The 288,358-nt window shown below is 38.2% G+C and overlaps 7 protein-coding genes and 1 long non-coding RNA gene across 31 annotated transcripts; 2 read left to right on the top strand and 6 right to left on the bottom strand.

The window, feature by feature from the left end:
• Window positions 1-31,476: 31,476 nt before the first annotated feature.
• PTGFR (prostaglandin F receptor) lies at window positions 31,477-50,201 on the bottom strand. 3 transcript variants are annotated; one of them, XM_083867454.1, is made up of 2 exons: window positions 49,311-50,201; window positions 31,477-33,669 (listed from the first exon to the last, which is right to left on the bottom strand). In XM_083867454.1, the coding sequence occupies exons 1-2, from the start codon at window positions 50,097-50,099 to the stop codon at window positions 33,364-33,366; spliced, it is 1,095 nt and encodes a 364-aa protein (XP_083723580.1). In that variant the 5' UTR covers window positions 50,100-50,201; the 3' UTR covers window positions 31,477-33,363. The 3 variants fall into 3 exon arrangements, with proteins under 3 accessions (XP_083723580.1, XP_083723581.1, XP_083723582.1); XM_083867455.1 differs by having other exon boundaries at window positions 49,632-50,201; XM_083867456.1 differs by having other exon boundaries at window positions 49,992-50,201.
• A 1,783-nt stretch (window positions 50,202-51,984) lies between these two features.
• Window positions 51,985-67,577, bottom strand: LOC310912689. The gene is made up of 6 exons (XR_014590700.1): window positions 67,276-67,577; window positions 66,517-66,653; window positions 66,326-66,382; window positions 65,147-65,254; window positions 63,161-63,233; window positions 51,985-52,963 (listed from the first exon to the last, which is right to left on the bottom strand). It is a non-coding gene; the product is annotated as an uncharacterized lncRNA (long non-coding RNA).
• Window positions 67,578-114,177: 46,600 nt separating this feature from the next.
• GIPC2 (GIPC PDZ domain containing family member 2) lies at window positions 114,178-138,946 on the bottom strand. The gene is made up of 6 exons (XM_083867866.1): window positions 138,649-138,946; window positions 131,021-131,206; window positions 127,412-127,592; window positions 124,063-124,172; window positions 123,295-123,376; window positions 114,178-115,591 (listed from the first exon to the last, which is right to left on the bottom strand). Exons 1-6 carry the CDS (start codon window positions 138,898-138,900, stop codon window positions 115,437-115,439), a joined length of 966 nt encoding a protein of 321 aa, XP_083723992.1. The 5' UTR covers window positions 138,901-138,946; the 3' UTR covers window positions 114,178-115,436.
• Window positions 138,947-142,963: 4,017 nt separating this feature from the next.
• Window positions 142,964-167,165, bottom strand: DNAJB4 (DnaJ heat shock protein family (Hsp40) member B4). The gene is made up of 4 exons (XM_083867930.1): window positions 167,055-167,165; window positions 151,286-151,571; window positions 148,376-148,950; window positions 142,964-146,856 (listed from the first exon to the last, which is right to left on the bottom strand). The coding sequence occupies exons 2-4, from the start codon at window positions 151,494-151,496 to the stop codon at window positions 146,623-146,625; spliced, it is 1,020 nt and encodes a 339-aa protein (XP_083724056.1). The 5' UTR covers window positions 151,497-151,571; window positions 167,055-167,165; the 3' UTR covers window positions 142,964-146,622.
• Window positions 167,166-167,481: 316 nt separating this feature from the next.
• FUBP1 (far upstream element binding protein 1) lies at window positions 167,482-200,812 on the top strand. 14 transcript variants are annotated; one of them, XR_014590730.1, is made up of 22 exons: window positions 167,482-167,641; window positions 168,608-168,698; window positions 170,586-170,624; window positions 170,967-171,006; window positions 171,807-171,856; window positions 171,949-172,020; window positions 172,306-172,363; window positions 172,803-172,965; window positions 173,045-173,143; window positions 173,227-173,328; window positions 174,017-174,119; window positions 174,204-174,304; window positions 174,865-175,006; window positions 175,785-175,945; window positions 176,700-176,854; window positions 176,940-177,019; window positions 179,786-179,914; window positions 180,525-180,599; window positions 184,790-184,935; window positions 186,484-186,576; window positions 187,442-187,489; window positions 199,878-199,921. XR_014590730.1 is itself a non-coding variant. In XM_083867775.1 (22 exons), the coding sequence occupies exons 1-22, from the start codon at window positions 167,528-167,530 to the stop codon at window positions 199,893-199,895; spliced, it is 2,049 nt and encodes a 682-aa protein (XP_083723901.1). In that variant the 5' UTR covers window positions 167,513-167,527; the 3' UTR covers window positions 199,896-200,812. The 14 variants fall into 14 exon arrangements, 8 of the variants coding, with proteins under 8 accessions (XP_083723898.1, XP_083723897.1, XP_083723902.1 ...); XR_014590731.1 differs by having other exon boundaries at window positions 186,479-186,576; XR_014590733.1 differs by lacking the exon at window positions 199,878-199,921 and adding an exon at window positions 188,401-190,013 and having other exon boundaries at window positions 186,479-186,576.
• Window positions 190,812-213,510, bottom strand: NEXN (nexilin F-actin binding protein). 7 transcript variants are annotated; one of them, XM_083867766.1, is made up of 14 exons: window positions 213,476-213,510; window positions 206,407-206,488; window positions 205,140-205,331; window positions 204,922-205,003; window positions 204,687-204,835; window positions 203,281-203,322; window positions 201,971-202,162; window positions 201,717-201,890; window positions 199,167-199,352; window positions 195,005-195,202; window positions 193,466-193,687; window positions 192,309-192,494; window positions 191,376-191,733; window positions 190,812-191,271 (listed from the first exon to the last, which is right to left on the bottom strand). In XM_083867766.1, exons 2-14 carry the CDS (start codon window positions 206,431-206,433, stop codon window positions 191,258-191,260), a joined length of 2,022 nt encoding a protein of 673 aa, XP_083723892.1. In that variant the 5' UTR covers window positions 206,434-206,488; window positions 213,476-213,510; the 3' UTR covers window positions 190,812-191,257. The 7 variants fall into 7 exon arrangements, with proteins under 7 accessions (XP_083723892.1, XP_083723891.1, XP_083723895.1 ...); XM_083867765.1 differs by having other exon boundaries at window positions 213,470-213,506; XM_083867769.1 differs by having other exon boundaries at window positions 206,407-206,484; window positions 213,476-213,494.
• Window positions 213,511-214,486: 976 nt separating this feature from the next.
• Window positions 214,487-250,381, bottom strand: MIGA1 (mitoguardin 1). Of its 2 annotated transcripts, none has more exons than XM_083867238.1 (16): window positions 250,317-250,381; window positions 248,187-248,356; window positions 246,288-246,465; window positions 245,133-245,269; window positions 244,773-244,899; window positions 244,220-244,356; window positions 243,336-243,459; window positions 226,979-227,079; window positions 221,435-221,553; window positions 221,181-221,253; window positions 220,751-220,837; window positions 220,529-220,627; window positions 220,077-220,211; window positions 218,863-218,916; window positions 218,114-218,230; window positions 214,487-217,739 (listed from the first exon to the last, which is right to left on the bottom strand). In XM_083867238.1, exons 2-16 carry the CDS (start codon window positions 248,307-248,309, stop codon window positions 217,521-217,523), a joined length of 1,830 nt encoding a protein of 609 aa, XP_083723364.1. In that variant the 5' UTR covers window positions 248,310-248,356; window positions 250,317-250,381; the 3' UTR covers window positions 214,487-217,520. The 2 variants fall into 2 exon arrangements, with proteins under 2 accessions (XP_083723364.1, XP_083723363.1); XM_083867237.1 differs by lacking the exon at window positions 250,317-250,381 and adding an exon at window positions 249,072-249,164.
• On the top strand, window positions 249,526-287,952 carry USP33 (ubiquitin specific peptidase 33). 2 transcript variants are annotated; one of them, XM_083867235.1, is made up of 24 exons: window positions 249,526-249,609; window positions 255,079-255,228; window positions 256,266-256,319; window positions 258,359-258,421; window positions 260,820-260,972; window positions 262,155-262,254; window positions 265,175-265,244; window positions 266,487-266,600; window positions 267,277-267,355; window positions 269,444-269,864; window positions 270,256-270,396; window positions 271,910-272,022; window positions 273,358-273,530; window positions 273,642-273,736; window positions 274,317-274,350; window positions 275,132-275,177; window positions 275,843-276,023; window positions 277,230-277,356; window positions 278,659-278,828; window positions 280,186-280,267; window positions 281,559-281,667; window positions 283,286-283,388; window positions 284,101-284,169; window positions 286,504-287,952. In XM_083867235.1, the coding sequence occupies exons 2-24, from the start codon at window positions 255,148-255,150 to the stop codon at window positions 286,659-286,661; spliced, it is 2,736 nt and encodes a 911-aa protein (XP_083723361.1). In that variant the 5' UTR covers window positions 249,526-249,609; window positions 255,079-255,147; the 3' UTR covers window positions 286,662-287,952. The 2 variants fall into 2 exon arrangements, with proteins under 2 accessions (XP_083723361.1, XP_083723362.1); XM_083867236.1 differs by having other exon boundaries at window positions 273,666-273,736; window positions 286,504-287,951.
• The last annotated feature ends 406 nt before the right edge of the window (window positions 287,953-288,358 follow it).

Genomic DNA, 288,358 nt, shown 5'->3' with positions numbered 1-288,358 from the left:
CTCACAACCCCTCTACTGTGTCAGGATTTCCTTGCACATGGACAGATTTCAGGGCTCCCTGAGCAGTACCTACTTTCCCAACTGACGCAGAGCAGACCGAGGGCGCTGCTGTGATTCGAGCCAGGAGCCTGCAGCAGAGGGCACTGTGAAAGCACCAGAGCTGCAACCCTGCACAGAAAGAGCTGGAAAGGGAGGAGAGACACCCCCCACCCAGGGGATACGTGTGCCATTCTCGCTGCTGCTGCTCTCATTTCCCGGCTGGAAAGGTGATGTTTGTTCCTCTCAGCAGGTGTCCAGGAGCCAGGCTGTGTTACCACACCATGCTCGGATTGACAGGACCAGCTGAGCCTTTACTGAAAAGCTGCTGCTGCTGCTGAAAGCTTCCCCCAGGTGAGGTCTCTCCTGGGCTGGTTCCTGGTCTCTCCAGGCCAGGCAGTGGGAGCCCTGCTGAGGGATGGACAGAGCCCTGTAAAACCTCTGGGAATTAGTGTACATCTGCCAGTGAGTGACATGTGCCTGTACAGCCCATGGATGTGCCTGGTCCATAAAATCTGTTTGGGACTTTGCTGCCTTAACTGTCAAATGTTCCTGGGGGAGACAATGCCATTAAAATACGGGTTTTATAATCAGTCATTTTCATTTGGAAGCTGAAGGCAGCTCTCTGCTGTTCTGCTTTTATACCCTGTGCTGTCAGATATTCCCAAACACCCTACAAAGAGGCTAAGCCTGCAGAGCTGAGATAGTGAATATTTACAGCAGTGCTCAGCAGCCAGCATCTCTGAATCTATCAACAGCTCCTTGCAGGAGGGATCAACCTTGTCTATCCCCATCTGCACAAGTACTTTAAAGAATAATTTTAGAAAGCAAATGAACCATCGCAGAGCCATTAAAAGAATTAAATAATCCATAAGTAGCAGTAAAACAGTACAATAAGGAACACTTAATGTTATTAGAAAAGTCAGTTGTGTGTGGACAAAGGCTGACTGACAAATGAGAAAAATATTTGTTCACTGTGAGTGATCTATAGCAGACCTACAGCCAATGGTACCAGATGGTGGGGCTGGTTTTTTGTAAACACACCTCTTCTAGAACCAAAAAGGCCTGGTTAATCGACCATGGATCATGGTCCCATAAACTAAGCAAAGCTGTGCCTGCCCAGCACCATTGGCAGACGGTTCCCATTAGGAAAGCAGTAAAGAAAAGTTCCTGGGTTCTTTGGGAGTTGTCTGGATTCAGTGGGAAGCACAGAAAAAAAGGAACTTGAGTAATTCTGAATAGATCAGGTAGTACTGAGAAGATCTTATTCAACTTTCCATATCTTTGCTGGATAATACATTTAATCTGAATGGACAGTCTTCCTTTCAAGTCACCATTTTTAGTCTGTCATCAAGAACAGAGGGATACAGAACTAAAGAGGGGTGCAGCTGAGGACTCCATCTCACACAGAGGGAGTTTATCGTATAATGTGAAAAAAAGCCGATTCTTGGTTTGAACTGTTCTTCGACATTAAATAATAACATTCTTAACTCTAGCACTGTGAAGATATTTAATCCATGGATTTCAAAAAGCTTTTATACAATGTAGAGGATGAAAGAAATTTCCAAAGCAAATAGGCGTGAAATATTCATCAAGGGAAAACTCTGACTGTAGTTATTAATCTACAACAGCCTCCCCAACCCATGGAACATCTTATTTTGTTTGTTGGCATGGGATCACAGCTAATCCTGCTGTATGTCACTTGAGGATTAATGAGTTGATTAATGACCAGCAGCAGAGCAGATCTATTCATTACAGCGTATCAGAACCAATTTCTAATTTTGACACTCTGGAGGGAAGGGGTGCCATCCAGAGGGACCTTGACAAGCTGGAGAGGTGGGCCTGTGCAACCCTCAAGAAGTTTCAGCCAGGCCAAGTGCAAGGTGCTGCATCTGAGTCAGGGCAATCCCAAGCCCAAATACAGATGGGACTTAAAATGGCTCAGGTGCAGCCCTTGGAAAAACAGCTTGGAGCTGTTGGTGGATGAGAAGCTCAACATGATCCATCAATGTGCATTTGCTGCCCAGAAAGCCCAACCATGTCTGGGGCTACATCAAAGGCAGCGTGGGCAGCAGCTGAGGGAGCAGATTCCACCTCTCTGCCCTCCTGAGACCCCACCTGGAGCCTTGCACCTGCTCTGGGGCCCCAGCACTAGGACAGGGACCTGCTGGAGTCAGTCCAGAGGAGTCCACAAAGGATGCTCAGAGGGCTGGAACACCTCTCCTAGGAAGACAGGCTGAGAGTCATGGGGTTGTTCAGCCTCGAGAAAAGAAGGCACTGAGGAGACCTTAGCATCAGTTTCCTGTTCATAAAGGGGGCACAACAGAGCTGAAAAAGGACCTTTCACAAGGGCCTCTAGTGATAGGACAAAGGGGAATGGCTTTCAACTGACAGAGTTGGTTTAGAGATTACAAAGAAATTCATTACTGTGAGGGTGATGAAGCACTGGAAATGTTTGCCCAGACCAGCTCTGGATGCCCTGTCCCTGGAAGTGTTCAAGGCCAGATTAGGTAGGGCTTTGAGCAACCTGGTCTAGTGAAAAGTGACCCCTTCCATGGAAGGGAGGTTGAAACTAGGTGACCTTTAAGGTGCCTTCCAACTCAAATCCCATGGTTCCATGGTTCTAAGAATTACAATTCTTCAAGCTGACAGTATCTTCAGGTACATAAAAAAGATCTGGGAATATTTTTTTCCCTATGCTCACAGAGAATAAACTTTCTCTGACCACAAGATGGCCCTCATGGTATATTGTCTGTGCTGTGGTATACAATATCATTGCCTTATTCATGATGCATAGCTTGCAATATTCTGCTTTCGCTTTATTTATGTATACATATAATCTACTTCTCCCTGCTACCTTCTGTTAGCAGAGGACAAAGCAACCTGAAGGAACTTGTTTAGAGAACCTATTGCATTATTTTCTAGCTGTTTGAGACATGAGTTTCAACCACAAATTAAATTCCATTCCCAGGAACTTTAATTTGAAAAAAAAAAAAAAATCCCAGAAATTTCCCAAACAGCCTCTGCCATCACTAGCAGCTTTCAGCATCCCAGCTCCTTCTGCTCTCTTCTGCTGCTGAAACAAGACCATGAGTTATCCAAAATTATTTTCTAACACTGGTAGCTAGAACTAACATTTCATTGAAACTACTGAAACTAATTCCTTTTCATGATATCTTGAATGATACAAGACAGCATATCATATTGCACACACCAATATTTTGCAGTGCATTTCTCTTAATGATGATGTTTTTATCACAGGTCTTGTATTGAGAGAATAATAGCTGTCAGCAGAGACTCTGTCTCCACACCAATAGAGAATCAGAGCACAAAGTTGAATCTGAGAGGAAGGAGATTGCTCTGAATGCACACCTTGCAGCAGAGTACCACAGTACAGTGTAGTACACTCTCATCTTCGATCAGCATTAAATGAAAAGACTTTTTGACTAACCCACTGTTCTTAATGCACTATCTCTCCTTAGTACAAATCAAAAGTAATACCCCAAAAATTAATATAAGTACACTACCAAGAAATCAGCATAAGTTGGTGAAAATCAGAATGAAAACTGAACAGCTTGACTAAGTCTTCAGTGAAGATCAGCCTGTCAAAATATTATATAATATCAATTACAATTACTATGTTCTGCTGTGATTATTCTGCTTTCTTGCAAAAAATATTACAACTTTTTAGAAACACTGTAACATGTTAAAACTACCATCTGCCTTTTAAAAATCCACATCCTCGGAATGTTACTTGTTCAATCAGCCATTTTGAAACAATACTTTGTGAACATCTTTAAGGACAGATCTTGTAGAATGACTGGCTGTTTGGGGATTCTCCCTGAAAATTATTTCTACTGTTACTCCCATATTCTCTTCTCTGAAGAAATGTAATATTCATACACACATATACATAAAATCCATACTCACATACATGTATATACAGATTTATATAAACATCCTCATACTCTGGCATTTGTATGATGGTCTTTTGTGGCTTGTGTCCACGGAAATGAACAACTGCATTTGTTCCAGCAGCATTCATCAAATCCTTCTTGCTGCTGGGAACAGATAAACCAGAAGCATCTCCCAGTTCCTGTGCCCCTGCACCTGGCTCAGCTGTGGGAAGCAGCTGATTGTGGCAGTCACAGGATTTCCAGTGCTGGGGTACTTAGACTCGGATTTGAGGGTTTTGAACAAAACTGAGGACAGACTTTGGTACTTGTTGAAACAACTTGCTCCCCTAAGCCCCACAAAGGTGTCTTTGGAGAGCAGAGGACATGTCATGGTAGACAGGGAAGGGTACAGAGCACCCTCTGGAAGAAATGTCCTTTTGAGACACCCATTCCTTTGAGCTGCAGCCAGGAGCCCTTCACTATCACACATTAACAGCAAAAGTGTGCAGAAGCCTGTACTAAGTGTTACTTTATGGCACGTGAAGGGAGAAAAATATAACCTTGGAGATATATATACATCTCTATAGGAAAAATAACTTCTTTTTCAGTATTCCTGCAGCACCATACTTATCAGTTATTTCCCTAATCTTTGCCTTAAGAAACATAGCCCTACAACTTCACTGCAGCCCTAAGACCATCTTCTATTCCACTAAATACCAGACTTTTGCTCCTCCAGGGTATCTATTATTCTGCAGTGCTGTCAGAGGTTCTGCCTGGTAACAGCCCCAGTTTTGCTCCTGCTTTGATGCTACCAGACCATCAGAAAAGGTTACACATTTTTGTGGGAACATAATTTGACCTGCTTACCACTTAGAACTGGTAATGAAATAGAAATAAAGAACATGATTTGACTTCCAGGGCCAAAAATTAATTTGCTAGACTGGCAGTTACAGGAAAAAAATCTTTCCATTTATGTACTGAAGATTTTGTCTTTATTTCCTGGCACATCATTTTAATAGATCTCTGAAACACATTTGAGATTGAAATAGGCCTTTAATGTAGATCAAATATGGGAGACAGGGAACTCTCTGGTTTCAATATTTCAAGGTTATCCTCCCTAAATTGCAATAAATGTCCTTACTCTCTTTCCAGACTCTCTTTTCCTAGTGTTCTCACATTAACTTATTTAGCTGCCTGTCTGGCAGTGATTAGAGAAAAAGCATCATTCTTTGTGAATGTTCAATTCAATCAAATCTTGGGCAATATTCTTTGACAAGAACTTCAAGAAAGGCAAGAGCAACACTTTGTATAGCTCAGAGTCCAAGGACAACAAACTCTACTCCATCACAGCAGCTCTTCCTGGGGCATACTCAGCTTTTCCTCATTGCAATTGAGGGAACCATCCCTGCACATCACCATGAATTTTGATTGCCAGTACTGAGAAGTACAAACCAGTTCAATTTCAGACCTGAAGAAAGCATGTCAAAAGTGGGCCCACATTGGATACTCTGATACTCTTGGATAATCTGAATTGGTTTGGCTAAGAGTGAGGCTTAGCCATGATGAAAGTAATTCCTAGTGTTATCTGTTTGATCTGGCTGCGTGAGGTGCCTGAGACCTATCTATACCTACATATTATTCCCCTTCCCTAACATTAGGTTCAGTCTCAAACTGCTTTTTGGTCTGTTCAATATATTTATAGTCAAGAAGACTGAAAGGAACTGAACTTCAACAAGACATCAGAAAATCATAGCATACTACTACTACCACTATTAGCAATAATAATAATAATAAAGGATATAATACAAGCTGTGTTTGGAAAGCTTGGTGGAAACCCAGTACTCTCATGATACACTTTGCTGGGATCCAGTCTTCACAGTCCAATGTACAACCCTTTACTGCACGATATCTCTACAAAAAGGAATCTTCTTGCTTGTTCAGAAATATGACTTAACTGTGCCTGAGAAACAAAAAAGCACTTTGAAAATCCAATAGTTTGAAATACACAGTTGCTGTTTCCAGTTCTAGATTCCTTATAGCTAGAGACCAGAGCTTTAAAGTGAAATGTTTTGGGGTCAATATTTGGAGAAGCGCATGCCTCTGCCTCTGCCTCACTTTTTGAGTATATGCTGTGCCATTCCTCACAGCTAAACAGCTGCTCAAAAAGGATCATCATTACATCTGTTTAATCACTGCTTTCAAACACATTCTTCCCAGATATCTTATGGAATGAATAACTTCAGAATACTGTTAAGTTCTCAAAGTGTCTTCTCAGCCATTCCATTTATATCAATAAATGCTAATTCCGTAGATTCCTTCCTTCGTGTCCCAAACTTCCCTAATAGCAATCCTTTTTATAAAAGCTAGTCAAGCTAGACCGTAGCCTTAGATCCAGTTCCTCCTCAGCTCCTCAAGGATATGTGGATTTTCTAGTGAAAGCAGCACATCAGCACTTCTAATATATTCTCATTTGCCTTAGTTCTTTTATAAAAGATCTATTATCACATCTTGGTTTAGGAGAACTGTATGCATTAGTGGAAACCTATGGTAACTTAGAAATAGAATTATTAAGCCTAAATATCCTATATGCATTTTCATCTGGCTATACAGGGAATTCACAGATTTAATCTATAGAATAAAATCTTATTTCGTCTACAATTAAAGTCTGTCTAATTCTGGGTGGGCAGTATTAGTTTTATTCCCTTCTTTAATTATTTCTACATAAAACATTACGTTGAAATTTTGTCGAAGCCACTTACTTTGCCCTAACCCCTCACATAAGCCATCTTTTGGAAGACTGTTCAAGTAGAGCATCAATTCCTTACTTGCATGGGGTGTTTTAGACAATACTTTTCCTTTGTGCACTTACCAGTGAGTGTTACAATGCTCGCCCCAGCAAGCTCATTTTCCTTTTTACCTTCATTTTTTTACTTGTACTTTTTGTGGCAAGTTCCCTGATGTTAACCAACGTGTCTCACATCACACATGGTAGAAAAATCATCCCTCCTCCCTGCTCAGTATACATTTTATCACTACATTAAATACTATTAGGTTCTCACTCAGAGAAAACACAAAGAGCCCATTCACCCTTTCTCCTCAAGGTGCAGAGGGAAAGGACTTCATGAGTACATCTCAGTTCTAAACAGTTTCAAGATGACAGAGAGGCTCATGGTTTCTTTTTTCTCATTTAAACACTTCAAGAAGGGCCATAGGTCAGATTCGCATTCGGGTCCTTTTATTTGGAAATGCTCTGGTTCCTACAGGAGGCACAATGGCTCATACGACTTAATTCCACCTCAAAAACTAGCAAGTAAATGAACAGAGAATACCTGAATAGCTTTTCAATGATCAAATCAAGTCTTTCACCAGATAGGGGCTAACTTATGCAGCTTTCTTTTGTGTGTGAAAAATCCATTTTTCTTTGCTCATTTGACAGTGAAAGTCACTGGTCCCAGGCTGTTACTGAGGCAGTTATTACATGCTTTGGGTTTTAAAGCAGTGCTCTTAACAACATTATGAAACTGAATCAAGGAAGCTTTGCCATTTTCCTGGAAAGGGCCAAAAAAATTATGGGTGAAGAAGAAGAGAAAAATAATTACAGCTGGTGAGCTACAAGAGTATCATTCACTATGGATTTTAAGCTTTTCACACTTATTGATGTTGAATCCCTTCTCCTAAAAGACAGAGATTCCTGATAAGGCAGATTTATACAATCCACATAGTAGTTTGTTCATATAGAGTGGAAGAGATTCACATTTAAAGGCCTGCTCTGCTCTTCAGGACTGGAATCTCATTCCTGCATAAATTCCATAGCTGTCCCATTAGAGGAGCTTTGGCCTCTCTCTCTCTCTCTGTTCTCTAAAAATTATGAACTCTTCCTATCAAGCCTTTACATGGAAAATATTCTCAAATATTTATGTGTGTATGCATAAAGTGAGGCTATGTAAGTACAAAAATATTGCAAATAGCAAAAATATAATAAATATTAAAAAAAAAAAGAGGGGGGAGCAGAGAAGGGAGACAGGTTTCTTGGCTCGCTGAACACTTTTAATTGAAAATTTGGCAAAGACAAGAACAACGAGAAAAAGTACTTTTCCAGATGAATCTGCTCTTCCTAAATCTGGTCTGGGAGGAAGCCAACAGGACAGAGAAATTAGGAAAGCAATATGACTGCACATTTCCCACACTACAGGTCACAGTAAAATTGAATGGGTCTCCTGATATTAGATGCTCAGTCCCACCCCTCAGTGGTACCCTGATGATGTAAAGCTCTCCCAGGAGGAAAAATGTTAAGAAATATGGTTTTTTTCCACAGAAGCCTGTCCACTGCTAAAAAGAGCATCTGAAATGCTCTTCTGAATGCAGAAGAATTATTCAGAAATTAATCTGAATTCCAAAACAGACATGAGAAAGTAAAATTTGTTTTTTACCTTTGAAACATCAACAAAGATATTACCAAACATATATATTAACTTTTTTAAAATTAGAGTCCGTGTCTGAAGTAGTTTTGTCATCTCTTGCTTTACAAAATCAAACATTTGCGAAGCAAAAGATTTCCAACATGTTATCATTTGCCTTAATTCTTCTATAAAAGATATATTGTCATGGCTTAGTGTAGCAGAACTGTATGCATTAATGGAAATTTACAGTGACTTAGTAGAAATAGATTTATTAAATCAAATATCCTAGATACATCTAGTACACTAGTATTTATAGAGCTAAAATGTGTGTTAAAATAATTTCGGGTGTGTAAACATAGCTAGTAGAAATATACCCTGAATAGATAACTGCATTGAGATCTTTCCAGATGTGCACAAGCACTATACGTTCTTCCAAAAGTAAAGAAAAAAAGCACTTCCTAGTGCTTTAATCTTACAGTATTATAGGGCTGTGTCCTACTATTCAATCCATTTAGCCTTATTTTTGAGGTTCATTTCTCTATCAGTAAAGACACTCATATTAAAATGCTTTTCAAAATTACAGCAATATCCCATTGAAACTAAAGTCCCCAAAGCTCAAACATGAAACAGAAAACAGTTTTACTGAGACATACACCAAAATTGGCTTTTCAGAATAATCTGGTGTTAGTGGACTACAGAACAGCAATGCTGATGAGATAGTTATTAGTGATTAAATTATTCAGTGCTGATTGTTTCTTTACAGGAAAACATCACTTGATTCCTGAGTACTACTTTTTCATCATGCTATTTGAGGCCACACAGCTTTGAAAATCCAACTTCTTGTTGAGGTTTTTCCCAAGCCACTGATTCATCACAGAAATCCCAATTTTGGTAACTACCTGAATGTTGAGTGTTAAACTGGTTTTTCTCCTAAAGTACATTCAACGCAAGCTCTGCACCACAGAAATCAAAGAGCATTTTACAGTGATGTTACAATTTCCATGCTTGAGGATAATCAGAAATTGACTGTGCAAGGCCTTAAGCAACTGGATCTAAAGTTAGTAGGTCTAAAGTTAGACATACTTAGACTGATGGTTTGGATTAAGCAACTTCCTGAGGTCTCTTCCTACCTACATTATTTTCTGACTCTGTAGAAAAAGCAAAAACAGTAGTTAGAATGAAAAGTTGCAGAAGCAGAACATGAGAAGCTTTCACAGCATTCACAGAATTGTTGAATAATATTGCTAGAAATAACATTTTGAAGTGAAGAGACAGAAAAAACAGCTGGAAAATATTTTGTTGAAGTGTTACTCAAGTGTTACTTAAAATGGTCAAGTGAGTTTTCCAAGGCACATGATAGCACAGGCTTTATATACGTACATTCCTCGTCTCCTCCAGCATTTTCAAACAGAACTTTGGATGTTCTGCTTTTTCCCCTTTCCACATACATGGAAGAAAGGACTGCCCAACTGTCCAGGTTATCTGAATGAGTTAACTTGTTTGTTTGTTTGTTTTGTTTTAATAAAACAGCAAAATATCTAAAGAGTACATCACAAATTCTTTGGATTCGAGTGGGGTCGAAAACACCGGAACACACTAAATACCCTTCCTTCTTAGCTGAGCACTAGGATGTGTACAGCAGTTCCAGGACTGGTTTAAGAAATTAAATTTTATACTGGAATGGTAAGGAAAGTGCCTGGACACTTCTGGTTCAAAAATGTCAGTCTTGGTACTTTCACTGATGAGAACAACAAAGAGCAATAATGTGAAATTCACTTCTTCACAGGGCAATGCCTACAAGTCTCAAAGCAAAAAACACTGGAATGTTCACCAGCAAGAAATACTGAGCTCTAAAGCAGATAGTTAAGGATAATTTTCATGTCAGTATAAGAGCAACTTTTTTCAGAAATTGCCACTGAGAATTTTTACTTATGGAGAAAAAAAAAATCTATTGAAGACTTAGAGGTGAAGTGAAAGAAAAAAAAATCAGCAATTGGGAAATTAGATTGTGTTGTGGACATTCTGATTAAAGAGACAGGATGAAAATTGGATTTTTCTACAGAAATGCAGCTCTTCTGCAACAACAACACCACCACAAGACCTTTGCACTGAGAATATAAGATGAAAAAGAGAACTCTACTTTCACCTTTCATTTTTGGCAAATTACTTTCATTCTTTTGTGTCATAATTTCCTGGCTCATTAGGAGTTTTAAACAGGTTGATTTTTCCATGCTCCATTCTATCTCACTGAGGTTTGGTGTTCAGGTGCTCACACCCATGTTTAGAAGCTCGTCAAACATTGCTGCCAAAACAAAGTCCAGAAGGGATGTCAGCAGCACTGTCCGTTCTCAGGCTCCAGCAAAACTCCACTGAAGCACTCGAGCAGCAGAACCAGGCACAGCAAAAGCCTCAGCTGCCCCCAAGATGAAGCAGAAACAATCACAGTCAAAAGGGAGAAAGAGTAACTCCATGACTCTTGACTGCTGTGACCAGAATGAAAAATGAAACACACAGGAAGGACAAGGTGTGTGACTGTGGGGCAGGACAGAGCCTCCAGCAGACCCACACTCACCTGTGGGAGGGGGCTGGGTGCTGCCCCTCTGCAGCCCCACTCATTTCAGCCAGATAAAAAAATCCCCTCTCTCCCCTCAATGCCTTATCAGCTGAAACTCCTGATTAACTTGCATGCCAGATCATAGCCCTGAGCTCCTGCTCTCCTAGAGAGAGGAACAGCAGCATCTCAATCATGCCAACTATTTGCCCACTGAATATACAGAAGTCCTACTTAATTGTAGCAAATTACAGTCATATGTTATGGCTTTGATGACTCTAGAGCCCTTCAGAATGAAAAGAAAACCACAGAGTACTGGAGGAAATCCAAGGACAAAGGATTTATCTAAGGATAAAACATCACTATGAAATAAAATTAGCATCTGATAATACACGGCCACCACTTTTAATCATGCATTTCAAGCAGATTTCTAATAATATTTTCAGGTTAAAAGGAAATTCCCTACTCAAGTAACACTGGCTTATGAGTTTACTAGATATTCATATGTTAGGAAGCAGGAAAATTACATAGGCTCTTTTTAAAGATCAAGTTTGGCATCATCACCCAAGAGAGAGAATATTCTCACATAAAATTCAGATTAAACCCATTCCATCAGGATCCTAAGGTCAGAGTTCATGGCAATATGTTCATTTACTCTTCGTTCCTCACACCCTTTGCCACATCTTTACATAGTCATAAATAGCAGATTCCCACTCCAATTTTTGAAATATCACATACCTTGTTGCGATGTGCAATCTGTCCTCCAAGGCAGTTTTCTGCTTCAAATCTCAAGTGGATCATTATGCCAGCTGCCACCAAAGCTGAAGGTTTAGTGCTCTCCTCCACACTTACTTGTGTGGAAATCCCAGAATGTTGTTTGCTGAGCATGGCATGCAAGTATGTCACAGCAAAGAGTGGGGTAAAAAAAAAAAATAATAAAAAAGTAAAAAAGAAATCTTTGTAGAAATTAAAATTAGCATTTCCTGACTACTGTGTTAATTTTTGAGATTGTATTTTGGTAGGTTATATTTGTATTTCCTCTTATGTCTATTTAAGAGAGGCTATGAAGAATGCAAATTACCTGATTTACTCTGAGAGGTCTGATAGAGGGTTTAATAGTTGATAAAGATGCAGTGGTTGTGGAGGTTATTTATTTTCTTCTGATTTCTTCAAGATCTTCCTGAAGCTCTGCACAGATGCCCCAAAAACTGTTTCCGCTCATATTTTCCTAAATGACAGCCTGGCAGAGAACTGGGGGATGTTCTGCTATCCTTCTTCCTGAGGATGCACACCAAACAAGATAACTTTCCTGTTCAAAATCTATTTCTCAATTTTCAGAATTAAAAACATCTGGGTTTTCCATGTCAACTTGTGATGTCCTGAAACTCCTCTGAAATAAATGAAAGATCAGTTTTCCACTGCTGAATATTCTGACCAAAGCAGAAGAGTAATTTCATGGTAATTGGATACCAAACCTTATTGATTGCAAAAAAAAAGAATTTAAAATGGAATTGCCTTATAAAGTCTAAATGTTTTTCAGCAGCAATCCATAATATTAGTTTTAGTAGTGTTCCTAAAAAGGTCAGTCAGTGTAATTGGGCTATTCCTGTCCAAGGCACAGGACTGGGCCCCAGTAGAAGAACCATATTCTATTTCTCATTTAATGTGACTGACCTTCAGCACATCAGTGTCTCTCTGAGGAAAAGAGATACTGACTTGCAAAGGGCTTTGTGATAAGCAGGTGAAAAACACTTTATCACCTCTTAGTCTAATCCTTACTAATTAATGACATAATGATTGGTTTGGACTTGTTGCTCATTAGCTCTTGATGTGTTAATTGGTTTATCCTGATGGCTTTATTGAATAGACCACTTCCATGAGATTAATTTCCCGTCAATGTATAATAAACTGGTTTTTACAGCCATGTAAAGCATGTGTGTATGGCTGTATAAACACAGACTTTATGAATCCAGTCTGAAGTGTTAGAAAGCCAAGTTTAATCTGCATCCAGTTAATTCTTTCAGAGACAAGATGTGTGAAACCCTGTTATCTTAATCCACTGACAGAGTGAAGGTTTCTCCACCCATGACAAAATCTGTCTTCTACTTCTCAAGCCAGTAATAATGCATAAAATTCAGTAAATGAGCCTTGTTTTTTTACTGTGAGTCCTCTGAATCCTTGCTGAAACTCTACTGCTCTAAAATTTTCCTCCTGCAAAAGTGATCCTAAATCAATGTTATGCAAAGTTGTAGGAATTTCCTTCACAACATGTAACAGAAAACACCTCTGAGGTACAGAAACTGTTATTTCACCAATAAATTAATAGCCTTTTTCCCAAAAATATTATTTTAAACTACTGCTCTGATCCTAAGAAAGAGAATATAAAACATAAAAAATGGTATCCTTCAGCTGAACTTCCTTTCTGAAACTATTCTCTATTTTTAAGTGGATATCAGATATGACTCATAATATTAAGATATACAATTTGTCTGAGACTCTGAAGAACAAGAGATATCATTAATTTGTGTTCAGACTGAGATAATTCATACAGGGATTTGTGTATGACAAATAGAAACTGCTTCTTCAATCTCAAGCAAGCAGGAGATACTCACATGAGTGTACTGTAGCCAGGGCTGGGTAGAGTAAATAAATTTGAATTCCAAACAAATACTGGGTCCTCCTGATGATTTTTTTTGCCCACCTCCCTGTGTCAGTCAGCACAGAGCCACCACAGGGCAGAGTCCTCCCAATCCTTGCCCCCCTACACAGCCCTGATGCAGCTTTATTCTCTCCCCCAGGCCTTTCCCTGCTTCACCTCATCTTTGGTAAGGACAGAACTAGCAACAAGCAAGGCAAAACCACACAATAATATTTCTGCTGGGTCCTTTGATGCTCCCTGACTCTCAGCAATTTATAGGTTTCTCCTCATATTTTACTCCATTTTTTTCTTACTACAGCAGTTAGACATCCAAATGCACTGGATTGGTTTTTTGTGTTTGATCCCCGCTTACATTTCTGGCAGTTCAAGCAGATCACAGAGGGTCCTAGAAATTTCTCCGAAGTTTTTTTTAATATATGTGATCTAGAATTTGTCTCAATTCTTTTTAATCCATAGCAAAGAGAAAAGATTAGATGGAGATGTTTTGAAACAATTTTCAATTATTTTGAAAGTATCTACTCTAACATATTGTACCACCTCCAGGCCAGGGCATTGAAATCAAAGTATAAAAAACAAAATAACTCAATCTTTTTTCATAATTAGAAGGAAGCAGGTGTTTGAATAGTTTCGGGACATTATTTCAACTCAACACCATATTGCCTCATAATCTCTATTACAGGATTACCGTGTAATTATCCATCATGTCCGCTAGAAATAAAAAATACACCAGTAAGTAATAAATTATAATCAATGTATTATTAGCTCTAAGACTTAACACATATGCCAAAATAGCATGAAGAAATGAATCCCAAAACCCAGAGAATGCACTAACACCAGGGGAAATGTGTATCTGAATCAGGGCAGAGTGAAAGTGAGAACTGACCATCAAGTTTCTACCTTTATCATGAGGAAGACAATATCCCAGCAGTCACTGTGTATTAAACACTAACACGGTATCACCACTGAACAACCACTCTATTTTCTGTATCTATGTAATACATACATCACCTTTTTTTTTCTGCTGCTCAGGAAAAGTGGAAAATTTAAAAAAATATGTACGTATACATATTATATACATGTACTTATAGCATTCAAAAGTTATACCATCTTTTTCCTCCTTTTTTTAGCTGTTCATTTGTTTTGAAGGACAATACGGTCATATCTTCTACTGTAACACCTAGGAACAAGAAATTAAAATGAAGCAGCGGAGAGTTGAGAAAGAGAGTATGACATAGGAGAGAAGACAGATTTAGAGAAGAGAGAAAGTTTAACAGACGGAAAAAATACTTTGTCTTCATGTTTTTCTCACTGCAGTTTCATTTAATGAATCTGCACAGAAGAGATGCTAGCTGAGGATAGTATCTTCAGAGCTGATTAGAAGAACCAGACAGTTTACAAAAAGGAGCTAATATGCTTACTGAACCAGCCACACCAAACACATGAAATGTGCTATTGTGAAAAGGCATTCAGTTCAACTGCTGGCATAGAGAAGCTCTCAAGAGAGATCTATGAAAGTTCTTGCACAAAATGTAAATCACATTGCCAAAGCAAAGGAAGCAAAGGACAATTGTTCCAAACACCTGCGTTCTGCTCATCAGTCTGCTGATCACGCCCTTGTGATTCAGTTTTGTTAGAAACCTGATGATCTCCATGACAGCCTTTCATTAGGCAGTAAAACCTCCACACCCAAATTTGTTAGTGCTATGTTCAAGCATTAGAAAACATATGGCACAAATTTGTAATTCGAGTTTCGTGCCTTGGCTGTAGCAGTTAGAGGCCACCTTCCTCCTCTAACACCAGACAGACAAGAATTAAATACAGACTCTGTGATTTCCTGCTGGGCTTGCCTCATTATGGTTTTCCTAATTTACTTTATCATGTAAACTCTTTCACACGTGTCTGACCTCCTTCTCTAGTTCCATTATATTCCTCTTGTCAGCAGCAGATTCTTTGTGCTGGGGATTGCTTTCTTGGTAAATGTTTGCTCTTTTTGCATTGAGCACTCACAGATGGTGAGGCTGGTATAGATTCATGACTTAAAGGCCAAGTTGTCTCCCCATATGCCAACCCATGTCACCCCATTTCCTGTGCATGGTGAGCAAAAACCAAATCCCAGGCAGAAAACACAACAAAAGCAAGCAGCAGAAGACTGAAAGAGAAAGTGTCAAGTGACATTTCAAGTGTCAAGTGACATAGCAAGTTAGCAATCCTTTGAAGCAAGGTCTACATCAGACCATGTGAAACTGTGGAAAAACACATCACAGTAGGCAAAAGCAAACTAAGACGTTTCTTTTTAAAAATGTCCCAGAAGCATTAAAGTAACATGAAATATGGGAACAGCTGAAGCAGAGACTTCCAGCAAGCAATGGGAGCGAATGAGAAAAAAGACAAGTAGAAGACAGTTTGATATCTGCATATTTCTATTTCTGAAACTGTTTCCTGTAAGCCTTGGTCTGGTTAGACAGACAATTAACTGTGATATGACACTGTACTGACATATGACACTTACCACACTCAGACTTACAAGTTATCTTTTTACAAAGTATAAAATGGAAGTAAACTGTGGCTATTTTAAAAGTAAAGACTGTATTACATTTTGGGTCTACCAGAAGGATAAGAATTCTTAGGAATTATTTGCTGGCAAGCAAAAGTTAGTCAAGTTTGAAGGCTGAAGAGAATCTTGACACCAAGGACAAGAAAGAATTCAAAATAATGTGGGAGATAAAGAGAGAACTTTGAACATCAATCTTCAAGACTGCAAAACAAAACAAAAGGGTAAAATATCACTAAACAAATTTCTGTATTTGGGGGAAAATGTAAAAACTTCAAAGGATTCTATCGCTTTGCAAGAATTTGGGAATATCAACAGAGTTTTCACAGCATAAACAGAAAGGATAAGCAGAGTAACAGTAACTCCAAGGAATTTTTCAGTAACTGGTGAATAATATTACAACAGAAGACAAATGGACTATAATCTGTAAGGCAGTACAACATTTAAATTTAAAAGCATACATTCTTGGTTTCACAGTAAGCAGACTCAGATGCCAAGCCAAAGGAATACTCCAAAGTGCCAGAAGTTTCCAGATCAAAACTGATCTTTGCACATGTCTTCTACTTCTCATTATCTGGAATTTATCATATTGTTCCTGCACAATAAATATAAACAATTAAGTTGTCCACCAATTCATCTTAGGAGATGCTTTTTTTCAGACACTTTAAAGCCTCAGTGAAAAATAGATTTAATTCTGGAAGATACTATAATGAAGTTCGTGCCAGATCTGATAGCACACTGTCATGCAGTGGCATGAATTTAAGCAGCTCTCAGCACAGCATCATTTCAAATGCATTACTCCAGTTCTCTGACAGAAGTAGATTAATTGTCTTTATTAATGTTCTACAAACTACAAAAACTATAAAGTGCTATCTCAAAGCAAACAATGTCAGTAACTAAGTTTTATTTCACTAAAAACTCAGAACAGAAATATACTGTTTGAGACGGCTGGTCACATTACTGAGAAAATGCAAATACAGATGAAAAGAAGTGCAAAAATAAAATCCACATGATAGGTATCTATACTTAAAGCTCATGCTACTGTCATGGATACAAAACAGCAAATAGTATTTTCAAATATACCCACTAATATACTCCTTGGTCTTTAAATTCACCCTTAAAAATGTAAGCTATCTAGTTTGTGAAAAAAATCAAGCAGGTGTCTCCCAGATGATAAAAGTTCTATGTGCCATTGCATGTGCAACAATTAGGGGAAACCTAAATATGCTACAAAAAGAAACTTTTTGTAATTTATTTCACAAATTATTATAGATACCAAATTCAGCTGCAGAGCATTTCCAAATGCCTACCAACAAACCTGTATTTCATATAGCACAGTGAACATACACATTCAAGGATTCAGAGAGGTAAAAATAAGAAAAGCGTGTGACATCCCCCAGTCAGATTTGGTTAATAATTCTGGTGACTAGAGTTATCTTCTAAAATGTGAGATTTGAAAACATTCATGGTCAGTAAAGTTTTAGGTCTTACACGACCATCCAGGCCCTACCTGGTTTGTATTTGTCAGGAATGTTATTACACAGAGGCTATACAAAGACAGCATTATATTGGATGCATCGTTTCCAGGCAATGCAAAAGAAAACCAAAATAAAATTAGGTTAAAGTAACTTCACATTGGATTTTCTCATTCTCTTTCAAAAAGGATGAAGAAAGTATTTCCTTACCATGTGCCCTGGCACAGCTCTGTTTACATATCATGTCAAATTTCCAAACCTCCCTTCATTTGATTTGTTGATACAGGGTCCAGTAAAATATTCTGGATCATTAACAAGACCTAAATATTTTTTTCTAGTTTGTTTTACATAAACATGTGGGTGGCTGGTGGGTTGGTTGGTTTCAATTCAGAATTTTTAAGTCATCCTAAAAATGATACAATATGCTTAAAGCACGCTTGAGAATAATTTTACAAAGAGGGATTTTCCTGTTTTACACATTAAACCTGCTGATCAGATGGAAAGTATGACCAACAGCTTGTTTTCTTGTTCAGTTCTAGACCTTTTCAGGACTTTGGAAAAAGAAGCTGATTTTTTCTTTTTAAATAGCTGAGACACAGAGCACATGTCCAGCTGTTCCTGCCATCACCCAGACAGACTTCAGCTGCTCCTCTCCACGTGAGGAATTTTATCACTGATGCAAAACGAACAAGATGAGCTGATGGTCCCACTAGAGCAGCAATTCATGATTCCATCTTTCTTTATGGGTAACAAGTTTCCACTGCCTCCACTTTTTAATAAATACCTACTTTATTCCTTTAGCACTGTCTAGCCTCTGTTCTAGGTAGTCTCTAAGGCATCACTACAGTCTCCCATTGGGCCCTGGCTCCATAAGTGCTCGTGTCTTTCTTGCTGAGAGCTGGGCTTTAACCACCCTGTCATAATTTCAAAATCTAACAGATATAGTGATAGTTTCTAATGACTCCATCTGTTCAGCTATGAACTTCATCCTGCTGGGATTGTAAATGCAGATAGGAAAGAAAATTAGACTCAATTGTTTTGGGTTTGGGATGGGCATTTTTATCTGTACACTCCCCTGAGTGCAAGTGCACTCCCTTTGAGATCCTTTGGCATACCACAATGGAGAGCTGGGCACACCAGTACTTTGCTAATTGGTCTTATTGTCTGAAGCCACCTCTCACAACATTAAAAGGAAAACCAATGCCATCTGGTTAGAGGTAGCTAGAAATTTATCATACTTAAAAATATTGATTCAGAAAGAAGAAAAACCTCAATATTTTTAATAAAATGTTTTTCAGAAAAAAACTGGTGAAATTCTCATCCCTCTTACCTCAAAAAGAGGAAAAGCACATTCAAACTTACTGCTCCTGGTCAAAGTTATTTGTGTATGGGCTTACCTGAAACACATCATTTAGCTTAAGGAATTACAGAATTACACACAATGATTTGAAATGCACCAGAATTCTTACAAGATAAAGGCTGTGGGTTTTCAGCTGCAGCATTTTAATGTTATGGGGTTTTTTTCTCTGATAGTAACCAGCAAAATGGAAAACAAACAACTTCATTTAGAAGTAGCCGTAACAAAATTAATAGAGATCAGACTGCAGGAAAGAATAAATACATCATTTTTCCCTGTATTTAAAACTGACTCAGAACAATGTAGTGCCTTGTACTGCTACAGGCAAACTTCACATTTCCTGTGTGATTTCTTAATTACAGCTGAGTAAAAAGATGGTTGAAATTGCATACAATGAAATTATTTATTAGGTAAATTGAAATCAGTGCAGAGTCAAAACAACCTTCCAAGATGAACTTACAGCATAAGTAATAAAAGTATTTCAGATGAAGATAATAATATGTCAGGCTAAAATGATGCAAATAAGAATCCTTTTTACAAGAGACAGAAATGTTTTGTTCCTCCCTCTGCAGCAATAAAAGTACCAGATTACTTTTATATTGATGTATTTTATTTACACAGGTTGTTTTCACATAATTAATTGTTCCACACAGAATGTGTACATTCTCTTCATATACATGTCATTATAATAATTATAAAGGGAAAGGCAAGGCTTGGTGCTTTCTTCAATTCTTTTAAATTAAAACTTTTATGCTGTATTATACATATCTATGTGTGTGTGTGTGCACATCTATTCATGTACAGACACGCACTGTTCAAGAGAAAAAAAAAAGTTTATATAATTTGTCTCTTACTACTTCAACATTGCTATTTATTTTTAACATTTCACGTTTGTTATCATTCAACGTATGATCCCAAGAAAGTATATATTCCTGGGTTAAAAATATGAACACTTACAAATAATTAGATGTGATTAGTTTACTGCTGGCAGTTGTAGGACTAGCAGTATTTTATGTGAAAGCAGATAAAATTTAGGGGAGGGAGAGGTTAGTTTGAAACAAATTTTTTTCTAAATCTAAAATATATTCCCAAATTTTTATCTATCTATAATCTGATTAAGCTTTATTCTGTACAACTAGGAAACAGAGGGAGAAGGAAAGTGCATTTTTTAAGAACTAAAAATATTTCCTCCTCAACAAAAAAAAATGCTAGAAGATTTTTGTGCTCAAAAGTGAGATTTACTTCCAAAAAACAAACTGCACTTTTGACTTAAAAGTTTTGTCTCCTAAAATATAGAAACCAATTTACCTCTTCATTGTGACTATGTCAGTGGAGTAACCCAGTGATGGAGGCTGTCCCATTAAAGATGTTATTTTACAGTGTGGAAAGAAAAGGTGGTTTTACACCACAGCCTCCATTTTTACACGACACCTCCGAGTTCAGGCTTCCAGCAAGCAGCACTCCAAGGACCAGGACCTGTGTGCTGCTCTTTAACCTGTGCTCCAAACCTCCTCATTTCCCACACAGCACTTTCTGCTGTCTATTACCACCTGTCCCTATCACAGGATTGTCATTTATTGCTCCCTTCATGAAAGACAAACATGGCAATTCCAGAGAAATTCAGAATGGATACCACCCAAAGAAAGACTATATTTTCTGCTTAATGAGCACCTCAGTTAATTTCTGGTGGGGTTTTGTATCAACCAAGTGTTTTTATGAAGGCAAACTTTTTTATCACATTTAAAACTAATTAAAAACACGGTTAAAGACATGAAGGTTTTAAAACTAAACAATCAGAAGTTAGAAAATTCCTTATAATTTAGACAGCCTTTCCAGCCAAAGTTTATGGTTCGTGTACATATGCACCACAAAACAATCCTTAGCTTTTTTCCCACTGTTTTTGTGCCAAATAACATGTCATTCCCCAGTCTTGTCTTCACAGACAGCTGAACCGCTTTAGTTGATCTTTTTCCCAAAAAGACTTCCCCCAGGAAGCCATCCAACAGGACTATTTCAAGCAAAAGGTTAATGCTTCAAACTTCAGCAAAAGCTGAAGTTCTCGGGGAGTATCACAGATGGGCCCATTGCACCTCCTTGCACACCTGTAGACAATGAACATCCTCTGTGAGCACTCAGGGCAGAGAATTCATGAGCAGACAAAAGGGCCCAGCCCCTGCCCAGCTCAGCCACTCTCCCCTGGCATACAGGGGGCAGGAAAGGGGTGGGAGAGGTGATTAGGGACATCACACTCGGGCCACTGAGACCCCATTGCCTGAGCCTGATCCACGCAGCTGCTCATGGCAACCCCTGAATGACTGTGAGCCACTCACCTGTTTTGGGATCTGCCTCAGCTGCCATGACTCCTCACTCAGTTGTGCTAACCTGTCCTGTTTGCTGCTTGCTCTCAAGACAGATTGCATGTACGAGCTCAGCAAGCCTGGCTGCTACTGTTTATAAACCCTATTTCTGCTCCTTCTGCTCAAGTCAACATTATACTGCTATTTCATATTTGTAGCAAAGAAATAACCAAAGACAGGCAGGTTTCTCCTGCCGTTGGACCGAGAAAGAGGATCAGAATTCCTGCCTCATATAACTCAACCTAACAAGAAGTCTGTATTAAATTATGTGAAAAGGACTTGCAAGAAAATCTTATCTCTCTTGTAATTATTAAATCCAGTACTAAGTAATACAATTGTGTACTATTTGCAGGATATGACTTAGATTACCTATAAGCTCCATCATTTTAATTCATTTTTAATAGAACCAAATTAGTCAATTTTACAGTATACTAATTTCTTTCATGTTCATTTGAACCATGTACATTTATTATGAGTCAATTTCCTGAATAAATTCAAGGCCATCTCTTGTATTCCATTACAAAATGCCTGCCTTGCAAGGCTTCATACTGCATGAGCACTGTTCCTGATATTCCTGCTACATTATTTGAACTTAGATAAGGTATCACTCCACTGCACACTGGAGCTTGAAGTGTTGGCATATCCTTAAATTGCATGGTGTGGTTTTCTTTTTCCATTAAATGCTTTTTATTTCTATCACTGGGAGAACAGAATCAAATCCAAGACTGGATCTTTCTGCAAATTTAATCATGCCTCACTCATTTTAATAGCCATTTAAAAGCATATTAATACCTATTTACATACCTATCTTTATTGTGCCAGCTCAAATAAGTAATTTCTTGCCTTCAACAAATTATTCCAAGGCAAATAAAAAAAGTACAAGTCAATGCTTTAGAAAGTGGAGCTGTGGCTGAGGTGCCCACACTGCTGGCAGCAGTCAGCATTTATTGATGGCATCCAGATAAGGGATTCACTTCTACCTCCTTATTGTTCTCACAATTTGGACTCTGAACTTTTATAATCTGCTTTTACACAAGTGGGGCTGTCCCTCCCAAGTAAACACAACTCAAGCAATGGACACAAGGCCTCCCTTACTTTACTTTCAGGTTTTTTATTTCAAGCTGTTTTTCTTTCAAGGCATGAGAGATCAATACTGCTCCATCCAACACATACTTATTGTATAGCACACAGTGCCCACAGCATGTGCTGGTAGTAAGGAGGTCGGCTTGCTTTGATTGAAGGGGGATGTGAAAAGAGCTCTCTGCCCTTTGGAGACTGACAAATACAGCCCTCCATTTCCAGAGGAGTTTTGCTTTTCAAATATAAAAGTTCATAGGGCTTTTTGTGGTTGAGTTTCAATAGTATTTTAAAAATTAAAATCATCTGAGCCTTTTTGCCTATTTTGACCACTGTATCATTAAGCATCTGTAGATTTACTGACATACAACTGAAAGGAAGTCCCTTTGTCTTCTCACTGAGAATAATGACATTGAGATAAGGTGACCTTCATTAAAAAGAGATCTCTATGGCTTCAGTGCCCAAATATACTCCTAAATATTCAAGAGAATCAAAAGCCACATTTCCTAGCACATTAAAATAAATAAAATAAAATAAAAATAAAAAATAAAAAAAAAAAAACCAAAAAAAAAAAAAAAAAAAAAAAAAAAAAAAAAAAAAAAACCACAAAAACTAATGTGGCATCAACACAGAGGACAGCACTTGAATTTCCACACCAAACAATGAGTGAAAAACTAAAATAAATTGTGTTTCAGCTGTTTTTGAATTCTGAAGTGCAATGGGAAGCTGCACTTCACATAAATCTGTATCACACCTTTCAGGTTATTTCAAGACACATTTTTCTATTAAAATAGAATTTTTTTAAAAAAGAGAGAGAATTAGAGAGAACTAGTAAAAGGAATTCTCACTCATTCTGAGTGCCTTCAGAACACTGTGTCCCATTCTACATTTACTGGGAATCTCAAGATCTCACAAGTAAAAAACAATGTGGATAGTTAGGGAACATCTTACACTTGGCATTTTACCCTGAGTGCTACAGTGATACAACACACAGGTTATATGACCATTAAAAACAGTAATACAGGACATTTTTCAACTTCCAGTTAACTTTTTTGTTATATACTCCTCAGCTAGAACTGAATAGCACTTTGTGCTCATTACTAATATTTTGAAAATAAACAAAGGGGTTTTTTATAAAAATTAAAGGCCTTAATAGCCATTTAAAAGCATATTAACACCTATTTACATACCTATCTTTATTGTGCCAGCTCACATAAGTAATTTCTTGCCTTCAGTTGTGGCCTCAGCCACAGCTCCACTTAGTCTTCTAATGCATATGGCATTTTGTTGTGAGATTAATGATTATAAAAATAATTTTCATTATTTTTCAAAATTTCTTAAAGTTGCCTAAAGAAAACCTTCATTCTATCTTGCTTTTTCTACCCACTCCACACTCCCAGCTTTTTCCTTCTGCTTAGAGTCCCACAACATTTTTAACTAGAAAGATTCAAGTCCGTTACAATTGCCATGAAAAGAGTTTTGCATAAATTAGGAAAACACGCGGTCTGGAGGAATGAAGTTGGCTGAAGATTTGGTTGTTGGCATAACAACATCCAGTTTGGGCATTGAAGAAGGCATCTGTGTTTTGTTGTTGGATGAAAGACAATAAAGTCTTCTAACCGGCTCATTTATAGCCTTGAGATATTTTTAAAGAACCAAGGATCTATTTTTATGTTTTGTCATGTTGAATATCAAGAGGATACCTGTCAGATTAGCTTTCTAATGCATATGGGATTTTGTTGTGAGATTAATAACTTTAGAGTAATTGCAAAGATTTAGATAAATATTTGTCAGATCTCGGTCACTGTAGGGAATATTTAATTAAAAATTATTTTAAATATCAATAAATTGTATTCTGTCCAGTCAAAAAAAAATGAGCAGAGTCAAACAAAGGGGCAGAAATGTACAAATTTTTAATGGTAAACAAACAGCCAGAAACCTGTGGAGTCTGTGTTCTGTGACTGCTTCTTTTCCTGCAACAGCCTAATTCTTTTGGTGAAGAGTAAAATGTTGCCTCATACATACAGAGCTATCAGCAAACATTGAACAAGTTTAGCATAAATTAATACATGGAATGGGAGGAATGGGGTGTCTACTCACTCATCTTCCCCAGGTAAAGGGAAACTTCCCTCATAACCATAATTGAAGAACTCTCCCAGACCCTCCTCTCCTCTGGATGACAAAACTTGAACATACTGTCTTCAGCACAAGAGACATTACTGACCATCATTGCTTTAACCCTACTCACATATTTATTTTTATCTTGGGCAGGCCATGCAGTTGTGGGCTGCTGTGTTTACTTGAGGCATTAAGAGGAGGCGAGCAGACACGAGGCGCTGATGAAAGACTGATGTGAATCATCGTGGGTTAGAAGCCATGGAATCCATCACAGTAAATAGAACTCACCCCCACAGCAGAACAAGCCACTCTAAACTGGCAGCAGAGTTTATGGCAATTTGAAAAGACATTGGAGAATCCATTTTTTAGAGCGTGACCACTATGATTTCTCATTTTGTCTGCAAGCAGTAATAAATGTTTGTTAATACTGGGGGGAGAGAGACAAAAAAGAATTAGCAATCACAGCTCATAAAAGTCTCACACTAGCACTGAGATCTGACTTAGACATGTATTTTCAGTAGTATGACATGATTCTTCATTTGATTTATATTTCCTAAGCCTTTTCTAAGTAAGAAACTAAAAAAAGCATGCAAATAATAACTTGGATTATCACTGGCAACTCCTAATCTATTTCATTGCTAAACCTTTACACTACAAATTTATTGTAATTCTGTATTTCTTTGGAAAACGTGGTGCATGGGCACATACATCCTGGGTTGAGGTTCCTGTTATTCACAGCTCTACAATTAAAATGGCATTTCTACTTTTATATCTGAGAAAGAAAAATTAACTAAGCAAAACATGGTATGCATGACCTTACCACACTAATTACTCACTGGCAGGAGCCACCAGCACTCACATATGACCTTAATAAGGCTTTGACTCAGGATGTTATTTTTCTGCAGATTACCAGCCTAAACTCAGACCATTTATCATGAACCATTGACATTTCAGCACTAGCACAACAATACACAGCACAAACTGCTAACCAAAAACAGGTACAGCTTTTTGACGCAGCAAAATTGGGATATATTATTGGGATATCCCTACAACAATAATGCATTTTCCCTTGATAAAAATATCATCTTCTAAAATTAGTTACAGTGAGTTGGATAATCTTAAAAAAGAAAAGGCACGCAGGTTGGAAGAACCACCCCTGCTCAATTATAGCAAAAAGCAGAGCTCATGCTTGATGACCTGAACTGTTTTAAGAACAAAAGTTACTTTTTAAGTATGAAGGATGTTAACTTTCACTTGGCAATTTTTTTTAACTTTCTTTGAAATCAGAACTCTTTGAAATAGCTTTCAAAGTCTCCGGGGACAAAGCTGGTTGTTCTCTATATATTTGCAAATCTCATAGTGCATTCTCTTCAGATCACTGAAAGCACATAAATTATTTCTTGGGAAATAAACTGTTTTCCAAGATAACACTTATGGAAGCAGAAACACACCAACCAAACATGGTCAGATGTGAACATTTATTTGGGAGTGAAATGAAGCAGTGAGTGATATTTTGCAGAATTATCTTGTGTCAAGGTGTAAGTTATTTGGTACAAGGAAGTAATTTCAAAATAGATCAGTATTTCTTCAAGCAGTGAATATTTTGCTGCAGCTCTGTCAAACCTTCTAGAACTGAAAACCATTCCATCAAAGCCAACATGAACTCCAGTGGTTACAGGAGGAATAGGCTTACAGTAAGCATACCACAAAAAATGTAATACTAAACATAGCAAATACTTAAAAATGTTTAATTGCTTCCATGGTACTGAACCAGTAAAATCCCACAGCAAGCATTAGTCTCTCCCCCAAGTGGATTAATGATTCCTTGGAAGAGAAGATTAATGTATAGAGACTGATATTTTTGTACTAAAATATGAGCCATTCTTAGACACATGAGAATTGTTTATCCGGTTTTCGGGTTAAATAATCCTGACCACTTTCCTTCCTTTGGCCATTAGCTCCTACTCACATCCCCAGGATGGGTTCCCCAAAGAGCAGGTGCCAGGAGCCTGTGGCTTTGCCACACCAAGCCCACCCCAGAGCTGCTCTGACCTGGCACTCCTCAAGCAGACAGCAGTAGAGAACAATGAGCTGTGATTGACTTTATGCACTTTATAATTATTTTTTAACAGAGTAATTTTACTTTAAATCAGATAGCATCCCTTTCTTGGAGATTTTGCTACATTTCTCAAGAATCCTCACTATTAGCTCAACACAAGTTCTTGCATGATGGTTGTTAATGAGGGAGGCAGAGGACCAGTAAGGTGCTATACGTAAGATTCAGACACCTTAGACTATTTGCTAAATTACCCAGAAAGAAAATGCAGGAGTTTTCACTTCAGCTTCTCCCCAGAAAATTTTTACCATAGTTCTTCCATATGCTATTAGTCTGCAAGCAAGTTTCTGATTCTATGGACTACAGTACAGCCATAAAAAATATCTCCAGGTTAAAAGTATTCACCACAAAGAATCACGTAACACATTTGTGCATTTGGAGGAGATAAATCTGAAGGAGGTATTTTATTTTACTTCATGTAAAATGACATATTGCCATCACATCCTCATGGAAGTGACCATTCTCTTCTGGGAGATGACATAAAACAATAAAGGAGCAACATTAATGTGCTCTGTTAAATGTTTCAGGATATGCAGTCAAAGAGATTATTTAGTTTGGACTGCTCAAATTTGAAACTAGAGGGGATCACTGCTGAAGTCCCACAGTTGCAGGCAACACAGCTGCAAGATGAGTAACCACAAAAAACTTATCAGAAATTCAGAGTGCACCAAAGATTTTGTCAGAGGGCACAAGTGTGTCGAAAAGTAAGCACAGCAACAATTAATCCCGTTACATCAACCACAAAAACAGATTAGAATTAGCTGCACTGGTGACAAGTCTGATTTGGGGCACATGGCTGAGAATTTGTGCAAGAAACATGAAATAACCTTCCACTACACCAGCTTGCTCAGAGCCCCATCCAACCTGATCTTGAACACTTCCAGGTCTGGGACATCCACATTTACTCTGGGCAACCTGTGCCTCACCACCCTCACAGGAAAGCATTTCTTCCCAATATCTGATCTAAATCTACCCTCTTTCAGTCTAAAGACAAAACAGAACATCTTCAACAGAGATGAAAAATGTCAAATTACCATTTTGGAAAGCAGGGGTTGAATTGCTTTAGGCAATCATGGATTAAAGTTCTGTCTTCCTCATCTTCCTCCTGTGCCTGTGTTATATAGACCAGGAGCAGCAGATAGCACATGGTGCTTCAGGCACCTGGGGAACTTCATGCATAAAAATTAAGGTATCTTAGAAATTATTGGAAGTCACTGCTTGTCAAGAATTATAAAAATAAATTTGAATCCTGAAATTAAATTTAGACTTTCTCACTTGTCCAAGTGTCATTGCAAAAGTTCCACTCTAAGCTACCAGGCTGCTTTGGCATGGACTGTTCTACATTCCCCTGCAGGAACCCTCACTTCACTCAGCTCTGCCTTCAGCATTTCTGAAGTGAAAATAGGACTGAAAGATGCAATCCAACAAAGAATTGTTTCAGATTACAAATAACTTATTTATCATTTACAATAGAATTAAAAGTATTTTTCTGTTGCTGCCTTCAGAAGTAGATACACTCACATAAATTTTGCTGGGAAGGGTAGATGCTTCATAGAGATGTTTTACTGTAACCATCTTTTGCCTCAAGTATTTTAAATTCTCCACCTCCTACTGAAAGTAAAGTAGTTTTGGTTTTTTAGAAAAACTGAAATGGATTTATTTTTGTAAACTTCTGTAGAAAGTATTTATTTTGCAACCATGACACTGAAATTAAATAGCTAGATAGATACATGTTTATATTCCTGGAGCCACAGGACTTTTTTTTAAAGACTCCATGAATGTGTTGCTAAGAAACCAAGTCTTTCGTATATCCATGTCACTCTTTAACTTACCCTAATTATAAACAATTTTTTAAATTGCATTTGAAATTATATTTTTAATATTTAACCATTGTCCAATCATTTCAGACATCATTTTGTTTACAGGAAGCAGTAGAAAGAGACAAGTGAAGTAAATGGGTTTGTTCTTAAAGCATCATCACTTGGAGTTCCAGAAGTGTTTACAGGAAGCCTTTTCCCCCACACAAGGAGGGTCAGATCTATTACAGCAAGCAGTTGTGATTGACTCAACCTTGGGCATTTTTGTGTTATTAATTCTTCCTGTAACTTGCTGAAAATATTATGTTTGTTTGTTTTCTGTTGCTTATGAATAAATTGTACTGAGTAAGACCTAATAGTTTAGGGCTTGCACAACTTACAGGCTCTGCTCAAATCCCTGTTTCTACCAGCAGATCTGTTCCTCGATTGCACTGCCTACCTCTTCTACATAAATCTCTTCTACATTTCTCCAGAGCCAGATGGAACTTTTTCCTATGGCATTCCTTAAGGGAACAACCATAAATAAATAAATAAATAAATAAAACCAACAAACCTTGTACTCAGAGATAGTATTCAAGATACTTGAGCCAGAAACTGTGGACCACATATGTTTGCTGCATCCACCTGCACAAAAGCAGAGCACCAGCTACAAAAGGGTCAGACTACAAATCAGTTTTGATTTTCCAGACACTATCATAGTGAACTGAAAACCAGAAAAAGTATGGATTATTACTTAACAAGGACAAACTAAAAACAGATGATAAAGGCCTGCAACTGTCACTGTCTTCCAGCCTTCACAAAAAAAAAAAAAAAAAAAAAAAAAAAAAAAAAAAAAAAAAAAAGAGAGATCTAATAAATAACCAGGAAACTTGCAAAAGCCTGAAGAAAGTATGGGTTAAAGAATCTGTGAGTTACATTTAAGGATCTCTAATGATAAGCAAGTGTAGGTCCTGCTCACTAGCCTGACATCCTCCCACAAAGGGCATGAGCTCCCAAAAAAATGGGTAAAATCAACAGCAAACATTTTGGTGTAGAGAGAGCAGTTCACTTAATAATCTGAATTGTTCTGTTTAGAACATAAGAAAGTCTCCCTCCAAATTATCCATCCGGATGTATTAATGGTCACCAGAGAGTAAGCTGTGTTAGTGCTGTTCCATGCAGAGAATCAAATATGATATTTTACCCATTGTTTGCTCAGCTCCAGTGGCCAAGACAAGAACCTGTGAGACACACAATACCTGTCACCACCACTGCCCACATTGCTGTAGCCACTGCTAAGGAGCAATACATCTTTTAAAAGTCATTTTTATGTTGTTACTGAACCAATCAACACAGCTTTAATGGGCAATATTTTCCACCTGACATACTCCCTCAACATGAGCCAAGAGGTACTGGAACTCAAGATTGGTTTTTTCCTTGCAGCTATTCCTCACCATAATAGTAAACTCTGAGTTATCTCAAGAACACCAAATGCATTTTAAACAGCCCCTATTTATCTCACTTTTGAAATAGCATTACACTGTTGGTATTTAAAAATTTCCATGTAAGTGTCAAAATTAACTGACATTTAGCAGGAAAGCATTCATTGTCTGTTCAAACAGTAAATATTTCCCTCAATATAATGCAGCAACCCTCAATAGAAAGTCATTGTTTGCTGAAATGAAGTTTTGCCTCTTGTAATGGTGACAGATTGAAGAAGTTAAAACTGAAAAACATCTGAGGTTTTTCAAGGAAGCAGTAAAAGTCACCATAGGCATTGTAAATTCCCTTGGCACTTGAGCACTTTTCCCAAGAAAATTTAATCTCATTCCAATCTATCCTGTTATTCATTGAAGTGCTGAGTTACCTGTAACATCCTGGAGCAGTGCATTGGCAGGTAAGGCACATCTGAAAGGTCCCAACATCTTGTCCTAAAGGATCACCATGGCTACAGAACTGGTACATACTGCTATTCCTGAAATTGTAGCTGACATATTAGACTACACTAATAAAAACACTTAATACACAGAAATCTGAAAATAAACACATAAGGTGGACCCTTTGTCTCAAGAATCACATCTGAAAGACCTTGAACCTTGCTCTCCATCTTTGTATCCAGGTAACAAACTACAGGTATTTGCATAATCCCTGCGATGAGCAACTGGTTACTGATGGTTTCTTTCCCCAGCACGTTGATTCAGCCCAGGCTAGGACCTCATTCTAGGATAATGTGCTTCCTTATATAGCCTGCCGTTGCTTAAAATCCCAATTAGATCAAAATATTCTCCCACCCTGAGGATTTCCTCAGTCATTAGTCAGAAATGAGATTCACTTTCTTCCCACCAGAGCACTGATTGCCCCTGCCTGCTCTGGAGGCACTAATTATTGCCAGCAGTAAATAGGCAGCTCATGACTGTTCCCATCGTTAGCCAACCTCTAAAGAGATCATCAGCAGGTCGCTAAGCAGACTGTCCTTTGCTCCCTGCCTGGGCAATACTCAGATCCTATATGTGAAACCATCCCAGTGTTTTTTTAATAATCTCATATTCCATAAAACATATAACTTGCTAATCATACAACACAGCACGTTGCTGGCTCCTCTGTGAGATGAGATGAAATGAAATGATAATCCAATCACTTTCAGTGGTAACAGGTCCTTGGGTGACTGTATCTTGAGCTGCCTCTGCAGGCTATCACATCACTGAGCAAGGCAAAATATCAACAGCTAAACTCACTATTTTTTCAGGATTCATGGTGTACGTGAAACACAGGCAGAGACTTGGATAAAAATACTTTCATCCCAAGCACCAAACTGCCTCAGTTCCACTTTTATTTGCATTTTCTAAGCATGGGTCATCAGAGCATGACCTTGTCTGCCTCAGACCAGCAAGTGCCCTGGGCTGCTCATGCATAGCCACGTACAAACACAGGTACCTCTTATCTGAATTCTCCCTGCCCCTCTCTGCCTCCACACACGTGGGAAGGGTAGTGGTTGTCTTGAATCCAGTGTGATGCTTTTTGTCACAAAGAATATTTTTAACAACTTAGGATCTCTTTTGTTCCACAAAAACACCTTAACTCTCAGGATACAGTCTGGTAACTTTAATGAGGCTTTGCAATTTACATTCAATGTGTATCAGTACACAAAATATAAGAAATCACATATACATATAAACTTTGCTTTGTTGTTTTACAAGCCAACCAGAATGAACAACACAAGCTACATTTATTCACACAATAAAATGGAACATTTTCAAGCTTCATTCACTGAAATATCAAATATCTCAACAATTTACGGACCAACATTATTTTGCAGCTGCTAAAACAACAATCTTCCATAAGGAACAAATAATTTATGTCAACAGATAGACTGACATCACATTCTACAAAATGAAAAAGCCAGGTTGAGCACTGACTGAATGCTTCCAGATTTCAGCAGAACTCACATGAAGCAATAGTGCAGAACTTTTACCAGCATCAAATCCATCCATTGTTTATCAGCCCTATGACTGAGAAAAAAAACCATGTCCAGAAATTCTTTAAGGTAAATGAAGCCATTTAATCACAGGGTTATTAAACCCACTTATTTCTCAACCTTTTTAAAACAAAAAGGAAATAGCTTTAAATTTTTTTTAAAAAGAGAGAAATATTTAAACCTGTTGGAGTTTTATTTTCTGACTTACAAACTATTCTCACATACAACACAAATTTGTATTTTGTGAATAGTTTTGGCCCCTCAGACTGTCTTCTCAGTGAATCTGTTTTTAACTACTTTGTTCAACTTCACTAATGTAGTTGTAGGTAAAAATAACATAGACCTATCTTAAAACCATATCTCTCATTTTTGGCTTCTGAACAGCATACAGTCACAAAAACCAAAGCCTCCTTTAGCAGCATTAAAGGTGAAGGGCTTTCCGTGTGAAGCTGTCCTGAAAATTTTCTGGTACCTTCAAGTTACTGAATGCTCTCAGCTCTTCAGACACAGGTCTTGCAAAAACTGAGCCTTCAGTTTGCTTGCACAAACAAAACCCTGCTCCCAAAGCAGTTCCCTGCAGAGGTGCTCGATTGGTCACATCTATTTTCACAACACACGTGTGAGCTTCCACAAATGAAGCAGATGTACCACATGAGTATTTCAGTACATGCACTAGGGGAAACTTCCAGAATCATCCTTCATTTTGGGAGGGAGCGGAAAACTACTGTTTTCACAGACTAACCAATGCTTTATGCCTGCTACTTTCAACAAAATTTGTCAAAAGAACTAAAAGCTCACCAATACACCTCAAAACAATAGTTACAAGGAAGCTGAGCTTATCTGCTTCTGTGTTCCCACAGGGAACCTCAGGTTTTGCCAGTGATTTGAAAGGAACACTAACATTAATGCAGAGTTTGCAGCTCTCCCAAAAATTCATGGAACAGTAAATAATTAAAAGGTCAAGTCAATGAACTAAGCACAGTAGATCATTTAATGAAGTGGGCATAAGCAAAATGTCTTTTATATATAAAATTGGTAAATTCAATGCCTAGAAGCATAGAATACCCTTATGGAAAAGATGCTTGACTTTATTCTAGAAAACAATGACTCTGCAAAGGATTTGAGGGTATCTCTGGTAGAAAAAAATCTACCCCTTTTAAAAATCACCCTGGAGATCACTTCTGGGCTTGTAAGAAGCCTGTTAAGGTAAAAGGTTTGGTGGGGAGTGTTATAAGGAGCCCCCTTCACTTTAGTACATGGAAGGGAAAAATACAGAAGATTTAACATTCCACTTCCAGTTTTGGAAGGGATGTATTCTAAAGTGAATTAAAACATTCAAGGGCACCTTTTAGAGTAGCAATACCAAACTGGTAAGCAACAATAGCAAACCACTCACAATTTAAAGCAAATGCCAAACCACTGAGCCTTGGAACTCATTTTAAGGAACTGCCCATGTAGGAGCGTTGCCTCCATAATCTCTTCATAGACTGAGTTAGACTTCATTGTCCCATAGAAGTGAGAGGCTGGAGGTTTATCTGTTTGGAACTTCCTGGTGATTCTGATATTGCTGCAACCTTCAGGGAATTCTTGATGGAGCTGAGTTCCCACATGTGTAAGTTTATGACCTGCACGCCACAACATCCGCTGGTGATCTTGTAGAGGTTTTTGAGAACAGCCTTCCGGAGGAGAATGTACACCCAGGGGTCTAAAATCTGATTCCACGTGGCCATTCGGAGAGCAAAAAGTATCGTCTCACAGGTCTCCTTTGAGCCACCCTCGTTAATCCCAATTCTGGCCATTGTCACCTGGAAAGGGGAATATTTTAGAATTATGCATCAAAAAACAGAGCAAGAGAGCATTTAAATCACCTGAAAATCGAGTTATAAAATTATACATTCGAAACCATACAAAGAGAGCATGTAAATGAGTAAAGCTGTTTCAATATTGTCTCTAAGCTTCAGTGCATCCCAAACTGCAATGTAAATACTTTCAAGCATACAACACTTATCATCCTAGAAATCCTCTAATGTTTTACAAAGGACATACATGTGCCTCTGCTGAATTACTTCTGCTGAACTTTAAGCAGAGGATGGCAACCAGCCACAGAATACCCTCCAAAATGAGGGACTGATCTGAGCAACAAGTGAAAACTTAATCTAGAATTTGATCTAACAAAGTGTGCCAAGACTCTTCCAGAAATGGGTTTTCTCAAGGACAGAATCCACTTGTAGGTCAGCACGTTTTTATAACAGCTATTTATTTTTTCACATTTTCCTAATTAAAGGCTGCATAAGGAACACAGTACCTTGATTTCAACATGAAAATTCACATTTTTTACACTGCAGCAGAACACTATTTATAGACACCAGAGGATTTAGAGCTCTGTAGGAAAATTAAAGCCATAGTGGCAAAGCCCATTTGTCAGTGGAGACACAGAGGGTTTCATTCACCTCTGGAAGTGCTACACATGCACAGACCTCCACCAGCAACAGCACCACCGGAGCCAATAATTCCACATGGCGGAATTCCAGAGCAGCTCAGCAGGGCACATCTGGCAGAGAGAGAATACCCAAGGGCTACACCAGCCCGGCAAGCAGTGGCTCTGGCCCCCTGCTCTGCAGAGCAATGAGACAGCCCCAGGGAAACTCAGGCCACTGGGACTCCTGCCCTGCAGATACCTCCTTTACTGGCTGCTGCTGGGAGTTTGTAACCTGAGTTCCTGTGCAAGGAAAGCCTGATCTGCCAAGCCAAGAATCTGCCAAGAGATGGTAAATTATCTCTCCCTGTTATTAATGTTAAAACCACATGAAGACTTTTTTGGTAGAAAGATGAAACACTGTAAAGGCTTTTAGTTCCAAAGCCTTTAAAGCACTGCAGTTATTTAACTAAGAAATGGGATATTTTACAACTGATGCTGGGAGTACACTGATTTATTGGGCAAGGAGAGGTACAGTCAGGCTGTCCAAGTGCAGGGTTGTAGTTTCAAAAACATGCATTGCAAAGAAACTCAACAGAAAAACTAAAAAATAATAATGAATGAAGAGAGAAGAAACTAAAGCTCAATATGCCAGCAAACCCATTTTAATTTTTTTTTTAAATGCTTCTCTGTATTTCCAGACCCTACCTATAGCTTGCAGGTCACCACACCTGAGTATAAACTTGAATGGCATAAAGTGAATGCATAAAAGGAGACTGAATTTGTTTGATGAAGCATTTGATCAAATGTTTCTGTATGGCTTCTATGGAAGCAGCAAAGGAAGCCCCCAGGAACATTGCTAAGGAAACTGGCAGGACTGGCAGGAGCACAGCTGGGAACTGGTGTGGGGAGGAGGAGGAATGTCTGAGCACCAAGCCAACACAAACACAAGCCAGTTCCCTGAATCTGCTTTTCACCCCACAACCACTGGGCACATTCCTCTCTGACATCAGCAGCCCACCCAAATTTGAACAGCTCCTTTGGCTTCACATGGGATGTTTTCTCAGGACAGTCTACATTTTATTTATTAGAGGTCCAATACCACAAGGCAAACTCAGAATACTCCTTACTCTGCAAACAGGACTGGGCAGCAAATGACAGCTCAACAGAGCTCACAGACCAATGTCCTTATCCCATACAGCATGTTTGACTTAATGCAGACACACAGTTTACTAATCTGCCTCTTGATGCACTTAAAAATTCATTAGTTGTTCCTCTCTCACATTCTCTGGAGTTAATAAAAGCCAAATCCAAAGCAATTCCATGTCCAGAAAAACAAGCATTAGATGTTGCTAATAAGGAAAAGTAGCTCCATCCAGACTTTGTAAAATTTATTTTCTCATGTTACCTAGAACATTTGTGAGAAGTGTTTGCATTTAGAAGTAATTTGCATTCAGAAGTAATCACCTCTAAGTGAATCTATTAATTTGCTGCTTAACATAAACAACTTCTGCTTCGATTATGGATTTGCATGAAGTAAATCAGGACAACAAGGAAAACTGATACATAATTTATGGATTCTGACACTTGGAGAAGCTTCATCCAGAACATTTCAGTTGCCTCTTCTGAACATCAGACATACAAAAAATAATACATCTAAACTCACACAGAGAAAGTAGAGCATGTACACAGACACATGTATAAGCAACTCAGCTGTAGGTCCCTGGTTTTGAAATAAGATAAAATTGAATTATCTACAAATTTTGTTTTATAAAATACGATTTTCCTAACCATATTGCTAACAGTATTTGGGAATATGATGCAGAAATTAAAAACTATTTTCTTCCTTATATCTCTAAAACTAATATAAAAGAATGTCCCAGCTTTTCAAAGTTCTGAGAGGCCAAGATTTCCATATAGAAATGGAGTAAGACTGAGAATCTCAATGGAGCTCTGAGCATGAGCATTCTTACCCTAAAACACTTGTGGTAGAGCAGCAGGACATGCAGCTATCACATTGAGTATGAAGTGAGAGAGTTTCTCACTCCTCTAAAAGAGACTTCCCTGTACTGGGGGCTCTTCACATCTTCTGAAAAATCATGTAAGAAAACTGCAAGCAACTGTGCAAAGAGGAGACTATATTCTGGAGCCTTTCTAAAATCATCTGCTGATTTTTAGAACAAGACTTAAACTTCAGCAGAAGAGGGCTGGAATGGAATAAAGTTAATATAAATTATTATTCCTATCACATTTTCATAGTTGATTTTTTTATTTAAATTTAAGTTCTTAAAATGCTGTTCCAAAGTCAGTTTGAAACCATAAGTTATAAAAAGGACTAATACACTACCAGCTGTTTAATAAAGGATTTAATTGAAGCAAAACATGCTATTTTTTGCCTGGGTGTGAGAAATTCATGTCACTGAAATGGTTCAAGTCATCAGCTTAGAAACTGCCACCAGAACTTTGTGCAGTGCCAAGTGGACTTTTAAGAGTGGGAACACCTCCACGAGCACAAAAAGAACACTTCATTTATTCTTATTTGAGTATTAGAGGTCAATAATTGGTTCCAAGTCAGGGAACCAATTTAAACCTTTTTTCCTTTCCCTGCAGGTCCACCAGGTTGGTATGACAAAGGAATTGTGTTTTCTGTAGGCAGCAGTACACAAGTGGGGAAGAGGCAACACTATTGCATCGTATCCAATAACCTTTGATCTCACAACTGAAGTGAACATTCATGCAGATTCAGCAGCATGACTCAAAAAATTAATCCCCAGCTGGTAAATAATACACGTAACTCATGACATTTTCTAACATATTTAGAAATGTAAGAATCCAAGTAGCACTCTGCTGATTTATACACTGTTTATATGAAGACAGCTGTAGTATGTCTCCCTGGTTTGCAAAAAAAAGTATCATATGATGTAACTATGACAATTCAAACTTTCTTTAGAAAAGGTACTACAAAAGCATAACTGTAAAAGCAATTGTTTAAACCAAGGTTACCTGATTGAAAGATATAAAGTTGCTCTGACTCATACTAGTCCTTGATGGTTTAAGAAAGGACCTGAGAATTCAGTGTCTCTAAAAATACATAGAAAGAAATCAGATTTGTGTCAAGGAAGGACTTGACACAATACATTAAACTCCAACATACTTTTTGTCTCTCCAATCTTAAGCTTCATTAAAGCCAAAGATTATTTTGCATGATCCAGAAAGCCTGATGGAATTTTTTTTTTAACATATTGAAATTGTTGGCTTGCTGAATTTTGCACCTAGCAGACAGCATCACAGAATTACATTTCCCTCAGAGACAAAGCTCAGGGCAATAAACAAAAAATTGCTCCAAGGCTTCGCACCACTTTGCAAACATAAACAGCACTAATTTAATTTTCCTTTCAATTGCATCTACACAAGAACAACCAATAGGCTCAAAGGCTGTGCTGCTTAGTCACATTCCTGTTTGTGCTCAAGGACAGCCAGTCAAAACAAGCAGCTGACTTTAGAGCTAGTTAAGAAATAGGACAAAAAATGAGACTTTGATGCATTTCACCCCATAGGCTCTAAATCCAGGTTCTATCCTTGACTTCAGGAAACTGGATAAAACCCAGTCACCAAGAGATTGACATGGAAAGCAGAACAGACAAATATCGGAAATTCTTGTCTTCTGCAGCTCAGCCTTCAGATTCCACTTCCCTGTGGGAACCTTGAGGACCCTCCCAAGCCTCTTCCTCTTCCTTTGGATTTCCTTACAAGCAGTTCTGAGGATTTCCATTAATGGAAGGAAGTCCATGGATTTTTCAGAATTTGCAGAACACTTACATTTTGTCACTATTGCCTATGTCAAACCCCGAGGTACAAATCCCCTTCTTCTAAACCACAGAGGTTTCAAGGCAGAACATAATTGATTATGTCCCAACCCAATGAAACAAAAAATACATACTTATTTTGAATTTCTAGAGTTTTTGGAACTTTAACTTTTCATTTTACAAAAGCAGCCTCAGTCTAACAGGCATGGGATGACACAAGATGACATCTTATAGCACTCTATAAACACAGACCTTAAGAAAATAAATTTGCAAAATAGTGTGAGAAAGAAATAAAATGCATATATCTTCACATTTTATGTACCATTTTATATCTCTCAAGTAGAGCTGTTAAAAAAAGAAACACTGACAGCAAATTGCCTGCACCATTGCTATATTGACCTTGCAGTATACAAGCCAAGCATTTGTGGCAACGAAGCTGAGTTTGCTTTGTTTTCATATGATTCTGCAAGTCAGTTTAAAAGCAAGAGCTTCCAAGAACAATATTCAGTGCACCACTTCTGCCATCAGAATATTAGTACACACACTGTTCTACTTATGCCACATAATGCTTATGTTCTTTTTTCCCCTAATGCTTTCTTTTTCCCTTCTGAAAGAAAAACATTAACTGTATCTTCAACATTTATATACCAGATGATCACTTGGCTTAGCAATCAAATTTTAATTGAGCATAGTGATTTTTTTTAAAAATGCCAATTTAAAAAGGAATTTTAGATGACAAAATATATGATCCAGCTTTCCACCACATTAGAGTCCAGAGGGTACTTTTAAGAGCATATGTAGTAATTCCTTATGTACAATTTGGCAGGATCAGCTCTGGAGAAGTAGCAGTAGAGTAAGTGAGTCACCTTTTCTCTCATGTATATTTCTGTGATAAAATAATAATAATGCCACTAAAAATTAGGAGTAGATTCACTGGATCACTATTCACTGGATCACTATTTGACCCCCTTAAAAAGAAATTGCATAAATATTTTGAAGGTATTGTCAAGATACAGAAGTGTGAAATAGGTGTGAAAAGTCCAAAAAGTATAGAGAAACCAGGAAAATACAAAGTTTTTCACAAAAATTAATAAAAATATTTTCTCATATTCCTTAGTCTGTGACCGGGCAATTTCTCACCAAAGCTGAAAGGAAAGAAATTATGAAGTAAGCCTCATAACCAGAGGGCAGGGGCAGGTCTTTCTGCATGAACTTGCAAACATTAAGTGAAAGTGAAGTTTTTATTTCTGTCAACTTTTCCCCTAGACACTACCTTTTTTGCATCAGTTTTGCAGTAGGATAAACTAATGTTGGGCTTGAATAAAGCATTCACCTCTTTGTTTCTCTTAAATAATCCAAATATTTCTATTTTGGATTGACAGTCCTCTATCTTTGCTTCCTTGCCTTCAAAATAAGAAATACTTCAGTTCAGCTAGCTAGCAATGTAATAACTCTCACAGTTTAATTGATAACTCATTTGAACGAAAGCATTGTGGACATGGATAGAAAAGATTCTAGCATTGGAAACAGTAAATGACTCACTTCACAATGAAAAGACATAGTGTCCATACCAAAGTCAAATAAACAACCTGTTTCCTGAGCTACATGTTTTAAAGTTACAAGAAAGACTGTTTCCACAGTGTGAGGAATGTATTCTTGCCTGAGAACAAGGCCCATAACAAAAAAACCTCTTTCACAAAAAAGTCCATTTTATAGATAGAATTAAAATATTCTTTACCCAGCGAGAGAGAAGCTTTACAGGATAATTTTAAGGACCAAAAAACAATAGAGTGTGTCTAATATCTATAGTAAGGACTATCCTTCAGTACTCAGGAAGGCAAGGAGTATATGTGCTTGGGATTAATTTATTCTTCCATTAGTTGGATAAAGCTTCAAACTCGAGAAATGACCTATTATTTCTCTATTGTCACTTTGCTTTACAAGGTTTTCACACTTGTCTGGAAAAAAAAATCATATTTTTAATGCTTAAATAAATATTCTAATTTATTTAGGAGCAACAGAACTTCTCCCACTAATACCCTACAAATATCTGAAGAAGGATTCACAAATACCACACGATACTGGGGAGGAAGAGAACTGTCTGAATGAAGAAAAAAGCAACAATATACAGACAGCCAGAGGGAAGAGAAGCTGCAGAAGTCCATAAGTACAGAACAGGCTGAAAAAGTCAGAAGTGACCTCAACAGTCATCAAGTCCAACCCAGCACCACCATGCTCACCACCTTTTCCATGTGCCCAAGTACCCCATCCACGTGCCTTTTGAATACTTTCAGAGATGGTGATCCCAGCACTTCCCTGGGCAGCCTATTCCAATGCCTGTTCACCCTATCAATGAAGACATACGTTCCTAATTTCTATTTAAACCTCCACCAGTGATCCTGCCCTTGTTGAAGATGGACTGGAGTCACTGTCACCTAATCACTCAGTACTATCTGATTTGCAGTGTCTGAAAAAATCTGACTGGAGGCAAAAGAAGACATGATGCATTGCTTTCACGTCATTCTTTTTAGATCACCTTTGTTAAAATGACTTATTCTATGTGTCATTCTGAAGGAGTAAGCTAAGCAGCTATGATCAGACTGATGAATTAGCAATATATCTACCAAATTGGAATATATAACTTGCAATTATCTTTTCATGTTGGCAAATAAATTGCAAGGGCCTGCTGTGCAGCTCAACCACCTTTCAGGAGGAAGACGGAAGAGAAAAATCAAGTCTCCATTTAAAAGTGATTTAATTCTCATTACTTCTGCAAATGCACACCTCTGGTAAAAGGTGGATTCAATTTTATTTCCAGTTCACTAATGAACTGTAAATCCTAAACAGCTACCACTTACTCCTTTCTGCTTCACCTTCTCTCTTTCCATGCAGTGAAGCAGATGGGAATACAGCTGGTCACATCCCTCCCAGCACAAGAGTCTTCCTCCACACACACTCATGTCCTGATGTCAGTCATCACACGGGTCATGAGGTTACTCTTGAGCAGATTCACTACATCCTTTCCATCCTACCCTACTTCTGTAACCTGGGGAGCCCAAGCCTCCTGAAGGGCAGCACACAGGTCCAGGATAGCAGGAGATGGTATAGCACCTACAATGAAGCTCCAGTTCTTTCCACTATTCATCTGTTTCACCTCACCCAATACAAAAAGGAATCCCAAAGAATGAGTCATGATTATTAAAACGTCACTGTCACCCCTGGTGTAAACCCCTTCTGCAGTGTTCACTGCTGTTTCCAAAAGCACACCCACAGAAGCTGTGATGGGACAGCATTCTGGACTGCTGGGCACACAGGGAACCTCCATCCCTGGGGAGCCTGCAACCCAAACTGCAACTCAGCAATTCCTCCCAGACATGAACCAATCCTACAGCACTAGAGACATGTAACTTGTACTGGAAAGCACCATGCCACACTCCAGATTGTGAATTAACACCATAATAATGATAGTAATAAATATTCTCTCACAGAATATATGGATGTATATTACACCCTGATGTTTGTCATTAAAACTGGTGGGGATGAAGGACTTTCTGGAGTTTTTCCATGTGAGTGTATTACTCCCTGAGATTTTTCAGCAACAACTTTACCATTTAAAGTGTTTAGATAGTCAGGAAAGACAACTTTCCTAAAATAACCATCCAAAAATGGTTATGCCATGTATGACATTTTCCAAAGATGGTTATGCAGTGTATGACATTTTGAAGTAAGAAATGCCTGAATAAGTGTAATATCTAGGAAATAGGAAGAATTCTCTTATATCAAACAATGATATGAACATCAAACTGACTTAGTTTTTAATATCCCACCAAATCCAAAAACCTAACCAAGTTAACTAAGCAACAAAAGGTTATGAATCGCAAATTTATTTTGGTGAAGTTTTCAGAATTTGATTTCTTGAGATGGCAACTTCAAAATTGGAAAAAAAAAACCCACACACATTTTCTGTGAAAGTTACTGATGCCTATTTGAAACAAAATACCATGTTTCATAGTTTAATTCTGTATTTAACATGTAAATTTTAAAATCAAGAAGCAAACAAGTATGAAAGAAAACCAGAAGCACATTATTCTGAAAATGCCATGTTCTCCTGTGACTGGAAACCTGCCTTCCCTACTTTTTCTCTCCAAAACAAACAACCTCATTGTATTCTGATGGCAATGCATTAACAGAAAAGGCTTCATGCAAATTTTTCCAAACAGCACAAGTAAACATAGATAACAAAAACTATATTTATGCTTCCCAGAAGTCTCTGGTAAAGGGCAACATGTCAATCTCAGCCCTCCTTCCTCCCCTGGTTCATATCATTACCACTGCCCATTTCTTCTCCTGCACTTTCCTGTTGAGAGTACCTCAGCTCCCTGACTTCTGTGAGGGGGAGGTAAACACTTGAATTACAAATATAGCCACAATTACTATAGAGTTTCTAAGCACTCTATGATAAACTATGCCCTGGCCCATGCTTATAAACATTTTTGTCAAAATTATTCATGTTTCTCCAAAAGGCGCCTGTAAGATCTCTATGTACTGTAAAAGATGAAAATAGAAACAGACCAATTCTTAACACCAAAACAGTACCTTTAAAATTCAGTATCATTTTAGGTAGGTATAGGCTAAAATTAATGTCATTCCAGGTCTCATCCAACCTGGTGGAATTAGGCAGCTGTGCCACTTAAGAATACAAAATTAAAGAAAGTTCTCTGCAACCAATACTAAGGAAGGTATGAACATCTTATCCAAAGGTTTCTAGTATCATAGAAACACATCTGAATAGTGGGTTGGGCTTTTAACTGCATTGTAGTAAACTTTGTTACTCTCTCTGCCAACACATGCAAATTCTTTCCAGGAGTATTTTCATGGAGGCAAACAAAAGCACACTCAAATTGTGTGAGCTGCTGAATAAATCTTATTCCATGGGAAACTAACCTGGAAAGAAACTTCTGCCTTGAGACTAACAAAAACTTAAATCAAAATAAGTGTTATCTTTTGTCTTAACGTGTAAAATGAGTTATGTATTTCAAAATACCTTTTGAGCCATAGTATTAGCAAAGACAGTAATCCTTCAGCAATTTAACCCTGAGTTAGTTATCAGACACTAGGAGAAACTCAAGTAAGAACAGTAATTGAATTTGCAGAGAGTTAATGGATGTATTTAGAAACTCAGCAAGCAATCAAAGGACCATGATAGTAGTGAGAGCCCTTTCTCTAATGTAGCTCAAAAAGAAAATCAAACTCGAGAATTTTTTTCTAGAGGAACTTAGGGAGCATTTTATTCATCCAAGCTGACACTCCTGATCTCCTCTGACACAGCAAGGTCTGGAAGAGAAATAACTACCCACAGTCAACAATAACTATCATTGTATCAATGCTGCGGACTAAAAAAGAGGCATATCTAGCAGGTCTGCTGCTGGCAAAAAGCTTCTTTTCCTTTCCCCATGAAACTGGTTCATTTATTAAAACCATTGTGACAGCAGTGGGGTCCTAACATGGGCTGGCACCCGGCCTCAGAGATGCACTGACAGTGTCCAAGGAGTTCTCCCACGGGAGACAGGTGACCCACAGGTCACCTCCCCTACCACAGACAGTGAAGTGTTCCCACACCCAGCATGAACCACTTCTGCTGACAGTGCATCCTCTCTTTGCGTGGTGTCAGCAAACTTTCTAGCGAGAACTCAATGACAAAAACCAGAACAAGCACAATAATTATCACTGATTATCTTCTTTAAAATCTGAGCCCTGAAAAGGACAGGTAAGTGTCGCTTCCCCCTCTGAAAATTTACAACAGCATTCAAAGCTGCAAGATTAACTAAACATATTTAAGAGTATCTCCTCCATTCTTCAGAAACACATCTGTGGAAATTGAAAGCCTAATTTATTCTTTTTCAAAAGAAAAGATCACTCTCCCTGTTGACAGTGCATGTGCAGGCACAAGCTCATGGTGGCTGCAGCTTTGACTAATAAACAGTGAGATAATGACACACTTCTGCAGAGCAGCCCCTCATGAGATCTGAGTCCTCACTGGCAGAGCATGGACCTGCATCTTGGGACATCTCCTTGCCTCTCCTCAGCTGCACTTTCTGATTATGAGAAATCAGCAGTCACAAGAGCACAAGAGATAAATTTTTTAGTAACTCTTTAGCTGTATGGATAATACAACCAGCAATGAAGGCATACAAACAGCATTTATATAGCAATGAGCTCATAAATATTATGTCTATTGCCCATATTAGCATAAGGCAGTGCAACAGAAATGTAAACTGTCACCTGAATAAAGAAGACAGAAAACAAGAATGGATGGAGAGACTTCAAAAGTAACACAGGTATGAACACCTGACAAAGTGTATACATGGCTGCACATGCAAAAACACTCCAATGAGATGTAGAGGGTTGCCTTGTACATCCAACTACCTTATACTGTACACAAGGACATGGCCCAGATGTTACTTAGTGTAAAACCTGCAAACTGACCTCCGTCAGCACATACCAACCATGAGCCTGTCTCTGCACCCAAAAGAGCTGGTGGAGCAACCAGGGTGGGATGGGGTAAGGGCATTCCAGCAAAAGCCTCCCTGTTAGTACATCAGCTTCTCACCAGCTCCAGAGCACGTTCTCTGAAAGGACCACTCAGACCAGCACCAGCAGCTTCTGAGTTGAAGCGATTCAGTAAATTACAAGCTGAGCACTGCCCTAGGTGCACGAAAATCAGCCATCAAGCCTCTCTGCATGAGACAGCCTGAGGACAAGAAAAAGTCAGAGCAGTCCAGGGAGACACAATTAGCATAACAAATTGGAAAAAGAGAGTACATGAAAAGAGACTGATAAAAATTAAACTAAGCAGTAAAAAAAAGCAACTGGATAACAGTTGATTTATTCATATGAAATAAACAGAGCTCTTTCCAAAAAAAACAGGATTGGCTATTTTCTGCAGTAGAGGGGAGGTAAAACTGGAATGAAATTAATCAGTTAACTGCATGGAAAAAGTTCTTAACAAGAATAATTTGAATGTAGAAGTATTTTTCTCAGGCTATGTTTCACACATGAAAAAGATTAGAAATTTCTCCGTATCAGAATTTGGTCCTGTAAATAAATTCACTTTGAAATAAACCTCTGCTGCTCATAGTTACAGGCAGTGCTCTTTGCCACTCCAAAAAAACAAATTTTATAAAACTTTATCCCTTGAGCCCTACAGAGTACGACATAGCTATGTCAGAATTTGCTCATACAAACAGTGCTCCAAACCAAGCTGTTTCATGACACGCCAAATGTCAAGTCACAGCCAAAAAACAGCTTTATATAACAATGTATTTCATCAGAGGTGCCTGTCACAAAATGGCAAACATTTGCTTTGGGAATCCAACCCCTAGGAACCAAATTCATCCAGCAAAACTGGCATACCCTTAGCAAAGGGCTAAGGCTCTCACAAGGATAAGGAAAGCTGACACTCTACAGAGAAGCTGAAGTTACTATCTTCAGAACATATTTACCTGGAATTACCCATCACAAAGCAAAATTATTTGGACTGTCAGAACAAATGTGCTTCTGCAAATCACTGATGACATATATTATTATAAAACTCATGAATTTCACTTGTTTGGGAATTTTTGTGAATTTTCTCCTGCCCTCAACTCCTCAAAAGGCATCAATGTTCTCCCATAAGGGAAGAAGCAAGGAGCACCTCTCAATCTCATACTTCATTAAGGGAAGATTCTCTCACAGTGGCAGAAAACTTAAAAAAGCCACTTATTTTTGAAAAACAGATGAGTTGGAGCTTTGGGAAAGAAATCAAAAGAAAAAAAAAAGAAATCAGAAGGAGGACCCTATCCAAGAAGGGCTCCACGAGAGCCGTGCCACGGGCTGCGCTTTTGAAAAACGCTCCACTCATATCTTCAGGAATCTTAACAGAGGTGGTGACTGACTACAATACTATATATTATTATTTATAATATGAAGTGTTAGCTATATATACACTTACACACATATATAAATAGGCAGTGAAACAAATTCACTATCACTGAGCAGATGCAGGAGTCAAGTTCAGTTCCACACCAGACACCATAAAGGACAATCCAGGGTTTTGTGACTCTAATGACATCTGAAAATGATTTTATCACAAGACAGTGACAATGTCTGAATATTAACTCCACTTGGAAAAAAATAAAATTAATTTAAAATCTAATCATGAAGTAAATCTGCAGTTGGATTACAGTATTGGACCTGATTATGGTAGCCATACACATATGTCAATGGACATACCAGACTAGATCGAAAACAGAAGGGAAATAAAGAAATTAAGACATCCACCCCACCCCCCCCCCATCAGATGGGGAATAACACCAAATGAATCCAAACTCTTGTATCTGCAAACCACATGTGGTATAAAACACATTTCCTTCCTCCACTTTCTCTTCCAGAAGTTTATTTGGTTTCTAATAACTTTGGTTTACTTTGTGGAAATTGACTCTCATGAAACATTTTGTTCTGTGTACTCTTTGGGGCAGAGAACATAGGTAGAATTCACAATTCAAAGACTAGACTTCAAATTCTGACTTTCAGATTAAGCTTGGAGAAAAAAAATTAAAGAAGCAAATGACCACAGAACAAGCATGTATTTACATCCTTTTCCAGATAACTTCACCTGTGAACATCTGCTCATATTTATGTCAAGAAATACTTACTTTGGTATGTGCTTATTATATTATAGAATGTAAACCATACATTTCACAAATTAAAGGCCCAGAGACCTTCCAGATGTATCAGAAAAGTAGGTTTGAATCGGCAATTAATCATAAAGCATACAACTTAATAAACCCTGGATCCCTTTAATGTAGGACTTGAGCAGCACATTCCTGACAAAACTTTATTCAACTGCAGGCCAAAAAATCTTGCTAAATTAACACCACACTTGTAATTCTGTTTGTATTCTGTTGCTATCAAAACAAGGAATGGGTGAATAAATCAGCGAATTAACTGATATCAACTCTATGATCCTAAGAGCTAAGAAAGAAAATACCCACAAAGGACCCTGTCCCACTGCATTTCCCACTGAAACTCTCTGGCTAAAACATTAATTGTTCACTTCCTTGGAACTTTGTTTCAAGAATCTAATCCCACACTATATCTACTTTTTTTAAAAATTATTTTTAAACTCTTCTTTTTTATTTTTAAACTCTTCCTTTTTTAAAACTCTTCTGTCCACATTGCAGAGCTATTTTCCATAATGCCAGGCTGATTATGGCATAAATTTGGCTCATCACATTCCAAAAGAGATCCAGAGGCAAAGCATCACAAGCCCAGCAGGCACAGAAAGCACCAGCAGATTTACCACCCAATGAACCAGAATTCCTTGTGTACCAACTCCCCTCCCCAACACAGTCCTGAAAAATACCAAGTCCAAAATTAAGTAAGAAGTCGTTCACTGCATCATATGCTGATGCAAACAGCAACTCTGAAAAGGGTGTGAAAAAACTCCTTCTAGTCCAATAATTCATCTTCAACTACAACTTAGATAAAGTTAAATATTTTAACAAAATTAGTGCTGTGATTTCATTAGATTGCCACAATTTCTAAAGTTATAATTTTATATATTTAATATATATCATAATTAAAATTGAATGGCATAACAAAATCAACCATAGTAGCTGCAATTTAATGTTCCTTGATGTGTTGAATAAATGAAGTACCTCTTTTGAACTAAAAAAGTTTATAGCTCTTCTGACACCTGAGGGTTTTTCAAAACCAAATTAATCCCTGCTTTGAAGAACAATTATTTTAAACAAAACTAAATGTCACCAGAGGATAATAATGCTGCTTTTATGGAAAGCAAACTCACCATATGAGATACTTTTTTTTAAAACCATTCTGTGGCTTGCCCCAAACTTCAGATGGTGTCTGAAATAACTGTAAAGAAGATCCCTACTTGTTCTGCTGCTCTGACAACTTTGTTTATGCTCCACACACTACAGCCACGACACTGACAGAAGGCAGCATGAATTTAAACTATGCGGCAGAGCAAGACTAGAAAAATTCTCTGTGATTTGAACAAAAGGGAAAGAGCTTTTGTGCATTTCAGTGATTGCAGACACTCATACCTAGACGTTCTCCTTGAAGCCTGCAATATTGGATTAAATGCTCTCTCCCAGATATACCAAACTGCTGCAGCTAGGCTAGGGGCAGTATCTAATTTTTAACTCGAGTAACTTTGGACTCTACCACAGGCAGTGAGCAGATGAAATACAGCTAGATCTCATACAGATCTCAGACTTAAACGTCAGTATTTGTTAGCTGAAACCAAAACTGCTCCTCATTTATATCACTGGAAAACTACAGGACTCTGTTTCTAGAGAAGGAATTAAGATTCCATATTACTTGTGATTTAAACCCTCTGACCCTAGCAAGAAACCTAAATTTCTTCAGACAAATTTGCTACACTAAAGGAGACAAAGCTAACACCAGCTTTATAATGCTATGATAGAACTGGAGCTGTCAAATTCTTTCCCGTATCACAATCCCACTTCCTTTGACAGTGCTCACTGACAGAGCAGGCACTGCCAGCACTGGCACTGACCCTGTGGGAGTCACAGCAGGGACAGTCACACAGCACCTGCCCACAGCAGCTCTGCTGCTCATCTGTCCACATTACAAACTCAGCTTGTTTAAGTCTAAACCAAATGCTGATTTCAACCCACTGCAATCACTGTTTTTCAATACAAACCTAAAGCAAAGCCTTTAACACCCTGATAATGGAGGGGAAGATTTTTAGGTTCTGAACTGTTTTCTGCCCTAAAGCTCACAAGTAGCAGTAAACTGTTGAAATAACAGCAAACAGATTGCCATAAATAAAAAAATTATTTACACTGTAGAGTAAAAAGGCTTCCCAATCCTAGACTTCACCAAACCTTTGGAAGAGCTCAGTATTCTGAATGATTCTAGACATGACTCTTCTACCACTGTCTGCTTCACAGCACTGGAAATACAGTCCTCACAATATATTTAGCTTAGTGTATTATTGATCAGAAGTGGAGAATAAGTACCAGTTTTTTATAGATTCATAGGTACATACATTATGGGCAATATGCTATAAAACTAATATCAGTGAGTGGGTGGAGCTGTTATCACAACTTAAGTGCTTTAAAACCTGGAGGAGACAAAAATATAACTTTTATACAGAGATGTGCATTAAACATTGGCAAATACATTAGGCTCTTACCAGGAATGGACTCCAGCAAATGCAAGAAACACACATTATAGCCAAGAGCTGAATGATCATTTCAAAATGATGAGATCTGCCTTGTCTTTGTTGACTCTTAAATTTGACTCTTAAGAGGGTAATTCCTGTGACAGCATTGCACAGGAATGAAATAGCAAGAGCCAGGAACCCAAGGCAAGAAAAAAGTAAGAGATAAAATCTGTCTTCCCAGTCCTCAACATGTTCTGTTTTATAGAAGCACCAGGTCCTCGATGCTTGAATTTGGTAGGCTCTAAACCTAAGAATAGGCAGCAAAGCTATAAGAACAGCAAACAGACATACCATAGTCAACATCATTTTCACATGTCTAGAAGTCATTTTTGTAGAGTGAAATATTGGCTTAGTGACTCCAATGCACCGTTCAACAGCCATCACACTGCCCAGGAAGAGTGGGCACAAACCAAAGAAAACCATGCAGATGCCAAAAACACTGCACAGAATGTTGGACTGGTTAAATCGAATCCAGTCTTTATCTGATGCATACACAAACACTGCAATGGCTCCATTGATGAGGTGACCGAAGAGATCCGTGACAACCAAGCCACTGGCAAGAAGCAAAAAGGAGGCTTTTGATTTCTGTCTGAATCTCTGGTATGCCTTCATGAGAATTACTATTGCAAGGCTGTTGGACAAAATTCCCACCGTCATGAAGATGATTGAAAAGAAGACCGAAATCTTTTTCTCTGTGTGGCACGTTGTGTTTTTCAAGACTCCAAATCCAGCCAGCCCTGGTGACTTTGAACTGTTCATGGTTAGGAAAGGAGCGCAGCCCTCAAAGCATTTCAGCAGTCTTGCAATCAAAAGGCATCTGCAATATTAAAAACAAATATACACAACGCTGTAAAAAGCATACCACTGTTCAAATGGCATTTGAAGCAGAAATTCCATAATATTAGTCTGTGGTACAAATCTAATTTTCCAGTTTTCTGAGCGATATGATATGGCAGCACATTTTAAGCTCATTGCTCACAGGGTAAAACAATTATCTGCGTGCATTACACAATGCAAATATAGCCCACAGGAAATTTAGACTCTCTGTACGCATAATATATACAAAATAATGTATAAAATATAACATGGTTATGTACATATAGTAAGATAAACAATAAAACAATTCTGGTCATTAAACTACGCTAAGCAAACGGTTTTGCAACCAACTCCAAGAATGACAGTATTTAACCAGCCCAGCCACAGTCAAAAGTGAAATACTGAAACCGGAGCATTGTGAGATCATAATCACACTCCGTTTTTAAACATTTATTTTCAAAACAATATCTTAGCATCTTCTAAACAATTCTGCTCCCACAAATCCATGTTTCAAAGCACTGAAGCCTTCAAATTCCCAGCGCCCTTGCTGAAGCGCAAACCTGGTTTTTAGACGCACCGTAATTCAGAAACCAATTCTGCAAGTTACTTTACACTATCTCCCATCTCTACTCCAAGGACATTCCTAATAGCAAAACCTTCCCAGGCAGGGGAGAAAAAAAAAAAAAAAAAAAAAAAAAAAGGAAAAAAGGTAGGAGTAGGGGGAGAAGCAGGCGTTAACAGCCCGTGTTACAAACTGCCGCTGAAGCCTCCCGGTCACTGAGCTACACCGGGAGCGGGGCGCTCCGGACCGAGGCGCCTCTGCCCTTCGGGAGCGCCCGGCGAGCGCGGCCGGCGGATTGCCCAGACCGAGCGGAGCGGAGCGGCTCAGCCTCCCTGCGCTCCGCGGGCACGGACAGGCGGGAGTGCTCAGGCGGGCACGGACAGAGGAAGAGCCGCTGTCCTGAAGAAGATGACAGCCAGGTGGGCAGCCCCGGTGCCGGAGGAGCGGCGCCCCCGCCCGCAGCCCCGCTGTCCCTTAAGCGCTGCCGCCGCCGGGGGCGGGGCGGGCGCGGCTCGCCGGGCACAAGTGCCCCTGTCCCCCTGTCCCCCCGCCGGCCCGGGCACGGCCAGCCCCCCGCCCCGCCGCCCCTTCCCTACCCCGGTCCCGGTGTCCGTCCCGGCCCCGCCGCCGCTCAGTTCGCTCCGTCCCGCAGCGCGGAGCTCCGCCGGCCGCTGCCGAGCCCCTCTCCCGCCGGCGCCGCCCGTGCCCGCCCTCCCTCCGCCTCCCCTGCCGGCCTCCCGTCCGCCTCCCGCCCGCCGCCCCCGGGATGCCGGCCGGCTCCGGCTCCGTCCTGGGGCCGCGGCTGCGATGCCCCGGCGGGGCTCACGCCCCTCGCCCGCTGTCCCGGGAGGCGGGAGCGCTGCGGGAGCCGTGCCGGGTGTGTGTCTCCGGCAAAGGACCGCCAGGCTGCCGTGTCACAGCACGGAGATGGGTGACAGGGCCACCCCGGCCAGGCAGGGCGAGTTCCTGCCCACAGGCTGCAGCCACGGCAGTAACAACTCCCGGGGTAACCAAGAGGCCGCATCTGCCCTCAGGCACAGCTTCACCTCGTTCCACTTTGCACATGATCCTTCCTAGCCGCGCACTGCAGCCGGGAAGGGGCAGCCCCAGGAATAGTGTCAGGGATGCGGCTGGGAACATCCCGAGACACTCGGCCCCAGGGTCAGGTAGAGCTAACGGGGCTCCTTGGGCCGTTTCTCTGCTGGAGAAATGCGATGAGAACACATCCAGATGAGGCATTAGTGATAGGACTGATAAGGCTGGACATTCAAAAGTTGTTTCCCATCATGCACTTAAGTTATTTGAAATTATAGATGACTTTCAAGTTCTTTCATCCATCAATGTCCAGTACTACCAAACAGGCCTGAATAGGAACTTTTATTAAGAACTTCCACTATAGAAATAAGCCAAAATATAAAATCAATGTCAAATTATGAAGCAAAACTGTAAACTATTACAAAATTTATCATGGGCTACAATGATCAAGACTTTAAATTTGTTTTCATTAACACACAGTCTTGAATGGCACTATTTCTGGTACCACAAGACAATTATTTAAATATTTAAATGTTCAAATATACTACTTTTTTGTCTATCTTTGCTTATCTTTCATGAATAGTATGGGTACAAGTTGCCTTTCTGTAATCCACCAGTGAGGAAATACAGGCTAGCTAAATGTATTTCTTCAAACAGTAACTTAAGTTAGTTGCATAAACAGTTAAAAGCACCACATGATGGCCTTCTTCTTCAAAATGCTTGTCAGATTTTGGCATTTTATTATACAATGAGCAAAAATGCTCAATTTTGTCTGTTTGGGATGTATAAAATCCCGTAAGTATTTTTTTAAGACAACAGTAAAACATAAAAGTACCTCAAAATGCATTATTGCCTATTAAAGTTCAGAGAAGAAAAGTTTACTTTATGTTCCCCTGCCCAGAGACGGAGATCTCGAACCACAAACAGCTTGCTCCATGCCCTTCTTCCCTAGCCAGGCTTCTTCACCCAAAGAGCCTGAAATGGGGGGCAATTTTGCTTGAAAAGAAATGAGCTGATACTTCAAGACTGCAGTCTGGGTGGTAGAAGCTGGAACAGCATTATCAGGTAGATCAAGACAAAGGGAAGAACAGAAAAACCTCAAGACAGCTGTTTCAGTGTGGTTGTAAAAATGTAGCAAAGGCAAACTTGTAGAGTGCATCCCAAGAAATGCAGCAGCCTGCCAAAAACAGGGAGGGTGGCATCTCAGTTACTGAAGAGATGGAGAAAAAAGGCAAGAAATAGTGTTAGAAAAGTAAATACAAGCTTCTATCTTTCTTTTCAGACAAGAGGCACTGAAGAGTGCTCCTGCACCTGCACAGCTGTGAGAGCACAAAGTGCCACATCCCAGTTTTGTGCTGTGAGCAAGACGCAGCTCACAGCTGTGAGCAGCCTGTTAACCATTGGCATAAGCAGGAGAGATGTCTGGGGCTCAGCCCTCTACACATTTGTGTGCTCCTGATACAGGTATAACTTAAATGATGACTTTTCTGGAATGGGGTGGGGTTGTAGGATTATGGCTAAGTAGAATGGAGATTTCAGAAGGTGTTGGAGGGGTGGAAACTGGCTGTGACACCAGCAGAACTGAGTTTTTCATACTGACTGATGGTCAGCTCCTTTCATCTCCTATTACTAATGAAAACAGGAGTGACCAAAATTGTCCCATCACAGCCTCTGCTGTGGGTTCTGAATGGGCAGCCACTGCTTTCTGAGAGGGCAGCAGTCTTTTCATGGATCAAAACCTGGGAGAGAGCAGTGGGAAAGGAGAGGAAAGATTAATATCGTATTGATCAGGGCAGTGGCTCTTCCTCTCAACAGTTTGAGAGTCAACCATTATGGAGCTGGGTTTGATTAAGCTCCTTTTTATGTCTGAGAACAAAAGCTGTGGGTGCAGGAGCCACAATGGAGTGTTTCCCGAGGCTTTCTTGTTTTATCTATTCAAAGACTGAAGAAGTGAGGTGGTGCCTTGGCTTAGGTCACTGACGTCAGCACTTCTTAATGTGTTGGGCTGCTTGTGTTTGTTGCAAAACCTCTGACTCCTGGGTATTCCAAGAATTGGGAAGAAAAGTACTCCTTTTGCCACAAGTTTCAGCTTGAATGAAGGAACTAGAATTCCCTGCTCACATTCAATGAGTAGAGAAAGAGATACAGAGATAAAAAGACATCTCTTGTCCTATGAAAATTGCAGTCAACCCACTGGTTACCAAAGAGTGGAAAGAAAATGTGACAAAAAACTTCTGGATGGAGAACCATGTGGGTGGTTTGCAAATGAAGTGAACAGTAATCAAATCCTCAAAGCCTCCTGCTAAAAATCCAGAACATACTCAACTGTTGCACTAATATCTCACTAAATACCAGCTTCAAAGAAGCTTGCTGTAAATGAACAGGTAGGCAGTTCTGTAGCAGCAACAAAGTTGGAAGAATGCAAATAAAAACAATATCCCTTCCTCCTTTTTCATCCACTCATAAATTTCTTGTGCAGCCTTCAATGATAGTTACTGTATACTTTTATTATATTCACAGTTCTTGCTGCAAAACATTGGAAACCTTTTCCTTTTTGTACATGACAACAGTAAGTGTCATCTTTCCATTTAGTGAAATAGCAGTGATATAAGAGCCTTTATATTTCAGAGACAAAAGTAGTAAATCAAAATAACTATACAAGGAAATTGTGAATATAGGATCAGATTTGGGGCACCTCAGTCAAATAAAGCTGTCAGTGAAAATCCTTCAGTTAAATGCCACCTTGTTCAGCCCATAATTGTTTGAGACAAAAAAGACTTCTGAGGCCACAGACAAAGACAATGAGTCCTACAGCACCCACCCCATAGAAGGTTAGAGTTACTGCCTTCCATTTCTCCAAAATTAGCAATCCTTCAGGACTTCCTTCTCCTCTGGAATTAGTGCCCTGCACCCCCAAAGAACAACTTCTATCAACTGTACACGATGAATGAGCTATTCAAATGAAAAAGCTGATATCCAGATGACGGTACAAAACGAGATTTAAACTAGGTGGGATTTACATCAGAAAGATTGTACATATTTTGATGCATACATACCATTCTAAGTATTATATGGCTAAGAAAAAAAAATCAAAGTAATGCAGATTATGAGTTTTGAAAGGCCAACAACCAATGCTGAGAGGTTGGACAGAGGTTTGCTCTCTTCTGAAGTTAGCAATAGTCAGACAGCAGAAACACGGAGATAAAAAATTATAGTCTAGGAAAATCTGAGTCACTTGTTAGGAATGCTAGCATTACTAATTCTTCTTGGATTTTTAGTGGTGTTTTTTAGTATTCTCATTATGAAACGAGGAATTATTTCCATGTCTTTTTTAAGGTTCTTAACTTGATTTTACAGCACATTTTCAAAGACTGGTTTTAAATTGTATAGTAGTGAAGGACAATTTGCAATCTCATTTCATTAAATACTTAAGACTGATAAGGGCTAATTTTACTTGAGAAATTAATTACACCTCCTGTCTGGAAAATGCAATCAGAAAATTAGGTCAGTAATGTGGAAGGTGATCATGTACACAGTAAAATGGCAGTAAGTGCACAATAAAGGATGTCACAAATTTGTAGCCTTTTAAAGACTCATATAAATTTAGCAAATAAAGCTTCCTTAAAAGTCTTATGTGGCTGTTGTGTATCCTCAAGACCCTGGCTTGATAATGTTGAGACAAAACAGTAAGTTTGTGCCCAAGCTAGGAAATAGGTTTTGTAAGAACACGTCCTCAGTCATACTGGTGTGCAGTTAGACCTCCAGGTATCTGGAGCAAGTAAATGGCAGTCAGAATATGTCTCCCTAAAGATCTGTCTGGGCACCCTGGGTTTGCCTGATTCTTGAAAAGGGTGGATAAAATACTTTCTGTATCCTGTCATATTCAAAATACACATTTTAAAATATGTTAAGACAATTCACCAAGAAGTTAAGAGAAGTGTGGTTCAGCAGAATGCAGACAACTCACCCGTGGCTTTGTCATTCTGACAACCACCACTCTGACCTTCATACCTCACCATGAAGCAGTGAAACAGTCACAAATTGTGGCTTAAGTACTGCCTGAGTTGGGACACGGGCCAATGCAGCTAAAGGAGGAAATTCCTAAGTGGTTAAATATAAATTAATAGTGTTTTGTATCAAGCTCCAGATCAGTTCAGGGGGTTAAAACCATCAACATGCCAGTAAGCGTTCACTATCAGAGTGACAAAACCAAGAAAGGTCATCAGGAATCGTAACAACAAACATGCATCTTTCTGCCCAGATTTCCACCTGCTGATATCTGAAAAGGGATTGTTTGCTCTTACTGGAAGTACAGCTGTGGATAATGGTGTTTTATTTTCTAAACATCCCTATCAGCAAGGAAGTTAAATTCTTTGCTTCTTGATAACGAGACACAGCTCCTGGCAAATGAGGTAAGAGTTGCTGTGGACAGAACAAAGAGGAAATATCCTCAATTTCCCTGGTGAGGTTTGGAGGCAGGAGAGGGGACAGAGAGGTTTGCTGTAATTTGTGACATACATGTTTGCATTGTAGTTCTTTTCACTAGAAATAGCAAAGACTGATTTTCTGTTTTAATGTGATCTCACAAGAAGGGTCCAGGAAGTCCATTCGGAGGCAATCCTTTAACCAAAGAATTGATCATCAGATGGCTAATGATACTATGGAGGGCACTATTGGTACCATGAAAACATTTTTTCTGACATAACAGCAGACCTGCAAAACAATTCCTTGATAAGCAAACCCAAAACTAAAGCACTAAACTGCTGAAACAGCTGAATTTGACTGAGTCATTATTGCCAAACTGTGTCAGCAGAGGAGGAGAGAGCTCAAGTATCCATCATCCAGCTATCAAAAACATAGACAAAATTCCAAATGGAAAAAAATTACTAAACACAGAAGTTTCCAGTCTAAGTCAGAATATTTGCAATCTTCCAGAATATTCAATGCAACATCAACAACAAAATTTATTTTATACTGCCTTATTCCCATTTGTTCTGAGCAATGTTTACATAAGCATAAAAATTAAGATGCCTCATTTTGGTCAAATGATTCCCTAATGGATCATGACAACCAACACTAAATATCAGGAGTGGTTACTGAAACCTTTCATTATGTCAGTTTATTGATTTGCATTTATTCCTGCTTAGAGATACACTTTCATCTTAATCACATAGTGTTACTCTAAAATTATCTGATTGCTACAAATAGTGACTAATTTGGCTGTATCAGAAAGAACTGCAGGACAATAATTCCCCTTCCTTCTTCCTCATTTGCAAACTTTGTATCTGTATCTTCTTGAACCTTTTTTTTCTGGTGCGACACTACAAGTCATACATGGGGGATGATTAGGATCCTTCTGAGAGTGTTTTGATTCTTCTTTATGTGCAGTTTTATGCATTACTTTGTACAAGTACAGCCCTTAGAAAAGAGGGAAGATGAACAGCAGTGTGATTGTAGAGCAGGTGTATCACAACTATAGGATTATGAATTTGAAAGCATTCCCTTCAAGAATTTATAGGAAGCTTCATGTAGCAATTCTGTACCCATTTATCTGACTACTGAATATCAGATTGAACATTTTTTAGCATATTTTTTTAATTTCCATTTGATGTTTCAGAACCGAGGGTTGCCTCCTTTATGGTTATATAAAGTATCTATTTTTTGTACTACCATAGACCCAAATTTTTGAAAGGCCAGAGGAAACATGTCTTGCCTTTACAGACTGAATATTGGCTGTTCAGGCTGGGGTAATTTGTAGTAAGTGGGCTTAATCAGGGGTGGGAGTACAGTTCTACACATTACAATAACATATAATTTTATTTTAAATATATGGGGGAAAATGTTCTCTTTTTTCTCAGCTCTTTAGTATTTGGAGACATAAGAGCAAACATCCTACAAAATTATACTAAATTAACTCCTTTGAACTTTATGGTATCTCCTTTTCTCTTCTTCCATTCTCCAGAATGAAGACATTGCAAAAGCAAGCCAGAAGAAATCTGAATGTAAATGCCTCCTGGTTAGCAGAAAAAGCAGCCCCAGAATAGCCAATTCTTACATTTCAAATAACCAGCTCTCTCCCTGAGCCATGGCACCGTAGCTAGAGATTGATAGGAATGCAAAAATATGTGATTGCTCCAGATAAATAATAAAAAGTTATCTGAATGTCTTATCATCTAAAAGTGAGGAGAAATAAATTTTTATGATAAACCAAAGTAAACTAAGTGAAAATAGAGTAAGACAACAGGCAAGCAAGTCTAATTTTAGAAAAAAACTTCATGTTTTCACGACAATACTTTTTTTCTAGAATCGTACTTATCTTAAAGCAAAGTAGAAACTTTAGACTCAACAATAAACCACAATCAGAAGCAGGAACTCAGCCTCAAGGCTTTCAACTAAGTGAAAGTATTTGAATTTCCTGGCAGAAGATAATTTTTTTTATGAAGAAATAAATTCACATTAATGAAAAGAAAGAACACTCATTTATGATGTGGAGAGGTCTCTGTGGAAAGATTTAATTAAGAATGATCTAATTTTTTATAAGTAGTTCTCACAGTGTTAGCTTACCTCAAGTAATATCTGTGCTAAAGAAAGTGGTAAACAAGTTTATATCCTTAATTAGAATATATTAATGTGATAGACAGCCATGTAACCTTTCAGCTCTTACTAAATTAATACAATCTGTATAGAGATAGTCTTCAGCCAAGCAGAAAAATTGCCTATGAAATCTCAGTAAACCAGTTACCCTTGATAAACAGTAGGATTTGATAAGCAGAGAGCTCATGAAAGATAATGATATTTTCAATAATTGCATTAGTGGAGTTTCACTGGAGAGAAGAGAGGACAGGAAGGTGATTGCAAAGGAATCAGTGTCAGAGCCTGAGAGATTATTGTGAAGGGGGAGAGCAAAGGGGAATTCACATGCAGTACACGTCAACACACTGGTTCTCTGAAGGGCAGAGGGCTGAATTCCTGGGTCAAAGGAAGTGCTCAGGTTCAGCAAGGAACCTCTACAGGACCGGATTGACCAAGCAAATTTCAGATGCAAGGATTTAGTGATCAGTGGGGCCCAAGTGCCTCTGAAGGTACAGGGGCAGAGACAAAACATCTGTGAGTCACAGATTTGCAGCCACACTCTCCAGGTGCAGGTGCTTGATGAGAAAGTTTGGCTTTGTGTATTCAGAACAAAAATGTCCTAAAGGTTCTCAGAGGCCAGCAACAAGTATTTGTACATAGACATAAGTGAGAGCAAGCACAGAAAGAATGATTCTGAAAATACTGCTGCTGACTTTTAAAGAATTAGTAACTGGTACTTCTTCAGCAGCTTGTGAGTCCATGACTAACACTACAGGTTGTAAAAACATGAGAAGGGCGTATTTTTTTTAATCTCTGCTTAGTACCAAAACAATTAATAGCATTTTAACATTCTGGCTGCCGGGGGTCATAGCTAGTTAATAGTAAACCAAGAAATTATGCATCAGACTTCTACTTTCTAGCTTGGGAAACTGGACTAGGCAGGGCTGTTTACTTAGTAGAAGTAAAACAGTAAAGAACATTTTCCTTCCAGAAGTAAACCGAAAAAAGGTACAAAATGAATCCATAATAGTAGCCCTGTGTAGCACTGCAGTACAAACAAGACAGCCATTGAGTACCCTGATTTGGGTTAGAAAAGTGCTAAATGGATGACTCTGTGAGGCTGCTGGACAAGTACCATTCCTGCTGAAATTTTCTTAAGTAGTCAATTACCAAGACCTTCATAAGAGGACATTTCATCCCATCCCGAGTAATAGCTTTGATTCTTCTACTTCCCTTTTTAACTTCCTTTTGCCAATATGAGATCAGAGCTATTTTCTTCTGACAGTTACTCAGCCCTTAAGATGAAAGGTAAACATTGAGCCCTCACTGCTTTGGGTTCTGCTGCACCTGAGCTGTACTCAGGGAGTAAAAACTGACAGTGAATCTCCATGGTTCATTTTGGATGGCTCCTAGACTTTATTTTTCAAGATCAGTCTTTCCTGTATCTTTTCTTAGCTTTCACACCTGTCTATGTGCTCTTCTTCTGAGGTCCTCTGAAGGTCTTCCATTATCTCTGATAAAAGCTGATAAAAAAGGATTTAGGAAGAAATGTTACTGTTTCCTCACATCCAGAAAAATGTAGATAGCTCTGCCTTGCTGCCACAGATGACCAAGAGTTTAGGAAGAATTAAATATGGGTAAGAATTAAGGGATTGAATGAAAAATGTGAATTTTGAGGGAATGCTGTAAATTAATCAAATCCAACTAAGCAGAAATTAGGTGGGAGATGAAATTATATTCTATATGAGCATAAATACCAAAAACAAGAAAGAAAATGTTAAGGGGTGAAGCCCAAGGAGACAAAACTAGTGCTAACTGGACTAGATTGAGCAATAGAAAGTATCAGAAAAATGTAATAAAATGAGAGGTGGGTGATGTGTTCTTGTAGAGTGCTGATGCAATGATGAACAGGAGAGCCAAACCAGACAGCCCAGTTCAACCACACAAATTTCATTTCAGTGTTTTTTTCAGATTTTTTTGCTTGTTTGTTTTTGGTTTGTTTGTTTTTTTGGTTTTTTTGTTGGGTTTTTTTGGGGGGGGGGTGTTTTTGGGTTTTTGGTTTTTTTTTTTTTTGTTTTGTTTTGTTTTGTTTTGTTTTGTTTTACATTGGAAGTTGTGATTTGTTGTTTGGTTGGGTTTGGGTTTTTTTTTAATTTTTTGCTCCTTTTTTTTTGCATTTGCATGATTATTTTTATCTCAAAGGCAAGGCAGAAAAAAAAAGAGACAGTGAGTCAGGGCAGACAAGATTTGCATAAATCGATTTGGTTTACATATGAGAATGGGAAGATAACATTCATAGAAAGACATCATGGTTCATAGTGGTAACGCAGGCCACTGGTGGTTTTGTTTCATACTAGCAAGCTATGAAAGACAAGAAAAGAAATTTCAATGCTTGAAAAGAAAAAATATTTTTACTTAATTTTTCCCACTTTCTGAAAATAAACACTATCACTTTTTAAAAATCTACTTCTTAAATAATAACAGCTACATCCTAAATTAGGAATATAAAATCACCCATAACAACATTACACTTTTAGATGGATTACAGGACTTCTATTTTTCTAAGAGCGTATCAATTATAAATTGCCTATTTTTTCATTGAGTATATTATGTGAAATGTATTTCCCTGGCAGTTCTCTTTTTCAGATGTATTTATTGATTGACCATAATGAATGAAATAATGGGGTTTTAATTTTACTGAACTATTAAGTCTTGAGTTAATCTGGGACTGAACATCTTATGAAAATATCATACTTTGTACAGACAAATGCGTAATAATTATTTTTAAAATTCCATACTTGAGTTTTGAATGAAATAAATACAAATGAAGAACTTGTGAGCTGCAGGAAACCACTGACTTTTTCATTATACCTTCAATGATCAAAGCCCAGGAAATGTTTCTATTTTCAAATCTCATGTTTTCATGTTTTACTTTGAAAAAATTGTTTTTACGATTTGAATGTGAAAACAGAATATCCCAGCAAGGCCAGTACAGTAAATGTCACAGGAAGAGGAGCACATATCATAAGCAATGTAGGGTATTAAAAAAGAATAGGCCAAAGTGACTCAGAGGTTTGTAAGAGCACAGTGTCCTTTGTTTGCCAGAACCTACTCTTTGATGAATTCATTGTGATCTTTTTGTCAGCTGTTTACAGCAAGTAATATTTAATGTTTTGCTTAAGTTCACTGTCCTTATATTGGGATGAGGCATATTGACAACAGAATAAAATCTGGAGGTAAATTGCTGAGGCCCTAATTAGTTGTGTAGCAGTTTAGCTATATGCAGTCGCATGTGAATGGAATGCATCGATATCCATGAGTTGTTAATATCTTCATAAAACATATGTTATCTTTTTGGGGAGCAGATAAATTGTAGCTGAATCCATGAAGAGAGAAAAGTTTTCTTATCTGAGCCAAAAATATTTCAAAAACAAACAAACAAACAAACAAACAAAACCCAAACCTAATATTAATAGGTTGCGGGACATTTTTCTTTTCAAAAATTCAGTAATGATCCAATACATAATGATCCAAAAAAATGGGTCTTCTACTGCCTCATCATCTTAAGCAAACAGCAAATGAGCCTGCACTCTCTATAAAGAGAACCCCTAACTGCACACAGAATTTGTGTCAGGAACACATGGTGACAATCTTCTCTTGTGTATGGCAGAGCCCTCTTGTCACACACAAGACTGAGTCAGGTCTTCAGGTTAACCACTGCAGTTTTAGACATGGTAATTTAAAAAAATCTATTAAAAAATACTAAATTCCTGTTCAGAATTTCTGTTCTGTTTCCTAAGAATCAGTGGTTTTCTGAGTCAGAGGGAAAATGAGTTACAGATTGGAACACAGAATATAAGCATGCAGCAGCATCACCATTGATTTAGCCTTTGCTAAATGAGCAATTAAGTTATTTACAATTGCACAATTAAGCCCTCACTAAAACAGAGGAAAATCATGTTACATTTCCCTAGAATGTTTCTGGGGACAAGCTGTACCCAAGAGCCTTGCTGGTGCAGAAGGCAGAAAAATTTGGGTTTTGTTTTGTAGGAGAATTCAGGCTTGAACATCAAAAAAGCCCCAAAAAAACAAAACACCAAAAATCATTTATACCAAGAAATACACCAAAACCCCTCCCCTGTTCAGAAAACTGATCTAAAAATAGAGGCTGAAAATATATTACTTGCTTTAGTAAACTTTAAAGGGCATTTCTTAATGAAATACTATACCTGAATCAGCTCATATTTGCAATTACGCTCAAAGATAGTTGAGTAAAGCTCAAATTCATGGTACTACATATTTTCCCATGTGTGTGACATTGACAGGAGCATATCTACATCAGAAATTTAATTTCTGCCTTCTTTCTTCCAGTGGGCCTGAATTTGACTGAGTAATTCACTCAGGAAGGAATTAAAATTCTAACACAGCATTAGTTTTTCTACAGCCAGACACTGTTACAGCTGACATTTATATTTCATGCTCCTTGTTTTCTTGTACTTCACACAAAACCTTATTCTTAGAATAAGGGCCCTAAACACTTGAATCACATTGAGGATGTTGTGAATCAGACTCTCAGCAGAGAGCCTGATTGCATTTAGAAAAGAGTAATACCAACAGGTTTGAGCAGCTGTAGTCTACATCTCATCCTTTTCCCTGAAATTTTGATTAAATGTCATAGAGTGCATTATCACTGGTGTCCTGTATTGATCACAAAATTAACCTCCATGAGGGTTCACAGCTGGGCAGGCTGAGGCTTTGCTGTCTCAATTACCTTACCACAACACATGAAAACCAGGATCAGGACCCTTCATCAATAAATGCAAACAGTGCTCACCTCCTGCTTCTGAACCTTCTGACAAAGGAGCTGCAGGTCATCTGGATCAGACACTTGTTTGGTTTTGTCCTTTCTGCAGGGAAAAATGTTACACCCAATGCTTTGCTTTGGCCACAGACTAATAAGTAAGCAACAGTTCCCATGGATCATTTGACTCAGCCATTTTTATCTTGTTTAAATGTCCAGGTTGCCTCCTTGTGATCACTTCAGACATAGTCATTGGGACAGGCTCAGAATAAATACTGTACTTCTTATTTAACAAATCCTTTTACTTGACTATTTCTTCATTACAGTTCAGTACTAGACACACTATCCATCTTTATCTGATTTTTTCTCTTAAAAGTTTCCTCCCCTGGATAACAGTAACAATCAATGTTGAGGCATGAAAGCATTCCTAATTCTATCTCAATGTTTATTCCAATGGATATTAAATGGTTCTGATCATCACCTGCCTACTGAAGTAATCAGTGTCACCACTGGCCCTGGAATAGCTGGTTGAATCTTATGGAAACTAAATTATTGCTTAAAAATAATGTGCGTCTCTTTTTGTTTGCCTATCAGAAGCTAAAAATGTTCTTCTTTCTAATGAAATCTACATCATTTCTTGGATGATCAGAGAAATGGTGTTTGTAAGAGCTACAGCAGCCTTTCTTAGGATGCAGTTCATTCTTCCACTAACTCTTCTGTCTCCATAAGTGGTACTTAATTCTGCTAAGAGCTGGTGAGAAGTTTGTCTTCTGTGAAATTATTTCTTACCAAGATTTTTTTTTTTTTTTTAAGGAGAGAATAAAATCCTTAATAACAGCCTCTTTTCCCATGAAGGTTCTTTACAGTCCAAAAGAATACACAACTACTGAGACATTTTCAAACTGCCTGTATTGTGGTGTGGATTTCTTGTGAGTTTCTGTGGCAATCACTTACAGATTCCTGATTTATTGATATAGTTCTTCAAGAAGGAAATAATCCAAACTGACTATTCACTATCTACCTGAAAACTGTGCACCACAAAATTCTGAAAGATTAGGTATGAGTTCAACCTTACTTTTACTATACCTGAGCAGAATCTTCAATCCTGCTTCAGCAGCACAGGATCAAGCAAAAAACACAAAATCTCCAAAGCAGTCTTACCAGAAAAATTGAAAGTAGCTTCACTTTCAGAAGGGATCAAGTGAACCAAGGACCTGGCTTTCATCATAGTTGATAGCAATAAAGCAGTGAAATCATTGAAACACTTGGGAAAAAAGCTACTAATTTGCCAACCCCATTCTAAGGAGAAAAATCCTATCTATTTATCAAAACAGAGTTTGCAATATGTGCCCTCATTACCCCTATTCCCATTTCTGAGAAGTCAAATTGCAGTACATTGTGCAGGAACTCACTGAGCTGAAGAGCACAAGGGAGGTCACTGGTGGGAAGATTTTGTTAGCAAACAAAAATTGCAGTTTTAGGATTCCAGCTTAACCTGTTTGGAACCAGTGTTGCTTTACAGGTTCCATAGAGCAGAGCCCTTGTATGAGCTGAGATTTCCTGTCACAACTGAAAACAGGCTGTGCGTTACAACATCAGAGTCTTGGTTTATCATTAATCCTTGCAAAGACCTCCTGTTTTGACCTTGTCAACAATATAGAGAAAAAAATCTGATCAAAGAAAAGGTGTTGAGACCAGACATAGTTTGGGGTTTATTTTTTTCCAACAAAAAATGCACACCATTGTCAAGCATTATTAGAAATATCACCTTTAAACACAGCAGAAGACTCATCTTGGCCCAGCAGCACTGTAAATTCAAGATTCACATAAAACAAGATGATGGGTAAAATTGAGAAATAATATTCAGCTATTGGAGCTTATATTAGTCTTGGAGATAAATGATGCATGTTAAGATTTCTTATGCTTTGTTGAAGAGCTGGGAGAGAGCAATTGTGTAGGTACCAAGACTGTTGATAAGGAAACAGGGAAAAGAGCCAGCCTAGAATAATCATCACTCACCTGCCAGAAGACAAAACAGTATATTCCTTGATCAAATACACCATCTTGCCTTTCCCAAAGGACTTGTGAGAACAGCTTTAGAATAAAGCTGTTCCCCTCTGATGTGTTCTGTTGAAATAGATTTTTAAAAACTATGAAATGAAGTGATAAGCCTGAAAAAGAAAAGAAAATCATTCCCAGAGGAAAGAGAAGAGGGAATGAAGGACAACTGGCCACTTTAATAGGGTAGGAGGGATGTAAGGTGGTGTTTAACTGAAAAATAACAGAGATCAGGAAGGTTACAGAATTTTGTGAAAAGGGGCATGGATGGCAATAAAGAAGGTTATTATGGGAGCCTTACTCCACCTTCCCTATGTTCCAAAGTTGAATAGAAAGGAATATATTAAAGTCTAAAAGAAGTTTTATATCTGTATTTAACTGACAGACATTAAACAAGCATTTAATATTCTTTTGGGAAGCCAGAGAAATTCAGACATTTAGTTTTTGAAAGACACATGTTTTCATGATTATAAAATAGCAAAAAGGGCCCAGGTGAAGTACTTTCAACTTTCTTTATACCTAAATTTGGGCTGCTGAAGAACACACACACAAAAAAAAAAGGGGAACAAAATATTTATGAATTGTTTAGATGAAGATCATTATCTTCCACTGTGGTTAATTCATGGACAGTCCTGAATTTGGACATGTGGATGTGGCTGCCATTGGACACCAGAAGACATGTTCACCTGTCTCATCCCATAAACAGAGCTGGCTGAGTTACCAGCCATGCCAGCTTTGCAGATTTAATCAAATCCATGGCTTTAGCTGCTGTCCCTGGGAACTTTCTGACCCTCATTTGAGGCACAGGCTGAAAGTCAAGACTCATGGAAATTAAAGACAGAATCCCCATTGACTTCAGCAGGATTGCACTCAACCAAATAAATGAATGGCTGTTCACTCACAGACAAAACACAGATCAGTCTGTATGTCTGTCACTACAGCAGAGCCATGGAAGGAATAACGCTGGCAAAATGCAGACCTAAATTTAGTGGAGATTAGAAAATCTTCATTAAATGTGAGGAAAAATGCAGAAATTATTGTGGAATTAATCTGATGGTAACTGAAGTGTATAAGTACCTAGGAAAAAAAAGAAGATTTAAGACAAATTGTGTCTGTACAGTCACTGTACTGAAAACATACCATGACTTATGTCCCGGAGCTGTTTGTCCTGGAACCAAGGTGAGGAATGCACTGGTGCTGTAAAAATTAAAAGTATCACTACAGTGTATTCAAGGTGTTAAACAACACTTATAATCCAGTAAGGCGAATTCTAAACATAAACAGTTTCATTTGATTTGATTTTAAAGCAAAGGGTTTTTTCTCTTACTTACTTGAGCAACATTTTTTGCAGACAATGGCAGCTCAGCAACACTGGGCTCTTGCAAAAGGACAGTCTCTGTAAGTTTACGAATCGTGCACAAAAGTGGTTTTCTTTCTTTTCCTTTTTTTTGTTTTTCTTAAGAAAGAACTGGGAAATGAGGGAAGTGAGTAAAATTTTTAACATTAGCAGATTGTTTGCTTTTATGTAAACAGCCTCGGGGGATTACATGAAATGCAGTATTCAAACAAGCAGATTCAGTTTCATAATAAATGAGCTTTTAAATTATTCTGACATATTCAATCACACAAACAAGTTATCCTCAATTCAGAAAAACTTGTCCAAGTTTTTTTAATTCGTTTGCCTTACATCAGCAAACAGCCTTACTCTTCTCCTCAGAAAACTTACTCGCTTTTGACCCGAGTCTTCTTATCTCATTTTCATTTACGTGAGCCAATCTTATCCTTAGGATTTAGAGATTTATAAACATTTCATGGTAATCTTGATAATGTATTTGTGATGTATTGAATCCATTCCTAATGAAAGTTTGTTTTAAAGAAATGTAAACAAGAGAGACTTGTTCTCATCTAATGCAATCTGGCAGCAGAGTCTCCTACAGAGAGGAAATGAGCTGTCCCACGTTTAGCGTCCTGGTCTGGAACTCAGAAATTCCTGATTTCCTCTGTTCTGCTGTAGACTTCCTGAATGACCTTAAATAAATTTCTCTCTACTTCTTATCCCCCTGTATAAAGTGAAATAGTAATAATAATACCTGTTTCCTGGTTAACAGATGAAGGAAAATTAAACACAGCTGAAAAGAGCTCAGTGTCTATCCGCCCAGATCGTGTGTTTGCTTCATAATGGAAATCCAATCTTGAGAGACACAGATTTTTGTTCCATTCTAGAATTTGATCCATGTCCATGTATGACGAGTTTTTTGGGATGTTTTTAACACTTCTAATCCCAGCTTCAAAGTATTCGTGTCTGTTAGATCTGTCAGCCATGTACTGAAGGCTGTTACTGCCAATAGATTCACACTTACAGTGGAAAGGGATGACTCAGGCCAATGGTCAATATTCCAGTTGACCCCAGCTGGAAGGGACTTTAAGGATCATCTGGTCCAACTTTTCTTGGCAAAAATAAAATGTAGACAAGATGGCCTAGCACCATGTCCTGTTAAATCATAAACTATCCAAATTTAATTAAAAGTCCTTGGTAATTATTTATATTGCTTACCTTTTAAGCTGTTGCCTAATTTAGATAACAGGTAATTGGAAAACGTAGGCTGATAGAAGTTTATACTTTTTCCTATTACGTGCGCTGAGAAAAAAATCTACTCACAAGAGAATAGTTATGATAGAATAATTAAATTAATCTCTTGACATTTTGTGAAAAATAATATTTGGACCAGTTAAAGAAAAAACACTGGAAATATATTGGAAAAAATATCATATGTTTGTTCCCACTGTATCATGTTTGACCTCCTAGTCAGGATTTTACTTTTGTCTAACAGTGAAAATAGGAAAAAAAGCAGAGACTGATAGACTCTATTGAGTTACAGTAGCATAAATGTAGGAAAAAAATAAATAAACTTAATTGTGCAATTTACTTTGGGGATAGGAAGTCTGAGAAGTAGGACTGAGGAAATCATAACTAAGGAAGAGGTGATAAATTAGTATTACTACATTGCCTTGTCAGTGTATACTAATCCTAATTTTATCACCTTTAAAGAAGGGAGCTCTGTCCAATCCTTGCTATCTTTTGTAAAAAGAACAATAAAGATGTAGGTAGAACTAATATTAGTGAAGATTGTTGGCCACTGATCTGAGAGCAATAATCAAGTGGAGGCCATTATGCTGCACTCATATCCCAAATCTTGTTGGCATTATCATTATAAGATCAATTTATTGACAGGAGGGAGAAAACACCACAACTTCACCAAATAACTGACCCAAATTTTTCCCAATCATTTCTTTTCCTTGATTCCCATTACATAATGATATCTCATCTACAAAGACTTAGAGAAAGTAATAGATACAACACATGTAAAGTGAGGTAATGTGACATTTGGTAAGCCAGGTTTTTTTAGGTTTTTTTTCTAGTATACCTGGGTTTCGAGGCAACAATAACAGCAAAACTTGGAGAAAAATTTACAACTCAAGCTCCTCAGACAACCTTTTCTCTGTAGTAAGTAGCTCACAATATAAAACCTAAGTGAGCTACTTTGTGGGCAGTTTTGGAGGAGAAAAGTTGTAGATCTCTCTCACCACAACTCCACTGTAAATGTCACAGCATCATTTTGTAGCAAAACTACGGGAATAGGAAGGCAGATGGACAGTGGATAATGCTGCAAGACCTCTTATCTTACAAACCAAGTGTATTCACAACTAGAGATAGAGCTGTGAAACCAAGGCTTTAGCTCTGCACCCAGATTAGCAAACCCATCAACACAGGCAGTGTTGTGCCCATGGTCTGGGGACACGAGCAGTGCCTGCAAACGTTTCTATTTGATTATCAAACCAGCACCACTAACACACCTGCTTAGAGAAATTTGATTTCCTTACAGTGTAAGATTATTTCAGCTGACTAGTTTCTCCTTCTTTTATTTACAAAAGCTTTCCCAGAAAGTGCAGCTTTTCACTTATTCAGTATTTTCCGCAGAACTTGGGTTTGTTTTCTTTCAGTGACATTCCTTGCCCTGCTTGCTGTTAAGAAAACCTCAATGTGATCCGACAGGCTGAACTTGCAGACAGACATAAGTGGGTCTGACGGGAACTCTTCCAAAGTGTAATCGAGACTGCTACTTTTTCAGATTAGCCTTTTCAAAGATATGCAGCACTGAGTTTAAAAAAAAAAAAAAATTTAAAAAGTTGCTAATTTACCAAAAGTGACCCCTGGATTGACCCTCATTACATATCTAGCCTACCCAAAACACACCTTTTAACTTTACTCCACATTCTTTACCTCATTCTTCATGTGAGCTACTCTTGGCAGCTGTGCTTCACCTAATCAAAGCTGTGTTTACTGGATAACAGCTTTAACATTGTTCCTGTAGCAACAATGCAAAATAACAGTAGTTGTACGTGTTTAATTTGGTGATCAACATGTTAAATGACAGCTTGAAATAACAAAGTCCTTGAGGATGAAAGGAAAGAAGAGGGAGAGTGCCTTCATAGACAGCACCTAAGTGAGCTCTTTCCATGTCTCCAATGCCACAGCAGACAAAGAAAATTATAGTTATTTAATTTGTGCTTGGACAAACAAGAATGGAATTTTTTTAATTCTTATTTTCCATCTGAGAGTCAAACACTACTGACGTAGATGCAGCAAAAACCACAGCCCTTGCTTGGCTCTACAGGAGAGGCAGCATGAGTCTTCAATCACACCTCAGGCTACTTTCTGCACCAAGATACAGCCAAAGCTCTTGTTCATGTCTCTAAACTCTGTGTTGGGTAGTTTCTAACAGCATTACTTCCATTTCTATTCTGTGCTACATTACTGTAAGACAAACACGAAAAATTATTTCCCTGTCTTTCATGCTGTCTCCTTCTCCACATTGTATTTTACCTTCACTAGAGACATAGCTGATCTGGAGATCCCAGTTGAATGTTTTGAAGCTCATTTCATATCTGGAAATTGTAATTATGATGATGACTTAAAATATGATGTCCTAGTCCAGAAAAAATACTTTTTAACAAGTTTAAAACCTACAATTATGTCCTGATCTAAACCAGCTGAATACTATCCTGAAACAGAACATGTGCATCACCTATAGCTCTATTTCTATACCCAACCAAAGGAAACCATGAATCCACAAATAATACCACCTTCAAGAGATTCCAATATTGATTCAGTTTGAATTCAAGTTTGTCATGTAGAAAGAAATGCATCTAAAATAGCAAACTATCCTGTCTTCTCTATCTGGGTTGTTTCTCTGAGCCTGCTTTGATTTTGATCACATTGATTTCACATTGATTTTCAGGTTCAAATAAAGTCATAATCCTGCTGAAGTCCTCTGCAGCTGGTGGTAAAACAGAAAACATGCAAATAATTTTTTTGTTCCTCAGTAGCCAACAGGAAAAAAAAAAAAAAAAAAAAAAAAAAAAACAACAAAACCAACAACAACTAAAAAGAACAAGTTATTGGTTATTGTTTTGGGTCTATCCCAAACTGAAATGTTTCCACATACTCAGCCAATTAAGACAGATCATTTGAGATTAAACAAAACATTTCATTCAAAGAGAAATAAATCAGACATACTTAGTAATACCAGCCAGCCCGAGTCAGAAAGCTGTAAGAAAAAAACCTCCTCTGTGTACCAGAGGTGGTGATCCTGTAGCTGTCGGGTCACAGAAGACCCACAGGCAGTCCAGGGATCATTCCCATGCCAGGCCTGGCTACGTAAAGCAGCAGGGTTGGGTTTTGTGGGAATGTGCTGGCTGTGTCCTCTGAACCCTTCTCTGGAAGAAAGGAGCCAGCTGCTGCCAACACTCTTTGCCTGGATCAGTGACAAATGACATGTTCAGCCTCAGGGAGCTGTTGTCACCTCATGCCTGTGACCTTCTTCCCAGAGTTTCCTCTTCTCAGCCTTTGAGTTACAGCATTTTGCTCCTTGATCAAGTGAAATAAGGAGCACCACTCACAAGTTTCACCTTTTTCTGTTGGAAAGTCTTCCAAAATATGAGTTACTTGGGCATTAACTCTGCCCTGCACACTCCAAGAAGAAATTTGGCTCATCCCGTGAGTAGACCAGAGCAGTAGATTGGAACATCATGGGAGCAAGCCCTGGCCAGCATATATCCCAGGACATATTCTTCATCTTGTATTGCCTGAAGTAGTATACTTTGAGAAGTAAATTGCTCACCTAAAAACAATAGGTCAAAGGTATTAAAGAAAAATTCTTTATGTCTTGAATTCCTTTGGGGTTTAGTGTAGACCAATGTGATAGTCCAGATTTCCTCAGAAGTTATTTAAATTTCTAAATGATTTCATGCTTTTGCTTTTTTGGAAAAAAATCTGTTCATGTTGTATCTGCTCCTGGAAAAATAAACAATCTTTAAGCTTTAGCATAACTATGAGAATGATCCTCTTCCTATGCAGCTTTTTCTTGAGAGGAAAAGTCTTGAATTTTAACATATAAATACATTACCACAGAGACAAAAAGTAACACACTTAATAAGACCAGTAAAGGAGCCACATGAAGGCTACATAAAAGTTAGTACATCCTTTTTTCAGTGGGATAAAGGATATCATTCTTTACTGGTCACTTCTTTTAAAAGTACTTTCGGCAGCCAAGTTTTGTCAAACTGTTGAATTTAATAAAAACAGAGGGTACTGGATTTTCAAAGTTCACTTAATGCTTGAAGTGAAATGCAGATGTTTAGCTCACCACAAGCATCAATATTTTGGTTATTTAACAAAGAGGTTAAGGAATTTATGTGCCTCTTCTAGAGCCACATCACATGCTGCTTTCAACCCTCCTGGCTCATAAATTTGGGTCAGCACTGACTGCACTGCAGTAGTTGTGAGGAGGACTGGGAAGCTGCAGGCCTGTGAACAAAACAAGGTGCACCTTCACAGCTGTAGGTAGCAGCTGTTTAAATAAAACACAGCAGGGATAGAAGGAAAGAATCTGAATTTCTGTAAGAGGTTAAACAGAATTAATTCACTCTTCCCTCCTCAGGAATAAAATCCAGTGGTAATTCAGAGTTGTATAACTAGAATTATCTAATATCAGGGTAAGTCAAAAGTCACAAAGAAAAGATTAAGGTTTTTGAAAGCAGGCAAATTTTCCATTACATTTCAACTGTTGAAGTCTTTTTTTACCCTTTTCTCCTGTAGCTTTTCTCTTAAAACCTTATGTAGGAAAAAGCAAGCTCTACACATCCTGCTTCTGTTCAGAAGACAGAAGGGTGTGAATCACATACGAAATGGCTGATTTCAGCCTGGAACCTTGAGCTACCAAAAATAAATACTAAGTCAAAGAAAATGTTAGTGCTATTTTCATAATTTAAAATAAGTGATGGCTGATCAGGACAGCCTTCAACCACCCAAAGTATTTATGCAGCAAAGTACCACACTGGTTGAATAGCAGGGATTAGTCCTGCTTAAATGTATGAAAAACCTTAGTAAGGTGATAATGCCACTTCACAAGAGTGAGGATCAGTCACCAGGATTGTGTCCCTAATTCATATTCACCCTACAAAGCAGTAACCTCACACTACACCGGCAAGTGAACGCACTCTGGAACACTACAAGCTTTTGTGTTGGCTTTGCATATAATGGAAATGTTGCTTAAGAGTTGTTGAGCAATCTCCTGCAAGGAAATTTGTAATTATGAGAAACCTTTTCCTAAGGGATTTTTTGTTTTGAAAGATGTTATGCGCTATGATTTGTGAGGTGTTTGAACTTGAAAATCCTTGGGGTTGGGAGTGAAGGCTCTTTGTTTGAGAACTCAGTTATTTGAGGGTTTAGCATTTGGGATTTGGCACTGTAAGCCAAATAAAGAGTTAATTCCCCATTTTCCCCCAAAACTCTTTTTGTAGCTTCTGTTTTGTTATCACCTCCCCGACTGCTCTGATAATCCAAACCCAGCATAAGGTGCACATTAGCACATTGCACAATTTGAGGCCCTTTTGGCATCCCACCAGACAGCAGCTGATTCAGACAAAAAATGGAGTCACTGGGGACCTTCTCCTTGACCTCACAGGGCTGCAGGAAGGCCTGAGAAGAGCAAGCCATTAATCTGGTCATTTCCGTTGTGAATGTCACTGCAGAAGTCGAAGCACACAGATATTGATGTTACACACCTTAAAATCATGGCAGGTTCACTTTTAAAGGGTAAGGAAATTTGCCTCTTTCTGGTTGTCTCTTCAGGTCCTTGTGTTTTGGGATGTTAATTCTTTATTGGGGGTCTGGTTGGGTCTTTTTGCCACTACAGGGTGAAGTCCCATCTGGGAATTGTCCAACATAAAAACATTTAAACAAAAGATATTTCTTCTTGGTCTGGTTGAGTTCTTCATCTCAATATGGTTCATTCTCTGTTTTTTTTTTTTACATTAATAAAAAAACTGCAGAGAATTTTTTACCTCTTAAATTGTTTTAATCACTTCATTTCCAATAGGAAATAGAATCCATAGGATCTTTCCCTTCTTATAACACAGCAGAGTTCCTAAATCTGTAAATAAACTGTCTCTTGTCTGTTTGGTAGAAAAAAAATATTGGATTGCTGCCATCTTTTGGTTATGCTCTAAGATAACTGCTGTCAATTAGATGTTGTTTTTCTAAACCAAACACAAAATAATAAATATTCTAAAGACATTTGTGACTTTGTGGTAACAAAGTGAATTCTCTAGATAAATACAAATCCAGGAACATTTTCTCTGTCGTCACTAAAGTTTCAGAAGCAACTTTAGTGTATTTGTACAAGGATCTGTGGGAAGACCAGCTTGGCTTGAGGCAACAGAATTTCAGGATGCTTGAAAACAGTACATTTTCGATTTTTTCTAATTACAGACTAATCATTAAATAACTTGTGATTTTTGGTTTTTGGATTTCATTCCTTGCTTTGAGGAGTTATTTTATATTTCACCAGAGTCATGAATATACCTAGCTGTATTTTCTGAAGTCTTTACCAATATTTCTGTATAATATTTGGGGTTTAATATTCCCACACAGACCTGAATTATCAGAAGTTTTGAATACTAATTTGTCTGATCCATCCAAATTAAATGACAACACATGGACATAGTTAAAGACTAGAGAGCGAGTAGGCACATGCTCCCCTTTGGCTTTGCCTTTACGTCAGCTGATGAGTGATGACTAAAACTGCAGACTTCCATCACTGCTCCAGCTTCCTCAGACTGCAAATACATTCACAGCTGTTTCATTTAGGAGACCAGAACACAATGAATGCAAGGAATACAGTTGACAAATAATTTAGCAGCTGAATTTCAGACAAGATAAATAGCTCACAAATTATCATGCCAGATGGAATGTTTCAGAAAGTGTTCAGGAAGACATACACAAACTACTTCATTTCAGTGAGAAATCAAGATGAGAGCCTCCTACTCTTTGGCAGTTGCTTGATAAACAGCAGAACAGATCAAAAAAAAATTATTGCAATGAAGCTGTGGTTTCTTGAGATTGTGTGTAATTCCTCTAGCCCACACTATCTGCAGCTGGAATTTCACAATATAGGGATAGAACATATTTGTCATGCTCAAGGTGTTGAATATTTCCCACTTAGTCTTTAGCAATATATAGTCCATCATGCACCTAGCAGACAGCTCTGGTTAACCCAGAAAGATGTGTACAGACCCCAGACTGAGTTCAGGAAAAACATGGTTTAGAGCAAATTAATGTTGGTATCATTGTGTTGACTACCTGTTACCCCCACTGGGAGGACTTGTCAGTTTTCCAGATGTCTGTGGAAAAAGGACTGCCTGGTGCTCGCAAGCACATCCCAGATCTCTACAAAACAAACAGACAAAACCAAAGAGCAGTATACAGTGCACAACATTTTCCTTCTCAGTATCTCCCATATTCATCTCCTCCAGACCTAGTAAAGCTCTAGACACACAGGCACTATTGCATGTGACAGTGATTTTTGGTCTAGTGCTACTCATGGCTTTGCTGCCAGTGACTGATCTAATATTATCTGCTTAGCTGGCATGTAAGCATTAGTTCAGCTCCTCCTCAACCTACTTTTCTCCCTCTACATTAGAATTCACAGGTTTCTTTGAAGATTTTGCCTGATTTGTTTACATTTATAACAGAGCCAAGTACAAGTGTCCATCTGTTTTATGTATTCTAGACGAGATTTTCTCTTGCAAAAGGGATTCGAACCTGTTTAGTTTGAGTTTCCTCTGGAAAGGAAGAGTTTCCTCTTAGAGAAAAGAAGTCCAAAGTAAGCAGAAGTTTGGCTTCTTGTAGATTGGGATACTGGAGTTTCAGTTGTACTCTTTCCACTGACATGATACATAGAAGATGCAGCTTCAGAATTTAACCCAACCAGCAACTGCTGCAGAGCAAAACTTCTCCTGATGGCTGGTGGCCCAAAATTAAAAGGAAAATGGAAATTACTCCATCTATGGCCCTCAGAGCACTTAGGTTTTGTGGAAACCTTTCCCTATACAAAATGTGTCCTGAGAGTAAGCCACAAGCCATGCTACAAAATCACGGTGATATATAATGGTGTAGGAACAAAAAAATTTCCAGGAAAGAAATGTATTATGCAAACTTCAGAGTTCTTTCTGACCACGAGTGAAAGCCCACATTTTTCCTGGTGACAGCAGTGTTATGCATCTGTACTTACAGAAAAGTTTAAGAAACAACTGTCAAATGTGACTGACATTGAAGCAAACACCTCCAAATACAGAGGTGTGAGAGAGGAGAGCTGAGGAACATCAAAACGTTTGTAACTGTTGGAAGTACCAAAAAACCCAGTTCTGTATCTCCCAGAAACATGTCAGGTCTCAGCTAATAGGAAAATGACAGAAAATGGAGCCTGGGAGGACCACAAGCAGCAGTTTGGACCTTGACTCTGTTTGCCAGCTCCATAGTGACTCATAGCACAAATAGCTGCTTCCTAAAGATGTTCCAGTCATGGCCTAGAATTAGCAAGTTCTAAGCTTGCTAATTCTAACATATTTTAAACTGAACTATTGAGCTATAAAGAGCAGAATTACAGCCTACCTTTAAGAACATAAAGAAATACAACTGCAAAACAAACAACAAAGAAATATGGAAGAAAATTACTGTCAGAGGATGAAGCATTTTGTATTAAAGGATCATATTTGTTCCCACTTTCTTCTGAGCAATCAAGGTCTTTGCAGGCAGTGGTGCCTGCAGAACTGTGATGCATTTGCTAAAATCAGGCTCCTTGGAGCTCTTCAGTGTCTTGGGTGGGAGCACAGCTCAGCAAAAGGCAGAGGGGGATCAGGGGCCTGACCGAGCATCCTGCACTCCAGCAGCCCAAGGCTCTGAGCCATCCTGGGCTAGGCTTCACCTCACACCAGAGGCTGCAGCAGCCTCTGGAGCAGAACACAGGCAGTCAAAAACACCACGGTTTTGTCATTACTGCTAGGGATTATCACATATCTTCCCAAAGCACATGAGGGGCTACTCTCTCTGTTGGCACAGTGTAGCAGACCTTGCTGGTAACGCACTGTGAAAGGGAACTGCTCTGAAAACAGAACATTGCACAACAACATTCCACTCCTGTGGTACTGATAGGGTGCCAATTATGTATCATTAATATTGTGTTTGGATAGCAAATCAGGCAGACTCAGCTACAATAACACAGCTTGTTTTACTAAGTCTTTGTGTAAATAAAACTTTTGTACTGTTCATATTCCATACTTATTGCTTCTCCCTATGGGCCTGATTCTGCTTTTCCTCTACTCTGTAAAAACCAGTTCCATAAGTTTTTCATTAGTTTCACAATGTATATTTCACAACATACAATAGTCACAAATTTGACCTTTCTCCAGCCATTTTCTGCAAAAGGTCTCTCATTCTCTGTAAGATACAACCATTTTTTCATCACTTTCCTTGAACACTGAATAAAAATGACAGAGATCATGTGTCATTTACTTCTGGATATACAAAATCCTTGCCCAACTCTTAGAAGCAGTGCCATGACACACCAGGGATCCAGAAGGACTAGTGGTGCTCTTGTCTGTCAAGGTGCAGATGGAGTCCAAAGTCAGAGCAAGATGAAGATACATGATACCCCAACCAATTTCTAACTGAACAATTAGACATCAATGGGAAAATAATCTAAGTAAATTTAAATTACTAAGTCATTCACTAGTAACTATTATCAAACCAAGAACTTTCTCATACATTGCTAAAAAATCAACTGGCATGGATATCTAATGTCTGTACTGACCATTTACCCCAAACCTGGACTGAGTAATAAGCATAGCTGGCTTTTTGGAAGGGGCTACCTGCAGGTCAGTAGGCTGGATCAGCCAACCAGAACAGAAAATATCTTTTGACCATGAAACCTACCTGTGCAGATTTCAGTGAGTAGCATCTACAGACAGTTTAGAAGGTGTGCATTATTCTTGCAGAATTCCAAAAGGGAACAAGGAGCACAGTGTAAAGAAATCTAATATCAACCAACTCCAATCACAGAGTTAGAACACTCAATAACCGTGAAGAACTGGTGACTACAATTATTTCAAAAATGTTTGTTAAACAGGCATAGGAGAAATAAACAAACACTGGTGAAACAGTTGGTCTTTGTCTCACAACAGAGCGTGGCTGAACATGTCCCCACCTGGTGATTTGGTAACTGCTGTGGCAAGAGGAGATTAATTTCTCACTGCATGAGCATTGCTTTCCAAAGGGAGAGTTTGCTTTAAGGAGTTTAATGATGGAAATGCTGGAGACTGACAACAAAGCACACAGTAAAATCCTTCAGCACAGGCATAAACACAATTGCAAACCAAGTGACCGCTCTAGGGAGTGAATGGGACTTGGCAAGAGTAACATTTATAGCTGTGATATAAAATAACACCCCAGGCAGGCTCTGCTTTGTATCAAGAATCATTTGTTCTGTTTTTTCCACTGACAAAAATTGAAACATAAGCATTAAGTTGGGTTTGTTCAATCGACTCCCAAATCTCATGATATACAAAAAACTGAAAAAATTACATTAAATCAAAAGAATTTGAGAGCTATATTGAGGTATCTCCAATACAGCCTTGGATGTACTGCTCAAGCAGGAACATGGGGATTCATCCTGCCTAAATATGGTTAATGAAAACAGTTATGGAATCTCTCAAAAAACAGCCAATCCACATAGTAGGTTGGACTTAATGGAGATGAGTCCAGAAAAGAAAGAGATGAAGAAAATATCTTTAAAATACCAAATTCCAGATCATTGTGCATCTGTTCAGATTTAGCATTACACAGGTAAAAGGTAAATTTACTTTAAGACCTATTTCTTTCTGCATGTTTCTGTCTCAAACACTTCCCCTCTCCTGACCACCAAATCTTCAGCTTTTTTTCTTTCAAGCTCCTCCATATAATTAATTTTCAAATAATTTTCCATATAATTTTTAAACTTCTCTTTACCACTAACCAGCCTTTGATTTCTATTTTTTTTCCCTGCATTACAAAAAAGTTGTATCATTCCACCTGTAAGGCAGTAAAAAACTCATTCATCAAATGCAACTTGAAAAAGAATAAAAAAACTTCACTACCTATTACAATTAAACTTTCGGACAAAATAATCTTTCCTGAGAATATTTTGCATTGTGAGTCAAGTCTTTAGTTCTCAGTCAAAGACCTTAAATGTGTGACTCTCTTCAAGTCAAGTTCATATCAAGCTAGAATTTTGCATCATATTCAGGTACCCTTTGCTACATGCTTTAGATAGCAATTCTGGCAGAGAGTGTGTAATGATTCTTTATTTCACTCATGCCATATCAGGCATAGCTACTGTCTTCTGGACAGCTGTTCACACTCCTAGAGCAATTACAACTATTCATAATGAACAAAAACTCTTCTTAGTGCAATTTGGCAGTTAGGAAGCATTTCCAGATCATTTCAGGGATTTCAGATAGACAGATCTAATTCTGGGTTGCTGTTGGAGATTTCAGCATACCCCATGGTCAGATGCTCTATTTCTAGCAGAGATTATGAGAAGAGTCCATTTGAAAATATTATATTTCTGCATTTAGTAATCTGGGCCATATTAAAGTAGAATGTATGTTTTATACAGTATTTGATTAACATGGTTGTTTCAAGAAGAGTAAATACTCATGCATCTTTCAAAATCTTTTCATAAACAAAGAAGAAAATTATTGTTCCCAATCACGGGATGAAAAATGCGATAAAAATTATGAAGTAAAGTAACAGAAAGGTTACATTTAAAGCATCTAAAAAAAAGTCAAAAGAAAGTTTTTGTAGCCATTTGTGGCTACTGGATGGCAAAGCATAGAGTATATTAGTGACTATTGCAGAGCAATTTTCTCCTGTAAATACTCATCTGTATGCTACAGGAATTACGTTTGTTTTGACAAACATAATCCTCCTGCAGTGATGTGTTGTAACACACAAATGCAACTAGTGAAGCAGGAGACTCTTTTCATTAGGAAACATGGGGGAAAAGTTCAGTTGAAAAAAAAATCAGACAGCATGTCAAAACCCATATTTAAAGGAAAAATAAAACCAAGGAACAGAAAAGGTTAAAATGAAGTTAAAATCTAGCAGAAAAAAAAATTAGCATCTTTACCTTCAGGACGTGTTAAGTATAGAAGAAATTCAAATGCATTTTTTAATTACTATATTAACTGTATGTGGAAAAAATTTAAGTTTTGGGGTTTTGTTTTTTTTTTTTTTCTGGAGTGAAACATTTGTAAACAAAAATCCCAGACTCAGCAAAAAGATCCATCTGGATCCCATGCTGCCCAAAACTGGATGCTCATGGCTGTGCAGGTTTGCACAGAACAGAAGATTGTGCCAGACAGAAACTGTATCCCTGAATTGCCCTTCTCAAATTAGACATTTGCTTCCAATCACAGTTGTCAAGCTGTAATACAGACAGAAAAATAAGAACTTTTAAACAATGCAGTATGGCCATGTAAGAATTTTCTTATACCTACAGAACCCTGCCTTCAGATCCTCCCATGTAAGGAAAATGAACCAGGACATCTGGAGATTTTAGCAGCCTGTCAGAATAACCAGTTCTGCAATTTTTCTACCACACAAGTTAATTTCTAAATTTGTGCCTGTGTTCCCCAAGCTGTAACACCCTCACATGACATTTGTGGCAGATCTGATGGTCTTTGTGTCATTTAGACTTGATCAACAGAGAAAAGGCACAAGACCAACAAGCTCCATCCATATGCAGGAACAGAATGCAGCAGTGAATGGAGCTCTTTCATGGCCATGAAGAAGTCCAAGTAAAGGAAATTATAACCCCAGACTGAGCTACACTTTTTCTTCACCTATCTCTTGCGTTGAGAAGAGCAAGCGTAGCTTGGGGACCTTGACATTCTGTCACATTCTAGGAAGAAAGAAAAAGGCACAACTTTATGTAAAAGGAATTAAAATATTAGGTGCAGGAGTGAGAAAAATCGTGGTCATATTTCCTCAGAAAGGCACTTATGGCAAATGAGAAGTCAGACTACAGTTAATTTGCTTTGCTTCTTGTTGTTCACTTCCATGGCTTGTAATTGCAGAAGGATTCAATCTAGTGGACACACATCCTAAAATATGCAACTCCTCACAGTATCCTTACTGCAGCCACCTGAGGAATAAGCAACAATTTCCTTGAACATGGAACAATTGTAAATTAACATATAGTAGCCAAGCACAGCAGTAACACAGTAACAACTATCTGTTTCCCCATCCCAGTTAATGAATTCCTGAGGGCAAGCAGAATAGCTTACAGCTGATGGAGTTCTGAAGGCTGAATATGAATCATCCCCTGCCTCGTCAGCATTCCTGACTCATCTTCATTGTGCACAAAACAATGTTATTTATTTATTGCCCATCTCTGCAGCACATGGTGCCAGTTTACAATCAGTGTGCTGGCAGGCAGACTTGTACAGCACAGGCTCCAGCCCATGTCAGATAGCTCTTAGATGTCATTGTTGTTAGCATCAGCTTTTTTTTGCTTTGCTTTGTCTTCTCCCTCTGCTGCTGTCACTCTGGCAGTTGCAGTAAGTGGCTGGATTTGTCACTGCTCTCCCATTGTTGAGGATTCTGGATGAACTCGTCAACATGCAGAAGCCCAGCCACACAGATAAGCAGCAGGCAGGAGGGAATATGGTGTGGGATTTGCTGGTAACACAGCCCCAAATGTTCTCGTTGTTATCAGCTACCATTTTTGTATCATCAAAGCCAGTTTCTTTTGTTTCTACACATATCATTCACAGGTATTGTAATGGGAACTGACCTTTAGAGCATTTCCAATGCATTTGCCTTTCACCAGATAATTGCATTCTGCAATAAATCATTCATATAATTACTACTCAAAAGTAGTTAGAGAGCTGCTTTTTCTCTATACAAATCCTTTTGCATTTCCTTTGGCAATGCTCCTTTCCAATGTAAACAAAGATATCCACAAAGAGAACTTTTTACATATTAAAAAATGGGCAACACAGCATACTAAGGCTGATTTCAGGCCTTTTCTACAATTCAGCATCTTTTGTTTCTTTTGGTTTTTTTTGAGTTAAGCTTCTCAGCCTTCATATTTCACATCATTTGAGGTACATACTTCAAGGTAGAGAGATCTCAAATAAACATGCTAAATATCTGAAAAAAACAACAGCAACAACAAACAGGCAGCAAAGGACAATAGGAATAATAAAATCATTTAGGTTGGGAAAGACCTTTAAGATCATTGAGTCCAACCATTAACCCAGAACTGCCACATCCACCACTAAAATATGTCCCTAAGTGCCAAATCTACACATCTTATAAAAACCTGCAAGGATGATGACTAAACTACTTCCTTAGACAGCCTGTTCCAATACTTGACAACCCTTCCAGTTAAGAATTTTTTTCCTAATATCCAGTTTGTAACTCTTCTGTCAGATTTCAGTGGCTTATATTCTTGGGGGATCTGAATTTTGGAGTGCCCTGCATAAATAGTTATGATTTGTTTCTAGAACTGGTAAATCCTGATGAGCTTATCAGAAATCTTTAAGTATCACATTCAAAAATGTCAACAGATACCATAGTTAGTCACATATATGCACATTTAAAAACTCAATACACTCCAGACTGGAAGACACTCAAAAAATTTGGATGTAAAGTCATCCAGTTCTTAGAAGAGACACTGACAACCCACAAATATGAGGTCATTGGAAATGCTGTATATGCAAGTAATTATTTCCCACATAGAAAATGGAGAAATCCTACTGACTTCTCTGTGAGTTTGAAGCCCAGAAATCAAGCAACAATTTAAAACTGTTGAACAAAACCAAAATTTCAACAACAGAAGAAAGGATCCTGTAAGAGTCACTGAGAAGTTTTTGCATTTTTGTCTTTTAATTTTCTTTTCTCCTTACTTACTTGCTTCAAACAGCATGACCTCCATTCTCATGTTTCATTACAAAAACCTAAGAGCAAAAAGGTTATTGTAGTTATTTCAGTTAAAAGATTTTAAAGGGCACTCAGAAAAATCACAGTTGGAGGAGCCCTGAAATTCCTGTGGTGAAATGGCAGCAGTCTGGAAAGGGACTGTATTGGCACATAGCCCCATTAAATCTCTCTGGTCCCCCATGAATACATCATTATTTAATTTCTCCCACAGAGGGAAGTACACAGCTCTAGATGTGGAATTTATTTCTTTTAAGAATGGCTTCTGTCTGCATTTAATTACTTTAGCACACAAAATATCCTGTCACCTGAATAGTGTCACCCTGTCTGCTGGTCCTAAAGGCAATACAGGGAAAGCTGTTTGGAAATAAGTATTTCTGTAGCAAGCTATTAGGCAAGGACATGAGAAATAAAGGATTCTCAGGAACACAGTCAGATTATACAGTGTCTTCCATCCTTTTATCAGTATGTCTCACATGAAGGTAAAACAATACAAAGGGAGCACATCCAATGTATACAACTCCACAAGTACCTTCTGACTTACAGCCATCCACACAGTGACTTCTTATTTATTTTCAGGCAACAAAGCAAGGGACCCATTGGGACCCTGATGCAGGAATTTATAGAGCCAATTTCTTTGCAGCCTTTTAGCTGTTTCAGAACTTACTGAGATATATCCCCAACACCTACCTGATACTTTGGAACAAACAAAGAACTGACCAGGAAGTTTTTTGATTACAATTCACAGTCACAACACAATTTAAAGGTAATCTTGCAATTAAACTTTAGCCTATTCCTTTTCAGCAGGAGGAAGACTCTATTTTCTCCCATTCAAGTCACTGGCAAAATTCAGAAGAAACATGACCAATTATATATAATTTACAAGAGTGCAATTTTTTCTTCACTTCAATTATTTTTTTACTATCATATTTTTCAATAAGAACACCACCATGCACAGGAAAAAAAATGTACAGCTATAGCAATTTAAATTTGCCTATTGAGTTACTATATGTTCAAAGCTATATCATATCCTATTATATACACAGTAGCAGACAAAAATTGAACCAGTAATCCTGTGTAGTCTTCAGACACTGAAAAAGGTATTTTAAAATCTATTTTTCATTCAGTTTCAAGTTTGAGTTAAGGAAACCTCCTACTGGGGACATCACAAAGTAATTTTTTTTCCTTCATAAGTAAAGAACTTCCTGTAAATATGCCAAAAGTCTAGTAACTCATATATCCTATTCCTGGAGTCTGGAGAATTTCTTTCCTACAGTCATTTACAAATGTGTTTTCTTTCAGTTTTTAATTATAACCAGGAGAACCACATTTTGGCAATTTTAATTCCCTGGTTTCTGCACTAATTTCTTATATGACTTACCAGTGGAGAAGAATAATTTTTTTTAAAAGGCTAATGTACAATTTTGTGGCAGAAGTTAATGCAAAATAAAGAGACAGAACTTCTGTGTGTATAAGTGAATTCAAAGGCACTGACAGGGAAGTTAATGTAATGAGACATTATTAAAAATACAGATGGTCCTCAAGAGCTTAAAGACAGTTGACAGCTCTTGCCAATCTGAGGCAAAACTTCAAATGAAGCTTCATTGAGCAGTTTCTTGGTGAAAAAATTCCAAGAGCCAGAGAAAGTAAGGATTTATGCCAATTTGTGAAGATAAACCAATTATTGGTTTGTTGGCTAAAAAATTAGTTTCCCATCACATGAAACATGCTAAAGTATTCTAATAAGAGACAAAGAGGTAAAACAATTGTATTATCTTGCAGAATAATATTTTAACGTTTGAGGTTGAGCTAAGATTTTCAGTTTCATTTTCATCCATTTTTACTTGGTAATATATTCCTATTGGCTGACAAAAACAAATTTAGAATTTCCCTTTTTTAAATGTTAAAAAGGTGACAAGCATTTACATTTCAAACTGTGAATGGCACTGGATTTTTAATTGCATGCAAATAAATGCAAAAATGCCTCATTATCTGCAGGTTTGAAGAGGGAGGGTGTTTCTGGGACTGTGTGTGTGCAGTAACTGCACACAGAAATGCTCAGAGCTGAGCAGCTCTAGGGGAGGGTGCTCAATTACTCAGTGAAAGAGGGTGATGTAAATTGGGCTGCACGAGCTGTGTGTGCCAAGAGCTTGGCTCAAAGCACTCCTGCCCAGGACTGTTTGTACTGGCACATAATTAGTTTGTTTTATTGCTCCTCATCTAAACACTGTGTCTGCTGCAGAGTTATGCCCTCTAAACTCAGTGTTTTCTTATCTGCTGTGCTCTTGTTCCTTATTACTGAGTCCTGGGCACTCTATTCCATCTGCCAGCACTAAATATTATTTGTGTTATGTAGACCATAAAAGCAGGTTCAGTCCCTTCTGCACTCACTGTCTGCACTCACCTCAGGATCTATGGTTCCACTCAGAAGTGAATTGCTACTGAATATGTTCCTGGCTTGTGCTATAGCACCTATAAATATATATTTAGCTACATACATGCACTGCTTATCTATATATACATATATCATGTACCTTTCAAGGTATCTGGATGGATAGTTTAGTATATAATTTTCAAATATACCTTATGATAAATTATGCAAGATAAATACATCTTTTAAAAATAAATTTAAAGAAATAGTATTCAAATGTAAAAATATAAACAACAATTTATATTTTAGCCATTAGTGGACAAATGAAAAAAATTTAAGCATAAAGTGCTGGAAGTGTTTCATCCATAGAATTTTAGCATTTAATGTAAAATATCATCTTATTAAAGGATTTAATTTTAAATTGTTTAGAAAAATTAAATCTTTTTTTTATTTTTTAATCACTGATTATTTTCAAAATTGTTATGTTTTGGTTTTTGTATGAAAAGGACAACTTTGACATAGCGACACGTTAAAAACTTGATCAACAGCTTAGTAATGTAAAGGAAAGCATGCTCAGGATTTTGTACTTCTTTATATTTGATACTGTGGATTTGAAATTGCCAAATTGACTGAGAAAAAAAACTCTGCAAGCAACACAGAGTTATGTGTATAAAAAAAAAACTAACACAAGGTCACATTTCCACTTGATTTATTCAGCCCATCTTTAAAAAGTCACTTGACTTTCAGTTAACAAGTGCAGGCAGTGTATGGTCATTTAATTGCAGAGAAACTAAGTAGATTAGCATTGGCAGTACTTGATTATGAAACCAAGTCATGAAATAGCATTAACCCTTATTAACTGCTCTTAAAGAAGAAGAGTGGGGAAAATAGGTAGTTTAGCAACAAGGCAAGTGCTGCCACAGAGAAAACAGACAAATTCCAATAGTGCATCATCAGCAGCCTTTATATTACCAGGACTGTGCAATCTAGGAAGAGTTCCCAGTACTGGAAAACAACAATAAGTAAGGGTTTATATGGCTATATAAGTGTCCTGCAGCATCTCTTTAGACATCTGCAAATAAAAGCCAAATAGTAATGAAAAATTGCCACCAGGATATTTTTGAAGTTTGCCTGGAGCCCATTCCTCAGTGATTGAGGTAACTAAGGCAATTAAGAAAGCAATAAGAAAAGACAATTCATTAATTTAGAAAGTATACCAAAATTAAAATGATTGATTAAAAACCTGAGGTTTCTCTGTGTGTTTCCCAATTTAGTCAGAAGAATTTATAATAAAAGGAAATCTTCTGCATTATTATTCCCTGGCAGTTAGAGGTTGCAAGGAACACTGTGGCACTATTGCCCATTCCATGCTTCATTTTGCATTATTTCAGTTTAAACACACAAGTCATTTCTAATGTACTAACGATGAAAAGATGTGTCTAAATTGTAATATGCTTCCATTTAATAGAAAAATTCATCCTGAATTCTAGCAAACCACACTATGAAGGCCAGCTGCCCTGCAGCACCCTCCCCAGCCAGTCAGCACATCTGGCTCTTACTCATACTTAGTAGTTATTAGTTTTAGGGTGGGTTTTTTTTCACTCTGATGAAAAAAATGCTTCAGCACTTCGCAGGCATCCCCCCAGACAGAATTCTGTTAGAAGAAAGGGACCAAGCTTTGTTTTCTGTGCTAATCCTCTTCCACAGCTGCGTCACAGTGTCCAGGCTGCTCTGGGATCAGTGTGCACCAGCTCAACCACCGATGGAGTCTGCCATGCTGCACCACCCAGCCCTTCCTCAGGGCTGGTTCCCCAAGTTCTGTAACTCCCTTGTCACAAGTGAGTCCAGCAAACTAGTGCTGACTGACTGCTGCAGTGGCCAGAGAATCAGACAGAGCCAAACTGGATGTCCCTGAGTCACCTGCAAAGAGAAAAGAGTGAATCTACAGCTGAGAATGCAGAGGAAGAGCTGTGGCAGCACCATTCTGTGCCTCCCAGTACCCTTAGAACCAGTATGGTTCATCTGACAGGATGTCTACACCATGATACTGCACTGCTGGCCACTGTAAATCCACAAACTCCCTCAAATTCACAAACTTCCCCCATACGGATCAACTTAGAGCCAAATATTTTAATTTGGGCAGACCTTAGGAAGGAATTGCATCCAAAGACTATGCAGGATGAACAATTGCAGATTTCTTGGCTATTCACACTATTCTGCATCCAGGAATTCTCTGCAGGAGTAGACAATTTAAACCAGAGTTTCATGAATAAAATTGAACACAAGAAAAGCAAAAACAAAACCACAAGAAGGATAGAAATACTTTACTACCCTAAAAATGCATGTATCCCAGACTGACTGGTCCTTTTCCTTAGTTTCTGGTGTATCATTAAATGAAAATGCATCAGTCTTCGTGTTTTAAGGAGGCTTGTCACCAAGAGAAGCCCCTTTGGATCCAGCTATCACATCCTTGAAGATGTAGCCATAGACATCAATATTTGCTGGCAACTCTTAGACAATATAAGCTCTGCAAGAATAATATATACATAACCTTGGTACTGGCTACATGACAAAACCTGGGTTACCACAACTCTGCTCTTATTTTGTAAGCTGTGCTAATTAGATGAAACTACTCTGTGTACACAAAGCCTTTTTACCTCACATCACTGTTTTACTGGGTAGACAGTTCAGATTATCTGTGTTTATACTGCCTGAAACAAGAACACTATCCAATATTCCTTCCTTTTTCTCTGTCACCGACCTCAAGTATCCTCCTGGTACTATTAACATTGCCTCTGCTAACAACCACAAAGGGGACAGTGAAAAATAACCAAGTTGTTTACTGTTGTATCTCAACAAGGACTTCTTGGCTCTGTTTTGCTTGTAAAAAGGAAAATTGCCTGATCCAGACATGGCTCGTCATTGTTTTATTTTACACACCAGCTGTGTATGTCAGAAAATCAAAGAGGTTTGAAAACCCCAGCAGGAGCTACCATCTGATCAGAGCAGCTCAGTCATCCTTCTGGACAACTTCCTTCAAACACTTGGCATGAACACCACAAAGAATAAGGATTTTACTTGCCCCACTTTGGTCATATTAACAAGTCTTTTAAGTAACAGATTCAGCTTCCCCCTGCAAATGATAGTCTGGAAATGGAACAGGTGTAGTTTTACCACTCCATAATGTCTCTGGGAGAAGGATGATAACAGAGACATTTGCTCTGCACAGATGCCACCTCCTGCAACAGAAGGACAATGATGGGATGGTAACCACGAGGCTGATACATGTCCCATGAAGTCCATTAACAGCATCTTTAGGAGGTAGCAATGTTTTCTGAAACAGGCCCCAATGTTCCCATGTAGTTTCATACCAAATGGAGCCACATAAAAACTGTGGAGTGAATTTAACAACTGAAAACACTGTTTTCAACAGAGTAACACAAAGTATTCTGTATTTCAGCTTTCCAGCAATGTCATTCAGCATTTCTCATTCTGAGTGATGAGGCTGAGTGGTTTAGGGGTTACAGTGATAGTGCTGGGTTGTTGGCTGGACTTGATCTTAAAGGTCTTTTCCAACCTGGTAGTTCTATAATTTTATTATTCTCTCCTCACCTTTATGTTTGACTCTTTTAATTTCTGGACAATTTGCCTGTCTAGGTACAAATCAGATTACATCTCACTACCACAGCCATTTCCCATCCCCAGAAGAAGGACAAATATTTCTTTTAGCCTTTAAAATTTTATAGAAACATCTTCCTTTGATGCCTGAAAATTCATGTCATATACAGAGTGCCCACCTTTCCCAAACAAAGATGAAGTTTTCACTGAAAAGACACCCCACAAAACTGCAACTTCCAATACAGCTGGGGATCTAAAACAAGAAGATAAACACACCAGATTAAACTACAAGGTGCTAAACAGCTTCAGCAAACTGTAGAGTTCTCCACACAGCAAACTGCATGTTCAGCATCAGCAGTAGTAGGATGCACTGTGCAGACTCAGAGTCAGTAACTCAAACAGCCCTTGGGTCCTGCTCCTAAGGAGGTGGCATCACAACACAGCACTTCGTTACAATCCTGCCCAAACTTTACACACAGGATATTTTCCAACATATAATTATTAAGAAAACCTCAAAATTATGCTAACTTTCACCAATTGATAACTTCATATAGCTAATTTATCTTGAATGATGTAATAACAACAGCCACAAATTAAGTCAGAAGCAAGTTAAAGATAGAAAAATCAGACTGTATAAGAAATATTGAGATAATATATTTATTACTACAGACTGGAAGTCTAGACAGCAGTAAAGATAGATTCAAATAGTGCAGCTCTCACAGAATAACAGTGTGGTCATAAAACCTGTGCAACCAAGGAACAAAGGCCTTTGAATGAGTTACAGAATGTAGCTACCAATAAATTTCACAGGAACAACATAAAAACAACAAGATTTCAAATCACTGTAACCACTAAAAGTAAATAAAGAAGAAATAAAGAATTGCAACTATATTTTCAAGCAAAATTGCCACTTAAATTGCCACAGTGGAAACTTTATCTAGGGAAAAATTTGAAGTACTAGAACAAATTTAGGGTTTTTTTGAAAAGCTCATTGAGAAAGCAAGAAGAAATTAGTTGGCATTTTCAAGGTACTAACAAAATCATTACACAAAATTGTTTTAAAACTTCAAATTATTGGGTTTTTTCCCCTCATTGCAGAGTTTGCATAAGGATTTAAGAAAATGAAAGGCATAACGATTCATTAAGAGAAGATGGAAGAATATAAAAAAAGACTGCAAAAACTTTATTCCCAGGTCAAAGTAGTATTTTTAAACCAGGATTCACACCTGAATTAAAGTGGTCTTAAGGTAAAAGGCATTCCTGTGAGGCATCTGCCTCACAGATATTTACAATCATTTTGGCCCTAAAAAAGGGTTGTGAAGTAAATTGAGTATTTCTCTGAAGACCAAAAGAGTAGAGTTATTAACATTGCTTTTGAACCACTCAATCCAACTACAGTTGTGGTAGAATTCACACTTTAATACAGACAATTGCCCTGCACAAGGCCTCTCTTTCTTCTTTATGTCTTGACCTTCCAGAAAATCACAAAGGTCTGCAGTGCAGGGAATTGCTGCTGCTCACAGCCTAACCCAAACATGAGCTTCAACTTTTATCTTACACATGCCACAATTATTTTGTGTAATTAACTTCTGGAAGGCGTCATAAAAAGAAGACTATGACACCAGTACATTAATGAGGTACATGAAGTGCAAGTTTCAAGAACAGACACTGCCAAAGAGAATATAAATATTTCAAAGTCATCCCCAAGTCTTCAAGATATAGTTGACTTAAAGGTCTAATGTGCAGCACTTGACTCTTGCAGGATCTCAATGTGATGAAAACATGATTCTTCATCTTCTTCAGTAAGTAATTTGTATTTTTTTTAAATTAAAGTCTTTTCTACTTTTCCATTAAAAAACCCATGGAGAAAAAAAAAAAAAGAAAAAAAAAAACAAACGAACATACAACTGAAAAATTGTTTACAAACTGGCCTATCTTCAAGCTATTAAAAGTTGTCCCTGATATGCCGGAGGTAAAATACATACTAAATATTTGTGGGAGAACTGCTGAATAGCTATAAAATTGTTTTAGAACTTAGGGGAAAATGAGCTTTAACAACAAGGTGAAAAAGAACATTCTAGATAATGGCTTGCATTTTTGAAATAAGAGAGAATATTTCCCATTCTCATTTTATGAGGCAATTATCTGATTTTTGAGCAAGGGTTTGACATTCTAAATCTGCATCATAAAGGCTCACTGTATAGCTGAGAGTTTGCTTTTATTTCTTTTCCATTCACGTGTTTTTTAAGAAGAAAGGATTCTTACTTTAGCAAAAGGACTACAGTGTAAAATTTTACACTTTACTAAGTGTAAAATTTAAAATGTTCAGATATTAGACCATGTTAACAGCAAGTCACCTTTTATCTTTTAATTTTTTCTATGAAGCTGAAGTTTAATGGATGAAAAATTTTTCTGCTGGGACATCTCAGAAGTACCAGTGGAAAGAATTACTGGATTCTTCAAGGGCATAATAAATAACTTGTGAATTCAGTTTTTAAATGGTGATCTATCCAAACCAAGAGTTCCAGCTGAGACAAACTACAGCTTCTCAGCCTAGTGGTGAACGTTCAAGATTAAATTTGAATTCCATTATAATAATCTAATATTTAATCTGTAAAATTCATGCTCTATTAAACAGATACAGCTCACATGTGGAGCCATTTTAATCATGAATAGTTAAAAAACAATGTACAGAGTACCTAAGGCCATAAGTTAATGAAAGATATTTTTACCAATATAAAAAATTAAGTATCTGATAGATTTGTATAGCTATATCCATCACACAAGTTTAGATACAATCAAAATGTATTTCTGTAGTCAATTACTAACAAAAGTAAAACAAACACGCAAGAACACCAAACAAACAAACAAACAAAACCAAACACCACAACCAAAAAATCAACCAAGAGTCTGTCTAGGGAGCTGGTTTAAACAATTGAGGATATTGCTCCAAGTTAGTCTCCATCCAGCACATCCTGATCTGCAATAGCAGGGTGAGTGAGCATTTCTTACCTACTTCACCACAAAGATACCACTGCTTAAACAAACTGAAGATGAACTTAAAGGCTGGTGAAGGCAAATTTCAGCAAAGCCAACTAAATTTGTACAGTACCAGGCAAGAAACTTTTACACAATCCCCTTGCCAAGAGCCAGTTAATAAGCGCAGTGATCTCCACCTGGTCATTTTATACCATGGCAGATGCCTCTAAGTCATTGCTTCTTGTAGTTCCCCTTCACACACTTACACCAAAATACTGTAACTACTGCAGCTATAATTCATACATTCTATTTTCCCAAGGCAAGTCTGCAGATAAACATTTAATTCAGATAACTTTTTCTGGTCCTTGTCCAGTTTAGTTTAGTGCATTCAAACTACAATATTATAGAATCAGCTAATACACACAAACTTAGCCCAAAATAAGAAAATGAATGAATAATGACTGAATACATCAATCTAGTAAAGTTTTTAAGAGGACAATTACAAACTTTTCAGAGAGTGATGATGTTGAGAATAACAAAACCAGCAACGGCTTGAAAATATCAGCCTATCAACTCTTCCTCAGAACTGAAAATTATAATTATACTTGTAGGAAACAGAATTGTTTGAGCATCATTCTCCTTCTCCTATCTGTTTGCAATACTAGATACAGATTTATTGAAGATGAAGGGAGAGGAAGAATAGGGGGAAAATTAAAGGGAAAGTGGGTAAAATTCAGTATATTTTTAACACCAATAACATCCCTTCAGGCTGAACAGCTCATAGTAGACAACAAGCAGTGAACATGTAACAAATAATTATAGCAGTAAAAGTAGAATGCAGTATAAAAACAGGCAACATGTGGCTCTCCACATAATAGTGTTGTTGTTCAGAGGAAGCTAAATGCTTCAGAAGAGCATTTCTCCTCAATGGAGCTGAATTCAAACTTCCAGAATACACAAATCACAGCTGCAGACCTGATCCAGCCAGAAGAACAAAATTAATCATTGCAGTAAAAACTACCATAATCTTTACAGAGTTCATGAAGTTCCAAAAAGTGGGTTCTAATAATATTTTAAATAATGCTATTTTTAAAACCTCTGCTTCACTTGTATTAACCACAGGCTTGCTTTTTTCTTACTCAACCATATAGCTGAGATTGTTTCCAGTCTCCCAGTTATCTCATAAAGAAACCCCAATTATTTATACTCTCACTAGGAGCTGTAGCTCTGACGTCCTGCTGCCCATCCCAGCGCTGTGAGGCTCCCCCCATTTCACACCCAGACCTGTGACACCCAGGCTGTCTCTCTGTGGCCACAGAGGTGTGGGAAGGCAGGGGATGGATGGATGGCTGGCTGTGCACAGACAATGTCCCCTAACACAGGGACAGAGGCAACAAGAGAGTGCACAGACAAACCCAGGAGATGGATGAAAGGACCAAACCAGGTCTAAGCATAGTCCATTTGGGCTTTCATGGACTTTTCTGAGCCTGAGTTCAAGAAGCATTTGGACAATGCTCTCAGGCACATGGTGTGATTCCTGGGTGTCCTGTGTAGGGCCAGGAGCTGGACTTGATGATCCTCATGGGTCCATTCCAACTCAACATATTCTGTGATTCTATGATTTCTTAATCAAAGCATCAAGTATATATTAATTTTAAAACACAGTCAAAAATAAGCATATACTTCACTGAATTAAGTTCATAATATATAAAACAAGACTTTGCAACACTGTTCCCCAAGTTATCTGTGAAAGGCCCTTCCTCAATCATGGAAAGAATTAGACCCATCAGAGGGGATCCAAGACAACCAGCAAACTGAGACTGGCTTCTTGTGTAGCATGCGTTCTGGGAAAGAGCCTTCCGAAAACCTCCCCACACATGGGTTGCATAATGAAATCCACTCAAAGGAAAGGAATTCCTAACAACCGATGGTGTTAAGACTCAGACATTTGGAAAACAGTATAAGGAGATGCAAATGGATCCATCTCCTTTTAGAACAACCCTATCTCTCCTCCAACACACTTGCTGAGGGCAAGGCACGACCAGGAGGGTTGTGTCAGGACTCTGTGCAGGCTGTGACCATGAAGGAAGAAGTTGTGTTGAGAAAGCAGAGACTGTCACACACTGAGGAACAGGAGGTGCAGCAGGTGAACCAGAGGTGACTGTTGCTCTGAGAACAGCACAGGAGGTGCATACTCCTTTTACACAGGCTCAGTTCTCTGTCAGACATCAGCTTTGGTAAATTCTCCCAGAAGCTGCCCCAACTCAAATTCCAGGACACATCGGTAATGTCCTGCATTTGATGCAGCCAAGGTCCCTTGGAGCCCTGCCCTGAAGTTACTCCACATGTTATCTATCTAGTTTCGTAACCTGGAGGAGAAACAGCACTACTTTATCCACGGCTAATCAAATAAACTTGTCCCAGAAATGGTGGCCACCAGAAATAGACCTAGAGGGAACAGCCAACGCTTCCTGTCTGATCAACGAATCCGTGAAAGGAGGAAATTAAAATATGCAGGTATAACCACCTGCAGTGTTCTGAAGAAGGCACTTGTATTCCACCTCAGTCCCATTTTAGGAAGACAAGCTCTGCAGGGACTCAGCTGTACCCCTTAAAAATCATAAAATATACATAATATTCCCCAAAAAGCTTAGCAGGAGTGTTCAGTCAGGCTTCTCCCACACCGAAGCCAGCTGGAGAACTGAAAATGCTGAACACATTCATGAAGAGTCTTCCCTTCAAGTCAGCACACTGCAGCCCCAGACAGCACATGAGCCTTGTCCAGATGTGTGAAAATATTAAGTATTTGACACAACAACATAGTATTTCTGCATCCTAAATGGTGCTTTATAACAACTCCAGTTTTATACATTTTTCTCAGCAGAGCTTAGATATAAACTGTACTGCACCAGGACAATATGCACACTAAGTTGGGACTGGTTTCCAACAGGCCGTGAGATTACCAGAAATACTATCATTCATCTCAAAGAAAGTGAAATCTCAATCACAAAACATTACTTTAAACCGAAAGTCTATAGGCAAAAATTTTACTGAACCTTAAAGTTTTTGTGGGTGAACATGCACAGTACTTGTAAAATGGGTCAGTTACAGCTTCTTGAAGCTAAACCCAGGCTCTCAGCACCACAGCAGCACTCTGCCTCTCTCAGTACTTCTTGGACTAGATCAGGTTCCAGCAGCTCTGAGCTTTTCAGATTGCAACAAGGTGGGTAAGAAAATGCCAAAAACCTCCATATGCCCTTTTGCTTAAGTGAAATCATGTCATGAAGGTCTTGCTGATGTGCTACCCACTCAAAAAGTCAAGAAAAAATGCTAATCATTAGTAATCATTTAAAACAGTACATTTTTAGACTAGATCACAATTAATTTCTCTAATTGGAGGAGAGAGGGACTCTCTGAAAGGAGAGGATCCATTTGCATCTCCTCATCTCGTTTTCTCAAAGTTGGGGTTTGCCCCATATATTTAATCAACATTTTGGCTAGGCTGCCCTTCCCCAGACGAGTTTAATCTTTTCCTACCACTCACATGCATTTATCACCTAAGATAGCATCTGAGTTTTACAGCAGAATGTTGCAACATCACTGAGGTCACAGCTGATGGAAACCCCTCCTTGCTCGTTGAAGATCTCCATGCTGGCCTCAGAGTGTAAATCCAGAAAGGTATTTTTATTCTAAGTTTAAAGAATTTTAAAAATGCAGAGGTTATTCTGATAAAGCTGACTCTCAAGAATAACTTGTTTACCTTCATTCAGCAATATATTTTCTTTTCAAAGCAAACATCAAGATTAATGGAAGATATAATCTGATCTGTTTTTTCTTAAAAATTAAAAGGCACATAGTGCAGCTTTCAGGATTGAAGGATACTGTCAGTAATAACCATGCACAGTATTATGTCCAAGTATTAGCCTATTTGAGGCTTTATCAGGAAAAACTACATGAAAATTAATTGCCCCCAATGTGGAGTTTTGAAACAGAGGTTGAGTCATGTTACAAGAAGGAAGTTAGTTACTACTCCAGAGAGCTCTTAAGTCAGTAGGAGACTTTAGATCCTTATTCCTATAACATAAAATTGATTTCCCACAAGTTGTACATGAAGACTGTTCTGTGAAACTAGCAAACAGTATTTATATGTTACACTAATATTTTCCAGATGTAGATTTTGATATTCCCAAGTAAAAAAACCCAAATTCTGGCTAATTTAGGGGATCCTCAAAGTAAACCTCAGTGCCGTTTATTTTCTCTCATCGTATTCCTTTTGGCAATGCTGACTTGAACTCATAAACAACAGGGCTGTAACCCAGAGAATGCAGCATGCTCTCAACCACAACTGAAAGCAAGAGGAGTGGAGCACGCTGAGCACCTGGCAAGGAAGTCCTTCATTAGCACCACTTGGAAAGTAATACATGAGATCACTCGCTCCTGGCTCTTAACAAAGAATATGAGGTGGTCCAGAGCAGAAAATGTACCCAAATCAAACACACATGTTGACATATACCATTACCCCGCTGGTTTTAATAAAAGGGGTAAGAATTTGTTCTTAAAACCATTCTAGAATTGTCCTGTATTTTGGGTATAATTGACTACTTGTGTTTGGTTATATGGATTAGAACCATGATAAAAACCTGTAATTAGGCCTTGTCTTAAAAAACCCACAGTTAATTTGGCATGACTGTCCTTTTAAAGCTAATGGCAGTGTTTATGGGCCTATGCAAATAAGAGCAAGAAATAAAAAATCATTCGCAGAATCACTCTTTGCATAAATGAAATGACCCTTTCCTTTTAAAAAAGGAGAAAGATAATTTGAAAGGAAGAAACAGTTTGAGGTAAACCATAAACAGACAATGTCTAGAATTTCTTCCTCGTAATCAGCTGGTAATTGAGAGCTTTACAAACAGGACAGGCTGCTTGTATTCAGAAGAAACTGGCATCTTCTCTGTAGTGCATGCATATATTATCTTTCATATTCCCATATAATTTAAGATTATAAATCTGGCAAAGGGCATTGGCCATCTTTTGTAAATGCAGCCAAATCCTCCTGCTGAGAAATGTTCTCTTATACCATCACATTCTGCAACAGCATCAGCAGATCCAACCTCACACCTAAGCTTTTATCAGCTCTTCTCAATGATGTTGACCAGTGTCCATTTTGTTGGTAATACTATGAAAAAGCAGTGTAAATGCATACAGGGCCATTTTTAAAAATAAAACTGCATGTAAGTCAGTTCAGCAAATGATCGTTTCAAAATATAAAATGTAGCAATATTAACAAGCAGCCCACTCCTGTAAAACTTTTGGTCTTTAAAAGTTTAGGACATCACTGAAAAATGCCATCTTAAAGATCCCAGCAGATGTTCCACACTCCCATTCAAAAAGATACTTTGTTTTGTGTTTGATTTGGGGTTTTTTTTGAAAGAAAATTACCAAAAATCAAATATAGCATATTCCAATTCCAGACATGAAAACTGTTGTCGCAGTATTGTTGAATCCAGTCTGGGAAGTTACTTTTCATAAAAATACATTATTTACCATTGCCTTACTCAATTGACATGTATTGCATCAACTGCTGCAAAAGCAAGAATAAAGCAGACTCTTATAATCTTGGAAATTTCTATACTGCTTCATCAATTTACTATGAAGAGCTAGTCACAGACCTACCTAGGAGTCAGCTAAATACTGAACATCCTAGAAAGAGCTGACAAAACAGACTTAATTCTAAAGACTATGTAAGGATGATGAAAAAGGAGAGAATGGTACCTATCAAAACTTATGTCACAAAAGAAAACCAGATCTATAAACTGATCTTACTGTTGGAGCAAATACATGCTGTATTCACTTGGTCTCTTCCACAGAAAGAGTATGTAGGAAACAGAGTAAATAACTGGTTTATAAGAATTTGTCGCATTACACTGAAGTAAAAAAAAAGTAGAAGAGATGAGAATAGCAGAGTATTGTATGTTAGTTATGCTGCTGGATTGCTATGACTCATCCAGGACCCTCCAGGCTATCTACTGAGCAATCCATTAACCACTGCTAATTTTCTTCTTGAAAATCACTTATTTTCTTACATAAAACAGGAAGGCAATTGTTCTTCACACTGGAAAGTATAACACACACACACAGCACTTGGCTCTGCCAGTGTTTGACTTGCATGGCCCACATAATCTGACACTACTGTCACAGTAGAGTTCTATCAGCCCCACACGAGGACCTCCCCAGACTGTTTCCACCCTTGTACTCACAGCGTTCCCCTCTCAGTCATCACAATGGGGCCTTTTCTGGCCCGAGAAGGGAGAATTCCCACAAATGAGATCACCTCACACAGCCACAGAGCCGTGCCAGGACTCCTCCACTGTTATGACATCTTGGGCTGGGATGGATGTTTCACATTTCAGAACTGTGGGCACTCAACTCAACTGGCCAGATGTTTCACGGTTCCTTTTGGATAAGCTCCCCAGTCAAACCTAGACAGCCAAAAAGAGGAAACCTTTTCTTTCTTTTGTTCTTCCTTTTTTCTTTTTTAATAAGCAAAATGTCCTTTAACTATCTCTTTTCCTAACTGGCTTTCTAATTATGAAGGTAATTGATTGTAGTTCATATAAACTGTGGGTGAAAGCATCCCACTTATTTTAACCAACTTGGTCCTCATATTCCTGCTTTGGAAGTCTTAGCCAACATCTTACTGATTATTTGACTTCCACCATTAATGTGCCCAGAAAGAGGTTTCAGGCATTTCATCCTGCATGCTTTTCTTCTATTTATTTCTTTCATTTATTTTGATTAAGCTGTTCTCCCATCCTGCAATAAACTGTTCTGAAACACTGATGGCCTGGATGTGAAAGGTGTGAGGGAGCAGTGTTATTGCAGTACAGTTTCACCTTAGCAAGCCTTTTGCAGCCCCAGTGTCCCTGTAGCTGCAGGTTTTGTGCCTCCCTGAACCCTGACTCTTTGAGCCAGTTGCTCACCCATCACAGGATGTGTTCAACCAGCTGTGTGCTGGACATTTAGTCCAGAAAGGTCCTGTGGGACACAGTATTGAAAGCTTTACTTAAAAATGGACACAGAGCAATTTATCCAGCTGAGAATTCACATTGTTAGTTTGTTATTTTGAATTCAATCTTCAGAACATGTTTTTAACAAAAATACCAGAATTTAGCTGAGAACATTGGAAGGAAATCAACAGTGTAGATAAGAAAGAGGACAACACAGACACAAACATTTTATGCTGGCTATTACTGTAATTTAGCTTTTCTTTACTTCAGTTAATTTTACTGGAAGGAACCCTGGACTTTATTCTGGTTAAATATCTGTTGTATCATAATTCTTTCCTTGTTAGGTGACAACAGGAGGTGAGCTATACATAAAGGTTGCAAACTCTCAAAAGTTAAGAAATGCCAGATTCAAGGTTGCCTAATACAGCTTCTGTATTGTGATACATGCTGTAACTAGGCAATTGCATTTTTTCTCCCAGACCTCATGCACATCACACACAGATAGTTCTTCTGTCAAAATTTCTTCAATATTATTTTATACATATTTTTTCCAATATCTGACCTCATGACTTTATTCAATTACAATGTCCTCAAATATTTCATGAATTAACCTTTACTGGACTCTAAAAAGATGTCATTTTACAAAGACTGACACATTAAGATAGAGGAAATGTTAAACATCAAGAGACAGACCTGCAAAGCAATTTCACTCATTTAAATAAATAGGAAAGCAAGTAAAGTAGGCAACTCAGAATTATAAAAAGAAAATATTTATTAAACAACAACAACAATGAAAACTTCAGAGTATTTGGGGGACTTAAAAATTAAAGTTAAAAATTATGCTGTTACTTAAGGTGTTTTATTCTAGCAATTTTCTGGAAAAGAAACCATGTTATCTTGTCTTTAAAAGAGATGTATAAGAGCTGCCTTCCCAGTGCAATTCAGTGCTCAGAAGAAACATCAATAATTCTATCTCTGGCCTGCTTCAGAATTCTGCTTCCTCTGCATTTTGGGAGATAAGAGACAAGTCTGAAGCATCAGGCAGGTTTAACAAGTGTTTTACATGCAGCCCAAATGGCCCTGTGATAGAATAGAAACCACACTGCCTTTGAGTTGGGATTGTCAATTGTCTTTCTTTTTACCAATGCTCAGTGTAGCCATATCCTGAACAACGTTTTGTACCTTCAACATGTAAATCACAGTAAGCTTTCAAGAGAAAGCCCAATTAGGCAGAAAGAGAGTCAATATTAGCATTTGTTGATCCAATGTTTTCAGAGAACAGCCCAGCTGGTCAAACACCACAGAAAGTTGAGCCAGGATGAGTGAGGATGAAGCAGCAAGACATTTGTCTCCTGAAAATGCACATTAGACCCTGTCTCCATCCATCATTTTGAGATCCATCTTGCTTTCCACTTAAGAAAAGCTTAGCAGAAGCAATTAAATACTATTACATTGAGCATTTATGACAAAAAAATAACCCTTCAGAGAGTTATGCCACCTGCCAAGCTCTGGTCTTTCTACTGGTCATGGAGGGTGAAGCAATGAAGTAAGTTTGTGTTCTCTGGAAGGTAAACAAATAATTTGCCTTTCACAGTAGATGCCCCAAAGGTAAATATATCTGCAGTTTTGCTTTCACTTCTAAAACCTTTATATCTTATCAATAAATCAATGGAAAATAATAAAGCAAGAAAATGTAACTAGGAAAATAATTTGGCTGCATAGAATACAGCAATTTGTGGGTATGCTCTTCTTTTGTAGGAATAAATCAGAAGCAGTTCTACCATTGCAGTCCTGCTTGCACGGGAAAAAATGAGAAGAAATCTTCTTGCAGTGAGTCAGCTCATCTACCATGTCCCTTTCTTTGCACTTCAGGCAAGTAAAGTATATTTGCACACCTGACTAAATAGGAAGGTCTGATTTATTGACTTCATTGCTATCTGAATATACAGCACCATTAGAGGAGGAAACTAAGAAAGTTATTAAAAGAAGAGCTATGATAAGACTAAGGAAGTTTCAGTGATATAAATAGGGCCATTTTCTCTAGACTAACAAATTTTGTGCTGTATTTAAAAGACGTGACACTACGGTTCAGTATCATTGCCAAACTGGAATCACTCATTTCAAAACATAGTTCTTACTTACCTTGAAATGGAAAGAATGGAAAATCTAAACAAATAGAGGAATGTGGCTTCCTGGTGTTTTCTCCATAACATGTAATGCATTGGTAATCAAAGGCATGACAAATCATGGAAACACAGAATTTGACCCTGAGCCAAATTTCAAACAGGTGTGCAGGGCACAGTCTGCCAGCTGTAACCACTTAGGAGAGCAAACGTTCCTACAAAAGGCCTCCAAAATCAGAACTTGATGCAATATTAACAATTCTACCAATTTATTTTGCATCTTGTGGAGTTCTACATGGATTGCAAGTACATAGGCAGATGAGGTAGTCACTGTGAGCAGATTAGAGTATCTGCTTCCCTTATACCAGGTATAGAAGGAAAAAAACTACAAAAACTACAAACCAAAAAAACTACAACAACAACAGCGTTCATAAGAAAAGAGATAGCAGGAAAAAAATAGCTTTATTGGAGGAGAAATAAAGAGAACTCCCTCTAGGTGTGAAATGCTTGGCAGCAATATCTCCTGCATGCTGACACATGTCTAGTTCAGAAAGTTTAGGAAAATGCAAATGAGTGAGAATCATCAGTATTAAATATTAGTTCCTAAAGCAACATGGAAGAATGCTGATTTTTCAGAATTGCACTAAACTGTGCTTATAATATCAAATCAAATATATTTCGAGTAATTATATATATTTTAGACATTAATTAGCCCATTCTAAATGACATTTATCCAATTAAACTGTCCTTAACATCTATTTAGCATAACCATCTCTTTTCCAAATTTGCCACGGTGTCCTCTGTTTTGAGGAAGTTTCCATAGTATCACCCCCATTTGAGCTCTGCAATAACTTTATTTTAGTATCTACCTAGTCTCTATATTCCAATAGACACCAAGCAGAGAGGAGCACCAATGCATTAAGAAAGGATGAAATACTGTGTACATCTGCATTCTGCCAGAATAACCTACAGCAGCAACCTGTTCTTTCCCTATGACTGCAGTCAGGAAGAGCTCACAGACTCGCAATTAACTTTATTCACAAATCAGCTGTATGAAGCCTCATTTATATTGCCTCAAATCAAAAGCACAACAGTCCCACTGCTGTAGATTTTTACAATTAGAAAATAAAACTAGTGATTGCCTTTTTCATTATTGCCTCATGCTGGCTCGAGATACATGAGCAACATTAAACACACCAGCACCTCTTAGTCTGATTAACTAACTCAAGGCAACAAAACCAAGGGAGTTATGGCCACCATTCCTTCTAGGACAAAAGCTAGAGTCTCCAAAGTGGACTTGAGAGCTCTCTGTTGAATTGATATTGTTTGGGTCTGCTAGAGAAATAATCCTTTCACATGATGTTAGTGCACAGATGAACCACTGAACAATTTCTTTTGCACCACAGAAGGATAGACTGGATCATTACAATCTTCCAGTGTGACCCATGGAATAAATTGTGCTATAAGACTTATGTATTCATCTTGTTTGAATTGGAGCATTTCCTTCCAAAAAGCATCCAGCTCAGATTTTAGAATGTCCAATAAGGGGAAATTTATTACAATCTTTATTAAATCATTCCACTGGCAAATCACTCACACATTTAAGATGTGCCTGCTTGGAATCTAAACTGCCTAGTCTTGAATTTAATTGCGTGGTTCCCATTTTACCTCTTTCAGCCAGACAGGAGAGCTCCTGTTATCAAATCTGTGCTTCACATATGGGCAAGCTGCTCCTTTATCTTCTCTTTAATAAACTTTGGTGAACCCTGCTGCAGAAAAAGGTTTTCAAATCTCAGAGTTCCTCTCTTACACCTCCCTGACTAAAAACTTCCAGTTCTGAATGTGGTATTCTGGTAACCATTGTACCATGGGTAATTACAGCTTGAACAATTTCCTACTCCTTTGTTCAGATGGGGAAAGAATCACCTTCATAATGTTGCACTGGGAGCTCCCTCACCCCCAGAGTCATTTTCTGAGTCATTGCTTCCCAAAACAGCCTTCCCTCCTAGAAAAACACTTCCCTGTGTAGTTTCCAGGAGCGTGGTTGTAGCTCCAGCCTGACCAAACACCGACTGTTTGGTGACACCAGGGGCAAAACACAACCAAAACACAACCATTTTGTGGCTGTGAGGCAGCAGCTGAACAGCCCCACACACATCACCCCATGGCTGGGAGCACCCCACACTGGGCTGGGGAGAAGCTTCTCAGGGAAACCAGGCAGGGACACAACCATGTCAGCAGATACTCAATGGCTAGAGGAAACACAAGTCCCAGTCCCTCCCTCACGCTTTGGTGTAACCCCAGCACAAGGGACAGTTCAGAGGGCTCTCATGAGCACACAAGGGTAATTCAAACAGTATTTAATACCATTATGGGATCTTATACAATGCTTCCTAAGCAGAATTGATTGTCCTCACTTTGTTGTTCCGATACAAGATGATTTGGAATCTGCTGCAAAGTGTCTCCTAAAGATGAAGCTGATAGAAATAGGTAACTCAAGCATGAGCTCAGCAGGATTTTCCTCACAATTACAATCTTAAAAATCTAGTACTTAATGAAAATGCATTTCTGAGAGTATGGGGAAAATCATGGGGACTGAGAAGAATTTGGAAAGAAAATGCAGCATCTGCAGTAGAAGCTGGTTGGCTTTTTTGTTAATTACTTACTAAATCTCAATTTACTTCTGTTTCAAATGTATTCTGATTAATCAGTTAGCACATAGTTGTGATATATTTATGAAATAGACAAATACCAATTCTTCCACTTAATTAATGGCCAGTATATTTGTCATTATAGGTAAAGCTGCACTGCATGTTAATGTATTTATATGTAGTTTGGTGTATTAACAATTCTTTCAAAAAAGAAGAGGAGAAAAGATTGAAAATAGTAAAACAAGATTAATTGGTTTAAAACATTTAGGAAGGATATATAAAATGGATATTAAATGGGCTTAAGAAGTACTTGGAAATTTCTGCAGAATAAAAATGTCTGCAACATGAAGAGACTCTCAGTCTCCTCTACAGTTTAAATTAGCTTTTATATATTCATTGTTTTGTAGATATCCACAACATGATTTTATGATCTGACAAACACTGAAACCTAAGTCACTCTTCATGAGTTATGGAAGTCATTCTGTGGAAGAGATATACACCTCCAATAATAGTTTTAATGGTCTTTAAATTCTGTAAGTATTGCTCGTGAGAGAAAATATTTAAAATATTTTAAAATATTTTAAATCCTTAGTCTTTCAAATAATGTCCAGCTTTTACATATATAGTCTTAGGCTAAAAAATAACAGGGATGTGAGTATTCCTTCTGAGGACAGAACAGGGGGTAATATCTATAGTAAACAGAACAGCTTGGCCTTGAAGTGATCACATAAAAATGTACATCAGGACATACATCCTCCCACAAAAGAGCCTGCAGCTTGCCAGGAGCTGTGCACTGGTGAGGCCACACCTCGAGTCCTATGTCCAGTTCTGGACTCTCAGTTTAGGAAGGACATTGAGACCCTTGAGCACATCCAGAGGAGGGCAAGGAGGCTGGTGAGGGGCTTGGAACACAAACCCTGTGAGGAACGACTGAGGGAGCTGGGGGTGTTTAGCCTGGAGAAAAGGAGACTCAGAGGTGACATTATCAGTCTCTACAACTCCCTGAAAGGTGGCTGTGCTCCGATGGGGGTTGGTCTCTTTCTCCAGGCAACAACTGACAGAACGAGAGGACACAGTCTCAGACTGTGCCAAGGGAAATATAGGTTAGATATTAGGAAAAAGATTTTTATGGAAAGAGTGATAAAGTATTGGAATGGTCTGCCCAGGGAGGTGGTGGAATCACCATCCCTGGGTGTGTTTAAAAAGAGATTGGATGTGCCACTCAGTGCCACAGTTTAGTTGAGGTGTCAGGGCTGGGTTGGACTCAATGATCTTGAAGGTCTCTTCCAACCTGGTGATTCTGTGATCTTGTTTTACTTACACATGGCCAAGCACAAAGGTGTAACATAACCACCACAGATGTAGCTAAAAAACATTCCATTCACGTGTTCTCTTAAAAGGAGCTGTAATTATACTTCTGGGATACAGGAGTATAATGACATGGATTGTAAATATAAGGCACCAAAACAGCAGAAGCCCTATTGCCTTTAAATCATGAGACTTATATCAGCTTACATGGGAAGATCAAACTGGGGAAGATTTTCCTCATAAAACAAAGAGTTTCTTGAAAGTTCACGTTTAGGTCAAGAAACGGCATTTCTCTTGTTCGAGGTATTTTTTCAGCTTAAGAATATTCACCCATTGGAGCACTTTACCTGACAACATAATAGACCCTGCATCTCCTGAAGCCCTTTATTTCCTATCCACACACTTCAGAAGTGTGCTCAGACAGAAATTATGAGATTGATGTGGAAATTACCAGAGCAGTACGAAGGTGTTATGCAAGAGGTTAAAATTGCCCAGCTTTCAAAAATGACTGAAAGTCATCACATTGCTCTGACTGCACCTTTATTGCAATGAAGTGATTTGCTGTCCACTGGCTGAAGGAGTGCCATACTCCCTGTATAACAGAGTATCTTCAGCCATCAAACTGAATCAAATGGGTTAAGAAAAGGTTCCATTTGGACAAGTCAGATTTTCAGCTTAAAGAAAAACTCCAAAATGTATTAGACCAGGTTTCTCAAAGGAATAAATCTAGCTTACCCATAAATATCTCAACTATTATCATTTCAGACAGGGTGCACTCCACCACTTAAGCATGTTTCAGATATCTTTCCAAATAGGTATTGCCTCTTAAGAATACAGGGAATTTCACTGATTGTACATACAGTAGTTACCTGCATGCATTTTTAATATTCTACTGCCTGAATATTTATAATCCATTTATAATCTACTTTGCTTTCATATTTCTAGAAATATGTTAATAATTTGGCAGTAAAAATTCATGTTTTATCTGCATAGAGTAAAAGTTGCTTTGCCTCTGATTCCTCCTGCTTGCCTCTGTGAGATTGTTAATAGACTATTCACTCCCTCCTTGCCTCAGCTGCCTGTGTAGAATAATGAGTGTATAACAAGATTTCCTATAGAACAAGACCTTATAATGTAACCTCATGCTTTCAGGCCACATGACAGCCAAACCACATCATTTGGAAGTCTCATTATGAATAAAAATGAAAAAAAGTACTCCAAAAGATCTGTGCAGATTGTGCAGATTAACCTAGTTGAGAAGAAGACTGGAGACTTCTTTTTTCTTCAGAAAAACAGATGTCATTGGCTTCTCAGTTTCATGAGCCATGTAGAAAATAGATTCAGGCAAAGAGGTAAAAAATGTTATTCTTGAGGGGATGAACTCCCAAAGAATAAGTAAATCCACAGAGAAACTATAAGCAGAACTGATCTCAAACAAAAGCAAGAAAGTGCAAATGAGGACACTGTGGAAAACACTGATGATTCTTGCATTGAGCCTAGAGCTCAGAGGAAACCTTCACACAGGGGCATGCATACCTTATTTTAGCCATCTTTGTACTTTTTCACACAGGCTTGTTGAAGAAAGGCTTTTTTTTTTTTTTTTTTAAACTTTTTTATTTCCTTTTAATAATAGTTTTTTATTCCTTTGGTCTGCCTGGAAGCAAGACAGACATTCCACTGCAAATAAAAAGACATAAAAAATAAAAAAGAGAGGTGAGATCTCAGACCAAGGTGAAAATAAATTAGGCCCAGTGATGTCAGTGGAGAGACCAGCCAAGTGATAACTGCAGATCAGTTCTAATGAGCTCAGATTTTTTTCCTTCAGGGTATGAGCTGCTCTGTGAGTCAAAGGAATATTTTTAAGTGACAAATAAAATGCCACAGAGGAATTAATTGTTGCATTGTTAACTACTGATTAGTCATACATATCACAATATGTGTCTGAGTGACATCATCTTTTAAACTCCCATCCCACATGAACATAATGGGGAGATAATTGCAAGAAGCTGGTTGGAATTAATCCAAGGCAAGGAGCAGGAGGCAGAAACTGCTGAAAAGTTTGTTTTAATCCTGACAAGAGAAGTGTCATTCCACATTTTCCAGGAGAAATCCTTCCCTGCTTCTCCGTGGACTCTGACAAAGCAGAGCTCATGTCTTTGTCCCCACATGCTTGTAAGCAAATATAAAACCTTTTTACTTGTAAATCCTCCTAAGAGTTGATCATACACATGACTTTGTCTATTAGTCCTTGCCTAGATGAGATGCTTTTCAGGACAGATGTTTGAGAGTAGATTTATGTACTTCCTCAGATTGATATGAAAATCCAGGTTTATTAACTTCAATCAATAAAGAATCCTTTTTCCAGACAAAGGAAATAAATTTCTGTTCATAAAGTGAAGTATGTAAATAGAAATATTTTTTTCTCCTTATTTAACCATCTCATCAATCAGGACTTCCTTATAAATCATTCACAGTGATGGACTGTAGGAAATAGGCTTCTTAAATTCATGAAATCTGTACTGTCTGTCCACTTAAATGTATCACAGGACTTGTTTTCTATCTACACAGTGACAGTATCAGGTATAGATAATTTGTTTTTTAAAGCTTTTGAGCCAGTAGCCCTGGATTCTAAAGAACTTTGTGATGATTTTGATGAGTTTTGAGAACCGTTTATGTAGAAAAGGGTCCCTTGCAACAATTCAACATTCCAACATTTCTCTTACCCATCTCTGCTTCTGTGTAAATTAGCAAACACCAATTTGGTAAAGGGGAAGCCCAGGAATCTTGGGTATGAGATCATAGGAGATAGAGTGGCATTGGGAAGAAAGATTGTAATCCCGCAAGTTCACAGTCCAACAGGTTTGAGGTTATTCAATATTTTCTTCAGGTGTTCTTACTAATAGAAGATTAAAACCCTTCAGCAGTGAAACAATTCAATAAAAGGAGTTCAGTGCTGCAAGTAAAATGACTGAATTATGCACATAACACTTGTCTCATACTAATCCTAGTGAGCTTATTACCTGTTGGGCTTTATTACTGGCTCTGGATAAGGAAATGAAGATTTAGAAAACTTCCTAAACTCCTACTTGTTCTAGAACTGAAGTAAATAATATGACAGGATGGTAATTATGTGGGGTTTTTTTAAATCAGTCAACTTCTATGCTACAAAGTCAAGGTGACTTTTGCCATTGCATTTGTTATGGTGGAAATATTAGAAGGTACCAGGCAGTCTATTACTCACACAGAAGGAAAAATATCTGGAAAAAGAGTGTGGTAAGAGCATTCTTTCAGACTCCTAAGCAGAAGCATGAGGCCCCAAATACAAGATACAGCTGGAAGGAATAGAAGAATGAGCTGGAGTGCAAAGTCTGACAAAAGCTGAGCTGGGTGGAAAAGTGACTCCCTTATTTTTCAGTGCTTTTTGGCAAAGCTAACAGGCACAGAGGAGAAGAATGAAAGCTGTAAACAAATGAAACTGTCAAAGGCATCATTCTGACATGGAGCAAAGATGAAGAAAATAAAGCATGTTGGAGAAAGCAGTTTGGAAACAAGGAGGGGAGCAAATGCCACCAGCTCTCAAACCATCAGAATAAACCAGGATTTTACACACTTCACTCATGCCATCAAAATTTCTTTTACATATAATTTTGCAAAGCTGTAAATACACATTTAGCACCTTTTGCAAGCATTAACCATGTTCTTACTAAACCAGGCACTGACTACAGACTTGTTCATCAAGTTATAAAGCCTGACTTTTATGCATTGAAAATTGTCGTCATTTAAGAAGTGTTGCAAAGGGCTGATTATCCCACATTCCACTTGCAAGTAATAAAGCAGCATGACTGCAATTCCACTCTATTTCCAAACGCCATATTAAAAAAAAGGCATAATAATGATTTGCCACAAATTTTGAAAAATATTCTTTTCCCTATAAATACTACTGAGACAGGCTATTTCCTTGCATATGTATTAATGCATTTAATTGAAAACCCAAGGCAGCTGTTACACTGCTCTTCGTTTTATTATAATCATAAAAATAATGGATGTTCAACAGAGAGCTGAATACAGATTAATGCCAAAGCTATTTACTAATCCCTTTTCCCCTGATCATTCAAGAGACTAACCACAAATTTGAAAGGCCAGAATTACAGGAGGAGAGCATATTGTGGTAAGTTTAGCAGGATACAAATTGCAGGCATTTTTTTTATTTACTAAGGGCTAGAAATCTAGACAATGGAGAAAATACTGTCCCAAGAAACAGTCTGCAGCATAACCCACAGACACCATTTTGTCTGCATCCTTTCTTCATTCAAGCATAGCTAGAAGATAAACAGAACTTCGCTCTGCCCCCTCCTATGTCCTGGGAAATTCAGTGCCTACACCTAATTCCAGACAAAGACTAGAACTCCTCTCACCTGTTTCTGGGGATAGGATGAAACCTTGGCAGCCTCCTTCCCCACACTCAAAAGTTGTAGTGATGGCTTTAAACATAGTTCAAAGATAGAAAAATTAGTGTAGCACACCAAACCCACACACAAAAACCAGGATCTGTCTTTTAACGCCAAAGGAAAAGTCCAGTTGCTGTTGATTGAATCTTCTTGACTGCCAGCAGCAGCAGCAAACTCAGCATTCCGGAGACATCTCCCCCCTCTGACACAGCTTCCATACATTTAGCACACAAAAGAAAAGCAAAGTCCCTCTGCACCTTTGGAGCAGCAACATCCAAAACCACCTACCCTGATGAGAGAACTCAGGAGGGCTTTGGCATTGATTTTCAGTCAAAAAGGCAAGTTCCTTCATTGCAGTTTTAAAAAATTCTCTACAATCCTACCTGCCTTTTCCAAATCTGTCCACATTTAAACTCAAACCATGAGAGTTCAAAACACCTGGCAATTAAACACAGAAATAACAATTCTTGGGACCAAAAGGAACGTACTGGGGGATCACACCTTGGTCCAGCAACCATTTCATACAGCCTCTCTTCATAAAGGTTAAAGTTCTGCCCTACAATCATGGGGGTTTTTGCCCCCATACCCTTCCCTTGTATTGTTCCATTTGTGTAAGAAATCCTCCTCAGTGTTTCCAGACTGAAGAAACAGCTTGTGGCCACACCTGTATTCTTGGCCGTACTGCTGGTTAACTTGAAGAACTCCTATCTCCAAGATTTTTGCCACCCTAACAAACTTTTTTAGCTGTACCAAAGAACGTTTGATGTTTAAAGAGTCTCATGATCATTTTATTAGGCCTTTTTTCCAAATCAGTCCAATGTTTAAACAACAGCATGGAGTTCTAACAGACAAATAATGTTAAAGCTATATTCACTTTTCCTTGATATTGAAAGGTATTAGCTTATTCTTTACCAAAGGAGAAAGTAGTTACAGCATATTTATCAAGAGCTTCACCTCAATTCACAATGCTCCTATTCCTGGAAAGAGGTCATACCTGTAACTCTGTAACATTTATTCTGATCACAGTTGACCCCGTTCTCTTCCGGTTTGCTTTATAGGTAATGAAAACATATCAACCATGAAACAACATGCAATTTCAGTTTGTTGACATAGAAAGGACAAGGTTAACCTCAACTTTTGTAGGCCTACAATTGGGACTTTTTCACTACCAAATTTGTACATGGTAATGGCAAACACCCATTGGGCCTTTCAGGTACTGTTACCAACGGAGCTGAGATTTGTCATTCTGTTGATCAGATACAGTTTCTGTATCTGATAATTAAAAATTTAGCTTACTTAGAGATGCTTCAAAAAAGGCTTACTGGTTTCAAAACTTAAGCTCAGTAAGTAAAATTATCTGTTAAAACACTCATTGGAAACAAAATCCACATAGTAAAAATAAGAATGTTTGGAAAGTATGTGTGAAGGGTTTTACAAGAGATTTCACTTCTATGAGATGAATGCCTGCAGACTGTGACTTGCAATGGATTTACCATGCTTGCTTTCCCATTTCAAGCCAGAGAGGGTTTATATATATAAAGTACAAATTTGTGCCTTTACTGGAAGAGCTGTCAAGTGAAAGGATTACACAAATCGTTGTCAGGTCATCTGTGTTACAAGCACAACTTGTAACTCTAAGTCTGTCATTAACAGCTTTTTCCACTAAACTAAGAAGTCTCCTCCCTGACTGCTCACTATTATTTCCGTGTTAAAAGCTCAAAGAAAGGATTTGGGAAAACTAAGTAAAACTATCTTTTTAGTAAGTAGAAACTTGCATTATTAGATATTATTTCTCCAATTAGAGCTCATCTGAAATTCAAATACCTTCTTTCATATAGTTAATTAATGCAGTTCATGCTAAAAAAAAAAATCGAATCACAATAAAATATTTTATTATTCATCCCAAAAAATACCCAGGAAAAAAAGCAAGTCAACATAAAGCAAATTTAGTAATCAAATTCGTAAATATTAGAGTGAATCTGATTTTAAATGTGAAAAGTTCTGAAATGCAAGGATTAGAAAACAGAATGGAGAAACACAGAAAAGCTTTGGGAACTTTTGTTCATAACCTTTAAGTTTGGACAAGCCTATCTCACTCCAAGGAGAAAAAAATCACAGTTAATATAATAAGATAAAACAGGCAGGCTTACAAAATTCATTAGTCAATAATTTCTATACTACATTCATGAGCCCACATTCCTATTAAACATTAGCAGGGCAAGAGAGTTCCTTGGCAAACATGCAAATAACCACAGCAGCGGTTCTGCTGACCAGAACCACTGGGGCCAAGCACCCAACAGCCACACTGATCCTCTGTCAGGGATTTCCATTGAACTGCCTCTACTCTGACCTGCCAGACACCTTCTCATTTCAAACAAAAGCAGATGTTTCTTTCTCCCTGATTTTTCCCCTCTTTCAAATACCATAGTAAAATTAGTTTATGAAAACTTGAAAATCTGCATTAGCTCTCAAGGGATGGGAGAAGGCCACAAAATAATGATTCAGGAACAAAACCAACAGCTACATTTTTCTGAAAGAGCTCAGACACTGCAACAGAGATTTAGGTAAGCAGGGCCATTAGAGAAAACTGAAAAATCTGTTCACAACCTCTCTGTTTACAAGAAACAGAAGAGGAGAGATAAAGACAATATCAATATATCAGGAGATTGCTTCTGTTCAATCTACAGACTGTTGTTGTATTTAGACACTGTGTTCTATTTAATGACAGTGCATATTTCAAGGGGAGGAAAAAAGATATTTTCTGTACATTCATGCAGTCTCAATCTATTTTAGTTGCCAGTGCCTGAATCTCACACATTAAACATACCTTTTCTGAGGACGAAGTCTGTACTGCAGGCTGCATACTTTTTACTCAAAGTTGTTTAGATGCATAACAAAATCTAAATGCAAAATGTCTTACAAACATATTGAGTCAGAGAATTGGAAAGGAAAACAATACTGAATATATAGTTCAAATTAAGCTCTTTTTGCTAAATTCATGGCAAAGATGCCTTTGTTTTCAAAAGGGGAAAGAGTCAATGCTCTGATTTCTAATTGTTCTGAAATATCTCCTGGCAAAAATTTTAAAAAAAAAAAAAGTGTAATATATTATCTTACTACAATACTTTGACTTTGGAAGAGAAATTCTGAGAGCTGTTTTTGTCAAAAACAATATTTAATTTGAAAAGTAGCACAAGGTCTCATTAAAAAGCAGGAAGAAAAAAAAACTAACAAAGTATTACAAATTAACATTAATATTGCACTCTTAAATTCACAAAAACCAAGATTTTTAAAGCTTTTTACTACATATCTCAAAGAAGAGAAAAATTAGACAAATTGTGATGAAAATAATATTCAGAAATAAGAGTATATGCATTATTCAAACCTGAATAGCAGACGAGATTTTCCTAAATAGACTAATTATATTAATAGCTCTTTGAATATCAGCTGTATGACTAGGGTTGCATAAAATCAGGTTTAACTGAAGCATAATTTGGCATATTAAAGGTGTCACAAAAGATGTATCTGTAATTTGCAAAATTTGTTCCTTTAAAAGTGTAAAATATTCATTGCTCATCATATTTTTAAGATTATGAGCTCAGAACTTTATGAACACCAGATTTCATTAAATCCCCTTGTTGCACCTAAAGACTCTGCAAAAATAGAAAAAAATAGTGGTGTGTTTTCCATTGTCTTGAACATAGCAGTAAGCCTGGAACCAAAGGCACAAATTGCATCTGTCTGCCAGCTCTCTGCTGGCTCTGCACCAAATTATAATAGTAAGGAATCAGTTACTTTTAGAGCAGCATTTGGGCTGAGTTACTGTTCTGTGCCATTCCACCTCAGATTTTGAGTGGACTATTCACCAACATTCACCTCCACGTGCAACACACACTCACAAGGTGTTTCCAGTCCCACTCTGATCAGCACTTAAATAGAACTAATGTCTAAGAATTAGTTCATCTAACTAAGAGATTTTTGTAGTGGCATTTAATGACATTTTCACTGTATAAAGCATCTAAAGGCATTAGTGTCATTATTGCTTACTTTTAAAGGCTGTATTTTATTAGCAAAACAACATTAATTTACTACACAGATCATTACAAAGAGAAGTATTTATCATGCTTTATAAGGCAGTGTGATTTTCAGGTGACAATTTATTTGTGCATGGCTGGAAAATGCAAATAATCTATCAAATTAGGTAGTGGCACCTGTCTTTGGTGCTGGAAATAGTGAATGCTTTGAGAACACAGAAAAAGTAAAATATATTGACACGCTTCACTGCAGTAAATGCTACTAAAATTGCAATCACTATTTAAATCTTAGGCCTGAAATAAACTCCACAAAAATAAGCCACTGTGACAAGCTCCCTGCAGAATTAGAGCATCAAAGATTATTTTTATTTTATTATTTTATCAGTGTAATGAGACAAATTATCCCAAGTATAAATTGACAGAACATTAATTTCTCAAAATAAAATGAATGGCCAAAACACAAGGGGTAATCTACCACAGACAACATTTTGTGCATTATCCATGGTACTTTTAATCTTTTTTCAAAGGAATTCTTAATTTTAATATATTTCATAACCAGTGGCATGTTGGTAACTAACACTAGTGTACATAAACACTTCCACCAAATTTGACATTTGAGTTTTATGATTTGAAACCAACAAGGAATTTATGGCATTTCCTTTTTGCTTTTCACCTAGAAGTTTAAAGACCAAATTACATGTCCCACAACAGTCTAACCCCTCATTACCATGAGTAAATCAGCTGAAGTAACCCTGTACATGACAAAGTGTGCAACTGCAACAGAAGATTGTGGGCTGAGACTTGCAATTATTGAAAAAGAAGAAATGCTCAAACTCCTTTTGCAGAGTAATACATCCTGGGGGGCCCAAATGAGCAATGGGATGTACAAAATTTTACCATCTCCTTACAGTTTCTTTAATTTTATTTCCAAGTTTTACAGAAATTTGCTGGAGTTTAGAATCCCTCCTCAATAACCTAATAAAGAGAACAAGAATCTATTCTCTCAATGATACTTCAAAGTGTCATGGTTTTAGACCAAAAAAAAAAAAAAATCACTGACACAGAACATGTAAAATTATTGGCATAATCTTTATTTTAAAGAAATCTCTGCAATTTACTGAAAGACATTTTCTTCAGGTAGTGATGCAGCAGTTACTATTTTATATTCTTCTGCAAATATAAAAATACTAAAAAGCTATGACAGCTTCCCAGGTCAGAACCCACATTCTTGATCAATTTCATTTGCAATAATCCCAGATTTGTTAGTAAAAAATTAGTAGTTAAAATAAACATTTATGTACAATATAATTGGAAATCCTAACAGCTAAGATTAGTTTAACATATTTTTCAGGGTCTAGGCACGCACTGTCATCCAAATTACAATTCTTTGTGACTTTACAATATCTTTTGGGTTTGAGCACCTTCAATATCTCTTGTGTTGCCATGTTGAAAAAACCCAGAGACAAGAGGGGAACTCAATGGGATCTCAAGATATCATTTAGCATATGCAAAGATCAATTAAGTGGTTAGTGATACAGTGTAGTCTCCAGTGCCAAATCACAGATATTATTCAAATGCATTAATATAAATAAAAATTAACATTTATTTCTTTCTATGCAGTTCCTATTGCAATAATATGGCATCTGAATAATGCAGCAGCTTCCTGGTTTAAGTATTTCTACTCTACTTACCTCAGTAATAACCCAGACAGAGCATATGATGACTCAAATGCAAGCAAGTCTTTCTCATCCAAAGATCTTAGTTTTCATATTTCAGAGGGTTTTTTTTTCCCTGAACTTGGGTTCTAAAGAAACAGGGTAGCTTCTTCCCAGGTTTGCCTACAGTAAAAACAATGTCCAGGCCAAACTGTAAGAAAACCTAAGGCTTTAGGTTAATACATATGGACAGCAGAAAACCAGAGAACTGCAGCACGAAGCTAGGTAGTTTCTCAACAACTTTATAAATCTCTCTAAAGAGATGAAATAGTACAAACTCCTTGTTGCATGCATCTTTTCAGAATTCTGGTATCAAAGTGTATGTACAATAAAAATTACCTAATTTTCATAAAATTTATGTATAAATATATCACCTTGACACTCTCCTCACAGTAATTTCGGTATGTAAATTAAATGTTTTAAATTGCCGCTGTCAAAAGTTTGGATTTACCTTCATTCCTTTTAGCAATCTTCCTTTTCAGGAAGGTCAGAGGTCTCAGGTCAGAATAGTTGTGCAGAGCACCCTGAATTCACATCAATAAAATGATTAAAATTTTTATGTTCTTGCAAATCATTTTGTATTTTCAAAGAGGGATTGATAAACTGCACAGTTCTCATTCCAGTCGTCCTTGCTTAGCATCACCTATTGCTCCCCATACATCAAATACAAACTCATCTGGAAATGCAAAGTCTCCAAGAGTTTCATCCAATGCCACTGCAAATTCATCTGGGTTTTTCTTGTCTCTTCCAGCTTCCACAATTGTTGCAGCTAAAGAGCAACAAAACAAAATAATGTAATTATCATGAAAGTGACAACTAATACATAGGGCCAAGATAGCTTTGGGATCTCTATTTTCATCATCTGGTAAGGACAGCTTAGGGACATGCAAAATCTACCAGGTGAATTTAGGATTTAGGATTAAAGTTTGTGCCTATGCCTCAAGAAAGTGAAAAAAGTTATTTCTGAAAATCTCAGCTGGGTGGGTCAAATTGTGCAGAAGCAAGAGAAAGGCTTTGCTGCTGTGCACAATTATCTGGAGCCACCAAACACCAGGAACGTCTTGGTATCCAGGCAAATGAAAGCAGAGGAGTGATACAATGAGTTAAACTGTGATATCTTGTATACCAATACTGTCCAGGATTTTCTCTTATTTACCACAAATGCATCAGAATTTATCAAGTGTCAGAGCTCTCTTTTGAAATGGCTACACTGGGGCTGCTGCTTAGGACTGACTCCTTAGTTGCTCTGCTTATTCCTCACCTTTTGCCACTGCGGTTTCTCAGACTCCAGGAAAACACAGAAGTCTAACCCAAATAACACTGGATGCTGGCAACCCATGGATATTAGAGTAAAAGAAAACTGTGAGAGCTTAAATCTCTTAACCATGACACCTGCACCTCCATGAAGGGTGAGAAGAGTCAGCACAGAGGTTTCTCCTGGTTCAGCTGGGCCCAGAGAACCACTGGCAGCAAGTTACCATGGTGTGAGGGATGCAGAATGCTCTGTCAGACACATTCAGCACAAACAGCACTGCTGAACACACTTTATTTTCTGACGTCTATCTCTGCTCCACAGCCTCTCTTCAAGGGAAAATGATGTTACAGTACAATAGATGAAACATCAAAGTCTGCTTCTTTTGGGGATTATTTTACACACCTGCCTTAAACTGCAAGGTGTCCTCCATCCTTTGTTAAACATCAAATAACCACCACTTTCTTTATGAGCATATCAAATTCAAGTGTCAAAGTGAAGGATTTGATAGCTTCTAGCCTTTTCTTAGAGGAAAGTCCAAATGCAAAACACATAATATAGTGCCTGAGAAAGGGAAAGAAGTTTTGAAGCCACAGAAAAATATCTTCACTGGGGCAGTCTGCCATCTACCACATACACTGTATTCAATCAACATGGCAAAATCTCTCTGATAAAAACAAAAATAAACTTTCCCTGTGCTGAAGTTTTACTAAATTTATTTAATTTTATTTTGTTGACCTAAAACTCAGCTCGAATTTATTGACAGTTATGAACTTCTGGCAAACAGTATTTGCTGTTGTGCAAACATGTAACAAGCTGTAAGCAAGCTTGAGCCATATTCCACATTGTAAATGTCAACAACAGTAATTCTGAGGAAACTTGATGTTTTGGTTTTAACTGTGTACAGATGCAAGGCTCCAAACACAATCAGTGTGTCAAACTACACAGAGCTGTCCAAGGAAAATTTATGTAAAACTTGACAAATAAACTGCTGTGATGGAGACAGTTCAAGTAAGTGTACCCAGCTCCCCAGGCACCACTAGTGGGTCTCAGGACCCTCAAGACCCTGCCAGAAGAAACCCTGTCCTTGTTGCACTGATTCTCTCTGGGTCCCCTGTGAAGTTCCCAGGACTCTGATTCAGACAAGTCTGGATGGGAAATGGCCATTAAATAGGGGGCTCCTGTTCCTGATAAGTGGAACACAAGGATTTGTTCTATCAACAGCACTCTATATTCCCTGACAATGTGGCACAAGAAAGGAAGCAAGCCTGGAGATAATAAGGTGAAGGGTATAACTGAAACTTCACAGATTTCTGGATATGAAGCAAGATGTGAACTCACTTTTTATAGACACTGGAAGAAGGGTGGAGAGAAAAGAGCTGTGCAAAGTGATGTAAGAGCAAACACGTCAAGATATTGTTACATCAGATATTTAGAAAAAGCTGCCAGCAAAAGAATAAGGACCTAGACAAGTGTTCAAGCAGAGTGGGAGTGAGGAATTTAGCCATTTTTAAGATAAATTGGCCAAGAGATACAGAAGAACCATATGACACAGCAATAAAACAAGGCATTATATCACAGTCCAGCTGCCCCAGCTGAAGCCTCAGAATTCACATAATAAACTGTCATTAACAGAAAGTGTAACTTCCAACGCAACTTCCTTTAAAGATTGACCTTCCCAAATAATTAAATAGAACCTAAAAACTGGTTTGTTATAGTTTTACAAAACTTGAAAACAAAATCCACTAAAAAACTTAGCAGAGCAACTTTCAACACAGTCAAGGAAAAATCGGAACATCAGAACACCGTGCTAAAGCAGCCTCAAAAAAAAAAAAAAAAAAATATATATATATATAAAATCATGTGTATGGAGTGAGGGCAAATTGAATGCAGTATATTCACTAAAGCACATGTGCATCCCCCGATGCACTGATGCTATGGCCCAGGCTCCTGGGGAAGCCCCCGGGCGCGGGGCGGTGCTGACCCCCAGTGCCCGCCCGGCTGTACTGCCGCGCACCCCGCCCGCCTCCCCTGCGCCCCTCCGCGGGCCCTGCCCGAGCGCCGAGCCCAGCCTGCCCCGTTCCCTCCATGCAGAAAGCCGGCCGGCTTCTCTGCCACCCCGGGACACACATTCCCGTGTCCCCAGGCAGCTGCCACAGCCTGGACGGCGTTCCCAGGGCGGCACAGCTGTGCAGAACACGCCTGTTCACACAGTGACATTTGGGATGCGGAATTCCCAGGGCAAAGCAAAGCCCGCTCACTGCCAAGGCGTTCAGCAGATACTGCCAGCTTGAAGGAAACTGTTGGTTTTCACAGGGTGACAGCTTCGCGCCCATTTGTCTCCACTCCCCTCCCTTTTCCCCACTGCTTCTTGTAAGAGCTGCACAATAAGTGATTACAGGAATTTTTTTCCAATAGAATATTTTTCCACAGTCAGAAGAGCCTCAATTGTTTTCAGATTTTCCTTTTTTTCATTTCACTTCAGGCAATGTTAATATCTGAATAATTTTTACATAAAATGTGAAAAGTTCAGCAGTCTTAAAAGTGGCAAAAGGAATTAGAAGTCTCGTTAATTTTAACTGAGACATTAGTATCAGGCTTCCCAGAGTATGAGGAAAGTAATATGTTGGCTTTTCAAATCTAGCTCCTTAAAAATAACTTCAAAGATCTTTCACAAAATCCTTATTTTCACTTTTAATAGACAGATGGGGCACAAGTCATGAAAGCCACCTTCTGCCTGCCATTCTTATTATCTACCTTACATAGTGGTTTTGCTACCTCTATCCCATACTGTAACTTCTGAAAAAACGTTTTTCAGAAGTCCTGACAGAAGCCTCAATATTTATTTAGCTGTAATGCTATTAGAAGTTTTGCCTCCATCAAAAGGTAACAAATATTATTGTTCTGTCCTGTCACTCTAAAGCAGAAAATTAAACATGCAGTTTCCAGTACTTAACATTACTTGGTTTAAGTTTCATGTTGAACATGGTAAGATCTGGTACTCAAGAACTATTAGGAATATTTCTTCTTGTTTCTGTTTCTTAAGTACTAATTCTTCTTGAAGTTTTTTTGTTTAATTGAACTTGCTGCCCTTCCTTTTATCAAAAAAACTCCCACTATTCTTTCAGAGCAGATGAACAGCCATAAACAATATACCCCAGGATGCATGTAATAAATCCTTTGGGAAGGGAAGTTTGGTGACAGAAGGAGAAGAAAACAACATATTTAGGGAGAATATCACTTCAGTTAAAGCATTTAGAGATAAAAACATCTATTGAATATTGATGTGTTAGATTTGTGAGCCAAGAGAAAAAGTCTGGGGAACAAAAAAGGTTTAAACCCATTCAGATATTTTGACTAGATGGTAAGTTTGAAAAATTAAGTAAAAAATGGAGAAGTAGATTTTACTTTTTTAAAACAAAGACAGAATATGCAAGGATATTTCAGCCTGATCTCAGTGATGGAAGGTTATAAAACAGAGCATCTTGTGTGTGATCACACATCATGTACAGGACAAACAGGGGATCTGGCTCAGCCAGCATGGGCTTAGGGAATGCAGGTCCTGCCTGACCAACCTGATTCCCTTTTATGACCAGGTGACCCACCCACAGGATGAGGGAAAGGCTGTGGAAGTGTCTCCCTGGACTTCAGTAAAGCCTTTGATACTGCTCCCCACACCTTCTGCCCAGAGAAGCCGGCAGCCCATGACTGCAGGGGATGTTCAGGTTGGACATCAGGAAAAATTTCTTCACTGAAAGGGTGGTTAAGCATGGGATTGCACAGGGAAGTGCACAGGGATTGCACAGGGAAGTGGTGGAGTCACCACAGCTGAAGTATTCAAAAAATGACTGGGTGTGACACTCAGTCTATGTTTAGTTGACATGGTGGTGTTTGGTCAAAGGGTGGACTCAGTGATACTGGAGGTCTTTTCCAACTCTAATGATTCTGTGATATGTCATGTCTGATAATATTATAAAGCAATAGAAAGGAAATAATCACCCAAAAGTAGAAAAATAGGACAATGGGGAACAAAATACTGGTGGATGAAGCCAAAAGATGCTGAAAAAAAATCTGGACGGGAAGCCCTTTTGCCATCAATTAGAATTAAATGAATTAGAATTGGTAGCATTCTAGGGTAAGATACAGGCTTCCTCCCACCCAGAATTTTTGGGATTATATACAGCCCATAATAATTCAAGTCTTACTGATGAAAAAAAAAAAAAAATCCAATATTTTTCACTAACACTGTTTCCTGAGTCGCTCCTATTAATCAACTGCTCAAATTCCTTTACCAGAGAGCACTCATAGAATTTAAAATAATCTGAATTATCTCTCAGCTGTGTGCTTTATGTTTTAAAGAATGCTGAAGTCAAGCCTTGGCCCAATTTCTAATGCGCCCATAAAATGGCTGAGGAATACATTTCCAGAGCCAGCTGTCCCTTCACTGGATTAAGTCCAGTTTTCAGTACAAAGGAGTAAGGAAGTAAAAAGGTAAAAATGCATCCAAAAGCAGGTATGTAAATCTTTAGATTTCTGAAAATAGATCTCTGAAAATAAAGCATTTAGATCTCTGAAAATAAAAATTTAAAAAACAGCCAGAAAAAAAGTGCATGCATTTTCTTTAACAATTTCCAAGTGTTTTGGTCCAGCCTAGGGATTTATGTGTAATTTAGTCAGCCATTCTTGAAACTGTCAAGATACTTAACCATACAAAAATTAAGGGCTTTATCTCACCTTTAATTCTGTCTGCAATTTAACATTAGTTTTTCTTTCCTTTCTTTCTAACTTACAACTGGGGCACTGTTTCAGAATTCAATCACTCCATGGAAGTGTCATTTTAATGGAGATGAAAGAGCAACATTAACTGACATCCAAAGATTCTGACAAACAGAAGTGCATGGAAGTGAGCAATGATTGAGATCTTAATCACTTGTCAGCTGCACATTGTGATGACTTGCATTTTCAACTAATCTGGCTTGAGTAATGAGTGAAATTTTGAGCTAAGTGGTGATTGGCAATCTCTGAATGAATCTTTTCCTCATATTTCATTTTCATGGGTGACTGATCACATCCAGTATGTGAAAAACTGACATGTGTTAATTGAACAGATTTGTGACAGGTGATTAGCTCTCCTTTCCTAAAGAATCCTAGAGCTGTTTAATTATTTTAAAATGGTAAAGTTGGGGGGGTTGAGTCATCACCGTTGGCTGTTGACTCTCAGATATGAACTTTGGGATATGGCTTCAAAGATGTAAACTAAAGCTACATGAACCCTACAGTCTTTGATTTCTGACAGCTTCTCTTGGTTTCACTACCTTTTGGGGAAGAAAAGAAGAGGTGAGGGACAAAACAATCCCCCATCTGGGAAGAAAAGAGCCTCTCTATGAACAAAGATCTCTTCCTTCTTTGAGTATTCTTTTAAGGCATTTTTTTTAAGTTTCCAAACTACATACTGAAAGATGAAGGGCATTAGATCTTTCTTGGAGGAAAAAAAATTCAAGGAATTCATGGGAAAATTCTACCAGGTGCTTGGCTATTAACTCAACCATATGTGTTGAAAGCTGAACTTCTCAGCCTACTGTGCAAGTGCCATCCTGTTTACAGTACTGAGAGCCAAACATACAGGGAACACCAGTTCCCACGGGATCATTCCCATGGACACCAAAAGCAGAACCACCTATAATTGCTTATTCCTGTAGGGCAAGGAGCCTGGGGACCTTGGAAACAACCTGCAAGGACAGGAGCTTCCAGAAGCCCAGCCTGAGCCAGGACTGCAACAGCTGCAGGACAAAAACAGCTCCCAGAGGGACAGCTGGCAGGAGACCCAGGGCTTTGAAGCCTGAGCCAGAGATGGACTGAGACGCAGAGGTTGCAGCAGTGAGCTGGGACATGGAATCCTCCCTAACCTAAACATGGCTCAGCACCACACAGGCCTCCCAGGAGTGCATTACATGGCAGCAGCATCACATATTAGAGTTGCTGGGAACAGAAATTTCGAGAACTTCTAATTTATTGGGAATAGGAAAGTTTAGACAGAACCTACAAAACAGAACTCAAGTTTTGACCAGCTCTGCCCTCTCTCCTATCCAGGAAGTCCACTTCTACCTTAGACTGAAGGACAAATACTGTTTTACCTATATTTTTTCCTGTGAGAAAACCAGTAGAATCTGCCACACAGATGCTTGCTGGTAGGAGCAGCCCACAAAGACCTTTTGGCTATTCAGATAACAACCTTTGTTTTCATTCCTCTGTGCTAACCGCTGCCCTCCAGCCTTGATGCTTCACCCTCTGGAGCTCCATGCCAGATCTATTTGCTCTTCTGTTTTGCCTTTTCCACTTCTCTCTCACTAAAACTTTCTTTTCAGGATCACTTTCCATTTATTCTTTCCTTTCTCTTGGCTGATTCTTTTAAGATATTACCATAATAATAAATACCTTCCTCTTTGTCTCAATACCAGCAGTTCCACAAGATCCTGGGAGGACTACACCAGCCACAGCAGCTACAACAGCTAGACTGCAGCTTCTTCCCACACAAACAGAAATTCCTGTTTAGTCGTTGTCAGAATAACAAAGAAAAACAACAGCTGCAAGAACAAGTTTGGTGCATTTTTAAGGAGCTTCTGACGCTGGGGTTAAGTGGTTTTTTCATTATAAATCAGTGATTCTTATGAGTAGTAAATATTCTCTAAGTTTTCTCATGTTTGTCAGAAGACAGGTTTTAGAGATTTTGATAAATTTGTGTAATTATTCTGTCAGTTCCCTTGCTAAATAGTTGCTTGTTCACTGATGAAGATCTCAGGTTCAATCCTTAGTAATCAATTTTGATGTGTCTATGCCAAGGGGCAAAAAAGCAAATAAACATACTTATTCTTAAGAATCCTTAACTGTATCCTACACAAGATCCACTAGAAAATATAAGCAAGAAAGAACACAGTGGTGACACTTACAGCAAACCACTAATAAATTTATGCAACAGTATATAGATAATGTGCAAAAAGAATAGAGGATTGATTGAGTAAATATATCATAAGGACTGAAGTGGGAGGGAGATTCTTTTACCAGACAAATACATTTGTAGAAATACAGGGAAATTTTTGAGACTGCAGGCTGGACAAATTTTGCTTCACTTACATTCAGAGACTAAAGTACTAAATAAATTTTAGACATCAGAAAATGAGAAATTATTTAATCTCGTAGTAATGTATCTGCTAAAAACTCACCTAATTCAGTATCTCTTATGCCCATGTATGTTTCAAGAAACTCATCCACTTTTTTAATTGCTTTCTCTTCAACTTCATTTGGCTTTGTTGGAACAAAGAGAGAGAAGAGCAAAAGTATGACTATATCCATGCAGATTTCAAAAAAAACAGCAATGTGCCAGTGATTATCTTTACTCTCATCTTGGCCACCTAGACTTACAAAATCCATAGATAAAACACACTATTTCACTCTCTTTCCCTCTTCTCACAAATATGAGCTTTCCTTCTAATATCAGGCCACACAGCTCACACATTCAGACTGAACAGGGGTCTTATACCTCCTGACAATCTAGATCTTAATCTAATCTTTATCAGCTTTAGAAGAGCCCAGAATAAACAACATTTATTCAACAAACTCTAATCCTGGTTTTGCACAAATTCATGTCAATGTATCTAATTAACCTCTCCTAACAACTCTTTCACCAACCCCGTACATTTCAGTGTCAGAAATGGAACAAATTCTTCTCAACCATCCCACCTCTTTTTCTCCCTTTCCCTCTTTTCAGCACTCTTTGGTCTAATCTACCTTAAATTCATCCATGTAATCCAGGTTCTCTGCTTCCAGGTTCTTCGGCCCCATCCTATCCTTGCTAGTCATCAACTTCAGTTCTCTTTAGTCCCACAAGCTTTGTAACATCCACATTTTTCCTTCCTACTTATCAGCCTTGGGGAAGAATAAAACACAAGCTAGGTGATTAAAACTACTGAAGGGCATAGAGCATACCATACCATTTCCTCCACAGTAGCAGGGCCTTTGCTTCTCAGACGAAGTGTTTCTCTCCCTTTGGAAATTTTAGCCTCTGACAGAGTTTTGCCCTTGGACCTTGGTTCCAGTTTTTCTAAAGATAAAAAAAATCCAACAAAAATAAAGCACCAAACAAAACTACATATACAGTACAACAGCCTATGAGGTATCTGTTTTGGTTATTACAGTATCTTCACATTTTATTCTAATCGAGATCTAAAATCTAATTATAAGTTAACTATTCTAAGTATAGCTTTGCTGACAATTTCTTGTGTTAAAATTCTAGTATCTGCTCAACTGCACTGAGGCTAGGACTTCCACTGACCAGTATATCTAAGCAGGCCTATGGCATTCAATTTATATATGCACCTTGTGAAATTTTATTTCCCTGTTCTACAGAAAAGTATTTAAACCTTCATGTTAGATAGCGGCTGAAGTCACCCAACTGCTGATTTATTCTGGTCTTTACAGACAGAACACATAGCAGGTTTAGCATTGCAACATTTCTATCTTTCACAGATGCAATGGTGCAAACCCTCCTGCTAAGCAGGTGATGATGAGCCACACTGAGCTGAGCTAACAATTTGCTTATCAGCACTCAGAGAGGTGAAGTGGCCATAAGCAGGAGGTTTTCCACTGGTTTCACCAAAATTATTTCCCAGCTGATAAATCTCTACGAAGAGTTTACACAAAGTTTCCTTTACCTGAGTTCTTCCTTTCCTGTTTAATCCTTTGTAAGGGCACCCAAGTTAGTAAATGGAGCATGGAATCATTTAAGATTTGGGTTTCTTGTTTCAGGATGCAATTATACATTCAAGAGTGGAAAGGCTTTGATTTACTTACTGACATGGGAGTTTCCAATAAATCTGGAAAGTGCTAGAGGAGAGGAGACAATTTTGCAAAACTGCTTTTAATTGTCCTGTTTTCTCTAACATATTATTCCTCCTCTTAACAGTAGGTTTTTCTAATATGCTCTTCTTGAAGGCAATACTTTAACATATTGTATTAATTTTGCTCAGACAGACTTCAAGTCATCATTCTTGCATATGTAGTCACAAATCTAGATTATTATGCTGAACAGGCCTTGAAAAGTGAATTTTATTAGCTTTCATGATACAAATAGGTGTGTCATAGTCTCTTATATATATACTTAGGATCAACACTTTTTCTTAATCCTTTTATTGCTTCAAGGACAGTTTAAAATATCCTTAAGATTGTCATAATTTCTGCTAGACTTGTTTCAAAAAGTCATTCCTGATTAAAAACCCCATATTTTTCAAATTCTGTCACCATTATCACCTTAAAACTCATGATTTGACATAACCTTTATTTGCAGTACTTCAGACCAAAACACTGGCTGTCACAGAAACTATTTTTTCATGTTCATATAATTAAAATGCAGAGTTTGTGTTATGCTGTCTTTACTTTGTTTCTGTTTATTTTTCACAATTCACAGAGGGCCAGGTTGTGACTGGTACAAATCTTTAATTCTGTGCTCCAAGCCTTGCCTAGAGTAGCTGAGACAGCGTGTGTGTACATGGTAGAAGGATGTCCAACCAGTAAATTATACTTATTTCACATTAAATTATACTTATTTATACATTCCACTGAGAGGAAGAAAAATTAAAGTCATCTCACACTGAGGCTTGTCTCTTATTTCTGTACCCTCACCAAATTCTGTTGAAATTAACAGGAATTCAGCACCTACTAGTCCAGCAGGATCTGGATCTTGTCTGTCATCTCCTCTGGGGCTATTCTTAGTGCTTAAGCTGCAGCTTAACCATTATCTTTGTGCCTGAAGCCTAACTGTACCTAAAGCTAAAGGCAGGGCATTTTAACCTACTGAGCACTGCAATTTGCAAGTTAATTTCTGTAGGGTAAAAAATAACGTGCATCTTCCAAAAATTTGTCCACAAACTCTGGTTGCCTCTTAAATCAATGTCAGAAAAAAGGTATTGCAGTGAAATTAATGTGTTTCCTCCTCTACATCACAGGCAGACAAAAAGATATCTTAGTCACCTGACTAAAGTAAATAGTATTAAATTATGGCTGAAGTCATCAATCAAATGCTAATTTACCTGCTCTTTACAGACTGTGTAACACTTCTAGCATTGAACATAAACTATAGGCTCATATTTAAAAAAAGGTATCGGTGCATTACTAATTGTGATAGACAATCTATGCAATTCTTTGGCATAATGTATAACATACACATCTAGTTAACTGCAGTACCAACTTATATACAAACACATTAGAGATCAACTCGTAACTCTTATTCTGAGAAGCACCAAAAGCAGAAAGAAATCTCTGCATTTCTCTTATTTTCAATTTCTGCTGCTATTCTGACACCAAGTGTCAAGACTGGTGTATGACAGTAGCTGTAAACTAATAACATAAAAAAACTTTTTTGAAAATAAACATTTAAAATTTTTGCTGCTGTAGTGAAGACAGTGATATTGAATTGACTGCACGACTGCACTGCAGACATGCAGAAGGTCTCATACAAATTTATGATTTAGCACTGTTTTGAAGTTTTTATTACAGGAAAATGCTACATGGTTTGGGGAGGGGATCCAAAAACTTGAGATACTAGAAATTGTAACTCAGTCTCTATTTTGACTGCCTGAGCAAACCTTCTCTTGTTTGTTTGTTTGTTTTCTACATTGACAGAATTAATATATACAAGAATTGGCAGTAGGTATGCATTCATCCTATTTAAGCAGCATGCAGGTGGCAAGTAGAGACAGAGCTTTGCAATTCTGCATTCTTCCAATTCCGAGTACACCTGCTGCATGATTGGAGAGCCACAAAAAGGCTGGGGAGGGGGAGAGGAAGAACAGGCAGGCAGCAAAGGAGGTGCTCTGGGAAATCACAAATAGTGTTTCCTGCAGACTCCTTCTGCATTAGAGCACAGACCCCAGTAAAGAGTATGGAAATAGAAAGGTCTGACACACAGAACAACAGGGATTATGAATCAATGGAGGAACAAAGGAGTTTTGAGGATCAGGACATTAGTGAAATGCTTTAAAACTCTACCTATGAAACAATTCCTGTACTTATTTTGCAACATCATGTAGTGGCAAAAGAGACTGAGACTAAGGCTCAGGCTGAGGTAACCCACACTGGAATAACTGCTGGAGAGAGCAAGATGAAAGAAAATCCATTCATAAATCATCCACCTCAAAGAAAATAACTAAATGTACTTTCCTGTAGTCATTACGTTACCTCAGGTGGACACCTGGCTGCATTCTGAAAAACTCACCATGTAATGCAATGTTGGGATTTCACTATCAAGGTCTTTTACTGAACAAGATGGACAGTCAGGTCACTCACCAAATGCTTTCAAAGGCTCTACCAACTCCAGCTTAAACTTCTGGCCTTTCTCCAGGTCTTTTAGCATTTTGGCAACTTCATAATGCCGACACTCTGATACATTTTTTCCATTTATGGTCTCTATGTGATCACCCACACAGACGGTTTTGGTCTGGTCCATAAGGCTGCCTTCCTTGATTCGCTATTGTGTAAAACAAAAACACCACCAGAATTAGAAACATCTCTTCAAAAGGTGATAGTTTTTAAGAGGTGACACCACCGAGTTTCAAGAATGTCAGTTAACAATATCAATACCACTGAGCTTATTATTCCAGAAGTGTGTTTTGTCTAGATTATCATAAAACGTATTTTGAAAAGCATTGTTTTTCAAACAAAGTATTTTAATAAGCATTGAATATACACTCAGACAGGGGAAAAAAAGAATGCAACCACGCTTTAGAAATATAGGGTTCTGAGTAACCTAGGGGTTTTGTGCTTTAAAACTGATCACAGAAATCTCAGTGATATCACTGATTATTCAAGTTTTTGGGGTTTTTCTATTCAATAGCTTAACAAGCATAAGAACAGAATTTTTCTCTTCTCAAGTATGGTCCAGGGACTTAGTAAAAAATTATATACTGTAAAGGGCCAATCTTAAGAAGACCCATCCCCAATGGTGGAACTACTGTTTTCCTCATCAAGCTATACAGCTGTATATTAAAGGATATCCTCTGAAATAATAAAGAATGAGAAAATCTTTTAACTGCCATCTCATGCAAAACACAAATAGTCTAAAGGTCCTAAGAGAATTTACAGCTTTTATGAAGTGTAATTTAAAAAGTATGGAGAAACACCTTTAAAATATTTCTATGATTTATCACACTCTAAATTTCAGTGATTCTGTTTATTGTTGTTACATACTGTCATATTTCTTCATCACGTGCATACATCACATAAGCCATTATTCTATGGCTACTGAATAGAGAAGCTATGACACAGTAAAATCTTACATTTCGCAGATATAAAAATTTCACTCTAACGTGTTCCTGAATAACAATCGCTTCAAGGAAGGCTGACGTGGTTCAGGCTAACTTTGTGTGAGATACCAGTGAGACAAGGCAGATAAACACATTGTCACCTCCCACTGTAACAGCCAGCCTGGCTGCACAACCCTCCAGGAGCTGCTCCAGCCCCTGCGCATGTCTGAGCCCACACATGAGCCTCCATCTGAGAGTCAGTGGGAAGTGTGAGTGCTCACTGTCCTATACGGCACTGCATTTTAAGCTTCAGGCTGAGTTTAACTCTTTCTAGCACCAAACAGAAGCCTTGTGGTGAATATGGACATGGGTATCATACACACCAGAAGCCAAATGTGCCAAATGCATTTCTGTTACCAGGACTCGAAAACTGTCCCATCCTGCTTCAATTAATGTTTAGTCTACAGGTTGAATATTCATTTAGCTTTTCTTCTGCACTTGGATCCCAACACTAAAACTGTTTAAATAATATTCACTGGCTGTTATTTGTGTCACATTTTATCATCACTCCAAGTTAACTGACTAGACAGTTGAGTTACATTGTCACAGTAATTAAGATGCAATTGCCTGTATTTCAAGAGCTCTACAGTCCATTGAGAAGCTATGAAGATCTATATTTCCTATTCAATGCCTACTCCATCTGATAATGTCTCCTTTGTACACCACTCAGTCATACTTCAAGTTCCACTGCTGTTCTTTGAATGCTAATTTGGCTCCATAATACTTTTTCCCACCTGCCCGTGTACCCCAAAAACAAATTTGTGAAAGTAGAATGACACCAGGTTTTCTTCTTGGTAAGGCAAAACAAGATTAAATTTCATGGGAAGAAAAAACTGTAGTTCAGTATCAGGTTTAAAATTTGTTGTGTTACCACATCAAACCTAGAAACCTCTCTGTTATTCAAAATGCAGTAAAATAACTATAACCCATAGCAATCTTCAACAACCCACCAATCTGTAAATTTAGTTTTAATTTTAATTAAGAACGGGGCATAGTTACAAATTTTCAAGGAAAATATACTTATATAAGCAAAAACAATTCTATGAAACTACAGAGACAGTCTCTACTCAGTCATTTACCTAGACAACAAAGTAAAAAAAAAAAAAAATATGCAGCTTTTATTTTTATATATGTGTTTTCTCTGCTGGTTTAAAAGATCCATTAGCTAAATCTGCATCAACAGCAAACAAAGTAAGCTCCTAGAAACTCCTTAAAACTGATGCATTCCCATGAAGACTGCGCCATTTTCATTACAATGCTTATTATTAGACCAGTACAAGGAAAAATGAGTATGTGCTCAGAGGAGTTTTACACAATTTACTGGAAATTACAGCTTGCCTGGCTAATGCTGTGAGGGTTTTCCAGTGTGCTCCAATTGTGCAGCAGTCTGTGTGAGGGCTGTTCTCTCTGCCTGTTAGCAGCCAAGCACAAAGGGAGTGTCACTGCATAGGGCTGCACTCGTGCACGCTGCTCACTGAAGCACTGCTTTCAGTGCCTTCTTTTAAAATGCCACATAAGCAGCAGCATGACTGAATGTTATGGACTGTATAGATGCCATCACTAGAAACTCACAGTTCCTTTTCTATAAACATAACAGTTGGGCTATGATTTTGCCAAAACGCTTAGTGAAACCTTCACTACATCTTGAGCTTCAGAAACGTGATCTCAGTCACGTTTTTCCACAACAAAGACAAGCAAACTGATTTCTAAACCCTGTCTTGTTTTATAGCCATGGTAGCTAAGGAATGAACAGAAACAACCTCTCCATACAAGCAGCTCTAGCTACAATGAGAACAGTGATTGGGGCAGCAGTAATCAAAGATAATTGCTAATACCTCACTAATAATGGGTAGTTGGAGTATATTAGAGCAAAGAATCTCAAAAAGGCAGAAAATGTGATTAAGGTTCCTAGTACCTAGTCTAGCAAGAAGGGCAGCATCATTTCCTCAGCCTCTACTTGTCCCAAAACATACTGCCTCTAGGTCATACAGAAGAGAAGAAGGAAAGCAATTATGATTAATATACTGTGTATGTTACTGCCCATACTTGCTACTCAAGCTCATTGTGGTAAATTGTGTTAATGCATATCCTTGTAATTCATCCTAAGGCAACAACACTGGAAAGCTGAAAAAACACTATACTTGTCCCTACTCTTGTACAGCACAAAGGCTTCTGCCCTGGGAACAGCCAAAGACTGAAAGAACATGATCTCATTATCACGAGTGACAGAAGTTCTATAAGCATCTAATAAATGACATCAGAAAATCAGTTTAAAACAGGAGGGGGAAGATGCAAGCAATATCTAACACCTACCACCTCAGGGTAGCTCAGGAGATACAATGGTCTCATTGTAAAGCTGATACACATTACAGAAGCAATGAACAAATGAACTGATTTTGAATGACATGCAGTACAGATTAGCTGAACTAATTTTAAATTATGTACCTAAAAAAAAGCAACTTTATTCTTTACTTACCATATATATGATAATAAAAGATTTTATAGTTCTAAAGGATTGTTAAACCAATAATTAACCTATTATAGTAACAGGAGCTTCTATAGAATGAAGTATTTCACTGGTAATTAAGTTTACCTTTATAAAGGCGCAGCCAGTTCCATTGTCTGTAATGGTAAGCCCCAGCATATCATCAGTTTTAAGAACTTCCACTTCTTTTCGTTGTCCTTTCACATGGGCAAAGATGAAATCTTCAAGGCCAATTTGTGCACCTAAGAGCTTGTCCATATCAACTTTATGAGTGTTCAAAGTGCAAAACATGATCTGTGCAGAAGGAAAGCAAACACATTAACAGTGTATGAGGTTTGGTAAGCTTGATAGGAAACTAAAAGGAGAGTACAGTTCAGGCCCCTGTGACAGCTCCATAGCTAAAACGACCCCCCTTCTTCTCCAGCTGTACCAGGAGAAGGGATCCAATCCACACACAACAGAAAGCATCAGTAGCTCAAACTCCAAGTAAGAGCTGGCAGAGAACACAGGAAAGAGACCTACCTGTGTGAGCAGCCTCTCATGGCCTGTCTCAGCACACCAGCCCTGAGAGGCAGCTTGAGCTGGGTACAGTTTGCACCGGAGGTCAGAGTAAGCAAACTCAAGAGTCATCACCATCTTTTGCTTCATCATTCACCTACATCAAATTCCACAATTCAAAGATCACTAGGGACTACTTTAAAACTTGATTGGTTGAAAGCAGTTTAATGAGGAAAGGAAAAAAATGAGAGCTTATCAAAACAAAAGAGTCATAAGAGAGCATGAAATGCTTTGTATTGCTCCATGTGCTCCCTCATTAGCTCAGAGCACACTGTCTCCAATGGAAGAGACAACACTTAGTTCCTGCCCATCCCCAGCAAGAGCTGGGGGTGATCCCTGTTCCAGTAAAAGCAAGGCTTAATACAAAGATCAAATTGCTTCTTTATACATCACTTTTCTGAGGGATTTCCCTTCAGCACTGGCTATCAGGCAGTCCTTTTTCCACCTACACTTTTGCCAGTTCTCCAGCAGGGAGGTTTCTTGTCCTGGGCACAGGCAGGGTGAGAGTAATCCATCTGTACTGCCTGGGAACAGAGATGCTTTTGCCCACCATGGAGCTGCATGAAGGAATTTGGCCAAGCCCAACATACCCCATCACAGCTACAGTAATGAGACATGCCCAAGCCTTTCCAAGCTGTAGCAGGAGAGGAGTGAGGGCCAAGGGAACCACACAGCTTCCTCCTGGGCAGCATCAGAGAGCACAGGGCAGCAGCCAAAACAGAGAAACTGCACTGCAAGAGACACTTCCAGAACCCCTAAAATCTACTTCCCTGAGGCAAAGACACAGGTTTTCCACACCAGAACACTACACAGGCCTTTTCCTTCGTTCTGGCATCACTGGATGAAAGCAGAAAAATTGAATGAAAGTCACCTGTTTAAATTGACCCCAGGTCAAACGAAGAGTGGATACTTTTCCTAATGTATTTCACAGAGAGCATTCAAGTTTCTGGAGCTTTCTAGAACTTAGATTCTGTAACTGTGGGGGTGTTAATCTTAAAAGCCTGAAAGTTAATGGATTGTTTTCTTGATGGAGGTCTTGTTTAGTTGTTGTTTTTAAAAACAAAACAAACACCACCCCCCCACCACCAAACAGCCTTACTTCAATGGCTACTTGCTTATCTCATCTAATCCATCAAACATCCACTGCAATCTAACACCTTATTTAACAATGAAAGTCGTAACAGCACACCCTTAACAGACATTAGTTTTATTTGCTCAGGTAATGCAAAGGTTTTCAGTTAAACAATACTCTAGATGTAACAACATTTAGAGAAAATTAATCTGGTTTTAAGTAGAAAATTGAATTTAATAATCATAATCATAATCTCTAATGGCAAGCTTTTTTTAAACGAAAAAATTAAAACAGATATTAGGTTCACATGCACATTTTCAGCTCTTTCAAGCTACATAACTTCGCCAGTTTAAAACCAACTCAGTTCATTGTTCCTGTGATGAATAACAAGTACTGCCTTTACATTTTAGACATTAGCATCCTTCATCTGACCTTGTCCAACAGACAATCTAGTAAATACTGTCACACCTTTGAATAGATAAAATTGGCAACAGAGCAGAAATGTGATATTTAGAAACCTGATCCAGAGTTTCTCTTTATAGATCTTCATCTGGATGGCATTCCTACTACAGCCTATAAGTCTGCAGAATTTTTTGTGAGTCAGTTCTGTGCTAACCACAAGGCTGAGAGAGCATCAGCCAGTCAAAAATAAAACTTAAATCATTCTTCATCCTCTTTAGTGAACAACTGCTTTTTCTCAGAACAGATATATGCAAAGAGTAATATACTAAAGATGTATCTACCCAGAAAGATTTACCACTACACCATCTACTAGTTATAGCATAGCTTTATTTGTACACAACTGAGACCTATTGATTCCAAAATGGTATTTTTTTCACAGATTTTACATGCTTAATATTGGTACCCAATGACAGATTATATACTTGAATACTTAAATGACAGTTTCCACTCACTCAAACTTTCGCATATTTTTAATAGTAATTTTATTATTCAAAAATGAAGCAAGAAAAAAATTCAAGGTGCAATTATCATTGTTAAGTCTTTTCTGTCCTTACCCTAAATCTTCATAGGCACTTGGCCTTTAACTCAGCATACCAGTGCTGTGAATATTTCATGCCAACTTCAGCAAGATATTATAAATCAGAACTGTTACATCAGTCACAAAGTATCTAGGATACCTCCTTCACTGAGAGTTATCTTCTGCAGCACTCAGAACAAGGAAATTCCATGTTGCTGGACACTAGAGGCTTATGCACAACTTTATAAAATAGATTTGTCAAAGAAGGTTACTAACAGATTATTCTCTGCATCCATATCTTCAACTGGAAGAGACCACATTAGCCAACAAAACCTGGGCTATACTGTGTGTTATGTAAAGAAACTGTATTAGCTAAAAAAAGAGGGTTACATGATGTGTTATATAAAGTATATATGCAGTACCATATTGCATGTTCTATACATTATTTATATTCTCATCTTCCATGTTGAGCTGGCACCTTGAGAAGAACTCAATAATAAGTTGATTGATTAGACTACATACTCAGAGGCTATTGAAAATGTATTTAAAATATCAGATAACTTTACAGAGATCATTATCACATTCTGTTTAAGAGGTAGGGAACTGGGAATTTTAATTCTGAGCACGATGTAACACCCACTGACATATTTCCCTATATACGCAGATGTCATCGTATCAAGAAATCACCAACGCATTTTCCAGTATCTTATTCACTTCATCTTCCCCAAGGAAAATGTGGGAGCCTTGACCAGCTTCAGCAACAGGAAGAGTAACCAGCTCCTCCAAGTTCTAGTGTGCTTTTGGTCCTGCCAGGTATTCTCCCTGGTCAAAACATTCAAAGTTTTATAAAATAAGCATTCACTGTTTTGCTGTTTGTTTTGGGATTTGGTTTGTTGTTTTTTGGTGTTTGTTTTTTGGGTGTTTTTTTGGGGGGAGGGGGTTGGGTTTCTTGGGTTTGGTTTTGTTTTTTTGGTGTTTGGTTTTTTTTTTTTTTTTTGTACACAAGTATCACAGTGTAAGTTCTTCCGTCCAATTATTTCCATAGTAATATTTCAAATACATCCAATTAAAGTATTTGAAAAAGACATAGCAAGTATCACATGCAATATGGGTGTGACATTTAAGCGCTGCTTAGGGAAACAGCAAGCAAACAATTCTTGCCATAGGGTTGGGAGGAGGTGTTTTGTAGGGAGTGTTAAGTTTGCTCATTTAAGTATTCAATCTGTAGGCGTGATTGTGAGCAATTTGTTTCAATAGATAAGCATAACAATAAAACTTCCAACATTTGGTGATGGGAATTTCACAAACTGACCCTTTTCTCTAAAACACGCTTCAGATTTTTTATTGTTAAGAAGACAGTTTTGTTCAGACAAGTTTCAGCAGTGGCTTATTTGTCAGTAGTCTTTCATAAAAGCTTATATTGAAGAAGTTTAAATCAAATACTTCTATGAAAGTTTAATGTAGCACAGCCTCATCGTATACTTGACTGTTTAGCATGAGGAGGCAAGGCCTGTGGAACAACAGCCCACAAACAAGCTCAGCAGCTGAACTCTTGTTACTGAAAAGAATGAGGGAGCTGCATTTCTGCCCTTACTGCTGCCAGAAAGGTCTCTCTTTTCCTGAAGTACCCTTGTGATGCAAAATTCCTTCCATTGGGAAAGAAACCCCAACCTCCAAGGGCTCTGGACAGACACAGCCACTGAGCATTAAGTTTAGCTCACCAGCCCCACCCCATTTCACCTTTCAAAGCAAACAAAATAATCAGAAGTGCAAATTGCAAGTAGACAAACCGAAAGTCCCTACGGCTTCTATGGGTTACCATTCCCTTCTTATCTGATCAAGAAATAGCCCTGCTACAGCTGGCCTTTAATATCCACATTCTCAGTGCCTGATTAGCTACTCTGAATACTTTAAAGCCCTACCATGTGCTCTCGCAGGAGCACACTACCACCAAATGCTTTAACAGACCCACATTGTCCTTCAGTCAGTGCTCACTTATCATACAGGCTGCACTCAGCACTTTCACCCTTACGGGGAACATAACATTCCCTGCTACATTCCCAGTAGTCATAGTGGAGTAGTAATCCTAAAAGGCCAAAGCTACATGTAAATACTTCTCCCAACTACTTCTCCTACTTCAACCTCCATAGAAAAAATACGGGGAGATATTTCTATTATTTATGCAAATAGAAACATACACGTAACCGTCTGTGGGTTGTGTTGTTAGTTAAGAGTTGCATCTATCTATCTATTTTTTTTTTAGCTCTGTGCTTTCTTGTTGAAAGCCTGTTGAAGTAATCAAGTTAAAAGTCAAGAACAACGTGATCTACCTCAAACAACACTCATAATAATGATGCTGGAAATTATAGAACTTTTACAGTTTTTAATGTAGCTTTAGTCAAGGGTTTGTTCTCCTTTGGCCAGGGGGAGGGGAATTGAAGTTTCTCTTTACAAGATTTTCACTGGACAACCTGGGCTTGTGCTGATGAAATTATTTCTATTGTACATCCTGGACAGAATAAAGGAATGCATTAATTCTCTAACATAAAAAACCACTGTTGGTGAGGTTTTGTTTTTCCCGCAGTTTTGGTGACAATGACAGAGGCAATCCTGCCATATTCACTCCTCCTCCCTGTGGAAAGAACAGTCAGGGTGGACACAGAAAAGAAGAAATGCTGGACGTGGCAAAAGTCAGAGAGGTAGGCAGAAAGGGAGGCTTCTGCTCACCCCTCAGCTCAGAAGGGGTAACAGATATAAACTCTCCTAGGAAGATAGGTGAAGAATAAAATACCTACAAGAAAGGATGAGTACAGGAAATGCCTCAGAAAGCTGTTGTTATATCTCACGCCTTCACAGATACCCAGCAAACATCCCCTTTGAAGCTGTACCCATCTTGTCCTGTTCTCATCCTACCCTACTCATGATCCAGGTCTGCATAGAAGTTTCTGTCATTGTCTGTCCAACAAATACTGTGTTTTATATAAACTTCTCTCTGTCACTGTTGGCAGTCAATCACGGAACTTAGAAAGGATTCTCCAGCAGAAGCTGAACTCAGCTGGTCCTGGGAGATGTGATCCAAAGAGGAAAAGAGGTGCTGTAACCATGTGGAGTCAAAAGGAGAAGTGATAGATTACAAGTATAGCTCATTCAGAATCGTATTAAAACACTTCAGGAGGAATTTATCCAAGAATCCACACTCCGGCCTACCCTGCGGTAAACTCACACATATTAGATGTATTCACTTCTGCACAAGGTGTCTGAATGCTCTCTACACTGAGCTCTGAATTCTCTCTACACAGAGCTCTTCCCTTCCACTCCCCCCCACTATTTTCCAGCTCGGCCACTCCGGGGCAGAGATCTCTGTGATAGGACCTGTTTCCAAAGGCAGTCAGGTTGGTATCAGGCTGCCCACAGGCTTCAGCACAGCTGGGTCACTGAAACTTTCCTAGACAGGTAACACCTACAAAGGGCCTTTGAGCAACTCAGCGTCTTTCAGTTTGCTGAGATGTAGCTCCTGGCATTATTCTTTACACCAGATTATCTGCCCAAAAGCAACTTTAATGAACAGATAATACCATTTAAAATAAATTCTAATAAATTCCCATTTCTTGGCTGTTCACTGATCTATCTTGTCTATCTAAAATTCTGTTGCATGACTCTCTGGTCTTGAATTCTTCACTCTATTTTGCCACCTTTACACCAGGAAATATTTTTTTTCACTATTTTCACTTCATGCAACTTTCTTAAAGCCAACTAAATTTCTAGAGTAAAAGATTTTAAGTTCAGTGCCTCCAGTAATAATTCTCCATCCATTTTTAGCAATAAGCCACATTAAAAAAATTAAAGGAATGGAACATTAGGGAAAAAAAGAAAATAATTAAATTCTCTAGTCTGGCACAAGGCTGGCAATATATGCCCATGATGTGTGGTGCTTCCTCTAAAACCTCAGAGGGTGTCAGATTATACATCTAGCAGGAGAAACAGGAGCACACCATTCATACAAAATTAAATTTCTCTGTGAAAGCTGTTCTTTCTCAAGTCAGTGGAGCCAAAAGTTCACCAGAGAAAGGAAGAAAACAAAAATAGAAGACAATCTGTTAATTACGAGAACTTGAGAATAAAAGGTATAACTGAGATGGAACAGAACAAAGGGGGAACAGCAGCTCGGGATGAAAAGAAAACAAAGGAGCAGAAGGTCAGAAAGCAGCTGGGAAGGTCTGCATTGCCTCTTAATTACTTAATGCAACAGTGACCGGTTAAACTGTATTCACTGCTGCTTTCCCCTTACAATTTACTGTTTGAAATGCTATGTCAGGCCACAGCAAACTCTCAGAACAAAGCCTGTCGCAGCAGTAGTCTTCACAACATTTTAAAAAGTCACCTACAAAGAAAATAAGTAAAGCTGTCCAGCCACAGGTAGGCATAATGAAATGTCAGCCTTCTGTTTCGACTTGCCACTCAGAGGTTAAGGTTCACAGAGCCACATAGGAAGAACTTGATATCGCCACTACCTTTTAACTAAGAGAAAACAATGCATTTACAAACACAAATGAATCCTTATCCAAACAAATGTTTAGAACATGGCTCACAAAAAAAAAAAAAAAAAAAAAAAAAAAAAGATCAAAAGGCAGGAGAGCTTAAAAAAGAACCCTGTTACAGACTTAAATAACTCCATTTGAACAGTGAGCCCTTTAAAAATAATTACCTGATAAAGCAGAAAACTTTCCAAACATCACTTTCAGCTAAAATTTTAAAATGTAGTACGATTCAGGGCATTTATACCACACCCCCTCCCCTTCAATGCCTTCATTCTGGATATTTAGCCTCATCAATCCGCTGACCCTTTTTAACCTGGAATGAAATAGCGTCCAAGGGCCGTGTCAAACAGCAACGGGTCAACCGAGACCCTGGAGTTCTGGGCAAGAGGACCAACCATTGCTTTAATCACGTTAAGAGTTAAATGCAGTCACACTTATGTCCTTTCCGTACGGTAACGCTCACTCGGAACAGCGAAGGCAGTTTTCCCCTGGCAAGGAGCGCAAAGCGGGCAGGGCCACACAAGCCCGGACAGGACGCCCAGGGCAGCAGGACGCCCTGTGGCGCCTCGGGAGGCGCTGCGGGCCCTACCTGTGCCGGGGGGATGCCGAAGGCCGCTCCGATGCGGGCGTACAGCTCTCGGGCGCTGCCGAAGCCCTCCACGCGGCCCGTGGGGCTGCCGTGCGCCAGCTGCGCGTGGAACTGCAGCCGCGACGCGCCGGCCGACGCCGCCGGGGCCGCCGCGGGGGCCGGGGCCGCGGCCGCCGCCTCGCTCTCCACCAGCTTGAAGGTCTCCTTGGACTTGTCCTTGTCCTTCTTCTTGTTCCTCAGCCCCAGCGGCATCTTCCGCGCCGGGCCCCGGGCTCCTGCGGCCGCCGCCGCCCGCGCTGGACTCTGCCCCCGGCGCGGCGCCGCCCCAGCCCCGCGGCCATCGCGGCCTCAGGTGCGGCCCGGCCCCGCCCCGCCCCGGGCCCACAGCGGGGCCGGCCCCGGCTGCCACTGCCACCGCAGGAATGTGTGCCAATAGCCAAGTACTGAATACCGACTAGTGTAGATTTATATCCGGGATGTGAAAGAAAACCTGAAGTACACAAGGACTTGAGGAAACTCCTCCTCATTTATCACAGACTATCGATAAATCTCTAAGGGTTACTTGGCTTAAGAGACTTCCTACTGTACTGGACAACACCTCGGAAACAGAGATTTAACAGAGAAAATACTTTTCAAGTATTATTAACATTTAATGAATTCAAAATGTTTCCTCTACTGTGAAATAGAGCTATATATTGTAGTTACACGTTCACATTTACAGGAGACACCTGTGCTTCAAAGTAACCACCCTCCCCTCACTGGAGCTGCTCCATTCTCAGCAGTGCACTGAACAAGGGAAGAGGGTAAAATTCATGAGGCAACATTCAGCACTTCTAAAGGAAACTGATAGAAAGGCACAGAGAGAAGCAGCACTGCTTTACCACATCTTTTGAGTTGCAGAATAAAAAAGACAAACCATTAGAGAGAAAAAGGATTTTGGCACATGGAGTCAACCAGGCAGGCAGAGACAATGAATTACTGTGAGGCAGCCCTGAGCCAAAAATTCTTAGCGGATCTAATCAGAGCACATCTGATTACATGAAATTACGTACAGATTTTAAACTCCTTATGCTGTAAGAAAGCATAAGGTAAAAAAAGGTTTAAAGCCAAATTGACTTCAGCTTTTCCAACATAGCATGTAGTAGATTTAAATGAATACTCAAAAATGGCTTTTATCCAGTTCTAGTAGGAGACAACTGGATTCAATATTGTTACTAATTTTGTAGGAATTTCCACTAGTAAAAGACCCAACAAAACTGCACAGTAAACTTGCCCTCAGATTTTAATAGTTGACTGTCCAGTTCAGTCTGAAACCACAATACTGTAGGTTTCTCTGAACTTGCTGAACTGTGTGTACTTTTTCCCCATTACTGGAATGCAATTCAGACAACATGTTGGGACTCATTGGATGACACTGCACTGAGATGAAATGAGACATTAACTAACAGTACCAAATATTCACATTCACCTTGATATTTAGGGGTTTTTGCTGTTTTCAATTTTAAATAAGCAACTTCTTTTAAAAGAATCATTTTCTCATTTACTAAAACGTATTATAAAGGAATTGGTGACAAGTATTTGTCTTGTCTCTACTCATTCCTTTTCTTGTGAAAATAGAGTTGAATTTTAAAACCCACTAAATACTGTTTATTAATAATATTGTTAATGAGATTTACTGAATGAACACAGTCAAGTTTCTACGTATAGAGGTTGTGCAGATTTATTTAAGAAAGAATTCATGGACATTAACAGTCCTAATTTAGGTATCTGTTGCAAAACTTTCTTCAGTGGAAGTGTGCTTCCATATTTCATATGGAGGTGGATGCAGAAGAAAAGCTGAAGCCAGTACAAAAAACTATGCTGATCCTATCTACAGCTTGGAGCAATAGCATCAGCTTTTAACTATGGAAAGAAAAAAAATGATGAGGCCAATGGAGCTAATCAAACTGAAGACACAAACAGTATGGAGCATGTATCATCAGTTACATGATGTAACAAGTGAAATGAAACCTTTTTTGTGACATTTAAAGTGGAGGAAGATGATACTGTACATGTGCATAATTATTTTGAAAACCCAAACCCAGAAAAACATCTACGTGAAATTGCCATAGCAGTCCCCTGCTTTGGAAGGAAAGGTAAAGAAGTGTTCAATTCTCAGTTTCATCTCTGTTACTGAAAAAGTACATTACCATGCACTTTTGTTTCCCTAATCTACAAGTGCTATTTATTAATATTGCTTGGATCATGGATTAGCAGTTTCAATGATTTAATCAGCATAACACAATGCTGACTGGGTAGTTTGCAGAGCTGTAAATGAGTCAGTCTGCTGAGAACATCAATGCAAAGAAGGCTGTAATGGACAGAAGACACTTTCTCCAACTACAACCAATCCTGTTTTCAGACTCCCTTGGATATGCACCCTCTAAGGACAAAACTGCCAACACTAATTAATGTATAGTAAAACCAGATAAATCAATCCAAATGAACCAACTCATGACACTAAGGAAGCAAAAATTACTTCAAATAAACTTTTTGAAGGAAGTTGACAACTTAAATAAAACTGCTATTAGCCTTGGGTTTAGAAAGAAAAATAAACCATGTACTTAAAGAAAAATGAATTTGATCCTTTTATCCTAGGTATATTGCACACTACAGGCTACCCCATTCTTCAGTTTCTCACACATAATACTTGGATGCAAGAATCATGGCAACAGCCCTAAAGTGTGTGGACAATGCATGTGGAACAAAGTCACATTGCTGGATATGAAATGCCACTATCAGTGAGTGTTTCACTACACTGGAGTATTGTTGGGGCATCTATCCTTATTGAGGGAAATGCTATATGGTATTTCAGGTGCTGGCTGGGTGGCATTGGGTGGGGGGGGGGGGCGGGGTTTCACAGCAGGTAAACGTGGCAGTTTGTCCTTGATAAAGCAATCAGGCATGACAAACAAGATTGTTGTTGTACAGCTCCTCCCTTGGGTAAGCCAGTAATTCCAGTGCAACAAGCACAGGCCACTCACACCTTCCACGCCCAAGGGGATCAACAATAGATCTCTATTTTCACTGTTTAAATAATAGAGCAATTAACTGGAGAAGCCTGAAGGAAACAAATCATGCCATCCAACAGTCTATTGCTGAGCAATCTGACAAATGAAGAGTTGAGATTCTGCACCTCATGAAGAGATTAGTGCTGCTGCTTGCTCAGTCTGGGTGCTCTACAGGAAGTGGCTGTAGGACTAACACCCTGGCTCTATAGGATGTGGTCAGTAAGCAATATAGAGAGAACTAACCATGTCAGCTGCGAAAGAGGACTAGCATTTATTTACTGGAAAAGTAAAATTGTCTCTTAATTCTATTTACAGTATCATGTTCATCGCCTGTATTTTTTAGGTCTAGCACATGAATTCAAGTGCACAGAATTTCACCTTAAGTTATAGCAAATTTCACTGTTTAAGGAAAACCTATTTCAACCCCAAAAAACCTGCTTCTGGTAAGTCAGACTAGCACATAAAATGCACATACTAGAAAAGAATGGGGTGCATTTGTTCAACACACCACAAACAGGCTTCAGGAATCTTTCAGCACAGCTACTACAAAAATGGCTGAGTGAAAGAATGGAATGGTAACTCCCTGAGGAGAGCAGAATGTTGTGACAGGTAGAAGAATTATAAAAGGCCTCATAAAATCAGGCCTGCTTTATTAAATTAACAGCTAGCCTGTCATCTCTTCTAAGTGTAGTTAAGCAATTTGCAAGTTCCCATGTGAAAACAACGTTGGTATGAAAGGTTCATTAACACAACAACCTATTCTTGGGTTGAAAAATAAGTGCATCTGTGTAAACAATAAGATCTGTCCCATGAGAACCCACAAAGGAAAAATGTAAACAACCTGAATCTTAGCACGTACACACAAATCACCTTCTGAACAAAAAATGGAGTAGTAACAAAACTGCCAGCTAACAGGTGCTGCACACGAGGTCTGTGAAAACTGTGTAAAATAAGTGATGTGAATAAAGAGTTGGCTTTTCCCACATGAAGAAAGTGTGGAGTCTTGGCTAACTTATTGTAATAGCAGAAAGCTGTGGAACAAGCAGAGTACCACTGCATGGCAGAAAGGAGAAAGGGTTAAAATGTAGCTTGACCTACACTTCCAACAGCTTGAGGTTATCCTAAGGCTCGATGCTGGTGAGATCACAAAAGAATCTTTAGAAGCAGAGGTTTTCAGACTTGCTGGATGAATTCCAAAGCAACTAAATGACTTTTACTTTCTATAGCACCTAAGCAACCTTTAAGAGATCAAAAACCCATCCCAATTCATGAATGACCATTTTATTTTCATGTATTTCAGTAGTTACAAATATAGTAGTTGACCAAGTATTTGCTTCCTTCTCCCAAGTAGCTTTATTAAATAATCAAGCGGGTTTTAAAACATAGCTTTTAAGCATATTTTTGATTAGAAAAATATTTTTTGTGAATCCTGGATTAGATAGATATTAATGTTTCCTTTCATATTTTGACGTAATTCTACATGCTGGTTTCTGAAACATATACTTTGTTACCTCTCCATAAGAAAAGAAATACAAGCATTTATTTCATACCAGTCTTATAAGTTTTATATTTCAAGCTTGAAAACAGTTGGAAAAGTTTAGTTTGCTATACACATATATATATATATATATATATACACTTCTAAATACACAAGATACTGCAATTCATCAATTTAACACTACTCCTCTTACCTGAAGATGGTTACAAAAAAATAGTCCTAGTTGCTGTAACTTTTTTTTTTTTACAAGTTGGATATGGTTACAAGATCCTGGATTACAAAACGCTTGATTCCATTAGCTTTTAAAATGACAAACAGGTATTTTAGGTTGATATGCTTTAAAGCCATGTAGCTTGTAGCATTTGCCATCATAACAAAATAATAAGAGAAAGTTAAAAACCAACTTTACACTTTTTACTTAAAAACCACATAAGAAATGCAATACGGAACATACTGAAATGGAAATTGTTTCAACAAACAATATATAGTATTAACAATATGCAGAAGCACTAAGCAGCAATTTTTTTCTTTGTGATACTGCTCCAGCAATTGTTTACTTCCTGCCAATGTAGGACTACAACTGATACTGCATGAAGAGATCTGCAGTTAAAAAACTGACTTGAACAATACCCCACAGAAACTCTGTTCTTTTAAGTAAAAGAAATTGGATTCTTCTTACACTCATTAAAAAAGTATTGTAAATTAAATCCCAACTTCCGTACGATTTACTTTCCTGCAGTCACATATATAACACTGCTATTTCTTAGACTACCTAACAGAGCAGGTAACCTCTAAATTTCCACAGGCAAAAGGCTGACAGCAAATCTTGAAATATTTTCTGAAAAACAACAACAAAAGAAATCCCAAACCCCTTGTAAGTGTTGTTAAAGCACTGTACTATGGTTTTAAACTCAAGTAATAAAGCATGCCCACAAGGCATTTCTTTCACCAATACCATGCTGCAACCAAGGGAACCAGCCCTATTACTGTATTATAAAACTAGACTATTACAGAGGGCTCTCCATTTCTCTATGCACCTGTTAACTCTAAAGACAACTAACTCATATTTGAATTTTTAAAAAGTAACTCAATTCAAGCATATGGAAGTTTCTGGGCAACCCCTATCCCACACTGACTCTAAGCATACTTGGCTTTAGATAGGACCTAGCTTTTCCTTCTTCATGGGCGTAAAGTTTGGCCTTTGAAAAGAATGAATACTTGAGATCAGCATAATCTTTAAATATCTGCCCTAGCCAAATGCTTTTACAGGGTTCTTTTTGCATCTTTCCAACCCAGCAAGAAACCTCTTGGCATCATGTAGTCCAACACCCCTGCTCACACATGGTCAGCTGGAGCAGGTTACCCTGCACAAAGTCCAGTCAGGCCATGAGTATCCAGGGATAGCAACTCCTCAAGCTCTCTACGAAACCAGTTCTGGTGTCTGACCATCCTCTCAGTAAAAAGGTGTTTCCTTGTGTTCAGATGGAATCCCTAACTAACTTGTGTCCATTTAGTCCCATCACTGAAAGCTACTAAGAAGAGCCTGACTCCTCCACCTTCATTCCCTCCTGCCAGATGCCAAGATCTCTCTCATCTTTTCTTCCTCATGCCAGCAAGTTCCAGCTCTCTCAGCCTCTCACACACAGTCCTGTGCTCGAGCTGCTCCACTAAGTTTATACCCTTTAAGTACCAGGGAGTCCAGTACTCCAGATGGATTCTTATCAGTGCCGAGAGTAATGAGAAAGGATCATCTCCCCTCACCTGCTAGGAAAGCTTTGGCCTCTGTTGCCACAAGGCTGCATTGCCAGCTCAGTCAGTTTATTGACAGTTTGCTCCTCAGTTACTTCCCAATGAAGCGAAACCGCTTTCGCCCTTACTGAACTTCATGAGAATCCTCTGTCCAGTTCTTCAGCTTGTTGAGGCCCCTTTGAAAGGCAGTACATCAGCTGCTGGCACCAGCTACTCCTCCCAGTTGATATGATTTGTAAACTCCATCCCGTAATTCAGGTCATTAATGATGCTGACTAGTACTGGCCCCAGTACTGAGCCACAGGGTACACCACTATTGACTTGCCTCCAAATGGACTTTGGGCGACTGACTAAACCCTCTGTGCCCCCTCAGCCAGCTTTTAATCCATCTCACTTTCCTCTTATCTAACCTGTACTTCAATCTGTCTACTGATGTAAAGGGTAAACAACAGAGACTGCTCTCCCAGCATCCCCAAAGCTCACTGTAGATGGCAGGAAGATTGGTCAAGCAAGATTTCCCTGTTGTACATCTGTGTTGACTACCCTGACCACCTTTTAGAAAAGCTTTCCAGGAGTATTCTTTTACATCATATTACCAAGGGCTTAGGTGAAACTGAGTAGCCTAAGATTCCCAAATCTTCTTCTTGGTTTTCTTGAAGAGTGGTATTTTCTCTTTTCCAGTCTACCAAAACATCTCTCAATCTCCCTGGCCATTCAAACTTAAACAAGAGTGGCCCTGCAACGTCATTAGCCAGCTCCCTCAACACTTGGGTGTCAGGCAATCTGTCAGGCTCACAGATCTCCAGGTAAAATGCACCCCAACACCAAGATTCTGGATTTCTAGTCTCAGGGGCCTGGAATTCCTGCATGCTTATTTTACTGGCAGTGACTGATGCAAAGGCAGCAGCGTACTTCAGCCTTCTCCATGTCATGGGTCACCAGCCCCACTGGACAGCAGGCTCAGCCTCAGCTGTTCATGTCCCTGAAGAATCCCTTCTTGCTGTTCTGCCCAAAGGCTGAGGAACTACCCCACAGCAAATGACTACCCTGGCTCCTCAGGCCATGTGCCCTTTGCCACACACACAGTGCAGTCCTGAAACTTCCAGGGGCAATAAAGAGAAGGCTTTCATTGCACAGGGGTGCTGTTCAAGAGTCCAAGCTGATTTTTCTGGCCTATGCTTTGTGCAGTGGAAGGCAACATACTGAAATGATCTCTCTCATGTTTTGCTCTTTAAAGTATTTATATACCTTTGTGTATTTCTACTACGATCTCAAACCTCTGTATAAATGTGTAATGTTATAGACATGGTGAGGATATAAGAAATAATGTACTTGGAAGCTCAAGTACTTTATCAGAAATACGCACTGACTTCGTAAAAAAATTACTGCAATTATATTAAGCAAAATAATGACTAAACTTTGCTGATTAGAAGGATGTAAAACAAAATGAGTGGTTTTCCCTGTAATTTTTACTGCAGAATTCACCTGTATGACTTCTACTTAAACCCTTTTCTTCTCATGCAGCATTACAGTATTTTCCCCCCACCCATCCCACAAAACAAAAAAAAACAAAGATTCCACTAGGTGTTACAGATTGCACTTTTAAAGCACAGACTCGCCAGTCTTCTGCATTTCCAGTGTCCTATTTTAATCTGTCGACATACACAGTCTTCCGTTTTATGAAACTGGAAGATTTCGCCTAAGTACTTCTTTTGATGCTGGAGAAATGTTATCTGGGAAAATTACTTCAAACTCTATAATTAAGTCTCCACGCTGGTCAGGATTTTTGGGAAATGGCAAACCATATCCTATAATTCTTCTTCTCATCCCAGGCTTTACCACTTCATTGACTGTCATGGGTATGGTTCTTCCTTCTATCGTTGGCACATTGAAAGAGCTGCCACACAAAGCCTAAAGAAAGATTGTAATATGAGAAAAAGAAATGGGTCAGAACTTTTTTGTACCCAGAAATGATTCTGGATTATTTAAAAGTGACTAGAATTCTAAATAGCATTTCTCCTGTGCACTTCTGAGATGTCAAAATTTAAATACAATGTTCCTCTCTAAAAAAGAGAAAATTTCCATTTGTCATTGAATATTACTGGATTTATGAATATTACACAATGGCTACTGAAGGGTAATTTTTCTTCAAAGATTTTATTAAATAATAAGAGAGCTGAGCAGATTGAACTCCTCACTCATACTTCTCTACAGATGTCAGTCTTCCATTTCACTTTTTGTTTGTTTACATTGCAGAGGACCCTTTTTCTAATACATTATCAACCTCTATGATATCGAATTTCAGAACAACATTTAAGTGTCTATAAGCAGAGGCATTTCAAATTTCACAGCTGTGTTACGAGAATATTTGTGGTGCCTAAAGAAATCCAAACAATAATTTTGTTGCACTGAAATTAGAACATTACAGACCTTCTGATTTATCCAACAGTTTATATTCATTACTAAGATCTCTGAGAATATGATTTTGATTCCTGCAACTTCACCTGATTCAGCACACTTAGCATACACTGATAATGTCCAATTTACATAACAATGCAATGTGTCTAAATAGGCTTTTATCTGTGAAGGAATTGTATTATCCACATTGACATTAAATATTGTCTTATCTCCCTCCCTCACTATTTTAGGTGCTTCACCTCACTTAATTTACACAAAGCTTATAATGAAAGCAAGTTTATTTCTCCACCTGATACTAATTAAGAAGAAAAAATACATTACACACACTCAGCTGCATCTTTTAAATTATGATTGTGTTGAGCCTTCAGACTCTTAAGAACTCCGGAAAGTTGTCTTTCTGACTTTTCCTTCAGAAAGCCAATATGTATCGACTTGGAGTTGAATTTTAAAAAGCTATACCATTTTTGTTGTTATATATAGCACCTCTTACACCTGTTCACAATTATTTATCTTCAGGAAATCAATCTCTATGTAGTTTGAAATCACACTGCAGTAACTTACGAGCTAAAAAGGGAGACTTTGTTGGCAATGAAAATACTTAAGACATTTCTAGTTTGTCCCACAAAAGTAGCAATCATATCACAGCAGCAAGGAGCATACTACATAGCATGTATTCCTCCATTTGCATTTGTCACTTCAGCCTAATTCATCATTAGCTAGAAGGGTTATGCATGAAGATTTAAGACATCTTAATCTTTTTTCTTACTCTTCCACTCTTATCCTCTGCCGCCTCTATAGTAAACAGCTTGAAATACTACTCCATTTTTATCAAAACAGCTACTATTTCCACTATATATTACCGTGCTCTTCAGCCACACACAAAAGTGAAACTATTTTAAAAAACCACCCAACCTCCAAATCCTCCAATTTCACAGCTAGCGTACAGCTTTAAGCATTATATCACATTGTAATAACATCAAACATTTAGAGTTCTATCACAAGAGAAACTTACCTCCCTTAAGCTGATCTTAACAGGATAGACAATATTTGATCCATCTCTCTTGAAATGAGAGTGAGGTTTATCTTTAATGATAAAAACAATATCAGCTGGAATTGTGTTGGGTGTTTCATCGCCTTCTTTTGGAAAAGTGATCTTGGTGCCTTCTTTCCATCCTCTTTTAATCTCAATAGTAAGAATTTTGTCCTCTGTTCGGACACTTCTACCATCTGGGTTAAGCCTTTTACGTGAAATCCTCATTCTTTTCGTGCAGCCATGATAGATCTCTTCCAGTGACACTTTAAGTTCATGGATTACAGGGGGATCTTGTTTACGACGTAATTGGCTGCCAACTGTATTCCTTTCCCTTGGAAAACCATTCATACTAAAACTAGTGAAGGATCCAAAGGGATCACCATCCACCTCCATGTCTTCAGTGTCTCTGCCACCAGGCATCCTCCTCCCAAAGAAGATCTCAAAAGGGTTTGTGCCACCAAAGAAAGCTGCAAATGTAGCGTGTGGGTCGCCATGGAAGGAGTACCGGAAGGTACCACCCTGGCCATCAGATCCTCCAGCTCCTCCTTTAAGACCTAAATAGGAAAAACAGGCAAAGTTAAAAGCAAATTGGGTATTAGTATAAGCTTTCCTGCTGTACAGTGTAATGATATCAGGACTGATGAGTCAGAAAGATATTTGCAGTAGAGTGAAAGGTCTGCTTTTCAAGGAGGATTCACCTTGAGAATATGAGGTGCTAATTAGCAATTAAATAGCCTGAACAGCAACAAAGTTTCTGAAGCTCTGGAAGGACTTACTTCAGAAGAACAGATATTCTGACAGCGCTAATTTTATTTCATGTGATTGAAACCAGTTATTTTAATGAATTGGCATCTTAAGAGCAGAAGACAGGTTTGCTTGATTTGCTCTCTTCTTGTTCTGCAAAGTGTTTTTGGAATTGCATCCTTCTACAAGGTCACTTCTGGGGAAAATTACTCACTATCATATGCAACATATTCCACAGCCTCTATAGCTCAGCTATAACTCAGTGTTAATTAGTTTTACCCATTTTTTCTGCAATTTGAGTAAAAGGTAACATGCCAACAGTCAAGCATTTATATGCTTCCTTAATATTCAATTTAGAATTCCAAAATTATCACAGCTTGTGTTCCTATGATATAAAACAGGTACAAATTCTATACTCTGTTCAGTGCAGCCACAAATAAAAGCATCATGGAATTTACTAAGATCCATTTGGGTACAAAAACCTTGTATTCAATATTATTGTCTCTGTGCAAAAAAATCAGAAGGTTCTCAATAGCTTTGTTCTATCTTTCACACAGAGAGATCTAAAACTCATTTGTTCCTCCCAAGAATTCGCACTGAAAATTCTCTTGTACTTCCTTTGCTCTCATTCCAAACCAAGCTAAAATATTTTTTTTTCAAAGCCTCTTTCCCAATATGTGATCAAGTATTTCCTGATAACAGTGCTCTTCTGCACTAACCATTTCAAGGTACTTTCTCAAACCACTGAAGACTGAAAGTCTTCTTAAGAGACTTTTGTCTCCAAACTTACAATGCTTGTTTTTTTAACTTTTTTTTTTTTTTTTCAGTCTTAGACCAACTCAAAACTACAGCTGCTATCAAACTTTTATAATCATAGAAAAATGAAAGCTTACATTAGAGGGAGGCATTCTATAAACTTGAAAGAAGGGTTTGTTGAGGTTTTTTTTAGCTCAGCCTTCTCATGTATAACCTTAATGTTGGGTACCAAGACTCAGCAAATACGACATCAGAATGTTTTTCCCCATTTCAGTATCAGACCAGAGCAAAAGTACTTAGCAAACTATAGCACATCCTTCTGTCACACTACTGCTAATGTCAAACATGCAGATCAGGGATTCAATCTGTGACAACAGAAGGACACCTCCTGGAATAGCTAGCCAGAAGTTACTGAAGGTACATCCAGTTCCTGGCTGTCAAAACACTGAAGTTTCCTCCTTCCTACAAACCCCAACCCTCTGCATTTCCCTTACAACAATTAATTACACTCTTAGAAGAGCTTAGAGAGTAACTGCGGCATCAGGAGGTATTCCCACATTCAACATTCTAAAATACCATACTTTATATCTTTGTCCAAAATACTAAATACTGCTATTTAAATGTCTTCCTTTATAATTGTAAAAAACATGGCTCCAAGCAAATAGCAGTGAGCAGGCCTACTTGTCACAACGGAAGTTATTTTAAATGGAATTCCTGATACCATACACATTTATGGCAAGGGATGTTAATGACTTCCTCTGTTGCTCAATCATAAGACTGAAAGTCATGTCGGTCAAAAAATGAAGAAAAAAAAAATAATCCTCTCCAGATAACCATTTTAGGATAAATGTGACATTTCTGAGGGCTCATTTTCTTGGCATGTTATCACTGTTTACAATTAAAGCTAAAAAATTGCTCTGGTATTTCATGACATCAGCCAAATTCTTTCCTTTCCAGGCAGGAAGCCAAGGACAACTACAGGCTGGACACCTGGGCTTTGCTCAGGACTGCTTTGCTTAGATCAAGCATATTGCCCTTAAGCAAAAATTAAAGAAAAGAATACACACCTTCTGAACTGCATCTCAAAAAGTACTCTGGCAAGGAAAGGCAGCAGTAAGAGACCACAGAAAGCTATTCATGGGTGACAGAAACTTTTTCTGTTCAGTAACTTTTTGCCTGTCAGGTATTTGGGTTTTTTTAAAAAAACACGTTAAATTAAGAAAGTAAAACTACCAACATTAAAACCTAGCAATGTATTTTATACTTAAAATCTCACGAGCCAAACAAAAACATTGCCTAAAGATGAACACAAACAATGTCTTCGTATGTTTATTTTGCTTCATTCAATATAATGAAAGCAACCAATCAAAATATAACAGACATACATACCTTCCTCCCCAAACTGATCATAAATGTCTCTCTTTTTGGGATCACTCAGCACTTCGTAAGCTTCTGCAACCTCTTTGAATTTTTCTTCTGCATGAGGAGATTTGTTCTTATCCGGATGCCATTTCAGTGCTTGTTTTCTGTAAGCCTTCTTGATATCCTCATCAGAAGCCCCTTTTTCAATTCCCAGGATAGAATAGTAATCTTTCCCCATCCTGAGCGCTGGAGAAATTCAGATTTTCCTTGCTGTAAAGAAAGCAGCGTCCAGTGTCTTAGCAAGGTGGAGATGCTAGAGAAGGAAAAATAAAAATCCAACTTTGAGTCGAAACAAGCAGAGCTGCTACAAAACAACAAACTCTAGGCTACGATAAGAGCGAGCAGCCAGGCTGTCGGTGTGTCACTCCTCCCCCGTGGGCGATTTATACCCGCCCGCACGGCGGGCAGGGCAGGCCCGGCCCCGCGCCCCCCCCGTGCCGTGTCCGCGCTCTTTCTAGAACGCCGAGCGGTGACGTCACTTCCCAGCCGCGGGCCGGCCCCGCCGCGCCTGCGCACACGGCCCGCCCTGCCCGGCCCCGGCCCCGGCCCCGGCCCCGGGTGTAAAGGTTACAGCGGAGCGGCACCCGCGGCGCTCCAGCAGCACAACAGAGCGGCCCGAGGGCTCCTCCGCCCCGGGACACGGGCTGCGGCCCATCCGGGGTAATTATAGCATTCTACTTCACTGTTTCTATAGAGACAGCTGTACATAACTCTTTTCCAAATATATCAACACGGAGCTGTAACCCTTTCCAGCAAAGGCTATGAAGAATTTTACACCCAAAACGATGACAAAGTTTCAGAAAGCAAAATTTCGTTTCTTTAAAAATTAAATTAAGCCACCCTCAACCACAGCTGACCATAGCCATGTACTATTAAGCAGTAAGAATGAATCTGAGCAAAAAAATACCACTTCGTTTACCACAACTCAAGCCACTAAATTAAAGTAGATCAAAATGTAAATAATCCTGTCTCAGCCTTCTTCTATGGAATAGGAAATACCAAGATTATTATACAAGTACGGCAATACACCAAACAAATAGCTTTCATCTGATGAGATGCTAATAACAGAAAAATATTTGGTTCTTACACATTTGTTTTAAAATATATAAAACAAATTTTACTACTGAAGTATTCCTCATGCTCCATAACAAAAATGCTGTGAAGTTTTAGCCCGCAAGATTTCTTTCATACCTCTGTTAAGAGCTATAGGTCAAGAAATCGGCTACATTTATCAGTAGGGCAATGAACTAGATTACAGATTACCACAACTGAAAAATTACTCCTCCCTGGAACAAAGTGTTAGAATAAAACATTTTTGGTCATATCTAGACATTGTCTGTATGAAGACATCTCTAGGCTGAATTATGAAGTTACTATTATGGAAGTAATTAAGCTCAGCTGCCTTCCTTCTAACAATAAAACCCACTAATCCTCTGACTCAGAGAGCATTATATTTGAAGCCGTTTTCTAGAACCTGCTCAAACTTGCAAGAGACTGATTAGAAGCGACAGAAAATGCTTCCTTAACCAGAAAGTACTAGAAAAAGATTTGGGATTTCACTTTCTTAACTTGCATCACTATCCTAATCCTCACACCCTTATCTTTTTCAAAGTCTGCAATAGAACTTACTAGATTCCTTCCAGTGTACACACGATTTGCCTAATTATTTATCTGGGCTTTTTTACATTCTCCTTAGAATACGTGTGAAAAGGTAAATAGAGAATAAAGTAAAAATTCCACCAGAGTATTTTAGAAAGCAAGAACTTTTAGCATATATGTAGTTATGATTTCAAGTGTAAGAGGCCAAAGGGTATCGAAAGAAGGAATTGGCTCCCCTTGCCACCAAATCTCTCAGGACTCACTTTCGTTTTTGGCACAGTGGGAGTCACAGGGTTATAGAATCAAATACCTTTACAGCTGAAGGAAGAAGTTGCTGCTGAGCTCCACCTGGAATAAAGCTACTTTTTCACTAAATCACCCTTTTCTTTTTCCCCTTCTTTTAAAAGTGCTCTTTCAGTTAATTTACAATTAGTATTTTAGATAAATTCTTTGAAACCTACATCCTAAATTCAACATCTTCTGCACTACAAATATTGTATCAAGCACTATGTCTCCTTTTAAGTATCACAGAAATACTCAAGCAGTGCAATTATCAAGGCTTACTGAGAGATTCTATGCACAAACTTCCCCCTCATTTTGTAACAACATAGTCATTAATTTCAAGAATTTCGTTAACAGCCACAATAATCAGAATTTCTCCTTAAATAAAAAGTTTCTTCACCTTAATTCTTAAAACTTCCAGAACAAATTCTGGTAACAACGAAGTTACACTGGGACTTTTTCCCCAGTATCACAGTGACTAAGTCTTCAGGCATCCTTTCTCTCCCTACAGAGGCGGACACGTTATTCTGGCCTGGGTGCCAAGTTATACCATAATGATGTCAGCTATTCCCTAAAAATTAAACTACTTAAGATTCCGAGTGGGATGTACAGCAGTGACTGTATTACTTCTACTTCCTGCCCTGTATGAGATCTTCATGTCAGAACGAATTTATACTCCAGAATCTTGTCTTTCTTAAGAGTCAATTCCAGATAGCACGCCCCTTCTTCTCCACGTTGAGACCTTCCTTTCATCATACAATCAGATCTTTTGAAAACGCACAAAGGCCACAGTTCCTCTCACATGATTATTGATCTCTTTAAACAGTTAATAGACAGACATACTGACTTAAAAGCATTGAAAACTTTCAATATTATTATTAAAAGACTAGTGTGCATAAGATGGACATCTAATAATTATGTTACTAATAATCTGGGTACATCCAATCATACCAGCACTTCCTCAGACAGTGAAATCAATGTGATAAATGTGGTAAGCTTCTATATCTTTCAATTTTGTGGTATTAGAGCGGCTAGATTTTTACAAATCCAAGCATCTAATATTTGCAGTTCTTTGCTGCTCTTTTTGTTATTTTATCGTATATTAATCTCCAAAATTATGATCTAAAGAAAAGAAAGGAAAATCCTTCATGTACTCTCTTCAAGGACTTCTGGCCCTGCAGTCCCTTCAAATAAGCATAGATAAACAGAAAACAAAACAGCCTTAAAAAACCGTAAGTAAATATTTAGCTAGGACTAGAGCAGCACATCTTCCCTGTCACCACATATACTTAGAAAAACATTCTTCTAGACTATGAGAAGATTTTGCTTCCCATATGCTTGAATATCTTTTGTTTAAATGCCTGAGTAATCGTCCCCTAAGAAACCAGATAAGGTCATTACCTACTGTGTAACATACAAACTCCTTTATGGGATTATTTTGTTCTTCCGTGAGCACTTTGCTTGTTAAAGAAACAATTTTGTTTTTTCACTTTCTCCAAGAAAAATCCTTTCAAACCTGTGAAAGCCTGTGGGGGAAGGGTTGCTGAAACTCTTCAGAAGAGACACCCTTTTGAGATGCTCCCTCCTAAATTTGTCTCAAACCAAGACAAGTCTCTGCACTTCTACCTCGATGTCTTCCTCTTTTGCAGAGCCTGGAAACATCACAGGGCCTTCTGTCAGCATGCCCATTTCCCAGAACCTTAGGATTACAGTCACCTCCTGTTTCAGAGACTGACAATTCATGTGTGCATGTTCCCACAGGTACCTGCAGTGTTTGCACACTGGGATGTGAGCTCACCTCCTACGTGGACTTTCACCCCCATTGTGAATGAAGGGTGGTTCTGGGATTGGATTGGGTTTGCTCAGGCAGCACTAAGAGCACACAGCCCGAGATCCTACACAGCCACGGCTGCCCTCAGCTGTGACAAGCCAGCAGCGAGTCCTGCAACTCACTCAAGCCTCCCAGAAGCAAGTCACTGAACTGCACAGCTATAAAATTGGTAAGGCCATAATCCAAAACTTAATTAGCATGGTCCTGAAAGAAAGCTAAGGAACTTCTCAGACATACAAATGCAGTAATATACTCAGACAGGAAGCCACCTCAAAACCAGAACAGATAAAACCCCCTCACCATCATTTAACTTTCTTCCTCACTCTACTTCCTTACTTCCTCACTCTTCCTCACTCTAATTCTCCAACTTCTCTATCACATTTTGATGCAATTAACCCTCTATATCATCAGTTCTTTGTTTATAAAGTCTTCAATTACAACAGCTACGTTCCATTTCAGGCATACAGAGGAAAGTTATGATCATTCCAGTATCAAGTGGTATCTATGAAGCTCTAGGTTATAGTCAACCCTGTAAAACAACTTTCCACCAAACCAGGCAGTCTCAGACATGCCTTTCTGTTCTTATAAGTTACTTCAGGGTAATGTCATGGCACTCCTATTCTGCACTAAGAAAGTTAACAGCCTGTATTTGTCCAGTGCTTCTTTACATCACTGATTTTTGTTACAGTATAAAGTGGGAAAAAAAAAAAAAAAAAAAAAAAAAAAAAAAAAAAAAAAAAAAAAAGGGAATTTCAGTTCAAGCTTTTTAAAGCTTTTTAATGTTGACTGGGGGGGGAACCATACATCTACAAATGTAACAAATTACTAAAATGTCAAATAGACTATCAAAAAATTCATTGTCAGGAAAAGTGAATAAAATTTTGAAAACAAAACTTTCCTAATATAAGCAATCTCTTACATAAAGGATTTTCTATGTTCTTAGATCAAAAGCTGTTACATTCACTTTTAATACTAGATTTCCTTTTTGCATCTAAAAATGTATATGAAATACATACTAGGAAGCTGATAATTGTTCAACAGTCCCACTTCAGAGATAGTCTGACTACTGCATTCCACTCGAGTTAGTATTTCAGCAAAAGAATTGTTGCTTTAAAAAGTCTTTTCCATTATCCTCTCAGAACAACCACAGTTTAACTCACATACACATGGCCAAGAGCTATAGATCTTGTCTGGCAGAAAGTGAGGGCAGGTCACACCGCTCCCAGCTCTTCCAACAGTTGTACTGACAACATCAGCTTTGAATCAGCTGCTTTTTTCTTTAAAGAAACCCTCACAACAACTAAGGTAAATTATGGAAACATTCATAATAATAACATACTGAACTCAAATTATAGATTAACCATAAATTAGCACCAGTATGTTATTTTAAGGAAAAGCTTCTAGGCAGAACAGGGTCAATATTCCCTGAAGTTGAATAAAAATGCTCATTATTTCTTTTAAATTAAGCCATTTCTTCTGTACTTCTCACTTATTAAACCACAGAAACAAAACTGAGAAAGACAGGACTAGATCACAGAACAAATTAAAGAGCAAACAAAACCACAAAGGCAAATTCCAGACAGATCACAACTATAAATACACATGTGCACATAAATGTCAAGGCAGAGGAGCCAAATCCCTCCCCAGGAAAAGCTTTCACAATTAAGTATCATAATATTTGTAAACCCACATTAATGAATGGAATAAATTTATATTCATCTACAATGGTTCGAAAAAAGTACAGCCATATGTAATAAAAAAAATTCCTGTAACATCATCCATTGTTTTCCCAGGGGAAAAAAAAAAAAAGACAATTTTTCTCCTTACCATCTTTAACTGGATGTAGTTGTTGCCTGAGCTGTTTGTATTTTATATCCACTTTATACTGTGAATAAGACCCGATACATGCCAGCCCCATTCATGAATTCTATTATTAAATAGAGTTTCACCACAGAACTATTCAGTAACCAGTCCCATACATAGAAATAAATTTTGGAGTTAACAACAGAAGTGACAATTACTTGATTTTTTTAAAAAACATATCCAACAGAAAATGCCAAGTGATACCTGCAGAGTGTAACAGTTCTTTCTTATTGATGGTGCTAAAAAAAAAAAAAAAGCTTCATTTAGTCATGTACCTCACACCCAGTATGCACCAAATTTATCAAATTTTTACTTCAGTTCTCTGTGGAAACTGCTATGGTGACAGAAGTAAAAAGTTAATGGTACATAAGGATTCTGGGGCTGATTTTACATCTAAATGAATAATCATAAAAGCAAAGTGAAATGCCACATAACTTACAATTAAGTTTATTATATACAAGTTCTAACAGCCCTATCATCAACAAAAATATTTTCTATTGGCAATATGTCTTTTAAACCAGTGTCGGTAATATTACTGGAACATACATAAAATTCCACCAACAGACCAAAAGACGTATTTTTTAAGGTCTTTCATGGAGAACATACAAAATATATACTTTAATTATACTTTAAATATACATTCCAAAATTTACATCTCTAGTGCAAAATCTCAAAGCAGAGATACACTGCTACCACTTTTGAATCTCAAAAATGAATTTTTAAGCATGTAATTAACATAGTCTTCCATTTTATTTAGAAAAGACTACATGACAAGATAGCTATTAGCATTTTTTTAAAATTACTTTTAAATTTTTAATTAGTTTTCTTCAGGAAATTAATATTTCCATTACACACTGATCAGGACATAGCAAACTTACATCTCATACCTGATTCCTGACTACTAAGTCATAATCTCTACTATACCTAATAAACAAAAATACTCTTGGAATAACCCTCCACATTTCAACTGTTCACCACTTGGAAGGAATGAAGAACTATCTGAAAGTAGGCCGAGTTCTTGGGACTCAGCAATGATGCACTGATTGATGAGAACACAACTAACTCCCTCTCCGGAGTGCAATGAGCTGCCTTCGCCAAGTACCAGACTCAGAAACAAAAAGGAAACATCCCAAGCAGGGCCACACAAAGCAACACGAAGCATTTCCATCGGACTTCCCTCTTCTGAAAGAGCACACATTCCACAGGTGTTTTTCAATTCCTTACTTAGATTATATGTCCACTTCAACTCCTACCCATGTATTTCTGTAAAGGGATTCTTACCCAATTTGAGTGGTCAGAAAAATGCCAATCATGCAAAACATTGAACAGGTTCTCTCACTGACTATTACTGACTATGCCTGTTTAACACACTAATACGAACTTCAAGTGGTTAAGAATGTTGTCACACATATTTTTGTAAATATCTGTATGGAAAAGTGCAGTGTCTATGTAAGGAAAAATATCTCCTGTTATTACCAAAATACCCCCCCACATTCACAGCGAAGCTGAAGTTCTCCAAGAAAATGTTTGATTTTAACAAGTTCTGCAAAATTCCCTACTGAAGTTACTAGTCTGGGGCAAAGAAAGCAGAAGAATACCGTAGCCACCAAACTTCTTTCTTTCAGTTTTACATGTAAAAAACTCCGGAATTTTGTCCTAATTACCTGCTGCTCCGATGGTTATCACTCAGGAATTTACCCAACCCTCAAGGAATTCTGTCTTGAAATAGCCCATACGCAAATGAAGAGTTAATCACATATTTATCACACTGCACTAGTCAGGTTTCTGACTCCCATCACCAGCCTTCTCTGTCGGTTATATAACAAGTAGTGATATTTAAAATGATGAACAGCTCAATGTTTTGTGTATGTTCTGTTTCACTCCAAGAATAGCTGCTTGTAATCTGGTTGTAAAAAGTCTTCTAGCCCTTCTGTTAACTGTTTTAAACAAACACACTGCTACAATCCACGTCTTTAGGATTCTCAATGCCAACACAGTCAGACCCTGAGTGATCAATACCATCACACAAAGGACTAATTTACTGAATCTACATGTACTTTATACATTTCCACGGGCTTCTATGTTACACTGTTTTCTCAGCAGAAAGACTACACCACTTAATAAAATATATGTTGTTTACAAATGTTAAAAAAGTACTGATTAATTCTGATCAGTGTCAAAAAGAATTCGAGATTGCTTGGTAACCAGACAAAAAAAAAAGCAAATTAAGTATTAGGAGACATCAGGACACAAAAACCCCAGAAAACATTACTCGAGTATCATGTGAACACTACAGTGTCAGTATCTACAGTGCCAGTGGTACATTTACACTGTTAACTCAGCTATTCTGCCTGCTTCAGCTCCCCCAAACCATGTGTATTATTTAAAATAAAAAACGTTCAGAGAACCATAACGATAATAAAAAAATGCAAGTATTTCCACGTGAGAAACAACTGAGGAAGATTGAATTCTTCATTGTCCAAAAAACACAGAAGTCACAAAGGTCTGCAAGGTCAACAAACGGTGGAGAAAGGAGGAAATGAAACGTTTATGGTCTATAGCCATTGCCAGAGCCAAAGTGTAATCAGAATAAGTCAGCTTAAATAATAAAATGAAGAAGTTCTACAAGTGATAGAATTCCCTGCCAAAGAACACTGGAGACTCAATAATGGTGTCAGTGGGACACTGAAAAAATATTGTGTAAGAGATGCACTGCAAATTTCTTAATAAAGAAACCAGAGCAGGAATGTCAGACAATTAAAAAAATACTGAAAAAATTCTTAGACCTCTACTTGTTTGTCCTGCAGATGTGTTTATCAAACAAGTCTCGGAAAATAAACTGTGAATATTAAGTATATCTGTATTGTTTTCCACCTAAGTGAAATAGAGAGGTGGTGTTTACCATAAATACACTTTTTAAAAACAGGCATTTAGTTACACTTGTGAAAATGTTTCAAGTATTCCTGTTTTCAGTAAAAGTGAGGCTTAATTTGACATTCACAGTAAACGGTTTCAGCCCCACTCCTGCAGCACAAAAGGGGCAGAAATATCTCTAAAAATAAAAGGACAGAATGGGCAGCCCATTCTGCAGTCCAGCATTCCCCAGCCCACAGCCCAGGGCCAGCTGGCACAAACCAAAGTAACATTTGCTCTGGGCTGGCTGAGACTGGACACAAGGCCAGGCAGCTCAGACCCCAGAGCTGTGCCTGGCTCCCTCCCAGATCTTCCACCAATGAATCCTGCTGTAGGAGAACTGCTGTGATCTAATACTGCTGCTATGTACTGATTAACAGGAAAAGGACAATGGAAAACTCAGCACAAGTTTCCACAATAAGCCTTGCTGACTTTCCTTCAAGGAACTGGAACTGAAGGTGTTTCAAAGGCATTTATTTCAACATCCTACATAAAGTCAGTTATCACGATTCTGACCCCCCAGGAAACATTAGGATAGGCAGTATGTTTTATTTAATATCTACTTGGATAGCTCTAGTATAGTACAGCTCCTCTTTTAGCCTTTCATCTGTAGAAAAAGGACAATATCTACCACCTATAACAATTTATTGCTGTTTACCTTAACCACAGTAGTAATTCCTTCATCCATAACAAAGTAACTCAATGGGGTTTCTTCCACCAAACAATAAAATTATTAACTTGCTGTCTTAGCAAAGATACAGCAATACAGAATCAAGGCACCTGTAGAATAAAGATATTCCTCACAGATTAGCTCTTGCAAAAAAGTCTCTGTGATGCTGGCACAGACACGACTCGTATGTGACCTGATCTGAACCGAAGTCTGTCTCCCCAGTGGTTCTCAGCCTCCCATCAGGTATTTAGATATGTTCTATAAAAAAAAAAAAACAAAAAAAACCAAACCACTACCCCAACACACTGCCAGTTTGGAACATTCATTAGTGGAACATAACACATTATAGAAATATTTTCCTAACGATGAATATACTCTCCAGGTTTACACAGAAGGCTGACAGACCCATCTAGAATTTTATCACTGCTTCAGTCATGCTCCATAAGTAAGAACGGACAGAAGTCACATCTGCAAGTTATTTTTTCCTCTTGCAAAAGCATTAGATTTTTTTTTCCCAACATAATTCAAAAGTTATCAATGAGAAATAACTGAATAAGCTTGACAGCAATCATCATTACAGATCACACACCAGAGGGGGAGGGTGAAGGATAACTGGAAGACGCTTGCACAATCCCTATGCAAACTCTGCTTGTGTTTTCTTGGGGTTTTCCCCCCTTAATAATGACAGAAGTCACTAGTTTCCAGTAGAAAATGAAGTATTTTTTCAGCTTTGATGAAGAGATGAACTGCAAACACAATAAATCCAGTTGAAAACCAACTCAGCTACACTGTATTGTTTTAATTGCTGTTACACTCCCGCAAGATGAAGGTTATTAATGCACTACCAAATAAGGAACTGCCCACATTTTTGCTGTGGACATGTGATCCCACCATTCTTACATAAGCAAAAGGAGGTGGTCACACGAGATGCTTTTTCCAGAGAGTGCTCGTCAAAATCCCACCCAGCTGCTCTGATTCATGCAGCCAGTTTTACAGGCAAGGCTGAAAACACACACTGAACTGTGGTACAAAGACAGGAATTTAAAAAGGAGATGTCAGCACAATGCTGTTCAACATGAAAGAACAGATGTCAGTAAGAACGTACTTCACCTACAGGAGACAGAAAGACAAGCAGCCCTAGTTACATGTACTACAATCTGCTGGAATAGAAGTCAAAATAGTTGCTCACTAATCTTTGCAATGTTTCAACTACATCTCATACCTAAGTTATGTGTTTAATAGTGGGTTTCTCCCTTCTTCATCAGCCTAGAAATTTTTTATGAAGATTAAAAGCAGGGGTTTTAAAGATCTACTTTACCCTTAATATCTTAAATTACTTTATTCCTCTAGATTAAATAGTGCATAGCTAGCTAAGAGGTAAAGAAAGTACAACATGGCAAGATAAACAACTCAGCAGAAAAATATCTACGTGTTGTGAAGTGATAGCAAATTTCAATATCTATTCTACTAAGAAACTATCAGAATTCTACAGTTCCATGAAAATTTTCCCACACCCATAACAGAAGTTCAAACCTCACATGGGAACAAGTCCTACAGAGACATGTCACTGTAAAAGTTAAATGTTTTCTTCTTACCTTTTCCCTGCCCCTTCTAAAAAAATTCAATACAAAAACCAGTGATGAATCAGAGTACAGCTGCAAATAAATACTCATGGAAATGATAAAGCTTTATGAAAATATTACATAGAACCAGTTCACTCACAGGGCATAATCCTAACACAGGACAATCTGCAAGAAGGAAGTAAATGATCTCCTTTCTATATTTTCTGCAGAAAATACCAATCCACACTGAACACATTTACAGGTGTATCTCTTTCTTGTTTCTTTAAGCTAAACTTACAAAATCTCCTGTTCCTCTGCACTTTACATCACGTCAAATGACACCATCCACTGATCTTTTGAGTGGTATTTTAGATTAAGCCTGTAACATTCATACCTTTCTAACCCTATGTAGCATGGCTATTGATTTATTAAAGAAAAATATCCTGATACATTCATAAACTTCACTGCAAATATTTTTCACAAAATATGCCTGTGTCCCTTACAACAAAGTTCAAGAGGATTTTCAGGTTAGATAAGCTTGTTCAAGCTGTAAAATCAAGGTTTTACAGACTGAATGTGAATTAGACATTTAAAGCTTCTAACCGATCTCTTCCTATCTCTTCCTATTTTTCTTTCCTCAGAAAAGATGTACCTTTCTATTTTGAGGGTATTTTTTTTTATTTATGCTAAGATACAGGCATGATTTGTTTAAAAATACAATGCTCTGACTCACAAATTAAGAAATACAATTGTTAGCTTAATTAAACAGTATCAGAAAAAATACTACTAGAGATCAGGCCTGGGTAATAGGGTAGTACACCAATCCGTTTACAGCAAGCAAGCTTTTCCCATTTCAAGATGAGAATTCTGAATATCAACTATGCCTTAAATAAAGTGTTTACTCACTAATTAACAGGACCCGAATGCACATTTTTCAGTGCATTGCTGGCAGGATAGATTAAAACACTTCCATCCTCTACAGCTACTACTGCATTAATCATTTGTCCTCCTTTGACAGTCTCTTAGTCCCCATCTCAGCCTTTCTTAATCCCCATTCATATGCAACTTCCACTCCCAGCTCCACTGCCCAACCTATTTCAAGCAGGGCCTTTCACTCTCCTCCCCCATCAGGGAAGAATTTTGCAGATGCTAACAGCCAACTCTCTGTGCTCTCAAAGCTTTTCCTCCCATGACACGGCCACAAAAACTCCCAACCCCCAGGACAAGTCAGTGGCTGAGCACTGATGACACGATCGTGCTGACTAATCTTATCCAGCTGCCTTTTGCACCACATTCCTCCAACACTGATCCAGTCTCTTTGCACACTGCAGCTGTATCTAGGGAAGAAGTGAGTGTTCTCTGACTTATCCTCCTATATCTGACACACCCAGTGCAACGGTGGCTTAATGCAATTTGATAGTGTAAGATAGTCAAAATTTTGTATCAAACGAGATTCACGAGAGTAAAACAAGGGAAGAGCTCTAAAGATTCTACATTTATACAGCTTATCTATAAAGTTTTAATACACTAAAACTTTTTTAAAGAAAGGCAGCATGACAAAACCAACAGATATGGGTTGTTTGTTGGTTATTTTTTTCAAACTCGCTATTGTATATCCAAATACTATCCAAACTGTGGATCTGAAAACTGTAATTACTACTTCAGTGCACATGTAGTAAATATGAAAACAGATAAACAGTTGTTTGGATAGAGCACATCCTCAACCTTCTTTTAGCAGTTATTTAAGGGAGTTTTCTACTGATAATGCTGCAGATCCTGGACACATTTTGCCAATGCAGGAGTAGCAGCTGACAGGATCTGAATCAATTTATCTACATCTCCCAAAGTGATGAAATCATCGGACACCAACTGCAGCAGTGACTTGCAGAAAGCACGGCAGGTACAGGTACAGCATCACAGGGGTTATCCTTCCCTCACAGGGAACAAGAGCACCTCCCCCATGTAGGTGTTCAGTGTACTGAGGCAAAGCCAAACAAAACGTGCTACCCCAGAGGGGAGCAGAAGCAGCTCCGTAAGAAATGTAATTCTTTACTTATTGATCTTGTGAGAGGTCTCCTCACTCCTACCAGAGAAGCACTTCTTTCAGGACTGCCTTACCTTTTGGTCCGGTCACCACAAAGCAAAGCTGAACTGAATTGTAAAAGGGAAAAAAAAAAAATCAACCCAGCAGAACTCAATGCCTTTGGTTATGCAGAGGATTTGTGTCAGTTCCACACTCTTACGCTGATGCTTTTGCAATAACTGAACTAATACAGAAATACCCTGGGGAACTTTTGATAAAAGTAAGGATTCTTTTACACACAGTATTTGATTACTTTTTTCCTCAGAACCATCCATTACTTAAATCTGTGACATCCTACACAAATAAAAGTTTTTCTGACTTGTCAAATATTTATACTAGCTGTTTCTCAGTAAATACATCTAGCAGTATTTTAATCTGATGATTACTGCAAACAACAACCATTATGGCGCGAAAACCATGGGAGATGTCATAACCTAAGTTCAGTTAAGGGAGACATCTTCCTCCAATCTCTAAAAGAAACAGTGAAGAGGCCTTTTAAAAAATCCACATTCTTATATTGTCAACTATCTATTTATTAAGATTCTGAGAGGTAATAGGTTTATTTCCCTACTATTCATCCTTCTTTAGTAAGACTGAGTTGCTGGACCAAGTGACTTACTTTACACAATAAAACCGAAGTTCTCATGCTCTGGCAGCCCAGCACAAACAACTACTTACATCAAGCACATTTAATTTCCTAGAAGGCAGACTCGACTAAGAAAACAGGCAGTGCAGGTAACTTCCTGCAAGTGAGAACGCAGGACACCCTAGTGTACACTGCTGTGACATGCCAGCCACAGACCTGAACCAATACTGAAGTAAATACTGTTAACGGGTTAGAGCCTCACCCCACTCCATTAACAGATTAAACAGAAAGAATTAACCTCAGAGGTGTCATTTTCTTTAAAGAAATATCACTTAATAAAGGGAAATTAAGATAGAGTGTGTAAGAGATGTGGTTTTCTAGCAGATAGGTCTTCCCCTCTTCAATTTGCTAAATCTCATGTCCTGAAAGTAAAGCCTACAGTGACTGCAAGAACTGCAAACATTGAGGAATAACTGAGATACTAAATATCATTCTCACCTTTCAATTAAAGCATCAGCTCAAAGAGTTGTAAAAAACTGATAAAAAAAACTCTGAAAATTAACATTCACCTATCATCGGTTATTTACGGACTCAACTAGAACACTTAGACCATTCCAGACAAGAATGTTTCTATTAGCCCAAGGCATTATGACTGTTTAAAAATCATCAGCATTAACATGGCTACTGGCTCGTCTCACAGAACTTACCCAAGAAACATCAGCACATTTTGTAACTGTAGAACAAACACAAAGCACACTGACGCTCTATCCAGTAAGGCGAGACATAAAACAGATAGCCAGTGGCCAGGAGTGGTTTCCATGTGTCACACTCTACTATTGCTCAACTGAAATTATACAAGTAAGTACCTGCTATACACAGTCAAACTATCAGCACCTAAGACAATGAAAAAGTATTGTTTAGCAATAGCAGCAAAGAGACAAGCATAAGAATTAACTCCCACTCTCCAAGTGTAATTTTACCTTTTTCCCCATCTCCTCCAGATAACAGAGCTACATTAATGGAAAGTATAAGTTAATTCTTATATACAGGCCTCTTCAGCAAGTTTCACAGCAGCAAGTCTCACCTAGCTGTAGTAATATACTGTCATCTGCCTAGAAGCACAAAGTTATTTTTAACTTTGTGAAAAAAAAATATATGTATATTCACTTATAACCCTTCTTAACTACACTACCTCAATAGTGTTAAGGGAGCTAAAAATCTAGCACTTTTTAAGTACCTTTCATGGAGTTACCTGCCCTGGAGAATGCAGGATAATCTGAGCTCAGAAACACCGTGACTTAGTCTATTAAAGTTATCCCAATTACAATCGCCTTACGGCAGCACTGAAGGACAGGGAAGGGAAAACACTGAGAGAGGTATTTTCTTATGCGAATCCAAGAGTCCCGCACACAGCCCCAACCCACGCCAAGTCCAAAACAACAGTTTCTCAAGTAAAAGCAGTGAAAACGAAGAAAAACACTCACTTAAACCTAGAAGAGACTCCTCAGGCTTCAGTTTAAAAGCACATACATTAAAAAAAAAAAAGTATGACATTTATATAAACCAGAAGCCGATGAAAAAGTAATGATTCCATACATATAAATATCCTTTAAAAGTGGTAAAGCATCTCCTCAGAATGGTACAGAGCGCGGTCATACAGTACGTCCCCTCCAGTACTGCCCAGGCTCTACCGCTACGATTCCTAATAGATGCTCTACGACCTTATCCTGGTGTGAAGCCTTCACGACGTCATCGATATTCAGCATAACAGTTCATCCCCAAGGTTACAGGACCTTAACAGGGCCCAGATTAAAGCGTTACACACTTCAGTTTCTCATTAAACTGGTGCTTGCGCAACCAAGAAAAAAATCCCCCAGCTGTAAAAATCGTACATTAGCAACCAACATTTTCAGCTAAGAAATGAACAACCATGGACACTTCAGGACGAATGAAGCGAAGCTCCGTAAAAGGAGAGAGAGCCGGTCCCGTTTCGCGGGGTGTGGAACCCAAAAATCCGTTCGAAACGAGCGGCCGCAGGCTGGCAGCGGGCAGGGGCCGCGAGCAGCGGCGGGACGGGCCGGGCCGGCGGCCGGCGCTGCCCCTCGGCCCAACGGCTCCCCCGGAAGCTGCGCTGGCATTATTGCCTGTGACAACGCCCGGCGGCCGCACCGCCAGAGCCTCTCCCCGGGGCACTGCCGCGCTCAGGCGGGAAGAGAGCCCGGCCCGGCCCGCCTTAGGTCAGGGCAGCTTCGCTGCCACCGCCACCGCCCGCTCCCGAGCCCGGCCGAGCACCAGCCGGGAAGGCGGAGCAGGCCAAAGCGCAGTCCAGTCCAGTCCCCGCACTCACCGAGCGACGCCGCGGCCCCGCTCCCGGCCCGACCGCGCTCCCGGCAGCCCCCGCAGCGCTCCCTCCGCTCCCGCGCGCGCACCCGCGACTCCGGACCAAATGACGCGAGAGCTGCGCGCTGCCTCCTCCCCCCGCGCGCCGGCCTCCCTTCGCCCCACGTGACTCCCCGGCCCTATCAGCAGCGTCTCCGAGCGCTCGCGCCTCCCGTGGAAACATCGCGATCTCACCCGCCCCCTGCAGGGTGGCCCCGGAGACCCCGCGGGGCCCGGCTGGGCGGGGCCGGGAGAAACGCCGCGAGCCTTCTCCGGCGTTCTCCGGCGCCCGCGATGAAATCCCGCCCGAGATCTCGCGAGGTTTCGGCGCGCTCCCCCCGAGCACGATGCCGCGCAGGAATGTGAAAGGCGCGCGCCCGCCGCCATTTTCTCTCTTTCTTGGCAGACGGCGGCAGCGGCCGGAGCGGCGCCGGGGCGGCCATGGCGGACTATTCCACGGTGCCCCCTCCTGCCGCGGGCGCGCCTGGGGGAGGCGGTGGCGGGGCTGGAGGAGTGAACGATGCCTTTAAAGACGCGCTGCAGAGGGCTAGGCAGGTGTGTGTGTGTGCGTGCGGCTCCATCGAATCAATGGGGCCCCGGGGCCCGGAGGCCGCGCTCTCGGAGCCGCGGGAACAGTGAGGGCGCTGCGCGCTCGGCCGCGGGGAGCGGGGGCCCCTCCGCCGGCGCGTGTGTGCTGGGGGGAGCTTTGTCCCGTCCCCACGCCCCCTTTGCGCCACCCGCCCGCCCTGGGCCGCGAGGTGTTTGTGGCTCCGCTCCGCCATCGTCCGCGAGCAGCGCCGGGATCGGCCCGCGGGGGTTTCGGTGAGAGGAGCGGCCCCGATGGCGGGGAGGCGAAGTCTCGGCGGGCGAGTAGCGGCGCGTTCTGGGCCCGGCGCGGCGCAGGGAACGCAGGGCGGCGGCCCCGGGCGCGGGCCGGGTTGTGGCGCCCGCGGCACCCGCAGCCCGCTCGGACCGGTCCGGCAGCGCCGCGGCCTGCGGAGCGCGGGCGGCCCTGGCGGAAGCGCTTTATTTATTCCGCAGTTTTATTTGTAGCTTCTGCACCACGGGCGATGTTTTCATCGCTTCTCAGGCGAAACGTTCGCCTCGTCTGTTAATGAGCGGTGGCGGTTTTGGCAGTATTTGAAGGCCCAGAGTAGTTGGGTTTGGGAATTGTTTGGTGAGGCCCTGCCGTGAGGTACCGCAGCGTTCCGCGACGAGCGCCTAGAGAAAGGAAATCCCCGTTCAGGAAAAAGGTTTTGGTGCTTAAAGGCCGAGTTCTCTTTAGGTTTGTTTTCCGTAGCCGAGGAAAATTTAGGAGACTGTGCTGTTGCAAGATGAGCACAAGTCTTTAAAACGTAAAAGAAAACCTCTACAAACAAAACTGGATTGGGTCGTCATTTAATTATTTGGGGTCACTTTAATGCGCATTGTTTCAATCTCTGAAATCTTCTAGAAGACGTGGAATAAACATGGGCCGAACTAATTCTTTTTTTCCTTGGCTCACATCTGCCTTTTGTTTAGATTGCAGCGAAAATTGGAGGAGATGCTGGCACAGCAATGAATTCAAACGACTACGGTTACGGAGGGCAGAAAAGACCTCTTGAGGATGGAGGTACGCATTCATTCCTGCTGCATTTGTTTTTGTGAAGTATGGCTACTGTGCCAGAAAGATTGCAGGTGATGTTTTTGTTTATGGATTTGGTTTTTTTTTTCCATAGCAGAGCATTTAATGCGTTTTGTTCTCCTCATAGATCATGACGTATTTTTTCATTTTCAGTTTAGTGGGAATGTTTTAAACCATTGTGCTCTAACCTGAAGTGAGTGTAAGCCTATTTTACAGTATTTTAAATGTGGTTTAAGTGCTGCAAATAAAAAAATTGCATGCTGGGGAAAGGGACAGAAATACTCTGGTTGCAAAATACTTACGCAGGTGTCATTGAAGTCTCTCGTGGTTGTGTGGGATTGGTTACAACCTGTAAATTACGATGAGAGCAGGAAGTGCTCCTGATGCTTGATTGTTTCATTGACTGTTTTACAGTACTGTTTAAAATAAAAGTATTAATGCATTTCATTGTAAAAGCATAGGACTTAAACGCAGGAAAATAAATTTTCTACCTTGAGGACACTTTTGTGTAGTCTCATAGTTCCGCCTACAGCGTGTGTGAACCCTGATAAGATCATACTGAAATCTTCTGACTTGTTGCAGCTTTTTGGATTTGCCTTACACTGCAGTAAAGTTTTCTCCTGAAACGTGTCTGTGTCGTCTTCTGTCTCTTATGGAGCATCCACTTTGAACTTAACAGGGTTTGATATGATTGGTATACACACAAAATCTTAGCTAAGTTGCAGGAAGAAATCCTTGAGCTTGCTGAAATGTTCTCATAGGTCTCACAAAAGAGAAATGCCTTTTTTTTCCTTGAAGAGGATTGAAACTCAGTCTACAGAATGTAACTAAGGCTTTATATCAGGAGTTCTTGTGTCCTACAGTAAAGGTTTTTTTTCTATTAAAGGTGAGGTTTTTAATATACAAAAATGAGCTAATGATGCTTCAGATGATATATGTAATGTATTCTTTTTATTTTATGTGTAGATGGCTCTTGGACAAGTCCGAGCAGTACAACACACTGGGAGGGAATGCCCTCTCCTTTTAAAGGCAGGAATTTTTATTTATTACCTGTGTTTAGTATGTAAACATGACATAAACTAGTGGATCTTTCTGGATTGACACAAATATTTCTTGGAATATGTGGCTCAGTTTTTGCTGCACATAAATTACGGTGGCTCATATGGCCTTTATTTTGGGGTGGGAAGGAAGCATCTGAAGTATTATCTTTTCAGACATAGGTTCATGATGCCTTTTATTTCTCTACTGTACAGAAAGGATTTTGACAGCAGTGATGTAGTTGCTTTGATTCTGCTTTTTGTTGTTGTTTTTGAGGTTTTATGCTATGAAATGCTTGATATTTGGATAGGGATTTCATATCAACATTCAGATTGAGATCGAGATTGCATTGCCATGTGATACTGTTGTATTTTCAGACGTTTGGTCTAGATTTGTGGTCATTGTCAGAACTATTGTTTTAAGTTATTGTTGATTTTTGTATGGATTTGATTTTTTTTTCTTTTTTTTTACTATAGAAGCATCATTAGCTTGAGCAGCCAACAAGGCTCAACTTTGTTCCTTATCTTAGTTGAGTTTCAGTGACTGGGTATCTGTGAGCTCTCTACATACAGTGCGTTCTGAAAGCTGCCTTTTGTTAAACTGAATAGATACATGGAGAAACCTAACATCTTTTCAGCTATACTAACCAAGTGCTGAGCGTTCGTGAGATTCTTTCTTTTATTCAGATGATCAACTCCCTGAAATTGGAGGAGAAAAAAGAAAGAAAGGAAAAAAAGGGGGGGCTAAAATACACTGGAAATTTACTATTCACATTAAAGGTTTAAACACTTCCTGAATTTCTTGGCCAAAAAAATTTAAAAAATCTTAATTTTGCAGATCAACCAGATGCTAAGAAAGTTGCTCCCCAGAATGACTGTAAGTAATTTTCATTTTGTTGCCAAAAAAACCTAAACAAGTGTAGCATTGTCAGAACAACAGTTTGAAAGTGTTCTGGTAGGTGACGCTTGAATAAGTAAGATCCAGAAAATGGCTGGGGGTTTATGTGTTACTTTGTCAAACAATGGGAGTCTGCTTGGTAAAACTGACAGCGGTAGTAGCAACAGTTGACAGTCTATAATTTTCAAACCTTTTGATAATGCTTCTTAAAAGTGAACTTGGACAAAGGTTTGATACAATTGAGTTTTGTTATCAAAGGAGAAGCTTAGTTGTAAGCTGTACCACTCGTTTAAATTTAATTTTAACGATGTTTGTTTATAGCTTTTGGAAATCAGCTACCACCGATGCATCAGCAGCAAAGGTAAGAGCTACACTACATCTTATGTAGGATTTTTATTGAAATCAAGCAGTTTTTCTAAAAAAGTGGTATCAGCGCATGAAGCATTTATTTTGTCTTTGTGTGATCTGTTGAAATGTAGCTTTAGCAAGTCCCAAGTCAGACATGAAGATGGACCTACATTGCTCTTTCTTCCTTTCTCCATGGCCTAGGTTGTGGATTGAACTTAATGAAAAGAAAATGCGTTGGCTGGCTCTTACTCTTTCAGCATAGGTAGCATAGCTAAAAGCTGGAAGCAGATCTGAAGAGAAAGGGGGTGATGCCATCTTGTAAACAAAAATAAAGCTGAGTGACCTAAGAACAAATAAAATAATTCAGACTTCGTACAGAGTATTACTCAGCTGCATTTGTTACAACTTCATTGTTTTCTTCACTCAATTCTTACCTAAACAGCCAGATCCAACTTATATTCTTATACTTGGGACAGTTCTGAGATACCAAAATTTCTAACATCCTTTGATGGATATACAAAAGAAACTTTGAATGCTACAGTAGCCTTTTCTGTGCTGTACATTTGTTAGTTAAGAGGGTGAAGGAAAACTTTTGACTGATTTGTATGACACTTGAACCTTTTGTGTCATTTCTGTGTGTTGTCAGCTTACCTAGAACTGTGCTTGCATAATGACTTTTAAAGTTAATGGGAGGCAAGCAAGCCAGGGTGTTGGTGGGACAGTAGCTTGCTTTAGTTTCATGGAGGATAAACATAAATGTAATGCTGGTTTGGTCCCTGGATGGTCACGTCTTTTGTTTAACATTGGCTGTAGGTCTGTGATGACAGAGGAGTACAAGGTTCCAGATGGGATGGTTGGATTCAGTAAGTAGTGTGGGTGTGCTCTTGTAGTATGGTGGGGGATGTTAGCAGATGCTGTTAATACAAATAATCTTTCTGTATTTTCTTTATCCAAGTAATTGGCAGAGGTGGAGAGCAGATCTCACGCATACAGCAGGAGTCTGGCTGTAAAATACAGATTGCACCTGGTAATTATTTGGGGGGGAGTTAACTTGTCTGTCTGGGGGGAATGTAGGGTGGTTGGTGGGAAGTCCAGAAGTTCATTGCTTCTTATTGCCTGGACCTTTACTTAAGATACAGGTTAATTCTTTGTGCTAATCATGGCTATGATGGGCTAAAGAAATGCAAAATAGGATACACTAATTATTCTGCTTAATTGAATATGAAATCTAGTGGTTTGTATATTATGATTAATTTCATAATCCCTTTCTAACTTGACGCTACTGATAAGTTTTTTTGTTTTGTGATTGCAGATAGTGGAGGCCTGCCTGAAAGATCATGTATGCTAACTGGAACACCAGAGTCTGTTCAGTAAGTATTTTTAACTGATGTCATGATTTTATGCTAATGGCAGCTGACCTGACACATGTGGTGAATATATACTTGCTTTTGTCCAACGTTGTGGTGGTGGTTGGAGGTACTAATGTCCTTACTTTGCATGCTGAATCAAGCAGCAGCTTTTGTTCAGAATTAAAGTTTGATGAATGTAACTATATTCAGGGACCTTGAGGAGGTAACTTCATAACATATATTTGGTGAAGGACCACCTTTTTTATTCCAATGTTGGAGTGGTTTTATTATTTTGCAGTTAGTTTCCTAATTTACTTTAGCAGATTGATTGAGATTGCTTCATATTTCTTAGTGATTTTTTGCAGAAACTTTTCAAATTAAAAGTACTGCCAAGGAGAATAGGTGTGGGCAAGTGATACTTGCAGCAGTAAGTATTATAAATATGTATTTTCTTTCACAGGTCAGCAAAAAGGTTACTTGATCAGATAGTTGAAAAGGGAAGACCTACACCTGGATTTCATCATGGTGATGGACCTGGAAATGCAGTCCAAGAAATTATGATTCCAGCAAGTAAAGCAGGATTAGTTATTGGGAAAGGTGGAGAGACAATTAAACAGTTACAGGTATATATGTATTTTCTTTTAAATATGATAATACTGAACCGGAATTTGAATGAGTATTGACCTCCCTTTTGTCAAATAGGAGCGGGCAGGTGTCAAAATGGTCATGATTCAAGATGGTCCACAGAACACTGGTGCAGACAAACCCCTTAGGATAACTGGAGACCCTTATAAAGTTCAGGTAAGGAGTGCCTCACAATTCAGAGCACTTTCAAATCCGTTCTGATGTTGCAGTACCTAAAAGAACTTTCATTCTTCTTTTAGCAAGCCAAGGAAATGGTGCTGGAGTTAATCCGTGATCAAGGTGGCTTTAGAGAGGTGCGCAACGAATATGGGTCAAGAATAGGAGGAAATGAAGGGATAGACGTAAGCATGGTTGAAAAACTTGTTCACTGTATTTTGAGATGTTAACTTTGAAATGTTAATCTGAGTAGTACCACTGAAAGCTTTTAACCAGATTTCAAAAGTGGCTGTGGCATGTAAGTATTACGTGATCATTGCTGAATTTATAACACTAAATGATGCGCAGCATTCACTTTACATTGCCAGCAGTTATGAACAGTTTCTGTTCAATTTCTGTAGCTGGAATTTTTTATCAAATAAGCAAGTAAATTTTGTGGCCATATATGTATCATGTTACAGCCTTATTGAAATTGGACTTTGGCCTTTACAGAACTTATTTAAGTCCAGCTGTTAATGCAAGTCACAAGCTAGTAACTGTTCATGAGGGGAGAGGCTTAAAGCTTCATCTGCTAGAATCTGCATTTTAGACACTATAATAAGGTGTGGTTTTTTATTATTATTTTGATAAGCATAAAATTTTGTGTGATTACTACCAGTATGAGACCTTCTAAAGCATATGATAACTTTCTTTTTAATGGTTTAGTCCAGTATGTGGTAGGCTTGTGACTTGATATTAAAAAATAAATTCTTGAAAAGCTTGAAGTGGCATTGGTCTTGCCCTAGTTTACAATTCTAATTCTATCCCTTTCATTGTGTGGATTTTTTGGGAATATTTGTGTAATCAACATCTTGTTTGGTTGGTCTGTTTTAGGTTCCAATACCACGATTTGCTGTAGGTATTGTGATTGGAAGAAATGGAGAGATGATTAAAAAGATCCAGAATGATGCTGGTGTTAGGATCCAGTTTAAGCCAGGTTTGTAACACATTCATAAGTTTCTGTGACTTAAATGTAAATTTACTGAATTGCATATACTGGAATAGTTCATTTTTATTCCAGATGATGGAACAACTCCAGATAGAATAGCCCAGATCACAGGGCCTCCTGACAGATGTCAGCATGCTGCAGAAATTATCACAGATCTTCTTCGCAGTGTTCAGGTTGGGTAACGTTGTTCAGTGTTTAAAATCTCCTACCCACCTTTTGGAAAGACCCAGAGTTTTCACAAAGTGTGTGTAACTAAAAATAATTTAGGTGTGCCATTTGAATCTACTTCAAAGTTCGGTCTGGAATGTGAATATTTACTTTTACAGTTTTGTAAGGGACCGTACTGATTCAAAGTCATGGCATTTCTTGATGTGGATGATTCTAGAGCTGCTGCTTCTATTTAGTGTTAATAGCCAATACACTCTAACTTTTGGTTGTAACCAGTGTTTAAAAGCTTACTGTTAAATGAGCCCCACTGCTGCATTTACAGAAGGCATACAAAAATTACATCTTTGTACATGTGAAGTTTTCTTCTTGTTTCTATATCCTTTCCTCCTTCATCTTTCATATGCAGAATTGTACAGAATGTTTTTTAGAAAGTACTGCTTTAACTACCAAAATTATCTGAATAGTGACTCAGTTTTTTCTTGATGATGATTTAATGTAATCTGCTTGCATTATTTATTTGGTATAATTTTTTAGAACATGCTCATTTGTTGCTGCTTCTTTCTAGGCTGGTAACCCTGGTGGACCAGGACCTGGTGGTCGAGGAAGGGGTAGAGGCCAAGGCAACTGGAACATGGGACCTCCTGGTGGATTACAGGAGTTCAATTTTATTGTCCCTACTGGCAAAACTGGATTAATCATTGGAAAAGGCAATATACTTTATATATATGTACATCTCTATGTTACTTTAAAAGCCACTCAGCTTTTCTGTGTAGAAAAATGCCAGGCTACAGACATGTGTGATAAGCATGATGCTAGTAATGCCAAGGTTGTATGTTCAATCCCTGTGTGGGCCTTTCACTTAAGAGTTGGACTCCATGATCCTTGTGGGTCCTTCCAACTCTGAATATTTTGTGATTCTGTCTTTTTAAAAATTATTTTTAATTGCCAAATTTCCCATTTTGAAGAGTTTGTATGTACTAACGGTACATTTAACTTTTCTGGATCCTGTAAGGGCAGGAGCCAGTTCAGGAAATTTAGCTTTCTCTCTTTGGTGCACTGCAAAAGTGGACTTAAATACATTATCAGCCTCTGTGGCTTTTTGTCATTTTGGCTTCCTTGCACCTTTTTAAGGGACTTGGGTTTTAAGTTTATATTTACTGATAACTATGTGTGTCTATTATTATTAATGTCTAATATTAAGTGTTTACGTAAATGAAAAATACAGGTTCTAGAAATTCTTTGCTGGTCTTTCTGACTAACATTTTTGTAGTCTTTAAAAAATAATTTCTTTAACTAGTTTATTGGTATTAAAGCTCTGTACTACACTGAAGAGGTGTTACTTGGATTGTTAGAATGTTGTTAAATGGCACATGAGAATAGGTGCCTTTTCCTGTCTTTTTGGTTTCCATTGTGTTGATTTTCTCTGATGTGAATCAGTAGTTTTTGCTTTGATGCACGTCATAAAGATTCCATATTGCATTGCAGGTGGTGAAACTATTAAAAGTATAAGCCAACAGTCTGGTGCTAGAATAGAACTTCAGAGAAATCCTCCACCTAATGCAGATCCAAACATGAAGATGTTTACCATCCGTGGAACACCTCAGCAAATAGATTATGCACGACAACTTATAGAAGAAAAGATTGGAGTGAGTGGATAACTGCTTTTGTTTACTATCAGAGCTAAACAGGGCTGAAAGGAAGTCTCTTTTGTGGAGATCGCTCTTTCCTTTTACTGCTCAGAATAATTTATTAGATAATAAATTGATAATAATGGTAATTTGGATTTTAAGTAATATAACAAAATCTTGAAAGGAAAAGAGTTGATCTCTTCAACATCATATGTTGTGTTCTTGAAAATGCCAATGTTGTGTATATGAAAAAATTGTTAAATTCAAAGACATTAGTGATGCTAAACTGTGTGTTATGTTTTTCAGTCTTAGCATGTTTGGGTAAAGTTCTAATCCAAGTTACACCTTCACTTTCACTGCACTTTTGTTTGCTAGAGGCTTTTTGTGCCTGATCTTACAAGCAGGTTTAATTAGTCAGATTTAGATCTGACTAACAAGACGATCAGATTTTGAAACTGATTGTCTTGTTAGAGTGGGGAGGGTTTAGTGCAACTTGTGGAAAAAACCTGTGGATTTTTTGTAAAATCCTTCACTTCCTCAAGAAGGAACTGAAATAAGTGCAGTTTTTTAGTTGCTATTACTACTACAGCTGCCTTTAATTAGCCCTTGGCCTAATCAAGTTTTGAGTAACCTGTTTTCTGCAGGGAACTGTTTTAAAACTATTCAAACCTTTTTGACATTTTTCAGGTGTCTAAAAGATAAATGCTTTTAAAATGCTGAAAAATGGAGAACCTCAAGGTGTATTTTCATCTCTCTGCTCCCCTTGTTACAGGGTCCAGTGAATCCGTTGGGTCCACCTGTTCCCCATGGTCCCCATGGTGTTGTTCCTGGCCCACACGGACCTCCTGGGCCACCAGGTCCTGGTGCTCCCATGGGACCATATAATCCAGCTCCGTATAACCCAGGCCCTCCTGGTCCTGCACCTCAGTAAGTATTGCTTCAGCTGAATTCCTTCTGTGTGGGGTGACCCTGGGACTGCTTTTCACTCTGTGTACGCTCTGATCTTTTTCAGTGGTCCTCCAGCTCCGTATGCTCCACAGGGATGGGGAAATGCTTATCCACACTGGCAGCCACCAAACCCACCAGACCCAGGTAAGGAATGCACAGCTGTACTGTAGTGTTGGTTTACTTCAGTACATCCATTCTGTCCTTACAAGTGTATGCATTGTACACTTCGCTTGCGTTACCTCCATAAAGCTGGAAAGCTCCTGTTTTTCTGGCTTTTTTTACTGATTGTCAGTTTACTTCTGTTTTGTACTTTCCATGTGTGGCTTGTGAAATGTTGAAATTTAATTGTTGGTGCTTTTTTACAAATGTTATTGAAACTACATCACTATGATACTTTTTTGCAAGTCTTGGTTCACTGATGTTGTGCAATTCAGTTTTCTTAAAATTGCTGTTTTTGCATAATGTTCTTTAGTAAGGATGTCTTTTCTTTCTCTAATAGTAAATGACTTTGTATTTTATTTTAAACAGTCTTCACTGATTTGTCTTTTAGCGGTTAATGCTGTGATGTTTCTAGATTTTGTTTATTACAATTACTTTTAAAAGTCTGATACACCAATGTATTTTGTTGAGCCCCTTTTGAGGGCTGAAACCTTGGTGAATTGCTGTTAATACAGTAAAACTGGTTAGGGGTGTATTTTGAGCTTTTGCTTATAACAGTCTTGTATTTTCTTCTGAAACCCATCTTTGTAGAATCTGTTTCTTCTGTTTCTGTTTATCTTTGTCAAGACTGGGAATTCTTACTTAATTACAACTTCCAAAGTTGTAGTATCCTGCTTTTCTTAAAGTTTACATCCTTTATTTGGACTAGAGGATATGGGGAAATGGAACATCAGCCACAGAAGGCATGGTAAGGCTAGATGCTTGAGTCTATTGTACCTCATTTGTTTGAGGTAGAGTTTCCTCAGAACTTGAGCCAAAAGATCTCAATTTTATTTTTGTTACAAATGACAGATATTTTCTGATAGCAACCATTGCTGACATAGGTTCCCTTAGTGGAGAAGGGGCCTCTGTTTGTGTATCATGTTGTCTTTGCAAGGAGCTGTTGCTGGTTTTATTTCCCAAATTTCTGCACAAGGTAGCTCTGCACATATTCAGTTCAGTATTTAAAATGCCTGCTGACATCATTCAGAAGTGGAATGGTTCAAAGTGACTTTGTCTCAGCACAGCAAAAGTATTTAATGCAAAACCACTGCTAAAATGTTACAGCCTTTTTTACACCATCTTTTTTGTTTTTATGAAGTTACTTATCTGTATAAAGGCTGCGTAAGAAAAAATGGCAAATACTTGTTTGGTGTCATCTTGATGGTTCTGTAATTGTTTTTTTGATAAGTTCTAATATGTGCAGTTGAAGTTGGTGTTTCTTTTGACTAGCATTTACTTGGATGAATTTTCTACAGTTTTCACTAAGTTACTCATTCCAGTGTAACAAATGGGTTATTTTAGTATTTTTTTCAGAGGTGCTTTCTTCAGAACCATCCTTGACCTTGTCACGTGAAAGTGGAGCTAGTTACTACAGTCAGATTTCTTTGGAAATTTCATGAAACCAGATCTGTGTACTTCTACTCTAGAGAAGTAGCTAAGGAGAAGGAGGGGAGGGAATTGAGCAATGGCTTATTTGATATTTGCAGGTAACCTTAGAATATAGGATGTGTTTATTTAAATGAGCTGTTGTTGATGGAAGCGGTATAATTTAAAACAGAAATTGATGTGTTAACATTTTTTTCTGTGTACATTTGAAGTGCTTACATCTGACTTTTGTCGCAGGATTTCATTTAGCATGAATTTGTTATTCTGGGTTTCTTCTTGAATGCCTTTTTCAGGATACTTCTTCATCTTCCATTACTCACTGCCTTACCTGTTCTGTGTTTAGGGAGGGTTATATTTCTGTTCCCATGTGTAGTTTACTCTAAAGTAATTGTGTCCGTGTCCTTTTGTGAAATTCTCTCCTCACTTGGCTGCATTTCTTTGCAGATACTTTTATTCTTTAAGACTGCCAGTACTGTTTGCAAATATATGGTGGTTGTGTAAAACATATTATGTTCTCTAATAGTAGACTTTCAGATATTGTGGATTGCCAGTCTGGTAATGTAATCAATCTGTGATTCAGCAAGAATAAGCCATTCCTAAAGGCTAAATGTGAGAAACAGAGAAATAAAACCCTAGGAAGCAGCATCATTGGCCTGCCTAGAGGTAGATAAAAATAAGGAACCATGGAGATAGATGCAGAAGATGCAACAGTATCTATTATTTTTTGTACTAAAAAGCTGTAAGTAAACAGTGATGCTTAATAGCCATGTATGGGGATTCAGGTTCTTAAAATGCTGTGTTTCTCTGTTTTACTGTTACCTTAAAGTTGTAACTTGACAAGCATTACACCTAGTAAGTCTTGTATTCTTCTGTTTCAGAAATATGTATTTGGCATGCCTCCTGCACCGGTGCCAGTGTCATTAGCGTGAGGTTCTAACAAAAGTAAAACCACTGAAATCGTTTGGTGCTAGAAACATTCATTGCTGCTACCGTTTATTAACATGACTGTTTGAATAAGCTTGAGAAATCTGTTTCTATTTATCACTTGTAAGATTAATAAGTGGCATTGTAGTAGTAAAGGTTCTAAAATTATTTTATTTCACCAGTTCTGTGAAAGGTCTGAACTTTGTACAGTACATTGGTCTGAAACCTGATCAAAAGTTTATGCTAGAAAGAAAAAATACCTAAAGGATGTACACGGATATTTTGTTTTGATGGATTTTTTTCTTGGAGGAAAATAAGAATGCCTAGGACAGGATTAATTGAGGACAGCATTCTGTTCATGGTAGTACTATTATAAATGTTTATGTTCTGTTTTCATAGGTAAGCCAGGAACAGATCCCAATTCAGCAGCGTGGGCAGCTTATTATGCTCACTACTATCAGCAGCAAGCACAGCCACCACCTGCAGCCCCTCCTGGTGGACCAGCTACAACCCAAACTAATGGACAAGGTAGAGTTAAATGGACACATTTCTCATGGATGGAGGTGTAAATACTCCATTATTTTTTATTGTTGTCCTCATATGTCAGGTAAATTTATTTTAAGTAGCTGGTTTTCTCAGAAAACTATTGCTTCTAGGCTTTAGTATTTATTAATTTCAGCAGTAACAAGGGTAATGTTTTTATCTTGGAATATACTCCAAAGAGAATTTTGCTGCAGTTTAAGCTGACTTAATGACTATGTAGAGCAGTCATAAATAAAAATGTAGTTAGCTAAGCTGTTGATTGTCATTTGTTTAAATGGTTGCATCACTTCCAGTGGTTTTATGACAATTATAGTTGTGGTATTTAGTTGTGTTATTTTAATTTTTGTGCCTGGCTGAGGCTTACCACTTGAATTTTGGTATTTTGTATTGCTAGTGGTATGCATTTCCTGAATCTTAAAAACATGTATTTTTTACTAGTAGTTTCTAACTGTAGTAGCTTGTACCACAAAGGTTTATAGTGTCAGGTTTGAGTCATGTCATGAGGGACTGTTACTCAAAATTTCAGTTGATTATTTGGTTTATGTGTGAAACAAACCCCAGTAATTTTGGTTTAACTATTTTTAATGTAATTCAGGAGATCAGCCAAATCCAGCACCAGCAGGGCAGGTTGACTATACCAAGGCCTGGGAGGAGTACTACAAGAAAATGGGTAAGTGTGCAGGGGTTTTTCTGGGTTTTTTCCTGTTCCACATTCATAGTGGAATCTTTTAGATAACTTGAATATTTTGCTGGATGAGATGGAGGTTTTTACCACAAAAAATTGAAACGCACAGTCATGTGTCTTCTGAAGCAAATACTGCTGAGAAACAGACTGTGTTTTGGTTTTGGCATTTCATGGTACTCGGCCTAGTAATCAGCTTTACAAAAGTACTTCAGACTTAATGAGATGTCTTTGATCGTTAAGAAACAATATCTATTGCATGTTTCAATCTGAGTATTTTGAAGTACATTTCTTAAATCTTGAAGTTAACTTGCATCTATTTTATGAAACTGTTGTTTCTTTGGTAGTTGTTTCCAAATTCTCTTCAGATTACATATAACTTTTTTTTCTTGTACTCTGCTTTCTATGTTCCAGGTTACTAAAGCATCATAATTAGCTTTCATTTATACTGTGCCCTTTTTAAAGTAACATTTGCTTTGCAGCACTCTAGAGTTGTGTTTAAACTGCAAGTTATATGCCATTGATAGCTTTTTTTTTATAAAAATGAAATGAATGTTCTGGTTAACTTGATTATTTCATTGTTTTGTGTATAAGGAAAGAGGTTGTGGTTTTTATGCACTGGCAGAAGGTGTCATTACCTTTTGAATCACGGTCATGTTCTGTCCATGGTGTGCTGCCATGGATGCTGTGGGTGATGGAGGGCTGGATACTGAGCAGCAGTGGCTCAGGAATGCCAGGGCTTTCCCAGCGATCTCTGAGCAGACCTACAGTCTGGTTTGGGATGTAGCTTTGTTTGCATGGGAGGGTTTGGTGGCTGATCCACCATCTTCCAGCTGCACTCAGTTTTCTCATGGAATATTAAAAGCTTTCAGATTTAAGATTAATAACATGCTTAATTCCTCTTACTAGCCTTCCACTGTATTGATAATTATTTGCCAAGACATAACTATTCCTTATTTTGGCACAGTATATATGATGAATCATACAGAAAATATATAATGAGTATTTAGTTCAAGAACTCAGACTAAGAAAATTACAACTCCCAAACATGTGATTTCTAAGGTGATAGGCCTTCCTATTTTTCTTCTTCTGGTTCATTCAGCTATTTCTTTTCAATTTACTGTCTTTGTCAGTTTGGCTCACATTCTGAAATGCAAACTTGTGGGTGGCTTTCACTTTTTTTTAAATAAAGTAATTTGTTGGCAGGCGCTCTGCCATCTTTCTGATTTGCTGTCTTGGAAAGCAGAGTCTGGGTTGTGCTAGTCTTGCACTTGCTCAGATTAAATAGTAGCTAGTTATAAGGTGTTGGGATAGAGTTGATGAGAGCAATTCCAAAGAGGAGTGTGAGCCAAAAAAATACATTGGGAGGTAAAAATAGTTGCTCTTAAAATTCAAAATGTAAAAAATGCCAAGACAGCCAGATAAGAGGAAAAACACAAGAGCAGTTTTCACCTTAATTCTTTTTTGAGCTCTTTGCCTGAAGGAGAGGTCTTGATGGCTGGACCTATAGAACTTGACTGTAAATCATGAGTTTTGCTGCAGAATCTTGATGTGGTAGATACCATTTCTCTTTAAAGCCGCTTAGAAAATATTAATTCAGCTGGAATTGATGTAATGCTAAATGGTGCTGGTGTTCCCCACCTCATTAACAATGTTAAGAGGTAGTAGAAGACGTGATGGACGGGAAGTCTGTCCAACAGGAAGTTCTTGTGGTCTCCAGGTTTTCCAGTGCCATTTGTGCTTCCTGTGGTAGTGTAATCTTCTGTCCCCATTGACTTGTACCAAAGGATGGGAATTACAAGTCACTGCTCTTTGACAACTCAGGTACAGCACAGATGATTTCACCAAACACTGTTAGGGAGAGCTGAACTGAAATTCAGACTTGTTGAGCCTGGTCAGTTCTATTTTTGCTGCTGCAGAAAACTACTTTGATAATCCTTGTGGCAAGCTGAACAAGTTGCTGGTGACATTGCAATTGGGATTTTGGATTTTCTCATACTTAGTCAAGTGTGAGTGGTCCAAAAATGCTAAAACACTCCAGAATATGCCCATCCAGACAATCATAGTGCTTTCAAAGTGCCTTCCTACTGGTGCAATATGACTGGTGTGATATGACTTCTCACTGTATTTTTCACTGAACAGTGACTTGAATATTAATCTGTTTTCTGACTCAGGAATAGAGTGGTGAAGTCCAACTCCTTTTTCAGACCCTTGTTTCAGGGGCTACTGCTTTGAGTAGCAAATACTCCAAAAAGTCTGTCATGGATAGCAGTTTCCTCTAAACATGAATTTATAATCATTAGTAAATGATCTGCATGTCATATCGATGAGCAGGTGCTGCTTAGTGCAGCTTCTACACTGAAGGGAAGCTTTGACTAAACTGCTCAATTCCATGTGTAGATTCAGAACTACTCATAGTGCTTAGTAGGGAAATGGGGCACCCAAAATACCCATCAGGACAGAAGTCCATTTTGACATTTTGAGTAGATATTAAATTTCTTTTATTTGATTCATTATTTGAATTTCAGTGCCACCTTGACATAGTTGGCTGACTGTCCAAAGATTCTTGGGCCATAATGCACAAAAAATCTCATATCTTTGACATTCAGTTGTGCTGACAACAATTTGTAAGTACAGTTATTATCTCAAAGTAATGTTGAACATGGGAAGAGTATATCCTGGGATAATTTGTAACCACATTAAAGGTAGTATTTGTTAAAATATTTGATCAAAAGTGTAAATGTAAGTGGCAGTACATTGCAAGTTGTAAAATGTGATAACAGCTCTAAAGGTTTTTCTGGAAATTCCTTTACTGTATAAATCGGCATGAAAGATTTTAAGAGTTTATCTACAGTGTAAGTGGAAAAAAATAAGTTGTAAAGAGAGTTGGAAATTAGAAGGTTGTATTTTGATGGTTTTCAGGATAGTGCTTTGCCAGATACTCACATTCTCTGCTCACACTTCATGTTTTTGAGAGGATTAGAAGACTACACATGTAAGAGTATTGTGAATACAGGATGCAGGCTTGCATTTTGCTTGGGTTTATTTCCTGTAGGGTGATGTGGTTTTTGTTGGGTTTGTGGGGTTTTTTCCTAGTATCTTAGAAAAAACTTAGAGGTGGTGTTTTTTTGGTAGTATCCTGACTGTAGAACTTTTGATTTAAAAAATAACCCATTAAGAATGTAGATCAAAAGTGATAAAGCACAGTAATAAAATTCTGGTTTGGAATTTCAGGAAACTTCAAATGAAGCAGTACATATAGAGCTCTTCTGTCTGGGTGCCTGCAAGTGTGTGTGGACAGATGTATAGGTAGAGCATGGAGAGTGTTGCTTTGCTTTGAGTCTGGTGCACTTTGTAGTCATAACTGCAAAAACACCTCTCAGAAGTCGTCAAAATTAGTGGTACTAAGAGAGGTGTATTTGGTGTTTCTAAAGTTGGGGTAAAAGGAAGTAAAGATGTCTGTGACAGATCTCTTGTGCAGGAACAGCACAACTGAAAGGTTGGCTGTAATTTTCTTTGGTTGTTTTGCTTGGTTTTTTAATAATGCTGAAGAGTCCCTGTATATCAGTCTGTTGCTGTTTGGGATTTTAGTTGGTTGATTCTATTGAAAGGAGCAGTAATTCTGAGCTGTCTGGGAGAGTGTATTTTTACATGATCTTGTTTCTAGAGGATTGGAACTTCCACAATGCGTGGAAGCAAGTTTCGGGACTGTAATCTGTGATGGAGTAAATGTTTACAAAAATTATTGCACTTTTTGAAAACTGTAGCCTGTAAGAGCCTTGTAATTAAATGAAGGACGCCAGAATTGGGCAAGTGTATAAATTGGCATCTGCGGAGCTAATTAATGTAGTCTGTAAAATAACATAAAATTAGTCTAGGTGGATTACAAAAAGTTTTGCCTCTTGGTGTGTATTTATATGCTATTGTTGTTTACATCAGCAGGCTTTAAACATTATTCGTGATTATTAATCAAGAGGCAGAAAAAACTGTCCTTATGGCTCCTCAATTTTGATTTACATGGGAATAATTACATTAAAATTATAGGATAAGTGTAGGCTGAAAAAAGCAGCCACGAGTTTGTTCAAAATGCTGCTAGGTGATGTTTGTTAGGCGCTGAGATCTTGAAATTTACTCATTTCTATTGCAACAACCAATCTGTGTAATTCTAATCGCCGCAGGTCAAGCTGTTCCTGCCCCTGCCGGGGCTCCTCCGGGCGGTCAGCCAGACTACAGCGCGGCGTGGGCCGAGTACTACCGGCAGCAGGCAGCCTACTATGCTCAGACTAGTCCACAGGGAATGCCACAGCATCCTCCAGCACCACAGGTACAGTCCTAAAGTGGTTTTTGGCTGGCTTCCGTCTCAGTGGTTGTAGATATTTTTTTGCATGTCTCCTGCTTTGTTCCTTTGGGGTGTGCATCTTTTTTTCTAGCAAAATAGATATCAGAATAATTAGTAGATGACTTTGTTTACCTAATAACTTGAGTTCTGTATCTATATCCATATGTTTGGTGATTTTTTTTTTTTTTTTTTATAAAGAAGAAAAATTTTCTCCTCCCAGGGTTTTGAAAACCATGCAAGAAGCCACCACCATTTACATTAACCAATTTTTCTTTCTTAAAGGCTTCACTCCTGAGTTAGCTCGATTTAAAGGATTTTCTTTAACTTTTTGTGTATCTCTTATGTATCTCTTCTGCACAGGGCCAATAATAAGAAGTGGACAATACAGTATTTGCTTCATTGTGTGGGGGAAAAAACCTTTGTTAAATGTATGGATGCAGACGCCTTGATGAAGATCTTAATTTTGGTTTAAAAAAATAGTGTTTTTTGAAAATGTACAAAATATCTATCACTACTGATAGGAGGTAATATTTCTGTGTAGAAATGAAAAAAATGGTTTGTTTTTAGTATTAGTGTAGATGTACACATTCCAGCAAATGTATTTGCAATTATGTGGTCAATGCTTTGTGATATAAATGTACTTTTTCAATGTATACTTTATCACTTTTAAAATGCCTGTTTTGTGCTTTACAATAAATAATATGAAACCTCCTGTGTCGGTAAGTTGGATATGTGGGTATATGCAGAATTAATTATAGGATTGATTTGCAACGCTGAATCAAGGTACCTGTACACAAATGAGTTGGGCTTTTTTTCCCCCCCCATAAACCATGTTGAGTTTAAAAACTTGTCATTAGCGTGTTTTTCCCCTCTTGCAGAATAGCTGTAGATGGAGGATCTCTTTCATTCATTGTATTTTGCTGCCTAGCACCAGTAATCTTGATACCTTAATTTTCTTTCTACTTGATTCAAATTGCATGTGGTTAAGAAGATGATCTTTTGGCATACTTCCATTGCATTAACAGTGAAATTTCCTTTTATACATGACCACTGTTTCAGGTCTGTGCAGCTGCTATAACAGATAACTTTTGTTTATAATTGAAAATTTCAAAACTGTTCCTGCATAACTATTTTATGGATTTTTTCAGACTAGTTATAAAACTTACTTTAAATGTGCTTAAGCCTTCAGTTTAAAGTAGTCCACTTCAAAATTCAGTATAGAAAAGTCAATGTGGTAATGCATAATAGTTACAAAAATTGCATCTGTCCTTAAAACGCTGTTTTGTTTGAGTGGTGGGAGTGGTTGAAAACTTCCTGCAGAGCAGATAACTTCTCTTTTTGTAAATATTCAAGTATTTGAATCAACTGATTATTTTTTTATATATACTTGAAACTTCTTATTGCTCTAATGCTCATACTAAAAAGCTGATTCTCTTGAAATCCTGTGTTTGCTCTTTGCATATTTATTGGCTCTTTGCATATATTAGACTACATGCACTACAGTCTGTCTTGCCATTGTCTGTTGAAGTGCAGGTTTGATCCAGCCAGTATAGAACTAGCTCTATAGGGGTGAGGAGGACTGTGCTGTGTATCATCCTTGATTGTTCCTTCAAGGAGCATTGCACTGTAAGTACATCAGAATGACAAATTGATGAACTGCAACAGTATCTTTTTGTCAATGTTCCACATAATGCAAATGCTGTACTTGTGTGATATTATGTTGGAATACAGTGCTGGTATCTTAGGAAATCTTGATTGCTTCTTAATTCAGAAACATAGGTTTGCTTATATATATATACATAGACATAATCTGAGTTTTGTGGGTAAGTATTCCTGAAACTTTTAGCAATAGCTAAAGAAAATCATGTTTCTGTTTATCTGAGTAAGAGTTTTTTTCGTTAGTACTCCTGAGACAGCTGTCATTCAGTGTTTTAAAGTATGCATATCATAACATTGAAGTCTTTGGAACCACTTGTTAGACAGAGTTGTCTTTGTCTCCAGATAGTTTGCAGATGTGTAGTGATGTAGGTATGTTTTAAATAATTCTATAACTGTTAATTGCTTTAATTTTTGGAACACCATGTTGTTGCTTTGAGAATAAATTTTTTTAGGGTGGCTGCACAGAGAAGTAAAATTTAAGGCTTGAAAACTGAAGTAGTTTTTTCAGGTAATCAGCAATGTATGTATTGTGCTGTAGAAATAGGAGTTATTTTTATCCCTTTTAAAATTAGGAATTATGCTGGTAGCTTGAAAAAGGCTAGGACAGTATTTGCTATTTTTAGTGTAGGGAATTAAGTTTAATAGTTCAGGTATTTTGCATGGTATTTTGTAGATAACCTTACAGAATGGTGCATTTATTATGTACTAAACTGAGCAAAATTAAATTCACTGGATTCTTTATCATTCACAAAATGGAGGCTGTTGATTTTGATTCATTTAAGGTATAAAATCTTTATTAATTGCAAACAGTGCAATTATTTATACTTCACAGTGCCTTCCCAGACCTTCCACCTTAGGTTCTGCTGCAAAAAAGCAACAGGTAAGCACAACCTAAGGAAGTATATAAATTGATATATTTCAGTACATTAATGTTGTCCCTGTGAGATCTTTGTGGTTGTGTATTGAAAAGCAATCTGCTGCTTCCCCAAATGCATTGTTACTCACGGTTCCATTTGAGTGGAAAATCTTAAGTTTTTTAAGCAACTGTTTATATTTCTAGGTCAATATGTATTTTTTTCTTTTTTCTTTTTTCTTTTTTTTTTCTTAAGATTATTAGATTGCAGTAATTGAACTTGATCAGAATAAGTAATTTTTTGTTATCTTACTTCAGATAGATAATTGTTGCAATTAAAGAATCAACACCTTTAAAATATGCAGGAATTGCTTTGGTTAGAAATGTCAACAGCCTTCACAAATGTTTTTTTATAATAGGGCACTATTCCCACTAATCCATAAGATCAAAATGTAAAGAATGACTTCTTGTTGTTATCACTGAACTTGATAACTTGTCTTACAGTTACAGTGTGTTAGTGGAATCTTTAGATAACGTAGTTTGCTTATTCATACTTGACATGGTAGGAAAAGAGATTTTGGAGTTTGAGATGAGTATGTTGTAACTGAAAAAGCATGAGCACCAGTTAAATCTTAACAGCACAGCAAATTATATTTTATTGCTATAGCAGTCAGTGTATCCTGTTTCTTGATACTTTTAACTGAATTGCTGAATATTTTGATAGTATGAAATGTTAAATGTCTTACAGATGGTCTGGTACAGGTTTTTGTTCTGAGCTTTTGTTGTTGGTTTTTTTTAGCTTAACATAAAGCAGCATCTATTTGGGTTTTTTGTTGATTATTTTGTTTCTGAAATGTGCTGCTCATCTTTCAAAAGTCCTGCTTATCTGTGCATCAAAGAAAAATATTCAAAAATACTGCCTTCATTTTCACACACAGTGCTGAAGATGCTGCAAGCACCAAATCATAGCTCATAGAATCAGGTCCTGAGATAGTTACTACCAGTAAAGAGGAATCCTTTGAGTGTATGCCATTGGTGAGCCGATGAGCATGGACCATAGAAGGGCTCCATGTAGAAGGTAAAATTGGCAAAAGCATAACAGATTTGAAATGTATCCCATACATAATGATATAGGGTATAATTTTTGTTTTGATCACTTTTCATTCTTTAAAGTATTCTTTGTTTGACCATAAATGTTCCATGATCTGTTAAGTTTTTGAACTGTGATTTAATAATATAAACCATCTATTTTACTTTATATTCTTCTAAACAGTCAAGCTAATTTTTGAACTGAATTAATAGTTGTGCTTCAGTTTCTCAAGCCACTTAGTATTTCACGTGTAGCTTTACATGTAACTTCATTTTTGACGTGAGAAGAGGGGTAGGTGTGTACCATTTGGATTTTGATACTGTGGATTTAGTGTGGGGGTGAGTCATTTGTTCACTTCCTTTTTACATGGTACTTTTTCCTTCAACTGTTACTCCTAAGATATCTTGAACAGTTTTTTCAGTTGTTAATTTAGCCTGTGGGAGGAGAAAGAGAAGAAAAAGCCAGTGTATTGGGATGTTGCTAGTGTGTGGAAGGTGAGATGTTCTTGTGTGTAGCCTTTGAGGTGTATTGGCTTCCAGCTTTCTCACTGCAGGGCTTACAGGCATGGGGGTTTGTGCAGAGCATAGTGTTTCTTTTTCATTTCTCTCCAAACTCAGAGTTCCATGGACAACAGTACATTATTGGAGTTACCCCAGTAGCCAGAAAGATAACTGGACTTGCTTAGAAATGCAGTGAACTTGTCCAAAAGGTGTCTTGAAATGTTTCTTGCTTACCCCACCCTCACCGCTTAGTGTCCCACATGAATGTGAAGAGTAAGAAAAGTTTTAGAAGGAAGCATAATGTTCCAAGTAGGAAAAGCATTTTCATATCACTTTCTGCAGCCTACACTTTATTAGGACATGGAACAGAATACCAGGTGGATACTTCATAGTGTAATAAGTCATCTGTTTCACTTGTCCAGGCAGACAGGATCACGATTCCCTTGCACAGCCTATCTTGAAGTACTTCATCTTTTTACTAGTGGTATTTTATTGGATGGTAGAAACTGTTTCTCCCCTGTTCTTTTCCAAAGTAATTCTTAAATTCTCCATTGCATGCCAATAGCTTTTCCATTTTGCTTTTGTTCTGGAAGTGGGGGGAGGAAGGGAGGACTGGGCTTTTCAGAAAGCATACAATTGACAGGATTCCCTCTTCCCTAGTAATAGCTTATGATACTCTTGTGTATGCACAAATATTTCTCTTGCGTGCATGTGAAATGCCTTTTCGTCCTGAGAAAAGTGTTCTCTGCAGAAACTACCCGTGTGTATACAGAAGATTGGCTTTAAAAGGCAACTGTGATGGGAACAGTGTCTTAGGGAGATGCAGCTTGGACTTGAGGTAAATTGAATGCTTTACAAAAATGTGGTTTTGAGCCTGCATTGACATTGTATGTAATATGGGTACACATTAACTGTATAATGGTTTTTGTATGGTTTTTCTCAATAAATGTAAACTGATGAATAATAATGGCAATGTTTTTGTCTTTTTTATGCTCCTATATCTGCCTTTGTTTGAAGTAACAGCTTCAGAGCAAAGATACTGTAGCAACAAGTACTTCTATGAATGAACATCACCCACAAAAAATGAAGTAAAATGTTTATGTGGTTGTTAGGATAAATACTTATTCAAAACACCATGCAGCTCGTTACCAAAGAGTGACTTGCAGCAGGTAGCTGTACAAAGAAAGCAGATTCAGCCACAGGAAAGTTCCTTTTTGAAATGACAGCATAAATTTAATTTCCTGCAGCTTACCTTGCCTTTATGTCAAGGCCTACAAATGAGTACTTTAAAATGTGACCTTTTTTTTGTGAAGTTACTCCTCTAGAAGCCTAATCTGAATGGTTCAGGATGGGTGTTAGCAAGAGTGACATGAATGTTGTGTCAGGAGGTCTTAGAGAAAAATAGTATAGTACCCTTAAGAAAGAATGTTTGGAGATGTGGCAGTAAAGTTACTGCATTAAGATTGAGAAAGTAGGCATTTTATGAAAATAATCTCCTAAAAGCTTGTTTAATACCAGCTTTAAATATGAGCCAATCGTAGATGTCACCAGTTGTTTCTGTGTCATTTAATCAGTGAAAACAATCCCATGTTTTACAAGCAAGTTGTAGGTACTTTAAAGACTACTACAAACCTAAAGGAGATTGTTTTTGAGGTTATCAGCTGCATCATTTGATCAGAGCAGAACATTTTCAAGGCAAGCCCATTTTAAAACAAGTTATGCTCCTTGAAACCATGCTGAGCAGTTTCGTCATCTTTTATTCTTCAAAAATAGTACACTTGGGTTTTTGAAAATTATCAATAAGTACTTTTTTGCCAATTCAGTGCCCCTGGGATAAAGTAGAACAGCTTAAATATTCAGTGCTCATGCAAGATACACCAACAGATTTACACTACTACACAAGTTTCCAGATCATGTATTCAGCTTTATTCTGTTACACAAGGGTTGGTCTTCAAATGCTGGAGCACTATGATAATTCAGCTTTTTCCTCCGGTTGATCTTTCATACATTGATTTTTTTTTATTCTTAGCCTTTGATACTAGTTTTTGCATTGAGTAAAGAACTCTCACAATTTGAAGGGTATTTTCTTATCTGGTGCAGGAATGACTAATGCACATTCTTGTTTTCTTTAGTTGGCCCCATCAGAGAAAGAGATGATGCAGTAAGAAAGTTGAGGGGAAGAAAGATTCCAGCTAAAGTAGAGCATTAATAGTCATCAGCTAGAAAACAGAAAAAGGTTAAAGAGAGACAGGAAGTTAGATTTTTGTAACAGGAGAGGTGCAAGAAGACTGAGATTTAAGCAAATGAAAATGCTAGCTCTTACTTTCAATGGTGAGAATACAGGTGCTAGCAGCTGAGCCTCTGTTGTTGACTGCTTTACACATATATTCCCCTTCATCTTCTGGGAAAGTTTCTGGCAAGTAAAGGCAGTACGTTTCTCCTCTTTCAATATATTGATAGTCCTCAGAGTCCTGCAACATTTCCCCTTCAAACCACCATGTAACTTCAGGTTTTGGTTCTCCAGTAATTTTAACTGTAAATCTCACTGGCTCGCCGTCAACAACTGATGTGTTTTTCAGTGATTTCTTGAACCAGGGAGCTCCAGATCGAGCTTGATCCTCATCTTCACAAGTAGAACCATTAATAATGCTTCCCTCTTCTTCTTCTTCCTCTTCCCTTTTCTATATAAAATAAGTTGATTTAAAACATTTAAAGTGGCAATAGCCTATGACTGCTAGTGATACATGCTTGATTACAAGTTACTGTGTTTCTGAGAAGGGGAAATGGCACATCTCTCCTCAGTACATAACAATGCACCCAATCTAGATATGCCACAGGCAGTAAAATGCATTTTAATGAGACTGGGATGTTGGTGTAAATAGAGGCATGAATGTCAATTCCATTTTCAGACTATTCACAGGACATCATGCCCTTTTTTCTCAGTGTCTCATACTCTTTTTGCAAGTGTTGAGGCCAGGTTGGATGGAGCTTTGAGCAGCCTGATCTAATTGGAGGTGTCTCTGCCTACATCAGGGGAGTCAGAACTAGATGGTCTTTAAGGTCCCCTCAACCCAAATCATTATCTGATTCCATGGAGAGTATGTGCAAATGCCAAAAGCAATTTAATATTATTGCAGCAGTTCCTAGCACCTGCTAGAAGTAGTAAAACATTCCTTTTGTATCTGGTGGTGTCACCTACAGTGGTAATTAAGTTAAATGACACTTATGACTGGAGAGTGTTATTTGCAATTTATACCTTCTGTAATGCTGCATCAATTTCTTTTTGTTCAAACTGCATGCGTAGTAATTTCTGTTCCTCAATCCTCCTCTGCTCCTCCTCTTCTCTGGCTCTTGCCATTTGCTCAAAACGAGCCTTCATGTTTACTTTGTGAGTAAATGGAGCCTCAGATTTCTTGGCTGGTGTCACATCTACGTCTTCATCCTTGAGAAATAATAATTAAAAGCAGGGCTTAATGATTATTTATTGCCTTAGACATATAGTAAATAAGCATGATAGTAAAACTAGTTTTGTATTCCCAGAGGGTTTTTTTCAGAGGTTTCTTTGAGTGTAGAGTAAGTCTTGTATATAGTTTATCCCAGGGATAAGACAAGATTTTTGCAAAAGTAATTTCAAAAATGATAGGTAAAAAATACTCCTTGAAGTTTTATTCATCTAGAAGTTGAGCACTTCTTGGACAATGCAAATCCTCAGTGGCTGGAGTTTTATGCCATGATGTTAGAGGAGGTTCAGCACCTAAAACAGTTGACCTTATGAAAACAGTGAGTCTCAATCATTAAATTAAAAGCTCACCAATAGGACAGGCTTTGAGCTGATGTTGAAGTGACTCCTATGGAGAAGAGCCAGAATGAGACTCAGATCAGGCTTAGTACTGTTAAAGTTTTCCATTTTGTCCCTTGAGTTCACACTGAGCTTGTATAGATTAGATAAATAGGCACCCTCTTCTACTCTGCTCCCAAGGAGTGAGTGTACCTGACAGAAACTTGATCTTCAAATGGTATTGTTTGAATTTGGTAATTGAATTTTTTATTCAGTTCATGTAGTGGAGAATGAATTAAGAGTTCATAAGGAGAGGCAGTTCAAGTGATGATTGATAGATAATTCTATGGTATGGATGTTTTAAGCCCTCAGACTGGCAGGTTTCAGGTTAAAATGCTGAATTGTAGGGCTTTGAGCAGAAAAGCAGAACTCTGCTTGACCAAATCACTGATAATAAACTGGTGCTGTTTCTTTAAGGGTGTGATATCCTTAAGCATCCAAAGGCGGGAATGGGAATGAAGAGAAAACATATTTTTGAAAACAGCAAAATTTGATGAAAGCAGCAGCATTGTCCACTCCTGGATCATTAGTGTGGTGGTGAAGTTCATCATTAACATACACAGAATGCAACTTACCTCTTGAAATTTTTCAGCTTCCCTTTCTCTTATTTCTTCATCCATTGCTCTTCTCTTTGCTCGCTCTTCTTCAATCTTCTTCTGTATTTCTTCTTGAGATAATTGTCCTATTTTTTCAAACTTGCTTTTTAAGTTCTTTGCCTGAATAGAACCACTTCTTTTTAGCTTTATCAATTCTTCATACTCCTTGCTTAATTCAAAAGTTTCAGACTCTTCTTCCAGCTGTTCAGAAATTACAGAATGTGTAAGATGGAAAATGTTCTCATTATTTTTAGTACCCACTCTCCCTCCAGATGGTATAATTCAATACATTACAGTTTTGTTAGTTATGTGAAATCCATATAGAGATTTTCCCCTGTAATTTTTTTCCCTTTCTATCTCATGAAGAATGCGTTTGTATCATACCTCGACTAGATAAAGATTTTAAAATACCTTGCTTGAATATGCCATTTGTTCGAGGATTGCTATCAATAAACTGCCCTTCATGGACTCGGGAACCTAGACACAGACCAATAAAAAAAACTTACTTATCTAGAGTCCAAAATTCACCTCTTACTTGCTTGCAATATGATATGAAGTAATCCTCTAAAATACAGCTGTTCTGTTAAAAAAAAAATACTGTCTTTTAATTATTTTTTTTTTAATTCAATAAAAAGTAAATGATATTTCAGGATGTCAAGGCTGGAAAAGAAAGGGTAGTTGTGGATCCTGCAGTCAAACCACATCTGAAGCTGTAATTACTGGTATTTTTGTCCCTCCTTTTATGACCTCTGGCTGATTGTAAAGATGTCCATGCATTTTAGCTGGATGTCCCTGTTTCTCTCCCTGCTTCCCCAGGATTAGTTGAGAACATCACAAGCTAGAGCCTTTGCTACTTGCTTGAGCTTTGCAACAAAAATAATTATAAATTAATGTCATTCTCTAACATTCAAAAGGGCATAGTAAAGAATTGCTACCCACAGCCAGACTGAACTGTTGTCATGAATGTGATGTTTTAAACGTTTGGGATGTAAAGCAGATTTTGTGTGTGATTTTTAAAACTAACTGTGACAGTCTTCAAACCCTTGATACCCCAACTAGAAGTTGAGCCCACTGTCTTTTTCTCATTAGGTAGAACAGTATTTCTTTGAGGAAAAGCAAGAATTTTGCCTTTTCTTACTTCTGTTTTTGTATTGTCTTTCGGGAACTAGATGTTTCTGTTCTCCCAATATCATAAATATTATCCAGTCATTTCAGTAATAGTCCAGAATTTTCAGAAATTATTGCAAAACCAAATTAAAAATTTGTAACTGTACTTAGTTCTAAGGTGGCAAGGGATAAACACATTTTCGTGGTAGATCAATGATGAAAATGTCATTATATACAATGTTTTAAAAATAGGGTTTTCTATTTTTCTTTCACATAATGTTAAATGTATTAACTTACAATTTCTTTCAAAGGAATTTTTCTTTCCAGTCTTAAACTTTGGGATTTTAGTAATGAAGTGATATATTTTATTTTTATTCAGAGCATGCTTAACATATAGTTTGATGTACAAACCTGTCCCATTTCTTCTCTCAGCTGTTGAAATTCTTGCCTTTCCATTTCCAACTTTTGCCTGCGCTCTTCTTCTGTGCGCCTCTTTTCTTCTTCCATTTTTTGTCTCAGCAACTCCTCAAAATTAATTTCCAGTTTACCAGGTACGAGAGATTCTTGAGAAAAGGTTTTAAACATTTCTGGTGATTCATCATCCAGCACCTGATAGAAATTCAGAGCATTAATTATATCTGTGATGAAATCACATCATTGTTCAGATGCTTCTGCTACGTAAAGATAAGTGACTACTTTGTCACATCTGCCCCAGCACAGAAAGGTGCACTGTGCCAGTGTGGCTATTCCTCTGATGATGTGGGAGGGAGTGGTTTGGGGATTTGTATTTGACTTCAGTTACAACACTAAATTTTTATAATGAAGATTAGGTGGTTTTTTAAAATGCAGTATTTTCCCTCTGCAGGGGAGGATGCCCTCTAAATGCACCTTTAGGACCTGAAGCAGTTCATTCTTGTTTACTTCAGACAAAATGTTTGTGTTTAAATGTCATTGCACTTAATGCTGAAGTACATTTAACTGTAATCTTTTTCTTAAGCAATCTGAATTAGGTTCTAAAACAGCATGAGTATTCCCAGTGAGGATAACTGAACAGAACATTCAGAAGAAGCTCTTCTTTGCAAATTGTTTATGCTAAGTTATGTGGCCAGTTTATTGGTTTATACTCCACCAGCCAGGGTTTCCTCCTTTCCCTGTCCTTGTCTGGCTTCAGAGCAGGTTTAGGCTTGGTTGGCATTAGGAGCAGCTGGCCTAAATTTTAGAATCATTTATAAGATAGTAAGGCCTAGGAAAGGCAGTTTTCATTACTTCCAAAGCTAGAAGTGCAAGAACTTACACTCTATCAGACTGAATGTGTTGAAGTACTAAAATATGAAGCTGACCACTACAAAAGCAGCCAGTAGTGACAGTGAATATGCAGGAATTTTAATGTAAGTTTGTCACAAAACTTACATGAATATATGTTTGTGTATGTAGCTGTATAAACTCACTACGAGAGATTGTCTCACCAGGAATGTTCTGTAGGTAAAGGTGAGGTGAAGTCAGGCACTGATCAGATACTGACCTAGGGGGTGATGTGGCTTTTGGCACTGTTTAATCAGCACAGCTTTGAAAAGCCCTCTGGCAAACGGGAGAGCTCAATGTGCCCTAAGTTGTAGGCATTCCCAACAACAGTAATCAGTCAAAGGGTAGGAATAATTAAGGGAGCAACATTTCCATTTGAGAAAGTGCTCTGACTATCTTTATAAAGAGACAGAAAATAGACATTTCTAGCTATAAGAGCCTTTGCCATTACCTCTATTTATTGCTGCTTACTGCCGTTGTAACCCACACCTTGCTCTGCTCTTGGTGTCATCTTGGTTCATACCACCCTCTAGACCTACTTTGCCTGTATCGTCTTTATTTGCCACAACTCTTTCAGTAGCTTTTTAGCCCAATCCCACTCAAATTCTGCTATTCACTACAGATTTTACTCAGATTTTTCCTCTAAGCTTTCAGTTGGACTTCAGCACCACCATTTCTTCCATTCTTCATTTGTTTTGTGTGGTATGAGCATATTTGTTGAAATTGTGTTATGGAGAAGTGAAGTCAAAACCCAAAGCTGTGAACTCTTACCTATAGTGAAAACGATACCCCACAGTTTTTAGAGGTTACCCGTAACTAAATTAGCAAAGAAACATGAATGTCTATTGCTGATGATGCATTAGTTTCATAAGCTCATCTCTTCAAGAAACCAAACCTAAGTGACCACAAGAAGCATTAAAGAATTTGCCCACTAGAGTTCCAAAGCTGAGCGTGTGAGCAAGCACTGGCAGCTGTCTGCATTTCTGACTTGCTGAATTAGGAAAAGACAATGAGCCACCTTCTCCCTGGTTAAAGACCCCAAAGATTTAGCTGAGTTGTGTGATGTACAAAATCCCTGTGGTTAGTTCAGTAAATATTTTAGCCGTATTTTGTGAAATTAGGCCATACTTTTTTTTCTGCAAAGTGGAAATGGTTGGTAGTGAGAAACATTCCTGTAACAATCATGGCTTGCAGCACAATCAACAAATATTATGGGGGCAAACAGGGAAAGATGGTTTTTATTTGTGATAAGACAGTTTGTTTTTGCAGCCTCTGCTAGAAAAAGATTGAGGGGGTGAAAGAGAACTGCTTCAGTGTAGGAGTGATCACACTGATGCTGGGGAGCATGGAAATCGCACAAGGAAATTTGAGATAGAGTGATCCAAAAGGGAGGTGACATTTCTGTTTTCCAGCCACAATACTACCACATTTCTCTGTGTGTATACTTCCAAAACTAAATTAGAATGAATAGACCTTAAAAAGCTCCTGGAAGAACAGTTTAATGTTCATTTTCACTGCCTTTGAGAGAGACTGCTATTATTTTTTAAATATTTTAAGACATCTTCATTGCTGCTACATTTTGTAGCCATGGGAAATAAGGAAAGCAGAGAGTTATATTCTGTTACAAATAGTAGAAAATGTAGTATTCATATTCAGGATGCTACTTAACAGAAAACCTTCAAGTATATAAATGCTGAAAATATATTTCAGTAATTTTTAAAATTACAGACCACTTTCACTGTCTGCAGGTAGAGCAGTCACAGGCTCTGTGTTGCATCTGATGGATTAAACCCTATTTGTCAGATATTTCTTTCTTGGACACTTGAGTTTAGGTTCTTGGTTCACTGAGGCAGGAAAGCAGGAAATAACAGAAGCAGCAGATACTTTCTGTGCTTCCTTTAGTTCTCTACTACCTTTTCATAAAAGCTAGTGGCAGAAGTCTGCAGTAGTATTTTTGTTTGTTGGTTTGAGGGTATTTTAAGTGGCTTTAGGTTCTGTTTCCTTGGATATACAGACACTATTTTTCAGTACAGTATCAAATATAAACTCACATTGTAGCTTCTCTAGGTAGTCTTTCAGCACAGATCTGGTCTTTGGCCCAATTTCCAGGCAGAGGGAGCCCTGCCAGCAGTATCAGTACTCATACAAAGTCCTCATTTCTCTCCCAAGCATTGCTTTGAGTGACTAGGAAAATGTTACTGGGCACGCAGTTGGTCTTTCCCAGTCCAGCCACACAGGATGTAGGAAGATGCTACCAGATGCCTGGGTTGTTGCACAGTTCTAGACTGGCAGGGCCTGCCCTCCCTTTTGAAAAAAAACATACTTCATCCTAGTTTATATTGGTGTAATTTAATGCTGCATTTCCTGATACCCACCAATAAGTATCTGGGTTATACCCAAAAGCCTGGTGAACCTTGAAGCGGTTGGAATAAAGATGAAGATCACAGTTAAAAGCTATGTGGCCACTTTTTTCTTTTCTTTTTTTCTTTGTGTGTGTATATATATATATATACACACATATATATATAAGTAATAGTTGCCAACCTCTGAAATCAGGCATCCTTTGTGCTTTCAGGTAGTGTATGTCAGTCCTAAGCCCCTGAAATGAAAATCTGTCTCCAGTATAATCCTAACTCAAATTTTACAAGTCCTTGCATATGACAGAAATCTGTAGATATATCTTTAAGAGAAGATAGTATTACAAAGTGTTGTCATGGTAAACACAGCAAGTGATTTTTTTCTCTGAACAAGCATTAAGAGCATCAAGTAGTTGAGTTCAAACTTTTAATTTTTCCTCCCTAAAAAACTGGGACATTCATACTTGTAGTGAGCATTTTTCTACTGTGCCATTAATTGTGCTTTAGTAGTAAGAGATGATTGGTGGACACCCTGTAAAGGTAGGGGAATAAACCTGAAGCTGTAAAAGAAATTGCTCTTCCCAAAAAAACCCAAAACAACAAACCCTCCTTGGGTGGAAGCATTTTGCTACCCAAGTATGTTGCATCTAGTGTAATAATACCCACTGGATATAATACCTGGTTTTGACTAAATTGTCTGAAGTCCTGTCTAGGCTGGCTGTGAGGAGGAATTGCCTCTGATGATTTTTGGTAAATCAACTTGACATTACCTTCTAATAAATAGTAAGGTGAACTAATTAATGAAAGAGTTGAAGCCTGTAATCCTAACTTTATTTAAAGGTTTTTCGCAGAGTTTCTTTCCAGATTGAGATTTAGGTAAAAATTAAATTCTATGCTAAACAAAAATACCATACCATGTTCTTCCTTGCTTCAGCAAATGCTCTTTTCTCTTCCTCTATGCGTCGTCGTGCATCCTCTTCTGCTCTCCTCTTTTCCTCTTCTCTCCTCTGTCTTTCTAGCTCCTCAAAACTGAGTCTGAGTTTTCCAGGGCGGAATTCTTTAACAGCATTTTCAGATTCTTCATCACCACCTTCATTTATCTTAAGAGAATAGGGAGAGAAAAACGTAGAAAGCACTTACCTGAACAAAAAAGTACTCTTTATAGTAAAGAAATACTCCATTCCTTTCTGTTCTTTTATAAATACTGTTTTCTCCTTGGGGTAAAAAATGCATCAAGAGTTAGGTTCCTGTGAGAAACATTTTAATCTTTGTTTTCACCAGGGGAGCGAGAAAAGAAATTTTCAGTATCCTACATGTAGCTTTTATAATTTTTAAAAATCTGTTGAGTGTGTAATTCAAAGAACAGTGTGTTATCAAGAGGAGGCTGAACAGTTAAGTACATACTTCATGGTCTCATTGTTGGATCATTTACTGTAAATCACGCTCTATTCTCTTCATTTACATAATTTTCATAGATGTTTATACCATCAAGTCTTTTTTGTTTGTATAGAAATTGCTTTCATCAGTGCACCAGTTAAAGAAATGCTGTACAGTCTTATAGCAAAACTGAATAACAGCATTTTGCTGTTATTCCAGACTGAGATTTTTGTTTCTTTTCTTTTTAGACATTTAATCATCACTGAAGAAAAGGAATTGAGATACTCTGATCTCTTCGCTATGGCTTCTCTCCAGTGAACACTTACCTGCCAAGAGAAGTCTGTGGTTTGCAAACTGCAATCAAGGACCCCCTTTCAGAGGACATCCCAGAATACTTTATCAGTTAATGGAGGAAGTGGACTGGGAGCTGTCAGAGTACTGATAATCCAGATCTCTATACTGTGAGCAGCCCTGGGACTGGTATGTGGGGTAGCCCATTAAAGGAATTAAAGAAATCTTTTATTTGAAAGTTGTGAGGGGGAAAAAAATTAAAGAATTGAAGGAAATTAACTGCTGAATTCTTAAAAATGTCTACTTCAAATTTTGACAACCACTGGTCAGCAGGTTCAGCTTTGGTTAGAAAGTTTCTTTTGATGTGGAGAATTCATAAATTATTTCATATTACTTGATAAATAAATGCATAAGCATAAGAAGAGAGATGTGAACTAATCTTCAGTTAGAACACCTAAGTGAGTTCATGAAGTTCCCTCTCCTTCAGTTTCTTCACTCTCCCCCTTCACTAGAATCTTTTGCCCAACTCCAAACAAAAAAGAAAAATGTGCATTATTGGCAAGATTATTGGTGTGAAACAACAGTGATTTATTTGAGGTGGAGATGAAAGAAGTAAACTACAATTTGGGTATCTTCCTAAACCTAGAACTCTCTCAATATGGACCAGTTGGGAATTTGTGTGTTTCAGCTTTCTAGTTCTGTGTTGTTGGTTTTGTTTAAGTTTGTTTCTGTAGAATATAAATGTCTTGAATGTTTATGAAATGTAATCAAAATAGTGATCTAGAGCTGTTTTTCCAAGACTGTTCGTGCATAATTATACTGTTAAAGCTAGCAAATTCCTATAAATATTTTCCGAATTTTTTTTCAAGATTAAAATCTCATTTCTTGTTAATCTTGTTTGTATGTGAATTTTGTATATTAATTAAGAAAGTCATAATGATCATGACTGTACAGGGGAAAAGTATTCAAATACAGAACTTTAAGAATGCCATTGGAAATGGAATATGGAAGAATAAGGAAATACAGAACTAAACTATCTGGTTATCTTAGGTTAATACTAAGTGTATGATTCTTTCAGTATGATCAAAGAACAAACTATAGTGAGGTCTGTTTATAGCTGATCTAACTATAACTTAGTAACTCTGACTTATGATAAAGAACACATGTGGAGGCAGTTTTCCAAGTTATATAAAGCAGGATCTATGAGCTGCATTTCTGACAATTTGGGAGACTTAATCTGGTATAGTATGTTGTTGTTTATGTCAGTACATACAAAAGAGCTGATCTGCCTTTTTTTTGTCCATTTGTTTGGGGTGGTTTTTTTTGTTTGGTTGGTTTTTTCCCTTCATAAGAAGAGAGTTTTAACTGATGAGTATTTCTATCACATTTACAAATAAATATGGGGATAAGAAATAACATTCTGTTACTACGGAATGTTTGCATCAAAAACTGGTTACTGAGCCATCTGCAGCACTACTTCAGAAGAAAACAGCCACTCATCTTCTTGAAGGCTTACAATTTAAAGTATTACAAATTGTAGACAGAAAATCTACTAAGTTGCTGGCAAAATCAAAAGACCTGTATTTCTTTGGTTTAGTAAAAGAATGTCTAAAGCATTATGCCAGTGTGATTACTGAGTTGGAGCAAAGGTCAAAAATGTCTTTCAAAAACTCATTTCCAGACCCTTAACAGCTTGAACCAAAGTTAAGGAATAAGAAAGAAAAGAATCACATACAGGAAGGAATGTAAAAGCAATGTTTAAATTGTGTACCAACATGACCCAAACAGGTGTTTACCATTCTCTGCCTGGCCTCCTCAAAGGCGCGTTTCTCCTCTTCCAAACGCTGCCGCGCTTCTTCCTCTGCCTGCCGCCTTTGGTTCTCCTGCCTTTGTCTTTCCAGTTCTTCAAATGTCACTTTCAGCTTACCAGGAGACAGAGACTCTTGAGTGTCACTGTTTTCATTTTCACCCTGTGTAAGAAAAATGAAACAGTTGTATCTTAAGCAAATAAATATCTATTATATAGGTATTTTTGGATGACTGGGTTTACCTTGACAAATGAAAGGCACTTGGGTTCCTTAAGGAATTGGTTTTCCTCATATTTTAGCTTCATTTCTTCATCCTGTGTCTGTCTTTCTTCTGCACTCTCTTTCCCTCTGTTCTCAGAGATTATTTTCATCTTCCCAGGTGTCCTGGTGCTTTTTACAGGCACTACTGTAACTAGCAGTGAATCATCCCCTTCCTGTCCAAAAAGATATTTATTATATTCTCATGAAACTTGACTCCTAGATAGACTCATTTCTTAAAGAACCTGCTGTTTTAACCTGTGTGCACCAAAGCTTCCAAAACATTTACTTGTGTTGAATATTACCCACAAGAATAAATCCACCTGCCTATGGCAGTCACTAGTTTTCTTCTAATATCTGAAGAGTATCAAGACTGAATTATATTTTAAACGTAATGGCTGGCAAACTCCTTGATTTCTTTATAGATTTTCATTAACTGCTAGCCATAAAAACTCAAGGCTTAGGAAAGAACAGGTGTAATTTTGAATACACAGCAATTGTAACCACACTCTACTTCCAGTTTTTCATTTATTATGTAAATGATAATAAACTGCAGCTGAAATAAGCCAATAGCTCAACACAGAAAGATGTAATTTGTCATTTCTAATATGTAATTTATCAGGTACAGTAATTGTTTTTTGAAGGATGGTGCTGCTTCAACTCTGTTTGTACAACTTATTTGCCAAAATATAATTTATCTATATTTTTCCCCCCCATTGAATAAGTTAAAACTGATGAATTTGCGGGTTTAGTTTTTTCTTTCCAAAACTAGTAGTAGGAGTGTGATTTTTTTTTTTGTTAGTGAAAGACAATTGGACCTTTGGGCCCAGCTTTTTGATATTTGCATGACTTCAAAACCCATATGGTATATTAGTAAAAAAAAAAAAAAAAAAGTTAACCGAGTGAGGTGTTCAAACATCTGTATATTGTCAGAATCCCCCTTTAATTTCAAGTTTAAGGCAAAGAGCTTTTAAGATAATTATTTGCAAAGCCAGAGGACTTAAAAGAATCATTCCCAATATACATAAAATAATTCCGGTGGCTTTGAATATTTACATTTTAGGTGATTTTACGAACCACAAAGTATTCATAGTCCAGGCTCTGTTTCAGACTTTAAGATACTGATTTCAAGTGCAGGGATAGTTCCATATACGTTAAAAGTTCATTAGCTCCTTGGTTGAACTTTAATTAGATATTTATGTGCTGTTTTCTAAGTTTTCCCAACCCAAATTACAATAATAAAACAAAGTGAATAAAAATGTAGGTGAAGATTTCTTTAAAAAAATCTGATTACCTCAGCTGCTGATTCAGTTCCCGTATTGTTAAAGTCATCAATCTATTAAATGAGAATTTCATATGATTACATTAATTTGGCTCTTTGCCTTAGAGTTGCAAACACAGAACTGGAATTTCTTTTTGTATCAGTAATATGTATGTAGCACATAAAGTCACCGGGATGGTAATGACAAAGCTCTGTTGGAATACTGCAGATAGGTCAGCTTGTCAAGGAAGAGGCAACAAGACATAAAACAACCACACAAAGTCTGCAAAAGCATTCTCAACACAATGCTGAACCAAAAACAGTGCTTGAGATGTCCATTCTTCATTTAAACGTTCCAGAATTGGGTAAAAAAAGTTTAAGAAAAAAATCTAAAGTAAAGTAATTGATTATTTCTGATGCAAGTGACATTGTCTTCCCCTCAACTCCTGAAAAAAGCCTAATACTGTGCTTGCTTCCTATGGTGTATCTATGTTATGCCCTAAAATTAACATACTTTTAAAAATTCTATATGTATGTACTTCTGTCTTGCAGGGTAGATTAAATACATGCTAGATACAATGCCAATTAAAAGTACAGTTTTAACAATGTTAGAAGTTCTATTAGAAAAGACAATCCAAAAACTGATCTCCTGTGGCACTACTTTTCATTTCTTACAACAAATTCAAACCTAAATTAAGCACTACTATCATTTGGTTAAATAGAAATTTGTTTAGTCTGTCTTTTAAATGTTTACTCTCAGTGCAGTATTTGCAGCATTGAAGAAAATTTGCAAAAGGAATTAAGTTTGATATCCCTTCACAAAATTCTGCAAAATACAGAACTTGTTTTATTGGCATCAACAAAAGTTGGAGCCTGTTCATATCTATTTTTTATATATATATGTATACACATATATGTATATATGCAATGATGATTCACAAAATGGCAAAGGAATAAAACATGACCTGGGTCTTCATGATTTATTATTTTTACTGCTTTAGTGTTGTCTCATTTTTGCTTGCCACTGGTGTTTTCTTACTACTTCTTGCTTGCCTTCGTTCATGTATCACTGAACTCTAATTACTAACTTACAGGCAAAGGTTGTCTGAAGTAAGAGTTGATAAAAAAAAAGAAACATTTTTAAATTAGTTTAGTAAACTCATATGCATATGACACCAAAATTTGTGCCTGGCTCCTACCAGGTTTATGCCTGCCCAGTTTCATCTGCAACTCTACTTTAGAGCTTTACAAGAAAATTGTTACTGTAAAGAAATGAGGATTCTCTGTGCATTATAGCTCACTTACACCCCACTGAGCATCTCCCATGTAAATCTCTACTATGAGAAATCTAAAGCTCAAATCTTTCTGATCAATACAAAACATTCTTCATGTTTATTGTTGACAATGACATCCTGCCTGTTGTGGTCAGATGAACATACCTCCTGTGCCTTTTTTGCCAACTCTCTTTGTATTTTCCTTTTCTCGATCATATCTTGTTCAATTCTGCGCTTTCTTTCTTCTTCCATTCTTTTTCTTTCTTCTTCTTGCCTTTGCTTCTCCATCTCTGCAAATTTGCCTTTAACAGTTCCTGTGGACATGAAACGCACAGCTCAGCAGTTCCATCTAACACTTACCAAGTGAATTCTGTGGCCTTTAAAGTCAGGCCTCTCTTACCTATGAGCTTTGGAACATAACCCTTTTCTATTTTAGATGCTTTGGTGTCATCATCTTCATCAGATCCAAGCAGTTCTTTCATCTAGTTGATGAAACACAGAAAGTAAACTGTCTTTATAACTTAAATTCCAGTATTATTGTCTTTAAATAATGTAAATAGATTTTCAGATATAATATTAAATATTAATACAACACAAAATATTAGCAAAGAAAATAACCTCCTGCTTTCTCCTGTTCCATTCTCTCTCTCTAACATATTGTTCTTTTCTTCTTTGCTTTTCATCTCTAGATCTCCTTTGATTTCTTTCTTCCCTTGCTTTCTGCATAGCTTCAAATTTATCCTTTACATCACCCTTGTGAAGCTTGGGCACATAGGACTTTTGGACGGGTTTAGATGAAGAAAGCAGAATCTTGGTGAAGATATAGAAGAAATGAAGATAAGAAAAAGAAAGGTGAAACAGATAGACAGAAATATTCGATAGATTGGATTAGAAAGAATGTAAGAGCATAAAACAGAAGTGCAATTGAGATTATGAACTTTGTGCCATGAGCCATCATCAGTTATGCATCACTGTATTTGTTCATAAATGGTCATAAGTATTAAAATATCCACAACAACATTCAGCATTATATTAAATTAGATACAGGTTTATATTGTTGCTTTCAATCTTAAGTAGTCATCAAAGAAACTCTCAGCCCCTAAAATTCAAAAGAGATATAAAGACATAGATGCATAATAAAATACAATATATATGGGAGTTTTTGTGCAACACTTCAACCACCATCTAAGTTTTTAAATAAACAGTAGTATTTCTTAATTTAAAATTTCCAATACATTATACGCTTTTTTTTTTAATATCTAGAGGAAAGCAGGAGCCCAGTGATTTTTTGTTATGAAGTGCAAAGACCACTGGACTATCAGGGCTCCAATACTGATACAGCACATGGACACTTCTTTGCCAGTGATTACTCTGTGGGTGTCCAAACACCAAAGGTTCCCACCTTCAGTACTGTGAAGTTTTTCTTTTTACAGTAAGGACAACAGAAGTGTTCTCAATAAAGTAATACTGAGAAAACTGGCTAAAAACATGCCACGTTTCATATTTTTCCACCTTCACCAGAAGTTTTTGTTCCTGCTACTCAGTAAGTCTATGTAGAAGAAGAAATATTTGAAGTAGCCTAGTATATTGACATTTTAGAATCAGATATACATATTACCCAGAATTTCACCACCAACATTTAAACCTTCTTCCTGTTTTGTTGAATTTATTTTGTCCTCCTCTGTCATGTTTTTCTAATAAGAATGTAATTCACAGATTCCATCAAATCTTAAGCTACTTAACAAGTCCCCTTTCATTGTCTAAAACTAATGGCAATACCAGCAGACTTCCAGTATAAATATTACAAATATTTGTAATTATTACTTTTGCAAGCATCAGTTGTAAATTATTACATTGCCTTGATTACTTTAAAATTGGTACATACCTCGGTTTTCTGTGCAATGTCATTCATGGTGACTGTATTGTGCTCTGCACCTGGTATGTTTAAGATGGCTTTCAGTTTCTACCTGAAAGAAACAGTTGTAGTTACATTCCTTTCTTTTCCTTTTAAATGATGCTTTAACCATCTTCCTGTAAATAAGTTTGCATAGGCTGAAATTGAGGTATCACAATTTCACTTGGTCCTCTGGGGCTGTTGAAGACATGAATAGGTTCTAAGTATGCCGCAGTAATTAAAAGAACAAGCTTATGATTCACTATTCATGCTCATAACTCCTCTATATAGCCCTAGATATTGGGTTCTAATTTCCATTTTAAAAAACAAACCACTTGGAGCCAAGCTCTGGCTGCCCCGGCTGTTTGTTGCCAAACTGCTGTTGGCGGTGCCCGTGGCAGCACAAGGAACGTCCCGCGGCTGCCGGAGCCTCCCCGGGCCGCCGCTTCGCCTTCCTGCGGCTGCGGGGGGCGAGATGGGCCGAGGGAGTCACATCCCCGGCCCTAAACCCTGCACACGGGTACACAGTGATGCTGTCCCTTCTCCTGGGGCTGTTCCCCAGGGAAAAGTACTGCTGAAAATGATGACATGGGATAGGTAAGCCACATACAGATAAAGCGTTTATGTCATTTAGTTGAGTTCTGGAAATTGCGTAACATTTTTTAGAAGAAAATTGTTGGAAATTTTAAAGTACACTGTATTTACTAGGAAACTAACAGAAAGGCACTTTCTCTTCTTTTCCTTTTTCTTTAAGCTTCAGGTGTATCAGAGCTTGTGGGAGGAAGGAAATAATGGTGTGACTCCAGTGCTACTGCTGTCTGTATTGTATCAATCCTCTGAGTCCCAGGAAAGCCTAAAACCTCAGTGTGCCAAACTGGTGCAAATAAGGGACTCAAAGACTTCAAGCAAAAATGCTGGAAAAGCAGCTTCCCACTAGAAGGGACTTCTCACTTGTGGTTTAGAGGAGCTGAAATCAGAGATTTTCATTATATGGAAAGTTAAGCTCTTATTTTTCAAATTCTCTAATTGTTAATTGCAAACTGATTATAAACACAGAATTATTTATGTAGTTTTAAAAATAATTAAGAGTTGTTTTCATGTAAACTCTTCAAAATACACCATCACCAGTGCTCACCAGCACTGCTGTAGCTGCACAGATGGAATGGGATTCTTAGAGATCTTGGGATGTTTTTCCCAATGAAAGCAGTCACAACATAAGAAGCGAGCATTTACCTACCAACACTTGCCCTGATTTACAGATTCTAAACTCTTCAAATTTGGCTTTAATATAGATGTTCTGGAGTGCAATTTGGTGTTCCCTTTCAACAATTTAGTATGGAAAGTCACACCACCCCCACCCCACTCCTTCACTTGTAGACTGAGAGGAATCCAAGGCATCTCAGTTTCTCACTTGTGAACACATGAACATATAATCACTAAGTGGCGGTTCCTACTGACATTGTTTCAGGTCAGCCATAGCATGTTAGAATTGTGTGGAGTCTAGAAAGGCAGGTAATTGTATCAGCATTCTGTAGCCTCAGGGTCCCTATAGCGTTTACCATCCATTTGTACACTGTGCAGGATTTGCACATCTCTGTAATAAGCTTTAGCTGACTATGCATGTAAGTAAAATCCCCACTGTGATCAGTATAACTTTAAAACTGCCTCAAATCTTTTAACTTCCTTATTTCTATAAGCAGGTCTTAGAGAAAGTTCTCAGTTCTCTTCCTTTGCTACTCTGCTTTTTTAATGGCTCCTTCCCCACTTGGGGCTGGCAGTGTTTACCCTTGTACTTAACATACAGCAGCTGACTCAAAGGTTTACTGCAGGAACCCATAGAAAATAAAGGAATGTCATGAATTGGTGCAATCCTTGCACTGAAGTAACATGGGACACAGAGACTTTTTACCTTTGGCGTGGGACTGGAGCAGAGAAGACTCAAAGATAGTCTGTCACAAGAAATTCCATTTCACCTCAACACTTCAAGGTAAGGTAACCACTAATCTTGAGCACAGCAATGTACCCCATGGATAGGGCTTCATCTTAAAGTCATTTGAAGTAATTTGAAAACTATTCCAAAGTCTACTTTATCATGTGCTATTCATTGTAAGAAGCTGATGTCCATGAGTCAAGACTTTGTCTTGAACCTTTCTGATAGCTCCAATTACCTGGACCTACTGACAGTGGGATAACAAATCTGAAATCTTCCTTAGAAGTGTGAATGTTGGAAGAAATTTTCTTTGCAAATTCCTGCTATCTGAACTTCCAAAATAGCCCCAGTCCAACAGGTTGTGGGCCTTCAAGATGGAAGATATGTTTCTGCCATTTGGAATACTGCCATATCTGCTATTACTTTAGGCTACTTTCCAGTTCATTGGCATCACTAATATGTTTGAAGGTTAGCCAGCTGGCATTAAGGCATTTTGCCTCTGCAAGTCATCCTACCTCCACCTCTGATGCTAAAAGATATTGATATAAAGCACCAGCACATTGCTAAACATGATACCACCCATGTTTGCACTTCCATCCCTCTCCATGGCCATTAAACCTTGAGCAGGACCAGCAGCTGGACCCTGCCTCGGGCACTCCTCAGGGCAGATGAGTAATTTCCAATAAAGTCAATCAAAATACTTAAGAAAAAAAAGAAGCGCTCTTCAAGTTTTGGGTTGGGTCTGTGAGGCAGTGACCATGGCAGGAACAACCACTGTGGGCTGAAGCTTCTTTGTGTCTGCCTCAGCATCAGGAGAGGTCAATGAATTGCTGAGAAACCCAAGTGGCTCATGAGGAAGTCTTGACACCCTCAAGTTGTGGAAGAGCAATGCCTTCCTTACCTGCCAATAGCTGTGCAGAACTGTCTGCAGTAACAGACTTTCCAACCCAAGAAACCTTGACCTACTAATTCCCTTTTGAGATGAACTAGTTATATTAAATTGTGCATTTATGTGTATGCATTCTTGTTTGGTATTTTCCCAGGGTTCATCTAATAAAAGCAATTCTTATCTTTTGAGGCAATACAAGCCTGCCTGATTAGTTGCTTACTTCAGAAACTATTTCTCCTATTAAAAAGTTTTCCAATTCTCATATTCAGTCTCATCTTTTCTTTTATTTCCCGAGGTCAACATACCTCAGCCAGAAGCTGTAAGAGCTTCTCATTGAAGCTTCCCTCTCAAAAAAATCCCAGATGATAATTTTGAATGTAACCATGATCAAAAAAGAGTTCAGCTGTTAACCTTTGCCGACCCAGTCTCATCACTCCAGCATTCACCTGAAAATAGTGTAATTTTTTTCTCCACATTTTATCTTTCTTACAATTAAATGACAGATCTTTGATAAAGTTACTTGGATAAAGTTACTCTGGTGTTATGAGTTTTATACTGCAGGATCCCTTAGAAAGGTCCACTCCTCAAAAATTTAACCTGCATCCAGTGATCAATGGTCCTACCTCTGGAATTGCAAGAAAGAGAAAATGTCATTTAACTTGACTGGCTGTAATGTAGAGAGGGATCTCTGTGTTCAAATGAAATTTTAAAACAAAGACAATAATGCATAGGAAAACCAGGCAACAGATTAGAAATGTCCTGCAAAAAAATAAATTACTGGTTTTGAGCATCTTATTCATTTATTGTAAATGGACAAGCAATCATCTCTGATATGCCTTGATCTGTTATGATCATAGCACTTTTTCAACTTTTCATGCAGCCTCCCTAAAATCTTATTTTGGGAAAAAAAAAGTTTAAAAAAAATCATTAAGGGGACACAGAAAATTCGATGGTTCACCAGTCCCAAAATCCATCTCCTTAAATTTAATTAATTTCCATTCCTGAAAGCAGGTCAGAGTCCTCAATTGATAAAAAAAAAGGTTGTGCAGCTTTAACCAGATTAAAAAATAAAAAACCTTCCCATAAATAATAAAATTCTCTTTCTTTAAAAGAATTCTTGTTTTTCAGGGGCATGATAAACATCCTCACATGAGACACAAAAAATACCAGCACTTCCCTGAGCTGAACACCACTATTTACAATAGGAGCATGAAGTCAGGGCTTTAAAAAAAGGTCCAGTTCCTTGGTGATTTCTCCTTTCGGGAGGCCCCCTGCTCTCCTGCTGGGTGCTCAGAGTTATAAATAAGCCCTGCATGGCACGGTCTAAGTTACGTTTGCCATCTGTCTCCTCTTTGTGATCTACTTGCAGGGAAGACTCCATTATATAAGAAAACCAAACTGTGAGAGCTGGAAACTCACTGCTTGCAGCCAAAGCACCAAGCGGAGGCAAACACAGGTCAAAGCATTGAAATGTTTGACAAAATATTAAACAGAGCTGGACAGAGGAGGGGAAATGGTCATCATTTATGTCCTCCCCGTAACTGGTTTGGAATGACACTACCAGTTGTTGTACCAAATTACAGATACTGAAGTAGATACTAAAATTATCATGCATAGAAGATCCTGAGCTGGCATCAACCATCAGCTCCACTGAAGCCAGTGAGTTATGACGATTAATACCAGCTGTCTAAACTTCACATTATAATACAATATATAAATACAAAATACAAGACTACCTCCACTCACTTGTATTTCCTTCACTAAGCCTTTATAATTAAAGACCAGAATGCTTACCAGCAAGTGACCCAGATAGTTTTTCATACACAATTTTTTCCTCAGTCTTTGAATTTATCACACTTTATTGAGAGTCTTATTTTGTTGTAGAATACTCCTTGCAGATAGGGTTATTTATAGGAACATACATATTATAAAGGATGCCTATGTTTTATACAGATATAAAATCTCCTAAATGCAACAGTGCCACTCAGCCCAACTATTAAAAAAATGTAATCACCCTTCTCTGTTGATTCCTTACTCTCTTCTACTATTACGGGGTACAGAGGCTCCAGAGCAAACATAGTGGGGGTTCAGAGACTGCTCTGGTAACAGGCAAGTCCTGCTGGGATCTTCTGGCTCATGATACCATGTTCCATGGTATCTGCTGATCTAATGGAAGCAGCAGTAAATTAGGAACTGAGGTCTCCAAGAGAAATACCCCCGGGATATTTGTCCCCACACCACAGTTCCCGCTGTGTCACAGCAGCTGAGGGTGAGCCATGTGCTCTGCTGACTTCCCTGACAGGACTTCAGGGACCAAGGCAATGCAAATACTGGCCGGGAGGTGCTATTGCAGCTTGGATCTTCCCCACTGACAGGACACAGCCCTTCTGCCTCTTCTCAGAAAGCTCTTGGCCAGCTCAGACTGGAGCTGCATGGCCTGAGCGCTGCCTCTGCCACACGGGAGAGTCTCCAGGGCTTCCCAGAGACTCGCTGGGGCTTCCCCTGGAGCAGCCCTGCCCTGCTGGTGGTGCTGGTGCCTGTAAGAGCTGGATCGTGTGTGCCACCTGCACCTCAGTGCACAGCGAGGGCCACGTCCATTGCCCCCTGCCCTGCCCTGCCCTGCTCTCCATTGCCCCCTGCCCTGCCCTGCCCTGCTCTGCTCTCCAGTGCCGTGGGCTCTCCCCGCTGCCTCCCGCAGCCAATGACCACGGCACTGGTCCTCCTTAAAGGAATTCCAAAGCTGGATGACCATGTAAATGCTTGCCCGACTTCTTTCACCGAGAAAACAACTCATCTAATACATTCCAAAGTCAGTCAGAGAAAGTATTCCTTACTAATGTCTTAAGCCATCTAATGCCTTAAACCCAGCTCTTGTATCTCACCAGACTGTGCTCTCCACACACACCAGTCCCATTCTCACACCTCTGCTCCTTAATGGGCACACTTGGCCCTCCTAAAAAACTAACTAGAATTCATCATTTCATTTCATTGGACAATTTTCTAGGAGATTTAATGTCTCTTAAGACCTGAGATCTAAGATTGAGTACTATTCTTTCTACCATCCCATTAATCATTTGCTGATCAATTCTTTAAATTCTAACATGTTCCATTAAACAAATTTTTTCGATATCAGTTGGCTTAAAAGAAGCCCTTATTTACCCAAAACAATAACCAGTTTGCAAGCTGTCACAGAAACCGAATATTTCCTCCCAAGCCGCTCTGTTTTCCAGCCATCGCTCCGGAGCGAGCGGAGCCGACGGACGGCGCGTCCAGCCCGCCCTCACTGCTGGAGACCAGAGCCACAAACCCGAACGGAGACAACGGGCTCCGAAAACCGGGCATTTACAACCACCTCGTACAAACCGCGCATCACCCACCGGGGGTCCCTCAGGGCAGGGCGGGGCGGGGCGGCCCCTCCCGGGCTGGGCTCCCCCGGGCCGCCTCAGGGCCCTCAGGGCGGGCAGAGCCCCCGCTCGGGGCGGCTGCGGTTAAACGGCCGGGCCCGCGCCCCGAGGGCCTCAGGGCCCCACAGGGCACCACAGGGCACCGCTCCGCCCGGGGGGAGCCCCGCGGCTGCGGCTGAGCCCGGCCCGGCCGCCGGAACGGAGCGGGGCGGCCCCGGGGAGAGGAGACGGAGCTCCCGCCAAGGGTCCGGCCGAGGGGAGAGAGCGGGACAGGCTGTGGGGAGAGAGCGGGGAGAGGGACAGGCTGTGGGGAGAGAGCGGGGCCGGCTGTGGGGAGGGAGCGGGGCGGGGGCCCGAGCCGAGCCGAGCCGAGCCGTGCCCGGCGCTGGAGCCGCTCTTACCTGTGCGCTGCCCGCGCTGCGGCTCGGGGCGCTGGGGCGGCTCGGGGCTGCTCTGCCGAGCGCCCCTTGGCTGCGGCCGCCGCTCCGCCGCTGCAACTTTCCATAAAAGTCGCGCGGCGCCCGCCGCCCGCATTCCAGGCGAGCCCCGCGCGGCAGCTGCCCCGGCCCGGCCCGGCCCTCAGCCCTCAGCTCTGCCCGCCGTGCCCGGCCCTCGCCGCCGAGCGGGGGGCGCCCCCGGCCAGGCCCCCTCGGCCAACGGGCTAATTTTGGGCTGGAAGCAGCGCCGAGTTATAAATAACCGGGGCCCCGCTCTGCTGCGCGTCCCCGGCCCTGCCGCGGGCACCGGGGGGGCTCGGCGGGACTGACCGGGACCCCCCGGGACCCCCCGCCCGCAGCCCCGAGCACCGCGGCCCCTCCCGGCCCCACTCACCGTCACCGCAGCCCCGGCCCCGGCCCCGCACGCAGGGAGGGAGGGAGGGAGCGCTCCCGGCTCTGCCGCCCGCGGGTTTTATACCTACGGCCGCCCGGGCCGGGTAATGGCACATGGAGAGCGATCACTAATAATAGCGATGTGACAGCTCGGGAATGGAGCGGGCAGGGATCTCTCCAGGCCAGACCGCCAGAGGCAGAGCGCGGGGCGCCGAGCGGCAGCGCCTGTCGCGGGGAACTTCACAAAGCAGAGGCAGAAACGTGATTTTATTACATCTCAATACATTCCTTTTGCTGCTTGAAGATTACTTTTCCCCCACATGTCCAGTTGCAAGGTTCCCAGTGCAGAACTTTCTCCTTCCTCTCTCTCTTGCATTGTGTCTGCCGGACCGGAGCCTGATGCAGCCGGGTTATCGCTATTGGGACAATGACCACACGACCTCAGGCTGTGCAGAGCTCAACAGGGGCCACCAAAGCTAAAACACAACAGGCGTTTGTCTCCTGAAGGACAGTTCGCCCCTCGGGGCGGCCGCACTGAAGCCCAGGAGCGGCGCCGGACCCGCTCCCAGCAGGTGAACACACTCAACACATAAACCAAACCCGGGCACGTGAAAGCACCGATACACGGCCCTTCTGCAGCGGCAGAGGTTCGACTCTTTATGTTCTCTATTTCATTATTTGTATTGCTCCATAAAGGAGATCCTAATCCACAGCTGGAGCTCAGTACAGCAGTCTGGCTTGGAAATAAACCTGAAAAAATTGTGTCCTAAAACCCAGTAGAGAGACAACAGCTTGGCACAGAGCTGTATGAAATCAAACTGGACAACCCAAAAGCTGTTCCCTTTCAATAGTTTTTCATTTATATTGTACGTTTTGTAATAGTTGTTCTTTGTTGATTTCAGGCAGCAAATTCCAATTTCAGGATGACTAACTGATATCAAAATTCCTCCCATATTAAATAATTTTGCATTAGATTTCAAGAACTGTGCAAATTCAAGTTTCAGATACAGTTATATGAGCAACAGTTGTTCCACTGAAATATTTTATTTTATATACACAGCTGCAGTTCATTTAGGCAATAGAAAGGTCACAAATACTCTTACTGACACTTGATTTGACACATTTACTTTGATAGAAACCAAACGCTACAAAAAGGAAGAATAATAATCATTAAGAACACATTTAAAGTAAGATTATTATCACAACTAAATTACAAATGATATAAATATTTGACTCTTTATAATCCCTATGCATTCAACATTTCTAATCTTAGGAGTACTGCTATGGCAGAAGAGGATGGCTTTTAAACTTAGTTTGTTCTTATTAGCATGGAAAGTATCATTCAAAACTATCCAGATTTAGACACGATAAACTAAATTCTGAGTCCAATTATGAATTAACTAGAGTAGAACTGCATCATACTATCACTGCTATGGTGCAGCTCTGGCACTTGTGTTTGCAGAGATGGTGCACTTTGAAATCCTGAAGCCACTCGGCTGCTTATCAACAAATGTTCTGCCAGCTGAAGGTGAGGGCTGGGAGAGAACTGACTGCAGCTCTGTGCTGCAGGGACAGAGCCATCTCCCACTTCAGCTGCATCCCTCTCTGCAGTTAGTTACATACTCAGAATAGATGAATGCTTTTCAGAAAAAGATTGAAAAAGACTCAGAGGAGATCAAAAGCCTTCCCACCTGTACCTGAACATTTCCCTGTCTCTCTATCCCCTTCTTTTTTGGTTTCTTTACTGTTTCTCGATCAAGTGTTTGTTGGTGGCATCTTTTAACAACCAGATCCTGTATTTCTTATTCTGAATGGGAAATACATCAGTTCAATTTCCAGTCCAATTCTGTGGACTTTTGAGAGCTCTGTGAGTGTTTGGAAGTGCTCCTCTTTTAAAGGGACACAAATGCTGAAGTCAGATATCATTAAATTCTTCCCCATTTTCTAAATAGTTTGGTGTTTGATTAGACCTTTCTTATTATTCTGTTTAAAACGACCTTTTAGTTTTTGACAAAAAACCAAGTTTCCAGGTTTTACTTTTTTCCAAGTGTCTGGAAACATTTATAATCTCATCTGCAAGTCTGTTTTTTCAAGAGCCTTTTGTAAATCATATGAAAATCTCAAAATACCTTTAAGTCTGTGAAGAAGTGCATTTGTTTCTCTGTGATTATACTAAGATATAATTTTCTTTAAACCATTTTATCAGACCAGACAAATCACAGCAGACACCTTCCTCTGCTAGCTACAGGCCATACCTTTGCTGTAGAATATGCAGAACACTTACTCTGCTCCTTCTATTTCCAGCCATTCCTATTGATTCTGAACCCAAAAATACATCTTTATTGTTCTTTCATAACTTGCAAAAAGCTGCCAAAATACACATAGCTTAAACACACTTATCTGCTCAAAAGTTAAGTGAGGTGGGTGAAAAAAACTTCACATGCCTGTATTGAAGACACATTGCAGAGAAAAAAAAAAAAATACAGCATGGAGGATGGTGCCAAGCTCAGCAAGTTAAACGGTGGAAATAGGCCAAGAACAGCATTTGGAATTTCTGTTTTATTACATATAGAGTACACTCTTTTTTGTTAAATAAACTATCATCAGTTGGCATTTCACACAAGTAATATGACACATTTTCATCTTTTTTTGTATTTATCAAATGAGTACAACAAAGGAACAAAATGTTGGCTTCAGTAAAACCTATGAAATAGACCAGCCCTGCTTTTGAGCATCCTGTTGGGTTGACATGGAAGTTGAAATGTTTCTTGTCAAAGTTTGTTTTGATATCCTAGATTTTAACAACGTGCTTCTCAAGTATCTGAACACTTGCAATTACTCTGTAATTACTCTGTATTTCTTGACATGGGATAGATTCTCGTGGGCTGGCTTTGTGTGGCAAAGACATGTAAGTGCAGTTTTAGAGCCTACACTAACTGTGAAGCATTGCTTCAGTTGACAGAAATTCAAAGATTACAGCTCATTATTTATCACCTCTGGAACAGGAAAAGCCATTGATGCAAGGTGCCTCATGTCTTCTGAAGGTGCTGTGCTCCTATCTGAAGTTCAGGGTTCCATGGCCTGAGCCACAGTTTTACACTGCACAGAGATGGCCACAATCACTTAAATCTCCTTTTAAACAGACACCTGACTTCCCACAAAGAAGGGAGGAAGACACAAATTATTAAATTATAAAACATTTGCTTTGATTCTGTTTCACAATTAATAAATCTTATCATACATACTTATTTAAAAATATATTTTGAAATGCTACATATGAACTGAGAAAAACATTGGTTCATTTACCATCACACTGAGTAGTAATGGTTTTTGAACAAGGAAGTTATAAATTAATTGGTGAAGCTAGCATAGCTTTTCAAATATAAATAAGTATTTTAAAACACCTTAGTGATGTTTAGATATTTTAAACCAAAATAAAGTAAAAATTGCATACTGGCAGTCATTCCTGCCCAAATGGTGCATTTCCTGCACTGCTCCATTACACTGTAGTACAAAATGGCAGCTCACACCCACACAAATGGAATTCTGGGGCAGGGGCAACATGCTCAGTTCTGTGCGTGTGGTTACCTTATTGCACGTGTCACATGGATCAGAGAGTGCAGATACCCCAGCCAAAACACCTTCTAGATCTAGACACCTAATGATTTGGAGACTCTGCAATGAACATTTTGTACTATAAGCTTTTAAAGGAAACGACTCCATCAGCTTCACTTATGAATTGTTTGTGCAAAACTACAGTATTTCATAAATAAACTTTACCTGAATATTACAGAGAAAAGCTTTGGGATACATGAAATATAAACACAGCGACAGCTGAGCTGCAAAATTAATTTAGGTATATACAGTAAAACACTCCCCAGCTCTTTTCACAGATGCACATTTAACCTCCCTGAGTCCTTTTCCATACTTAGCAACACAACGCATTCCCAGATGCTCGCTCAGCCACAGCCACAGGAGCTCCAGTACTAGAGAAAAAGGGTGGGAAAAAGCACATCTCTGTGCACTCCCTGCCATTTGCAGGGACGTGAAGCTCACTGTACTTTTGCCTCCAGGAGCCCCGTGGGCACGAGGGGCCCGTGGGCACTGACACAGGCCCCGACGTGCCGGAGGGAGTCAGCCCCCAGGTAGGCCAGCAGCAGCTCCGTGTGCCGCACCAGCAGCTGCGTCAGGTCCTCGGCCAGGCTCTCCATGCTCGAGTATCTCACCTTCTCAAAATCAAAAATGTCTTTGAGGAAGAAAAGCACTTGATCCTAGTGGGGAAAAAATAAAATAAAAAAAAGGAAAACTTGTTTTCAGTTACTAGAAGGGAAAGAAGTATGCCATGCTAACAACTCTTTCCTTAACATGTTCTCTAAAAGCATCCAATTATGCCTTATTTTGGTGCTGAGACAGAAGTGTGCTAAAACAGCCTGTGCAAAACACTTCCAGGCTTAAAACATTCATATGAAAGAACGTATTTCTCATGGTTTCTTACTGTTAGCCTTAATCTTAGGAACATGTACTAATTACTAATGTAATGTACAAATGTAATAAATTTACTAATAAATAAGATCTTAATTTATTTTAATCAGAAAGGGGTTTTTTTTTAATTTATAAAAATGGTAATTAAAAAGAAGTTGCAAACCTTGAAGAAGCAGCATAGGTCATACAGGGAATTTCTAGGGCCCAAAAAGCCCCAGGCCAAAACAGGGCTGATATGTTCACATATAGCATAGAAATGTGCAAAAAATCCATCAGGCACCTAGTGATGTAAAAATTGTAGATGAAAGTTAGACAGCAAATTTAGTCTATAGCTCTATTATTCAGCATTAAGCCTTCATAAAAGCCTAACACTTCCCTCCTCAGTCTAATACAATCCTCCAAGGTAAGGAGCTGTGGCACAGACTTCTGCTGAGTCCCTGCACAGAGAGGGAGGATGCAGAAGGGGCTGAGGGGAGGCTGCAGCAGAATTCCTGGTGCTGGGGAGGAATGTGGTGCTCCAGGCAGGTAATGGGGCAGGACTGGATGTGATTTGCCTGTGGGGTCATGCAGGCTGGGAATCCCAGCACAAGCAAGTGAGACACAAGAATCATGACCTTGGTGTGCAGGAGCCTGAGATCTGCCTGTGGGGCAGGAAGTCAGAGAAGTGACACCACCACTCACTGGACCCTAAATGGGTTTAGGAAAATCTTCCAGTTAAGGCTTTTTGCTAAATACAGGTATTAGGGCCCCAGGAGCTAAACTTCTGCAACTCGCAAACCTCTTGGCTAAATTAACAAGTCTACAGAACTAAGGGTTGATCACTCACTTGTTTTGCCAAAGCTACAAAAAGAACTTCAGATTCTTAGGAGATGATCAATACCTTTATTCCATATAAATTGAAGGGGAACTTACCTTCATTTGTTGTCTTTTTTGCTTCAGTACTGACCAACAACTTGAAGCCACAGCCTAATTGCAAAAAGAAAAAATAAAGCAAGCCCCAAATCATTTTCCATCTCAAAAGAACTCATCTGCAGAATACTGTATTTCTATATTCTATATTTCAGGAACATGTATTTTCTTCAGTTTCAATCTTGTGATAATACAAAGCCATAAAACAGCAGCTGATATAAATAACAAATTTATATGTAGTTCATACTTGCTATTTCAGATCCATCTTTGCAACATTTTCGTTAGTTAAATTCAAATGTAATTTGGCATCTCTGACTGATTTTACAGTTACCACAGTTAGCAACACTCACTGGGTTTAAGTGAGGACCAGTTTTATATGTTAAAGCTCAGACATCAGTAACTATTTTAGATATTAAGTGGCATGTGAACACATTGAAATGTACTTTTTCATTTTAGCAAAAACATTCTTGCAATAGCTTCAGATTCAGCTATGGAGCTTTGTCCAAATATGGACCTGTGAAATACAATATACCAACATCAATCTTGGGCTTTTTCCCCTCCTATCCTCTAACTATCCTCATCTGACTCCCCTCAGTACTGCAAAGAGAGTTTAATACAGACAAAGCACAATGTTATCATATAACTACAAAAATATATACATATTATCTTATTTTTTTTCCTCTAGAGGGAATATTTCAATTGAAAAACAAAAATAAAAGGACAACTTGCAGTTTAAGATAAAAATGGATGAAATGACAGTAGTTGCTGTACCAACTGACCATGGCAGTGTCTCTAACAGGGGGATGAGATCTATTTGGCAAATAAACAGGCATATATGAAAAATCATTAATTGTTATCAACAGCTGAATACCTGTATTGTATTAATTTACCTTTTTTTCCTTGCAACTTTGTCCCTTATTGCTGAATCTCTGGTCTATGAACCAAAACCTGGACCTGATGTCTAAGATGTGGCAATCAGAAACTTCCCTTCTAAAATTCTACTTCTTCAGAAAAATGAAAAACAAGTTAAAGTACTTTCTCAAATACATTCAAACAGCCTCTGTTTTGGGCCTGGATTTGTAACTTTTAAATTCCTGTTCTGGAAAACCTGATAATACAATCTGTTAAATTCTTTTGAGGAAGATCTCAGGTACATACTCAGTACATTACAATGCACTACAGATCAGTCAGTATGATAATTACACAGGAATACTTACTGTTTCTTTAAAAGAGGAATTTAACCAGCGGTTATTGACTACATTCTGTATAGATATTGGTGGATTTTCTAAATCTTCAAATGAATCCATTAATATGAAGTCCAGAACAACATCATAAAAATTCAGATTTTTCACCTATATTAAATGAGAACATGATCTAAGTAACCTAGTTTCTCTTTCAGCTGTGGAATTCAGCATGCATCATATTGTAATGCTGTATTAACGTGCAGATTTGCAATTGTTTTTAATGAATATTAAAAATACTTTGTCAGTAAAGGAGATGTTAAAAAGAATGTTTGGTTTCTGGTACTAAACTGGTGAATGCCATTTCTCTAAATCAGCAATATAAACAATAAAGAGTTGCCTTTCCCACAATTCTGAACTATAAAAATTTATTTTTAGATCCTATGGCATTAGTAAGGGTAAAAGCACTTTTCAGAAATGCAACTCACTCCTCTAGCAGCAAGTTCCATTTCGGTATTATCCCAGTGATCTGTTTGTTCCAAAAAGTGTATCATTTCATCAAAGACATCTTCAAATTTCTTTGGATTCTGTAGAGTAAAAGCAATGAGTATCAAGCAAATGTAAAAAGAGATATGGCTGATTTTCCCTGGACAATGAATTCAGGTAGAAGATACATAAACAACAAAACATTGGTAAAAAAAGGCTTTTACCTTTCGTGCTTTCACAATTAAAGCAGACAAAATTTTTCTTCCACTTTCAGCAAGAAATATTCTGTTTGCTGTTTCTGAAAGGATTATCTAGAAAAGGGTTCAGAAAGTATAGACAGGTTCATTCACAGGTTATACCAATTCACCTTAAACATTTAAATCAATTTTCATATAATTATCACCCCTAGTATAGTCAACAAGTTCCTAATAAGCCTTGGGTGGAAAGGTTCCAAAGCTGATTAGCTTTGGATAAAATCTGGACTCCTCTGCAAATACATCTCATTTTAGAATGATAAAAATGTAAAAGCAACAAGAAAATATTTAAATACAGATTACATTATAAAAATGCTTGCACAAAGAGTAACAGTCAGTTTCAATGCCATGTACTTTAGTTTAGGCTTAACAAGACAGACAAATCAGTCCTTATGTTTACCTGAAAAGCTTGTCGAATACAATGAAGCTTAGCAAGGAAGTCACTGTCTCCTAGACATTCAAACATTTCAGTCCTATGCAAAAGAGAAAAGTTTCCAAAGACCATTAAAAAAGCAGCACAAGAATATCCATCTAAGTCTAATTGCTAGAAAAAATACCTAGTAAAAGTAACTTCTAAAAAGTGATTTCTAGATAGAATATTAAACTTTAATTCTTGCTTTTCCTGGAAATAATTAAATAGACATAAATCAATACCTTAACACCCGTGAATAAATTTTGCCTTCTTCTGCTAAGTGCATGGCTTCCTCATACAAGGGGCAGTGGCAGAGGGAATCCAGACCATACGTGTTACGAACCTCTCTGTGCTCTGAAAGCTGAAAAATGTTTTTTGGAAATTCATTAAAGAGCTTGCTGACATAATTTTTGTAAAAATAAAACAAATCAAGGAACTTTTCCTGATGTTCTACTGAAAGATGCATCCTTTTCTGCATCTCCTTAAAACCAAGGGGTAACAATCAACAAGTGAACAGAACATACACCAGATCCTAAGACTTAACTTTGTAATTCTTAAAATCTGAAAGCTACAGTTTCAAGTTTCAAAACTTTTCAATTAATAAAATAAAGACAGCTTACTTTTGTGTTTCATTTGCCTAGTTAAGTTTTTGAATTGTCTAGTTAAATAAATCTAATGGGATTCAAAGCTGTTAAAATAATTGCCAGGACACAAAGTACAGAATGATTGCACCATACAACTCTTTAGGAAGCTGGAAATAGTAACACCCTCTCACCCCTGTTTTAGTTTCACTGGTAAATAAGTCTGCCAGTTACCAAAGCACATTGTATAAACCATGAGCATTCAGTGTTTTGTACTACAGGCTCCCTGAAAGGTTTTCATTATTGGCAGTTTTAATTCTATGGTTAACACAGAAATAAATATGAACTTGATGACATTTTTAAAGAAAGAAAATCCCAAAACCAGAACCATAAATCAGAGTATATAAATAATAAAGAGAACTCCTGTTTACAAGGTATCATATTTAGTCCACAAAACAATGTCTAGCTAGAATTTCACTACAAAGATTATATTATGTTATTACCGATTAAAAAAAAAAAAAAAATCTGATGTTTGCACATCATTCAGTCTAATTAATGACCAGAAAAATAATTCTAATGGTTTTTTGTTTTGTTTTGTTTTGGTTTCGTTTTGGTTTTTGTTTGTTGGTTGGTTTTGTCTTGGTGGTTGGTGTTTGTTGTTGCTTTTTTTTTTTTTTTTTTTTACTTTTCTCCCGATATCCTGCCAGGGCAAACAAATCTGTGTTTCCAGGCTATTAAACCTGAGCACAGCTACCAACAGTGCTGGTAGTGGCCAGAAACACAGAGGCTTGTGATGATGGACTGGAAGTGTCAGCCCCTAAGTGTCTGCTACTTCCTCAGGGTCAGAGAGGTACATGGAGAAGAAAATGAAAATGCAGACAGAGAAGAGATAAAAGATGATTGACATTATAGCAGCAATCTCATTTTGTAAGGCTTTATTTGTATCTATTCAAGGCCCAAGAAAGAGAGACCACCACAAGGACATTTATGACGACCTGCAGTGGATACCTAAGATCATTACATTAAAATAACACATACAGCTTCAAAACTCCAAAGCTTGTAGTTCTAACTTGTGTCTAATTAGGCCTCTGGTGCTGCAGAGCAGCCTCTGAAGATCACAACATGGACATTGCTCAGATGTTCATCAGTTTGCACTGGACAGTTCAGCTTTAGGCTGTATCTGCAGTAAAGAGATGCTGAAATCATTGCTCTAAAGCACCAAATCTTTGCCACTTGCAATTGTTTTTAGGTCTGGGAAGCCCTGACTGCTTTGGTTTAAGGAACAGGCTCAGTACTCTTATTTGCCAGCCACAAGTTGTTTCTTAATAAATAGAAAAAATTCTCAGCTGTGCATCAAGACCTTGTTGACTACCAAAATAACCACCTACATGAATGTACCAAAATAAACAATAAATCTTTTAGGAATTCTTGCTTGCTTCCCCTAATAGAGAGGTCACTTTACTGACACATTCAGCATTCCTTACATTCTGAGAAATTATGTTTACCCTATATTAAAAAAGCTGCTGATGATTTCTTTACAATATAAAGACATTCAGAGAAAAGATTTCCTTAAAAAAAGTAAGTAGGTGCAGGATGAAAGTAAAACATGCTTGGGGAGTTGAAAGATGTGATGGTGATTAGTAACTAAAAAGTTTGAGATGGCATTTTAATAAATTGGAATGATGAAGTGGTGTGTTCCACCACTGGTGGAAGAAAGGTCTGGAAAAAAATGGGAAGGTTGTTACTGATAAAAAGCAGCAAAGGCTTTATTCACAAGTCTAAAACACCTTCCAATCTTTGGACTAGGTTAACATTTTAACAAGGAAAGCAAAGTTTATTTGATAATAGACCTACAGATTCAGTACTAGTCAAAACATAAAAAAAATAAGACATGATAAATGCATGTGAACTGACAATGAAGAAGCTCACTGTGAGGGAGAGCAGGAAAGAGGTTCTGTTAGGAAGATGGAAAAGAAGCCAGGAAAGAGAGGGCAGAGGCCTTTATCTGGCACACTCAGTGCTGCATTGTTGCCAAAGGTAGCAGCTATTTTGATCACAGTAGATGGGAAAGCAAGACTAGGAAAAGCATACTAATCCTCATCAACACAAGCTGATGGCAGCCAGGCTCAAAGGGGGAAGAAAATATCATTATTTATCCAGTAGTAGTATTAATAACTTAATTAGGGCAAATAGCTGTGTTTCCCATCCCCTCTGCAGTGCTTCTAGAGCCAAAATGTGTTTAAGAATAGAAAAGCCCATTTGGTCACAGGAATGGCAACTGTGTCTAAACTGTCTTTATAAGCATTCAGGCACCTGTGTCCAGACAGGCACAACTCTGAATGAGAAGTCATCAAATGAGTGATCCTTAGCACCCTTTTGATCACCAGCCACAGCCAAGATGAAGTTTTGGCACACCCTCCTGCTATCCAGTAGAGCTCATCAAAAGGGCACGTGATGCAAACCCTGCCAAACTGTCCCAGTTTTGTACAGCTCTTTCCTACATTTTGTTCTAATATAACACAGCATGACATTCTTGTTGCTCCTAAGCAGTATCCCTATCAGTTTCCATTCAAGCATCTATCTGTGTCTTGTTTTATGAATGTTCTCTCTCCTGCAGGCAGGGAGCTAAATTTGACCTGACTGTGTGTCAGCACTGAAACATGAACACAGTTTCCAGTCTCCAAACTCAGAGTCACACAAAATACTTAGTCCTGTCCCTTGGGACAGGATGCAGTGTAGAAGGAAGCCAAGGAACTGTCAACACACAGTTTGCAGCGTGATGAGGCCACAAAAAATGGTGCCACGTTCTAATTTCCTGGAAGGTGAAATTATTAATTCCAGTAGGGCATAATCATAGAGCAGTATAAAAAAACATATGAATTTCAGATTTTAAGACTTTGCTAAGTATTTCTATCAGGACAGGGTGTTTAGGACAGTTACTAATATTGTAACTGCAATCAGGGAGCTTATGATGAAAGAACTGCCTCATTTAGCCCTTAGGTGAGACAAATCTGAAGCTGGAAAAGCCTCGGACTCCTTAGCCTAAATTAAAACATTCCACTGTTTCCCTACTGCAATTTAAATAAAAAAAATAAAAAGTAGATAAGTAAGAGAAAGCTACTTGACATCATCATGTCTAGAATAAAAGAATCTGGTATGTCAATTCTAATCCTGTTAAATCAAAGCAATTACTGTTCTCTGCTAAAAGCTGAATACACTGGGAAGTCCTGACTGCTCCTTCTCATTGCCATAATGCGAGGCATTTCCCTGCCACAAACCCTCCTGAGATGGACAAAGTATTAAATCAAGGTAACAGTGTTTTTGTAGGAGAACACTAATTCACAGCTTTCTTTTCCCTGCACCACACAATAATGCCCTGTAGCTGCAACTACAGAGTTAACTGACCCTGCACTTTGAGCCTAGTGCCTCCTATTTAACCCAGAACACTGATGGTGTTCTGGCTCAAACATCAAACTGCAAATTGTCCATGTTCTATTAATCTTCAGGACTTCTGTCACCAAAGAATTTCACTAGATTCTTCAATAAAATCTGAGAAAAGAGAATTTGTTCTATTGGCAAAGGCTAGAATAGCTGGAAAGGAAAATCTTCATAACTTCGTCATGGAACAACAACAAGTTGACAGAAGTGGCTTTGATGTATCAAAATGTGGAGAATATTTTCAGGATGCTTAAAGACAATTACATGTCCAATTTTGATTCCAATATTTTTTAGCAGATACTGGGACAATATAGCTTCAGGAGAGGATGATGATTCTGCTGAGGTGATACATCCTGGGGTTTTCTGTTTGCTTGGTTGATTGGTTGGGTTTGCCTTTTTTTTTAAGCCAAGCAGCACAAATGAGCATACGAGGTTGTTCTCATTTCCACATACTTGCAAAAGCATTGTGAAAGTTCATGGGAAAAAACCCCACCAAACCAGATACAAAGTGTACAAACTATAATGGTTTACAGCTCCTCTCATGAGCTGGTAGAGTTGGATCAAGCTTGAATTGAGATCTTGTCCAAATTATAGCCAAGAGTAACCAGTCTCTACGGATACAATCCTTCTTAGGAATGGATGCTAGGCACTACAACCTAATGTGAGTTACTAAATCAAGGAAATCACAATTTAATGTGAATTACTAAATCAAGGTAATAGTGTTAGGGAAAAACAAATAATAGACAGTCAAAACAATTGCAAAGAATGTGTGTGTGCAATTCTCTCTTTTTGCAACTGACTTCAGTAGCTCAGCCGTAGTGCATACATGAGAGCAATATCTATCACAAAATGGATCTATTGAGGCCAACTGCCTCTCCTGTTTTTTGGAGAAGAGTGCTATTCAAGATCACTTCAGCTCCCCAGAGACTAGAGGAGATATTCCTCAATCAAATAAGTGTGTCACTGCTCATGAGCCTCTTTCAAAATCCAAGGGAGCTGTAGCAGACTTTGGCTAATAGGCTGTTAGCCAGACATCATTATGTATCCTTTGTGCTCCCATCCCAGAGGATGAGATCAAGCTAGATGAAGCACAGTAGGTTGTCAAGGAAGCTTTCCCAGCCGGGCAGTCAGGAGGCTCCTGGCAGTTCCACTGCCCCTCCAGGGGCTGTTCCTGCCAGCCCCAGGGAGCTGTGGGGTCCTCACTCACACCCACACAAGCTTCCCCCTAGTTTGGCACACGGTTCCCAGGACAGCCCCAGACTGCTGGGTCCTGCCAAGTCATTGAATCATGGTGCAACAACAGAGTAACAGCTCAAACTGCTGCCTTCAGATTGTGCATGGGACATTTTAGAACAGGTAGCTGTCAATTCCTTATCATTTCCTCTCAAAAAAACCCCCTCCAGGTCTAAACGATATGAAGCCTTCTTCATACATCTTTATAGTATGGTAAAGCAATAGGAAAAAAGAAACAGAAAAATATAAATCATGGTGAAAGAACTACTACAGCCTCAGCTGACTGCTCATGAAAATGTGATCTATTTTTCCAAGCAGCTTCTATTCAGGAGAACATGAGGATGCAGTATGCCAGCACACAAAAAAAACACCCCTGCAAAACAACTGGTTCCAACAAAGCCTGGAAAAGCTCCTTTTTCCCCATAAGTGAAATATATTTTTGCTTACAATGATTAGCAAAAAATTAGGATTCTTCTGTTCACTGTTGAAAAAGATCAATAAATCTTTAAAAAAAGCAATCTTTAAGAGTCTTACCTCAGCTGTGGAAACAAAGGAGTCCGTGGATGCAATGCTTAATGTATCTCGAAGGCAGAAATCATCCACATTATCCTTTACAGTAATGTCTGTATTTTTATCTTTAAAATAATAAAAAAAAAAGTTTATTAGACTATTAGAAAATTCCATGTAAGTCTTGAAAATGTGTTTCATGTGTACTTTAACACAGTACACATTGTGTGTGTACAAGGCACAACATTATGCTACTGTAAGAGTAAATTCTTTTATGACCCACTAACATATATAAAGGTGACTGTTTTTCTGCCTTTAAAGCAGATTTTCAAATATCATCCACAATGAACTGGAAGAAGAAAAAAAGACTTGGCCAAGGTTTTTGCCTTTCTTTTACAGACTTCTGATGATCTATCTTATGATATTACTTTGCTATATCGATCTAGACCCTTAGTTAAGTTTTTGACTTGGCTGTGTTATGTAACGAACTGCTCAATGTCCTAGCCACCCCTTTTGCTTTTCTAAATAAAAGTCCATTAATAAAAAAAAAACCCACCATATTTTAGCTTCACTTGAATTTGTTTAACTTTCTACTTCTCATGCCTTTTTTCACTTGCTGGTTCTTCCAGAGAGCAAGTGAAGCTTTTAATCTTCACTGAATCCTCTTTCCTCAAAAAGCTTCTCCATTGAAATAACATACCCACAAGTATTTCCTACAGCACAAGGATTCTTAAGGCCTTTAAAACAACTGATATTTTTTCTTAAAATCATCTGCAACACAGCTTCTTCTCGGTACTGCTTTACTTAATTCTCAGATTTCAACTGTTGCACTTCTTGGATGGTTTCGTTTCCACCGTATAGAAACACTTTGACAGAAGGATTAAATTCGTAAGTCAGTAAGTCAGACTTTGGCTCAGTGTGGCCCATCCTACGTTCCCAGTAGAGCAGATGCATTTATTTTGGGTTATTTTACCTTCAGACATTACACATGTGTTCCTAAAAGTCTGTTTTATCTCCAAGAGTCAGCAGCAACCAGCTACCCAAAGTCATCCAGACCTGTTGCTAGGGCAATACTTCATTAAAAACACCATTACATAGTGGAGTGGCCAAATGCCAATTTACTGGGATGGTTTACTCATCACTTGAAATGCTACAAAGCCACATGACTTAACTATTACTTTGGTGGTTGTTATGGTTTTATTAGTTACGGACTTGGAATGACAGCTCAAAAACTGCATTAGAACAAATATCTGTCTTTGGGAATATTCACTAAGGGAAAAAATTATTCAAAGTTTGGACGAAGATTTTACTAGAGTGAGTTAGGCAAATTGCAATCAGGACTTCATCACTATTCACATGAAGTCTGATTTTTTTTCAGCTCATTCTTACTACTTCTTTCTTTTGACTTCTTAAAACCAAGAGGAAAAGTACTCCAACTTCCAAGCTGGTTGAGAAACCATCACATACTGAAATCTGAAATGCTGGAATGGAAAACCAAACTGTGGTTTGTAAAGCACTAGCTTGAGATCTGCTTAGAGTAGATGGGTAACATGATGTTTCTTTCTTATTTCTAACTCATGATTTGCATTAATTCTCCTCTAGTATTACATTAGATGATTTTCTAATATCACTTTTTCACAAAAAAGTTACTGAAATTGCAATGATACTGTTAAATCCAGGGTAGTACAAGCATCTATAGCCTGGCTGCAGATTTTTTGGTTTTCCTTTTTTCAAACTCTCCTTTTGCCTAAGTTGATTTTACAGTTATATGTGAGTTTATAGCTCAGTAACAAGAACATATCCCCAGACTGATTCTAAATTATTTAACTCTGGGTTATGTGGTTGATTACATATAAATGGGAATAATGCTATTTAACTAAAACTTATTCCACATACATTAAAAAAAAAAAAGGTGTAAATGAAGAAACCACAGCCCAGAACAACACAAAATCAGGGGTTCTTCCATAGATCTTGCATTCAACCTGTTATAGACTATATGAAGCTCCAGAGTTAATAAAATTTTGAATTAATCTATTTTTGTTGAAAAATTCATACTTCCAAGTTTTCTAATATGGCCTAAAACTATCACCAAGCCAGTATGTTTTTAACATATTAATTTGTTGAATACGGAATATCTGTGTTTTCACTCAAAGAAAATTCTCACTGCTACAGAAAAAAGACACAAAATTTGCATATTAAGAGGAAGAAAAAAAAATTAAAAATAAAGTTGGTAATGCTGAATGAAATAATACCACCTTTGGGAAGTGATATGTGCACACAAAGCACAGCCTCCCTAAAGAAAACAAAACAGCCTTGTCAGCTATTTCTGACTTTCAGGCCACCACCACCACCCTAAGACCCTAAAACATCCTTAGCCAAGCAGGTGCTTATCAATACCCACGCTGTGAAGGGAGCACGCTACTATGAAAACTCACCATGGAATTTCACTAGGGTGAAAATTAAGTTACAGCTGGAGTACATACCATGGAAGTACCAGCAGAACATTCTTAGACACAAGAACATGAAAAAAAGAGACAGTGGCACAAAGAGACTCCTGGAATGAACAGCTGCAAGAAAAACCCACCCACCAGTGCCTGCAACTGCTCACACACTCATCCCTAGTTCTTATGGATCCTAATAACTTCAGGAAGGGAATACTAGCAAGTATGTAAGCTTCAAATATACTGTACTTATTTGAGGAGCCAAGGAGTTATTTTGGGTTCACTTATATTTGTAAAGAGGACAAAGTAGAGTTTCAGATGTTACCATCGTGGCTCTTGATTGTAGTGCTGTAAAATGTATCTCTGGTCCTTAAATTAGACTAAGGTATTGAAAAATGGACAATGGAGGACTGCCAAAGCTTGTGAAATTACTCCTAGCTTTATAAAGTTTTGTAAATAACTATCTATTTAAAACTAAACAAGATTTTAAAAAAAGACCAGAACCAAGCTATTTTCACATCTATTTACAAAGTACTAATCTAGAAAAATTAATCGTCATTGTTCTGGTAGGTTTTCATGATAAGACAACACAAAGCTAAGCCCCTAAACTCTCAGAGCAAAATCTGACCTTCACAACTGCACAGAAATTAACTTTTTATTATTCAACTGGGAAGCATTCACCTTCACATAATGTTTTAAAACTGAAAACTGTTTCCATGTTATCTTCCTGCCAACCCTGAATGAAACAGGGCAGGAGTTCGCAAGTAAGTTTGGCACTTAGCTGACACATTTAAAAAAGGAAAGCACTTACCCACTAGTAAAGAACTCACTGGGAGTTACAGGTTTTAGTTCCAAGTACCACCATTAAAGTCATGGCTCCCTATTCTCCTCAGCCCTCCCACTTCAGTGGAAAATCAGTGCAGTTAATACGTCACAAGCAGCAAAGCAGGATGAGAAAGGAGAAACTTTATAGACTCTGAAGAGGAAAAAAACGTGCAAAGGAATCCACTTATGAAAAGTCATGGTACCCTCAGAGCAGCAGGGGCCCAATGTTCTGCCAGCCCACGTTGTGTGCTCAAGACCCCTTCCATGTGTGGCTTCCTGCCCAGTGAAAGGAATTACAATAATCCAGTTCAGACAGCACAGCAGAATGAATCAACATGGTTCAGTTCCATGAGAGTGTGCCAGTCTTCTAGCTAGTCACAAGTGACACAGTGTTTTGTCACTCCTTGCTCAAACATCCAAAATCTTTATTTACATTTATAAATAGTCATAATTCTGAGAGTGCTTATCATCACTTCTACCAAGTAGCTGCTAATGTATTACAGGCAGTCTTTACAGGAGGCACCCCAAAGCAGTGAATTTTACGTCATTTCATATTTATAAAAAGAAAACAACCCCAGCCTTCAGGTGGCCCCTTTTGATGACTGGGTGATACAGCCACAGGTTAAAAAAGCAAGCCAAGAATGGAGCAGGGTACCCACATAGACCACTGTGGATCTCCCACTCCATTATGTGTTTACATTCTCCTGTAACACAAGTATCTGGGGTAGCTGGAGGCACCTCATCTAACTGCATACACCCAAACCAGTTACTGACTTCAGCATGAAAATGCATTTCAGGTCAGGGTATTTTAAAAATATCTACCCAAATCTTGTACTCTACTAGGACATCAGCATGGATCATGAGTTCAGCATGTCTCATGGTTCTTTGTTGCAACTGCTCTGATGCAAACTGAAGTGACAGATTTCTTCAGAAAACAAAGCACCAGTCCTCCCACACCCACCAAACCCACAGAAGAAACTCCAGCCTGGCTCTCAGTGGGTGCTCACACCTCCAGCAGGGCCCTCTTCTAACTCAGAGCTTCTGCTGACCAGTGTGAGACCAGTAACTCAGAACCAAAGCTGTCTAGTGGGGAAGAACTGGGGAAAACGGAGCACAGGACAGCATCAGATAATCAGTGTTTGCAATTTCACCCTCCTTCTAGTACTCACAGACCTTTGTCAAGGTAAGCTTTGGCTGAGCTTACTGCTGAGCCTTCAGACTACATCCTTAACAGAAACCTCAGTAGTTTTCATGCAGGGAATAATCTTCTGCTTAAGTGTGAATAGAGAGCTGAATCTTACTTCCTTGGAAAAAAGCCGACTCAACAGAGCTTTTATAATTGTTTCCAAGCACAACCATAATATTCAGGGTTCTGAATAAAAGCCTTCTACTTAAAACACACTCATACAGGTATAAAAAGGTCAATTTTCCAAGCCACTGGGTTCTCACCTAATTATCATCATGCAAAACCCAAGATGTTCTACAGTCACTGTGTTTTGTATTGCTTTGATATTATTCTTAAGACTAAAGTAGTACAGCTGATTAAAAGATGAACTAAAAGCATGTGTATAGATGACAGTAATATATTCTTCACAAGTAGAGAAAGCTCAGAAGAATTTAATAGTACAATCCATTCAGTTCACACACATAAGCAATAAAATCCACCTGAAAACTGTGATGTATTGATTTGCAATATTTGTCATCTGGAAAAACATGCAATTTGCCTAAAATATTCTCATAATCTTCAAGAGATTTTCCAAATACTTTGGAAAGTAATAATAACAATTTCTATAATTTGCCTATTTGCAGACATTCAAGATGTTTTGTCCATGAAGTTACATAATCTGTAGAATACCACATTTAATGGTGTATAAAACAAAACAACATGGTTACTTCTCTTATATCCTATTGCTCTCATCTTGCACAAAATTACATGAGCAATCATTTTAGTCTCTCCATGTAAAAATCAAGTGTAGCTAAAAAAGGAATGTAAGTTCAATTCATTTCCTGTAATCCACATACACTGGTACACCAAATTACAGAAGAGTATTAGGAAATACTATATAAATTTGATATTGTGGGATGATGATAAATGAAATTATTCTTTCAAGATTTAAATCTACTAAAGAATTCTTCCATAAGTTTGATAACAGAGTTGGAATATTTTCTGATAGTTGCAAAATTTTTAAGCAAATAAATTACCAAAGGCTAAAAGTATTATTTTATTATAGAGAATATGACCTGTGAAAGCTGTGTCTGAATCATCATAGCAGGATTTATTGTAAAACCAAAATTTCAAAATAGAAAGACCTCACCATGAAAAATGACCATCTCAAGGAAGAGGCAGGGTAAACACATGTGGTGCTGTATTGCCGAAATCTGAATTTTAAGAAAACAAAGCAGCATCTGATATGTATTTTATACCCTGAATTAACACATCATGTGTGCTGACAGCTGAAAAATCAGCTTAGTAAACACAAAATAGTGCATGCATGTGTTCACCCCTCTGTTTTACTTCTCTGTCTCTCTGCTTCACAGGCATAGGATCCTGAAACAGATTTGAGACATATATCTTGTGGAAACTACATGTCACTAGGAGGTCTCTCCCTATCACACAGGCCTTCATTCCATTGAAAATGTAAACACTGATACATAACTGCACATTATATGGTTCTACACTTGTACAGGGTTACAGTTTCTCACAACTTCTTTACCTTGAACCTAAATATCAGTGGATCTTTCCCGATTTTGAGTTTTAAATCCCTATCCTTTATAGAAAAGGTTTTCTGAGCACTCTTTTATTTTCAAGTTTAATAATTTAGGTAACAGTTTCTGTGCTTGTATTTGATTTGAGAGAGAAGATTTGGCAATGCAGCAAAATTTGCTCAGTTGTCTAATCTGGACAGAGTCTGTTTGGATGGATGTGCAGCACAAAGTTGTCACTCCTCTCCATGGGGATACTCCATTCTCCTGGAGTTCAGAAAGCATCACATCTCTGTTGTCTACAGCAAAGACCAGTTTGAATCCCAGAGCTGCTTATTTCAAAGCTGGGACTTTGAAGCACCAGGCTTCACAGCACAGCCCTGTGGAGCCTGCAGACACCTTAGTCACCAGACTTAAATGTCACTGCCTTTTCTCAGTTCTTCACACCTCAAAAACAAGTGCAACCTTCTGCTATTTTTGCACAGCCACCTTCTAGTGACAATGGAATGGTCTGTTCAACCCCATTTAGTGTAACAGTACATTAACTCACGGGATGCAGAGCAGAGTCAAGATGCAATGTCATATTTAGAGAGTAAGGAAGTACAAGCTTAACTTTCAGGCTTCCACATTTAGAAATTAGTACCTTCAGTACCTTTCCTATGCCAGAGGCCTCCATAAGGAGGTTAGGTAGAAAAGTCTTCAAAATTAAGTGAATTTCTCCCTTTGGTCTCAGTTCTTCCACACCTGTGAGTCAGTGGGTACTTAAATGCAGGATGTTTATACCAGTGCACTACTAAACCAGTGCATCCCTTCCTTCTTCCCAAGGCAATTCATTACACCCTTCTTGCCTTTCCCACTGTGCATTTCTTCAAAGAGCAGATATTACCACACACAGTGATGAAAATGGACAATAACAACCAGCAACTATTGCTCAGCTCTTGAAACTTGTTGTGTTTCTAATTGTTTCTTCAAATTACTTTTTTTTCAAATCAGTTTCTTAACAAGTTACATGAAACCCAAAAGAGCAAACATTTTAGTATTCTAGCATAAAAACTACTTTGCTGGACACAGCATAAGAATATGGGGTCATCCAAGATGATCATGTCAAACTAAGATTTCTGGGAAGGTTTTTCTTTAGCCACTACATCATGCCATAGGGATGTTGACATTTCAAAGCAAGAAAGATAGCCTGACAAAAGGAACCCACACATTCATTGGTTCTTCCATTAAAAACACATAGGCTGTCCAGCAGTTGATAATTCCACTTACATGTATGAAGACAATATCAGAAAAATCTGATGCCTTCTCATCCTTGAATTATCAGACAAAGACAGAACCAGCTATACAACTGGTGATCCTCAGTGAAATAAACATCAAAAATGCAGACATACATGTGTGTCTTGGGCTCACACTTGGACTCTATATTCAGAATAGAGCATGTTTGACACAGACACACTCTGTAAGAACAGCCTAATAATCTTGGTCTTCCCTTCAGTTTCAGGGCAGAACTATTTTACAGAATGCTGCAGACTCCAGTGACACTGCTCAGGAATGTGACTGGCTTCTGCAAACCCAGCTGCACACAGATAGGGTTTAAGAACTTAAATTACTAAGACATATGCTTAACTTGAAGCAATAAGACTTAAAGAATATCTTAAGTGCCCCACTGACTGGGGCCTGCTTGCATTCCACTTGTCCCCAGCAACAGGAAAGAATGAGATAAGAATCCTTATTGTACTCCATGTAGAGTTCTTCTGAATCTTTTGTTTACTAAATAAGAACAATTATCAACCTTAAAATAAAAAACCAAATGAATAACACCGTAAGGTTGCTAAATGCATTAGTAACAACATATTAATACTTGAATCATAATGCAAGTAATTATTAGAGCAACCTGACCATCGGCAATCACTTAAGTTATGTGCATTCTTTATTATTCAAGCCTTGCTTCATTTCACCTGACTGGTTTAGCAGATAACTAATATATTGACTAGATGGCAACTTTAACTATATCTGTTTGAGCAGCTGCTGATCAGAATCAAGCCATGTAGAAATATGCACACATTTACCTTTAAATACTCACAGCCTTTCTCCATGTAGAACAAGGGCAGCTTTAAATAGCAGGAGAGAGAATAAAGCCTGGTGTGATCGACATGTGCTCTTGAATCAGTTACACCACAGCACTTTGCTACAAACTGGATTATTAGGTAAGGTGGGACATGTGCACAGTCCAGATATCTCACAGAGAATTAGAGACAGTAATTTATTTTTAAAAACCCCTTTAGCTTGAACCATCAAAAGGGAAATCAAACACATCTCAAACCCAGTTTCTTTTTCTAAAAGTTTTAGCAATTAACTGCACAAATACATGCAGGAGAGAAAAATGACACATAAATAATAAATTTTATTCCTTCCATTGTTATTGTTCACTTTTGCTATAACTTTCCACACAAATAAATTTACTCCCACATTTAGCTTCAACTTTGAAACATTTCAAGCTGAAACAAAAGTTTAGAAAACTGTAAGATATGAAAAGGCCATTAGGAATGAAATGCTTACACAAGCTACTTGAGCCTTCCAGTTATAGGGTAAACAATTAAAAAACCACACCCCAAACTAAATGCTTGACATTAGTGCAAATAAATAGAATAACAAATAAATGTGCAGAGCTGTAGTGATGGGGCATGGTTAGTGCTAGATAACAAGTCCTGTTAACAGCAGTTCTTGAAGACTGTGCTGTATGGATATACCACAGCCTTTTATGCCAGCTCGGTGGGTCACAGTCTTCCACTTAAAGGGCAGAAAGATTTATACATAGTAGACACATTTAATAAAAGTTCTTAGCTTTTGGGTATGTGCACATGCACACAATGTTTTCATTTCATTTTGAGTCCTTGAGAATAAATTGCAGACAGAAGTGTATCTATTTTAGTTCTAACTACTGAATTAATAAAACTGTAGTGCAGAGATGTGTATTTGCTGATTTTACGATTCTGTCAATATTCCCCTTTGATATTGTGCTCCAAAGCAATTGGAAAGCTCCAAGTATTGTTTCTGCACTTCCAAGACTAAGCTATCAAGCCAAGAGAGTTGATTACCTTGGAAGTCTTTTCAAATTCTGAACTATCACTGCCTTTATCTCCCCCAGCCTATTCTGGCTCAACTTTCTTCATTTTGCCCAAAAACGTCTCAGACAAGCCTCTCTTAAAAGTAGGCTGCAATGCAAGAAGAAATTGTTTTCAGAGAAGTTAGAAAAGAGGAATTGGCCCTATGGACCAAAATATGTTCTTGATCATAAGTTTATATAACCTCACACTGCCAGTACTCCAGCCAGAAAAATAAACACTTATCCCACCCTCACTCATTGCCATCTATCTGATTTTTCCTACCTCTAGAACATTTATACTCACAATATATACAAACTAATAGATGTTAAGTGCATGAACACCTTTTCTCTAGTAAGAAAAAGAATCTGCAAACTGTAACTTGTTAAGACTGTATCACAAAAACAAGAGAGAGGAGAAATAAAAAACCCAAAACTTCCTGCATTTGGGAGCCTTTTTCCACTTACATATAACTTCTCAAAATGCAGGCAAGCAGTTATTAATTCAAGCCGTGACACATGGGGAAAATGATGACTTTTCTTTACTCAAAAAGAAGGTAAATATGTACTTTTTAAGTAGTTTTGTTGGGTTTTTTAACTGAGAAAGAGACAATTGCAGCTGCCCACATATTGCAAAGAACAAGCAGAATTAGTTGAGATGCATTTTGTGTTAGGAGGCCTGAGCAGGGATGCACAGGAACAGCTAACTGAACAAAATCTGGGAAATAAAATCATGTTGGTGGATTGTGGCTCCATTATAAGCAGCTTTTAGAGCCAAAAGGAGGACCATTTTATTTCATTTGAAGACAAGATCCCCAGAGAGAGAGACTTCTTAAGAGAGGAATAATCTGGTCAGAAAAATGAGCAAAGGTGATTTTTATAAACAACAGTTAAGTCCATGTCAGACAAGCAAGTTTTAAATGGACAAGGCAAGACAAAACATGGCAGGAGTCAAGAAGTGAGAGAGACAAGGGCTTAGACAGGAGTTTTGGTGTGGACAGAAACAAGACAGGGCTCGGGGATGCCATTTAAGGGAAAGCAATGAGGTGTATAAATAGCCTGCACTGTTGGATCTAATGGCAAAGTTGTTGGGCAAACAGTAACAAGAGTCTTCAAAAACCAGAATCAGACTCTTTCTCCTCTTACTGGAAGTGCTTTTGGAAAAACTTCCAAGCTAAGTGACCATATTAAGCGACCTTGACTTCTCCAGTGCTGGGTCAGTGAACAGTAAAATAGATATTCTCGAGCCACTGTTGAAAAGATTTCAGCTTCTAGGATTAACAGAAAAATATACTCCATGTTCGCAAATAGCAACAAAAAGATACAGATATGAATGCCAGTATTTTTCAGCAGCAGTGAGTTCACTGCATGTCTATGAAAAGCTGCTTTGCATTTTTAGTAGAGTATTGCCAAAACTAAGAGTATCAAGGAGAAAGCCAAGCATTATAATCTTTTCATAGACAAAACATCTGCAGAAATATTTTTGGTTGAACTTCTAACTACTAATCTTACTCTAGTCAAGCATTGCACCTAGGTGCTTTCTGATAAGGAATTTCATGGACAGCAATTTAGAAAGGAAGTGTTATTGATATTAGACAAAATGCCTTTAAAGGGAAGATTTAAATACTACTGATTAGGAAAGACATACAATCCAATCCAAACATCTGCACTTCGAGCACCTCTTGGGTGTCAGAAATAAAGAGTTGCAGCAATAAGTTGCAATATGAGAGACCTCATGTTTTATCAGTTACTGAACTTCAGCTAACTGCAATAGCTAAAAATTATGTTCAAAATATGCACCTTTTTTAAAAAAGTAGGATTGGAATAACTTCTCTGGGCTTTTCCTCAGACTTAGAAATATTGTTTTCTTTCCTTTCCCCCCATTTGTTGGGATGAATACATTTTCACACTTAGAGAAAAAGCTGTTGTTTCTTTTGTTTCAATTTCAATCCTGTTTGAGCCACTAGTAAAATGTTTAGGCCTTCTCCAAGAAATTAACAAATTATTTCATGTAAATTTATCTTGAAGGAACAAAGCAAAAGTTTTCAAGCTAACATGAAAAGTTACACAACTCTAAGTTATTTTATAGTATGTACTACTAGAGTTCACCTAAATGAAGTATTACAAACTGCTCTTCATTGGAGACTAGGAATTGTAACTAGAAACATTTGTTGTACATAGGCAAATAAAATATGCTCAAACTAAAAATTTTCCAGTAACGTTTTAGAGGAAGAAAGAAATTACAGGCTGTAGATATTAATCCATGGATAGGAAGACATTACAGAAGTCTGTGTTAACAAATTATATAAAAATGAGGTTTCAGCAGCTTCACTGATTATGCAAATATTTTTGTGTTTTAAGAGCTGCTGAAGAAAAGGTTTCTAATATGTAAATCAGTTCTCCAAACAGTTTTGTCACTAGGTTAAAGGCTGTGCTTATTCTCTCCAAAATGCCAGACATATCTTTGAGTGTGAGAAGAAAATTAAAAAAAGAAACAGACAAACCTTTCAACAAAATCATCCAACAGCACAGACCTTTGTCAGAGATTTTACTGTGGTAGCTCAAACACATAATTTGTTTTAAACTGTAGAACTGATAAATGATAAAAAGTAAATATTTTAAAAATTAAAATGTATTAACATTAAAGCATTTTAACATTGTCAAAAAGTTTAAGGGCCAGTGTACACAATTCTCCATCAGTATGAATGCCAGTATTCCTTTTTGCAGTAGAAATTAAAATAATAATATGAAGTATTAGGAATTTAGCACTGCGACAAGGAGCCCTGCAATTTGAGAATTTTCCCCTCTGACCTGCAATTCTGCTTGTAAGTAAAGCTATTGTTTCTCTCCCAACTCTTTGCATTCCTCCCAAGTAAACTCGACTAACATTTCAGTCTGCTAGAAAAAATCTAAATAGGAAAAAAAAAACCAGAGAACTTTCTTCAAGGACAGACAACTGAAAGCACTGGAAGCTTTTAACCCTCTACACAGCTTTACATTCATCACTCAGAAGTAACAGCATGGATATTTTGTTTCAGTTTTGTGCCAACTGCCTCCTTTCTGATGGAGTGCAGCCCTATGCCTGCCTCAGGAAAGCCTGTTTGTAGCTTCCCATGCTGGTTCACAGTGCTAAGAGGCACAGCACAAAAACAACCACAGTTTAGCCCTACATATTTCTTTTCTTTTCTTATCCAGAAGTACTTTTTCTACAGAAGTCCTGTTTTAGCTTACTGATTTATATAATACTGAAAGTCCAGTGGAGAATGCAACAAGAGTGAACACATTGTCATTCCATTATTTCATCATTTTAAAATGCAAGTCTTTTCCAGGGTGCTATTAATAATTTATAACTCAACAACAGCTTACTGAGTTGAAAACTATTATTTGCAATTATTTTTATTATTATTACTCTTAACAGTATTCTACTCACAGGGAAAAAAACATATTTATTTATACCTCTGTTTTCTGCACTGCTGAAAGCTGAATAGTTAGGAATGTCAGAAGTAGCTGTCCTGGCAGGCAGGAGAGAGGCACTTCAGACACAGCACATGAGGAAAGACGTGGGAAAGTGGCTGCAGTGACAAGCTCTAGTATTCCAACAGGCCCCCAGGTAACTCATTCCTGACTCTCCCATGTTACCACAGCCTCCTCCAGAAGGCTGCTGATTGGCAAATTGTTTATCATACACAACCAACTTCAAATAGTAAGTGGGATCACAAAGTGAAAAGCAAGCTTGTGGTATGACTGATTAATGGCAGCACTAAGATCTAAATTTGATGTGTTAGAGGAAATGTTGATCTGGGAAGAGTAACATTTAAAGGTTTTGGGAAGGAGCCGCATCTGTGAACAGTAGATAAATAGGGACAGAGAGGTTTCAGGAGCTCCATAAGTTTGATCAAAGAATTTACAGAGAAAGCTAAAATTGAGAAATTGCTAGAAATTTTTACCTTTTTAAGTTTCCTTCTGAACAAATCTGGAGTTCCTTATAAACCAAATTATAAACAACTTACATTCTTATAAATAAGAATAAGAAGTGCCTGTCAGGCATTTATGTAGCACTTGATAGCATCTGTCCAACTGTCAGAGCCTCCACTCCAGCTGTGGCTGATCACAAGCACCTCAGGTAGAGAAAACAAGAAAAACCCACAAACCATAGCTATCCTTCCTATGTATCAGAGAAAAAAAAACCAGAGCTAAACATTTTCTGATTATTGTTGTGAGTGAACAGTTGAAAGCCCGAAGCATAAGAGCTGGTTATAAGCATTTTTAATGAGCTGCAAGTGTCATCACAGAATGGTTTGGGTTGGAAGGGACATTAAAGACCATCTAGTTCCAACCCCTGCAACCACTAGATCACAAGTGGCTCAAAGCCCTGTCCAGCCTGACCTTGAGCACCTCCATGGATGGGGCAATTACAAATTTATTAAGGAAAAAGGCTTTTTCTTATTCACTCCAAGGCCCACAGAAGAAGAAAAAGCAGTAGTAAGGGGAAATACTTAAATGCCAGGAAGACCACACTGACCATTTAACCCCAGGTTTGTATCTTCCTCTCAAAGAATGAAAACATCCCTCAAAATAGCACTAAAAAAAATAATCTTGCCTCTGAAATATGTTGAGGGTAGCTTACTTCAGAATGTCATTTGTTTCACTTGAACAACTAGAAATTCAATCTAGTTATGACTCTGACAACAAGGTCTACAAATCCCCAGCAGCACATACCTTTTCCATGTGTAAGCAGCTATTCAGAACAAGTCAGTCACCCCTCAGTATTTTCTTCAATAAGGAGCTGACATGCCCAATGTGAACCACAGATCAGCTTGTTTTTCCAAAACATGGAAAATTTTTATGGCTTGTTTCGAGCTGTCTAGAATGTCCAATCTTCTGAAATATGACCAACAGAACTGGACACAGTATTCTAAAACCACACCACTCCAAGACTGCATCTCTGCCTCTATCCTGGTGCTGTCCTTTGCACACACAGGTTAGAAAAGGTTTTTTTCTGCAGCCATGTCCCAACAGCTTACACTGATTACAATGTGTAACTTTCCTAAAGTGTTTCCTCATGATTTTTCCTTTAAAATCTCTCACTTATATGTACAATCCATACCTGCCAGGACTGAATGTAGTTTGTTAGATTGAAACAATGCAAGAGATAATTCACATCTTTATTACTAACCTTTGCTTTTATTATTTGAATGCTTTAAATGCCCTAAATTTTAAGTTTTTATCAACTTCCAGCTCTACAAATGATTTGATAATCAACTATATAGTTGATAAAACTACAGCATTTGACCAAATATCTTCCCTAAAAGGTAAATCTTTCCCTTAACAGCAGATGGAAATATAAATAAATATGCATGTCAGTGAGCTAAATATTATCACCTAATTTATGCTATACCAATTCTCCAAACTGGAGATCTCTTGAAAACCTATAGTCCAAGAAAACCTACCTACTATGAAACTGTATCAACTGGCACTAATTAAATATGTTATTATTTTTCTGTGGTAACAGAACTGCAAATTAGCAACTCTGTTTCACAGGGATGAAGTGCTGGAGATAGTTCCAAATGAATGGGAAATTGCAAATTTATCTCAAAATCTTAACAAACAAAAAAAACCCCAAACAAACAACCCTCATTACCATTTTCCAAGATTAGTGAATAGTAAATGGTAGATTAGGGTGCTTTTTAATCTAATTTCTTTAATAAGTTTTACATATAAATCATCCAGAAAAACATCTCAGCTGCCTCTTTTGCAACAAATTATATTCATTCCTACATAGCACAGGACCCTTAATTTCTGTTTCCATTCAGAACTGCAGTTTGTATTTTGCAGTAGTGTATTATTCTCATTCTTAGTAGTGCAAAGAAGACTGTACTATCTTTATTTCTTTTGACCACTCAAAATTCATAATTTTCTTGGACTTGCTTATTCTTGTGACTCCTGAACCCTTCCATTCCTGTTGTTCTTAATATATCAAATATTGAACAAAAACCTTCCAAGCATCACAAGTACTTCAAAAGAGATGATGTCCTTCTGATTTTTTATTAAAATATTCTGAAAAAGTGAAGCATGCTTTAATATACTTGCTGTTCAAGTCAAAAATTCAAGAAATATAATGATGAAAAGCCCCAAATCCTGAACACAGAAAACAGTATTTACTAAACCAGTTCATTACTTTTCTCTTCACTCATCTGGGCCAGCACAAAGAAAATTTAAATAATAAAGTAACTCAAGAGATCACAAATTATTTCTATAAAAAACATTTGAAAGGAATCCAATTCTCAGAACATTCTTGGTAAACAAGAATTTAGTTATCACATCTAAAAAATGAAATATTAATTGTAAATACTCCCAGGGTATCCAAGCAAAACAATAACTAAGCACATTGAGTGTTCATATGAAGTCCTTTGAGTATCATTTCATTAATTTGGCCTGAAGACAGAAACCACAAATAAACTTCTAATCATAACATATATACAATGCAACTTGACTGATGGTTTCAGATATCAAAATGAAACGTTGAAACGCTTTTTTGCTTTCTGGGTTACATTTACAGGTGTATGCAGATGAGCCAGCTCTGATCTCAATGTAACTCCCTCCCTGGTCAAGGCTGTGTTTGGTCGATGCAGGACGAGGAGGGGACAGCCCAGCACTGCCACCTCGTGCCCGGCGAGCTGGAGCCCGCACACAGCTCCCACAGACTGAGCCCAGAACGTGCTCTGCTTTCAGCTCCACAGGCATCTGAGAACAGATGCTTCATCTTAAACTATGAAAGGGTACAACAGGATCCATCTTTAAGATCCAATTCTTTCAATAAAAATAATCAATCTGTACTTAATCAGCATGTCAGGCAGCAACTACCCATTATATTTGCCGCTCTAACAGCTTAGTCACTCAGAACTGAGATAAACTGCACTCATCAGAGATACGACCTTTGCTAATGGCTATCTGCTTCAGATTAAGTCTTTCTAGTTTAATTTTCCTTTTTGGTAAAAAAAATATGACAAAGCACACAGAGTTTCATAGTTCAGAAGACACATAAAACCTCTGAACACCCATGCTATAAAAAGGCTCATATAATCTTGCTGTGCAAATGTTTAAATACTGACAAGTTACAAAGAAAACCATTTCCTTTCAATCCATTGTTATCTAAAATAGAACTATTTCATCAAACACAATAATGTAAAGCATGTGACTTTTTTTTTGTTGCCGATTTATTGAAATATATGATTTTGCTCAGTGGATATTTCAGTCCTCCCTCCAAGAGCCATCACTACAAGCAAAAAGGATGTAAAGTATCAGAACTCACCAATATCATTAGCTAGAGCAGCAGGATCAGAGACCCCAAGGGTGGCTTCAAACTCTTCCTGAAGACGATAAGCTCTTTGAAGAAGAGATTCAAGCTTATGAATGAATTCAGCACTAATGATATCCTGCAAGAAGACACATTAGAAGATTTTGTATTTGCTTTCAGCCTGTATGATTCCTTTGTAAAATCCAAGAATATTAAGCCTTCATGGAGCAAATCATGCCACATTAATTTCCTACAAACCACACAGGGACACTATGAGATGAAAACTTCAACATCCACAATATGTACACTTTTCAGAACACAGACATATTTTATTCAGAGTAATAAAAAATAAAATCTAAATTTAAAAATATTTTAAATTATCTGTGATGTTTGCTGCACTAGAAATAGAGAAAGTAACACATATCTGTTTATTTGAAAATAATTTGTGCATTTAGTTTATAAGAAAGGAGGAAAACATATTAAGTTTAAGCACATTGTTTGTGAATATGCAAAAACTGATAATTTTTCCCTGAGACATTTGTTTTTGGCAAGCAGATACCCTCTCACATAATCATAAAAGAAAGAGAGGACCCAAGGGATGATGTGCAGGCAAGTTGTCTGCTTGATAGCTCGATAATACTGTCCAGAAGCAAACACTGATGCATCAGCAATTGCCAAAAGATAAATAATGTAAGTTCCCTTCCCAAGCCCTCCTGCAAATAACCAACCAAAAACATCAGAAGGAACGAACTCAGATCTCTTATTTCCTTTAAATACAACACCACTAAATTGGAAATTGAATCAATTGTCGAGTTTGGTAATTGAATTTGAAAAGATTTAGGTAATACCACAGAACAAATCAGGGCAGCATCAGTAGATTACAGACTGGATGTACTCACTTCTACGCTTTCTTCTGCAATTGCATCTCCTGCTCCCAGTTTAATGGAACCACAGATTGCTTCATCTTCAACTTGCCTGTTACGAAAAGTTAGAGCCTGTTCCCAGCGCCTCAGTGCCTCTTCAAACAGCTCCATGCCTAGGGCAGAGCAGGAACAGCTTCAGCTACATCCACATTTTAGAGATATGGGAAAATATGTTCCTAAATTAAGCATAATTATCACAGATATGTAAGTGGAAACATCACTTCCCAGCCTATACCAGTATATTTCCAGTACATATTTACTTTCTTTTTGTGTAAAGAACCGTGACCATTTTTTGCATGGGTCAGGGCTTGATTTTAAGGATTACTACTGCAAATAGTGGAAGGAAAAGTATTCTGGAAAACTAACTTTAGATCAAGTATGATTTCATTATTTTATGGAAATGTTCTCAGACACTTGCCAACAGGACACTGAGAAAGAACACAATAATATTCTGTGTCACTTTACATAAACCCAAAAAATTATTTGCAATCACTGTAAGCAGATGCTGAATATTCTTATTATGACTTACCCATCAAATATAAATTTTCAGGTGTAGTCACTGGAATATTGACAAGCTTAATGTCATCTTCATCTGCTTTATCCCAGGAATTAGAATTGGCACAAGCACAACTGTGACAAGACGTGGCACTCTGAACCTTAAAAAACAAAGTGTTGTTATAGGGAGTATCCTTAGAACCACATTCCTGCCAGAGTACAATACATCCAAGCCATCTGTCTAGAAACTGGTTTTACTCTGTGGTAAGGAGAGTGGTTTCTCAGCATCTCTAGCAGTCTGTTCAGGAAACTTCCTTCAGCTCAGTGAAGCCTTTAGATGCATATTCAACACAAGTTAACAGACATTCAAGAGCCTTAAAATATTTTTACTTACCGAGGCCAGGCTTTGAACTGAACCAGAGTATTTACTGAAAAGTCCTCCATTTGCATAGATACAGGACTGAGATCCTTTTTCCTTGGCAGAACTCAGAGAAAGAGTCAAGTTCTGTCGACTACTGGAACAACTAGAACCTAAGAGATACATTTATTTTAAAGCTCTTGCAAACTCAAAATATTGCTTCTTTTGCAAATCTATCAATAATTGCATTTAGTCTTTTCAATAAAATCCAATTTAGAAGCAAACCACAATTATTCTTTTATTTACAGTTCTACTTGAGAAACTACACATTAGAATTCACTATCTGTAACCATAATGATGCATTTTAGCTCAATTATTTGCCTATTCTATAAAAAATCAGATCTGAATTTCTCTGTATTGAGATAAACATGCAAGAATGGCAAAGCTCTTGCAATAGTCTATTGTTAATACACTATTGCTAAAGAGTTTTAACCATGGTTCATGATTAAAACTTCACTTTTGACAAGAAGCCCAACTTCTTTCTAAGATACTGTAATCTTGTTTCTAATTTGGCAAATTAGAAACATATAAAATTAGAAAAATGTAAAGTCTAATAATTCAAACCCACTCAAGTGCTCTATCCCATGGAGATGATTAGAGGGATGGAGCACCTCCCCTATGAGGAGAGGCTAAAAGCTGGGGTTGCTCAGCCTGGAGAAGGCCCCAGGGAGATCTTACTGCAGCCTTTCAGTACTTGAAGGGGGCCTATAAGAAAGATGGAACAGACTTTTCAGCAGGGCCTGCTGCAACAGGCTAAGGGGTTGTGGTTTTAAAACTAAAAGAGGGCTGATTTACATTAGATAACAAGGAAAAAAGTATTTACAATGAGGGTACTAAAACACTGGAATGCATTGCCCAGAGAAGTCATGGATGCCCCATCCCTGGAAACATTCAAAGCCAGGCTGGATGGGGCCATGATTAACCCGGTCTAGTGAAGACATCCCTACTCAACGCAGGGGTTGGACTGCATGAACTTTAAAGTTCTTTTCCAACCCAAACCATTCCATGATCGAAGGAAAACAGTTTGGTTTACTACTGCAGTTAGGCACACCCATCCCCTCACACAACATTTTTTCCTCTCCTAGAAAACAACAAAAACCCCAAAACCAACTGGGGGGTTTCATGACTTACCCTTTTCTGAAGCAGCTGCTTTGGTACACTCTAATACGAGATGAGCTGGTTCCCATGGCGGCACTTTCTTGTTTTTCTTTCCACGTCTTCTTTTAAAGTGATGGGCCAGAAAAATCACAGATATTGCACTCACTGCTGTTACTGTGAAAAGTTTCTTTAGCCCCGGGGAAAGCTTTATCTGAAAATAAAAGTGTGATTTAATTGCAAATATATATACTGAGAGACAGACTGCAGCACCAAGAACCATAAGGTATATTGCATATCCATAGACTATGGGGATCTAAGTAAATGATTTTCAAACAAAGATTCAGTTTTTTTTAATTTTTTCTTAATGCCAGGATAATGTAGGGCTTCAATTAAATTTCTAACAGCAAAAAATACTGAGAAGGAACTTGCCTGTTGCAACTACACTACTTCTTGCACATTGAAAGAGTGGAAGATCCTAATGCCAACATTCATGCAGTGTTTCAATTTGAATAGAACGTGTATTTAAATACACTTCTCTAAATTAACAGCTTTGAAAAAAATTTACATTTTATTTTGGATCTAGATCAGTCATAGGTCTATAGGTGTTTAAATTAGTAAATAAGAACCACATACACAAACAACTTGGATCAAAAGCCATTAACAAAATTCATAACATACAAAGTAACAAGACACACAAAGAAGAAAAGTGCCATTTAACTGGAAACCACAATTCACAGTCACAAAATCTTTTGGAAACTTATGCTGCTTGAGGAACAGACTGCTGGGAGAAAACAGATTCACAGTTCTTGGGCCTCTTACGGTGTTTGTGTAACGTGATTCCTCATACCAGAGAGAGCACACAGAGCACCACTGCACTCTGGCACTCCTGCTTGCTGTGCAGTTGGTAAATACTATCACCACTGTGCAATCTGAAGAAACATTGAAAGCTTCTCTCTGCACTGAGTTTACAGTCAACAAGTCAAGCACCTTAGACCTGAGAACCCTGCCCTTCCTGGTACCTTGACTGAGGTCTACAACTACCACTGTGCTCTGTGAGGAAAAGGAAATAGCACCAAAACAAAACTTAAAAAACTTACAAAAGACTACTGTATTTCACAGAAAAGAGTTAACAACCAAACACCTGGGATCAAAACCTCTAAGACCACAAAATTAAATGTTGAAACAAACTTTTCGAAGAAACACAAGTGGATTTCTTTAAATTTGTGTGTGCCTACAAACGTGATCATAAATTTATTAACAGTGAAATGAAAACCTCTAAAAAGAGGAAAGTTAATAGTTGCACATAAGGGAGTTGCATGTGGTATTTAAAAAGGACGTAAGTATGCTGCAACATGAAAAAGATAACAGTGATTTTTGCAGTGAGAGTTTTGAAGTATTTAATATATAGAAAAAAATGTGGAAATGAGCATATGTAGCTGAGACAGAGAATATCTCATCCTGGTTTTATATGCAGTAAAAGAAAAGTACTTACAGGGAACAGAAAAATATTACATAGCTTCTGCCTGTAAGTGTCTAGTTCAATATAAATAAAATACAGTCATATTAAAGACCTGGTTTTAAAAGCAAAACTCAAAACTATTATTTAAAATTTATTGACAATTATCTTTAGCTTGTAAAAATCTACAAGAAAAAAAAGACAATTTGAGAATTTTGGTATTTTGAGAATCACTGCATTGTTACAAAACAGATACACAAACACTGCAGGTAAAGAAGTTGTAGGATGATGTGCTAAGTCTTTATTAGCAGAAAAAGACGAAAAGACACACTTATTTTAGTTCAGTGTTATAAACAAACTAAACCCCAAGGTATTCTGTACAAATTTAATACACACTCATAAGAGCAGGTACAACACTGCAACAAACTTCTAAAAGTATAACAAAAGTAACAATATTTAGATAATGTATTTATTACCTGGTTAAGAGAATAATACCAAGAAAGGGGGAGATGAAACACCCGTAAAGCTACTGTCTTCAGAGAAAATCGTGTCTCAGTAACAGCTTCTTCTGACATGGCTCCTTCTCTCCCATACCTCATTCAGTGAAACTGTCTTGAAAACAATCACAGACGGTCTCTGGAATACTCTGTCAAATGAAGGATACACACTAAGTTATGCAACAGAAGCCCAGGACGATTTTCTTCTACAAGCTGGAATCTCTTCCATCACAGGTACATGACTTGTTTGATTGATGGCTTTGAGTGGAGGCAAGACTTAATGTGGAGACAGCGAATTTGCTGGTTCGGCTGAGGCCCCGTTTGTCCCGGTGCTGTAGCAGAGGGGCAGATGCTCAACCAGGCCAGGGAGGGCTGGGTGTGCTGTGAGCCCGCACTACGGCCCCTCAACCAGCACGGCCACAACCCCGCCTCGGAAACACGACTGCTGGGAGAACGTATTTTCCAGCTGAAACAGTTAAAAGAACTGAGAGCAGCCAGAAAGTTTCTCATCTCATTCAGCGCCCGGTTTATTTTGCAGGCACAGCACGGGAAAGAGCCCCTACAGCCTGACGTAATCTCTCGACACGGGCGCTCCTCTCCCGCTCCCTGGTGCTGAACACAAGGCGAAGCCACTCCGGGAGCGCACCCGCGTCCGGGCGGGGGGCGATGGAGGGGCAGGAACCGCCTCCGCCCGGCCCGGCCGAGCCCCCCCAGCCCGGGCAGCCCCGGCCCCGCGGGCGGGCAGCGGGCAGGACCGGGCGCCCCGCGCGCCCCTCAGCCCCCTCCCCGCAGCCGCCCGGGTCAGAGCGGGCGCGCCTCTCCCCGGGCCCGGGCCGGCTCGCTTCAGCTGCCGCGCTCGGTTACCTGCCCGCCGAGCACCGGGGCCGCGGGCAGCTCCCTCCGCGGGCAGCTCCCTCCGCTGCCGCCCCGGCGCCGCCCGGAGACCGGCGGGATCCGCTTCCGGCACAGGGAGAAGCGGCCGCCGTCGGCCGGGAGGAGCCGCTACCACGTGAGGCCGACCCGCGGCGTCAGGACTCCGCGCCCGCCATCTTTGCTCCGGGCAGCTCCCGCTGCCAACGGCCGGGCGGGGGCGGGGCGCTCCTGGCGCCGCCATCTTTGTGCGGGGCAGCGCTCACAGGAGCGGCCGGGGCGCTCGGCGCCGCCATCTTTGTGCGGGGCGCGTCCGGCGGCGGCGTCGCGGCAGCCGCGCCCGTCTGTCTGTCCGTCCGTCCGCGCGTGTGCGGGGCGGCACCGGCCGAGCCACGGCCCGGGCGCGCCCAGCTCCGCCACGGCAGCCCCGCTGCAGCACCGCTGTCCCCGCAGGCAAGGGCGAGATGCGGGGCTGATCGCGGCCCGGCTGAGCTCCGGGATCCGGGCGCGGCGCATCCTCCCGGCTGCTCCGGTAAGAGAGGAAGGGCCCGCCCGGGCAGCGGCGGAGGGTTCGGTGTGGCGGGGGGTGGGAGCCGTGTGTCTGGCCGGTCACACAGCCCGAGGCGTGTCGGTGCGGCGGTGGCGGCCGTCCCTGGAGCCGGACCGGCGGCAGCTGCGGTCCAGGGCCGGGCGGGGGCCGGAGGTCGGCGGGGCCGGGGCCGGTGCGGGGCCGTGCGGGGCCGGGCCGCCCTCCCGCCGGCTGGAGGCGGCCGCAGAGCCCCGCAGGTCCCTGCTGGAGGTGCCGCTGTGCGGCTGCGGTGCCGCGGGTACCCCGCACTGCCCAACGCCGGTGGTTCCCCGGTACAGGGCCCGTTCGCTCCCCGGGTCATCCCTGCGCGCCCATCGGCGGCTGTGAGGGAGGAACAGCCCGGGGGAAAAGTCCGGGGTAGCACCGAGTGGAAAATCACTGTAGGCTGCTCCTGCGCTTAGGCAAAGCCCGAGTTAGGGAAATCCTCTTAGAAATATAGAGGTTGGCTAATGGGTTTCATAGTTGTGATTTAGCGCGGTGGAAGAAAGAAACGAAAGAGTGGCCTGTATGCCCTGAAAGCCAGTATAAAATAAAAACTGTCTAACCCTGTAAGAGGATATACTGTCAACTCCAGAATATTTTTAAATGTCTTATCTCTGTGGGAACAGTATGTAAGGGCAGGAAAAAAAAATGTAATGGAAGTGACTTACCAATTTGTGTCTTGCTTGAGTGGGTGGCTCCTGGTGCCTGAGGGGAAGAACCAGGCACCTTTGACCAGGTTATTGAGCATATTTATGATGTTTAGTGGGAAAATACCAGGTTTTATGCCAAATAGATAAAGTAAGCTCTCTACTAGAGCTGGGATTGGTGGTGTCATTTTTTCAAGAAATGGGATGCACTTGCTTATTGTTGATAGATTAAAAAAAGATAAAAATACGGTGAGGTGGGAGATAAAATTCTAAAGTACCTATTAATTGATGCAATATAAAGGCACCTAGGTCAAGAAATAGGAAAGGTGAACCTTAATTTCATACACTAAGAAGACTAATTTTATGTTTGGTAAAAATATCATTCAGGTACAGAAGTAATCATAGGAGTTTCTGTAAAGTTTGTTGAAAAATAACACAGATTTTAGAAAAGTGATAAAAAATATGCATCTTAACAGTCTGAATGTGCCTAAGGCTATCACTTCAGTGGGCTTTTATAGCTTCAAGTGAATGCTGGTGGGTTTTTTCTGAAGTGTGAAGGATATTAATATGGTAAATAATTACTGAACTTCCAGATCTCCTTGGTATTCTAAGTAATTAAGTGTTCAGGTACAAAGTTGCACCCTGTGTCACTCTTGCTTTGTTACTATAAAATATAAATAAACGTGAAATGAAATTGTTCCAATGCATCACTGATAAAATAACTGTGAGTGCAACTGAGAAGCCTGAGCTTACAGATTACTGCTTTGAGATGCTGTTATTCTGAGCTGTACTGACAAAATAATAAAAGCCTGTAATGAAGACATAATTGATGTCTTCAGAATAATTCTTTTATTCTTAAAATCTTCCATCAGCATTGCCTTACTGAACTCTGTAAAAATATCTGTTAAAACGGCTCCATATTTAGAATATCAGTGGAATATATAACATATATAATTGTTTATTTCAATATCTCTTGAAATGTTAACTGCTGTAACTAGGCAGATGAAATCATTAATCCAAAATTTTTTGACAGAATTTAAAATCTGTTTTGTTGCTTTAGGAAATATCGGGTTCCTTACATGACCCAAAGATAGTTTTCAAGATCAGTTAATTCTCTTAGTGTTTGATGGGAGTTTTCTGTGGGTGTATTAGGTCTTCCATTGCAGCATCACACAAGTTTGTGTTGCTGTGGAATTCTACTGAATAATCAATAGGTTGCTGGTCATGATGCTTTGGATTCTGATCCACATTTCTCTGATGGCTTATATTTTTTTTTTCCTTGGTGAATGAAAAGACTAGTCAGGAACACAAAAATACCCTCCAAGACTGGACTTCAAGAGAATTTTTTCTTTGAAGTATGACTCTCTCTTGAAGTATGCTCAAAGCAAAATCGTGTTGATAATCCTATTTTGGAGCATTAATTGGTTCAGTTAATGGGATGGGGTAGTATGGAGCAGTGAGGTAGCTGAACTGAAACCTCTGAGGGGAAACAATGGAGAGAGCTGGCAATAGCCTGGGAGAGAAATTCTCGTCCAGATCTGTGGGAAGCATTTGATGAGAACCTTAATGCACGAGTGTGATCGTGAGCAGTTGGTGTGGAGACAGGCTGAGAGAGCTGGGGCTGTTCAGCCAGGAGAAGAGAAGAGAGGGAGACCTTACACAACCTCCGGTGCCTACAGAGGCTGTAAGGGAATTGGAGCAGGACTTTTCACAAGGGCCTGTAGTGATAGAACAAAGGCAATGGCTTTGAACTCAGAGGGCAGGTTTAGATTAGATATTGAGAAGAAATTCTTTACTGTGAGGGTGGTGAGGCACTGGAACAGGTTGTTCAGAGAAGTTGCGGATGCCCCATCCCTGGAAGTGTCTGAGGCCAACCTGGATGGAGCCCTGAGCAATCTGATCTAGTGAGTGTCATCCCTGCCCATGGCAGAGGCTTTGGAACCAGATGATCTCTAGGGTGTCTTCCAACCCAAATGATTCTATGATTATGTGATCTCACTGGGATCATGAAATGGAGATATGCTCCAGCTTTGGAACAGGAGTATAAAATGGAATGTAAGAGAAACTACAAAAGTAGGTTTGCTGGATTATTTTGGGTATTTTTGTACTGAAAATGCAGAAAAACAATTTTTGGATGAGGCCAACGCAATGTAGAAGCTGGTGTAAAAGCAGATGTGATAATGAGCTGCAGGGGAAGAAAAGCCATCTCTTCACATGGAGTAGGAAGTGGTGAAATGGAGGAAGGTCAGGGAGGGAGGGGCCACCCTGGGCTTGCAGGGACTTAGGTGAAGGATGAGTCATGTTTGAAATTAATTTTACAGTTTTAGACTTTAACATAAAATTCTACAAAATGTGTTTCTGCAGCTATGTATATTATGCTACCAAGGTTATGGCAGTAGAGTGAGCTATCACAGTGTTGCAAGATGGAAGGTGTGTAAAGATTTGTTAACAAATGGTGAAAAGCCACTCAGCTTTGCTCATATAATGACGTGTGAAGAATCTGTAACATGAACTACACTTGCACAAGAGGTGCTCTCCATGTGGACAGGAATAGGGACCACATCCACAGAGATACAAGTTTGAACAGCTTGGGCCTTTCTGATGATTATTAGAAGAAGAGAGATGCAGATTGCACCAAGAAACAGAAATTGGCATGAACAGAACTCCCGGGTTTGGATTGTTCAGGACTGCAGGTTTGGATTTGTGCAGTTCTTTGTATGAAAAGTTAAATACATTAAATACAAATCTGGCAGCATGAGGTAAAGTCTCTATTCATTGCTTTGTATTACTTGGAATAATGCATTCAGAAAGCTTCTGCCATAAAAAAAAAATAAGCCTTAAGCTTTACTAATCCATTTTATCAGTCTTTCTAAAGCATTTGTATTAAATCATCTCACTGCATTTAATGTTCTCAGGGCTTTATTTGAAACTCACTTGTCCTTTTTTAACATTTGCAAACTGTGGAAGATGTAACATGCATTCATGTTGCCATTTCTGTTCTGAAGGGGAACGTTACAGTTCAAAGAGGAATTGCTAATATGATGGAAGTTGAGGAGTTTTGGCTTGAAAATCTGTTGCCTTATTTGAAGTGTCTTTCACTAACAGCGCATATAGATTACAGTCAGTCACTGAACTGAGGAAATACTTCTCCAGCTGGAGCTTATGTTTTAGAATAATACATTTTAAATGTCATGCCACTGGTCCTGGAAGAGAATTCAGATCTCATCTAGAAAAAAAAAATCCTAAATGATTAATTTACTGTAGTATTTTCAGTCTTGTGAGATAAGTTCTGATATATTTTATTGAACAACTATTAACATGATGTTAAAAAAGACTCACTCATATTTGAGTCTATATATACAATCATATATATAATAAATATTTATATATAAGCAATTGTTTCTATATAAAGAAAATTTATTAAAGTGTATATATACATGTATATACATATGTGCATGGAATACAACATTAAGTATCACATATTATTCCATTACAAATAATAAGTAATATTTCAATAGTATTATTTATGCAACAATGTTTATAATAATAAAACAGATTATTTATACACACACATAGAAAACTTATCAAAGGGAACTGAAATGGCTCTTGATTCAAAGGGATCTTACTGCAAGGCAGTGGAAGGAAAAGGTAAGTCAGACACAATAAGCTGAAAGTTTTCCAGGGAGTGTGTCTGAGGTGCCCATTAGGCAAAGTTTGTTTTCCCCCACTCTGTCAGAACTGTAGGGTGCTTAATACTGAAATGAGTGCTTGGTCCTTTAAGTGGAAGGAGCAAACCTAAAGCTTCCAAAGCACACAGGCAAAGAGGAAAGAGGTGTTGATAACAGTGCCAAAGGCTGCAAACAGATCAAGGAGGGTTGATCACTGAGCTGAACTTTAATTGCAAATCTTGATAAAGGAGCGGTACTTTGAACAGATAATAATTGGGGAAAAAAAAGTTAAATTTTTTTTGGCTTTTAAAGAGATTGAGTCATCAATAGTAATTGCTTAAGTGACAAAAACAAAGTTATTGGATAGTCCCTGTCTGAATTAGTCAATTGGAGTATTTATAATAAAAGAACATTACAGAGTGTTTGTGGTTTGTTTTTTTTTTTAATTTTCCTTCTATTGCTTTCTCTTCAACTATTGAAATAATAATAACAAAGTGATTGTATGTAGCATTCTTTATTTCTGATAAGTTTCTGTGTCTGCACTAGAGACCTTGGATGGGCAAAGGGAACAAGATAAAAGAGTTGCTGAGTGTTTAGTGCTATGTGTGAGTTGCAAGTTTCAGTCTCCTTTTGATATATAATATGTCTGAATCTAGAGGGCCGCTTTGTAAATAAATAAAACCAAGATAAAGTTTCTTTCTCCTTTGATAAACGAGTCTTGTGTTCCTGCAGTTCAGCCTTCACAGCTTCAGCCATGTTGCAAAGATCCTTTTCCAGAACATAGAGGCAAGGCCATGGTCAGTTTTAGGCAGGCTTGAAAACTAATGTTTATATCATTTGGGTGCCATGGCAGAGTCCAGAAAGTTAAATAATTAACCCACATCAGCTCTGTTCCATTCAGATTTCTTTTAGTTTATGACCTAGAAGTCGTTGGATTTCATTTTAGAATGAAATCAGCAGGTTTAGTTTTGGGCTATTGGAGTCTCTTAATAAAATTATTTATACTAACTTAGTCTAATTGTTTTTAGAGTTATGTATATGTTGCATATTAAATATCTAGTATTGCTGTTTATGCTAAGGAATTGGGTTTTACTCATTCTTACTTCTGTTGACAGGTGATTCCCTGATGTTGAAAATTCCAGCTACAGGATCTCAGAAGATAAATAAATTTCTAAGCTTCAGCAATGTCGTCACCCAGCAGCAATTGCCCACACTTGGAATCGGTTGGTGAGATAACAAAGGAGGAGTTGATACAGAAATCTCATGTGAGTTGTAGCAATTCACTTTCTTCCTATCGCTGTTAACTGGTCAGGTTTTTTAGGTACAGATTTTAGTGTATTATTAGTTATAAGGTGCATTTAAGTGTCAAGCATGGGCAAAAGCTCCTCTACTGGAATAGTAAGTTTTTAATAAAGTATGAGGAGAATTGTGGGCTTGATGAAGCTGAAAAACTATTTTTCAGCATTTAAAGAGCACTTTTGCCACAAGTGACGTTTTATTGGAATCATTAGTTAGAAGAGGTAGCAGAGCACCCAGCTGAACTTCATTTTCATTGCCATTGCAGCATTTAGGTATTTGAACTATCAGTGTAGTAGAGTACAACTGACTTCAAGTAGAATCTGTAACAAAGGCATTTAGGCTTGAGTTTACTTGGGTAAAAGTTCTCTCTTTTTGATAGAGAAGCCACAGTTTGAGAAACCTCCCTTTCCTGAGCTCTTGGCTTCCAGCTAGTATCAATAAATGGAAGAAAGAAAGATCTTGTAGCTCATTTAAGTAGCTGGGAGGTGATGAAAATTGAAACCTTTTCTGTCCATGGTGCTTAATTTCTATCGCAGTTAATTTGCTGCTGAGGAGCGCAGCATTTTTCTACTGTTGCTTCTTGTTTGTGTAAACCCTTTGCAGGTGGTGTCTGAAAGAAGGAATATGAATTTATTAGAAGTTCCATCACTGTCATTTCTTCTTATGTTAAATTTATAAGAAAGACCGGTTATGAGGATTACTATAATTATGTGTTATGGTACATATTTATGCCTTATTTAGAAAAGCAATTTTTGGTTAAGATGAAAAGATTTATCAGAGATAAATCTGAGATTTTAGTGGAAAAATATGCTGATCTTGAGATTATGGGAAGCAAAAACTAGGTTGGTTATCAACATAACTCTTTTTTAAAGTTAACTTTAAAGTCTTAATGGTATTCATCTGATACTAAGCTTTACAGTGTTTTTCCTCGTTTTGTCTTGAAGTTGGGGTTTACTGGTGAAAGTAAGTGAAATAAACTTGCTTTTGTGTTGAACTTCAATAGGGCACTTGTCAGGACTGTAAAGTCAGAGGACCCAACCTTTGGGCATGTTTAGAGGTAAGTTGTTCTGTTGTTCCACAGTAATTTTCTAGTAAAGATAAACTTGGTAGTATTTTTTTTTTAAGAAGCATCTGTAATGAAGTTCTTGAAATTGGTTTAACTTATCATTTAAAAGCAAAATTTCTTCTGCAGTTCTTTATTTTTAAAATTATTTAACTTCTATTGGGTACATACTTCTTGTAATTTAAAATAATATGCTAACAGTAAGATTTTTTTATAAGAAGGAAGATGGCATATAAGTGTTTTTACTTGAGTTATAACACTTTTAGCTTTCAAGTTTTGAAGGTTTTTTAGTATTTTCCTTTAGCTCTAAAAACCAATATATTAATACTGAATTAATTACATTACTTTTTATAAGCCTTTCTTAGCATTTGTAGTCATAACATCTAGCAGTAAATACAGACATTTTACAGAATAATGCATACTGTGAGTTTTATTCTTAAGCAAAACACAGAAAAACTCCTTATTTTGAAACTTGCAGAAGCTTGTATTAACATTCTCCTTATTTTGTAAAAATTTCATACTGTCTCTACCTCAGGTATATCTCTGTCATAAATATGCTTTTGCCACACTCTTCTTGCTGTCTATAAAAAACTGTATTTTTCACTGTATTTAAAGAAAATACAAATATGTTGCTTCTGACTTATCTATGATGCCAACTGGAAAGCACATAGTTAACTTAGATTTTAAAATGTCTTGTGAGTGCTTTGCACTTACAGCTGTTTACAGAGATTGAAGTTTTGCCCTGTAGGCTTGACTTGATTTCATGGTAGTTTTCTTTAAGTACTGTCAGAAAGATCTCTAGGCTAATGCCCCCCTTTAGGTCTGTGTATGAGCATTTTTTATAATCCCCTTCAGTTGTGTCCTTTTAGGTGGATGGTGGTTACAGGAGATGAGATCATTTTGCTCCTTCTGTCAATAACAGAGATGAAGGGGGAAAGAAACAGAGTTCAATGTCTTTTGTTAGATGGCCTGAAGTTTTAATTATGTATAAAAAAACCTCTTAGGAGTGGGGAAGAGGTGTTCAAGGATGCATCAACCTGGCAGGTGGGAAAATGCTGTCAAGCTTAAAACATGGTGTTTATTTCTCACATAGAGTTCTTAGAATGTTACTGAGAAACTAAATTTTATACCAATATTTCTATAGGAGAGTCTTGTAGTTGCAGTAGGACACTTAATGTCATGCTGTGATGTTTCTCCTCTTGGATGAATTGGCATCTTGTCTTCACCTTTTTCAGTAGAAAAACCTGGTGAGATCTCAGCATGTAAACAATCTCTAACTTACCAAATACCTGTGATCATTTAATACAGAAAATGGCCATGTTCAGCTACTATTTGATTGTATAAATTAACATTCTCAGAGAGTTACACAGATAACCTGCTGTCCCCTCCTGTATGATTGGCCTGATTCATGCAAATAGGGAATTAGCAAAAACTGCTTGGTGATCAGCAGCTGCAAGATTCCACACTCAACTCAGCCAAATATATTTTGCAATGAGCATGATTGAAATTGACAATTATTTGCATGTTGTAACCAGAACGTTCTTTGCCATATAGTGCTGGAAACTTATGTAAAGGTGAGGAAGCTAATTAGTTGTGAAGTAATGCTCTGATGAGTAGGCACTGCAGATAGGGGCATGCAGGGATTTTTGTATAAACATGTCTGAGGCTGTTGCCATTCAGTATTTCACCACTCAGACACTGCATTAACTTTGCATTTTCTGTAACAATTTTTACTAAACAAGGAATTGTAAAAAATGCATATTGTCAGTAATATGAATAAATATATAAAATGGCCAAAAATTATATTCTAAACATTGCCCATCGGTGCAAGGAGTTGAGTTAAACCTTGCAGCATTCTTTTTTGCTTTAGGTGATATTTTATTGCTTACTCTGCATGTCTCTTGGTTTGTGTAGGACTGTGCAAGTTTGAAATTTGAGGGAATTTTAAAGGGACTGGCAGTGTATTCCTATTTTGTAAACCTGTTTGAGACCACTTTTTAATTCTGTGTACTTCTGTGTCTCTTGCCCAACAGAACAGATGTACGTATGTTGGCTGTGGTGAATCCCATGTTGATCACAGTACCACCCATTCCCAGGTATGTGTATTTGCTGCTAACACAGTGCCTTGAAGCAGTGGGGTTAGAGAGGTTTTATTTCAATGAGGTCAATAACCTATGTTAGCTGACTGTGTGGAGGTTTGATTAGCTGTAATTGATTTTCATGTTATAGAAGCAGGTCTTGCTAATTAGGAGTCTGTAAGTTTACAGGTTTTGTGCAGCTACATAATTATGCAATTCTTCTAAAAAAGATGATGCAAATGAAAAAAAGAACAATAATTACTGATGATTTTCAAGATGCACAGATGAAAGACTTATTGAGTACCTCAGCTCATGTGTAGTACTTCAATACTTCAGTCTAAATTTCTGGCTCCCTGATGGGTAAGAGGCGGAAAGTTGCATTAATGGACAGCTGAAGAGATGCAAGATAGGGAATATAAATTACTAGAGACAGGGGCTTTGTTTTTGTGATATGCACCTTGTTTCAGATGAAGAAACTGAAGACTGAGCTGAGCATATGCTTTCGTGCTGTGTCCTGATCTTGGATCCAGCCTGGTGGGAGCAGTGGAGTGTGTGCACTCTGTTCCCCAGCGTGCCAAGTTCTTCCAGGGCTGTGCTGGGCCTTAAACTCACTGTGTGTTCTGGGCACACACGTGTGCATGGGGAACACTTGCCAAAATAAACCAAATAAGGTATTCTGGGCACAGAGAGGTGGCAGTTTTATTACCATCCCATTTCTGAGTTGCTGATTTTGAGAGTAATGAAATTCTTGCCATCAATTTACAGTTTGTCAGTAAATGCATCTAAAGTTCCACACTGAAAATTTTTTGATCCCTAAAATGACTAAAAACCCCTGGTGAATATTAAAATGAAGAAATAGTTTATACAGGGGTTTTACAAGAAGTATGTGGTATTATGACTACATTTTACCACCACTCCTGGTTTTTTGGTTTTTTTGTTTCAAAGCAGGACCTTGAGAAGAGTGAGTATTTATACAAATCAATAGTGCATTAATATAAATCTATGTAAATATTTTCACAGGTTTTGTTAATCAGGTGTTAAAGCTGAATCAGAGTTCTAAAGCCTTTACAATAGACTCAGAAATTAGGTGTTTCTAGAGTAACTGGGGACTAGATGGTCCCTGAATTTCTTGCCTACAGTTTTATACCTCTTGATTTCTTACAGTAGTTTATTCCTGCTTTGCATTTTGCCTTAGCAATGTTATGTACTTGCCAGGTAGGAGAAAGCAGGCAAGGTATTCATTCTCTGTCAGTAACACCCTTGGGTTGATTTTCTTATTACTTAATTTTAATTTGAGGATAATAAGCACTTTTCTGGGTTCTACTTCAATAAAGATATCAATAAACTTATTAAAATGAGAGAAGTGAGGTTGGCACAAATCAACTTCTGCTTACTCCAGTTTACGCCAGCAAGGCTCCCTGTACTGCAGATAGTCATGTTCATTGCATCCACTCCAAGGAAATCATTGGGCCATTGCTCTGAAGTCTTGTAATTATGTATGGATCTGAAGCTGCAGAATTAAGCAGATTGTGTTTAAAATTATTTGATTTATTTATGTACGCCTGAGGTTTTTAGTGAGGGAGGGCTACCTAATGAGATTTTAGCCCACTTTACATTAAAACCATTGTTCTTGTACAAGATTTTGTTAAATGAAGGAAGGAGGAACTTGGGCATCCTGCAGCAGTTGTAGTATTTTCCTAATTTCTAGCAAATCCCTTATTGTCTATAAACCTGTCTGATACCAACATATAAGGAAGAAATACAGGAAGGATTAGTGAAAATATTTGGAGGAAGATAGCAGTTGTGTGCCCAATCTTAAAATAAGCAAGGAGGGTAAAAAAATACTAATATTTGAACAATAAAAATATTCTTCATCTGTCAAGTTTATATTGCTTCAGAGTGTGAAGCTGTCAACAAAAGAACTGTTTGAGTCTAGAATTTTTGCTTTAATATAAGGACCTCTTACTGTAACTGAACTAAAAATTTTATCTTCAGATTGCGGCAAATGGCCTGAATTTCTTGCAGCAAACCAGTAGAAATAAACATTGTAGAGGAGGAAGCGCCTGTTGTGGCCAGTTACAGATATTCCTTAAAAAGTGGTTTGTTGTGAATTGTAGCACTTTTAACAAGAATAAGAAGGCTTTCTTCCTCTATTTTTAATTACAAAGAGGCATGTCTGATATGACAGTGTCTTAGATTCTGATTGCATCTTATTGCTAATTTGAGTGATTTGTATTAAAATGAATGTTTGTGCTAGACTTTCAGTAACTGAATTGCTCTTTTTAAATATTCTAACACACATACTTGTTTCATTATTGAAAAACCTAGAATTTGAATATATATTCTAGCTTGCATGTAGCAGTTTTTAGTTATTCTCAATTCCTGAATCCCAGTTGTGGGTTTTGTTCTGTTTTAGGAGACAAAGCACTGCCTAACTGTCAACCTTACTACTCTCCGTGTTTGGTGTTATGCCTGTAGCAAGGAAGTGTTCCTGGACAGAAAATTGGGATCTCATTCTCCACTACCAACTACAAGATTGTCTCACCAAGCACAAGGAAACAGTGTGCAGGTATTTTTTAACCCAGTGGAACAAAGGCAGCTGTAAACATTGTGTTTTCTCTTAATTAGGAGACTGATTTTTCCTCCATTCTTGTGGCTGAACTTTCTATTAGTTCCTCTCTATTTTCTTTTTTTTTTTTTTTTTTTTTTTTTTTTTTTTTGCTTTACAGGCATCAGTTGTTTTCACTCTGATGTTTTTTTTTTCTTAGATCAGTGGTGTCTTGGAGAAAGTTCCACTGCAATTTCTTAAGTACAATTGTTTGGAATAATGCTTGTAGCTGAAAAAGGAAGTGTTATTTCTTTATTGCATGGGAATGTAGTTGTATAAACATGACCGGTAACTTGGTTAAAAGAGTCACAAGTAGAAGTTCGATATTTCTAAATGTGTTCTGCTTAAGGCATAGAGCAGTAGAAGAGACACCATCATGCACAGGTTGAACAGAAAGATGGGCAGTTTTTCAGTCTGTGTAATAAAGAAATATTCAAAGTTCAGTATTTAACATTAATGTAATCTGACCATTTCCTCATAAACTGCCAGCAGCTCAATTGGAATATCGCCATTGGAATTTAAAAAAAGAATCTATTGTCTAAAAATTCTTATCACTTGATGTAAAGCTGAGTTCAGACTTCTGAATTTCTGTTCTATTATATTTAACCTTCTTTAGTCTTCCAGGGAAACAGGTATAATGTACGGAAAAATCAGTGGAACTTACAAAGTCTATAAAGCATTTTGTTCAGGGTTTTTATTTATGTGTTCACAGAAAGAGCCTGTCATTCAATAAATGTTTGCCTAGCTACTAGTTTGTTTTTCTCTTTGTACATTTCCTTTCAAGAATTTAATTTGTCTTCATTAACTGTAGTGAGCCATCTGGTGGCACATCAAAAATACCTACACTGTCTTAGGTGATGCCTCCTGCCTTAGCTCTTCTGTGCTGGCTGTTTTGTTTTCCAGGGGAAAGAAATGCCATCCCTCGCTTTGTTTTGGTTCTTCAGCTGTTGTTATAAAAATCGTGCAGTGATCTGAAAACAAAAACATGGGGGGTTCTTAGTAAACTTTCTCAGAGTACCTGTGAAATCCTAGTGTTCTCACTTCCTGTGCAGTGAGATTTCAGATTTGTTGGTAAAATTACATGTAAGCTTAATTAAGTGGAAAAGTGATGAAATAAAGTAAATATTTTTTTCTCCTTTTAAGGATTTTAAAATACCCAGTAATCCCACACTGAAGATTCCATTAGCAGCTGTATTTGATGACTTAGATATAGAAGTGGAAGAAGATGAATTGAAGACCAGAGGTAATAAAAGCAAAACCCCTTGCATTATTGCATGAGTATGTTTTCAAGTCTGTTTTCCAGCTGTATTCTAATTCTCTTCTAAATGGAACTGTTTCCTTTTCTGCTCCAACTCAGATGTTTATTTTTAATTTCACCTTTCTTGCAGCAATCCTTCTTACCTTCAGAGCAGAGCTTGTTGCCTGAGTTTGGCTGTTGCCAAAGCATGTTGGAGTAATGTTCAGTGCAGTTGGTATTGTAGCTACTCTGGTTCAAGTAGGCTTTTTAAAAATCTGTTCTACTGGTTTTGCCCTCCCTAAAAGACTCTTGATTTAAATACTTTCCTGCATCTTGAATAATACTTTTCTGAGCCTGTAGTATTCTAGTGTGGGGTCTTGGTTATTTGCTTTCTCCTTGACATAATTGATTTCATGCACTTCCAAACTTTCTCATATCAAAGATTACCCCACTGTAATACTAAATCTAGTGTAAAGATGAAAATTAGAGTGAAGATGAAATCCCACACAGTGAAGCTTTAATCTTTCATTTCATAAGAGAACATAATAATTACTATTTTTTAAAAGCCTCTAATTATTATTGATCATTCTAAAACCTATTTGTGTATTTGATGGTAAAGAAAATATTTCCAAGTTCCATTTTTTCAGAAAAATATGCCCAGCAGATTGTTGAGCTGTTGTTTTTGAGATATCATTTCATATGTCAAGACAGTTTGTTTTCCATCAGTGATGAGAGAAAAGTTACTTAATTTATGCATGTGCCAGTTTTGGATAGGTAGGAGTTTATCTTCACAGTAGCTGCTATGGGGCTGTGGTTTTGGATTTGTGCTGAAAACACAGGTTGATAATGTAGAGACATTTCAGTTTTTGCTGAGCAAGGCTTACACACAGTCAACCTTTTCTGTTTTTCACACCACCCACCAGGGAGTGGGTTTGGGATGCACAGGAAGATGGGAGGGGACACAACTGGGTCAGCTGACCCAAGTGATCAATGGGTAATCCATAGCAAGTGGCGTCCTGGGAGAGGAGGAAGGAAGATTAGGACTTTCAGAGTTAGGGTGTTTGTCTTCCCAAGTAAGAATTTTTCATGATGCTTTCCTGGAGATGGCAGAACACCTCCCTGTCTGGGGAAGGTGGTGAATGAATGCCTTGTTTTGCTTTGCTTGTGCAAACAGCTTTTGCTTCACCTGTTAAGTTGTCTTTATCTCAACCCATGAGTTTTCTCACTTTTATAATTCCTCCCCCCCATCCCACCATTAGGGAGGGAGTGAGTGAGGAGCTTTGGGGGATTGAGTTGCTGGCTGGAGTTAAACCACAGCAATGGGTCCCATTTCTCCTTCACTCACCTGCTGGTGGCTTTCCCTCTCCTAAGTCTGCTGGCATTGGTCAGAAAACCTGCCTTGTCCCTTCTGTTGTCTGGCACAGTGTTACAGGATGTGACACCACCCCACTAATTTGCCATCTGCCCTTACATCATTACACCATGTGTTCTATTCCTAGTTAGTTTCTCCAACCAATGCATGTATTTGTATATTTTTATCTCTTCTTGTATTATTAATATTTTGGGGCATGTAGCTTACGCTGCAATAATATACAGTTAGGATTGCATTAAAGTTCTCAGTAATGATGATGTGACTATGTTAAGACACTCAAACTGAAAGGAAGAAACTTCTTTAGCTTTAACTTTGCTCTTAAAATTTCTTTTGAAATGCTTTTGATGAAGAAAACATTAGAATATTATCTTCACAAGAAATGAAGTCTGAAAACTTTCCTTGCAATACTACAGGCTGGAAAAATACAGTGAGAGTATCTTCCTGAAATATATGCTGCCTCTGAAAAAACTGAAATAAAATCAAAATCCTCCAACTTTCCTTGCTTTCCAAATTCAGTAAGAGCAATTGTTCTTTTGTAGCAGAATTTGGAATGAATGTTCAGATACAGGAAGCAGGACTGTATTTCCATTCAGACAGATAGAAGGACATTTTAAAACTTAATTTTGAAGTCCTGTGTATCAGAAACTGGTAACTGAAGTAACCCAAGTGTTTTCAGATGTAGAAAGATTTTATTAGTAACTTTTAGTTTTCTGCCATAGACCAAAATTACCAGGATAGTTCCTATACGTCAAGAATTACCTAGTCATCAGTACTGATGGCTGAATGTTTGTCAAGTTTTTTAAATTTTTGGGTTTTCCTAATTCTTTGTTTAGAAATGTTACTTTTCCCTCATAAAAAATCAATTTTATTTTGAAATATTACTTCATTAATGTAATACTTTAGTAGCCATGTGTATCATAATTCATAATTATGGAAAGAATATATGTCAATTGTAACTTTCATGTGTGTGGAAAAAGTGACTGTAAAGAAAGTAAACAGTGTGGGTTAGGAAATATAAACTATGTGGGAAAGTCTAACTTGAGCAATCTGTTACTAAAAATAAAGGTATATCATTGGAATAGAAAAAGACTAATTGCAGGACTAGCCTGGATAATCACATGCTGAGTAGGTTTTGAATGTTGAGTGTAATCTGATTTAGCATGAATTTGGGACAGAAGAATGAAATCTTTGGGCTTTTGGTAATGTGATTAGTTACAAATGCAGCATAGCAACAGTTTAACTGAATGGCTAAGTCATTAAGCTGAAGTAAAACTTCAGTGTTGATAAGCATATTTTAAATTAAAATTTGCAGGTGTCATAAACCATGAAAAGTTAGTATGATGAAATACAATCCACTTGTCTGAAGCGTTTTTTAGTCAATCGAGATCAAAACACCTGATTACTACTTCTAGTTAGATTGGTATTCCTTTAGGAGTCCTATGTTTCTGTTAGTTGCAATTCTGCATTATAATTGGCATCCTAAGTGTTCCATGAGTAGTCTGTCCTTTTAAGGAATTATTGGGTTAACAGACTTGTGTTTATTCTGTTTTTCAGGTCTAACAGGGCTAAAAAATATTGGAAACACTTGTTACATGAATGCAGCTTTACAAGCTCTTTCCAACTGGTAAGGAAAATGATAATGAATGCAATTTTATATTTGCTTATGCATGCATTTTTTTTCAGGTGGACTTAAGGGGTTTGGAGAGTAGCACTACCATGGAAGAGGACATGTATTTGTTGAATCTCAGTCTTGTATACTGCAAACAATTTATTTTGGTATATGGGCCATTCAGCTTTTTTCCCCTATTTCATTCTAATGCCTCTTAAATAAAAATACATGCAGTTTTAGAAATTAGAAGAAAATCCAAAAAAAGCTACTGGATTTGTGGATTAGTCTTTGTATATTTATTTCCTTTGCTGCAGAAGAAAGCAAAGGAAGTGCATAAGAATAAACTCTAATTAAAAAAAAACCATTGAGATCAGAATTTAGTTGTTACAGCTAATGTATCTGGAGCATTCTGTGCTAAGTCATGGTAGGAATGATGGAATGCAAAGTCCCATGTCATTTGTGGGAATTCTAGACAAGTTCTTGAAGGAGAAATCTCCAGAATTGGAAGCAATAGAAACAGTGTCCCAGCTGGAAAGCTGCCTGCAGCAGGAGTGGTGGAGCAGGTCCTGAGCAGGTGTCACACAGGGTCACTGTGAGCCACAGGCCAAGAGCAGGCAGGGCTGAGGGCCTCACTGAGGCTCACTGGTGACAGAGAGGACAACTGAGAACTTTATCTTTCTAGAAGATAAAGAAGTGGACAAGGCACCATGAGGAAATTATTCTGTTGTGAAATGCCAGATTTTGGAGGTGTGCTGGGATGTCTCCTTTCTTGGAGAGAAATTGGTCCAACATGTATGAGGGTTGTGACCTCAGAAAGGAGGTTGAAAGGAGAGGAGAGAGGATGTGAGTTGGCAACACTGCATGAAATAATCATTTAAGTGTAAATTATTTGCCTACACACATCTTGTGGCACTGTTGGATTCTAGAGAAAAGATTTGTTCAGGATGCTGTTTACGGACTAGGCTTATGGTGATTATTGCTGGAGTGATACATGTGTGCTTCTGTGACAGCTTGTAGGAATTGCCTTGAATTTGAATCCCATTGGACAATTCAGAGCGTGTTTGAGGGGCAGCGTGGCTGTCCTGCTGAATTCATCCTACCAGGAAATGTTTGGTTACAGTGTTTAAGAACATAGGAAGTGGAATTGTTCAGTTCTAGAACAGCATTATTCTTATGTTATAATCCCGTATGGATTTGTTAATCTCCTCTTGTATTTTAACAACCTGAAAAAATTACTGTTTTCTTCTTTTTATTCAGCCCACCTTTGACGCACTTTTTTCTTGACTGTGGAGGCTTGGCCCGAACTGATAAGAAACCTGCAATTTGTAAAAGTTACCTCAAGCTGATGACAGAACTCTGGCACAAAAGCAGGTATTAAATCTTTTTGGTGATGAAATGATGATAAATAGATTCCAGAGTCATGAGGGATGCATTAATCTGTCCTAGGTTTCTAATTTTTATTTAATGTGCTACAGAATTCCTCTTAAAAAAAAAAAGGAGGGAAAGACTGACTTGCAGGACTCAAGCACTCTTTATAACCTGTTCTTTTTTATATATACCAAAGATAGGACAAGAAATAAATTAGATGACAAGCATTAAGCTCTTAAAAAATGTTTATATTTGCCAGAAATACATCTAAAATGTTTAACTGCTTTATCCTCTTTGTGTCCTTTGTTCCACATCAAAGTTTTATCAGTTTCTCTTATTTCTTATGTCGAATTTGTGTAATATCTAGCTAAGGAAATACTTCAAAATATAAATACAAGGTAAAGAAACTGTAATTATGCACAGGGCCAAGAGTATGTCTGATTTATCTGATTGTCTGACAAGAAATGTGCCATAAAAGGCCTGATACGGTCACTGTTTCAATTGGGTGACAGTTTTTTAAATATCGTGTATTTAATAATTCAGTGCCAATATTATGTTTTATTAAGATTAGTATTATTGGTGTTCAGTTACAGGTAATGGTATGATCCCCGTAAACATAAAAAAAACCCATTTAAATGCTTTCTTTTTCAGTGTTTATATATTTAAAACTTTTTTTTAGGCCTGGATCTGTGGTTCCTACTGGTTTATTTCAAGGAATTAAAACTGTTAATCCAATGTTTCGAGGCTACTCTCAACAGGTAAAACTTTCTGATGTCTTTTAAATCTGCCTAAGCCATAAAGTTATCTCTTAATTAGAAATCTAATGCTTAAGACACCTAACTTCCTATATTTGTTTAAAGCAAATGTAACATAAACTTTAGTTAATGTGACTTGAATGTAGATCATCTGAAATGGAATAATCATTAGTTAAGTAGTGTTTTAGATTTATTTTTATCAAATTCTCAAAAGGTCTCCAATTTAGAATAACTCCTTTTCTTTCAGGATAATTAAAGTAATAATATCTGAACTACTCCTTTGTGTGAAATAATGCTGCTAATGTTTGAGCAGTCCCAGAAACAAAATGAAGATGTTCAAAACCAAAAAAGAATATAACAGATTTTTAATATATTTGTCTACCAATGATGTTTTTAAAAAAATACACAGTATGCAGTTTCCATTTAATATCTTGGAAAAAAGCCCCCCAGCATTTGTGGGTATGGGAACCACAAGCTGGTAGCTTGATCAGTAGGCAGGGATTATTACACAGCAAAGGGATTCTTCAGTTGCTGCTTCATAAAATATCTTGGTGCATTCATACAGTGTGGAGCACTTCATTAAAAGCTTTAGGACTAGGTGAAAAACTTAAACCTTGTAATTAGAAAAACTTACTAGTATCTTCTGGGAATCTGCATTTATTAACAGGAATTTTGCTGTTTCCATTATGTGTCGTATTTGTGGAGTGAAGGATTAGGACATGTTTTAATGTTCAATTGCTGCATGTAGCTGTAGGGTCAAAGTTTAAATATTAATCTTAATATTCTGGGATCTGCTTGTGAATTTCTAAAGCACCACCTAGATTTTTGAAAAAGCAGAAATTCATCCTTGATAACCAAAAAGAAACTGTATGGAAACTTTAAACTTGCAGCTTTGTACACTGAAGAAAACATAATTTTCCATGCAGAGCAACACTTAACCAGAACCTTTTTAGGTTAGGCCTGGATCATAGTTCAGTTGTATGTTCAGCAGGTTTCATGGCAACAATTAAAACACAGCAGGGCTTTCATAACCAACACTCTCCTAGTGCCCACCCTTACAAGTTGGGCAGCCATGCCCAATCTTAAGGGAGAAAATTACATGGATCAATGAAGAATGTTTATCTCTTAACCTGTGTCTTGATGTTTTTGGTAATTTTGGTTTTTTGTGAAAGCATTGCCAGCAAGTAGGCATACTGGGGGTTTTTTCATTACCCAAATCCAAACTCAGTTCCGTAAGCTGTAATTTTTAATAAAATAAATGTTTTGTAGTCAGCAGTTTTGAGCTTAATAAGTAATTGCTGTGATGGATGGGTATGTTGAGCAGCAAAAATTACTGTTATGAGCAACCAGAATACAAAAAGGAAAACAGAAGAAAATAAAAGCTGTGGTAGTTGCCAACAAGAGGCTTTTGTTTTCTCGCATGCCTGCTTTATTGGGTACTTTCTATTGCCAAGGACAAGGCAGCTGTGCTGATTGATGGAATTTGGTGGCTTTTAGGATGTTTCCAAACACACATTAGACTTCTAGTAATACTTTACAGCTCTTTGTGGGAACACATTTGGGAAATTTTGTTGAGGCTTTAGAAGAATTGTAGTATTGTTGGTGGTGCGATGCATTGGAAAGACAGGTTAAGTAACATCATAGTACTTTTTATTAGAGTACTTCATACCCAGTGGAACAAGGCTCTGGTTGATTTTCTGGATAAGGTTTGTAAGAACTGTCTCTAGAATGTTCCATTACAAGCAGAGCTGGGGTCTGACCACACTGCTGGTACTTGTTTGAGTTACATTTATTGTTCCAATAAGCTATGGCAGCATTTTTGTGGGTGTTGTTAAAGTAGTTTATTTTGGGAACTGGAGTGTTTGGGAGGAAACTTGTATGATAAGATTACTTGTGATATGCAAGAAATGTATGCAGGACACTTACATGGTCTGGAAATGAAAGACATTTTGAACATTAGACCCGGAACAGGGGAACTTCCTTTATTCTTCTTTAACAGCCAGCTTTTATTTTAGTTATCTGTGTCTTTTCTGATATGAATATCTTCCAGATAAAATAGAGTAATATGGTAAAACTTGTTTAAAATTCTAGGATGCACAAGAATTTTTGCGTTGTCTAATGGATTTGCTTCATGAGGAACTTAAAGAACCAGTAGTAGAACTGGAAGATGCCCAGCCTATGAGTGTTGAAGAGAGTATGGAAGAAGACAAGAGCCAGTCAGACTTAAGCTTTCAGCCCTGTGAATCCTGTGGTAACTGTGATAAAACAGAAAATGACACAATTTTCAAACCTGTGTTAGAGGATCCTGCAGAAACAACCATGTTAATTCAGGATGATGATAACAACTCAGTCACATCCAAAGACTGGCAGAAAGAAAAAATGTCAAGCAACAAACTTAAACGAACAAGTTCTATGGAAGACTTGGAAAAAGACACAAACACTGCTTCAGAGACCAATGATTTTTTAAATAACCAAGGAACTGTCAAAGTACAGATACACAGCAGATTCTCAGGTAATGCATTGCTAAAATGCAATTGAAATAGTTAAACTCATAGCCAGAATATGTGGGAGTGGAAATGAGTTGTAGAATACAGTAGAGGTGTAGGTCAAATAGGGTAGATGGTTTTACTTGTAAACAATGTCCCTACTTAGTTAATTTTTTCAGTTTAGGTATTCTGAATTCAATTTTAATTCCCTTGACAGGCTAACTATTTGTACTGGGTAAGGTTTCAGATAACCAGAAGAGTGGGTTTTTTTGGTTTTGTCCTTAACTTAAAAGGAGCTGAAAAGTGCTACATTCCTAAATGTCCAGTGGACTGACAGTGTGGTTAAATAAGTTACCATTGTGTCTGTTCATTCTGCAGTATTTTTTTTCACAGAACTTGTGCAAATTTCAATTGCAGAGTACATCAATGATGTTCACATGAATGACGTATCTGCGGCCCAAACACCATCATCAGTTGAAGGGATGAACACACGCTTATCAACCAGCCCCCCAAAATCATTCCCATCCTGCTCTTCGCTGGCACAAGTCCACAAAAAAGGTAGAGACCCTTTATTTTCTTCTTCCTGGTACTAAATTACTCTGTATTACAGTTTTCATTGTGTTTCTTATGTCTTGTGTAACAATGCAGTGTTGTTCCTAAGGGAGTTTTAGCCCTGTTTCTGGTGGAGAGAGGGAGTGTTATGTAAGCTGGACATGCAAGATTTTTCCCTGTATTTCTATAATCTTCTGATTCTTTTGAAGCATGAATAGTGTTTGCCTCTATTTTGGGAAGACAGAGTATTATTTTTAGACAATTTTATCAGTTGCGCCAGTTTGAATAGAAGAGAAAGGTATATTCTTATATATAGAATATATATATAAGTTAGTACCCCCAAAGGTAATGCTCTCCAGAGGATGGACTCATTGGTTCTTCAGCAGAAGTTCAGTAAATCACCATTTTAGTCAGCTAAGGTTTAAGGAGCCATCTATAATTGTACTGTAGATAGACCCAAAAATGCTGGCTGCTTTAGGGTTGTTAATGTCCCTGCAGCGCAGAGTATTTCTTTTAGCACTGCAGCATTATGCATTTATGAGCATCTGGAATATTTAGACTTTTACTGCCTTTACATATAAGACAGTGCTGCTTTGGGGCATGAGGAACAATATATTATTGGTTTTTTCCCTGATTTGTTTCACAGTAGACTACTTGAGGCAAAGCTTGTCTTTCAGAGCATGCTTTTAAAGCATTGCACCAAACCAAAAACTAGTATAACTTCATTAGTGTGATCCTGCTTCATTCGATACCCTGTCCAGATAAGTTCTGAACATTCATGTTGTCTTTTTAATGCTTTAGCATTGGTGTTGCATGACAGTGATTTAATGGACTTAAATAATTGACCTCCTTGGTTCATTTGTTCAGCAGCTTTGACACTGCATCTGTACTACTGTCTCCAGTTTTGGCTTCACCATTACAGGAGGGTTTTAGACAACCTGAAGTGAGTCTGTCAGAAGAGGTACTCGGTCACTGGTGCTTGTCATGCCCAAGGACAGGTTGAGAGACCTGGGGTTTTTAAAAAAGCTGCTGTTAGGCAGGACTCCAGTCCTGCCTATAGTCTGCTTTAATCCTCTGTCCATCAGTGTTGTGATACAGTAACCTTGTGTGTGAGCTCTTCAGCCCAGCATGGCTGAAACTTCCCAGGAAGATCTGATCAACTTAACTGTCAAATAGAACGTTCCTTTTTATACCTTGGGGGATTCCTGCCAAGATAAATCCATCATGTAGCAATAGGCTGTAGATTTCAAGACTGGCAGTTTGAGTTTTACTTACAGAGGCAAACATTTCTGATTGTTGTCCCCAGCTGCTTGAGGAACCCACATGAATTGCCTGTAATTACTGGCAGTAATATGATCTTGTAATTCCTCAGAAATATTTAGTAAATAGAGAACAGTGCTTAGCTCATAATTTAACTTTGAACCTCTGAGACTTCTAATTATATTAGATAAAGCTGAAGTGTAATCAGAATCCACTGTACTTTGCCTTACTGCAGCATTTTATTTTTGTTATTTTATAGTTTCAACGGTATCGTCACCAAAAAGAAAGAAGCGCAAGAAGTACAGGAGTGTTATCTCTGATATATTTGACGGGACTATCATAAGTTCAGTCCAGTGCTTGACTTGTGATCGGGTAAGAAGAGAAAATTCCAGGTTTTAATATGGTCTTTTCTTACTGCTTTATGAATATAAATCATATATTCATTCTCTGGTAACTTTATATTCTTTTGTGGCTGATTTCCTCAGAAGGTTGGGAGTACTTGTTTTCATACTTGTTCTCTCAAATTGTAATAGTGGCTACTACCAGCACTTTGTGTTTAGAATAGGTTGTATTCATTGAGCTGAATATTTACTCAGAGCTGAAAAATAACATTTTGAGAATTGGTTTACAGCAAGGATGTAGAAAGAAGCTTGCTCTTCAACTTCATTCAGGTCTCATTAGCTTTTAATAATGTTCTGAAATTTCTTAATGGACATATGCTACTGTCCTAAGTTCTCAGGTACCTAATGTTTCAAAGAAAAGACAAGACAGTGATCTAATATAGTGCTGTAACTGTCTCATCAGATAGATTGAGACTAGCAAAATTAAGCTCTTTCAAAAAATCCAAGTAAAGGCATTAACTTTTGCAATGATATGAATCATTAACTGCTTTTTGAAATTATCCTCTACTGCAAGAGGAGATGCAACATAGGAAGGAAGAGTTGATTTTTTTTTCTGTACTATTTGCTCAGAGAGTTACTTGGAACAGCACATGTGATCATTAAAAAAAAAAAATTCAGTTACCTAAATATGTCTAGTGGACTGCTTTAGTTTAAAAGCAATAGTATCAAATACTGGAGAGCCAAATCTTTACATTGGGGGCAACTTTCTCAACATAAAGCTTAAACCTAACCCCTGGTGTATTTGCATGCCTTTAATACTTCTCTTGGTATAGATCTAAGTATATGGGGACCTCAGGGTAATCTGGTAACAAGTTCAAAAAACAAACAAGAATTTCTAAAATGTGTTTGATGTTTGTGACTGTATGATCACTAAATGAAGCATAGGAGGAAGGAAATGCACAGATGGGTCTCCCTTGCATCAAGTCCAGTTACATCAGGTCAAGATAATGTCAGAGTAAAATACTGTGGAAACAATGGACTGAAGCTTTCTGAAACTATTTTATGTAACACAGCCTGAGGCAAAAATCATAGTGCTTTATATGACTGATATGAAGACACTAATAATGGCCTAAAAATGTTTTAGTGAGAACAATGTGTAAGTTTATTCTCAAATGTTATTTTTTGGTTCCTCTTTTTTAGAAAATTAGTTTTTATTAATGTACTTTTTAATAATTAATTTCCTACCTAGTGGAATTTTCAGTTATGCAGTGACTTGGTAGTTACTAGTGAACTTTACAGAGTTCAGTTTAATTACCATTTCTCTTCAAGCTTAACTCCATTGTGTTTCATTTATTTTCTTCCTTAGCTATCTGTAACCCTGGAGACCTTTCAGGATCTGTCCTTGCCTATTCCAGGTAAGGAAGATCTTGCTAAACTCCATTCTGCAAGTCATCAGACATCTCTAGTCAAGGCAGGGTCATGTGGAGAAGCATATGCCCCCCAGGGATGGATAGCCTTTTTTATGGAATACTTCAAAAGGTAAATAATACTTATCTTGTTTGATATAACTGTCTATTTTGAATTTCTAGTTTCTGCTCTTTTGGCAGAACATTTGTTTGTTTTCTTTCTTTTCTGTCAATGATGTTTCAGGTTTGTTGTCTCATGTGTTCCTAGCTGGTTTTGGGGTCCAGTTGTAACCTTACAAGATTGTCTTGCTGCCTTTTTCGCCAGAGATGAGCTCAAGGGTAAGAGGTTAATTACCTGAACATGTTTCTTCTGTGCTGTTTTTCCTCCTGTCACAATGAGGTGATTAATATCTTCTTAGCTTAATGCAGTTAAGCAGAGGCCACCTGTTAAGTGTTATACAGTCAATTCTTGTTCTTTTGGGATCATTCATTTCAGAAAGGTAAGCTTCTCATTCAACTAAGTATTTGAGATAAATGCCTATGAAAGCTGCTTTAGAAATGTCAAGTCAGTCTGAATTTGGTTTAGTGAAATTGTATCAACTGAAGGTTCATAAAAAATTCAAACCCACTATATTAATATTCATTCTCATAACCTCAATTTGGACATAGTAAATTATTTCCCTTTTAAATTATATAGCATTCTCTTCAGATTAGACTGTGTTACTTCACAGTTAAAAGGCATAAAACCTAAGAACCTTTCCCATAGTTGCTTTGTCAACACTATTATGACTGTTAAATATTGAATGCAACCCAAAGATAAATTCCCTTGAAACTTCTTTCTATCAAATGTACACACTTAAAGGATAACTGTTCAGATTTAGAGAATAATGGCTGGTTTTTGTCTCCCTGATGTTTGCAGGTGATAACATGTACAGCTGTGGAAGGTGTAAAAAGTAAGCTGGCTTTTACCTTTGTTTTACTTTGTCTTAATTTGAGGCTTAACTGCTTTTGTTAGTCAAGAGACATTTATTTCTGTTGGGTATGTCCCAATACTGTTCATCTTTTCATATGACCCTGTGTTCTGACTGTCAGAAATTCAGTTTTCCTGAGGTGCAGGGGTCAGGAAGCACCGACTTACCCTACCACATGTGCTTAGTTCTTTCTCATGCCCTTGCATTTTAGATGTAAGTTGGTTTTGTTTGACAGAGTAAAAGCTCTTAGCCCTCTCTAATACTAGCAGCTTTCCCCTGATATGCACTAGGTCACTGAGGTGTGTTAAACAAACTATGGCTTTAAATACTGAAGCACCAAGAAACAGAAGTGGTCTGAAGACTGCTTAAAGCCTTTTATGGTACAGGAGTGTTATTTCTTTTTGTATGTGCTGTAGATAATTTCTTAGAAGTAAACTAAGTTCATTTCTTTTTTGTCTTTTGCTGGTTTATCAGCTTTGATGAAGCTCCAGGTTCTTTCCTCTGTGTTAAGAGAAACTAGTTAGCTAGTTGGGACTTGATTGTACTTACTGTTTTGAGGTTTTCAGCAGTACAGATTGTCTTGTCTTATGAACCATCATTGTTTGTATCATTTTGGCTACTCCATGTCTAGTCTACATTCCAGAAATATTTTGGGTTTACTAATGCAATGTTCAGCTTAGGCTTTTGCTGATCTAGTGCTATAAAGTAAAACCTTTTCAGAATTAATTATTGGTTGTTTTGGTTTGGTTTTTCCCTTGCCTAGGTTAAGAAATGGAGTGAAATTCTGCAAAGTGCAAAAATTTCCTGAGGTACTGTTACAATATGTACTTTAAAGCAGTTTTTGCATAATTAGGAATGTGGTAAGACTAATGAGGTGCATGGATTAAGTTGTGCTTATAATGCTGTGTGATGAAAGTCCACCTTCACATTGGTGTTTGTTTAAGAATGTGAGCAACATGGTTGTTCACCCTGTAAGAAAATGAATCTTGTACCCGACAAGTTACAGGAATGGGATTTTCCTATGTTATTACTGTTGGTCTGCAGACAGTAACAACATTCCTGTTCTGTGTTATTATATATACTACTGTTTATATTGTAGGCCATAGAATTAAACACCACAGCCAGACTGGAAAGCTTTTCTATGAGTAACATTTGTAATTTACATTTAAAATGTAATCCAGTCTTACACTTCAAAGCATGAGTTGGTATCTTCAATAATCAGGAAGAAAATTAATGTCGCTCATTACGAGATTGTACAATATGTGCATTGAGAAACAGAAAAGGTACATTTTTCAGTGCTGCATCAATGTTAGTAGCCACAGCTGATTAAAACACTGAGCTTGTGAATATGCTTCAGGTCAAAGGGAAAACTATTCTTTTTGGGATTATAAAAGGAAAAGATGCCACACACAGTTTAGGTATTTAATATCAAATAGCATGTGTTCTTGACTGAATCTGTCAATCCTCCTTACAGATTCTGTGCATTCATCTCAAAAGATTTAGACATGAACTCATGTTTTCCACAAAAATTGGGACCCACGTGTCCTTTCCCTTGGAAGGCCTTGACCTTCAGCCTTTCCTTGCAAAGGACAGTCCAGCTCAAATCGTGACTTACGATCTGCTGTCTGTCATCTGCCACCACGGAACTGCCAGCAGTGAGTATGAGCTTGGTTGTTTGATCTTTGCAATTGGTACGTCAGCACTCTTCTTCAAGGAGGATAACTATATACTGAAGGGTAAATAGATAAACACTGGTAATTAGAATGTGGAAGATGAATGCTGTGATTTTTACCTTGACCCAAAAGATTTAAGACTTGCTTTGAAAGAATTGACACATCTTTGAAATTATACAGAATACCTGAATAAAACTGAAGATGGAAAAAAGTGAACAGGTCCAAGAATATTAAGTAAGAAAACTATTGAACAAAATAAGTGTACAAGTATTGTTGCCAGCAGATGACCAGTTAGTTGATCAGCTGCTGTTCATGTCAATGCTTTGTATGCTTTAATTTTTGGAAACTGTTTACAAAGCACCACAAAGATGTCAGTCATTTTTTAAAATATGTTCTCTTGGATGATCACTGCCATTTAACCCCAAAACAGGTGGTAACTGCTATTTGTGGGTAGTGATGAGTAGCTGAATAAACATCTCATTGCTGTATGTCAAGGTCATTTCTGCCTAGATATTTCAGTATTTGTAAGATTTGGAAAATAGGAGAAATAAAACATTTTAACCCAGAAACTTCATAGATTTTTACAGAAGTTACCCCCTCATACTTCTAAAACTTAAAATATCCATTGTTGGAATTTTTTTCCTTTTTATTTTAGTGCTTGGTAAGTGGTGCTTCACATAATCAGTTTAGCAGATAGTTTATTATTTACTTAATAGCAGTTAAATATAGATTTAAAAATAGTAATAATTTAAAATATATTATGAATAGTTTTTGAAACACAGTTATGGTGGTGATATCTGTAGCTGTTCCATATCTGTGCTACTTTCTATTATAAAGCATACAAAGAATTGAAAAGAGTTTGTTGTGGGAGCTGATGAGAGTGAGTTGTTCAGACAATCTTACTCTGAATGTCGTGGTTCAGGACTGTGTTAAACAACCTGCTGCTTGAAGAGTGCAGGAATGTGCTGAAAGTAACGTTCAACTCACTACTAGCTAATAGAAATTCAGAGAAAAAGCTGTTGTTGAGTTTGACAGAAGTTAATTTCAAAGTCATATCTACTAATGATTCCGTTTCTTCCATTTAAGATTTGAGGGGGGTTTTTTAGGACTTGCTTCCTTTTCATGTGTTGCAGAGTAAAGTGGGCAGCTCTAGACACTCTTTGATAACTCTTACTTCCTGCACCCTAGGTGGACATTACATAGCTTATTGTCGCAACAACTTAAATAATTTGTGGTATGAATTTGATGACCAGAGTGTCACAGAAGTATCAGAATCCACAGTGCAAAATGCAGAAGCTTATGTTCTCTTCTACAGGTAAGACATTAGAAGTCCAATCATACCCCCATAAGTCTAGGTATGTAAATAACTTTTGAAGCAGTTGGGCAGTTTTCAGAATTAGCTGCCCCATGAGAATTTTAATGGAGGAATTTGGCCAATGAGAAAAGCCTGTGCTGGAGAACAACTTAATCCTTCAGTTATGTCCTTAGTACTTGCTCTGTCAGAGCTAAAGTGTTTATATTAAAATGAAAATGAAATCTGCATAGTAAGAGAACTTAAAGCAACAGTTAAGAACAAGCCACCTTATTTTCAAATAGAGGAAGGGAATTCTGCACATGGGGAGGTTTTGCACACAGAAGGTTTTTAACTGTTAGAGCTCTAACTGGAATTGTCCAAAGTCTTTATCAGATGGGATGCAGGACAACAGAGGTTTGACTGTTATAATTTAATCCATTATATTATCCATTTTATTATACATTTAATTTAATGCTATTCATATGCTATTCTCTTCCTGAGAATTGAAATGAAAGGTGAGAGAAGTCATGTTGTTACCATCTTCAGTTTGGGGAACTTCTGTGCTTGAGATAATGAAAGCAACTCAATGTTCAGATTTTAAATTTCTAGTACTAAGATCAAATTTCCACTAAAAGTTGGCTGCAAAATACGTTGTGTGAGATTGCATAAAAAACAAGATGTGTTCTGAGAATGTTTTAACTTTCAGTAGGAGCACTCCCACCTGCCACTGTTCAAGCTGAGCCCAGGAGTCTCACTTAGTAGGCTGTTTAAAAGGAATTTAAAAGTTGCCAAGAAAGAGCACTGTATCTTTGATTGTGGGTTAACATATTCAAATAAATAATAGAAGAATAGCATTAATAAAATAGGGCTTTAAAGAAGAATATATCCACAAAAGACAGCTACTGGCTTGGAGAAGAGAGATTCTATTCCATCTAAAATGGGAGAGCAGAGTTACTTCCAGCTGACAGTGAGAAAAGTAGGAGGATACAGAAGTAGGGGAATTACCTGATCTGCCTACTGTGTAACCCTACTTGTGAAGGTAAACAAGGAACACCTGGCCAAGGAGTGCAGCCTGCAAAGCCTTATCTCAAACTCTGCAGAGAGGAGCTGAGCAGGTGGGCACAGCCGTTGGTGCTGCAGCACCTCTGCAGCGCAGTCAGCTTCTGTCTTGCAGCCCAACTGTTTGCTTTCTTAGGCTGTGTAAACTGGGAAGTACAGACCCAGGTAATTTACTTGAAGGCAGAGTTTTCTTTTCACAAAGTAAGTTATCTGCACTGTACACAGAGACCTGTGTTTGTTTAATGATTTCTATTTCTTTAATAGAAAGAGCAGTGAAGAAGCACAGAGAGAGAGACGAAGGATATCAGGGCTACTGAATATGATGGAACCAAGTCTTCTGCAGTTCTATGTTTCCAGGCAGTGGTTAAACAAATTCAAGACATTTGCAGAGCCAGGACCAATTTCAAATAATGACTTTCTCTGTATGCATGGAGGTGAGACTGTAACTGTGAATCATTTAAAAATAATCTGTCAACTTCTAGCTATAACAGTGGTGCACACTTGTTTTAATTAAAGCAATTTGACTATACTAAGTTCATATTATGACTTCTTTGGTAAATTATAACTTCTAAGTAAATTCTTTCTTATTTTAGTAGCTGACTAATTAGAAGTGATAACTGTGGGAAGTTACCTTTGTTTTTCTTTTCTCTGCACATTTGATTTTGTTTATAAACTTTCTTGATTCTTAAAGAGAAACAATTTCTCTATCTCCTTGCTTTTTAAATGTGTATATTCACATTTTAAAAAATCCTGTCACTATATCATCATCCTAAATACTTTCATCTGCAAATTGAAACGTTTTTCTCAGCTTGAGGCTATAAGCAGTGAGAAGGCTTGAAAGCTGCTTTGGAAGAAATTGATCTGATGCAGAGTATCCAGTGCATAGCAATGTGAAAATCAAGTAGTAATTCTGTGTATTCTGTATAGGAGCATAAAAATTTTACCTTGTGCTATATGTTAAAAAAAAAAAGGGCATTACAGTAAGGAAAACGCATTTGGGGAAATGCCATATTTGGGAGCTAACATTCCAAGGAATCATTACTATGCAGTACCTCTTTTCTAATAAAAAATACAATTGCATTAGATTGGAAGATGGTGGTGCTGCCCCTGTTGCTGAGCCAAAATGTTAACCCAGGATGATTGTGTCCCTGAGCCATCTGCAGGGTACCTGTGAGCCCTTTGGCTCTCCCTCTGCAGGGCTGCAGTAGATGACAGTTGATGTATGAGTGCACAAGTACTCGATTTTCCCTGTTCCAAACAATTCCTGCATAGTCCACTGTTGTTTACCATGTGCTTCAACTCAACCCTGATAATTCTGCCAGCACCTCCATTTCTGCCTTCCTCAAAATTTTACTGAATACTTTCAAGTATTCGTGTTGTTTGAAGTAATTCCAAAAAGTCTGCAGCAAATAAGTGAATTTTGAATAGACAGTTTGTTAGTGTTTATGTACATAATCAAAATATTTAATTATCCTGACATTCTAACCCTATACCTTAGGAAGCTTTTAGAAATCATTATGTAAAATGGATTCTAGACCTTTAATTTTAGCTATTTGTATAGTTTGCTTCTGCTTTTTATGAGCTTTTCAACCTCATAGTAGACTAAAATCAGAGTGATGTCTCTAAATACAGTGATAGATTATACCTATGCAAAACTTACTCCATAAAATTTCTCTGAATTCATTGAAAGGTTCTATTTTTTATTTATTTAGAGACTTCCTCCCCTCCCTAAAATCCACAAGTGTTTTTTTGTTGTTTGGGAGTTTCATTTGTTTTTTATACCTTCTGCAGGTGTACCTCCACACAAAGCTAACTTCATAGAGGACCTCGTAGTAATGCTACCTCAAAATATATGGGATAATCTGTACAGCAGGTAATTTTGAACTGTAATTGGAAAAAATCCAGCGACACAGTTTGAGAGCCGAGCAGCAACATCAGACTTTAGAATTAGTGGCTCAGGAAAAAGACAGCCCTCTGGGCATACAGCTGACTGAAGAGACTGTAAACAGTCAATTTATATCATTTTCTTGTGCAAAGTAAAAGATTGCATAGAGTAGTGTGTTATTGGGGCAGTACTTCAATATTAAACCAATAAACATGTATGGTATGTATGAAATAACACAAAGTAGGTCAGCAAAAGTATGCTTTGCAGAGGTTTTTTGAAAGAGCTCTCTGTATCTGCTTCCTGTTCTCTTGTTGGCTGGAGACAGCTTTTCTTTTATGTTGGCTTTGAATCCATAGCCTCAGCTGCCAGTATTGCTTCAAAATAACTTAAATCTGAGTGTTCTGTGTTACTGCCCCACACTTGAATGTCAGTCAGGTTTGAGTGCTTGCTTACAAAGGAGGAATTCTTACAAGCTGTGCCTTATTCTAAAGTAACAAAAAGCTGCAGCAGAGCTTTGCTCATGGCTTTCAACACTCTGTATTGCACTTACATTAAATATTTTTAGCTGTTAATTTCCTGCCACCTAAACAACACATCTAAGGGTTTGGGAAGTTTTTACTGATGTTTTAAAGTTTTGGTGCACACAAGTAAAAAATAAACACAATGCTATTTCCAGTTTATTTCCTTTTTCCTATATGTACTGGATTTTTCTTCCATTATCCATTTTCTGTATGCAGAAATATCCTTCTCAGGAGCAGTGTCCCTGCAGGCTTCCATGGATAGTTACACACAAGGAAAATATGAGGGAAGGGTCAAGAATAACCTTTTAAGAAAAAAGCAATAAATAAGTTTAGAGGCTGGGATCAGGGATGTAGCAAAGCTGATGAAGAGTCTGCAGTGGGATGGAGGAACATGTTTAGGACAGAACTGGCTGGAATTTCCATAGGCTGTTTCTTAAAGGCCTTTGGTAGAATCACACCTGGTGTATATATAACAACACTCACTGACATGTTCTAACCATAGTCTGTGATGCAGCTGAGTTTGAGATGGTTTGTGCTGGCATGAGGCAGTCAGAACTTGAAAGATGGTCTTATGATGGAGAACAGAATATTACTAGGAAAATAAACAGTGGCTTTTTGGGATCACTGTGACTGGCATGTGTCAGCCTTCTGTTCATACTGTATGAACATATAGATTTGCCCCATCTACAGGTGCATGATCTCTTTACATGATATTTTCTACAAGGCTGATTGTTCGGATTTTTTCACTTTTACTGCAGATACGGAGGAGGACCAGCTGTTAACCATCTGTATGTTTGTCACACCTGCCAAATAGAGTCTGAAAGAATTGAAAAAAGAAGGAAAAATGAATTGGAAATGTTTATACGGGTAAAAAAGAAAACACTTATCCATTCTCCTACTGGCCAACACCTGACATCCATGACTAGACCCAAGGGATTGCTAGAATTGCACAAGGGATTCCTGTAACAAATGGACTTCATTAAATATTTCTATATACCACCCCATCTCTCCTAATGGCAGCAGTAATGTTCTTGTGAAATCACAGATAACTGCTTATATAAAAATGTACTTAGAGAAAATTTTAATGTGTTTCTTGAATTACTTTTTTATAGTATGGAAACAGTCATGTGAGCAGCTGTTCTTTATACACTGCCAGTGGTCTGTTCTATGAAGTCTGTTAAGTGCAATAATTTATTAAGTCCAATAATACTGTGCCAAGAAAAAATTAATGATACTCATTAGTTCTAATTTTTTAAAAGAGGCACTAGAAGCATAAACAAATGTAAGTAACTCAATGTGAAGTAAATGTGTTAATTTTGCAATGTATCTGTAAAATTTATATCAAGGAGCTGCTGTATTTTCTCTGGGTTAGAGAATTATGTGCTTCAGTCTGAAGGTAAATAACTAGTGGTAATGATTTTGAAGTTCTTAAACCAAAAATGCGTTTTGAAGTTTTCAGTGGAAATAAATGCAGAGACATTGGAGTCCCATTCCTGCTATCTCAGCTCATGAAGGGAAGAAAAATAGAACTGACTCTGTTTTTTCAGCTCTGTTTGTCCTTTAATGACACTTCAGAGATTGTCGGGTTTTCCATGTTTTTTTATATTTTTAGGAATTTTCATTCCTCTGGATTACCATTGGTTATTAATTATTATTAATGACATTGAGTCAACCCCATTTGCTTTAGGAGTCAGCATCTTTCCAGTAAAAGCAGTGTTTATATGTGCACTATTGTGCAAGTATTGTTACTGGTTAGCACACAGAAAATTCTATTGTCCTCTATAAAGATGGCTTTAGGGAATGATTGCAACACTTATTCTGTATGAAACCTTAAGTTGTGTTGATGCTTTAGGTTTATGACTTCAAAGGGGAAGTGTAGCTGTATTATTACAGAGCTAAAAAGATAATGGTTTAAAGGTTTAAGTGACTTTTTGCTTGCTTCTTCATAACCTCGTAAAAAGATCTGTAAATCGTGAAAAGTCCGAATGTCTTAGTTCACTGTGCCTTGCTTGGAATTGTACTGCCATCTGCTCAAAATACTTGAGAAAAACAAACACAGATGAAGATACAGTTCATCACACAAAGAACTTTCCATAGAAATAAGGAAAAAATATTTCAAAACAGTACTTTGTTTTATTTTACAAAAATAAGGTCTCTGCATTTTTTGCTACTTAAAAGTTCAGGCTTCACAGTAATTATTTATTAGTGTTTGATGAGTAAGCACTTGTGCTTACAAAGAACTTGTTGCTGTTTTCAGGAAATATAAATAATTTCTCAACTAAATAGTAAATCAGCTTTTAATATGAAGGTTACCACTCCATCAGAATCTTACCTTAGGTATTCACCAAGTGTTTATGGTCAGTCGTTCTTGAAAATGTTCTGTTACAGTGTAATGTCATGGTGTTAATAATTACAGTGGTTCAAAGAATTCAGTTGTTTAAAGGAGTAAAAGGGCAGAAAAACACAGAATTTTTTTTCCTTTTAGCTTAATAGAGCATTCCAAGAAGAAGAATCTCCATCAACATTTTACTGCATCAGCATGCACTGGTTCAGAGAATGGGAAGGATTTGTAAAGGGTAAAGACAGTGGTAAGTTGTGCCCTATTTCAACATATAGATAATATTTTGTTGTATTGTTTGTTTCTGCTTTGGTAGAAGACTGTAGGAAGGACAGATAGCAAAGACAACAAAAACTTTTAAACATACAAGACACAGGTTTTATAGGTTACAAATACATCCAGAATACAGAACATAGTAAAATAATTCACAGCAGTGGGATAATGGGATAGTGTTGGAAAGAATGTTGCTTGTTTGCAGGATGTTTGCTGTCAGCAGTAGCAGGTAAGTTGGATCTAAGTACAAAAGGGAAGTGGATTTTGTTGATAGATGAGAGATGGTGCTGCAGCTTCTGGAGGAAAGGTGACCTCTAAACTCAGCTCAGTAACAGCTGTACTAATGTCAGTTTAGCTGACTTCAGGTGCCTCTAAAGTTTTAAAATGGAAACTGATAAAATGTTCTACAATCTTGTCAGAGTCTGTTCTAGGATGACTTTAGTAAGGGTAAGAATTAGGATTAATTTGTGTTTTATGTTGCTTGAAGACTTAACTGTAATCATGAATGCTTTGGAAAACTCGCTCCTAATTAAAAATGTGATTAGCTTTTAACAACTTAAAATGTACTGTTAGGCAGTACAAGAACAAGCAGTAAACAAATGAGCTGTTTTTCCTTCCCTTTGGAAATAAAACCTCCAACCTGTTTGTTTTCAGCTCTCCCAATTTTAATAATTTTTCTCTTGCACTAGATCCTCCTGGCCCCATTGATAATGCTAAGATTGCAGTAACAAAATGTGGCAATACTGTGCTAAAACAAGGTAAGTGTCCAATATTGCTGCAGTTTCGTGCCCCACATGCATTTACTGAAGTTTGGAAAATTTATGATTTTTTAAAATTTATTTTTATTGTTACCATAAAATGAATGGCAGTTTCTAATTAATCCATGTTGTGCCCATTTTAGGGGAATCATTTTGTTCTTAAAATGAAGAATTAGTATCTGTAATAGACTAATCCAAGTGCAGTTGAGAGTGTAGGAGGTGCAGAGTAACTTGACAATGGTGAAGGTGTGCTTTGGCTTTATATCGGTTCCTTTGATGGGGTTTTCTTAACAAAATTGGGAGACTGTTCTATATCTGTATGTAGTTACTTGAATCTTGAAACCTTATTTGAACAGAAAAACATCTACTCACTGAGGGAGAAAACCATTGTAAATCAAATCTATTGCTCATTTTTCTGCAAGTCATTTGATACTGTGTATTGCACATTAGAGAAGTTTTTGCAAAGATGCAGATTTCTTCATTATTCTTCAGAGTAAAATGCTAGATACCATTTATTTGGAATTCATAGGTACAGAGGAAAACATTCTAATGTGACCTGTTTTATGAAGTCTTTAGACTTTCTAGGAAGATTTAAGTTCATTAAGCTCAGCCTAAGAGACGAATTTGCATCAATAAGATTAATATTTATTTAACTGGATTTTTTTCCCAATTTTGCTTAATGCCTCAGCATACACTGGATGTACCTATAAACCTGCCATAAACCTCACCAATTGTAGAATGCCAAGAGTTTACTTTAAAAACAATGAGTTTTGGCACTCATGAGTTTTTTTCTGCATTTTAATGATTTTAAGTGCTGATGATAGGATTCAAGTACAAGGTATAAAGCCTGATAAAATAAAAAAAGACTTTAGAAGCAGTAATTGATAGCAAATTAGCCAGTTGTTGGTTTACCTTCAGCTACATTAGTACAAATTAGAAGTTGGGTAGAAATGAGGTGAATAGGATGTGAAAAATTTGTCTTGTAAGTTGTAAGAGGTGAGAACACCACTAAATAGTGTCCAGTACTACATATTTCTGTGATCCAGTGGTCCTGATTCCAGTGCCTGAGTTCACTGTGCCTGTTCAGTTTAACTTGACTGGCTGCAATCTGGATAAGGCAGTGAAGATCTATCTGCTCCTGTGCCTGCAGAGATGGAGTTGTTTCTTGAGACCCTAAACGTGAAAGAGTAAAACTGAGGCATAACGTCATTAGTACTGGCATGGGATCTGCATGATCACTTCCAGGTGAAGCTTTGCATAGTTGAGTTACTGTAGGTAAACAAAAGTGCAGCTCTTTGTACCCTTCCCTTTTAGAAACTCTTAACAGGTGAAGTACAACAGGAGGCACCACTGCAGCAGGTGATGAGGACAGAACAGTATAGGACAGGAGGCAGGGGGAGGAGTCCCCTGCTTATGGTGCTGATTTCCTTTTTTTAAGTGTGAGGGTGCTGAAAACAAGGTTTAACAAGACAAGTTAATAAAGTCTAATAAGGATATCAGGGGAAACTTGCTGTCAGGCCAGGTTTTGATTTGCTAAAAGAAGAGGTGGCTGGTAGAACAGAAATGTGACCTCTCTGCATGGGTTAATGTGAGGACATCACTCAGTATCAGACAGGATCCTTGTATTGAAACCTGGCGGAGAGATGTGCTGCTACATCTTGTCTTTGCCACTGTAAAATACTGTGGAAGATCAGAAATGCTTGTTGGATGCTGACTTGAGACAGGAGACAGATCTCTAGCCAGAGCAATGGAATCATAAGCAAAGACTTGAATCAGTGAACGAAATCAGGCTGACCCATCAGTGCTACAGAAGCATTGCTGGAGCTGTTATTATCCTAATAATACTCCTGTCTCTCTGGGAATTTCAGTGTGCTTCTCATACTTTTATTCTTTACTATCAATATTAATTTCTCTGATGAAACAAGAATCTTGAGTCCTTGAACTTTACTGTGTAATTGATGTGACTGCATGTCCTTATGATAATACAAATCACTGTTTCCTGAGTACCAAGGGCTACTGGCTGTCAGCTTGATTGGTAGACATTAGATAAGATGTTTATCATAGAATTTTCCTATGTTTTCTGCAAGTAGTGCATCACTTAGAGCAGGTAGCTGTAAGAATCAAGAAATACAAAACTAACACAAAATAGGTAATTGAGTTTGGCAGCTGGTGCAAGATAAAGCAAAAATGAAGGTTATGGTGTTAAATTTGGGTCTAATTTCTTACAGTTTTAAATTTTATTCTGGATTTTTTTTTCTCCTTTTTATATCTGTTTTGGACTTAAATCATTAAAGAATTATTCTAAGTAGTAATTAAATTTTAAAATTTTTTCAGGTGCAGATTCTGGACAAATATCAGAAGAAACATGGAATTTTCTTCAGTCAATCTATGGCGGAGGTCCAGAGATTATACTCAGACCACTTGTTCCTCCAGTAGAACCTGATATATTGCAAACAGAAGAGAAGATTGAATTAGAAACTCATGGTCTGTAGCTACTGAGAAAAAGATGAAGTTGTAAGGAATCCAGCTTCCTTACAAAATGCCCAAAACACATTCCTAAAAGTTTTATTCTCTTATGTCTGTTGGAGGCACAGCTCACTGGGCATTACATTAACTACAGAATAGTAAGTTGAAATATGTATTGCAATTTGTTTAAATAGCAGCTGTTTCTCTGTTTTGGAAGGCATGTGGTTTGTACATTTTGGAATGTTTGGTGAATGGGAAAAATGTAATTTCTGAATTTTTTGCTAAAAGTCAAAATCCTATTATATCCTTAGACTTGAAAAACAGGGACAAATTTTCGAGATGTTCAGTAACCCTTCTGATTCCTGACTGGGCTCTGAGATCTACAAACTTTTGCCTGTCTTTAATTGTACAGTCTTGACAAGCCCAGGTATGTGAGGAGTATATTTTAAATGGACTGTAATGAAAGATAAAAAGGATTTTCATTTCCTAAACGCTCAGGAAAAAAATTGTCTCTTACTTTGCACTGTAAGTATATGAAATGAGTAGTATATAACATCCAAATACTTATTGTATTTGAGTGGCTCAAACATTAGGGTAGACTGAACAATGTTTTAGTCAGCAAATGTCATAACTTATTACTACTAAATTTTACATCTTATTATAGTCTTCTGTAACTCTATAAACCTGGCTAGTGTCTTTAATAGTATATGTGGCAAAAAAGATTTAGTCTTCTCTAGGGTAACATTTGAGAGCATGAAGTGTGAAATGTAAAATTATTATGGACATGAGTGATATAAATTTCAGAAAATTAAATTGTCTGGTCTCTTGAATTACATTCATAAGCATTTATATTTGAAGGATTTTATTGTATTGTTAAAAATTTTCATTGGCATGATGACCTTTAATGTCAGAAGCTGGATAAAATGTATATATTGCAAAACTTTATTGAATGATTCATATTGGAATGCAGAATGACACTTGCTCATGTTTTTGCCTGATATTGTTACCAAATAAGCAGCATTATTCAAGACTGGATCAATAAAAAACCCAAAATTAACTGTGGAATAGGCGGGGGGAGCTTTCCTAAATGTTTTTCATTTATTATTTAAATACAAAAATTTCTGAAGTAATGCTGAGGTAAAACTGCTCTCACACCTATACAATTATAATTTTTGACCATTTTAACTTTAGACAATGATATTGGCAGTTCTAGCTCCAAAGTAAGAAAATGCTGACATAACATTCCTCTGAACAATTTTATATGTAGTTTAAAAACATAATGGTTTGTAGGACTTCATGCTATTCTAGTTAAAAAGCCACCTATAACAGCCCTAGAGAAAATGTAAAACCATAAGTATTTGTAAATGTAATTTTATGTTAGTAGATAAAACAACTTGAAGCTAATACTGCGTTACCTCTACAGTGCATCAAGTGCTTACTACTGACTTGTCTGACTGATTCAGGTAAAGTTAACTTGCTTATGAACAGTCATTAGGAGCTCACTGATGTTGGCCTGTAAAGTACTGTCTGATTTAAAGTCTATTTTAAGGGTTTTTTTCTTTTTTTTTTTCTTTTTTTTTTTTTTTGCTAAGGTTTTCTAGTTTTCTTTGATTTAAGGTTCTTTAACATACTAAAGCTAAAGAACAATGAATTGGAGAGTTTTCCCTACATGACATTCTAAATTAGAAATTCAGGAATTATTTCCTTGTTCCTCTTAAAGCAC

The sequence above is a fragment of the Zosterops lateralis genome, assembly GCF_965231275.1.
Source record: "Zosterops lateralis genome assembly, chromosome: 9".
NCBI lineage: Eukaryota > Metazoa > Chordata > Aves > Passeriformes > Zosteropidae > Zosterops > Zosterops lateralis.
Note: the sequence above shows the minus strand (reverse complement) of the source record. Positions and strands in the feature narration are given on the sequence as shown.

Excerpts from the sequence above, each read along its gene's own strand:
- PTGFR (XM_083867454.1), bottom strand. The coding sequence starts at position 50,099 with ATGAACAGTTCAAAGTCACCAGGGCTGGCTGGATTTGGAGTCTTGAAA. Across the intron at positions 33,670-49,310 it reads TTTGCTGGAGTCCATTCCTG|GTGACAATGGCCAGAATTGG; the intron begins GTAAGAGCCTAA and ends TCCCCTTTCCAG.
- GIPC2 (XM_083867866.1), bottom strand. The coding sequence starts at position 138,900 with ATGCCGCTGGGGCTGAGGAACAAGAAGAAGGACAAGGACAAGTCCAAG. Across the intron at positions 131,207-138,648 it reads TCGGCATCCCCCCGGCACAG|ATCATGTTTTGCACTTTGAA; the intron begins GTAGGGCCCGCA and ends CCTTCTGCACAG. Across the intron at positions 123,377-124,062 it reads CTGCTACTGTGGAGGAAATG|CCAAATGAAGTTGAAGAGAA; the intron begins GTATGGTATGCT and ends GTTCCAACAAAG.
- DNAJB4 (XM_083867930.1), bottom strand. The coding sequence starts at position 151,496 with ATGGGGAAAGATTACTATTCTATCCTGGGAATTGAAAAAGGGGCTTCT. Across the intron at positions 148,951-151,285 it reads TGATCAGTTTGGGGAGGAAG|GTCTTAAAGGAGGAGCTGGA; the intron begins GTATGTATGTCT and ends TTTCCTATTTAG. Across the intron at positions 146,857-148,375 it reads TTAAGATCAGCTTAAGGGAG|GCTTTGTGTGGCAGCTCTTT; the intron begins GTAAGTTTCTCT and ends ATCTTTCTTTAG.
- FUBP1 (XM_083867775.1), top strand. The coding sequence starts at position 167,528 with ATGGCGGACTATTCCACGGTGCCCCCTCCTGCCGCGGGCGCGCCTGGG. Across the intron at positions 173,329-174,016 it reads GAGGAAATGAAGGGATAGAC|GTTCCAATACCACGATTTGC; the intron begins GTAAGCATGGTT and ends GGTCTGTTTTAG. Across the intron at positions 177,020-179,785 it reads ACCAAACCCACCAGACCCAG|GTAAGCCAGGAACAGATCCC; the intron begins GTAAGGAATGCA and ends CTGTTTTCATAG.
- NEXN (XM_083867766.1), bottom strand. The coding sequence starts at position 206,433 with ATGAATGACATTGCACAGAAAACCGAG. Across the intron at positions 205,004-205,139 it reads GGAACAGGAGAAAGCAGGAG|ATGAAAGAACTGCTTGGATC; the intron begins GTTATTTTCTTT and ends TTCATCAACTAG. Across the intron at positions 201,891-201,970 it reads AGTGCCTTTCATTTGTCAAG|GGTGAAAATGAAAACAGTGA; the intron begins GTAAACCCAGTC and ends TTTCTTACACAG.
- MIGA1 (XM_083867238.1), bottom strand. The coding sequence starts at position 248,309 with ATGAGGTATGGGAGAGAAGGAGCCATGTCAGAAGAAGCTGTTACTGAG. Across the intron at positions 221,554-226,978 it reads CCTTTGTTTCCACAGCTGAG|CTTTCAGAGCACAGAGAGGT; the intron begins GTAAGACTCTTA and ends AACATTTTTCAG. Across the intron at positions 217,740-218,113 it reads ACCTATGCTGCTTCTTCAAG|GATCAAGTGCTTTTCTTCCT; the intron begins GTTTGCAACTTC and ends TTTCCCCACTAG.
- USP33 (XM_083867235.1), top strand. The coding sequence starts at position 255,148 with ATGTCGTCACCCAGCAGCAATTGCCCACACTTGGAATCGGTTGGTGAG. Across the intron at positions 258,422-260,819 it reads ACAGTACCACCCATTCCCAG|GAGACAAAGCACTGCCTAAC; the intron begins GTATGTGTATTT and ends GTTCTGTTTTAG. Across the intron at positions 275,178-275,842 it reads AAGTGCAAAAATTTCCTGAG|ATTCTGTGCATTCATCTCAA; the intron begins GTACTGTTACAA and ends TCCTCCTTACAG.